Source organism: Ictalurus furcatus, chromosome 1, assembly GCF_023375685.1.
Source record: "Ictalurus furcatus strain D&B chromosome 1, Billie_1.0, whole genome shotgun sequence".
Taxonomy (NCBI): Eukaryota; Metazoa; Chordata; class Actinopteri; order Siluriformes; family Ictaluridae; genus Ictalurus; species Ictalurus furcatus.
The window spans coordinates 27,726,585-27,975,189 of NC_071255.1; the positions used below are offsets into that span (position 1 = coordinate 27,726,585).

Consider the following 248,605-nt stretch of genomic DNA (forward strand, 5'->3'; position numbering starts at 1 on the left):
GAGGAAAGATCATTCATCTGATGTGCTGGCTCTCGGCGCCTTTGTAGTGCCGAATGCTCCTGTCAGTTTCAAGCATCAGCTGAAGGAGTACCAGGTGAGCCTCACACAGCTGGAGAGAATGTCAGGCCTGACCTTCTTCCCTAAACTGGACAAGAGCCAGAGTGTGAAGAACCTTTGCCTGCTGGACTCCTGTGAGCTCATGGACTTTAAACGTTTCACGCTGTACATTACTGGCCGTAAGGTGAGGGGTGTCAAGTCCTTGGGGAAGCTGGAGAAGATCATGGTGGAGCTCAAGGAAGCCGGTATCACTCCAGATGAATACTTGACTAAATTGTATTTTGAGAAGAAACAAGAACTCTTACAAAAGGAAAGCCAACAGGTCAAACAAGGATAACGACTTTTTGAATTGCTGTGTCCTGGTCCAATGTCAAAGAATTTTTATGTTGCATTCTTTATCAGTGTTTATGGACGATGAGATTTTAGGCTCTCCTTTTAACCATGTTTGAAAGCCTTTACATTTAAAAAGCATAAAAAATCAAAATATTGAAACTTGAACCATGTTCTCGGGGAATAATGATGAATATATTAGAAAATCATTCACTTCTTGTCTCATTTGTCTGTTCAGTTTTGACGTAGGACTGTTAATTTCTTCAACTGTGGTACATTGGCCAGTTTTTTGGTCTATATGTTTGTTAAAGTGCTTATTTGAAACATTTAAGTATGCTCTTTTGAGTTCTTTATTATATATTAGCAGTTTTTGCCGTTTTCATACTGCAGAGGAAATGGAGAAGTGGGTCAGCTGTTAAGGTTCTGTGTTAGTGACTGAAAGCAGAACCTGTTCTCAACCCTCCATCTCATTCTTTTAATAAAGGTGCCCAGTTTGGCTGTCATCAACAAAAAAATCAAATAAATGACAAATTCTATTTCTGTGGCTTTCAAAATAGTGTTGATACATGGGGAAAAATTCCCTTGAAAGCTTGTATGCATTAACAGAAATGATACTGTAGTGCAAAGCAAGTACACGATATGGCCAAAATTAAATGGACACCTTACCTTCACACCCATATGTAGGTCTTCCCCAAACTTTAACCACAAAGTTGGAAGCACATAATTGTATAGAATCTTTTTGTATGCTGTAGCTTTACAATTTCCCTTCACTGGAACTAAAAGGCCCATGTCTACAAAGATTTTTCAATATACTGTATTTTATGATTGTAAAAATAATAAATAATTTATATTTATCTGAAACAAATCACAAATTTAAATGATGAAAAAAGGCAGAGGTCCTGCCATAATTAGTTTTTCTGACATGGTTTAACTGAATATATATTTTGCTTTAAGGCCTACATTATACTTCATTTAAGGTAACACATTCTTGATTTAGCGTTTCAAGCAAAACTCATCTATGCTCATGTTTATTAAGGAATATTTTAGTAATTCACTTAGATGATGATTCTGAAATTTGAATACTACACCACACATGTACACCGACCGATCAGCCATAACATTAAAGCCACCTGTCTAATATTGTGTAGGTCCTTCTTATGCTGCCACAGGAAATCTGAAGGTGTGCTGTGGTATCTGGCACCAAGAAATTAGCAACAGAATCCTTCAAGTCCTGTTAGTTGTGAGGTGGGGCCTCCATGGATCGGACTCATTTGTCTAGCACGTTCCACAGATGCTTGAGCAAATTGAGATCTGAGGAATTTAGAGGCCAAGTCAACACCTTGAACACTCTGTCATGTTCCTCAATCCATTCCTGAACAATTTTTGCAGTGTTGCGGAAAGTTGCTGAAAGAGGTCACTGCCGTTAGGGAATACCGTTGCCATGGGACTTGGTCTGCAACAATGTTTAGGTAGGTGGTACAGACCCAGGACCCAATGTTTCACAGCAGAATATTGATCAGAGCATCACACTGCCTCCACCGGCTTGCCGCCTTTTCATAGTGCATCCTGGTGCCATCTCTTCCTGAGGTATGTGACGTACACGCACCCGGCCGTGCGCATGATGTACAACCCCAATTCCAAAAAAAGTTGGGACACTGTGTAAAATGTAAATAAAAACAATGCAATGATTTGCAAGTCTCATAAACCCATATGTTATTCACAATAGAACATAGAAAACATTTCAGATGTTTGAACTGAGGATATTTGATGGCCGCAACACGTCTCAAAAAGTAGGGACTGGGCAACAAAAGGCTGGAAAAATCTCTGTGCACAAGAGACAAGGTGAAGATCAATACTGCATGCCCGTGATCTTCGGGCCCTCAGGTGGCACTGCATTAAAAACAGGCATGGTTCTGTAATGGAAATCACTGCATGGGCTCAGAAACACCTCCAGAACTCATTGTCTGTGAACACAGTTCACCGTGCCATCCACAAATGCTGGTTAAAGCTCTATCATGCAAAGAAGAAGCCATATGAACATGATCCAGAAATGCCTCCGTCTTCTCTGGGACAAAGCTCATTTACAATGGACTGAGGGAACGTGGAAAACTGTTCTGTGGTCAGACGAATTGAAATGTGAAATTCTTTTTGGAAACCATGGACGCCGCGTCCTCTAAACTAAAGAGGACTATAGAGGAGAGGGACCATCTGGCTTTTTTTCAGCACTTCGTTCAAAAACCTGCATCTCTGATGGTATGGGAGTGCATTAGTGCCTATGGAATGGGCAGCTTACACATCTGGAAAGGCAGCATCAATGCTGAAAGGTATATACAAGTTTTAGAGCAACATATGCTTCTATCCCATCTTTACTTCTGACAGACTCTGCCTCTCTAAGATACTTTTTTTTTTATACACAGTCATGTTACTGACCTGTTGCCAATTAATCTAATTAGTTGCAAAATGTTCCTCTTGGTATTTCCTTTTAGTAACACTTACTTTTCCAGCCTTTTGTTGCCCCCCGTCCCAACTTTTTTGAGATGTGTTGTGGCCATCAAATTCATAATTACCTTATTTTTTCTTAAAATGGTACATTTACTCAGTTTAAACATTTGATATGTTTTCTATGTTCTATTGTGAATAACATATGGGTTTATGAGATTTACAAATCATTGCATTCGGTTTTTATTTACACTTCACCCAGTGTCCCAACTTTTTTGGAATTGGGGTTGTAAAGGAAAACGTCATTCATCAGACCAAGCCACCTTCTTACATTGCTCCTTGGTCCAGTTCTGATGTTCCCATGCCCATTGAAGATGCTTTCAGCAGTAGACATGGGTCAACCACTTTTGGTCGGTACTACCCACTGCATACCAGGAACACCCCACAAGGCCTGCCGTTTTGGACTTGCTCTGACCCAATAGTCTAGTCATCACAGTTTGGCCCTTGTAAAAGTTTCTCAGGACCTTATACTTGCCCATTTTTCCTGCTTCCAACACATTAGCTTTAGAAATTGACTGTTCACCTGCTGCCTAATATATCCCACGCTTTGACAGGTACCATTGTAACGAGATAATCAATGCTATTCACTTCACCTGTCAGTGATTTTAATGTTACGGCTGATCGGTGTATGTCCTCAGCTTTGGTGGCCACGCTGTTATTTCATTTTCATCTACTATGAGAGAAAATCCTTTAACCTCCCTGGACTGAACAATTGTGAGTTCAAATACTAGGATTCCCAGAAAGCTACTGTTGGATTGTTAAACTACTCCATTGGGAATGCACAATGGCTGACCTTGTGCTCTGAGCCACTAGTTTGGATATGCAAAAACATCCAACTGCTCCATTGGGAATGAATAAACTTAAAACAACACAAAATCTGTGTTGTAGTTAGGTCTTTTCTGACTTTTCGGATCACGTCACTCTTGGTACTGTATTGGAGCTTAAAATCAATGGGGTCACAACAATGTCTTGTATACATGGCAGACATGTAGCCCCCTAACACAATGTACTTGACAGAAGTCAAATGTCAAAATTAATTTGATGTTTATCTGTTATTCTATTCAAAATAGACCTGTATGTATTGTTTTTGAAGTGTTGGGAAACAGGTTATCGGTTTTAAATCTTCGACAGAGTGGAGAGATGTTGGTTTGTGCCATGTTTAGGGGTGCATTACTCTGAAACCTGCCTGTGCACCATCAAACTATTTCTCCTAGCGGCTGTGAGCAGAGAAAGGTCAGGGGATAATTAACCGTAATGTTAAGTAATACTAGGGGAAGAGTCTACAATAAGCTGGGAAGTAATTCTCTCTATATTTGAACACATACAGTAGAAGTGATCAGAAGTGATAATACACCATGACAGATTGGGAAATACACTTCTAGCCATAGACTGGGGGTAAAGGAAAAAAAAAAAGACATACTGTGAAAAAACCCCCAAAAAACTACCTTGTATAATGTCAAAGTTTGAGGCTTTCAAGTTATATCTCCACTTGCAGTTGTTCTACATTTTAATTACACACTTTTATTTAGGGCAGGTGGTGCCAAGAATTACAAAGAGTATTGTATATTTTTTATTAGTTTGAATTTGCTTTGCACATTTAAAAAAAACAGTTTTAACTTAAACAAATGTCTCATTACTGTATTACACAAATTAAAAAAGTTGACATGCTAGCCTCAGGCATTTGTTAATCTGTCACACGGAGAGAGACCTACAGTTGCCATGATTACGGTGTACTATTTTCCTGGTTTCTCCTGTGATTTCTCCACTGGCTGTGCTGCCTCAGCATGTTTTAGCTCTGAGACAGTGATCAAGCACTGAGCAATTTTTTTTGCAAGCGAGTCACATTCAGAAGTTTCTTTGCCAACATTGCAACTTCTGCAAGAAATTCTTGTCTCCTATGAAAATATTTTGAAGAAACTAAGTAAGTCACCTTTTTGTAGTACAGTTGTTATAAATATTATTATGAAATGTACGCCATGATATAAATGTCAAAACCCACTGTTCCGCTTCGACTCTGGGACTTTCTCTCTGACTGGTAATGAGTATCATGCCTCAGAGGAAGTGTTCGAAAGTCACCGATGGGCTTTCGGCAGATGTTCAGTTCACCAGGTGCGTATTCATCTAGTGCTATAAATCAAGGAAGGAAGGAATTCTCGTACCTGATGATGAGGCTGCTTAGTTAAATTGTACCTGGCTAAGAACTAGGAACATGCACGACGTGAAAGTCACAAAATGAAATGTTGACGTGATGAGGCATTTATTAAACTGTCAGAAAGACGTAGGTATGAATATCAGTGCACAGTGTGCTTCTAGACAGTGATCAAGCACTGAGCATTTTTTTCTTGCAAGCAGGTCACACGTTTGCAAACATTGCAATTTCTGCACGATGTTTTTCTCTCTCTCCCATGACATCTTTTTTTTTTTAAAGGCGACGTATTCCTGTGGTTCATCTATGGAAATACATTACACTGCCAAGTAAACCCAAGTTATTGTTTTTATTTATTTATTTATTTATTTATTTATACTTGTAATTGACATTTCCAGACGTTCAGAACTACACCAAATACACGTTTGCTCAGTGTGTACAATAAGAAATTGAGTAGCGAGAGTTGCTTGTTGTGTTGATTCGACTCAAATATGGTTTAAAATGTGTTTAGAAAGATATATTTGGTGCACATGCTAAAGTGTTAATCATATTTCTACAAATGTAGCATGGTCTGTATTATCTGAGCTCGATTACCTTGCATTTTAGGTTTAAGGCAAGGATGCTATTTGTCCACCTGTACGTGCACGTGCTGATGTGGAACAGGTGCGTGCTCCAAACCTTGCTGTAATTAGCAGCCATGTCCTTGCACATTCTCTCAGCTCAAAACAACAAGCTAGGCAACCGTTGTCCCTTGCACAGACAGCACAATTAGTCAGGTAGCTTGTTTATTTTGGATGACATTATTAGCAATTTAGTTATGTTATGTGAATCGTTTGCAGTTTTGACTTTGGGTTTTGGAGAAAATGATTCATTTTTTCGTTGGAATGCAGGTTTTATAGCTAACATTTTACCGTGACATCAGAGTTCTATAAATTTGAGAGTAAGTATGTAATCTTTATATGCACAGCGCTTTTCCAAACCTTCGTTCCAGTCAGGTGCTTAACTGTACTCACTGAAATAGACACAAGGATAATAACACAGCACAAAAAGGCATTAATAACTTTGTTATTGAAACATGTTTTAAAGAAGAATGATAATAAAATGCCATTCATTCAGGTATTGTCTTTTGCAATTTGAGTTTTAGTTCAGTAGAAACAGAGACTTTAATATGCTCAAAGTGCCGCTGGGCTTCAACCACTAAAACAAGTTTGTAGGTAGTCCTGGGGAGCTGCTGTTCTCTTTTTGCATTTCTTAATTGGAGATTACAAATCCCACTGACTTTGCATCTCCTCCTTAGTGTTCCTCTTAAATTCAGGACAATCAATGTCATGCACCTCTTAAAATGACAGTTTCCAAGCAGCAATGGCTTGTAACTCTGTCCCTGGAGTCAAAAGCTTTAATCCAAGTCCAAGAGAAAATACACATTTTGTCTTCTCATGTAACGTATAATGCAAAGTGCATGCTGGACTTACCTTTAAACTATGTTAATAAACAGACAGTCTTCTTTAAAGTATTGTTAGATCCAGCAGATGGAGATATAGCTATCTTAATAACTCACTGTGGTTCAATGGCTTTACTGAAATACTTTACTGAAATACGCTTAACATACAAATACTTGTTATTTTTTTTTCTCTCCCCATAAAAACAAGGGATGTAGCCAGATTAAGAAGTCTAGCCATTAAAAAAACAATTAAAGATTCCACCCGGCTGCATGATAATAAATATATATATATATATATATATATATATATATATATATATATATATAGAGAGAGAGAGAGAGAGAGAGAGAGAGAGAGAGAGAGAGAGAGATACAGATATATGTATGTGTGTGTGTGTGTGTGTATGTGTGTGTGTATATATATATATATATATATATTTAAATATATATATATATATATATATATATATATATTTAAATATATATATATATATATATATATATATATATATATATATATATATATATATATGTATGTGTGTGTGTGTGTGTGTTATTTTTCATTATGAAATTATTGTCCAAGGAATAATAGGTTATTACGCATATTTCTAGAAACTTTTCAAGTTATTGTGTTGGCAGATATGTTTGCTACTTTCCAGACATATACACTTGAAATAAACAACATTATTTGCCAATAGAGTAAGACTATTTCTAGCTTGACATTCATAAATTGTAATAATAATTAGTAGTAATGTCTAGAAATATGTTTAATGATAATTATCATAATAATAAATGACAACCTCTCTTCAAGATTTGTTTGTTTGTTTATTTATTTATTTATTATTTATTTATTTTACAATGTAGCTACTCTAACATGGTAAAACACACGGCAACATTTGAGTAAATTAGGGCTTAGGTTTTTAATTCTGAATATTTATTTATTTATTTATTTTAAATAAAAAAAAAACCACCTTGCCTAGTCAAATCCTATTTAAGAAGCCAGGCTACAGCAAAAATCTTGCAAGCTGTTTTACTCTGAAGTCACCTGTGATTTTCTGGTATAAAGTATAAAGTTTTTGTCCAGCATAATTTCCTCTTTTAATAAGACCTGGCAGTAAAATGTATTGGTCAGGATATTTTGCTTTTGATTGACTTTGTGAAGGTCTGCTCACGGAGCAGTGAGAATCCCAGAGCCGTCTCTTCATGAGCTGCCTTGTTGAATTAGTCTAAGTTTATCATCCTACAAGACATGGGATGGAAAAAAGGCTGCTGACTTCAGGCATCCTTGGGGACAGGTTACATCCTCAAAGGAACTTACTTTGATGTGACTGAGAAAGAGGAAGTGCGCACATTCTCTTGTCTGATTGGCTTTTGTTGGTTGTTGTTGCTCTCTCCGTGTGTCCTCTGAGACAGAGATGTTGGCCTTCATCATTGCTTTGTTTTTTGTTTTTTTTTTCAGTTTGGCGGAAGTCATGTGAGTTGGACTTACAGTATTTACAGGTATAATCTCCTGAAAAGATTTTGCAGGGTTCTAAAAGAAGTACATTATTTTCATAGATGTTTGAATGATACAAATATGAACAACTTGTTGCACAACCATAAGTTGTGTGCAGGTGCTGCAGTGTGGAATACTGCATGGCTGTTTAATGGGAAAGTGTGGTGCATGTTCATGGCTGTTATTGGATTTATAATGAATTACATAAGGTGTAGCAACCTTTCTTGTTATGTTACACTGTGTAGTGCATTTATATGGGGTGTCGGAAGCCATCTGGGAATCAGTCTTTCTTCTCAGGAGATGGTCTCTTGGGCCCTATCCCCATTTTCCCCATCCTTTGCTTGGGTGCTTGCACAGTTTTGTGAGTTACATGTTAAACTTGTAGTATTCAGGGATTTTTCAAACAAATGAGCAAAGGGGTCTCAATATGTTGTGCTGTCAATTGCAAAGATCACTGTGAAGATGCTCATAGGTATTCTTCAACTGCCCCCCCCTTAGGACAAATGTTGTTGCTGAACCTCAACTTGATAAATTGGTCCCTTGATAAAAAGTCAGATGTGTAATTTATCAAGAAGAAAACAAACAAACAAAAAAATAACCCTAAGACAACATTGTGGTTTGTGTAAGAAAATGTAATGCACTGTTGGTTCATTAAACATCTCTCCTAGCATAGCGGTGTGGATAGAGTTCACATCTTAAAGCCTATAATTCAGCAAATACAGTAAACATATAGATAAGTTATGTAGAGCCAAAGCCACAGTTATTGGTACCTTTTGGAAAGATCTCACGAAATTTCTTTATTCAAAGAAAATTAAAAAATATATACGTATATAGCACTTTGTTCAATGGGCATATCAAAAGCTTGATTTTGTCGTCATTGAACCATTTTTGTGTGGATTTGATCATGTGGGTGTTTCTGTGGATGTTTTATATTATTGTCCTCATGGGAAATTCAACCATGTAGCCAGATTTTCATTAAAAACTCTTTGTCTACTTCATGTAATTTGTAATTAAATGATGCCAGATTTAGTTTTAGAATTTTACTTGGAGATAATCTTGGGGGGAAAAAAACCCTTTTGTAAATTCTACAAATTTTGCTACATTTTAAAATCTATCCATGGTAGCTGGCATGGCATTAAATCACAAACAAGCAAAGAACTTTTCCACGGTTGGAGAGGAAGAACTCGAGTGTCCTGCACAGTGCCCTGACCTCAACCACATTGAACACCTTTGGCATGAATTGGAACGTCAACTGCACCCCAGGCCTGATGCCGAAATCAGTGCTCGACCTCACTCAAGCTTTTATGGCTGAATGAGCACAGATCCCCACAGCCACACTCCAAAATCTATGGGACAGCCTTCCCAGAAGAGTGGCGGTTATTATAACAGAAAAAGGGGGACTTAATCTGGAATGGGATGTTCAACAAGCACATATGATTGTGATTGTCAGGTGTCCACAAATGTTTGGTCATAACATAGTGTAGTTTGTTGACATGGAGGTAGTGTTTAATTTGGAGACTTTGTGATTCAAACATACCAAAATCTTCTGCAAATCTCCAACCATAATACTTGGAGAAATTTTTGCCTTTCTAATCATCCCTCTCATTGTGCCCTGGATTAAAATACACCTCTTGACTCTTCCATGCAGGTTCATTAGAGATGTTCACTGATGTAGGCATTTCAGATATTTGTTTTCTATTGCTTGATTTATGAACAATTTATGAATTTTGTCTCATGTGCATTCTATAATCTTCCTCATGCAATTGAACATCTCTGGAGAGATCTGAAAATGGCTGTGCACCGACGCTCCCCATCCAACCTGATGGACCTTGAGAGGTCCTGCAAAGAAGAATGGGAGAAACTGCCCAAAAATAGGTGTGCCAAGCTTGTAGCATCATACTCAAAAAGACTTGAGGCTGTAATTGGTGCCAAAGGTGCTTCAACAAAGTATTGAGCAAAGGCTGTGAATACTTATATACATGTGCTTTTTTTGTTTTTTATTTTTAATAAATTTGCAAAGATTTCAAACAAACTGCTTTTACGTTGTCATTATGGGGTATTGTTTGTAGAATTTTGAGGAAAATAATGAATTTAAACCATTTTGGAATAAGGCTGTAACATAATAATTTTTAAATAAAAAAACAAAATACTTTCCGGATGCCCTGTTCGTTTGCTATAAATGTTACTCAGGCTTAAAAATGATCCCAAATGACATGATCTTCCACTTGGAAATGTGTAAGAATTAACCCAAATTAATGTGTAAAAAAAGCTGAAGATTAGGGTTAGGGGTGGGATTCGGAGGCGTACCATTTCTTATATAACTTTATTCATATTTTTCATTTAATTATTATAATCTTATGCTTGTTTTATATGAGATCAGGTTAAAGTAATTTGAATTTATCTGGTCTAATGAGAAATGATATAACTGAAGTATACTGAGACTGGAGATTAGATTTGGCAAGCTTGATTCTGATTTTAAAAAATGACATAATTTAGTAACTTTTGTACATTCCTCTTTTGGTTAAGGACTTAATGGTAAAGTTTTGAAAACAACACTTTAATTTTGTTAACCCAGATTATGTTGAGGGAAAAACACACCCAGTGGAGGAAAAGTTGTCCCTGTCTGTATCTAGGACATTTGTGAAAAATTAAAGGGAAATTTGCCATTCCCTAAATTCTTTTGCTGTGTGCACATTTTCGTTTTCTCTCACAACAATTATTTGATCTATTGTTCTCGTTACCTGCGTAATCTTGTGACGTCATGGGCAATATTTGTTACTAGTAAAACCCTCAAGCTGCAGACTGTATTCTACACTGGTTTGATGTGTGAGAGGGGTGTAAGCAAATTAGGTTTACAGTGCGCTCAGCCCTCCACAGTGCCCTCAGCTCTCCACAGTGCCCTTCATATGAGCAAAGAAAGCTGTGAAAAATTGTCTAACCTATTGTTTAACCTTTTGTTATTTTGTTAAAATAAATAATAATAAAAAAACCCTTTTGCCGCACACATCACACCTATATTCCTTGGTCTAACCCATTGTTATAAATGATTAAGGAATGATTATGAATGTGTTACCTCATATTTATACCCCTGTGAAACAGGAAGTCATGGTTGAACAATTTCCTGTTCCTAGTCATCCAGGTGTAATGAAAAAATAATAATAATATCAATGGGAATATACTTCAAATATATTTTTCTCATATGAATTCGTAGGGGTGCCAATAATTGTTGCACACCGATATTTAACAAAAATATATATTTTTTGATAAACCTGTGTTGTGTTTGCAATTGTTTGATATCCATGAGAGCAGAGTATTTTTGTGATTTTTTTAAACTAAAGATAAAAAGGTTAAACAACAAAGACAATTTTTTACAGCCTTCGTTGCTCATATTTACCAAGGGTGCCAATATTAGTGGAGGGCACTGTATATAAATGATATACATTTACTTACAGTAAAAAATGCCTTGTTGATGAGAGAGGTCAGAGGAGAATGCCCTGACTGGTTCGAGCTGACTGGAAGGCTATGTTAACTCAAACAACCACTCTTTACCATGAAACTGGCAGCAGAATATTGGAAAAAGACCAAGTGATATTTTACCGTCTTAACTATTCGGTCTCAGTGAGCCTGTGCCCACTGTAGCCTCAGATTCCTGTTCTCGGATGACAGGAGTGGAACCTGATGTGGTCTCCTGCTGTTGTAGCCCATTTTCCTCAAGCTTTTGTTTTTTTTTTTTGCAACATTCTGAGTCTAGAGATTATTGTGTGTGAAAATCCCAGGAGATCACTAGTTTCTGAAATACTCAAACCAGCCCATCTAGAATCAATAACATGCCATGGTCAGAGTCACTGAAATCCATTGTCCCCATTCTGATATGTGATGTGAATATTACCTGACACTCTTGACCTGCGTCTGCATGATTTTGTGCATCACACTGCTGCACTATTGGCTGATTGGATAACTATATAAATAAGTGTGTGTACAGATGTTCCTATTAAAGTGGTCAGTGAGTGTATGTATAAAAAATGGATGTTATTGTATATCTTTTTATCCCTTTTTAAGACCTTGTGCTCAATTCAGGTGGTCACTCTACCTGTATAAAATACGACTTAAGCTACCTTCTTTTCACCTGGAATGTTGAGCACCATGGCACAATCAGAAGTGTTTCTGAGGACCACAGAAGCTTCAGAAGCTCACCAATTCTCAGTCATCATTAAAAAAACAAAACAAATTCGGAATTCGATGGAGTAGGACGCGAAGTTGGAGGCTCCTGCTGATTTCGATTAAAATTGTAATTAATTAGCGCTTTTCGGTCATACAATATATTTTGACTTATTCTACTCTGTTTCCTTGTTTGCAATTTTAACTTTGTCGCACTCAGGCTTGAGTTGCTGGCTTTACTGAGGAAGGACATCGCCGATATTTTTTAAAAAGGAGCTCCAGGAGTTCCAGGAGCTCCAGAAGATTCTTGGGGAAGCGCTGTTTACTATCCAGCTTGACCTGCAGGCCGTGAAAACACAACTGGCTAGTGATAAAGTTGCTACCGAGGCTACCATGTCAACACTGAAAGGTACTGTTGTGGAAATGGAGCACCCTCTCTCCGGTTGCACCGATGACATAGTTCACATGCAGACTACTATCGAGTCTCTCACTGCGACCGTGACTCAATTAGAGAATAAATGTGAGGATTTGGAGTCAAGGTCACGGCGCAATAACGATAGTCGGAGTTCCAGAGGGCGCTGACACCTGTACAACTGCTGCTGTAGCGGCCTTGTTAAAGGAGGCGTTTGATCTGGAGAAAGAGCCGGTTCTGGACCGGTCCCACCGGACCCTTCAGCCGAAGCCCAAGCCTGGTGAACGACCACGAGCTATTGTGTGCAGATTCCACTATCACAGTGACTGTGTTGACATTTTACGCCGTGCGAGAGAGATGGAGATATTGTATGGTATTGAGGGCGCTCGCTATGGAATACTTCACTCAGCTCGGCTCCGCATTACATATAACGGTGTTCAGAAGGACTTTATTTCAGCAGAGGAAGCAGGAGACTATGTTAAACTCTTGATATATATATATATATATATATATATATATATATATATATATATATATATATATATATATATAATTCTTGGGTGAACTGCATCATCTACACAGCGGAGACTTTTTCGCTCTTCTTTTATTTTTATTTTTTGCACTCGGACTTCCAGCTCTACAGAATTCAGATTTTTATTGAAGATAATGTCGTTGCATTACTCCACCTAGATTCCTTAAAATTTACTTCTGTATTAATGTGCTTCTCTGTTTTGATGCTCTGACCAGGTTAGAGTTTCTGTTTATTTAATTGTATTAGTGTTATCTCCTCGGCTTTACGTGCTACACTGTTATATTATTTGTTACAAATCTTTAAAAGGTAAGGACATTATATATTATTGTGTGCAGACTGTTTATCAGACTTGGTAATTTTGTTGGTTAGTTCAGCTTACTCTCCGAGTTGTTTTCACATAGTGGACAACGTTCGGTTTCTGTAGGATACACTGCTGTCTCATTTGTTTATAGAGACTTTGGGTGTGGGAGTTTGGAGGATTGTGAGAGTAAGCAGAACATGCCAATGCTTTGAAGGATGTAATGTTATTTAATTGCGAATCTGTTTTTAGTGGATTTAAACCTAACATGGTGAACAAATTATATTGTAGAATTCAGGGAATTTTACTGGGGTTATCTCATACAGTGTAGCAAGTAATAATCTGGAAAGACCTTTGTAATATCACAGTCTAAAACTGGATTTAAAGAGAAGCAAATTAGTAAATTAATCACATGTAAATGAATCATATGTAAATGAATCACATGAAAATGTATCACTTGAATATGAATCTCATGAAAATGAATCTCATGTAAATGAATCACATGTAAATGAACCATATGAAAATGAATAAATAAATTAAAGACAAAAAAACAAAACATTTTCAATCATTTTTATTCGACAGTCATATGTTTATTGATCAAATCATTTTAAATAATCAGAAACACAAAAACCTAGGGTTAAATGTTTTTGTTTTTTTTTGTGTGTGTGTCTTTAAAGTATACATAACGTATTATATGCGCCATGCCTGCAGCAGTCTAGAGAATTCCAAAGTGTTCACAAAATTTTCTCACTAAGGTGTGTGTGTGTGTGTGTGTGTACACATGCAGCCGGACTGAAGCAAGAGGGCTAGCCTCTTGAGGGCAGGGTCACTGCTCCCTGTTGAGAGAACACACTCATCCTCCAGCACCGTCCAGGGAGCTCATCAGGACTTTGCTCTCATAGTAACCCCATACAGCAAACAACACACTCCTGGGCCCACACTCATCCGCTTACAAACAACCAGGAATGGAGAGACTAGGAAGTGAGCAGGGTAAAGGAGAAGAAAAAAAAGAAGTAGTAGGATGTACTGTCTGATTATTTTTGCATTACCAACACTCCTGACCCACAGCTGCTGATATTGTTTGTTTTTTTTTTACTGTTATTTTTCGGTGTCCTGTATTGAAAGGAGTACTCTTGCTGAAACTTTGCTTTGTTCTTATTGTAATAAGGTTGTGCACAGTTATAATCAACCCCAGGCAAAACCCTGAGTGCCAAGCATGCTTCCTCTGAGATTTCTTCTCAGTGAGTCTTTGCCAAATGATATCATCAGTATAATGCTGAAAGGAAGTGTGATGGGTACTAGCCAAGCCAAAACACATGCATATGAATTTTATTTGTATTTGCCGCACAATGCACTGCTGCTCACTGGGATATCTTATATATTGTATATACGGTAGTGTCCTTTAAATGGCGGACTGGTTCAACACTGCTTTGACAAAGTAAAGGTCATTGCAGACTAGAGTCATTTATTTTCTTTCTTTTAAGCATAGATTTGAGTATTATTAAGGAGAACAGAACACGCTGTGGTGTCTAGTGACAGTTACATTTTGAAAGATAAGCTGGTCAGTGAAGTGACGTGAAGGAGCCCTTTCTCTAAACAATGGCAAAATTGCTCTGTCTAAAATGGGAAACATATGAATACAATGATTGCAAAATAATATTGTAGACATGAATGTAATTGTTCTGTCTAAAACAAGGATAATTGTGAAAATTTCTAAAAACCTTGAAAATGTGTGACTTGTACAGTGGCTGATGCCATCGTCTTGTTCACATTTGCAGAAACCTAATCTCTGGAGGCTCTGACTGACCTGGAAAGCTTACCAAGGTTCTCTGAGGAGTCATACAAGTGCAGTGTTGACACTCGGGGAAGTGTCTGTGTGTGTGTGTGTCTTGGTACAAATACCACGCATGTGTGCTCACAGTCCTTTTGGGTGACTTTCTTGAGGAGACGAGTGCCGACATGTGAGACGGTCATCACAAGATTTATGTGTCATTTGCCAAGACTTTAACTACTGTGGGATAAAATTGTTATGTGTTGCAAGACAAGTTAACTTGGGTAACACTTGTGCAATATGGCTATGTGCTGTACTTGGATGTTGATTTTGCCTGCTATATCCATGCTGTGGCCTATTGCTTGCACTGGATTGTCGGTATGTTTCAGGTTTTCTATTGGACCTATTGGCATCATTTCATACTCCGGACTATGATATAACCAACATACATTTAGTTCAGCATTTACAAATCATCAAATATTACTCAGAAGTGTATCAGATAGACATTATTAAAATTATAGCACACTTGTAGACATGATCCACTGAATGACATTCATAGTTATATCAAAATTACAAAATAACTGATAATGCACTTGTAAATGCCTGTTATCTTGTAAATACAAGCTAGACAAGTTAGGGTTAAGTTAGGGCTGACAAATTAGTCTTGAGCATTAAACCATTTCTCCAAATGTCTTTCAAAACATCCCTCTTAAATATCAATATATGGCTTCACTTTCTTAGTTTCTTAGATGCAAACCACTTTTTCTTTGCTGGGTGGAACTTTCTGGAGTCATCAGGCACATCACTAGTGGTATCACTAGAGCAAACCTGTTCCAAAATGGCAATTCCCCTGTGCACAAAGCGAGGTTCATAAAGACTTGGTTTGCCAAGATTGATGTAGAAGAACCTCTGAGCCCTGACCTTAACCCTACTGAACACCTTCAGGATGACCTGGAGCGTCGACAACTGTGCACCAGACCTTCTCACCTGACATCGCTGCCTGACCTCACTAATGCTCTTGTGGCTGAATGAGCACAAATCCCCACAGCCACACTCCAGAATCTTGTGGAAAGCCTTCCCAGAAGATTGGCGGCTGTTATGGCAGCAAAGGGGACCAACTCCATGTTAATTCCCATAGTTTTGGAATGGACACATAGGGATGTGATGGTCAGGTGCCCACATACTTTTGGCAATAAAGGTGGATTACCTCATATTTTCCCGTAGAAGAACTCTTATAGGATTTGTGGACACACTCTGTGTTTTAGTGATATGATATTTTTTCAGTCATGAGGAATTTGGTTTCTTTTTCCAATTTTATTCAAATGTAGTCTGTTCGTTTTCTGAGTTCATTCATCTCTGATACAATCTAGACACTATTTTATTAATATCCTTAATATGTGATTGGCCAAGGGACTTTCATCTTATTAAATCAACTTTTTATGATTTATGGTCTCATTAAACCACATTTTATTTCATGATTTGAAGAAGAAGAAGCCTGTAATTGTCACACATTCAGCATAGCAACAGCAAATACATTCAATAACAAATGTATTAATAATTGTAGATTGTTTCCTTAATGTGCTTTATACTAAATATACTAATCCTCCATACCTAAAGTACCTTGTGATTTTGGTGTATAAATAAAGATTGGTATTATTATACCCAATCATCACAGAGCGCCTTTAATACCAATTCAGTGAGTCAGGCTTCATTTTGAATATATGCTTAAAGCAAGCCAAGATCTTAATTGGGAATTGTCATGTAGATCAGTTATGCCAAATATTCTGTCTTGCAAGCGCACGCTCCAGCTCACTCTTCAACACCCACATACAATTATTATTTAGGCGGGCCAAGCCTCTTCTGTTAACCTCTCCTGCCATATAAAATTAATCTAAGTCGGCTGTGTGTGTGTGTGTGTGTGTGTGTTTGCTAAGTAAAATGATAGCCCTAGTAGCTTTGACAAGGAGAAAGCTGACAGCACAGGGTGTGTTAAGTGTTCACAAGCTTAAACTTAGCACTGTAAATTGTACCCTGCTGGTTTCCTGGTGCACACTAGGTTTTTAATTACAATACATATCATACAGTGAGATACACTAAGTGGCCAAAAGTTTGTGGACACCCAATTATCACACTCCAGATTTAGTCCCATCTTTGCTGTTATAATAACCTGCACACTTCCGGGAAGACTTTCCACTAGATTTTGGAGTGTGTTGCTCTTTCAGCCAAAAGAGCATTAGTGAGGTCAGGCATTGATGTTGGGCGATGCATTCCAGTTCATCCTAAAAGTGTTCAGTGGGGTTGAGGTCAGGGCTCTGTACAGGACACTCAAGTTCTTCCATTCCTATCTTGGCAAACCATGTCTTCATGGAGCTCGCTTTGTGCACAGGGGTATTGACATGCAGGAACTGGTTTGGGCCTCGTAGTACCAGTGAAGGGAAATTGTAATGCTACAGCATACACACATTCTATACAATTGTGTGCTTCAAAATATCTGGCAACAGTTTGAAGAAGAACCATATATGAGTGGGATGGTCAGGTGTCAACAGATTTTTGGCCATATAGTGTACAATTCACATTATGCTTGTCTCAACCTTCAGTGCCACCCAGAGGATTTGTACCTGATGTCAATCATTAGTGTTTGTTTTAAGCAGAGCCCAGCCAGAAGTGCAGTGTAATAATCCTGTAGTGTACAGTTATTCAGTTGCCATTAATATGATTAAATATTAATATTAAGCGCTGTTTCAATACTGAGTAAATACATTGTTACATTAAGTTCCATTAAGTAATCAATACAAAAGCTTGCTGCTTAGAGTAAAAGGTCTTTATTGAATAAATGGTTTATACAGTAAAGGTTACTGATGTAGAGCCCTTGTTTATAGACAACTACACACTTTCTGTGTTCCTGCAGACATGCAGTATGAAGTACTAAAAGATGTATTTTGAACCATTTGTCTGTAAAGGCTTTCTATTCATGTAAGTGTTAGGAATGGCTTCCCAGAAAGATTGGCTTCAGGTCAAGCTACATACTTCAGCGGGATTGCAGAGATCATACTGATATGGCAGTTCTGAAATGCACTCCGCTAAATAAATGGCTTAGTGGCTGTGATTTGATGCTGTATGTTGATTTCCTTCTGAAACAGGAAGGAAGTGTGAAATCTTAAATGGTCTGCACTTATATAGCGCTTTTTTCCAAAGCGCTTTACACTGCATCTCATTCACCCATTCTCACACACACACACACACACCAATGGTAGCAGAGCTGCTATGCAAGGTGCTAACTTGCCATCCGGAGCAACTTGGGGTTCAGTGTCTTGCCCAAGGACACTTCGGCATGTGGAGTCATGTGGGCCGGAAATCGAACGGCCAACCCTGCGATTAGTGGACAACCCGCTCTACCACCTGAACCACAGCCGCCCCAGGGACCAAACCTGGTTAACAAACCAGACAATAGCGAGAACAGCAAAGAGATTAACAAGGGCCTTTTACTAATTTTTACGGATGGAAAAGCCCAGACTGTGTATAAAGACGGAATCAATTCTTGCTCAGCCTGAGGAAGACGCCAATTCCAGCAATGAAGAGCCCCAAGTTATTAAAACACCTCAGAGAAGTGCTTGTCACATAACTATGACCTAGTGCAAATTCCGTGCTTTTTGAAATGAATAAATTCCAATCATTTTTTTTTTCTTAACCAAGTGTTGGTTTCTTCCAGTGTACTGGAAGAAGCACAGCCAGCATTCAGGGGTGGGACATTTACATTATATTTGGCAGACGCCCTTATCCAGAGCAACTTACATTTATCTCGTTTATACAACTGCGCAATTGAGGGTTAAAGACCTTGCTCAAGTGCCCAGCAGTGGTAGCTTGGCAGTGCTGGGGCTTGAACTATATGGCCAAAAGTATGTGGATGCCTGACCATCACACTCATATGTTTTTATTCCTATAACTGTTGCCACAAAGTTTGAACTATCGTATAGAATGTCTTTGTTACAGTTTCTCTTCACTGGAACTAAGAGACCCAAACCTGTTCCAGCATGACAATGCTCCTGTGCACAAAGTGAGCTTCACAAAGACACATTTTGCAATGGCTGGATTGAAAGAACTCGAGTGTCCATCACAGAGTCCTAACCTCAACTCCACTGAACATCTTTGGAATGAACTGGAATGCCGACTGCACCCCAGGCCTTCTTGGCCGACATCAGTGCCTGACTTCACTAATGGTCTTGTGGCTGAATGAGCACAAATCCCCACAGCCACGCTCCAAAATCTAGTGGAAAGAAGAGTGGAGCTTATTATAACAGCAAAGAGGGACTAACTCTGTAATGGGATGTTCAACAAGTACATATACGTATGATCCATAATCCAAGTGTCCAAAAACATTTGGCCATATAGTGTATATGGTTCTAGAGAGCATTTAACTAGACGATCATGAAGAATTGCACAAATTCTGGAAGTGAAGAACTATAGAATTAACATGAGAATACCCCCCTCCCCCCACCAGATTAAAGTGGAAAATATCTAAACTAAGGGACAGGTACAAAAAACTCTGAAATACTGAATTTGATTTCAGAGGCATGTTAATAAGCAGTGGTTTCCTCCATGCTGCCCTTCTACGAACACCCTTGTTTTGTTTTTGCGTCCCATGCTTGAGGATTGTACCGTGTGGCCTTGTGGTATAAGGAGTCGCTAGATGGAAACTGATGAACAAGGGCTTGTAGGGTAGCTGGCTTCCAGTTCAACACAATGTCAACATGCGCTGAGTTAATGTGACAACTGTCTCAACCTTTACAGACTGCAAAAACCTGCAGGCAGGCAGATAAACTAGCTCTTCAATGCCATTAGTATTTGGAGTACATGGAGTATGTGACTTAAAACTGTCCATAAGTGTTGCATTTGTAATAAATATTATGTGTTGATCTGGTTAATGAACAATATGAAATAACAGTGTTGTATAAGAGTTGAATGATAGGTGTTTAATGGGGTAAAAGAGACATGCTCACAAAGGCAATAAATCATGTTGTTTATTGGACTATAGATATACATATTCTAATTGGCCACAATGCTTTTCAAAAAAACGTGGATCTCTCTAAATGTCCTGATTACGAGGACTACAGTCGACAGTATCTCCTTTGCATTTCCTTTTATTTTAAACAAACAATTGGGAGGGAGGGAGTCACACAACTGAAATTTACAAATGTGAAACCGTTCTTTGAAAAAACAAGTTGTCATATTGCAGCATGCACATTCTAATAGTGTAAAAAATAAATAAATAAATACATACATAAATAAACAGGCACATAATTATTTAAGGGGCAAATGACTGAGGCCGTGTTATGTTCTGTCCTCAGAGAACCTCCAAAATATATACCTTTAGGACTCCAGTTGCTGACTGTGGCTCTGTTTTGGTCATCCGTACCGGCTTATAGCTAGAATTTTTAGCCTCGAAGCCTGATACTAGATCAGTTTTCACTATTTCATCACACTCCGTTCTAGCTCCCTTAAGCAGCATCAGAATTTGATCACTGAATGTTCTTAGGAAAAAATGTAAATAAAAATGACAACTTTAGCAAATTCTACTATTTATAAAATACACCGCTTTCAGATAACTAATATTTATACATCATATATGCAAAGCATAGACAAAATATGCCTTTTAATTCCTGTATCTGCTCTTGTATTGCACAAACTGGCATCTTAAAACGTACAGCAGATAGAAAAGTTTCCCTGTGCTTCATTTGTGGGTGATTAAATACATATTGTGTGAATCTCCAATCAACTTGGGTACCAAAGCATTATTATGGACAGTAGAAATAGTCATTTGTTACATTGTTTGTACATGTGCTGATGGATGTGGGGTTTTTTATTGGGGGGTGGGGATGGGGGAGGGGGGGTATGCGATCATCATCCATACGTTTCTGCAATAAAATAAAAAAAAAGTGTAATAGTGCCATCCCACTTAATAAATCCATACTATAGCTGTTGCATTTTAGTGAACAATATTGTAACCTGCCGAGCATACTGTAAATGCTTATCAATTAGTATGAAGGTTATGAACAGACGTTTCAGAGAATAATTTAAATCCAAAATTGAAAAAAAAATGAAATGTTTTGCTTAAGCTGTCCTTGTCAGTACAAGTGCTTAGGATAAAGTTTTTTTTTATTATCTTGAACTATTTTGCAGTGATGCGGTAGTGTACATTTTCCTCTCTCTATTTTACTTTGTCTAAATATTGCAAAAATAAGAGTTACACCTCCAAGCATAGTTGTTTCAGGTTGTCCTTCTCTCGTCTTCTTGCTGAAGTAACTGGAATAGACTCTTTGGTTTTGTAAAACCAAACGTGGGCAGCTTGAGAGTGATGCTAAGTGCTCACCAGAAGGAGGCCTGAGATCCCCTCTTCTAAACGTCAAACCGATATATTCTACCTCCATCACACAAAACCCACCTGCAGTTATTAAATCCAGCAAGACATAGCACATTGCTGAAGTTATGCTAACTTATAGGTTCTCAGCTGTTTGACACTCACATTATACAGGCTTATACACACAGCTTCCTTCTGGGTAATATATGGCTCCTCTCCTGTGCAAAAAAATAACTTAACCAAATGGAGTTTTTTTTTCCCCACAAGAATTCCAGTTACTATCTTTTGTATTTGTGTAGGCTTCGAAGTGAAGAAACATGATTATCATGTCTGCTCTGGTGTAATACGTTGTAGAGTAGAGAACAGGATATCAGCACCTACATTACCCTCACGCTACACATGATTTTAATCTGAAGACGTTGTATACTTATTCAATGCAGGAAGTGAAAAGAATGTTTCTTGTGTAATATTTATTCACTGTAGCGGGTACCATGTGTAAGTATAAGCAATCCCCAAATACACGCAGCTGTGTAGATTACTGAGAGAACCAGGATAATCTGTTGCTTCTGTGTATCTGACAGGTTTGTGTTCGATACTCACAAAATATACATTTCCCCAGCAAATTTTCTGCATTGTCATGTTGGTGAAGCAATTGATCGGTCATCTTTGTAAGACAATGCAAACGTTCCAGATGTCTCGTATTTCACTCATTCAAGTTGGAGTGATTTCATTTTAGGTAAAAGCCCTTTGTATTTCCTTAAAAGCATACTCTTAGTTTTCTTTTCTTCGTTTTTTTTTTCGCAACTCTTATACATGCAGAGTATTAGCTGTGTTTATTCTAACAATGTTCCTGTTATGATAGCGAACATCTAAATATATTTTTTTATAACATCTATGTATAAATCGGTTAACAGTGGGAATCTGTGCCACTTTTGTGTTCCATGCTCTTTTGTTATTAATGAGGGTTGCTTGTATTGTACATTTGAATTGATGAAAGTAATGTCTTGTGCTCGAATGGACTCGAATGGATCGAAGACTACAATAAGTTCAGCTAGATAATCGGATTACATTAAATGTATATGGTTATTGATGTAATCCTCAGGCGTGAAACAGCTTCACCATGCCTTTTATGAGTCTTTTGCACTGGTGAAGAGGAATAAAACAGGATTTAAGTTCTACCAGGCACACTTGGGGTCTATTGCTACAAAAACAGCCCTTCAACAAACTTGCTAACCTGACAAGTGGATTAAACTCTTAATGTGAGTCTGAGATACAAAACAAAATGATGCAAAACAGATGTTCTGCAGTAAAGAATATGCCATGGAGCCAGCAAGAGATTCCCCTTAGACATAAGGTTGACATAGTATAAATGACACTTTTTTTTCTTTTTTTTGGATTGAAACATACATCTAAAATCAATATTCAAATTTTATCGAAAGGTAGCAAATTATTGCTGAACTCAGTATGTGCAAAATAAGAATTCTTTTTCAGCCTTACAAAGAAAAATGGCCATTACATCTCTAATCGATGCATTTTCCAACATGCAAAATAAATACTCACAATTAAAATAAATACACAAAAATGTTTACTTGTGCAGGGTGTTTGATACTTTGAATGAAAGCCCGTACAGTCTTTTGGTAGCAGTGGATGAAGATGGATGTTGTACAAAAGAGACCGTTGCTGAGTCGTGTTTGATTGTCTTTTACTAGTCCTGATTATAGCATCCTGTAACCAGACCAGACTATTTGTGAGAGACTGGCTTACATAAATATATGCAAAATGTGGAGGAAAAAAAAAAGAAAGTACTGTCAAACATTCCCACTTATCATCTTCCCCCTCTCATCGCTAGTGACACAACCCGGACTTGTCAGAAGTAATTTTCATACTTAATTGTGTCCAAAAATATGTTTTTTTCTTTTTTGTAATATAAGTAATTGGTAACATTAACAAGACTATATCTCTAGCGTCTTGGATTTTCTACATAGTGTGAAATCTATTGTCGAAAGGAAATCACACCAATTTAAGTAAGACCTTTTAATAAACTCAGGTGGTCAGGCATAGTTTGTAAATGTTGATAAAGTGTATTTCTTTCAATCTAATATATGATTAGTACATATGTGATATAACTGCAGTTAACTGCTGCAGAATCTCACTCATGCATATAAACGGAAGCAAAGTTAACGTGAGCTGTCTACACTTTGCCCCTGTATGTTCAAACAAAATGTGAAACACAGGAGAATTAAAAACATCAACTTGTCCTACAAAAACCTTGAAATCTTGATGCACAGTCACATGTATCAAGAGTTTTGAGTGCTGTTTGAGCTATGTTACATTCTGTAAACAAAAACCAAAGTAACAAGAAGATTAATGTGTGAGAGAGCATTTTATACTTAATGTTATAGAAATGTTTCACGGTCTGTGTCAGGGTCAGGTTTGCTCAGGTCACTGTTCCTGGGCTCAGGTATTAGAGCTTGGAAAAGCTCACTAGTGGCTCTTGTCACACTGTCATAAGACGGCGGTGAGGAGGTCGAGGACAGAGCCTCAGTCTCAGGTCCATAATTCTCCTTCAACATGAAGGCTATGAGTCCTTCCTTCTCTGGTGGGCTGTCATCCTCACTGCTGGCAGCTCCCTCTACATTGATCTGTCGATATATGAATGAGGCTTGCCTCAACTGTCTCCGGAGTAAATGCCTTCTGTAGGCCCTCTGTATAACAACGGATGATACCTCCTCTTGCTTACGTCGTAACGTTGTAGTGATGGGCTCGTAGGAGATTTTGGATGGATTTGCCATCATAAATTTCTCCTCCATTTGTTGCTTGAGAGCATCCATTTCATCCGATTCGCCCAGCACACGCTTGGTAAAGGCAAACAAGATGTCCAAGCAGTGAATCTTGTCACCGCTCACCATAGGCAAGTCCATAGAAATCAGCTTGATTTTGTTAGGCTTGGCAATGCGCAGCGGCTCGGACAATGAATCAGCAAAATCCGAAAGCTTAACGTATTCGATGAACTGCGTGGCCTCAGGATCAAACTTCTCCCAAACCTCGTAGAACATCTCAAAGTCATCCTCACTCAACGGCTCAGTGCTCTCCTCTGTGGCCACACTGAAGTTCTCCAGGATAATGGCAATGTACATGTTCACCACAATGAGAAAAGAAATGATAATGTAAGTAACAAAGAAGGTAATGCCTACTGAAGGGTTCCCACAGTTGCCCCGGACAGTGGTGCCTATGTTTGGCACATTGGGGTCACACTCTTCAGGGGAGTTATTCAAAATGGGATTGAGCAGGCTGTCCCAGCCAGCTGATGTCGTTATCTGGAAAAGGCAAATCATGCTGTTGCCAAATGTCTCAAAGTTGAACATGTCATCAATTCCACCTTGTTTCTTCACATAGGCAAAGTTTGCCATTCCAAAGATGGCATAGATGAACATGACTAAGAAGAGCAGGAGGCCGATATTGAACAATGCAGGTAAGGACATCATTAAGGCAAATAGTAACGTTCTGATTCCTTTGGCTCCCCGAATAAGGCGAAGGATACGTCCTATTCGGGCCAGTCGGATAACTCGGAAAAGTGTCGGTGAAACGAAGTATTTCTCAATTATATCTGCGAGAACAATGCCTGCAAGAACGAATGAAAAACAAAATCATTCATTTGGTAAAATAAGTCTGTGAAATAAAAACATTTGTTAATGTGAATGAGACATAGCTTTACATGTAGATACAATTCTTCAGATGTCCCTGTAGACCATAACTCTGAAAAAAAAGACTCAAACCCTAAGCCAACTCAAATTGTCCAACATTAGCCATAAACCCTAACCATGTCATGTTAGCATAACCATTCCTTAAACCACGCCTTTTCTGATTCATGATCCTAAACATGGATATGTGTGTTTTGGCTTGATTTGCAATATTGCCCACTTGAAAAATGGACACAACCATACATTTTCCAAACTAACAACTGTCAGATGGCTCAAACCTCAATCACTTTGCAAGCCTGAGCTGGCAGACTTGATTGCTGCAATTTCCTTCACCTTAACTCAGGCCCTCCTTTTTGCAGGGGTGATCACTCCCTCTCCTTGCTAACCCCTTGTCTGTATTATTTTCTTCAATCAGGGACATCTACTCTCAAAACTGGCCAGGCTTGCTACTTAAGCATGGTCTGTCTCTTTCTTGGTAGATATAGTGCTGCACAGCTGCGCTGGAGGTAGACCTTGATAAGTCAAGCCAAGGTTATGTTGGCTTTACAGTTAATCTTCTCCATGTGGCTGATGAAGTGCTTGATTCCGGTGTATTCTGCTGTTGTGGAGGATGTTACTGTTCATTATGACCAGTTCATCTAAATCAACAGGATGTTACTGTTCATTATGACCAGTTTGAGCGGAGCCTACTATACACTGGATGCAAGATTACCATCTTTTTTTATTATTATTTCTTTTCCCTCTTTCAATTGACTTCCTTTTATATCCAAGCATGACTACCTACCCAACAAATATCAATGCTATGATGAAGTTGATACCCCCTTGATATCATGATAATCAGCGTTTGGTGAAATACACTAACACTCAGTTAGAGTCCTGCCTTGTCTTACCCACAATGGAGAGAATGACTACCACAAAGTCAAAGATGTTCCAGCTGACGGTGAAGAAATAGCAGCGGAGGGCAATAATCTTAATGATGCACTCGGTGGTGAAGATGATGATGAAGGCCAGGTTGACTTTATACAGTATGGACTCCATGTAAGGAGACTGCTCATCTGTCTCCACCATCATGGTCAACATGTTCAGGAGGATGAGCAGCATTATAATGATGTCGAAGGCTTGTTTTGACACCAAGTCAAAGAAGAATCCTTGGACTGTGTTCTGAATGAGAGTACAATTTGCATCATTGTTACACTTTCATTTGTATACACTATATGGCTATAAGTGTGTGGACACCTGAACATGTGGTTCTTCCCCAAACTACTGCCACAAAGTTGGAAGCACACAATTGTCTGATTTTGTATATATTCATCAAAACTACCTATGTGTAGTTAGAATGCTAATGTGAGCATATCTACATATAAATTGTCATACATTAGTATATCGTGTATAGTGGTTTAAAATTTGAATTACACAAAATAAATCCAGTAAGTAGTTTGCACTATTTTTTTGTGGATAATTGGTAAGAATAATAGCTATATACCCACCAAAGGCCTAGGAATAGGTTTCTGAGGTTTTTTTGATCCAAGCTTTTTCATGGCATTGTAATATTTCTTCTGCTCTTCAGTCATGAAGATGTCCTGTCCACCTAAGTGCAGAAGGATTTCACTGTTATTACTGATGTATAGTGTGGATAATAGCATTATATTATACTGTGTAATACTTTGCAACAAATTTCAGTTAACCATTTTTAACAATACACATTGGTACTTATCTTTCGTTTCTGTTGGTTGAAGTTGTCAATGATCACACCGATGAACAGATTTAGGGTGAAGAATGATCCAAAAATGATGAAAATCACAAAATACAGGTACATATACAAGTTGTGCTCCTTAATTGGCTGCTCCTCCACCTGTCAAATTAGACAAGGACACATTTATTTCTAGCGTATGAATTTGAAATACATATATATATATATATATATATATATATATATATATATATATATATATATATATATATATATATATATATACAGTACTGTGCACAAGTTTTAGGCACCCTATGTTTTTGTTATAGATTTCTTTAATTTTATGACTTCTACATTATCAAGTCAGGCTGCTGGGTTTTGCTGCAAAAATAGTAGAGGTAAGTGTGATAGTCAAAGTCTCCATAAGAATCGTGGCTGGTTCTGCAAGATGCTCAATAAAACTTACAGCTAATTTCCTTATAAAACAGCACAAATTGTACTGGAGACTGCTATTTTTATTTTTATTTTATTTTTTTGTCACACCAAATATTGACTTTGTTTCATTGACTAGTGTTTACTGCTCTTTACGGTATTTAAAAAAAATGTAAAAACATTATTTTGAAGGCATCTTTGGTTTACAGCATTTCTCTGCATGATATATATATATATATATATATATATATATATATATATATATATATATATATATATATATGTGTGTGTGTGTGTGTGTGTGTGTGTGTGTGTGTGTGTGTGTGTGATCCTATGTTGTAACTATGGATCGAAAAGAAACCCACTATTTATTATTTATTTTTCTTAAATAATATAAAAATGTTAAAATTAAGAAAATTAAGGTTCCAAACTTACAGCTCGGGAATCCACTGCTGCATACATGATGTCCATCCAGCCTTTAAAAGTAGCCTTAGCAGGGGAAAAAGCAGGCTTAAACACAGGTTTCAACACTTCACATGCATATGCTTATTAAAACCATTACTAATGCAAATGTCGCAAGTTCATGTTTCCGGTTAATACGTAAATGTCTACAGGACATTCCTATAGCATCACCCTTCCTTTTCATTGTGTGAAACTAAAACCTTATATCTGTGTCCACCTTTCTGTCAGTAATGGACAATTGAATGTTCACTCCTTTACAAATCAAGTGTAAAGAGAAAATAAAAAGCTTCCTCAGCCAGTGATGAAAAATATGGATTACCAGCCAGTGCATGTATTTGTTTTTAATGAAAAGAAAGAAGAGGGGGAATAGAAGGGGAGCCCTCTTTTAAACCAAGTAGCCTTTTTTGCCTTGGTTATCAGTAATTATAGGGCTTTTGTGAATGGGCTAGGACTGACTATTTCTAGACGCAAATGGAAGGTTTGTATTGAGTCAAGTCAGAAAAAGGTGATGGAAAGGAGCTAAGTGACTTGTTGCTAGGCTACCGTGCCAACTAAGTTAAAATGAAGAACGAAGTGCATGCACTCTTGCTCAGAACAAAATTCTGTATAATGGGCCCCGGTGATAGCTAAAAATAAAGTTCCGCTGACTTGTTGATTGATTCGTACTCATGGACAAGCAGAGGTGGGCAGCGACAAAGTGCAAGAGAGAAAGAAAAGAAAGTTTCACACTGAGTGCTGTGTGTGTGTGTGTGTGTGTGTGTTTGTGTGTGTGTGGGTGTGTGTTTGGCGAGGAAAAAGATCACTCACCACTTGAAGTAGTGCAAGGTACCCAGCACCCACGTTATCAAAGTTGACTTTTACTTTTGTCCAGTAGTACTGGGTATCGTTCATAGCCAGGCACTCGGTCTTGTTGTTAATATGTGAGGAATTGTAGATGAAGCCTGAGTGGTTGATGCAGCGGCCAAATTTTCCAGCAAACAGGTTCACACCCATGATGCTGAAGATGAGCCAGAAGATGAGACACACCAGCAGGACATTCATGATGGAGGGGATGGCCCCAATCAGAGCATTCACCACCACCTGGTGCCCATGGATACAAACAACGAGTAGATTTTTGATAGGGAATGGACAGCATCTATTCTGTTTTAGACTAGCTGTAAATTGTTATTTAATATTTACAACCCTAATTCCAAAAAAGGTGGGATGCTGTGTAAGATGTAAATAAATGTAAATAAAAACAGAATGCAATGATTTGCAAATCTCATAAACCCATATGTTATTCACAATAGAACATAGAATGCATATCAAATGTTTAAACTGAGGAAATGTACCATTTTAAGAAAAAAATAAGGTCATTTTGAATTTCATGGCAGCACCACATCTCAAAAAAGTTGGGATGGGGGCAACAAAAGGCTGGAAAAGTAAGTGTTACTAAAATGAAACAGCTGGAGGAACATTTTGCGACTAATTAGGTTAACTGGCAACAGGTCAGTAATATGATTGGGTATAAAAAGGATATCCTGGAGAGTCTCTCAGAAGTAAAGATTGGATAGAAGCAAATGTTGCTCTAAAACCTGTATATACCTTTCAGCATTGATGCTGCCTTTCCAGATGTGCAAGCTGCCCATTCCATAGGCACTAATGCACCCCCATACCATCAGAGATGCAGGCTTTTGAACTGAGCGCTGATAAAAAGACGGATGATCCCTCTCCTCTTTAGTCCTCTTTAGTTTAGAGGACGCGGCGTCCATGGTTTCCAAAAAGAATTTCACGTTTCGATTCGTCTGACCACAGAACAGTTTCCCACTTTCTCTCAGTCCATTTTAAACGAGCTTTGTCCCAGAGAACACAGCAGCGTTTCTGGATCATGTTTATATGGTTTCTTCTTTGCATGATAGAGCTTTAACCAGCATTTGTGGATGGCACAGTGAACTGTGTTCACAGACAATGAGTTCTGTAGGTGTTTCTGGGCCCATGTAGTGATTTCCTTTACATAATCATGCCTGTTTTTAATGCAGTACCACCTGAGGGCCCGAAGATCACGGGCATACAATATTGATTTTATGTACTGTAATTGATGAGATGTTCATAGTCTTCGCAACTTTACGTTGAGGAGCATTATTCTGAAATTGCTCCGCAAATTGTAGACTTAGGTTTTCGCAGATTGGTGAACCTCTGCCCGTCTTTACTTTTGAAAGGCTCTGCCTCTCTAAGATACTCTTTTAATACCCAATCATGTTACTGACCTGTTGCCAATGAACCTCCAGCTGTTTCTTTTTAGTAACACTTACTTTTCCAGCCTTTTGTTGCCCCGTCCCAACTTTTTTAAAGACGGGTAGCGGCCATGTAATTCAAAATGACCTTTTTTTAAAAAAATAAATAAAATAAATGGTACTTTTCCTCAGTTTAAACATATGATATGTTTTCTATGTTCTACTGTGAATAACATATGGGTTTATGAGACTTGCAAATCATTGCATTCTGTTTTTATTTACATATATTTACATTTTACACAGCGTCCCAAGTTTTTTGGAATTGGGGTTGTACATAAACACTATGTTCACTAACAATCCTTATGATTAAACTAATGATAAACAAATGCATCTACAGTTTTCCAATAACCATTTCTCAAAAGACACAAAGAAGGATGAAGAAACATCATGGTGATGGTCATATGCATCCATAGCTACAATACAATAATACTGGTGGTTGGGTAGATTAGCATTACAACAGGGATAACATCAGGACAGACAGAACATACATATACACACACACAAACAGTGACCCATATTTATGTACTGCTTGTTAGAAAGCATCCTGGTTCTTGATCCCAGTTCTGTTTTTTTGTATCTGCAATAATTTTTCAGATAATAGGAAGTGTCACAAAGAGATCTGCCAAACAGCTGATCCTCTGAATGAGACTGCACTTTCTCTCCCCATGCAAACAAGGCCATGTGCCTCAAGCAGTTGAAGTTAACATGCTGTAACGTCTAATTGTGTTTGCCAGACCTACAGCGACATAGAGGGAATTCTGTGCATTTCTGCTAAATCACAGGGAGATATATAGTGGTCGTTTTATATCGGTTTTCTGTAAAGAGATGCTTAAACATTCTTGGAAGGAGTCTCCAGTTTCAGACATAAAGCTGTTACTTTAATTTCTCTGCCACAGGAGAGTCTTCAGGACAGAGGACTTTGCAGTTTCTGTTTTCGTTAATAACATAACCTTTTTGTGTGAACGTTCCACCACATAAAATGTAACTTTAAATGAATAAAAAGTATAATGTGATGTTCTTTAATGAATAGAAATTTGGAAACAAATTGCTACAGTATAAGAGGAATAAAACAATTCGGGATGTGCTGTTATTGGAAAACAGTCAAGAATTGCATCATATTACCCCTTTATTCGTTACACATTGATTATGATTATCAGCCATTCGAAGCTGAACTAACAAACTGTGTCAAGGGGGGTTAATGTGACTTTTTAATGACTTTTTAATGCACAAACCAAGACTAAATTGCACTGTTGTGCAGCTAAGAGAAGATAAATATAATACATACAGTGGGGAAAATAAGTATTGGACGTGTCAACATTTTTTTCAGTAAATATATTTCCAATGAGGCCATTCATATGAAATTTTCACCAGACATCAGTATTAACTCAAGAAATCTGAAATATGAAGTTTTCACAACATTAAAGTCCATAATTAAAGTTATGTGTAATAAAGTGGAATGACACAGGGGAAAAAAGTATTGAACACGCTAAGAAAAAGCAGTTCTCCAAGGTAAGGTAAGGCAAGGAACCAGCTGAAATCCATAAGTAATTATACACCCTATCTGTGCAAAGTAATATCAGCTGGGTTAGTAAATTGGTGGTCTATAAAAAGGCTTTTTGTTACCAAGGTGTCACACAAGAAACATCTCATGATGGGTAAAAGCAAAGAGCTCTCCCAAGACCTTCAGGACCTTATTGTTACAAAACATATTGATGAAATCGGATACAGACGTATTTCAAAACTTGTGAATCCTTCAGTAAACACCATTGGGGCCATTATCCGCAAGTGGAAGCAACATCACTCCGTCATCAATCTGCCACGCACAGGAGCTCCTTTCTGACCAGGGAGTCAGAAGAATAGTCAGAAGAGTAGCCCAAGAGCCAAGGACCACTCAGAAAGAGCTCCAGAAACACCTGGAGGCAGCAGGTGCCATCGTCACAGAGAAAACAATAGGCAATGCACTCTACTGCTCACGCTCACCCTGCAAGACTCCATTACTAAAGAAAAGGCATGTCGAAGCTCGTTTAAAGTTTGCTAGAACTCATTTGGACAAGCCTATGAAATACTGGGAGAGTGGAGTCTGGTCAGACGAGAAGAAAATTGAACTTTTTGGCTGTCATTCTACACACCATGTTTGGAGAAGAAATGGCACTGCACATCACCCTTAAAACACTATACCAACAGTGAAGTTTGGAGGTGGAAGCATCATGGTGTGGGGCTGTTTTTCATCACATGGTACTAGCAGATTTCATATAATTGAAGGAACGATGAATGGAGCCCTTTACTGGGAGATTCTTGAGAAGAACCTGCTGCCGTCCACCAGGATGATCCAAATGATCCAAAGCATACAGCAAAGGAAACTCTCAATTGGATTCAGAGAAAAAAAAATCAAGGCGTTAGAATGGCCCAGTCAATCACCTGACTTGAATCCAAATGAACAAGATTTAAAGACAATATGTGTAGAAGAATGGGCCAAAATCACACCTGAATACTGCGGCTGATTAATTTCTTCATACAGGAAGCATCTTGAAGCTGTCATTACAAACAAAGGCTTCTCCACTAAGTATTAAATCAATTTCAGTTAGCGTGTTCAATACTTTTTATGTGTGTCATTCCTCTCTGTTACACATAACTTCATTTCTGGACTTTAATGTTGTGAATTCTTTATATTTCCGGATTTCTTGAGTTAACTCTGATGTCTGGTGAGAATTTCATGTGAATAGCCTCAATGGAAATATATTTACTGAAAAAAATGTTGACACGTCCAATACTTATTTCCCCCACTGTAGCTAATACTGACCGTATGCCTGTTGAAGGAAAAGAAAGATTTTGGGAATTACTTTAATACTGATGGTACAGTCTGCATTTATTATTTTTACTTTTAGTGCAATTGATCCTATTTAGCATGATATATTTCTTTATTATATAGTCCAGGCTACCATCGTGATATCCGAGTTACTCCTATAGAATACTGTCAGGAAAAAAGAAAAATACATTTAACAGAATATTAATGGTTTTATAAAATAGATCCATTTAACACTGGTTACACTGAAAGAGCTGAGCGGTGTACATCTGCATACAATACATTTACACTGAGCGCAGTATTACACAGAAATATACTGATTAAAACATAGTGCAGTAATTATTAAATGTAATACTGGCAAGAGTTTCACTTCCGTCTGGTGAAGTCCGGTTAATATATGAAGTATGTAGTGACAAATCAGTCAGACTGTGGATTGGATAGATCAGACATTATTACAACTTAAAAGAAGAGTGAAAATAACAGTTAGACTTTTGAGGCATGGACTTTTCAATAATATTAGCTAATATTAGGTCCAAATTAGTTATTTTTTATATTTATAAAGATTATTAGTTGTAGTAAGTCTTAGTGTTTCATAACATTAATAACATTTATTGAATATCTGAGTACGAGAAAAACGCTTTCTTATTTATCATTCATTTTAAATGAGTGCAAGTTTGACTTTACTGTAGTCTAATGCCATGAATCGGCTTGTTATAATGTAATGTTGTATAATGCCCATGCCTCTGTTATACTAATTGTGCGTATGTATTGAGTCTTTGTGTTTACAGTGTACTTTTGAGTTTTGATTAATTTTTTTCTTTTGAAAAACGCACTGAACTTAAAAATGCATTGAAAGTGGGGGAAATAGCGACAGAGGACAGCGAAGTGGCAGATGGAAATAAAGAGAGAGAGACAGAGAGGCTCTTACCCTCATGCCTTCAAATCTGGATAGAGCTCTTAGTGGCCTGAGAGCCCTGAGGGTCCTAAGTGATTTGATGGCAGCCAAGTCAGAGTAGCCTAGTGTGCTGGCTACGAGGCTTATTAAAGACACCTAAAAGGGGCACAGAGAATGGAGGAGACAGAAAAGATAGAAACGCTGTATTAGCAAGCTGATAAATCCTGCCAGGCAAAGGGTCCATGCACTTCCTGCGGAAGTAAAAGGAAAGGGCTTCCTGCCTCTGACTCAAGGTGGCTGGGGAAAAGAACAGTGGTTAAATAGTTTCAACCGCTGTATTTGCTGTTTCGCAGGTCCTATGTGATCAGTCCTGGAGAAAGTACAAAACCTGTAAGTGCTGAACAGACATGGAGGGAAAGTATGTGTGTGTTCGTTCAGCAGAAGGCTTCTAAGAACCTGGGGAGGACGAACACGTTTAATTGATTGACCTAACAATCACTAATCTACTGAAGTCATCACTGTGTGCTTAAGTGGCCCGGCAGTGGCACGGGCCGGCCAGAGAAATCCTTACCCTCATGCCAGCAAAGCGAGATACGGCCCGAAGCGGCCTCAATGCCCGAAGGGTCCTTAGAACACGCAAGGTGCCAATTTGTTCATAATTGAAGGCACTCGCCAACAGGCCAATCACTGAAATCTGTGTAAATTGAAGTGTAGTTTGTTCAGTTAATGCCAAGATTACATGTTATTCCTCAAGTTATAGTTACAGAATGTTACATGACATTTCATTAGACAACTACATAGAAAATGGACTAGCATAATGATCACTGTAGTATAGTGCGCTTTCCTAATCTGATATAGTCGACGGACTTTAATTTCATCTTCCAAGAGGAAATCAAGTCCTTAAAAGAAAAGTGAGAGCTCTGTATTTGTTGCGTTATGCCATGATACGTTATTAAGATAAGGGAATGTTTAAGCCCATGGAGAACAATCACTAAACATCGCTTAGACTTTTTTCATAATAAATGAATTATGAACAGTATAGGCCGTCTGTTTTGGGACTGAGGGAGTACAACCTTGGGTTATCATTTCTTCAGGGAGAATTAAAACAAGCACTGGAGAAGCATTTGGTCTCGTGCATAATATTTGTGGAGATATTAAAAGAATGTTAAGGGGTTAATATTGCTATAGAAGACTGCCTGCTTATTATGTTTTTAATGTGTGTGCACAGTGTATGTGCTCTAATGGCTCATTTTATAGCGTTAAAAGTTATAGCCTACACATTACAATGTCGTGTAATATACAGTGCCATTTGTTTTTTTTTCAACACTGTCAGATACACAATATAGCTTTGGTGTTATGAGGTTCCACTATATGATCAGTCTTTAAATGTGTATTTTAAATACTCTGCCTAAATTACATAACTTTATATGTTTTATTACACATATCATTTGCAAGATGATAAAACAATATAAATTAGACAGTCTGCATCTTTGGGAATGATCAGTTAAAAAAAAAAAAGGTTATGAAAAAATGTCTTTGTGATTAATCAGTTAAACGCACACTGAACATGTGAGAAAAGTCTAAGCTTTAATTTAAGTACTATTAGTCTAAGATAATAAAAATGTTAATCAAATGAAAATGTAAATGAAAAATAAAATGTTCAAATTTTCTATCATTTTGTGATTAAATGCAGTTTGAACAAAACCATTTACATCTCAGTTATTGATCTCTAGTAATTCACAAGAAGAAAATGTAACTGAAGCATGCTCATATTTAGATCCTACTTGATTGTTTAGAAACTCGAAAGTGATCATGGCTTCCTGTTTCACCGTGATTTTCTTTTCAGCTAATTTGCCAGCAAAGTCAAAATTAACCACAAAGACAGTTTTCTACGTTTTTTTTTAACCCAAGGTTACCAATAATTCTTGAGCTGTCTGTATGTTTAAGACAATATTGTCATCCGCACACATCAAAAGGTAATAATGAAATGAAAAATCACTTACATCAACGATTAGAAAGTCAAGCCAGCACCAGTAGTTGGTGAAGTACTTCTTAAAGCCATATGCGAGCCATTTCAATACCATTTCCAGGATGAAGATGTAGGTGAAAATCTTGTCTGCAAACTCGAGCACAGTCTTGGCCACTTTTCTCTGTTCAATGTAAATGTCTTCGAATGCCTGTCACCAGAGAAGACGGGACACAGAAGAAGTTGAAGACAAAAGTGTGTGTTAGTGTGTGTAATGGCACTAAGATAAAGTTAATGCAACATACTAGCAGTTTATGTGACAGCATCTGTAAGCTAAATATGCACTGCTGACGTCCAATGACCCTGTGTTCTTGCTAAAACTGCTGGGCTGTCTAGTGCCTTTGACATTAATGTGCACAGACAGAGAAGTGACAAGGAAAACACTGGATATTGTGTCGCAGAGTCTCCTCTGCCTTCCACATACCCTCCATCATCACTGTGCTGGGCAAGAATGACTAACTATCCACCTACTCACATGTAATGGGACGCTTTCTAAAGCACGAATTATTTAACTCTTAGCACACCCTTATATAACAGTACAATTAAGCAAGGGATAACATCGAGAGGATGTTTTGACAGGACATCATGGAGAAGAGGATGTGCGTTAACACCCTGAAATTGATTCAAATGAAACAATTAAAATGTATTTTTTTAATGAGTGATGCACTCTATAGAACCTTTTTCATCATTTACAGTTACATTTAATGTTGTTGAACATCTGCAAAACAAGCTAGCTTCCTGTGGCAGAAAACCTGACTGTTACAAAGCGCTGACACTGGGGACTCCTTCCATAGATGTTAAATGAAGGTCTTGTTACAGGAAGCTTCATCACATCAACAATTATACTTTTTCCTTTGTTGTTGTTGTTGTTGTTATTTTTTAAATCTATATATTAATACTATTACATTATGGAGTTCCTGTGAATTAGCTGTTACTAGAGAGATGATAATGTACAAGTGTAAGTCAAATGAAAACCTTAAAATTGTGACGTAAATGCAAAGAAATGGTACATCAAATCTGTAGTAAAAATGTACTACAGGTCCACTGTTTGGAATTGCTCCTTCTACAACTACCTTAAACCTGAAACACTTTTGTGACACTTATTTGCAATAAACAATGCAAAAATAACAACAAAAACCAGGTTTTCATTTGACTCATTAGTATTAGAATGAGTGGTTTAATATGAACGACCTATTTGACAGCCGACACTATAGTCAGAACTGCAATTTAAGATACCTGAATCTGTTATAGACTTTAATATGCTGTGGATTTGTGGAAAAAAGGCAAAGCAGAAATTAGAAGAAGAAGAAGAAGAAGAAGCCTTTATTTGTCGCATATACGTTACTGCGCAGTGAAATTCTTTCATCGCATATCCCATCTTGTTAGAAAGTTGGGGTCAGGGTCAGCAATGATACAGCATCCCTGGAGCAGAGAGGGTTAAGGGCCTTGCTCAAGGGCCCAAGTGGCAGCTTGGCGGTGCTCGACCTTCTGATCAGTAACTCAGAAGCGGGTCACGTGTGGATATCTTGACTTATGACTGCAAGACATTCAAAATAACCTGCGCTATATGTACCGTATCCAAATTAGTGCACAAAACAGTGAGTCATTAAGAAACTCAGCACTAAGCATCTGTTGCAATTTGCCTACCCACTGGTTTCAACAAAGTTCGACACGCCCCCCCCCCCCCCTTTTCTTTTCCGCTTACTTTGCTTTTCATGAGTGATCATTCAACTCTGTATGAAAGAGCAGCTGTTTGCTGAGGAGGTGTTGGTAAATGCCACCAAAATACCAGGCAGTCTAGAACATGGCGTCCAGGCCCTCAGACAGGCCAGTGGCATTAGCCTCTCTTTGTGAGTCACTCACTAACAAAAGGCACTCCTGTGCAGTTAAGAAGGTTGTGCACAGTACGAAAGTTAAAGGTTTTGCAACATTACACAGTAGTGGTGAGCTTTTTTTTGCTCTGACATTTGTTGACTCCTTGGTGTAGCACTTTTAAGAAAGGCAGCTGTTGGTGGTTAAAGAAAATGTGTGTTGTATAGATCAACCAGCTCATGGCAAATGCTTTCAACGTGATCTTTGATTTACAGTGGAAAACTTTCCCAGCTTTGTCGAATTCCTTGGAATCTTCTGGCAGAGCAACCGCCATTTCCTCAATGTGAAAATGGATAACTATGAAAGAGATTTTCGCTCAGCATCTCAAGCTGCCTGTGGCATGTGTTAAAATTGATTATCGTCAGCTGAGAGCTGTGCATTTGTTGCCCTGTCGTAACTCTCTCATGAAGATGCCTGATCCTGAATGTTGACCACAAAGCAGGCGGTCTGACTCCTCTAGCCAACTAACAGAGAAACTCCTGGAAACTGTTCCAGGGTCAGCCTGATTATGATGTTTGTAAGCACAGAAATCGGGGACCATGCTAGCTTTAATTGACTCAGCTAAAGTGCAAGCCTAACTTTTCTATTCCTGCCTTTTTTTCCCTGACAAACAGTAGCTGTGCAGTGCCTGAGAGGTTACGAGACTTTACACAGAAGCCATGTACTGTTCTTGCTCAGACTTTTATTGACTCCTTTGTGGAGAACTCTTAAAAGGACCACTACTCTCTGTAAAAGTACTACATGTTCGGTCGTCTACTGGTTCTGCTCAGAACAATCTCCATAACGTATAAATAAAACTACTGGCACAAATCTATTACTTCTGTCAAAAAAATATGTTGCTGTAAGTGCGGGGAAGATTATTGGGGGCATATTTCCCCAGTCATGTGTAAACAGTTACATAAGTAAAAAGATTTTCCTGCTTAAACCTTAACATTAAGTTCAACATTAATATTTATCATGTAATATTTTGGGTTACATTAAAGGTAATGTGTGAATTTTGTGTTAGCTTTGCTCACCAGAGCGCCGCTGCTCAGCAGGATCATGAAGATGATGAATGATTCGAACCAGCTGTGCTCCACTATCTGATAGCTGGTCTTCCTGAGCCGCCACCACACCTTGCCCAGACCCGCACTAGTGTCGATATCGCAGCACTGGAAATGACGGAGGCACACTAGCAAGGGAAAACAGGGGAAAACAAACTTCCTGTGTACAGTACGATAAAAAAAGAGTGCATGTATTTACAAAAACAAATGAAGAGGTCATATTATTATAAGCATTCCTCATAAACGGTACAGTTCTAACCTGCTTTGAACAAGCGTTTAGTCTCAGATAAAAGTACATGTCTTCAGTAATCACACACTTATCGAGTTGGTCAGTGATACATGGCTGTTATGTGACATGAACTCAAGCAGCATCAATGACTCTTTAAAAGCCTTCCATCTATAACAATAGGTCGCTAGCATAAAATCACATTTGAGCCTCCCCTGGGTGTCGAAGTGTCTCCATTACCGGCATTTGAGCTTCTCCAAATTAACTTATTGCCTGTAAACTTAATAACAGGATTATGGTAGCAGGGTCTTCTCAATTCAATTTGTACTGATGCTCTAGCTCTCTGTAGGAAGCCTTAAACATTTTAGCACCCCTGCATCATCATTTGTCAAGCAATTAACAGTTATCAAAGTAAAAATCACACAGCTCAATGACTATGGCAAACACTGGGAGTTACTCCGACTGATCTGATTTGGCAGCAAACATGCTACGAACACAGAGTACCAGTACTTTACAGAGAGATTTTTATGACACCCCTTCTGTCAGATATTGGTCAATTTTCTCTCTACTTATCTTGAAGAACTTAGGAGAAATAATACACCAGAAACTAAAGATGCTATTGCCAATTAAATGCATATTATCCTGGAACATGTTCTGTTTTTCTTTCAGTTATATGTAACCTTACACTTTGTGCATTTGTTGAATTTTTTATCCAATCCTCCTTTAAACAAGCAGGTCATGTACATTTGGAGGAACATGATATGGAGTTAAGTTTAGTGTACACCGCTGTTTCAGAATATACCGTGGACAATTATAACAACTCATTTCTTGTTCATTTAACTTGTTTGGGTTGCCACTAATCCACAGGCAGTACAGTTACTTTGTGATAACCCAATTTTCTCCCGATTTGGCCGATTTGCAACCTCTCTCACGTGACAACTACCAATTAGAGAAGGTGAATGCTATCACGTGTTTCCTTCAAGACACGTGATGCCACCGCATCGTTTTGAACTGCTGCTCATGTTACATCACAGGGCAGCTAAACACACTCCAAGCAAAACTGTTGATCATATTTGATCATAAATGAGCTCACAGATGTTTCCGAATTGGCTACTGTCGCCAATTTTGCTCTCCAGGCCATCGGTTGCCGTGGCATTGTCAGGATTCATACTCGCGACCTCCTAGCAACATGGAGATCTGTTGCACCACAAGACCAATTTATTCATATTTACATTTAAGCAATATTTGACTGTACTCATCTTAAACAGTTACTGTATGACATTTTGTACTCAAGAAATTGAACAGAATTCTCCTGATTTTGGCTTAGTGCCAGTGAATGAAATACCTCTGAAAGAATACAGTATGTGTGTTTTGGTCGGCACTAAATGTCATGTAATAAAATGACGTATTCATATAAGCATTATTTTACATTAATCTGCTCTTCATTCGGTACATACAAAAATAAGCCCAGGGTTGTCTTAAAGGCATATACTGACAGCTGATTGGTCATGTTTTAGTACACCTGACCTGACTGGTTGATCGATGAGTTTGAAATTAAATATGCAGCATCAGTCTTCACATTGCCAGGGTGTTTCAATCCTGACAGACATTTTTAGATCTTTGCTGACACAGGATATGCCATATAATGCCCCATAGACCTTTTAAAAGTCTGTTAATTGTTTAATGTTTTATATTAAATAGCCTTTGAAGGTGAAGCCAAAGACGTGTCCTTCTGTCAAGGCTAAGTGAACAAATCTCTAGCAACACGGCATGATAGCAGAGCTGTAATGCTAAATGTTCACCCTGTGATTACTGTGAAATACTAAACATGCTGGTGATGATCTGCATGATTTTATCACATTAAACACTGTCTTTCTGGCATTATAAAATGTACTCACCATCAGGGATACAATTTTCAGGGTCCATGTCCTCCTCTGCCATCTCGGAGTATTCATCTTCCTCTTCTCCAGGCTTTCGGAGGTCAATTGTGCTGCCCTCGGATAGGCTGATGTCGTCACTCTGAAAGCCAAGTGAACCAATCAGTCTGCTGATTGCTTCTGTAACACTTCTAAATGATGGTTCTGACAAGACTCTTGTGCTGAGAGGTAAAAACACCAGTGATGTCTGACAAGCTCTGGCTTTACTTTTATTATTTTATTCCCAGAGTTAAATATTCGGCTGCATCCATAACAAGCAGTTTTACTAAAAAGCACAAAGTACACTTTAGTCCTAGAGTGGACGTCATTTAAACTCAACATCAACAGGGTGTCCTATATGCCAAGGTTCTGTGCTTCTGTGATTCTTTTGACATATACAGTAAATCAGTGTATGATTACAAATGACAAATGTGCGATTAAGTAAATGAAGCTTGTTTTAAGACGATAATTAAGATGAGCTGTTGGTAATGTTATATCTTAGATTGCAATCTAAATGCACATTGTTTCTCAAGATTTAATCACTCTGTTGAAGAAATCCTGTTGAGGGGGTTAAGGTCCGCTTAGTAAAGGCAGGATGCAAGTGTATAAACACTGCATTTGCTGTATTTGGGTGAATCCAAGAATCACTGTGAAAGTCTATTATGAGCGACACAGGCAGACAGCAAAAAAAAACCAGAATGATCCATAATCATAAAACAGGGGAAACAGGTGTGGGTCAAAACACAGGAAATATTACACATGGAACTGGAACTAGAAAACAAAACTTGGACTTAACAAGACAATAAATGCACATTGAGTACTATGCAATGGTACTGTGACACAACAAAGCATAAATAGACAAATTAATCAAGGGCGAGACACAGAACAGGTGAACACAGTCAGGTAACACAAAAATGACAAAATGGGTGGAAGAAGACAACAAAGAAAAGCATACTGTCCTAAAGGAAGTACTACTAGTGTATCCTCTCATCATTTCTACATCATAATATCATAATGAGGTAAAATCATCACTGGGGTAATAACAGGCCTAGATCAGATTTGTCATGCCTGTCAAAGAGCACTTGAAACTCGATGTAAACAATAATAATTAATGTTAATATGTAGTGTTACGTGGTAAGCCAGATTCCATTTGACCTTGTCTTGGGTTTCAGGTGAGGATCTGATAACATTCTGGGTCAAGGGCAGATACATTTCCACATCGTTATACAAAAAAATGTCATTCTATTTGAATGCATAGACTGCACGACAGTCCCACAATACAGCTTTATCAAACCTAAAAAATTATGTAGCATATGAGAAGAGTAATTTCTACATTAACATTATGCCAACACGCGTTGACTAATTCTGCTGAAGCTGCCATTGTTTCAAACACTGTGTTGGTAGCATGGGATATAAGTTTGCCACATACTTTTGTTAAGCACAGCCACTGCATTTATTTCAGAGTGTTTGCATGATTGATATTTCACACAGAGTTTAGGGACAGCACACATAGGTGATATTTAGTTGGGTTGGGGGTTAGAGCATGTTCATGTACGCCTTTGGGACCTGCTCGACTATCGATTCGGCCCATTTGCCATACCTCTACCTCCTTGAACAACTCGCATGAGACGAAAGCTATTCAGGTTGTTGTGTGGCAGTGTGGTAGTGCTGACGTGAGTGTCTGATGAAACCTAATACACCCCATTGCCCTCCCTTGTTTGCGAGACCCTATGGGTGACATTTTTGCCACTGGCCTCTCTGGCACAATAAAAAGCTGACACCATGTTAACACGGCTAGACAATATAGCTTGATGCGGAAGGTGAGGAATTTCTTTTTTACAACCCTAATTGCAAGTTTGGAAGTTAGTAAATGCATCTCAGTGTCATCTACGACTTCTTGATGTGCGGATAAGCATTCGACACTTTATAGCAAAATGCAGGGAAAGTACATACTGCTCATAACTATAGTACTAGTTACACTATATACTAGTGATGTAGTGAAATACAAGAGAATAAATTAATTGAATGCAAATTTTCCTCATCCGTAGTGCTAAGCTCCTATCAAAGCTGCTATATAAGCGTATATATGAGGAAGGACAGTGTCGGTTTGGAAACAGGGCAGAAAGAGAAGGAAAGATAAAATGAGGAGACTGGGCAGCTGTGGAAATGATGTGCATCCTTCCTGACACAAGGCTGCTGTGTCTTGGTTTCGCATTAAAGCAGAGGGAAATGTGGTGTGGCAGTGCCTCGGAACAGTGGAGGAGGTGAGAATAAGCTTGAATCCACACCAACCAAATGGGAGCAGGAAATTATGCATTGTCGCCACAGTGCAAGATCATCAGAATAACCCAGACATGTTAAATAAATATCAGTGCTTCAGTGCCTTAAATGGAAATGTAAGGTAACAAGTAATGCCTCTTGCATATAATGTATATTGTAAATGGATTTTGAAATTCATGCAGTTTCAAATTGTGACACTTGAGAACAGGCTATCAACAATCTATGTGTCTCTATGTAATATCAGTGTATCTGTATAAGCAATCCAGAATAATCTATCCATTTCTTCATTCTTTACTACTCTGGGATCATGAAAGTGCATTCTGGGCATTGTGAGGTCCTTTCAGGACCCACTGAGAGGAACTGAGATGTCACTCCATTTCCCGACGCACTCACCTGCCCACACAGGCCACAGGCTTCCTCCTCTAACAATAAACTGAAGCCTTCACTAAGCCAACCTTTATTTAAACGATATGCACGCATAGTGGAGGCTCTGAGGATCAGTTTTCCATCTGCCTCACCATAGCGTGAGAGACAAATGAAAACTCTCCCATTGTAGGATTTAATGTGATTGAATTGTAATTGAACACGGTTGCAGCAAGTCCTCAGTGGAGTGATAATAATACAGCGCAGAGCACACAGTGATATTGTCGTCTGTCGTACATACAGCCTTTTATAAAGTCCTTAGTATAGGTCAATGTGAGTGAAGTCACTGTCTCTAGGCTATTGTCATCTTCATATGATGGCTGTTATAGTGTGTTAAGATACAGCCCTTCCACACATCCAGGAGCAGCCGCCAGTTAATGGCCCTTTCTCGTTGGCAGGGCATGTATGTGTGGAATTCAAACACTGACCATGGTAGAGTTTCACATTCCAGCACCAGTGACCACCACAAAAGCCCTATAAATATCAACGCGGGGGTGCAAGGGCCTGCGGCATGCCATTCAACACTGGAGCCAAATGAAATCAGACCTATAGACAGTGTGTTGTGCTGTCTGCCAGGCTCTCTGCTATGGTGGATCAGGGTTTATGAGGGTACCCTTACAGAGGGTTACTGCCAGGGATGATTGAAAACAACAAGAGAACAAACCAGCAACCAGCAAAACAGCCACTTAATTCTGACTTACCTTGACCTGGAAGAAATGTATCAGAAGATTACCTCAGAGCCTGAATAGAGCCAGTTTATAAGACATTAGGGGGGTGCAGAATTTTAAATATATGTCACAGGGCGACTGAGAGACTTCAAAGTACTAAAAACATCAATAATGCAATCAAATCAGACGGTGCCATCGGGTTATTCGAAACTACAGCCGTTATTTCGAGTGTACAACATTGTGGTCAGTATTACAGTCAGCAAATGCTGTATAGAACATATCCATTGTGCATTATGCTTGTTTACGGAACACACATCTGATTCAATTTGCTGAAGCATTTAGTGATGGCGCCATGGTACGTCTAGCACAGTACCACTTTACAGCCTACCTCTGCGGCTAATGCAACTTTCCTGCTTTGATTATAAAGAAAGCATAATGCAAAGTCTCAAAAGTTTGATTGTAGAAAAAATTAGCCTGTCATTCTGCCATCACATGCATTTAAGTCTTTGTCCCTCATATCTCGTATATGCACTTTAAATCTAAATAGATCTAAATAGTTTTCCTTTATTGGAAATGTTCCCACAACTTCTGGGGACCATTTTGATGTTGTTGTGTTATTGCACACTTCAGGTCCTGTAAAGAGTAAGAATACAAGGATACCAACATGAAAACCAGCACTCAGAAACGAAACACCAAGAAATAAGACAAAACAGTAAAGCAATAGATGTTAGACAAACAATAAAAAATATAAAATGGCAAAGTAATCATAATCGTAACAATCGTAACAACAATACATATCAACAACCATCATTTGGTATGTATGTGTTTGTGGAATGCAGATTCCACATGTGCAAGTGGATATTTTAATGAGGGTCTACATATGTGTGGTATGGCTGTGGCTATGTGTTGTGTCTACAGGGGACCATTCTTGCTATGCTTGGTTGCTCTTGTTATAGTAGAAAAGGTTACAGGGGGTCGCTAATGTAAATAGGTGATGAGTGGTGTCCAGACCGAATCAATTCAGAGGTTTTGCTTTGATGGATTTCTATACTCAGCTAAAAAGAAACGTCCCTTTTTCAGGGGACTGTAATTTAAAGATCATTTTGTAAAATCCAAATAAGCTTTACAGATCTTTATTGGAAAGGGTTTAAACGATGTTTTTCATGCTTGTTCAATGAACTATAAACAATTATTTCACATGCACTTGTGGAACAGTCCTTAAGACACGAACAGTTTACAGGCAGTAGGAAATTAAGGTCACAGTTACAATAACTTAGGACCTTTCTACTGACTGAAAAACACCAGAAGAAAGATGACTAGAGTTCCTTCTCACCTGCGTGAACATGCCATAGGCCTGCTGCAGGGAGACATGAGGACTGCAGACGTGTCCAGAGCAATAAACTGCAATGTCTGTAATGTAAGACGCCTAAGACAGTGCTACAGGGAGACAGGAAGGACAGTTGATCGTCCTTGCAGTGAAAATTACATGTAACCATGTGTCCCCAACAGACGTGATCGAGAATTGCAAATGCCTTGGTGGAAGAGTGGGGTAACATCTCACAGCAAGAACTGACAAATCTGGTGCAGTCCATGAGGATGAGATGCACTGTAGTACTTAAAGCAGCTGGAGGCCACCAGATACTGACTGTTACTTTTAATATTGACCCCCCTTTGTTCAGGGACTCATTATTCCATTTCTGTTCGTCAAACATCTGTGAAACTTCTTCAGTTTATGTCTCAGTTGTTAACATTTTCATGTTAATACAAATATTTACACGTTAAGAAATTTGCTGGAAATAAAAGCAGTTGAATATGAGAGGACATTTTTTTTTTTCTGAGTATATATATATATATATATATATATATATATATATATATATATATATATATATATATGTATATATATATATATAAATATAAAATTAACACCTCACCATGTACATGTGCACTATGATTGTAACCTGTTGAGTTCACGGAAAAATCCGGATATATTCGAATTGTGCATCTCACAAATGGAATTAAAATATCAATAACATACACTGATGTAACAACATGGAGTCAAAGTACCTGGAAAAGAGGGATGGTGGATTTACAAGGAGAATAATACACCTTTTCAAATTGATCCTTAAGTGCATGGATAATTTTATTCTCCTTACTAATGTGTGATGCAGTCGAGGACAACTCTCATGTATTAGTCAAAATAACTTAATAATCAGACATACAGACAGACAATCACACCTGATCCAGGTCATATTCTATTTATCTTAACCCACACAACAAAAACTAATATCTAAATGACTGTTATTGGGGTTTAAATGGCACAGCCAATACTAGGAATGTTCCTCATTATATTCGGAGAAGGTCTACCAAACAAAGTACACAGAATAAACACAGACAAAAGAAGAAATACTGATGCATCATGACTCAGCTGCTTTTTATGACCATGCAGATAAACACACACCCCCAGGGACAGATTCAAACACATTGCCATATGATTTTTAGCCTTTTGCTTCACCTTTTTGACAATGCAAGCTCCAGTTAGACTTTTTTGCCTGAGGACCACATCATTCGGTTCAGGCTTAAAGGTTATTGGGTCAAAGCAGGGAGTAAAATAGTTAATAGTTAATAGTCATTTATTTTATGGATCTTTATAAGAAGGAACCATACAAGGGAAAGCATAAGACTACTTGTTTGACTATACAGGTAAAACTGTATTAATATTCTACACCTTTAACAATGGAAATGTGCATTTATGCACATGGGGGTGGGGGGGGGGGGGTGGGGGGGCTCATCATTTGTTAGTATAATAATAGTATCCTCAATTCAGCTCATTGTAGCTCTTCAATGAATTTTCATGCATTTTTAAAAATTCATACAACCAACCACTGTTGTTTAAATCTCATTTCTGATTCATAGATTTAGCTATTTGTGTCTATTTGTGAGATAATAAAGGAAAAAACAATAACTCTGTTATGCCAGATTTGCTGGCACTGTGTATGGAGTTCACTTGCCCCCTAAAAAGAAAGCATCACCACAAATCAACATCAATAGTCAATCACTAATCAATAGAAAGTTCTTCTGGCTTCTGATGACCCTGCATGGAAAGCCTAAGGATCACCACAAGATTGCTGTGGACGGTACCATATGGACACCCTAAAGATGGCTGTGGATGTTTGTGGTTTTTGGATGGCCTAAAGACTACATTTGTTCAAAACAGTTTATGCAACTCTCAATCACGGAACAGTCAAGGTAAAACTCTAAGGAAATCAGAAATGACTCTGATGCTCTTATTCAGGTTCCTTTCAACACACGTAGCACGACTGGACTCCACAGTATACAGTTATAGAAGAGAAATGATTTTAATCACACTATTCTGCGTCACCCAGATGAGAATGGGTCCCTTTTGGGTCTGGTTCTTGAGAGCAAGGTTTCTTCCTCATGTTGTCTCCCCTGTCACCTCTGGCTTGCTCATTAGGGATCAATTTAAAACTATATCTGGATTTCTGTAAAGCTGCTTTGTGACAATATTGAGTGGTCTCTTCCAGGATGAGCGCCCCTCTTCGGCCCCCATCAACAGTGCATGAGGGCTCAATGAATGGTTTTATGAGAATGAAAATGATATAAATCATATGCTATGGCTTTCGCAGTCACCAGATCTCAACCCACCTATGGGAGATTTTAGACAGTGCTCTATAACATCATCATCAAAACACCAGAGAATATCTTTTGGAAGAATGGTGTTCATCGCTCAATACAGTTCCAGAGACTTGTCAGATCTATGCCAAGGCACATTAAAGCTCCTCTGGTGGATTGTAGTGACCAAACACCTTACTATGACACTTTATGTTGGGGTTTCCGTTAACATATCACTTGTCTGTAAATGTATATGTGCTAATGCGTGAGAGTGAAGTTGGCAGCACTTCCCATTTTGTCATGCATGTCCCTAGTGGTTCTAACGTGCGAGAGAGAGACAGAGAGAGAGAGAGAGAGAGAGAGAGAGAGAGAAGCTCATTGCAAGATGGAATGTTTTGTACCCATTTTCCCAAGGCTACCATGGCGTGTTTAGTTTGGGATACCAGGAAGGCAAAAGACACATTAGTTTATCATACAGCGAGAGAGAAAAAGTGAAGACAGGACCAACAGACCACAGCTACTGAAAGGACAAAACAGTGGAAGAGATTGGTTGGTGCAGGTGCAGTAAAAGATAAAAGAGAAGGAGGGTGTGGAGGACAGGTAAATGAAAAGATAAAAGATGTAGAGGGAGACAGAATGAGGCAGAACAGGTGTACAGAAAGATTAAAGTGGGAGAACAAATATCAGCTGGCTCAGAAACATGTCTAGTCAGGTGTGCAGGAGGAGCATAGTCACGTGCTGGAGCCAGGGAGGGTGGCCTAGATTACACTGCATCTCTGATCAAGAATGGCTTTCTGTATGATCGGCAAAATACAATGCTGTTACTGGCTGTTCTTGGTAATGTTTCTCAGTTGTCTTACATATCTAGAGCCTCTAGTGTGGAATATGTTGCTTCCTCCATTTTAGTGTGATTTCACAAAACTCTAAAATGGAGTGTCAGTCTTTTTAATAACTTGAAAACTTGTTTGGGAAGCGTGCTTTTAAAGTGTTGCTTTGTTTCATTAGAAAGAGGTTTCATAGGTCTCACACACTACTTGTAGCTTTTTTACAGATTGTTTTGCGTTATGTATATAGATAGTCGCATATATTGTATCGATTTGTAGTTGTTTTGGTACAGAACATCCAAAAACCAAAAGAACATCCAGACGTTTTGGCTGTGTAGATCTAACTATGACTTTTTCTCATTGTGGTTAAGTGTAACGAGTGATTATTTAATTATGTGACTCATTAAAATAATGCTATTGTTGTAAATTAGCTAGCAGTGTGACATTGTGCAGAGGATATACTCAGGAATGGGCAAGTAAACTATATGAGTTTGAAGTTTACAGGAATACAGATAAATATAACTTACAATACATGAACATATGCATGTATGTCAGACTTATCTTGATACATTTCCATTCATTTGTATACAGTTGCTCTAAGATGACTAGTTGAAACTGCCTCAGGGTAAAATGGGCATGTTTTTTTCTCTTTCAAAAACCAGGGCAAACTTATGTTCAGTTTATGGGCTGGCGGACTAGATTTAGAAAAGAGTAGCTTTTACCCTATCTTTACAGAAAATGTCACAACACTGTCTTTTATGCACCAAAAGGAGGCTTAAATTGCATTTGCCATGTGGAAATGTGTTTGCTAAAAAAAGCGTCATTACAGCAACCGTCTGAGCAGTCTGTACATACAATAAAGCTATACTGAAGAGTTATTTTTGAACTTTGCATATACAATAACACATATCTTTTATAAAAGTCCTCATTTTTTAAATAATCAGGATATTAAGTATAGTATAGAGTTCAAAACTCCCAAATCCAGATTTTTCTACCAGCCAATGAATATGGAATAAATGAAGCCAATGAAGGAATAAAATATGACAAGAAGTGCTGTTATAGGAAACTAATCAATGATGGTGTGGTGTGTGTTGCGAATGATGTGTTTTATTAATTAAAGAACGACACAATAGTGTATACACTCACCGTCCACTTTAAAAGGAACACCGTTACACCTGCTAATTCATGCAGTTATCCAGTCAGCCAGTCATGTGGCAGCAGCACAATGCAAAAAATCATGCAGATACAGGTCAAGAGCTTCGGGTAATGTTCACATCAGACATCAGAATGAAGGAAAAAAGTGTGATCCCAGTGACTCTCTCTCTCTCTATATATATACTCAGCAAAAAAAAAATTAAAGACACCTAAGACAGTGCTATAGGTAGACAGGAAGGACAGCTAATCATCCTTGCTGTGGAAAACTATGTGTGTCCCCCCAGACGTGATGGAGAAATTACAAATGCCTTGGTGGAAGAGTGGAGTAACATCTCACAGCAAGAACTGACAAATCTGGTGCAGTCCATGAGGACGAGATGCACTGTAGTACTTAAAGCAGCTGGAGTCCACCAGATACTGACTGTTACTTTTAATATTGACCCTGCCAATCCCACCCCCTTGTTCAGGGACTCATTATTCCATTTCTGTTCGTCAAATGTCTGTGAAGCTTGTTCACTTTATGTCTCAGTTATTGAATGTTTTTATGTTAATACAAATATTTACACATTTGCTGGAAATAAAAGCAGTTGAATGTGAGAGGATGTTTCTTTTTTTGCTGAGTATATATATAATTTTATATATATATATATATATATATATATATATATATATATATATATATTATCAATTATCACTTACATGGACAACAGTAATCTATTAAGCAGTTATCTACAAGTACATTCGGTGTCTTTATTAAAGGGTTTTCCCTGCTTTTACTGTGGGGTAGGATGCTAACATCTGGAATGTCAGTTCACTTATTAGCATATTTGCATGTGAGCTTGCACTATATGTGTGTGTGTGTGAATGAGAACTTAGCGCTGCTAGTGTACATTTATGTGAATCTGAGTATCACTGTGTGCCAGGGAGGTGTGGGTAGATCAGTGGTCTCTGCCTTTTTATCCACTTTGGACTCGTTGCTTCTCCAAGCAACATGACCCTTATGAATGAGAACAGCCCTGCAAGAGCATCTGCTTACGCAAGTAGACACATGGAGGTGTACATGAAGGAAGACTCCAAGCACACTGGCAGCATAGCTCTCACATCATACACATGCCAACACACCGAACCCTGGTGAGCTCAACCGAGGGCCAGGCATGAGCCTGGGGCAGCCAGGGGTCAATCAGCCACTGATCTGCTGATAACTGTATAAAAAGAGAGTGGATTTGTTATTTGACCCCTGGAGAGCTGCTCTATACCTCTCAAGTTCAATGGCTTGCAATTTACAGACCCAATGAACTGTTTGTGTGTGTCAAAAGGTGTATCAATTGCATCAATTAGCATTTGATATGTTACCATCTACCAGCATAACAATGTGGTTTGAAATAGAGTCTGATGTTAATTTAGATTTGCAATATGAAAACAGGTTTAATGGCACTGCTGAATGTGTGTTTCACGAGATAAATCCGCCTCAATCATTTCATAGTCCATTCCAGCTGGGGGTGAGGATGAGCGAGGGAGAGGCTCTGGGCCAAATAAATAGCCAAATAATTCTTTCCAGCAAGGTACACTGAAATGAGACAGCTATTTTTTCTTTTTTTATTAATTTGTTTATATATTTGTTTAGGGGTCAGGAGCAGTGTCTGCTCAAAGTAAAATGACTTGAGAGTAGGCAAAAACACAAAACAGGGAAAAAATAGCCTTTGTGCGTGGGTGTTCAGAATTGCAGTTCATGTGGAGTGAAAGCTCTTGTCTGCCTGATAGCCACTTATTAGGCTCCCTTTGCATGGCTCTCTTTCGCCAGGAAAGGAGAAAGCCGTGCACTGCCCTGGAGGTACAGAGTGCTCAAGACAGAAAGGACGAAGGAAAAAGGAGAAGAAGCCCAAGCTGAGTCAGCTACACTATAGTGGGCTCTTAATATTGCAGCAAAGGGTGATTAGGGGTCGAGTTTTTATACAAACTTTGTTCCACATTGGTGAGATTTGCGGTCATCTTGATGCTATTTGCTGCTATTGTGCATGAGCCACATGGTGAAAACACCACTAATGAATAGGCTGTTTGGAATTAGGCAGAGTGATGTGGTTAATGCCTCTACTTACTTCACTGAGCACTTTGAGTGTCTCAGTATGCTTGGATGTAATGACATCTGTTGTAGATCAGTGTAGATAATGACGATATGTTCAGATATCATAGACCATACTCTGCTTGAAAGCTAAAATAATTGCTATAACTGTATTATTGTACTTGCAATCATCAAATCTTTTTAGACAATCACGGGCAAGGAAAAAATCTATATCATTTGTGCCAAGTGCCATTAGAATATTAAATGCAGAGTCATAAATGTGGGTATATGAGCAGGTGTGGATATGTATGCACGAACACACACACACACACACACACACATATATATATATATATATATATATATATATATATATATATATATATATATATATATATATACATTTTTTAAAATAAAAATGTTACTTTTATAATGTTGGTGCAATTTATTTTAACTTTTAAAATATTTTTTGTCTACAACACCGATTTCAAACATTTAATCATACACCTTCAGATCAGTTTTAGATTTTTATACTGTTTTATGTACTTTTGCTTTGTTGTTTTTAGGTTGTTGTGTTGCTGTCCTTGTTTATACTGTTTTTGTTTTTTTATGTATGGGGAGGCCAAAGACAAATTTCCACTTTGGACATTAAAAGCAACTAACTAACTAACTAGCTAACTTTTTTCTGTAGAAAAGAAAGAAATGAGAAGAGAAGAGAATCCATGGACCTCCTCAGTACAAATTTATTTTATGCATGTAATCCTTTCATGAATTATCCAAATATTACATACATTATTTAAATGGATATAGTAATATTTTGGCTATTCATTTGGGGGAAATAAAGTGTTTTATTCCTGAACTCACAGAACACATTTTATTTGTTTTTTAATTCGGTCCAAGTTGATATTATATATAGGCCTACATTTTTTTAAGTTATTGAGGTTAATTTAAGTGACCTAATTTTTATTTATCAATGTAATATAGTTGTTATAAGAGCACGGTAAGAAATATAATAGCTTTGATAATAGATGGTTAATTAATTTAACAACAACAACAACAAAAAGAAACAATTGAGCACCCACTGGCTATGTTGCACAGGTTCTTCCCGCTGGGAGTCCCTGTACCCCACTTTGAGAATCATAGGATTAGAAGATTTAAAGTGAAGATTCTATGATTTAATCAGAGTTTTTTTTTTTTTTTTTTTTTTTTTTTTTTTGCATATGTGCGGACAGATTCAATCAAGATTCAATACGTGTCTGTCTTTGAGAGATCTAGAGAATTAACAAACCACAATAAGCCACTATCCTGTTTCCTGAGCCACTTACTGTATTGTCCATGGAGCAGGTGGCCAAAAAGCAATATAGTCAAATCAGGGAAACCTGACCTGTTGATAAGCATCAGTCAATAGCATGTTAGGCAAACAGATATCAGGTGGGGATGGATTGGCATTTATTGTGGTTTATTTGTTTCCAGCAGGTCTGATAATGACCCTACAACTGGAAGAAAAGTTGGGATGTGGTGTTTGAATAGAGTCTGCTCATTGTTGAGTAATTTTAAAGTCATTTCAAGGGCATCTAATGATTTGACTTGAATGCGAGTCGAATGAGAGTGGATTAAAGAGCATTATGTGTGGTGCCTTCCAGACTGGTGGTACTGTTGTTCAACCAATATGGCCAGTCTGAGAGGCACCACACACATCTTTTATTCTACTAAGTACATCTGTGTGAAAATAGGTAGGAAATGGTCATTTAAAAATAGCAAACGTTATAATAGCAATCAAACTTAGAGCACTTGTAATAAATTAAAAACCATTAACTAACGTGGGCATCAGACGTCCTAGTGCTTTGCAGGTGTAATGTGGAGTGGCTCTCACCTGTGTGCAGGGGTGCATTTCAGTGTGTCAAGTGCACTCAGCATCCACCAGCCACGTGGTGAAGTGGCGACTAATGAATTAGCCAATTTAAAGTCTGGAATTAGTCCAGTGTGGAGAGCACAAACGTGGGATGTTCGACAGAATGCTGGGGTTAACGCACCTGCTTAATTTACAGAGGACTTTCAGTGTATCGTTATATATTGGTTTCGACGGTCAGATCAAAAGACGTCTGATACATGGCTGTGTAGTCAATGACGTATGAATAGTCTGAGTGCTTACAGTAAGACCAGTGAAATTATGATGTTATTGCTTCTTAATAACAGTTCATTCATAGGGATTTGGCAGGTATGACATAGTTATGGCAGATGCTCCATGTAATATAAGACTGATGATTAACAGATTAAAAATGTGTTGTTCTTCAATGAAGAAAAATGTAAAAAAAAAAAAAAAAAAAAAAATTGTTGATATGATGAAGCTTTCTGTAAGGAGATTTTTTACATTCATTTTTATTATTATTATTTTACAGTTATAGAAGGAGTCTCCACTGTTAGTGATTTGTAACTGTCAGCCAGCTTTCCACTAAGGGAGAGTGTCTGACTGTCTGTTTATAGCTGACGGTTATAAACTGACTGTTTATAGCTGTTAGAATGTAAGTGATTTCCTGATGAACAGGATCCTAATGAACTGGAATGAACTTGTTTTAGGTATGTGAACTATAAACTGATAAAAAAGTAAAAGATGTAGTTCATCAAATAATAAAAAGTCACTGTTGACAAATTTCCATGGTACAACAGGAATAAAACACCATCCATCGTTGATCATTTTCCTCTAGCAGCACACTCTGAAGTGTTTTACTCACCGGTTTGGTTTCTGCTTCCTCCTCTTCGTCAGAGCTCTCACTAGCTTCATCGTCGTCGTCCTCCTCCTCCTCCTCTGGAAACTCTACATCCGATTCTCCAGGCGCAATAGGCACACTGATGGTCAGGTTAGGGTTGGTCATGTAGCTGTCATCCGGAGAGGCGCACTTATCTCCAGTACGGCCAATGATCCCTGCTGTGCCGTTGCCCTCGGCCCTCTGGGCCTGCTGACTGAGCCTCTTCAGCTTTAGCATGGCCTTTGCCTCTTTGGCCTTCTGCCGTCTTCGCTTAAAGTTGCCATTGAAGAAATCACACAAGGCCCGGCGCAGCCACAGGATCCCTCTTTGGATGCGACCTATTGCAATATGCAGGTTGTTCAGCTCACCGTCATCGTCCGGCGCTGACAGATTGTCCGCACTGAAAGAGCTCAGCAGCAGAGCCAAGAAGAGATTCAGAACCTGAAGAGAGAGCAGATCCAGGCACATTATACACCAAAACAATACCATTATAACAGGGTATTCAATTCGGTCTCAATTCCTTCCATAGTTCCTTCAAACTTGACCAGTACAAAAAACAAGGTGCAGATGGACCTAAGCTGAAGTTTATGATAAGGAACCCAGCTTTACTATGCCCATAAGTATTTCAGGAAGGCCTCTAAGTGCTAGCAGCAGTGATAGCATTGTTAAACAGCAGGTGGGAAAAGGGGGAGCTGTTGTAAATGTCATGTCCAACTTTGACACTCACACAGGGAGCCATGTTCAATAGTGAACCATGTGTACATAGGTGTGTGTGTGCGTGCGTGCTTGCGTGTGTGTGTGTGTGTGTGTGTGTGTGCGTGTGTGTGTGTATGTCTGTCTATGGAGGGGGCAGACTTTGATTAGGCAGACACAGCAACCACATCCTCTATGGTGTTGCTTAACTATGCATGCTGTTCCAATTTCCTCTCAGTAATTATGCACAGTTATGAATGAAAGCTTCCTACAAAAACCATTAAATGAAACAATATGAAGCTGGGGATTGCCTGATAGTCCAATTGCTATTGTAAGAGGTTAATAGTTTTACAGTTTCACAAAGCAATCAAATGTAGACATAACTGATGTTTAACTAATAATTTTACAACACAAAATATGGTTTCATTTGAAAGATTGTAAGAAACAAACAAACAGGCTTTGGAGCTATGACCTCTCTGAATTTAGCCCCTGTTTGTAGACCATCTATGAGTCCACTCTTTGAATTTTAAAATCTGAAATAGTATCCTTCTTAATCTTATTGTTTTCATGCGTTTCACATTCTCACAGCCATGCGGTCCTCATTTGGGCCAGTCCAACCCTCCATAAACTACGCTAAATTTCCTAAGCCAGACACAGATTGCAATGCTGTGTAACACACCATGTGGCCAAACAGGCTTAATTAAAGTTCTCCTGTCTGTGAAAAAGGGCTCAGGTGCCCTACTGGCTACCCAGGGGCTGCGGCCGTTGCCATGGCACCACGTTGCTTTGGTCACATCCACAAAAGCAGATCTGCGCTTGTATGGTCTTATGCAATGCTTTCATTGTGTGGCTGCTTTAGTCGCAGGTTATCACTACAGCCAGGGGAATGTGTCACTGGAAAGAAGAACAGCATCCATTTAAACATGATTGTGCATTAAACAAGGGCCTTCAAACCAGGGTAACATGATGCTCTTAAAAATAGTACTTCCTGTTACAGAGATAGAGAGGCACGGTAAGACAGAATGCAGAGTTAACCCCTTTTCTCTTCTTTTTCCAAGTTGTACGTACAACAAAGAACAAATTAGTTTTTAACGAGACACCTAGACATTTTGAGTGACAAAGACATTAGTAGTACCTTCAGATGAGAGAATAACAGCAGAGGGAATTCGCAGCTTAATGATCCCCATCGCTGTAGTGTTGATAATCTTAAACAAGCCCTTTTTCGGTTATTAAGACTTAAGCAATCCTCCAGAACTCTTCACTAATACTGCAACTTTTATACAGTTAATAAAACTACAGAAAGAAAACGAAAGGATATTACATGGACTGTGGGTCTGCCAGTTCCTCTCTGTCACGGTGGGCTGTACCCCCCCCACGACGCTGGACTCAGTGTGAGTCTCTCAGTGTGAATTTCTCGCTGGTGCTGACAGAGGGAATTAGAAGCCTGAGTCCCCTATTTTCTGCCCCACTGACCAGAACACAGATGCTCCAGACTCCAGGCTGATCAGAGTGAGTCTACCTGGTGACAGCTTACTCACAGAGACACCTGCTTACTTTACCATACCACTTTTCATTTATATAAACATCAGTAAAATTTACTTAGTTTCTAGAATGCTACATCAGCAACGATGACTCATTGAACTCTCAGACCACAATATCACAGAATGTTATTTTAGGCAGTGGAGTTAGGGTTTTAATTTAACATTGCATGTTTTTAAACTGTACGTGGTATTGTTTACAAACAATTATGGTTTGTGGAATTCCATGATAACTACCGTTATAGCATTTTATATGCTATAATAATGTCATATTTATAATGTCAGCACAAATGTACACATACCGAGCCAACATAATGTATACTGAATGTAAACTAGTGCTTTGGCTAAGGCTACGGTCACGTCCAGCCCACTAAAAAATGCGCTTAATTAAACTCAAAGATGATCTGTAGGTAAATCATTTCAGCCTGGTCTTGGTGAGATAATAATCTAGAGATATGACACTGCATAAAAGTTTCCTATGTAAATGGCTCACAAGCTCCTTTTACTTACAGAAACATATAGAATACCCCTAGTGTTGGTGGCTTCAATTACATCTCAAATCTCTTCTTATTATTCTGCCATTTTCAGAACGGCAATTTCTCTAGAATATTAATTCCGGCTAGCTATTTGTAAAGCATTTCTTACATTACGTCGCAGTCCCTCCAGCGTGTGCATACTAAATGCAGCATAATTGTGTTCAGTACAACTGAGAATCAGGTTCAAATCCCAGCTGTGCTATTTTATGCTCGTGGCTGCATGTCCCAGAACTTGTGACAAGCCATAATCTCAAAGGGGGAAAGGACATTGCACTAAGTGCAGTTAAGCATAATGTTCTCCGTTGAGAGTGTACAGTTCAGGTGCACATTGTAAGTACTGCTGCATGACCAGGATTCAGAAAAGATATCATGGTTTTCCAGATGGTACACTTATTGTAAAGAAATGACTTCAATTATATGTAGAATTAAATCATTTCTAATCCCACTTTCCAGTGTCACCCAGAAGAGGATGGGTTTTTGTATCTGGTTCTTCTCAAGTTTTCTTCCTAGTGTCACAACAGGGATCTTTCAGCATGGCCTCCATCATTCGCCTCTGGCTTGCTCATTAGAGATCTAAATCTACATATGGATATCTGTAAAGCTGCGGTGTCACAGTGTCTAGTGTTAAAAGTGCTATACCAGTACAATTGGTTTGAATTAAATGAACTAGAATAAAGACATGAACAAAAATGTATATGCTGTCCTCAATAAATAGGACTTGGAAAGACATTGGCTATAATGGGCTCTTTACATCTAACAATGGTAACTGTGAGGGTCCTGAATTCTCAGTGAGAACCTCCTGGGGCAACGTGTATTGTTCTCCACTAATGCATTAAATGTGGACCTTTCCAAAGATGGCATCATGCTGAATGCATTAAACCCTGAGTCACAATCCCAGGCCCTAATACAGGGATGCTTAATAAACCCACATATTGAAAGTTCATTTAATCTGCACCTTAGGACACTGACCAACAAACACAGTATTATTACATTATATAGCTGAGTAAATGGGAGAAATGTGCTACTAAGCAAGTAATACGGCAAATCTCATATTGGTGCATGAAAAAATCTGACAGACTCTTACTCTTGTTCAGAACAGTAAATCAATAATCCATCCATCCAATCCATCCATCCGGGGCACAAGGCGGGGGACACCCTGGATGGGGTGCCAACAAATTGAAGGGCACAACTGCAGACACATTACGGACAATATGGAAATGCCAATCAGCCTGCAGTGCATGTCTTTGGACTGGGGGAGGAAACCCGGAGTACCCGGAGGGAACCCCCGAAGCACAGGGAGAACATGCAAACTCCATGCACAGAGGGCAGAGGTGGAATTCAAACCCCCCAATCCCATAGGTGCAAGGCAAACGTGTTACCCACTAAGCCACCATATGCACCAGTCAATGATAATAACGTCAGGTGTATTTGACTGTAGAATAGATAGGTGAAAAATTAAAAGAAAAGAAAAGAAAATAGTGTTCAATGCACCTTGGCACAGATTCTACAAGTCTCTGGATCTATGCAGAAAGGATCAACATCATTCATGAACACCAAAAGATTCCCTCAGTTGGAGTTTTGATGATGGTGGTGGAGAGCTCTGTTTAACACCTCTTCCATAGGTGTTCAATGAGATCTGGTGACTGTGAATGCAACAGCATTTGATTTATATTATTTTCATCTTCATCAAACCATTCAACGAACCATCATGCCTTGTGGCTGGGGACAGATGTCATCCTGGAAGAGATCACTCCAATCTTAATCTTTGTATTCAATTTGTCGCCCAACTGTATGTACTTCCTGTAATTCAGGGTTTAAAATATGGTGTTACATAGGTCACGTTTGTTTAGCATTGAAAACTATTGATAGCATTGAAAACCAGTAAGCTTGTTCTGATGCAGCGCATTGGCTTCACGATGGCCAAAGTGTCCATAAAACAAATGTGTTTAGTTCATGAAGCCATGATCATTATTGCTCTCTTGGCACAGGAAAACTTAATAGTTTACAACTATAACAAACAAAGCGATAATATATGGCAAGATATGACACTATTTACAAAATAACTGTCATGTTTTAATGTCTTGGAATCCACGTCAGTGCTTTTCCACTCCTCCTCCCACAACAAAGTGGAGTGCCCTTTTTCCGGCAAAGCCAAGGCCCTTACAGGGAATAAATCAAGGCCTGACCACCAGCGTGGCATTTCAATATGTGAGATGGCTCCCTCCTCCACTTCTTTTCATCCACTGGCCTTGGACCCCCAACAACATCACCATATTAGACATCTGAGGGCTTGCCTTTGCTCCTTTGTTTCATTAGGCTTATTTCATCCATTTCAACTGGAAAAAATAATATCAATCGCTCTGATGCAATTCCACCTGATCCCAACCCATTTACCTAATTGGGCCAGTTAGTTGCTGGATTTGATGCAGCTCTCACTCTCGACGAGTTACGCCTGATTTGGGGAGATCCACAAGCTCTACAGGATTACTGTGTAGCCCAATAAAGCCAAAACATGCTAGAAATTGAAGGCAGCATCCATTGAATCAGACTGAGAAGAACAGCCCCTCTGATTACAGTGTCTATATGTGAATAATAGCCCTCTTTGTCAGTATACAGATTAAAGAGGACAGGAATGACTGCAGGTTGATTTAAGAGACACAGGGAGGTGGAGGAGGAGGCTGGCCAGATGGAGGAGGTCAACTGGGGATGGACAGCAAAACACACAAATTAGATACGTTCAAAACGCCAGGGGGGCGTGACGTAGCCGAGACATGCTGAATGGCTGAGACATTATTTAGCTAGAGAATAACTTCCACAAATATCACATCTCTCTCTCTCTCTCTCTCTCTCTCTCTCTCTCTCTCTCTCTCTCCCTAATTCACTACACTGTCACCTGAGCTGAATCAGCTTCTATTAAACAAACAGACTTGTACAGGTTTGAACAGATTTGGCTGAAATGTTATGCCTATAGCCATTCAGAGTCTAAAGCCCATTAACAAGATAATTTTTTTTAAATTATTATTCAATTAGTTAGGAAAAACATACACTTGTTAAAGCTACAATATGTAAGATTTAGGAATTTCACCCTCTCTGGTAGAAGAATGCTATTGCAAGCTACTTGTAAGAGAACATTTTATAATGTATGTTGTGCTGCACTGTTCTCCCCCACATATATTAAGGCTGTGAGATACAAATACACATTCAGCTCTACACTAGTTTTGGTGCCTAAATAGCTTAAACACAATTGGTGTCCAAACATACTAGCTATTAGACGAAAGAGCAAAACCCTTCTCCTTTAATTAAACCAGGTTGAAAATTTCAGCTAGTTAACTTGCTAATATCATGTGTTTTGAGCTTCCTTTCGCTCCACCTTGCTGTGTTTGTGAATTGTCAATCCATTTGCCTTGTGCTGTGGTCTGTGTTCATTTTGTGTTCATTCTGATTATCATGGACAATCCTTCTCAAAAACAGTTGAAGGGAAAAGACTTCTTTGTTAGGATGCCTGCAGCTCTGTGTGTACCAGGGCAAGTCTTTGGCTCTGCTTCTTTCAGGCATGCTGGCATATGAAGTGTGAGTTCGAAACCGCCAGTCGATGCAAGCCGACAACTCTGACTGTGTAGTACGGTTACAGGATTTCTATGGAGACTCACAGAAGCTCAGCAACATCATGTTTTAGAGAATATTTTCTTCCCTGACCCAATAATGTGTTTATTTTCATTAAACCCCCCCCCCCCCCCCCCAACCCAGAAATTACACACTGTAGCTTTAAACTGGTTTACATTATTGTTTGCTAATAAGTAAAATAAGGTTATCTACTGTATTATTTACTAAAATCAGCAGCAATCATAACACATAAGGCATTGATCATTGATCACTGATCATGGACTGTGTGAGTAACAGGTTTACAATATGAAAAGACAACAGCAAATAACGCTGTTATGAGCATCCATACTAACCGTTTAAAAAGCACATTGTGTGTCATATTCTAATTTCAACCAATTTAAAAAATGGTGTTATTGACAAAAATGTATTAGATACTGTATATAATTAAGAAAAAAAAATGTAATACCAACACGACATGGTAATGGTTGGGTGATTTTTGGATACTGTTGTTAAAATCAGGTAATTTCTTTGATTGAGATGTCAATTAAATCTAATGCAATACAAGAATGTTTTTCAATTTCTAAACACATGTGATCATACTGCCAGTGTTATGCTAAAATAAAACAAAAATCACAATTAAAAAAATCAAGACAATCAGATTTGACACAACTATATGACCTATCAATTAGGATAAAAAAACTAAACAAATATTCAGTAGGGCAGTATTCCACCATGTGGATTATGTGGGTTAGTGGTTAGTGGTAAGAGCATTTAAAATCCAAAGAGCTGCAGGTCCAAGTCCCAGCATAGGGGAAATAATTCCACTGGTGGCGTACCAACATTCAAATAATAACTGCCATTTTTAGCTCCAGGGACTGCAGTGGGAAGGAGCAGGGCGGGGAGGCTCGTTGCAACTTCAACACATAACACTGAAGGCTGATTTTAAGGAACTTTAAATTCACATGAATAGCTTCTCCTGCTTCTTAATGTATACTTTGAATCTGCTTACACTTAAAATGCAGTTATTATGTAGTTGTGTATTTTATCCCTGAACATAAAAGATACATGTACTGAAAAAGTAAGAATAAATAGTACAAAGTCATTCAGTAAACTAAGTTTCTGTTTTTGGTTATCAACTTTTTGAGCATGACAGAAATATATTTTTTATCAAGCTGCATCCACCAAGATAATAATGCATACTATATATATCATGACTTTATTTTAACAACATCTAAATTATTTTAAATAAAATAAGTTAAGAGGTTTACAGCTTTGCACTATAAGAATTAGTATTTTCTTATAATGCAATTTATATTTTTCCATGTTTCTTAAAAAAAAACATTTTTACATATGCCTAATTATCTTGTTTTGCTCGACATAGTTAATATGTATATTTCATTAACATTTCATCAACAGGCAAACTATACACTTTCAAAACTGTCATTTGTTCTTCTCCAAGTTTTTTTCTTCAGGTTAATAGATTAATAGCTTACTATGTCTACCACCATTTGCAAACAGAGCAAATCAAATAAATAAATAAATGATTGATTGATTCATTCATTCATTCATTTATATTAGAGATGCACCGATATTAAATTTCTCAGCCGATACTGATAACCGATTATTCAGAGTGATATCGGCCGATATCGATCACCGATACTGATAGTTCTGCCTTTTATACCTTCTTTTAAATTAATAATAATTAATTCCACAATTCTGAAAGAAATGCAAATAAAAACTTTATTCTCTCCATTTCAACAAGTTGTTTCACAGTAACTGGTCTCATAAACAGAAAACACTTTACTCTAATTAACATTAACACATGACCTAAATTCTGAACATTAAAGTAAGATTATTAACTTATTGAATGTTTATTAATTCTTATTAACATTGACTGAATTCTAAAAAACCTCCTGTTAGGCTTCACATTCACTCACCTCAAACAAAAGCATTTCTACTCCATCACTGAACATCAAACTGGTAATAGATAATATAAACTTTTTTATATATTAACATTAACTGGATATGAAATATGAAAAACACTACTCTACAAATATATTTTTCTGTGGAATATATACTTTTTTTTGTCAACTCATCTTCATTTAAATCTTTCAACGGTGTACTGGCGCTTTAATTCAGCGCAAGCAGCGCGGCAAAAAAAAATTTATACTCGATGCCAAAACTTCACTGCTGCAGCATCTGGTGTAAAATTTTAGCAGTGCAGAGATTACAGAGCTCACAAACTGCAGTTTTGTCATCATTCCACATAAGAGACATCTTCTTTACACACAGCACGAAATCAATGTTTTCCCACCCTCTTTTGATTGACAGGATATAATCGGCCATGATCATCAGATGTTTTTAAACTCGGACAATAGCGTGAAAAATAGCCTTTATCGGCTGATGACGCGTATCGGCCGATACATCAGTGCAACTCTAATTTATATCGGTAACTGTTTTATCTATTTCGGGTTGCTGTGGATCTAGTCTCCAGAAACAATCCAAAAGAAAAATGCACATATTAAAGATATCAGGCACTGATGACCTCAAGTCTTAAGGTGCCTCTGGCTAGATGTGCCATGCAGATGTATTTAGGACCAAGTATAAGCCTCCTTTTGATCTGTTCCACCAATAAGGTGGAAGAAAGAGAAGGAAATACTTAAAATTACTTTTAAATCAGCAGGAAAGAAAACTTTGTCTAACACACAGTAAATTTAGTCCAAGCACTGTAGCTGCTTTTGCTTTATATGGTGTGCTATAGTTCTGCATGGGTGGCTTACTCTTGGGTGAGCAGAACTGTGTAATTACATGTGATTAACCTGTGGGAGATGCCCCCCGGCACGCTGCTCATCCTCCTGGGAGCTGGTCTGCCAAACCCGCGCAATCAGAGCAACTACACAAGAAGCAAAACTTCAGCTTCATACTTTACCCTGTACCTAACCTTTATGTTCCCCAGCGAGTCACACATAAAAGATGCTGTACTTTTTATCCTGTGAGGGTAACCAACTGATCTCTCCAAGCTCATATCATGCTATCGTGATGCAGGGCTTTTTTGGCAATGTAAAAATGTTTCGTATAAGCTGCCAAAATTCTGACGCCGAAAACCTTCAAAAAGCATCAGCTCAGTCCAACTGTCAGTTGTAATTAATAATTAATAATATTGAGTTATTAGTAATAATGGTGGTAGTCTGAAATATTGTGGTCATGGTATATGTAAGGAATAAAACACTTCAGGATGTGCTGTTATAGGAAAATAATCAGTGATGTGGTGGTGTGATGCCACCACATCATGAACATTCTAGAGTTGATTATTACCTGAAGCCACTGTGACCCTGACAATGATGAAGATGCTGTGCTTCATTTGAATTCGGATACTCATGTGATGTTGTCGCTGACGACATACAGTTGTTGGCAGTAAAGTCCCTGAGAAGAGTTGCAAGGTATTTGGATAAATCCTGCCTTTTGTGCCAAACTTATGTGGTGATATGAACCTAAAACACTGCCAATAAACCTACAAAAAGAAGGGTTGCAGGAGCTGCTTCAGCTACAATGTGATAATAGCTGATTTCAATACTAAAGGCAATGAATGAAAACCTTTTTTCCTATCAATAGTTCCCATTATTCTCTAATTAAACACAATTATACTTTCATTTACATCATGTTTAGTCATTTGACACATGCTCTGATCTTGCCATGTAATCCATACTTATAACTAATTATCCTATAAGTAATTATATGTAGGGATGGCATGACAGACTATTTTTTTAAAAAACACAAAGTAATTAGGTAGTGTTACAGCTAGTTTAACCCTGCATTCACACTGGAGAGCGACAAAGTGAGCATTCTGTTTCGATGTACGTGTGACACGAAGCTGTGATTTCTGTGACAGCGGCAAACAATAACGTAACAGAATTAGCACGATTAATTCCTTGATCCAATCATATGGCGCATGTAGCATGACATCGTTTTCTTTTTTCCCCTTTTTTTTCACAATTTTAGTTCCTACCAGAAATTAGTTCCTATTTACTGTTAACTCACTCATAAAAAAAAATGGCAGAAAAACCATGATTTCATTGTAATCTGTCATATACAGACATTACAACATAAAATCAAGCTTGGAGGGAGGTAGTAGAGACCACTAGTACATCTGAAGAAGGTTTGTAGCTAGTAGAGTTAGGTAGCATTGCTAATATGCTAACAAAGCTAATACAAAATATGTTCTGATTCATGTTCTGAAAGTGATAAGCTTATCATCATTATTGCTTTCTGTCAAGATGTTTGTACAGCTTGGTATTTTAAAGTTATTTAAGTAATATTAAAGGAACAAAAATGAAATAGCAGCATTATTGAGTCAGAAAGGACAAAATTACTCTAAAGCATGGTGTTCCTAAGCAGCTACGAGTCACTCAGGGAAAACTAGTAATTCACAGTCAGAGCTGTTTGGGTGGTATTTGGCAGCGGTTTTCGGCTACTATCACATTGTTGTGAAGCCAGCGGAATTATCAGAGGGGTTGTGCATGAACGATTTCCTTAAATGCCCCTCACCGGTATTCTCTGCAGCACCAGTGCTCACAACACTGCTTAAAAATCCAGCTGGGACTGAACAGCTACCAGCTGCCAAATCACAGGCCAAGCTGGTCAAACTGGTAGACCATCTTTACCAGCTGCTAAGCTGTTTATTCTTTATTACTTGACTAAATTGATAAATAAATGTTAGAAATGTTTTAATTGCCTTACTGTTGTTATTATTTTTAAGTTGTCTAACTTGTCTATGATCTTGCATTAGGAGTGGTAATTCAGAAACTGTTTCTTTTCTATCAACACTTACCAGCTGGCAAAGATGGTCTACTAGGTTGAGAAGCTCAGCTTGTGTTATGGCAGCAGGTGGCTGGTCATACAAAGCTGGATTTTTCAGCAGGAAAATAAATAAATAAATAAATAAATAACACAATTATAAGGAATTTAAAAATGAATGAGAGTGATTTGTTCAGTAATTTGCGAAATAATTTGTTCTATATTTGGCAGTGAGCCATCTTGCTTTGGAATATGTAGCCACTGTTAACCATGTTGTGTTAGCCAGGTAGGTAATGTTAGCTAAACAGTTCAGGTGACAGTGAATTTTTCAAAGTGTATGCTTGCCTGTTTGTAGCTAATGGCACATCTTTAGTATTGTTCTACTCCAAAATTGGGTCTTCCAGTTGAGTCCGTGTCAAATTATTGTGGGCAGTGGTAACACTGTAGTTAAGAGATTGGAGTTCTTACTAGAAGGTCGTGAGCTCAAATCCCAACACAGCCAAGCTGCCACTGCAGGGCTCTTGAGCAAGGCCCTTAACCTTCAACTGCTCAAATGTATAAATGTATAAACCTCTCTGGATAAGAGCATCTGCCAAATGGTGTATGTGTCGATGTAAAATGTAAAATTAATGTCCATAGTTGTACACTATCCACTTTAGGTAGTATGCTAATGAAAAGCAACCAGTTTGCTAATGGTGTCATAAAGCTGCATGAATGCAAATTATTATTATTATTATTATTATTATTATTATTATGAGTAATTATTGTTATTACATCTAGCTAGCCACTATCAAGCACTTTACAGTTATGTTTGTTCTGATTCGTAGCTTGCTGCAGTTACACTGCCTTCTCGTAGCTTACATGGCGAACAACACTGTCAGTAGTTGAACTGACTAGTCAATTCAACAGTGATGGTCCCATTAAGGTGCACAAAAAGGTTTTTTTTTTTAATTTTTTTTAAATCATCATAACATTTCTTTAATAATGAGGAGATTCTTCTAAACTGGATAATACAACACTAGGTAGCAGGTTAGAACACCAGTAGTGTCAGTAGTCAGTAGAATGTTTATTAACTCACAATCATCGGTTTAATTTTTGTCGGGGGAAGGGGATGCCACACAACTCATATAATGTTCACACAAATGTTTCTCATTGAATTGTTTGCAGTAACATTCTTCTGTCAGACAGGGCTTCAGATCCCAAATTTACACATCACTGTAAGTCCTGTTTACATCTGATCCCATCAGCTCCCTCATACAACAACTGAAGAAATACAGGGTGTCCCAAAAGTCTCCATACATAGAGGAAATTAACACTTTATAGCAAAATGTCTTCCAAAATGTTTCATACTTAGTTTATATCATATATATTTTTCATATAGCCTTTAAGAATGCCTTTGACAAAAGAAGAACATATTCCTATGTCATTGTTATGGCTGGTTGTGATAGACTTTAACAGGAAACATGGCAAACACATCACACACGACACTGTTGCCTTATTAACAAATTAACATGTTCAAAAAGAATGTATGGAGACTTTTAGCACACCCTGTATTTTAGATTGGACATGTTTAATTTTTCTTTCGGCTTGGTTTATATACGAATATTCTTCCACTCTCATTCCATTAACAGTGATCAGGTCTAATTGATGCACATACATGTGATGCATTTATAAATAAACAAAAACACACTAAAGGTATGGGCCAGAAAGAAATTTGAGCATTATCACTCAAGAAAAGGCTCATGTCATCTGCCAACTGACCAGCAAGCACGTATTTTGATGCTTTCTTTTCCTGAATGATGGAGAATCTATAAATTAATGAATGCAGCTGCTAAAAAGAAGTAATGAGGCATATGGCAATTCTGGTGGATACCTTTTTGCAAATGAAAGCATTCAGAGGTTCTATAAGTTAAAGAAACTCAACTTTCCTGTCATATATAAAGTCTATATATTATGTATTTGTCAGTAAACAATGTGCAGTAGTGGTGGTTAGGCAAAAGCAAGCTTGTTTAGTCTTCTTTTGGAAGATCAGATGCCATTATGAAAAGCTGTAATGGACACTTCAGTATTGCATTATTATTCAAATTAATATAGTCTATACACCTGATGTTAATGAGATTGGTAGCCTTCAAGTATACGTATTGCATTAGGCCAGTGTTTCCCAAACCAGTGCTTGGGCCCCGTCAGACAGTCCGCTGTTTGGCTTTCTCCTAGCTCCCAACACACATGAAGCAGCTACTCAGTGTTCTTAAAGGTATAGGTGTATTGAGAGCTGGGAAGGGGTGAATATGTAAATGCTTTGGGCAGAAAGACCCTTTTAGGAGATACTGCATTAAGCACACTGGTGGATACATGCATGACCTGACACAGTAAATGCACCCAGGCAGCTTGTGTGGAGCTAGTTATTCATCTACGTAGCCCACATTCATGTGTTCAGTGTATGTAGGGAGACAATTTCATGCACATTCCCAAAATGAAATGCCATTCCTTGTTTTTCACCATGCGCCAAAGGCACCAGCTCAGTGGGTACTCTGAAGCTCAAACACCCCCATTGACCGTGTGCAATTTTGACACACTATTTAGTGCACTAGTATATGGTTTGGGACTCATCCAGTGACAGAAGTGATATACATTACTCCCCATGCTGCTAGGGGCTTGAAGTGTTGATTATTTAAATGGTGTAAATAGACGGCAGCAAATGTGAAGTGTAACCGTTGTTTTTGCCTCATGCTGACACTACCAGACTTCATGGATGCTCATTTTTTGAATAATACATCAATTTGTGGAGGGCAGGACATCTCATTTTTAACACAAGACATCTAGATTATAAAATTTATTGACATCATAAATTTGTGACCTGTTATAAGCACCCAAAGAATTTCACAAGTTGGTGCCTATGTTGTTCATTGTTATGTCTGTTTCTGCTTTTTTGTTCATTATAATTTGGTAATATTTTCAAAAAAAAAAATTTTTTAAGTAGAACATACTATTTCAATAAATTCAAAATTCAACATACAACTTTCAAGTTAGAACGATCTCTCTGCCTTAGAGGCAAGTATACCTGATGCTTTAATTTTCTTAGATACTTTTATAATTAATAATCATAATAATCCATTTATACATTTGTAAATAATGCAAATCAAAGTGGCAATACCCAACAGAGAGGGAGATACTGCATTTCCATGCCATCATTGCACTAAGTGCAATAAAACCGTGCACTGAAGCACGAAATCTTCCAGTCCACTCGAGGCCTTTATAATGAAATAATGCACTCCAGAAAACATCAAGTGCCTATGATAGCTAATGATGCCATTTAGCTATAACACATGAGGAGCTCACTGATAGTAACGCATACTCCTGGAGCAGAAGCCCTCAAGACAGGTGGTAGAATTGTATCAGGAGAAGCTCTGGCAGCTCCTCAGTAATGTGCTGTTTCAGTTATAGGGAAGATTTTTATTTATACCAAAGAAATATGTAAGCATATACAGTACTAATAAAATGTGCATTAAGATTGTAGATTGTTGTGTAACCTGGGTGAGTTAAAGGCAAAGGATTGTATTTGAATCTAATTTGTCAGGGAAATGTAGATCTCTGGTGGCAGGGGGTGCACAATTCAAACTTTAGGCTATGACAGTAGCCAGCCAAACACAGCCCTGGGGCAGGGTTACAGCTCTCCGTGCATACAGCTCTGCTTTTTGACACTTGGATGATTGGACAGAATGTCAGATGTCTTTTTGTAAGTGATATAAAATAAAACAGATGTACATTTACAGCTGTAAATATGCAAGCAAAGAGAGTAGACTCTTAGCTAGGTCTTGAAATCTGCACAATAGTACTGGCTCTCTAACCATTTTGGCAAAATCTAGGTAGATATCGCCAAGACATTCCACATGTTCAAACAGGTCATGGTGCCATATAGAATAAAGAAAATAAATCCAATTCATAGAGGTTCCATTCAAGCTCCACAGACCTAAACATTTAGACTCGTTTAACTGTGTAAGAACGATACCTGGGGCTGTCGCAATTATCCAAGCATCCACCTTCTCAATTTTCACCCCACAATAAAAATAAAAGACATGACAATGCCTAACCAAGCCATCTAAGCCTAGCAGTTTCAAAAATATTTAACTGAGTGAAATGTGCAAAGACTGCACACAAACAAGGATTTGAACACACCCCTTAACTTGTAACATAGATTATCATGTGATCGTATGACCTCATCACACAGGTAGCTCTGGTTTTGGACATCTCACTTCACTGCAGATGAGAGCCAAACACAAACCTAGCAAGTCCCATAGACCACAAACTATAAATAGAGTATTATCTATGCAGCACAACATAGGCAGCTGACCAGGGTTATCAGACAGTACCTTTGTGAGACAACAGGTGCTGAGTATGTCAGTCAGCCAGTGAGGGAGCAAGCGAGAGCAGCCGTAGGTAAACACGCACCTCATCACTCTTAATTCTCCCAATCCCTAACGACAACTGTGTGATGAAATAGAGATTCTCTTTTCAGAATCACATAAAATTGAAGTTGCATGCGGTTTGTTAAAGTATGTTTGATATACGGCATCTTTACCCATATATTACATATTAAATAGGATTAAACTCTGCCCACTTGGCACAAACACTCTGTCATATGAAAAGCTTGTTCTTTGATTATATATGTCAAATTATGTCATTAATTTGCCACATAAAAGCCACATCTTAGTTTACAGAGGACATTCTCAAAATGTTGATCACTGCTGTATTTACATTACATTTTACACTGGAGAATGGTATGAAATAACAGTTCATCTTTAACAGTGCATGGCATTAGCTTGATTTTAAAAAGAAGAAAATAACAAATCTGTCTGTAAAAGTCTTTCTCTTGTGAGTATCCTTGGGAAGAAATATTTCATTTTTTGACATCAATACATTTATCTGACAGCATTTATTAAGTACATACATATGTGCATCTTTAATTAGACAAGTCTCATTTGCAAAAATAAATGTAAATTGCACACACAAAAAAATAAAGTACTTCTTAAGAATATTAAGAATATCAGTAGTCTAGCAAAAATAGATTGTGATATCTATTGTTAAAAACAACCCTGTTATATCAGCTCTGATTAAATAACATATTAATAACTCAGTTAAAAATGTCTGAAACTCCCATATCCATAACAGGCACATGTCTATTTAAATATATCCATTCCTTTTAAATGTCTGCTTAGCTCGACTATCACTGCACTGCCCACACGATGTATAATATTATCATAATGATCTTATGTCCGGCTACTCTAGATACTCATATATCCATACATACTGTATTGTCTAACCTGTTGTGCTACAGTTTATCTGGATGGAGTCACAGTCTGTGATGGGTTATCTTTAACAGAATGCCAGCTTAACCCCTGACCTTTGATCCTCAACATAGATGCATTTTCTAAGAAGACCCTGTCAACCACCACAGGTGTAGACATATGTATACGTACATGTTTCTAGTTTATATCTAGTCCTATCTAGAAAAAGGTCTTTCAGTAGAACACGTCTATATTATATAGATTATATATTATATTATATTTGTACTTTAATCGAGGAACCCAGAATGAAAAGTGGGTAATCTCTGAGCAGAAATGTTCTAACACCACCTATCAGGTATTCAATGTGGAATGACCAACACAGCAGGATCCCACTTGGCAAGGTGTTAACTGCCTGCAGGCCTACTACTGAATTAGCACATAGCCGCATATGAAAGAGGCCAAAACGCATATGATGACTAATAGCAAGTTGTGATTACAACTGAGACAGAAACCATACACTTCCTGTAACATACATTCATACATGCACAGACACGAAGGACAAGTGAGTGAAGTCACAACTCACAAAAATCATGCCTCTTTGATACACGCTACTGAGAAACACGGTCGTTAACAACACCTGAGACCTTTCGTGGAAGGCTGGTGATTAACAGTGACTCAATGCCAATGAACGTCATAGTGGTCCTGAGAAGAGTTATACACCTTTACTTAAAGCAGTGGTTGTATTTAAAGTGAAGGAACTGTAAGTCATTGTACATGGACATTGTGTTTTGTACATACTGTATGCTGATGGTGGTAATATATATATATATATATATATATATATATATATATATATATATATATATATATATATACATATATGTTTATACATTTTAATATGGACATAGTTATTGACAACCTAGTATCTACTAATCTTCAAGTTAAATCTCTGGCTTTTACTAGAAATTCTGGTATATTTTGTCACTAAAACATATCCATAAGAACCATCTACTTGAACAGTAAAAGGCCATTTAAAGTGCACCTATTATGTTTTTTTTTTAAATATCACCTTTCATCTTGTGTGTTATAGAGCTGTTTGTGAATGTAAAAAGTCTGCAAAGTTTCAAAAATCAAAGCACACGACAAACAGAGTTTTTGACTACGTTTACATGGACAGCAGTAATCTAATTATTGACCTTATTCTGAATAAGATAATATTGTGATTAAGGTGTTTACATGAGTAATCCTTTCATGTTCCAGTTTTACACGTTATAGAACATAGTTCGATTAGCAGCACACGTCATTACGTCACCGCGCCACGCCGTCCGACGTCCCTCCAGAATTTCACGTATCAACATACAGTTTCGTTATGGTACCGTGTACAGTTTTCTGTGTTTTTATTAATTTTTTTTATGAACGCTTTAAATGTGGTTAATTATTTGTCATGCTGTACATGCAAATAGACAACTGCTTGAAGGCGTGGGCTGCGTCCCAAACCGCGTACTTACCATCTATATAGTAGCCGAGATACATGTATTTCTCCGACTACAGGCCTATAATAGGCAAGTACACGGTTTGGTGTTTACATGTCTGTAATACACATCAATAATACGACTAAAACAGGAGTACTCCACACGTCTTAATTCGATTTATGTTTACTTTGAGTATGACCTTAATCTGATTAAGGTAATTAAAAATTGCTGTTTACATGGTAGTTTCTTAATCGGGTTAATAGTGGATTATTGTTGTCCATGTAAACTTACTGATTGACTCCCAAAAGAAGGAACCGATTCTGAACAGCTGAAACAAGTCGTTAGTAATTCCAGACTTAAACCTATGTAGGTTTCTAACAAAAAGCCCCACCTCTGGTCTTCATTGGCTGCTTGCTGACAGCGGTAGACCAATCACTACAGACTGGGACATCTGACCAGTCAGAGCAGATTGTACACTCTGGATGGAGGAGTTTAGAATGAATCATTTAATGAGTCATTTGTGACACTGGGAAAAAGGTAATGCTGCAATTTAAATTATGAGCACATTAAAATGTTTTTTGACCTTAGATGCATGTAAATATATTGTATGAGACCTTTAAAACAAAATTAAGCACGTTTCAAAACCATAATAAGTGCACTTTAACTAAGGCCACTTTTTCACTGCACGGTACGGCTCAACTCGACTCGGCTCGACGTGGGTGCCATCTTCGCCTTCACGCAGGAATAACGTTGTATTATCTAAGCCCTGTACAAATACACATCGGTCAGGCTGTATTCCAAACGCCTTTCCTGTTCACTGAACACAGACCCTATTAAGGATGTAAAATAACGGTGCTCTAGAACCTACGTAGTGCTCGATATGACTGAGTTAGATTCAGCCGCGACAGGAGTGATTTCGATAAACACCTGTTTGGAAATCGGTAATGAGCGAGATGTAAAAATCTAAGACAGAAACCTTTGAATTAATTGTATCTGTAATGAGAGAAATTATATGTAATTTTCAATTAATAGAATATTACCATACGCAAAGTATGTATTAAATGACACACATTTATTCAGGCACAAAACAGATCCACTCGTTTAGGAGAATCCATACTCCCTCAGTGCGCGGCTCACATTTAGTATCGACTCGGATCGCTTGGAACCTTGGCGGACGTGGTCTTAATAAAGTACCAAGTACCAAGTACTATCCACAGTGGAAAGCCCCCAAAATTCGAGCAGAATCGAGTCGAGTCGAGCCGTACCGTGCAGTGGAAAAGTGCCATAACATTGCCTGTGACCTGTCATGGACTGTTCCCAGAGTACTTCGACAAACACATGAGAGCATCACATTTATTTGCCACTACCAGTATTTGAGATTATATTTCTCTGAAAAACTCCTTGAGTCATAGGGTTCCAAAAAAAATTTTTTTTTCTGTTAGAAACCAGTGCATGTGTGTGCATATACTATACAGAGTTGCAGCCTTCAGAATTATGAAGCTTGTGGCGAGAAAAGTGTACAGAAACTATCAGAGTTTGAGATTAATTAGTAGCTACCTGGTTAGTCACACATACTAAAAGTCTGATTAAGTAAAAAAGAAAGCACACGCTGGCTGGCACAAACAAACTACAACATTTTATAAGCATTTAAAAAAAAATTGTTACCGCAATGTTGGTCTTGTTGGACACGGTCATAGCACATATGTTTAGTTTAGTTATTGAACACTTTCACTAACGTAGAAATGATAATGATAATTTCTGGAGGATCCAGAGTGGATCCAGAGCCTATCCTTGGAACACACTTAAAGTGGGAACACACCCTGGACTGGACACCATTGAACCCTTCTGTGGACAGTATATTAACTTACAATAAATTACAGTACAGTAAGTACAGTATTTATAAATATTTACAACCGTAAACAGCTAGTGGAGTGTGACACTGCACCAAACCTACTGTAGGGTCATAGTAAGCAAGTAATAGGCATCAACGTTTGCCATTGGTGCAGTAATCATGCTTTGCAAAGCAGGATTACAGCTTCCTTTAGTCCAATGACAGCTACACACTGGTAATAAGTTCTTTTGCTTTCTGAGACTTTCACCGCAACACTCGGCATGAGTTTGATGCAACTGAACATCCTGTGGTTCGTAATTTTCTAGTTGCTTTTAGAAACCGCTGCACATCCTTTTCAGAGAATCACATTTCTAATCAAAATGGACTTTTAATTGGGGTCTGTTTGTTCTGTATATTTCGTGTCACACTCTACTTCTTTTAAGTTGGACTCCATATGGAGTCTCCAGTCCAACCCTGATAAATTTTAGTGGGTATCTGGCAAGCAGCCCATCTGATAACACCACTTTCACGTCTCCAGTTATAGAACCCTGCTTAAAAATAATTATGAATATTCACACAGGTGAATTGACCCAAAATGTATCCACACTCATCTGACATAATGACATCAAGCCACATATGGACACTTCCAAAGATTTCAGTTTCACTTCTTTGTTGGCTTGAAGCACCTCCCCAAACTGACATCCTCCTTCACCTCCTGGTCTGTACCTGGGTGTACACCATGCTCAGGTAACACATCCAATGAGATTAGAGGAGGTGATTAGAGAGTGAGTGAGTGGACAGTGGCAGTTGCTTACACCAGGATCACATACACTTGAACCAGAGTGACTTGCACATACTGCTATCAGGTTACCATGACTCATGCTCAAAGCTGAAGCCTTCTTTTTTTTATTTTTGCATGTCGCTGGGATGTGCTTGGTGGAGTAATGCCTTTGTGTTTATGCGCACATGGATTTTGAGCAGTGCTAGACCTCTGTCTCTGCTCATTCTCTTTCTTTCTCATCTCCATGTGGAAACAACGCTCTCGTTTTGGTATCTGGGTGGCAGCCACACTTGTAATCTACATCATCTATTGGACAGCCACAGAAAGTGAAGCCTGTTATTATAGCACAAAACTAAGCTTAAAAACTACTCATATAAAAAAAAAGTAAATTCTTAGCAATATTCAGTCAAATAGAAGAAAGAACAAAATAAGGAAGAGGTATGTAATTTTAAAAATGTCATGCAGATTAACAAACTCTTCCTGTTTGGTTTTGTAAGTTTGGTTCTGTAACTTACAAAGATAAAAATGACCAGGCTGGATTAAAAAATCACAGAAATTATGCAAGCAGTGAGTTCAACTTCATTTTCACTTCGGTTCAGTTTCTCTTTAACCTTTGCATAGTTTAAGTATGCAAGGCTTGAAAGCTACAATTACAAGAGATGTTTCCAGAACTTTCAGACATGACTAATATATACTGACAACTTTACTGCTATTCTAAAAATGACCCACATTTACACAACAGCTCTCTGTATGTTCACTATAATCAGCCTGTGACAGCAGGAAGGAGAAGGAGAGCGCAGTAGAAAAAGATAAAGAGAGAGAGGAAGGGTGGTAGCATGCATTACACAAGTACTTAAGCAAATGATGCTGCACACTGGATGTGTCCCCACTGAGAAAGACAATATTAACTGGTACATGGGGCTGGATAATTGGTGCTGGGTGCACACTTGCCCTACTGAGGTATTCAGACCTTGTACAAGGCCAGAGCCAGAGGAAGACATGGGCTTATTAACACCACATGCTGCCCTGTGAATGCTTCACCTTCAATGGGACTCAATTAGGCGCAGAAAGACGTCAGCAGATATACAACACTTTACAGCAACCAAGCCTAGTGATGGAAAAGACGGATCAGGGATATTACACTTCATACTGGCTAAAAGAAAAAGAAAAAAAATCAATCTACCAGGATAGCTGCTAGAAACTATAATATTGTTAACCTACGACTTATAATGCTCAGTTGCGGGTTGGTTATGTTATTTATACTACATAGATAATAGAGGATTTTATAAAATAATAAACAGAGATAATTAAAAATATTTTTTACAACCTTCCTAGCATGTCCACTGTGTAAGTCAATTAGATGGTCACGTAATTCTCTAAACTATCTGCTGGACATGAATCTGGCATTTGTTTTATCTTTAATTTTGTGCTTACAGCAGGACAGAAGAAGGCAGAGTGCATTTAAGCAATGCCATACATGAGTACTGTGACAAAGGTCCACATTTAACAGTCCAAAAGGCAGCACCTGTCCATGCATGATTTAGGACAGAAAGACCCTCATGCTGACAGGACGCATCATTAAGCTGTGGGTTTATGGGTGTTGGCCGCTGTGTGTGTGTGTGTGTGTATGTGTGTGTGTGTGTGTGTGTGTGCACGCAAGCATCCATGTCCAGTTATGTCTAACAGAAACATACACATCCATTCAACCTTAAATTATGACATTAAGTTATACCAAGTTATATCACACATGAATTTAGCAGAATAATCATTTTATATACATTATTTGGTTCAAAAGCAATTTATCTGACATGAATTTATTATTAATGAAAAATGCTCTCTCTCCATCCAATTTCTGTACTGCTTATTCTAAACAGGGTTGCGTGGAGCATATCCCAGGGGAATCGGGGCATACGGCGGGGCACACCCTGGATGGAGTGCCAACCCATCACAGGGCACAATCGCACACACACACAATACGAACAATTCTGCAATCCAAACCAGCCTACAAAGCATGTCTTTGGACTGGGGGAAGAAATGGGAGTACCCGAAGGAATCCCCCAAAGCACGGGAGAACATGTAAACTCAGCAGACACAGGGTGGAGGCAGGAATAGAACCCCCCAACCCTGGAGGTGTGAGGCAAACGGACTAATCACAAAGCCACCATGCCACTTATATATAACATTTTCAATTTCCCTATCTTGGCAAATAACTAAAAGCACCTATATTCTGTATATATATATATATATATATATATATATATATATATATATATATATATATGCGCAAAATGCATCTCACATCCGATGCACAACACACCGATCCTCGAGGCAGAGGGACTACAACAGCAGAAGACCACATCAGGTTACACTACTTTCAGCCAAGAACAGGCTACAGTGGGCACAGGCTAAGTTGAATACCAGGCAATAAACCACCAATGCACCTCCTATTCATATTTGTATCTGTTTAGAACATTTTATCTGTTTATCAAATGTTTAAAACAATGTTCCTACATCAAATAGATAAAAGATCAGAAAACCACAATCAAATAAAACTAACATATTTGTGGACAAGACAGATTTAAAAATGATATTTAAATGTCATGCTGAGCATATTCATTTAGAGAAATGCTGAAATTGTAGGTTTGAGGGGAGGTTCAAAGTAGACACACACTGGGGGGGGGGGAGCAGGGAGAGAGGGAGAGAGAGAGAGAGAGCGAGAGAGCGAGCAAGAGAGAGAATTGTCAGAAGGCACTTCAGTTAGAGGGATGTCTCCACTTGTTCCATTACAGAAAACAGTCTGTGTGGACATACCACTGTCTTTAGTCAGGAAAGGCAGTGAAGCAATGTCTGATAAGAGCAGGAGAATAGGCACATTGGGGAGAAGCAAAGAGAGTGACAACAAGTAAGATTGACAGAAAGCCATGAAGAACCCCAGAGAGAATGAAAGAAAGACAGAGAGAAACAAAAAGGAGCATAGCAAGATGAGGAGAGAAAATGAAAGCTGTGTAGAAAGGGTCAGACGCTCAAGGGATGCTGCAGGGCTCTAGCTCTTAGCTATGCTTGTTGACAGTAGGGAACATGGGTTGACTGTGTTTGCACAGACCAAACAGAGCCAAGCTGACCTAGGGGAAGCAATCTATCTACAAGTCAAGATGGCACATCTAAAAAGACACAAACTTCTCTACTATTGCACTAAAGCCTGATTCAAACTACTCTGTGCCGGACACTGAACTCATTGCACAGTCAACAGCAACAGTCATTTGGTCTATGTGGGTGGAAAAAAAATCACTTGAGAGACTTACCACCAGATTCCCAATCACCATGACCAGCATGAAGACCAGGATGCAAAGGGGCTGTCCAGCAACCTCCATACAATCCCACATGGTCTCGATCCATTCACCACACAGGACCCGGAACACGATTAGAAAGGAGTGGAAGAAGTCTTTCATGTGCCATCGTGGCAATTTACAATCCTTGGAGAGTTTGCATACACACAGCTCATAGTTCTTCCCAAACAGCTGCATGCCCACCACAGCGAAGATGAAGACGATGATGGCCAAAACGAGAGTGAGGTTTCCTAAGGCACCCACAGAGTTGCCTATGATCTTTATCAGGGTGTTCAGGGTGGGCCATGACTTAGCCAGCTTGAAGACTCGCAGCTGTGAGAGGAAACAATGATTTTCATGATATTTTTGCTGTCTTTAATAATGTTATGGGAATTAATCTAATTAAAGACGCTACTGGTAAAGCAATCTGCTTTGTGCAATATCAAGTGCTTTTCTCCATATAAAGACGTGCCAACATGTGAAGTTTAGATGTAGTATTCATGAGTTTTGACCCCTTGCTGTGGTGATACAGGAGACACCAGAAAATTCAATCTTCCTGCTTTCTTCAACTGAGTCAGAGGTCAGAACATATGTGAAGAAAATTTGGAAAAGGCAATTCACTGAAGGGGAAAGCGCACAGGATGGGAAAGATAACTATACTTAAATGACCTGTGAATTCACAAACCTAGGCCTTATGCCATCCATCCATTTTCTATAATGCGTATCCTACACAGGTTTGCAGGGGAGCCTGGAACCTATCCCAGGGGTTCTCGGGGCACAAGGCGGGAGTCACCCTGGACAGGGTGCCAACCTATCACAGGGCACAATTGTACACTCACACACACACACCCATTCACACACTATGGACAATTTGGAAATGCCAACCAGTCTTTGGACTGGGGGAGTAAACTGTCCTTATGACCAAATAAAAACAAAAGAGCGAGTATTTTGCATTTACGTGTCTGTATTCAACGATTTGATTATTACTAATAATCAGCTGAACTATTTTGTGCATTCAAGTGGCTTGATTTGTATGATGTTTACTGTTCATGTTGGCAGTAAGTGTAAAGACCTTGTATTTTTTTGTTAAAGTCAGCATACTTATAAACTTTATGATTACATGCAACTTTTGTCATGGACATGCACTTATGTTCATTTTGTAACACTTGCGTAATATAAGCTTATACACTCAGATACTAACGAACTGAGATTGCAGCGAAATATCTGATTAACCTTTCTCTGCTTGCTAGGATTTTCTTGATAGCAATGTCAGCATTTCTGCTCACTTCTGATTAAGACATTAATGGTAGGAAAGTACGAAGACCTGAGTAATACATCTTGTCTATTTAAATTCCACCACTTGGTTGAGTCTTGTAATATTAAACTGGGCTTATTTTATGCTGCTGTTTGTTGTATGATAAAAGTATTTAACATGGCTATAAAATAAGAAATTACCAGTCTGAAGGAGCGCAGGACAGACAGGCCTTCTACATTAGATAGCCCGAGCTCCATCAAGCTGAGACAAACGATGAAACTGTCAAAGATGTTCCAGCCCTGTTGGAAGTAGTAGTATGGGTCCAGTGCAATGATCTTCAGGACCATCTCAGCTGTGAAGATTCCTGTGAAGACCTGTGAGTGTAGAGAGAATTCATGTAATATAATTTCATTTAAAATAATTATTAGCACTTATATACTGCTGTTACTGTAGTTAAAGATATAAGCATGTGTGTAAATTTACACTTAAAGAAATCTATCTGTCACATCTATCACGTGCGATTAACATAGACAAGATGTTTTTAATAAGAAAAGAACTGAAAGCATGTTTACTAAGAACTCGCTTTTAGTGTTCATGGTAAGGGCAACTGTTGGGGCATTCAATTAGCATTTATGTGAAGCTCATATTTTTGCAGAATGCGTTCATGAATTATTTAAAAGATAAAAGATTGTAAATTAAGCTGGAAAACTGTATAATTTGTCATTTCAGCAATGGGATTGCTTTTTCATAGAGAGGAATTTATGCTTATTTGTTAAAACAAATAACATGGATACTAAAAGTAATGTAACCACAAGTAATTTTTTACTGTAATTCTCCAAAGTTCAAAAGCTGCATTAAACTACATAAGAGCTGCTTTGGTAAGACATTCTATCATCTCAAGACCTTTATTGTTAGAGTGAAACAGTTGCAGTTTGAATTTGCATTATAATTTTCTCGGGCAATAAATGCCACATGCTATTTCTTTTCTAATACATAGTTACCTCTCCCTTCACCTTAATAACAATGTCAGTCCTGTCAGGTATGAATGCCATCGGTGCCTCAAGACAGCTCCTGTCGACTTTAGCTCACTCTTCCACTGGAGTTTTATTTTTGGAGTTTGTTGGCGCATATTTTGGTGTTTCACGTCCTGATCCAAATAAAATATTTGTTTTTTTTTAGACTTGCTGAACATTGCAAACTCAGTGCCAGTAGCAGAGAATTCAATGACTTATTTTAACGAGTGATGTTTTTTTCCATGTGTATAAACCATTGCAATTGTACAATAAGGTGCTGCTATTTGTAGATGTTGCTAATATTTTGGTTTGGGGAGCTTAAAGTCACATATTTTTAAAAGTTTATCAATGGCATTCAACCAAGGTGTCAAGGGAAGCATTTCAAAATTCTTGTCCTTGGTAATTATGCATACTTTACTGATACATCAAAGATGCTGAAGTATTCATTATAATTCCTTTGTCTTACATATTCATTTTGTCCATTTTAGCCACATCTCCTAAGAAATTATTTGATTATCATATGATCATAGATGTAGTATTTACTTTCTTAATATGAATTTTTGTAGCCATGAATGGTTAGGACTTTGGTCAAAAAGGGTAGTGCATTAGTAAAATCTGCAGCTACACTGACAGGTCTGTTTGGTGGTCGTTCTGGTTGTTGTTGCCCAGAGAAAGGCTCATGAATGTGACACAGGATACGTGACCCAAGCAGTGGGGGAGGCTGCACATCACAGCCAGAGCTGGGCCTTTTAAAGCTGGCTTGCCCTGTCATGAGCTTCACCATTGTGAAGCTTTGCAGGTTTCAGTATTACGTCATCTGAGTGTGTTCTGTCTGTCATCTGTGTGTGCCTCACTTCTTTAATCTGAAGACCTGGCCAAAAGGGATCTCTCCTAATTTCTTTGAACTCCTTTTCACCCCACAAATGATCATTCTGTACAATATATAATGACTCAAGATGTTAAAGCATTAAAGCATATCTGCCATGCACTCACCTCTCATGACCCTGTAATGGCCATCTTATTCTGACGGATGTAAACAGCATTGATGCTTACTACACTTGAGACCTAGAGCGACTGTGCATAATGCTTAGGTAAGAAAGATGTATGATTGGGCAGATTCATTGTGACTGGGATTAGAGCTTCATCCTCCATCGCCTCAAGTGGGACACTGTCAACACTCACCTTTCAACAAAAAGGAGCTGCATTCTCATTTTCATCTCCACAGAGTAATTAGCTCAGCATACTGCTCATTAGCCCTGATGAGCTTCTGCCAAATGCGATTATCATACTACACAGAAGAAAATGCTCCTACAGAAGGGGGCATCTTGATTATTTGGGGGTTTCTTATATAAATTTCCTATCACCACGGGGCATTCCAAAAGAGAACAACTCAGCCAAAAAGCTGCAATGTAACCAGCTTTCATCTGAAAAGAAATGAAAACACAGAAGCCTAACCCAGAGTGTACAAAGAGCCAAAAGCTCAAGTAATATAATGAAAAGTCACAAATGGTAAAGTTCTACTAATTGCTAAAAATATGCTTTCGTATTTTGCCATGGATGTACTTATTTTGATATTCTACTCAAATCGTTGTGTAGAACACATTTCTGTTCAGTTAAAATGAGGTCATTATGAGTGACTTGGTAGCTGCGAACTAGGCTGTTCTACATTTAAAATAAGTGCTTTCTTTGAGGATTTTCACTAGTAAGGTCAGGGTAAGGGGGACTGTCATACTATCATTGCATTATTGGGAGGGATTTCACACCTATTCGCCTGTTTACCAAGTTCGGATCAGAGTGGAATCGATACGGTTGGTTTGTTTGCTCTTTAGTTTGGTTTGGTTTCATATTGCATATAATGAAATGAACAAAAAAAAAAAAAAAAAAAAAAAAAACAAGGAGCACATTGGGCTAAAAACATCGTCATAAAATACTTTTGTTCATTGGTCAGAAATATGCCGATGGGGAAAAATGCAGGCAATCATTTACCAAATGTATGCAGAAATAACAAAAATCACCCAAGCATGGAAAACATGGAATTGGCTGTCAATGAAATACTATCTAATTATATACTAATAACTATTTTGGGTCGATTCCTGCCTTTATTTTCTCTTTTTGGTTGTCAGTCCAAATATCCAGAACACATATGTCTCTGTCTTTTCTTACTCAGTTTAGCAGTTTGTATCTACAAAAAAAAGCACATCCCAAAATGCACAACCTGTTTGGTTCACTTCATGCAGTCAGGTTGATTCAGGGTCAAATTGCCTTCTCATTGCAACTGAAGCGTGCTTGTTTTCGGACCAGTTGGTTTGGTCTTCACCCAAGTGTGATTGTTGTGTTATCTACCTAAATGAACTTCACCAAATAGAAAAACAAATAAACTAAACACTGCATATGTGAAAGCATTCTTGGTCTCACTTTTAGGACTGAGAGTAGTCAAGATTAATGAGAAGGAAAAAAAAAAAAACCCAAACATACAGACAATGCTGTAACAAAATGCAAAATTACTTCTGGATTAGAGGGAAAACTAATCCTACACTGTCTAATCTTCAACAATTTCTTTTATTTGCCTCAAAATTTGGCAAAATTTAACAGTAGTGATCTTCAGTTTGTTATGTTGTGTATTAGAGGGCTTGTGCCACCAAAATCACAGCTTTAGTACTGATTTGAGCTTGTAACCTGGCATGTTTTTCTAAAGCTTATACACAACATCTGACCTCAGACACTCAGACAAAACAAAGCAAGCCTCTGAGGTTAGTGAAACGTTATCTGGACAACTGCAGACTATGGCATGCATGACTCATCGAAAGGCTAATTCAAAGCTGCCTACCATTTGGACTTTCCATCTTTTCATCCAGGAGACAGACTTTTCAATTTTAAATGTTAAACAGTACAAACAGCACATAGGATGACATAACAAGTGTGTTTTCTGTGAGATGTAATGTACTGTATATGCTAGATCCGCACAGGATCTTACAGACACAAGTTTTTTGTTTTTTTTTAATCAAAAATAGAAATTAATTAAAGCCATATCAGGACAGAAAGAGAAGAGATCCTCTGTAATGTTGACATGAGAAACATGAACATCTTGATTCAATTTTAATTTATGTCACACTTGTAAGGTTCCCCTTGTAATTACATACAGAAATGACTAGGCTTATGTATGTTTATGTGGAATTCACTGTGTGAGCAAGTCACACTTAACTAGCAAGAATTCAGCCACAGCAACATTCCTGCCACACGTGTTTTAAAGATGTTTTTTTTTTTTTTTTTTTTTTTTTTTTCAAATATAGCTTAAAAGTTTACAAAAATACAAAGTTGAAAAATATTCTGGCATAGAATTATATGGTCGTATCTGCTAGTCAATCATCATTTAGGATAAATACACCACATAAGTAACCATGGCCAATTAGGATTCATGTTCCATTTACACACTGACAGAAAAGAGCAGACTGAAAGCTCAATGATGCAAACCAGATGAGAAAGAAACTTTATAAATATCTCTGAATTTTGTAAATTTGAAGTAACTTACTGTACATATAGATTTCAATAACTTTTATATTCCTCAACTTTCCAACAACAAAAGACATTAATTTCAGACTGACTAGGCAGAATTGTTTATTGGATTATAGCCATTCAATTCTAATGACCAGGCAAACTGGCTAATACCTATAAAAACTCAATAATAAACTGTATAGCTGTGATAATGATGGATTGTGATTTCCTGCCACAAAATTAAAAATATAATGTATCCACGGCTAGGCTTCACGGACCTCTGAGATCCCACTTTCAGAATGACTGTGCTAGAGTATTGCTAGCTAGAATGTCAAAACTTTGATGCCATATATCTCAAAACAACTCTTTCCCCAGATAGAACCTTATAATACCAAGTTTGACTGAGAGTTTGAAGATAAAACTTTTTATTGTTTTCATTATTAGACCAAGAACTCTGTGAACACAAAATACCATATGAGAATAAACTGTCCCCCAACAATGAAGCTTCTGTGGCTAAATCATTTCAACCTAAATGTCACATAGAACCTTATAATACTGAGGCCAAAAAAAGAGGAGAAAATGCTACTTTTATGCCTCGATCAGAAAATCTGTGTGTGTGTGTGTGTGTGGGGTGGGGGTGGGGGGGGGGGGATGGTATCCTTCAACTTACAATTCTGTGATCCATCATGTGATGTAAGTGCCAAATAATGCACCAAGCACTGATACTGTGTTTTGTATATGATTACATCTACAAAGCAGCCATGGCCAGTACAGGCTGTTCACCGGTGATGAGACAGAAGTGAGACTGAGTCGATACCAGCATAAGTCATGCAAATATAATGATTTCGACCACCCTGGGAGGATGCATATATTTTCACATGCGGGCTCTGTCACCCAATATGTTCCCTTGATCCCACTGTTGAGGAAACTGCACTATATCTACAGCTTGATAAACACCAGCTTACAAAGTGGAGCGAGGCATATTGATTTGAGTGAGCGCTGTTGTCCTGACATGACTCTCTCCAAGACATAATACAGACCATGTACTCACAACATGCGGAGGTACACGGCAAGAGTGTAATGCAGAGAACAAAGGAATGGTGACATGGATGGATGTTGCTAGCTTGCATTGCATAATGTATCACAGACAGCGGCTTCATGTGTACCTCAGGTTTTTTTTTTTTCTTGTTTTTTTTTTACAAGTTAAGTTAAATATTTTTTTGTGTATTCAGAATCAAAACCTAAACCACAACCTTCACGAATATATATATATATATATATATATAAATATATATATATATTATATATATATATATATATATATATATATATATATATATATATATAATATATATATATATATATATATATATATATGCACACACACACATTCTCTACAAGCAACAAGGTGTTTGAGACTAAAGACCACATGAAATTCTCCTTGCTGACCCTACTTTCATCAGACATACTGTGTGTGTTTTTTTTTTTTGAAAATGTCTCCCAAGGAAACAAGCCTGTCTCCTTCAATCGATTTGTCTTCCATAATGAACAACAGAAATGCTGCTCTTGCATGTTGTACCAATTGAGGCGTTGGATATAATGAGCAAGCTGCGGGAGAGGTGAGAATGTCCCTTTATCATGACAAGTCACCGTGAAAACATTTTTCAGGGACAGCAAAGAAAACATCATTTTAAAGCTTTCACCGGAAACCCTTCCAAATTTATTTTTTTCATCCTAATCTAACAAACTATCCTGTTCTGCCTCACCATGACTGCCCTTGCTATCTAAGCTAATATTCTAACAAACTAACCGACTCCTACTCACCAGGTTGCCCACGGAAAGCATCTTGTTGAATTCGTCTGTCATGGGATAATGCTCCAAGGCCATGAAGAGTGTGTTGAGCACGATGCAGATGGTGATCGTCAGGTCCAGAAAGGGATCCATCACCATGATGTTGACCCACTCTTTCAGTTTGAGCCAGCCAGGGTTGCACGTCCACACCAGGTACTTGTGGGCAAAAGTGTACCAGCAAGGATGACATTTCTGATGGGCTTCTTCCAACTCTGTCCACATATAACATACAGGTTTCATTTACTAAAGTGTTTTATACATATAACAGATCCCAAAGTCTACAAGTGGTTAAAGCACCTGGCTCATTGTATAAATTATACTATAAAATAAATGAAAGGTTTTGCAGTTGACATGCCAAATAGTCTCCTGCTTGGCATCAGTTTAAGGCAGTAAACCATGAGTAAATGGAGCAGTCGCATCATTATTGATTCATTCTTCATGGTCAGTCAGTTACCCTTATCCCAAACAGGACTGAGATTAGGCTGGATTTGGGAAGACTGATTGATGGAAAACACATTTATTGAGGCTGTAATGCAATCAAATGCTAGATTACTCTCAAGTTCCTTTTATCAGTATTATTTACAGCATTAGTTAACATTTACAAACCATGAATCATAGTATTAACATAGCAGCTGTAAATGAATGCTATTATTAGCCGACCATTTCTAAATAATTAACCAAACAAAAGAAAAAAATCTGCATTAACCAAAGTTTACTCCATCTGTACACGAGAAAAATCCACAATAATCAACTTTAACCAATGCCTTAATTAAAGTTTGTGGTGGTTATTTGGCAAAATGAATGTGAGACTGAATGATTGGGTGCAATTTTTACAGAGACCTGAGTTCATCTTATTATCAAAATTTAGTACCACACTGTAAAACCGAATAGTTCATTTAACTCATAAAATTTGAGGAAACTAATTACCTCAAAATTTTTAAGTTGATAAATCAATTTCTTTAAGCCAAACAAAAATTTAAGCCACAAAAATTTAACTCAAATGTTGTCATTTAAAATTAATTTTTGTTATATTTAAGTGTATTTGGCTTAAAGAAATTGATTTATCAACTTATAAATTTTGAGGTATTTAGTTCCCTCAAATTTTTTTGAGTTAAATGAACTTAGCCGGTTTTACAGTGAACACTTTAATTGACAATGACAATGTGTGTGAACTTATTTTTTTATTAATTGAATAAATAAGTATAAGTTAATGCCTTAAACTCCCAGAACCAGAAACTTTATCAGGTAAGTATGAGTGTATTTAGTTAACATTACTACAAAAAAAAATAATACTTCAGATAACTTTGTTACTTTTTTAAGATCATTTAGAAAAATAAAAAAATAAAAACTGAAAAAAATGGAGTCCACAGACATTTAGCTCTGTTCAGTCGTTTACTTTAAAGGGAAAGCTCACGCAAACATTTCGGCTTTAAGCCTTCATCAGTGTGTAATCTTATGTGACACTTTCCCTTTTTTATATATATGCTACAAAGCACCATGTGACATAATTAACAAGACTTTACCGCGATTACTTAAAAGATTGCTTAAGGTTTTAGAACACCACTTGATAACACTTAGTTTTAGAAAACTACTCTTCATGTCATTCATCATTTAAGATTACTTATAACTGGTCTGAAGGTGTTGATTAATTTCTATAACAGCAGCTCTGATAATAGTGTCAGCTGTAATTCAAATCACAGGTTTATATCAACGTGCTTGTTCGATACTAGTCTTATAACAAAATCATTTAAAAATGTGGTATTTACCAAAAAAGAAACATATAATCATTGATATGGTGAACTTTTCTGTAAGGAATTGTGTATTTAACATTCATGGCAGGAGTCTACAGTGTCAGCGCTTTGTACGTTTTTTGCCACAGGAGAGTCTTATGTTTTTTCAGTAACATGACAAGGTGCATTTTTTGTCTAATTAACATCATCAGAGATAAAAAGGGAAGCTGATGAGGGCTTCACTGTTCATAGCTGCGATAGTGTATGTGGTAATAGGAACTAATTTGTGATGTGTTTATTTAAATCGTTATTGTTAGCTTCAGGGGCTTCAGGGTTCGTAAATGTTAACTAGTGCAGTATATGATGTTATTTATTGCTATCGATTAGCTAATGTTAAAAACCATGACAAACTACATATGAGACCTAGGAAAAGGCCAGCATATTTATTTTTCAGTTTGACGTGAAATGTGACCATACTGAGTGGGCCGAGCTGTGTTGTGGGAGAGGGGGCTGTAGAAGATGCATCCATTTCTAATGAGGAATGTGATAAAGACAGACAGCACGTCCATTTCCTTGACTTGGGAGGACTAATGTGCGAGCTAACTCCTCAGATGTGTTTGTGGTCATGTCATTCTCCACTGCAAGTGCAACCACCCTGTCAGACTCCATTTCATCCACTCCAAAAGGAAATTTACCAATCCGTGAATACAGTGGCCATCTCACTTCTGCTCAGAACACAAATGTAAATAGAAGATTTGATTTTACAGCTTTTTTTTTTAACTGTTCTAACCGTAGCTAACTACAGTCAACTGCTTTTCATGCCATTTTGTAAGGATGCAAGCAAAAAGAGAATTGAATCATATTGACAACCATGTGATTAAATATCAATTTGACTATAAGTTACAGCTGAAGCTATCGTGATATGTTTTATTACAAAATAATTATCATAGATTCAGTCATGTGACAAATCCAAGCCATGCTCAGTACTATACTTGGCTTTACTCTGTCTTGCCATGTCAGCTTTTGCGTCAGTGATAATGAGGATTGGCATTTTCTCATGTTAGCACACCTAAAATTGTCCCTCTTTGTCTTTTTGTTAGCAACTTTTCTGCTGACAAATCCACAATTGGAGACCATAGGACTTATAGGTGAAACTTATATTAAACATGATTTTATTATACTTTGGAAAACAGAAATAACTTTTTGAAGCCTCAGTCAGGCATTTGCAAACTGGGTTTTGTTCAAAATGTTAAATAAGTGCGTAACACTTTAGAGTACGGATCCATCATTAATGATGGATCCGTACTCTACACAGGAAGAAATAGATAACGCAATAGATCCGAACTACACAGGAAGAAATAGATAACGCAATAATAACATTCTAGTAACTACTATTAACTAACTAGAAACTCTGATTAACAAATTAATAAGTAATAGCACACAGATGTATGTGGTAGTTCACTATTAGATAATCAATAACTACTATTTCTTTCATGCCTCCCAGAGAATTTCGGTTACTGAACACAACCTTGGGGTAACCATCAAGAATCAACTGTCCTTTTCCTCTCACATTGCTAATCTGATACGCTCATGTCGATTTCTCCTTTACATCATCAGAAGGATTTGTCCATTTCTATCCATACAGGCCACTCAGGTGCTGGTTCAGTGTCTTGTCATTTCGACACTGATTACTGCAACTCACACCTGGCAGGTCTGACTCTGAGCGCCATTCGACCTCGGCAACTGATCCAGAACGCAGCTGCATGACTTGCAGCTGTGTGACTTTCAACCTTCCTACGTTCTCCCACACCACCCCATTGCTGCGTTTCCTCCACTGACTTCCTGTAGCTGCCCGCATCAGATATAAAACACTGATGCTTGCCTACAAAGCCAAAATTGGACCAGCACCTACTTACCACAAATGACTTATCCCACCCCACACTGCACCACGCTCCCTCCGAACCTCTAGCACCGATAGACTGGTCCCACCATCTCTCAGGGTACAAGGAAGACATGCATCAAGACTCTTCTCTGTTCTGGCACCGAGGTGGTGGAATGAACTTTTCCTAGATGTCCAAACAGCTGAGTCACTGGCACTGGCAGTCTTCAAACCATGTCTAAAGTCCTACCTCTTGCTAAAGTACTTAAATTATCAATTTTCATTTTAAAAAATTGTCTGTGTGTTTTCTTACTATATTACCTCCCAACAGAGTTTTAAGACTGATGGTGTTTTTAGTCTTTGACCTAGTGAACCAGTATCAGGATGTATTTATTGATAGAGACTTCAAAGCACTTCTGTAAGTCGCTCTGGATAAGGACGTCTGCCAAATGCCATAAATGTAAATGTACTAAGAAACTATATTAATAACTACTATTTCTTTCATGACTCCCAGAGAAGTCCTAAGAAACTATATACAGTTTTGTAATTAATGAGAAACCGCAACTGTTAACTAATAGACAAGATCGTTTACATAATTAATAGGTAATAGCAGACTTGTGATTTGGGTAAGCTGTTAATAATGAGTACAATTTATCATTCCCCCTAGAAAACTATTTACTAACATTGGATCATTTTAAAGAAATAGCTTTTTAAATGCACATTTCGGGACCTTACTCCTGTGGCCACTTTTCCGTCATGCCTTTGAACTTCACCCTTATTTGTAATAATTTTTTCCACATTATTATTAATACATAAATAAAGAGAAGACAGCTTAGGTCCGCACTTCTCACTGAATCACTAGACAGTCATGGAGACTATTGGAACATTACTGGAAGTCAACAGCCATACCCCAAATGCCAGACAAATTGTAACCTATACAGTGATTTATTTATTTAACATATCTCACAGAAATATATGGTTCTATGTAAGTCTTCTACCTCATGGTTAGAAGATTCTATGCTTTAGGATTAGGTTTTCATTAATAACTATTGTAAGGATCATGGTAGCCCACTAATAATGACTCAAGTGCTACCAAATCCTTCTAAAGGAATAACTAACCAAAACCTTACAAAAACCTCAAAAGCTTACAATGTCTTCAGTGTTTGATTGCACATGATATTTATTCATCATAACTGGGGAAAAACGCATGACCTTTAGGTTTTTTGTTGTTGTTGTTTCTGTTCACTAAATGGTTTACATATTTGCATATCGGTAATCACTACATATTAAGACTCAGACTCAGTTTCTGTTTCATTCAAATACTTTATTAATTCCAGTGCATCATTTAACTAGTTGGAGTGCACACATTCTAGTTTATGTTGCACTGTACACACTTTTGTTAATACTGTTTTCTTTGAGTCAAGTTACCGTTGTGTTGGATGAGCTGAGGAGTGGATGGCTGGTGTATAGGAATCTCTGATGGAGGGTCGGTGCGCACTAAAGGCCGGCACGCCACATTCACTGCTATTTTTAGTTCCGCTTGCCGGTACCAAGAGGAAGATTGACTGTGGGGAGACTGGGATGTTATGTGTTCGTTTTTTTTACTTTCTTATTCATAATCATGTATTTCTTTCTTTATTTTTCTTGATTTATTAGTTTCTATCTTTATTTCAATTATTCAGCTGGCCTTGTCTTTAATGTTGTACTTTGAAGTTTGTAGTGTTTTGTTTCCCCCCCTGTGTATTAAAAGTGGACTAGTCCGTCTCTATAAATGTGCCTCTGTTGATCTATTTGTTAAGTCAGATTGGTTCTACTCAGTCCTCAGTTATTTGAGTTTCAGTTTGTAACGAATAGAATATGATCTGGTCCGCGTTACAAGTTGACCTCTTTTATAGGCCTAAATATTGATTTTGATTATCTGAATTTAATTTGATTTGTTTGTAAATATATATATATTTTGATTCATTCAACTCTTCTTTTTTTTGAGAAACTCTGTCCCTTGTGCCTTGGTCCCTCACAAGCAGCTTACCCAAATCATAAGTCTGCTATTACCTATTGATTATGTAAACGATATTGTCTATTTGTTAACAGTTGCGGTTTTGCATTAATTATGAAACTGTATATAGTTTCTTAGCAGTTCTCCAGGAGGCATGAAAGAAATTGTAGTTATTGATCATCTAATAGTGAACTACCACATTTATCTGAGTGCTATTAGTTTCTAATTCGTTAATCAGATTTTCAAGTTAGTTAACAGTAGTTACTAGAAAGTTAATATTGCATTAATCATTTCTTCCTGTGTAGTTAATCATTAATGACGGATCCGTACTCTACAGTGTTACCAATAAGTGTATACACATGGAATCTTGAATATAAAATAAAGCTGCTAATTGATATGTGCAACCACTAAATAAATGCTTCATTGTTCCCCAAAATTAGAGAGCGACGATGACAACTATCCATATAAATTACATGTCTTCACTTCAGCTTTAATACATTGGTTTAGTGAGAATTTGCTCTGTTCTCTATCCTAATATTTCAAATGTGTATTTTATACAGCCTAATTGTTTTAATATCCACTAGTTTAAAGCTTCACATTTCTGCATGAAACAGAATATTAGTAATTAAATACCAGCTGTCTAGTAATATGAGAGACAGAACATTCCTGCACCCACTCCACTTCGACATCAGGTAGGCGGACAAGCACTTTCTCAGTCTGATGAAGTATGGCTTCGGAAAAAGAATGTCTAGATGTATCTGATATTTCGCAAACGTTAAGCAATTCAAACAACTCAGGAGACAACTTAATTAGTTCATATCACTTGGTAAAAACTTTTTAAATGTTCATATAACATCCTATGAAGTGTCAGGATTCTGTCTGGACTAACAAATTTCCTTCACTTTTATACAAATATGCATGTGTGCATTTAAATGCTTCCTGCTTGCACACAGATTTGCTTTGCTCAACTACAACTATAGTCTAAATGGTAAATGGTCTGCACTTATATAGCGCTTTTTTTCAAAGCGCTTTACACTGGTTCTCACTCACCCATTCACACACACACTCACACACCAATGGTAGCAAAGCTTCAATGCAAGGTGCTAACTTGCCATCGGGAGCAGCTTGGGGTTCAGTGTCTTGCCCAAGGACACTTCGGCATGTGGAGTCATGTGGGCCGGGAATCGAACCGCCAACCCTACACTCTACCACCTGAGCCACAGTCGCCCCACTTTTTTCACAAGGTTTCATTCTTAGTCCTCCACAAATCTTCACACAATCAATTCAATAACATTTTATTTGTATAACATTTTTAACAATGGACTTTGTCACAAAGCGGCTTTACAGAAATATATCAATTCAGGATATACATTTTAAACGTATAAATTTATCTCTATTGAGCAAGGCAGAGGCAACTGTGTAATAGAACACTTGGTGGGAGTGCTGTTATAGGAATATAATCAACAACAGGGTGATGTGATGAAGCCCAGTGCAAGGCAGAGTTACTCTTGGCACCCTTAAGTTGATCATTTTCCTCATATTCCACAGCAATCTACCAACACTAACATTTAAAAAAATATATTAAATTATAATATATGATAACTTTGATCCATTATAGTTATGTTTAGTGTTGTGCAACATCCGCGAAACAAGTTTGTTCCTGTTATAATTCCTATGAACAGCCATTCCCTCTCCAGACAGTCTTTTTTCTCTCTCTTGAGCTTAATAATACAAAGAATGCAGCTTGTCGTGTTACTGAGAAACCACAAAGCCCTCCATCCTACAGACATTAAAATGGCACAAAATGAAAGGAATAGTTTTACCGCTGACTGTTAAGCACTGACACTAGACACTTTCCATGTTAAATAAACATCTCCTAATGGTAAACAAACATCACTGTATCAGTTTTTAACATGTAGAAGGTCTTCCATACAAGTGCCTGTGTACTGTAAGTTGTAACTATAGAAACATATTAGAAAGAATGCATTAATATAAACCTGTGATTTGCCTTGTGGCAGGAAGCTGCACTCATAGAAAATTAACCAACACCTTCTGAGAATTCAACAGTGCTGTGCTAGAAATTCATATAATTTGTTTATTTTGCTGGGAAAGTAGCTTTAATGCATTAATGAATCCACTGAGCAGCTCTCTGAAATATAGTGCGCTTATTAGATGGCTGAAGAATGACAGTTAATTTTATAATGTCATACAATCTTAACGTTTCTGGTTCGTTCAATAGTGTCTTGTATGTACAGAAAAGAAAAAAAAAAGATTTGCAACAGTGAGAAATTTTCAGAAAAGTGTCTGAAATATTCGCTAATAATTTATATAACTCCTTTCGGCTGATAGTTGCTAAGTCCCAGATTAATACAGCTTGGTATGAAACAGACCAATAAGCAGATAAAGACTTGCCAATTACTGATTTAGCCTTCTAATTGTATTAGAAGGTTGTTCTTCATTATGTCAAAATACCCAGGAGAACTTTATGGTAGTGAAATTGCAGGCAAGAGCTTTACATAATGCATAAACCCAGGTACAAGCAACATAATTAAAGCTTGCACAACTAAAAGTATTACACCAGCAGAGTGGGAGACAGTGATCAATGCCTCAAGCTTATATCCAAAATGATAGTTTAATAAAATTAATCGTTTAAATAAACTAGTTTCTTTATCCACATTCCTAGCCAACATGCTAGATAATGAAGAAGAGTTCATCCGTTCTGATTGGTTACAACTTTCTGCAATTTCTGCAGCAGAAAACAGTAACTAGCATGAATGTGAGCATGCACGCACGTATTAGAACTGTAATCATGAGTATGCACATTCTGTTTTGAGCACAAGCAGGATCATTTTGATTGAGTGTGAACATTTTTATGAGCCAAGCATAAGGAAACATGTTCATGGATTAAATGAGCACTCTCACCTTTCTGCAGTAAACTAACTCTCTGCACTAGCTCCATAACTTAGTCCTGGTTGGTCTGAGAGGTAGTTTAAGTTAGTTCTCAATGTATAACAGCAGAGCAGTGCTGCTCTTGTGAGGTCCTGATGATGCAGCAAACAGGCTGTTTCATGATTAATCGGGTTTATGGAGGATAACACCTCTCTCTTGAAAACAACAGAGAGTGGGGTCTCAGGGGACCGCCTTAAGAGGGAGCAGATGGAGGTGCCCTTCTGTCCTCACACGCTCCAAAAGGCAGAGCTGACATTTTAAATCTATAGTGGTAAGACGTTTAGTATGAACACTTGCAGTGCCAAAATAGGTGAGATCAGCATGGATTCACTAGCATGTCCAGTGATGTACAAATAAAACTGTGCCTTGAGTAAGTAATTATCTTAACTACACAATACTTTCAAATATGAGATGCTAGACAATGCAGAACGTGTCATATAAAGCATTTAAGAGTTATGTTTCTGAAATGGCTGTGGAATTTGACTGTGGACTAGTTCTGAGAAGCAGTAATTTCCACTCGGCGTATCTTACCCTCCATGGCGTCAGTGAGGTAGCTAGCAGCACTTAGTGCCCTGTCTCGGCCCTCCAGGGAGAGCTGCGGGAGGAGCGTACTGCTCAGCTCGTGTGATCCCTATAGAAGGCAAAAGGGACTATGGTCATGTGTATGACAGAGTTTAAAACAACAACAACAACAACAACAAAAGTCTATCAGTGCCACTTTACTGTACATGCTCTAGCTGTGGAAAACCGACAATTCTAATTATGATATTCCTGATAATTCACAGTTTGCGAAATTACTGCACATATATGCATTTTAATGACACCTTCATACACCTTGGACCAGTTTAGTTGGCTTGTTTTAAAAGGACCACACAATACAGCGAAACTATAATGAGTTCATGAATTATTCTGCTTTAAGACAAGCACCATTTAATCGAGGAAGAAATAAAAACCTGAAAATGACAAACAACTCCTCTGGTCAATTAGAGAGGCATCCTACTGATACAGTGCTCCTACTTACTCTGTAAAGTGTGTGTGTGTTAACAGAAGTGCACAAGAAATCTGTACTGTAAATAGCTTTTTTAACAATAACCATGCAATAACACTGTGGGTATCTTTGATTAATTATAAGAGTTTCATTATCAATTATATTAGGCCTTGTTTTAAGCAGGGACACTCTGATTATTTAAAATTTATTTGACCCCAGGTAATCAAAGGTATGACGCAAAGTCACTTTGTCACTGGCAATGAGAACGCCCACGCATGCTATTTTGGAGAAGAAAAAAGTGGTCCTTTCTCCTGTGTGTGTGTGTTTGTGTGTGTGTGAAAGACAATGTGTGTGCGGCAAGACTCCACAACTCCTATTCAACTGTTGCTATGTTACCATGGCTGCATCGCCAAGACAACAGTGTTTCCTCACTCCCTCCCCCGGCTCATTTCTATCAGATAGGGATGAGGTTGTCAGGTCTCTGGAGAGCTCCTGATTAACCTGTGAGGCATTCAAGACTTTTACTTTGCAGAAAGAGCAACTTCAAATCCCTCACACCACTGCTTCTCAATGCAAATGCATATTGATAAAAAAAAAAAAAAAAACCTATTCAAGTCAGTACTATAAAAAATACCACACATCTTGACAGAAAAGCCTGTCTGGCATATTACAGGGTGTCCACAAAGTCACCATACATAGGGGAAATTAAGACTTTTAAGCACTATATATATATATATATATATATATATATATATATATATATATATATATATATATTCCCAGATAGCCTTTAAGAATGACTTTGACATATTGAAATCATTCTCATGGCTGGATCAGGAAGCTGTCACGAGGTTGCGATGGACTTTAACAGGAAACATGGCAAGCACATCATACATGACACTGCTGCCAAACTTGCTGCCAAAGACTAGAAGTTCTGTGGACTGACCGAGAAGCACACGTCCACAAACACCCACTGATGAAAGCACAACCGACGTGGTGCTGGCCAACATAGTCCCTCTGTATGAAGACTTTTAGGACACCCTGTAGTTCTTTCAAAATACTGTCCAAGTTTACTATAGTAGTTTACTCAAATGAATTACTGTTTAATATTTATCAGTATTACATTAACTCATTCATATGCACAGTTAATTGCTAATAAGCCATTTATAGTGCTTATTTGAGTTACTGCACAATAAATTCTTCAAGGAAAACTTTGAAAGGGGCATGAGTAAGCTATGTGTCACTGAGGGCATTAAGCAGGGTGGTTTGGAGAAAGAGGCTTTTGTTTCTCTGGAAAAGCTTGCCATACTCTCTATGCGTTCATTTATACTGTAGTTTGAGTTCAGAATTTGGTGTCTGAATACAGGTGTGTTTGCTCTTAAAATAGATCAACTGCCGCATCAATTATGATTTTAAATATTATTTATTTACTCAGAAGCAGTTACCTAAATCTATTTGTAGTAGAATTAGTTTCATAATGCTGCTAATGGAGCTTTATAAACAGATAAACAAATAAACAGTTAAAGTATTATCAAAGCAACAAAGGTCTCATCAATTATCTACTTTTATTTGCAGTAGTATCAGATTCCCAATGCTCTTAATGGAGGTCAATAAATCCCAATTGATTAACAAAACCATTAAGGTCTTGCCTCTATTGTCCTTCAATAATAATGTTTTTTTTTTTTTTTTTGCCATCAATGAAATTTGGAATATAGTTTAGAACATCAGAGAGGGAAATATCAAATCTGATTTCAGTGCTGGAAATGTATGCATAGTTTATATCTTCTTAAATTGTAGAATGCATTTTTAACTATGTACTGTATTTCCCCAAGCCTAAAGAGCTAAATGAAGTTTATATGAACCACATGTGGGAAATTTTGAGATTGTAAATTAAAAACTGGCTCGAATGTAAAGGGCTGTTACCAACAAAGAGTCTTTTCTCATGGGTGGCAAAAACTCTAAAAAGACCCTTCAGATGTCACTGTGGCTAAATCCTGGGAAACAGCCAAAACATTCTGGGAAACAGCCAAAACATTTTGGGAAACAGCCAAAAGTGATGAAAAAAATTGATTTTTCTGCTTATGACATACTTTGACACATCTACTTTACTTTAATCATATAAAAATCACCAAAAATGACATGGAAATGTCTTTATTTACATTTGAATTTTCTAAGATACGCTATTTGGCCAAAATTTTGTGGACACCTGACCATCACAAGCACCAGATTTAGTCCTCCTTCAAGGAAGGCTTTACAACAAGAGCATTAGTGAGGTCAGGCACTGATGTCAGGTGAGGAGGCCTAGGATGTAGTCAGCATTCCAGTTCATCCCAAATGTGTTCAGTGGGGTTGAGGTCAGGGTTCTGTGCAGGACACTTCAATGCTTCCACTTCAACCTTGACAAACCATGTCTTTATAAACCTTGCTTTGTGCACAGGGTGACTGTCATGCTGGAACATGTTTAGACCCCTTAGTTCCAGGCAAGGGAGATTGTAATGCTACATCATACAAAGACATCCTATACAATTGTGTGCTTCCAACTTTGTGGCAACAGTTTGGGGAAGATATGGCTGTGATAGTCAGGTGTCTAAACACTTTTGATAATATAGTGTATCTGCAAAACTCATGTTGTGTAAGGAGCCAGGTAAAAAAGAAATGAAGTGATAAAAATTTTGCTCTGCTGGGCCTAAAGATGTCCAAAACATATATGTTTAAGTGTGACTTCTTCATAGAGTGAATGTCATGCTTCAGTCAGGTTTTTAGACAGCTACGTGTTGTACAGAGACAGACATTAGGCTAATCCATTTAGTTTGTAATCACATAAAATATCTGTGATGCTCCTCGGAAAAACAGAGGAGAGCTTTTACACACTCAGAGGACAGAGTTTTAAACGTTCTAATAAATACATGGGAAAATTAGTCAACAGAATAGAACTGACTAAATGTATGTTAGTATGGGCAGTTCAAATGCTGTAAGCGACTTTTACTTCAAGTGATGAGGCTAAGACTGATGTGGATATATACTGGTTATCAGGTGTGATAAGTGATAAGGTGTTTAACATAAAAATTATTATAATGTTTACATCTTATTGATTACATTACATTAAATGACAATGAAATGAATAAATAACAGTTGCTTTTAGATAATCATTGTGTTTCAGTGGAAGTGGAATAGAAGCTGTGAATGCAATTTTGTCCCTTTTCACTTTTAGGGGTAACCAGTGATTGAGATACATGTAAAAGAGGAAAATATACCATGTGAAGGGTTTTCCTAGGCCACCACACGTAATGCATATGAGTAAGAGTACATCACTTAGACGTAGATGTACACTTTCCATTAAAATGACAGAGGTACTTACACTTTCTTCTTTGACCTTCTTCATGGTGCATGGGGGTAATGGCAGAGGGGTCAGCGGTCCTGGACTCGAGATGCCGTTCTGATCTATAGCAACAAACAGCTTTCCATTGATATTGAGGCTCGGGTAGAAGACCTGAGAGCCATGACTGCTCGTGCTATGTGAACTAATCCGTCTCCTTTGCCAGGGCAGAACAAGAGATCCAGGACGACTCTCCGGATCACCATGATTGCTAATTTCATCGTCAGCATCTGCTTCAGATTCTTTGTTCCGCAGCCGGAAGTTAAAGATACTGCCCTGGCTTTCCCTTTTGGTCCACGAGGACAAAGTTCGCACCACCAAAGCATGTGAATGCTGAAAACAAAGAACAGACTGATCTGAAACGTGCTGTTACCTGCATCTGCTAAATTGCAAGTGATTTATTTCTAAGAGAAAGTTGCCGCTATGAGTTACACTATGCAACAGTGTTTTTCAGTCACTGTTCTTGATTGTAAGTATAATTAACATTTCTGAAATGGCAATTTCTCTCATGAGAAATTTGTGTTATTTTGAAAAGTGGAAGGCATGTGGTTGAATTTAATCAAAGTAATAACAGCTATGAGCACCTCTAACCCAGCCTCTAATTTTAATGTTAACCTTTATCGTTTCATATAACTTCAGTCAGAGAATTGTTGTGAATTTTCAAGAATCTTGCTTTGTTTTTGGTTTCACCATTTGTTTCATATTTCAAACATGTTATCAGCATTATCCAGGAGACCAATCTACCTTTGTTCCATCTAAAGTATCTTGCTTTGGTGACTTTTCATCACCATCGTTCTCCATCTCCTCTGAAAGTGGCCTCAGGCTTTTCTTCCTGTTCTTGTGCTCTCTATCTTCATGAGGAGCCAAGGGAGACAGGTCAGGAGCCAACACTGACTCAGTCTCCTGAGATTTGTGAGCTGCCTGTAAGGCATGGTGGGATAAGAGAGGTGAATTGTCAAGCTGAGAAGACTGAGGCATATAAACATAAAGGCAAGAAAATCAAAGAATTTTCTTTACACATCATAATTATTCATATAATATAACTATTCAGGATGCCAGCTGTGAGTGTTGGATTTATGAATTAACACCACACACAAAAAAGTTCTAATTTCTTCTGGAATTTTACAATTAACCTCAATTAAGTTTACCATTAAAAATCTCAATGCAAAGTGCACACATACATGCTGTTCTTTTTTTAGCTGTTCCATGGCGAGCTGAAACTCTTTCTCTTTCTGTATCGCCTCAGCGAGGGTAGCTTGGTTCTGCTCTTCATAGGCCATAGCTACAACTGCCAGGATCAGATTCACCAGGTAGAAGGAGCCCAGGAAGATCACCACCACAAAGAACACCATGTAGGTCTTTCCCGCAGACCGTAGAGTCTGAGCAAATCGAGTTAGTCAAAATTCAGATTAGCAGTTTTATGAGATGGATTATCTCCATGAAATATCACATCAAATGGAATCACAGGAATTAATCTAGTCTATTACACAGACTGGGAAGATGCAGACCTGATGGTATAAGTTTTCCCAGAAGTCCTGTGTCATGAGCCTGAAGAGGGAGAGAAACGCCCAGCCAAAGGTGTCAAAGCTGGTGTAGCCATAGTTCGGATTACGTCCTGTCTTCAGACAGTCAAAACCATCTGGACATTTCCTGTGGAAAAGAAAGCAGCAATTGTCGAGTGAAAATTCTCAGGTTCAGTTCACACTAGGGGTGTAACACAATTCTAATATATGTATATGTATCTGTTTAGTGCTCCAAATATCTGTATCTGTATTCAAATTTGAACTGGAGATGAGAAGTGGGTGTGGCCTAAACCAGACTTTTTGAACCCTCCACTATGCCCCTGGAAACACTGGAGAACACTAAAAAAAAATCCAGGGCTATTTTTTTCATTCCCAAATTATAATAACAAGTACCAAATTACAGAACATAACTTTATTTATTTCCTGAACATCCTGATCTCAACCAGATGCCATGTGTAGCTTTCTGGCAAGCATTCTAATGAGTAAGCTAGCTAACTATCTTTCAAAACAACAATGTCCTTCCCAAACCAGGGAACTACTGTTTATAGTTGACAGAAATAGATTCAGATTTACTTCAGGTTTTGGGTTTGTTACATTCTAGAAAGATCAAAAAAGTTTGCTCAACACGTTATAAGAATCTACTATGAAGCTGAGACACAGTGATGCTGCTAGACAAAACAGGGTCCATATGATTTCCCAGTTAGATTTTCTTTTTAAAAGGATAAGAGAACGTTCATTTAAGAATGATGAAAAATCCAAGTTATTATTTTTAAATTAAAAGATTATTTTTGGAGACCCCAGCAGAGCTATGCTGCCCTGTGCACAGCATGTGATCTGCATGGGATATATGGAGTGTGACTCTATAAATAAAAGCAGATTCATTTCATGAATTTATTTTCTGAATTTAGGGCCAATTTGTATGAAAATATGGTAGTAATAAGTTTTTATTTCAGAGCTTAGTGTTCAGGTCAAACTACTGGAGCAAACCACTGGCAATAGACAGAAAAACAAACAAACAAATAAAACCAACTGGCCTGCTTCATTTTTGCATCTGTATTTGTATCTGCTTGGAACATATTATCTGTTCATGCCAAATAATGCCTTAGTATTCACTTACATTCCTATTCTTCAGGACTTCAGTGCATGGGACTTCATTGTGTAATAAAGTTTATTATAATTATAAACATGCCATCAACTTTTTGCCTCCAGTGCCACATGTTTCTAGAATTCCCTAACCTGAAGAGCAAAGGTGAAGCACCTCTTACACCTCAAGCTGTCATGGGGCCACCAGATGAGGTGATGGACTGTCAGCATGGGTGAGTTGAGAGGCCAGTGGCGCCAGCAGACCATGGCACTGCCCCTATTCTATCTCCTAGCAGCTTTGCTTTCCTCAGGATGGCAATGTCTAGTGCCAGGCCACTATGAGTGTGAGGGTGTGGGATGATGGACTCTATCGCTCTCAGACACCTTGCCATGGAGGAGGTGCTAATGGATGGGCCCCACTTGACTTCGTCTTGAACGGAGGCTTTGTACCCTGCTGTACCGACAGCACCCTCAGATACATCTCGAACAATCAGCGATGCAAACATGTGCTATCAAAGCAATGTTCCACTGATTAGAACTATTTGCAGTATCGTAGTCTAACCTTTAGAATGATGCTGGAACAACCTAATTATAAGACTTTGTTTTTTCCCATCTTCTTCTAGGAAATGAATTGTGCTTGAGGGTTACTGTTAATATTGAAAAATATTGTGATATGCAGTGAAAACTTAATATACGTGCAGATCCCTTTGTGTGTGCAATTAGATCCTGCCAGCGCCTGGCAAACAACCAGCATCAACTGTAGGGGCATTGCTAACACACCCAACAAATCGTTATCCCAATCAATGATCTTCTGAAATACAGAGTGGCAGTCTAATGCTGTTGTGATTGAAGGTTGATGTGAACCTTAGCATGGAGTTACTTGGAGAATTTGTCAAAGAAAGTCCTCTCACTCAGCACAATAGCAGCTGGGATCATATCACTGAAGCACAAGCCATTCTAACATAAGCTATTTTAGGAGCTTGTGAGTACCTCTGTACTGCTGGGGTCCAGGGAATGAGAAAGAGGCGAAGACAAGGCCAGGGTGAGGGACTCTGGGAATTGGTGTTCAATCCTTGTGCACGTAAAGCACAGTCGCCTTGTTCCTATACAGCTGTCCTTTTTCAATGTGTGTTATGTTAGAAGGCTATGCCAAACTGTAATACAGGTTACTTCCAGTGAACAACAGTCACAATCTTAGAATGCCTGGGGTTGAATTAAATGACCACACTGATCAAAATGATTGGCAGGAGCTAAATTATAATTAGCATGGACCAAAATGGTAACTTAAAATGGTAACAGGGTTCATATTGCATTTGGTTGGTTTATTGCGTTTTACCAGTTGGAACAAAGAAGAAGAAAAACAAGAGAGAATCTGCTCTTTTTTTTTAGCCTCACAATACAATGATGAGCTACAATAGGTATTTGACAGCAAGCTTTCCCTTCCCCAAAACTGTGGACCAGCCACTGATGAGGTCCCATAGTTGGCGAAAGGCCACGTATAACAGGGAGAGCAGGGGCTGGACTCATGGCATGAGTGTTGGGTCAGAGAAAGGGAACATTGGCAGTGCATGCAACACCCCTGTCCATACTGAAACAATAGAGACAAGGGGGGAAAAAAGCAAGGGGAGGACGGGGATGCCAAGCAGGCTTCAAAACCTAGTGATTCTGCCCCTATGCTGAGTGTAGATTTCTGTCCACACTGACAAGGTGACAACATTATGTGCCTTCCTTCACACAAATCATGCACAATCAAGCAATATCTGAGGAATTTTTACCAAAGTTATTAACTGTAGAACTAAAATAATCTTTTTAACAATAATCATCAACGTGTCAAAAAATTGGAATAGCTGCTAAAGCATTAGCTAACAATGAATACTTTAATTAATGAACAAACATTTGGTCTGAGATGGAAAGAAGCTAGCCGGGTTCTGCTGAGCTATTTAGAGTCGAACTTGTTCTGGCTTAAACCCAAAACCTTGATCTGTTCACTTGGGTGACCTATAATGATCACTAGTGTTATGTTCAGAGGTTTCAAAATACAACCTAATCATGGTTTATATATAGTCCGTCTTGCTTTAATGAACATGCCTTAACACCATGTAATTACTTCTGCATTGCGCTTAAATAGATGGATCAATTTTAACAGATATATTTGGTGTACTGAGGAAATGTATTTTATTAGTCAGCATGAGAGAACAGCGTTTTATAAATGGACCAGCATCCCAGGCAGGGTGTATTCCCACCTCATGCCTATAGTGTTCCCAGCACAGGCTCTGTATCCCTGTGACCCTGACCAGGATATACTGAAGGTGAATAAATCTAATGTGCATTTATTTGCAGGCTTTTTATATTCTGCTTTTTAAATTTGTTACATTATTTGGTACATACACTTTTTCCACCACTGCCAAGATTTCTAACCAGCATATTGCTTAAAAAACAAAAGCTTTCCACAAAAGAGCATCCATGACTCTCTGCTGTACACAAGTCTAAGTCAATGTTCTTATCATTGGACAAGACAAACAGTTACATCCTTTGTTTTGGGTAGATGTTACAGGCCTCTTTATAATTTACAACGATATAAGACCATCATGGCTACAACCCAAAAACACAAGGAGAATGTAGTGTATTTTCTGTGTTCAATTCCTAGTGCCATTGCTACAGAGGAAAATGCTTTGGAATTTTAAATATCACATTATCGATTAGTAGCTGCTTTTAAGATACTGTTTTAACAATTTGCAACTGGGCCAAAACCCGTAGGAGGCCATCATTTTGAACCTCAGTAATAAAAAGCATGTACAGCAATTACTGTCTACATCTCATCGAACAGCACTTAAAATCCAGAGGAGCAGAGATACTTAGCATGAAACCCTAGAAGCCTCAGAGAGATGATGATTCCTTCTAAGCCATCAATATTCCCGTTCGCTCTTCACTATTGTTTTATTTAATTTATTTATTTGAACTCTCTGATGGCAATTACATGCACTTGCTTGATTTGTAAATGTCAGCTGTCCAAAGGAAAAAGTCTTCCTCGTCTGCAGTAGGACTTTTGTATGCCTATATAGCTTCTAATGTATAGCTAAGAGTAGTGTGGTCAAAAGGTACAAAGTGGAGGTATAAAAGAAAAAAGAAAAAGAAAAAGTAATGCTGAGATGATTTGAAATTATGATTGAATTGTGACATTTTAAAGGCCTTTGTTTTGTTGCTGCTGAGTACAGTGAAGTTCCCAGTGCATTATAGTTCAGCATTACTACTAAATCCCACAGTAGCATTAAAACAATCTTAGCCATTCGAGAGTTCAAAGTCATATTTGCCTGTCCATCTTGTGATTATCGTTGTGCTATGGTGCTTTTTGGAAGCTAAGACAAGGTCAATGCATGTCATTAATTGGTCTAACCTTCTGGGCAATAAAAGCTATTAGTAATAAGTGTAAGGTGTAAGTGGATTCCTTAAGGTGTAAGTGGATGCATTCTGTCTGTCTGTCTGTCTATCTGTCTGTCTGTCTATCTATCTATCTATCTATCTATCTATCCATCTATAGCATTTAATGCTTGCAATTGCTAGCATTTCTGAAATGGTCAGGTTTATGCCAGGGAATAGATTCTCCATGAGAACCTAAAACTCTGATTAATGTGTTATTCTGCCAGTAGGTTACAGCAAAGCCAAAACAAAAATATTTTGGGCATGGACATGAGGTGGACATTGAAGTAAACAAATTACTTCAATGTCACTGTACTTTACCCTCTAACTACAGTACCAGCACTCCAAATGTAGTGCTCATCTCCTTAAGAGATATATTTTTCTCTAATTTTATCTTAAATAAACTTTTTCCGTCATATCTTCTCTTTTTTATTCTCATTTTTTTTAATCCCACATAAAGCAGACAAGTCCTAATGTTCCTAATGTTCCTAATGGTCAATAACAGACATCTGAACGAGCTGTAGCAGACATTTTGAAGCCCAGGGTAGCATCATATGGGTTATAGTCACCTAAACATAATGGATATGGCAGAGGAAAACTGTCAGCCTTGTGGTAATGATTTTCAGAGTGCAGGGCAGTAGACTGGAATTAATGTATTGATACTATAGAGCTTTAGCCTTAAAGATGATGTTGCTTAAAATAACTTCTATATTACAACGAATGTATTATGTCTGAAAAGAGCAGCTGGATATTTATGCTCTGAGATCACACAAGACTATTAGCACTGTAGGCATATTTTGATCAAAAATGAGTTCACAACATAAACATTGCCACATGTCACATTATTCTCCTGTTGGGTGAATAAAGGGTTTTTTTTTGGTTAACAGATAAACAGATAAACTTGTTTTTTTAAGGTTCTATCAGACAGCCAATCATCATCCAGGATGAACATAGGATGGATACAACATAGGCGAAATTGGCCAATCGATGGCTGCATGAAACCACATACTGTGACGGTACCTACTGCAGTCAATTCAGTACCTACTGCTTGGCTGTTGATACAGAACGTACTGATCAGTATATGTGTGTAGCATGAATACAATCCGGACCTACTACATCCACCATGTTGACATTGTCATGTGACGTACAACTTAAAGCGAGCCGACACACTGCCTTCCGCCGTTTTTTGATTCTTACAGCTCTTTCGTGCCAGTCCTGTTGCCTTATGGGTTAGCGCAGTGTCCATTGCTTGTATAATTCAGAATGTCAGCAGAAGCAGCGGGTCATCCAGGAATTTCTCGCCTACTGGTGTACTGCTTTTCGCCTACTGTATAGTAGGGTAATAGGGATATTCGGATGCAGCCTATATCTATGTACTATTTACACTCTGACAGAAAAGAACAAGCTTGAAGCCTCAGTATGATGAACTGGAAGAAAAATGAACTTTTAGCTGTAGATGTTCTATATATGGTTCATCAGAGTAATTAAAAGTAGATGTACAGCACAGGATTACTGTATCCACTGGTTTTACAATGTATCCCATTAAACATCAAATAATATTGGCATTAAATATTACTGACATTAGCCAACTACATGCAATATTATTAATAAACTTCAATGTATCCAGGGACTGAAGTTCAGCTAGCAGACATGTAAGATGTGTTGTTCTGGTTGAATAAAAAAATTATTAAAAGGTTACTTTTAATACATACTTAAAGTGACATATAGATTGGCATTACCCTACAAATTTGTCTATGTTAATAAAACGGGTTTACCATTTTAAAAAAGATCCAGAGCTTTCAATAAATAATGGGTGGTGACAGCTATAACTTTCAGCATCAGTAAAACAGTTTGACATAGTCAGTTCACTTTAAATTACAGTCTATCATGGTACCGTCTATCATGAATATTAAAAAAACAACCAAACTCAAAGTACTCCTCTTGAAAGCACAACTTTTAGAAGCTTTATTTTAGTGGCTGGCGGCTTGCATGTTCCATCTGGTACTGAGGAGAGCTTTTCAAGGCCACTGACTCATGCATACACACACGCTTGTGCTGATTCAGGCATTCAAAGCCGCCTAGTCCTGTTTGCTTTAGTCACACTCTGACAGGAACTCAATCTATTGCCTTAGACCACTGGAAAGCCCAACTGCTGTACAATAACCAACCCAATTACTCCACAGACTCACCTTTGATTCATCCCATCATCATCTTACATATTTTTTATAGATCTAAAAAATGTGAGATAGAGTTTTAACATGAAATTAAAGCTGCAAGCAGCAATGAACAGGCCCTCGAACCCTGGTGTATGTTGGGGCTGCTCTACCAGGGAAATACTATTCCATTTTCTTTTTAGCACTTTTTTGCACTTATATGTTGTTAGGAGTGTATCACGATGTAAAACATGTCATTTCCTGTTGGCAGTAGGTGGCTCTATGACTATAACTGAATATTGGCATGTAGACTTTTCAGGCCAGGACTCTTATCAAACATGTGAAGTTTGGTGGAGACTGAACATTGTATGTCTGAATTCGAGCATGTTTAGGCCTCAAAAATGTGATTAGTTTCATATCAAACTTTGTCAGACACGCCCTTCAATGAAAACTCAAAAGATTCAAAATTTCACAATGCCAAGGCCTTTGGATTAGACTGACCAAATATGATCTCGATCCTATGAAATCTCTAGGAGGAGTTTGTTAAAGTACGAGGCCTGGAAATGGCAAAAACAGAGCAATAATTGAAGAAAAAAATGAAAATGGCTGACTTCCTGTTGAGTTTAGGGCATGGGTTCAAGAGACTTTTTTGTACATATTGGCATGTTACACGTGTATACTTAATTTTGTACATGTAGGTGAAATGTAGTGCGAACCGCATATTGTTGAAATTTTGTAGGTGGTGCTATCGAGCCATTTTGCCACACTCGATTCTGGAACCCCAATCAGATGTCAATTTTCACCGGTTCTGACGCATCTGCAAAGTTTCATGAGTTTCCTGGTATGTTTAGGCCCTCTAAAATGCAGTTCATTTTGGGGAAAAAATAAATAAAATAAAATAAAATAAATAAATAAATAAATAAATAAATAAATAATAATAATAATTGGAGCAGATCCAATAGGTCAATCACTAATTAGCCCTTTTTTTTCTTTCTTTTTTTTAATCTTAAGACTAAGCCTTATAGCTTTTAAAGAGGCTCCAGGTGACCACTTATCCAATAGCAAATAAAATGTATTTCACTTACCCAGCATCACTTGCAAATCCACATATTAAGGCATCTCTGGATCCATCCTCTTTGAAATAGTTGCCTGCAAATGAGAAAAGTAAAGTAACCTGTCACCAACATTGTGTTATATCTAAATGCCAACACAATTTCCATACACAGTGCCATATGTACACAATCTATTTGTCAATAAACATATTGAAGGAAATATGTGATTAAAGTCAAAGCTTCAGTTCTTATATAATGACATATGGGAAACACTGTGACAACAAACAGCATCAAAATAACTCATGCCCTATTCACTATGTAGTGCACCATTTTTTTGTAGTGGTATCTAAAAATACACTGGACATTATCCAGTACACTCTTTCAATCGCTGAATGCTCCATGAGGAAGACAGCATGCTGAGATAGCAACATCTCTTCTGACGTCTCACAAATTTATCATTTCGATAGACACATATATTCAGTCTATAGATGGCTCAATTACTTTATTGTCCTTAGGTTTGATACAGGTCAATACTTGCGTGGATTTGGCTAACACTGTGAATGCGACTACTGTTGTAGACCAAACCTGTGTAAGCGTATGAAATTGTTGGCTTTGATCACAATTTTATTTTCCTATAATAGTGCTATGTGGTGCTCCTGCTGTAGGGAATAGTAAGCAGGTTATAACAGTTGTGTTTCTGCCTCAGCTAAAGGGAGTGACTGGAAGATTATGTGTACAATTGCTTTGACATCAGTACCAATGCCCCTTTTTCCGCTGACTCACTTTGCCAGTCCAGGCTTGGAGTGCTTTTAGGAGACGGGAGCTGAAGGAGGATCCGTGGCAGGTCACGATTAGTGGACTGCCCCATCCTCAGCCTCCAGCTGTCAGCATTCCTGGTTTCAGCAGCATGGCCTTAAATGTGTCTCTTGTGTTGCCTGGACTCACATGTATGACCGAAAGCACTCTACAGCGACACTTATCAGATTGCAGCGTCTGCCTGAGTGCTTCCTGATCAGGTGCTATTGTTTTGGACAATGGCATTGTTAGTTTAAATTAAAGAGGAGCAGACGATGTTGGCGGTTTTTCCCACAAACGCAGCATTAAAACTATCATTAAAAGCTGGCTGTGCTTGCACAAGTGCTTATTTATCATTCATCATGTGTATTGAAGTGATAAGTGGCATCCTCTCCCTCATTCCTTCTAAACTGATCATAAAGTTACAGTAAATAAAGACAGTTAAAAGCATGGCTGGGCCACATTTTCTCATCGATCCAAACTTCAGTAGGTGGTGGACTTAAAGACATTGAGACTGTGTTTTTTTCATGCACAATATCTGACTGCAAATATTGTATTCATGAGCTTATATATTACTGGAAGGTACTTTAGTTGTTATCATGGTATGACAAGGCATATCAGGAAACATATCCATCTATTTAAGTCAGTGTCCTACATCTTTGTACTGCAGGTCATGTTATTGAGTGCCAGCACTGTCCTAATTGCTATTCTAATGAAATGAGTCCAACCAAAAATAATACTAAATCTTATCTTAAATAGATGTCTGCTCACCTAATAGCATCTTAATTCATCGACAAAGTGATGATCAACAGACATAACATCTTTTCTAGTTTACAATCTGAAATATGCTAATCATCAAAAGTAATTAATTACAGAGGGCAAAAAAAAGCTTTTAGATAATAAGTCTAAGAGTCTATTAACAGCATTTCCCTTTGAATAAATCTGCTGCAAGTCTACCAAGCATATACTCAACAACAATATCTGCTTTAAATAGTTAGAACTGTATTTACACATTTAAATGAGGTCATAATTATGAGGTCCTAATGGGAAATGTCCAAGGTTGTTATTATGTGCTTCTGAACAATGTTAGCTAATGATGACGGGGCCAGCTAAAGTTGCATGACTGGGCAGAAATACATGGGCTGTGAATACATTTCTGTTGAATCACCAATCAAATGTTCCCCAGCGAAACTGTGGTTGAAACAGGCTTAGGCCTAATTAAAGTATGTTGAAATGTTCACTAAATACACCTGTATTGCTAATGTTTATTTAATCCATGGCTAAAAATAAATCCGCCATAAATTAGCAGCAATTACATTACAGCTTATTATTCACTTCTGATAACTTCATGAACTGTAGTTTTCAGTCTCAGTTCAGAATTTCACAAGTTAATACCCACAACTGCATGTTAATTAAGGTTGTTGCTCTTTGTGGACTTCATTGTAGGTTGGTGAGATAAACATTGGTTACAGCAGGTGTTGAATATTTGGTTTAATATTTTTTTTAAATAATAATAATACATTAATACTTAGTTACTTTATTAATGCTGAGATTCATGGTTTGTTCATGCTAAGTAAGGCAATAAGTAATGTTAGTTAAGGGAAACGTAATGTAAACTGTTACCATTTATTCAGTGAGTTTTCTGTCAGACTGGAAATTCTCATCTAAAAACTGTCTTTAGGCTTCAGCACAGTGTTTACACGATAATGCAAAAAGTTGAAAAAATTGACAGGTTGAATGCTTGTTTTTTTGGGAGGTGTCTAGCTCATCCCTGTTGATTTTTTTTCTTTCTTTTTTTGCATTATGTAATATTCAAATATAAACTAGTCAGGCCTAAAACAAAGGCTTCCTTAAAGGGTTATGAAACACCAAACTACATTTTCTGAGATTTTAACAGAGGCATTTGTGTTGCACATCATAAAAGACAATGTAGCATGCGTTAATTTGAATTGTAGGAGAAAACTGGTTGATTTTGAGCTTTTTTCCGCTATTTTCGTCTTCCGGGTTTAAAATATACATCGTGTCGATGTCACAGGCAGTGACGTAGCAATGTACAATAGTACTTTGATGATGTGTCAGTGTCTCATAATTATTCATGACAGCACATGGTGCTTTCCTATGACAGTTATTCGCCCCCCTCTTCCTGCCCTGCCTTGCCCTACCACGCCCATTCCCCTCCCTTCTTCTCACAGCCATCCACGCCCATTTAAGTTGCATTTTTCAAAATGATTGTGATGTAGACTTGAGCTGAAAGAGGGGGGTTTCATGACCCTTTAATGACTCAAAAATTATAGCTACAAAACAATTATATACTTATATATAAACTATATACTGTTATTCGAAACTGATGGTCTACTTTGTAGGTATGCTTTAAGAGACTATACAGTAGTTCAACAATTTGTCGTAATCACCCTCTAGCCGAGTGGTTCTCAAAACACTGCTCTAACCTTTTATCACTGTCAGTTTCTGACCACACGACACTGTTGGTTGGATATTTTTGCTTTTGGGACCCAGCAGTGATCTCGAGGTGGTTAAAAACAACAGCACTACTACTGCACCTGCTGCCCCCTTACCAGCACCAAACACATTACCATGCTACTGTTATTTCAGTGTCACTGTTATGTTGAAAATGCTCCAATAACAAAATGATGGTCCTATGGTGGTCCTTTTCCACTAATGGATGGAGTAGAGAGCATCTGACAGAGTGTGCATAGCAACTACAGTCAATAAGTGGTTTATTCTGGTCAGTATTGTGGTGCATTTGGAGTCTATCCTGGGAATACTGGGCACGAGGCTAGAATACACCCTGGATGGGATGGCAGTGTATCGCATGTGACTCTGCACACACATTTTCGCATACTCATTCACACCCAGTTTAGTGTAGCTAATTTACGTACTGGCATGGTTTGAAAGGTGGGAGGAAACCAGAGAATCCAGAGGAGACCCATATAAACATGTGGAGAACATGCAAACTTCACACAGACAGTAAGCCTGGGGTCAGAATCGAGTTGCTGTCAGTAATTGTAAACATTGGGGGATTTAGGGATCCCCATTTGGGGTAAATGGAACTCAGGGATTCATTTAACATGTTGGACTACTGGGCGGAAAGTCATGGGTTCAAATCCCAGCAATGCCAAACTGCTACTACTGGGCCTCTGAGCAAGAACCTTAACCTTCAACTGTTCAGTTATATAAATGAGTTGCTCTGAATAAGGGCATCTGCCAAATGCCAAGAGGCTAAATACAAACTCTATCACTCTTGATTATACATATTACATGCATATATAAAAAAATTAAAGCACCCTTTCCTCCTGAAAGAATAGAAGTTTCTATCTATATCACATTGACATGACTGGCCATGAGCAAACAAAATTCCAAAATTTTGACATAACAGATATCTGGTTGCTTTGTGTCAGTGAACCATGATCAACATACATATCCAAATGTAATGCCACACCACATTTTAGGTACTCAAACTGACAGCTCATACCTTCGTCCGTGATAAACTCGTCTAGTGATGACCAGGTCTTATTATTGCAGAAGAACGAGACGTTGCTGTATAAAGAGGCGTCGGTGGTGTTGAAGCAGTTGGCCGTACTGCGGACGCATTTCTGACGTAAGTTACCCATGAAGAGCTGAAGGCCGATGAGAGCGAACACACTCAGACAGAACACCGTCAAGATCATGACATCTGCTAGCTTCTTTACTGACTGAATCAGGGCACCCACAATGGTCTTCAGGCCTACATGAGAAACACACACCAATCTTAGGCATATTCAACAAATGATTGAGTGAGATTCCAGCAAGGAATTAGTGACAGCTATAGGAATAAAATAAAATTGGAGGAAATATGCTAATATAATTGTTTGTATATGCAAATATAATTATGCCAGGATGTGCACTACCGCTCAAAAATGTGGAATCTCCTATCATTTATTATTCAATATCCATGCATCTCATTTATTATTTATTCATTATTAATTTACTAAATTCACAATGTATTCAATGTAGATCTGCATAATGTAAACCAACTAACAAAAAGCATAGCTGAGGCTTTTTTTTTAGTACTTTAGGTGTGTTTAGAAAAAAAAATGTATAGTGATTTCTCCTCAAGGTATCAAGCTTTAATCATTACTGTCCAAATAAGAGGCATTTTGGGTATGAAATTTATTTATACATTATTTTGTGAGGTTTTATATATATATATATATATATATATATATATATATATATATATATATATATATATATATATATATATATACACACACACAAACACATATATATATAAACGTTATATTACATACTGTTTTCTTATTACTTTAAATGGATTGGATTTTAATTGGTTTTATATTATTTAGAATATAAATTCCAAACTTTTGAATGGTAGTTCATGTTTTATGGTTAAAAAAACTCTAAAACTAAATCACTGTACTATCTAAGTAATGGCACTGTAATATTGCATATACGCACTCAGTACAAACTAAAATCAACTAAAATAAATGAAAATAACTTTTCTTCTTGCATGCTCATTACTTGTGAACAGAGTTCTATGATAACGCAAACCAATACTGAGTGTTAACCATAACAGAAATGTTACTATCTATCACAAATCAACATAAACACACCACACACAACGACAAAAGCAAACACGTAACTTTGTCTGAGTTTTACTGAAAACTCGACAGACAATTGACAACAGACGCCATGGGGAAAAGTTTAACTTCAGACTGAAGTGACTGAATATTTTCTACTTTCATCATGCTTAAGAATCGTTTCAGTAACTCAGCTAATGAAAAATCTCTCATCATAATAATATGAAATGTAAACCACACTGTTTAGTGGTCACTTAAATAAATGTTTGAAAATTTTAGTTCTTTCATTCTGTGGTTGTGCGTCTGATGTCAATGCTAATGGCTTACCATGCAAGTCACTCTAAAGCTATCCATGCCTGTGTTAGGTGTTAAGCACTAAGGTCCAATGAGACTTTTGATGATAGTCAACCAAGCCTGCAGGCTGGAGGCCAAGCTGTAACCTGAGCCTGTATTTGCTTTGTTCTACACCATGTTGGCACTTTGAATGTCCTTTGCTTGACAATCAAACATATAATGTCGTATGACATCTATAAGGACACTTCAAATAAAGTGCTCATCCAGAATCTCTCTAGACCAAAATCATTCCTGTAATAAGAAGAATTCTATGCACTTCACTGAGATATTATTCTAAGGCACCTCTTATGCTACCAAATCAAAAATCTCATTGCCTACACACAGCGTTCCCTGGCTTCCAAAAGAGTCTCCAGATTTGGAAGAGGAGAGAACGTGTGGTAGGCCTTTAGCCCTTGGGCAACACAGGTCGGCCTTAGTGGTTAACGCCCTTCTCACCTGGTATGACCGAGATAGTTTTCAGTGCTCGTAGGACTCTGAACGTCCGTAACGCTGAGACATTGCCCAAGTCCACAAACTCAGTAACATATCTGCAATAAGCCAAAAACCGAAGCGCACACAATGACAACACCACCAACAATAGGCAAACAAGACAGCAAAGGGAGGAAGGGATGAGTTGTACTTGGGATGTGGGTATGAAATGTTCGAAGGGGACAGTGTTGAGGGAAGGTGGGTTGAGGCAGCTGGACTTCAAAGGAGATTTGCACTGGACTGGACAACGAGCAACACTGCGGCCTATTTCCTAGAATGCAGTAACATGTTCCCCTTACCTGGAATTACTGATATAGTTTTCAAAGCTCTGAGGACTCTGAATGTTCGAAGCGCTTGCAGATTGCCTACTTTAATAAACTCAGTTAGCAACCTGCAGAATCAAATTACAATTATTTCAAAAAGAAATTAAAAGGAGACTGGAGATAAATACAGCACCTGAGTGACAGGAGAGGAACAGTGAAAAAAAGGAAGATACAGAAGAATATAAAGCAGTGTAATTCATGTACTTTAATTGATCTTATGCCCTATGATTTAGAAATGCTGAAAGTCACTGACCACACCACTGTGTAGTCAGCAAATGAGACACTGAAAAGGCCTAGTGGTGTTAGAATATGATCGTGTCTGGCCGTATCACTCGGATGTGTGGCAGTCAAGCACGAAAGGGCAGCTATTCCGTTTCCATAGGAACGTGGATTGCAAGGAGAAGCATCTATCATTTGCCGCAGCTTGTATCTGTTAAATAAAGCTGGAGTGGTGAAAAAAAAACATTGCTCAGGTCACTTAAATGCATTTTAAAGTGCCTGGGCCTGTGCTAGAATTTCCAAAGCTTTTATAACCAGTTTTTCAGTGCTTTGTTGCTGAGGAAAGGGTGAAAATATTCAGCACAGATGTTGAAAGTGCACCTTGAACGTGTAAGTACCTCTTCACAATTTCCATGTAGTTGTATTTTTTTTTTTTTACTATTATGCAGCTATATACTTTTGAACAGAATACATTTCTTGCAAACTTCCTTGGGAGCATTCCTCATTTATTTACCTGAATAATTGAATTCAAGATAAAGTGCCTGTCAACGTTCTTTCTTGTTTATTATAAATGAAATTACTGTTACACATGAGCCATTTTGATGTCCTTGTTGCCACTCAATTAAATGATTTGCTAGAGATCATAGATTTGCTAGAAAATTTGCTAGAAAATTTCTTGAAAGGCATCTGACAAATAAATGACAATAAACAATAACCTTAATGACAGTAAACATAAGGGATAAGTGGATATCTGTACAGTTGCCACCACCATATCCATAGCTCACAAACAGTTGGGAAGATTTGGCCAAAGCTGAGTCTACCCCTGTTCCTATGGCAACGCCTGTTGGGGGGGCTTAGGGTCATGCACAGGGTGAATGATGATACATTTAAAGCTACAGTATGTAAGGTTGTTTTTTTGTAAAAGCAAAAAAAAAGAAAAAGAAAAAAGAAACAAACAAACAAACATGATCCTTGAGTAAGAGGAAGGTGAAATACTGTATCATATGATGTTCCTGAGTTGCTGTGAGTCTACCTGGCAATCAGCGCTGTGTCAGGGCTGTCAGATCAGAATTGGTGGGAAATTTGTTCCCTAAACATCATCACATCACCCCAACTTCAGGCACAAATGAAGTCCGAATACAGTGTGACTGACAGAAAACGAAAGCCAGGAGAGATAGAGTGAAAGAGTCAGATATTACACTATAAGACATATATTACACTACTAGTACTAATGGAGTTTTAGAGATTTTTCTTTTTTGCTCAACAGGTATTTACTTATTTATTCTCTTTGAGGCATTTATTTATTCTCTAATTTATCTTATTTGTGGAGTTTTTCCTTGTTGTGAAGATTATATCATTGAGAAGCTGTTGAGCTAGAGAATTAACGATAGCTGGTAGTGATGTGTTGATGAGTTTCTTCATATTATTGGATTTTAAAACTTGTTTATTTTACGTGATGCTGAGTGACTCAAGTCATCTGGTAGGGCTTTAGCCTACCAGGTAGCCCTCAGGTAGTCACCTAATCACAGCCTTTTTATCCCTTGATATAGGATTTAGCTGGTGTGCTAACATTATCTGATTTGTGGCAAACTTTTTGACAGGTTGGAGAAGAAAATACGCAGAGAACACAGTGCCTCAGAGACAGGCCCTACATTCAGTCAGATTCATATCTGGTGCACACAATGTGCTGAGGGTATCATCAGGGGAATCAGAGTTTATATTTTAGCTAGCTGGCTAATATTCTAGCATCGGATGACTAGTTCATTCTGTAGTATGTGTGCTGTTTATGATCTTGCAGAATTAGCACAGTTAAACTGTGGCAGGTCGACGATGCACAGGCACTGCTGCTGGATCAGGCAGTCACAGTAAGACCTAACAGACTGACGGTACCTAAAAGACAAGCTCGTAACACTAACAAATGTTCAGTAACTGAAAATTCTAATTATTTTATCTTTATATCATCGCAAAAACTGCTGTACTAAATAGTTTGCTACTACACTATCAGTGATATTACTATTTATGTGGACTATGTAGTGTGAATTGTAGCATTTGAGATTCAATAACCTTGAATTCAATCTAAATGTGTGCACTTGCAGCCTCGAGATAAATGCGTACAGTGGAAGAAGAACAACATAGCACAACTCACATTACAAAATATTATTCCACATGTAGCTAGCAATAGCATTTTTCTACCAGAGAGGGTGAAATTTCCAAAACCTTACAAACTGTAGCTTTAGGATGGAAGATGTGAACATATGTGACCATTTTATCAGTTCTATCATAGTCTTACTATACAGCAAATACAGAAGATAATTCTAGTCTATAGAAAATCCAAAAGGAGGTGGTGGCGGGGGATAAACAGGGTCAAAGTGGTTTTTGGAGATAATCAAAGGCCAGGGGATGATGTACAGTACTTACGCCATGACAATCACGCTGAAATCCAGCCAGTTCCATGGATCCCGCAGGAAGGTGAATGGTCCGATGCAGAATCCTCTCGCCAAAATTTTTATCAAAGACTCAAACGTGTAGATCCCCGTGAAGGTGTACCTAGGCAAGAAGCAAAGGATGGGGAAGAAAAAAGGGTGGAGAAATGTATAGACAATTGAGAATGGTTGGCAAAGAGAAGTCAATAGTTCAAGTCTCCCCTCTTTTTTAAAATATGGTCTGATCCACAGTGAACAGAGTTTGAAAAAGGAGGAAAATTTGACACAAGACAGACATGGAGCAATGCAGAATGTGTGTGTGTGTGTGTGTGTGTGTGTGTGTGTGCCAACAAGACATGGAAAGCACATGTAGAGTACAGCAGCAGCCCCTGAGGTATGAAAGACAAGCTCCTTTGACCATTGATGACTTATGAGTTCGCAATCATCAAGAATGGGCATAAAATCCAGCAAAAAAACAAACAAAAATCTGATGGAGTGGATAGTGACTGAGATGAAGGATGCAGCATTCTGATGTGCACGCTCATATGTCTGTTTCTTCTGTTCTTCCTCACTCTCACTCTCATTTAACTAGGTTTGGTGCTCTTTTTTTTTATGTCACATCTGCTCTGCGAATATCATACCTCTCAACACACCAAAGCAAGGGCTTGTAACATAAAAGTAATGCCAAAAAAACCCAAAAAAACAACCTAAAATAAAACCCAACTTATTAAATTAAAGGGTATGATTTTATATGTCATTAGTCCTAAAAAGAAAGTGATGGAAGCGTTGCTTTTTAAATTCTCTTTCTAAATACCTGTTTGGTTTATAATTACAGGTTGGCATTTAAAAACTTGCATATCCAAACTTCTCCAAACCTCCTTTCACATTAGCCATAGTATGCACACATGTAGTACTAGAGAAATCAGGTTACAAGGTGCTGAGAGGTACAACGATTAACTGGGTCAGAATAGGTCTAGTCATCATCTGAGGTTCAATGCATGCTACATGCCAATCAACACTTATTCGAAGAGAAAAAAGACCGAATGCTTTGTAACGGTGCACCTAGTCCGAAAGACACAAGTGCAGTGGTCTTCATTAAAGGTGAACTTGTGTGAACTGACACAAGCCTCGCTGCTCACGTTCAGTAACTTACACCGCAGTGCAAGTCTCAGAATACGGCAAACTACATCAGGTCATTTAAACATGGGATAAATCCATTCCATCCATTCTGATGCACGTGGAGCATGCACAAACTGCGACTGGGCCCTTGCTGATGCTGAAAATGATCAACAGACATATGCGAGACAGACAGGCAGATCCACAAACACGCTGAAAGAGCAATGATCTGTGTGGAAGGACTGTGGCAGCGACACACAAGTGCACAGAGAGACAGATGGACAGGCAAGTAGACTGTCACACACAGAGGCAGGGAAAGAGACAGACAGACAGAAGACAGACCACAAAGAAGACAGAACAAACAATACAACTAGATAGATAGATAGATAGGTAGGTAGATAGATAGATAGATAGATAGATAGATAGATAGATAGATAGGATTTAACCCATGTTCTTCTATTTAAAAATATATATATGTTGTGTTGGCCAAATCCATCTAAAACTATTCATATCCCATTTGTGCCACTTTTGATTGGTTTTGACCGTATTTTTCCTTTCGAAGAATTACTCCCTTTAATGAAAATTTAGGAAGGCAGAATGGTATAACGGTATATGACAACCATACCATGATTTCATTCCAATGTAGCATAGCAGAGGTGCAATTAGCAAAGTCATGGGCTCGACACAGTCGTATTGTTAACTTACTTGCTAATTGAGGTTGGCAAGGCAACAAACACCTGGCAAAGCTTTACATCAGGACAAACAGGGTACAGTATAGAGGTCAATACAGTCAAAGAGGGTCATGAGATAGAACAGAAAGAGGTACAGAGGAACTGACAGAGAGTCTTTTTAGTCCGGACAGGCTTCATTACCTATAGAGAGAGAGGCAGAGAGAGGAGAAAAGTGGATACTTACTCGACATACTTGGCCCACTGCACTGGTTCCGACATGGCCATGAAGCAACAGTTTGTCAAAATAGTGCACATAATGAACAGACTGAATAATGTAAGAGTGTTAAGGAAAATGTGTACATTAAAAAAACAAACATTTTTTCCCCTCTCTGACACATTAAAGTTGCAATGAAATGATGACTATGATATTAAAAGTCTATTTTAATTTAAGGGTATTTACAACAACACGAAAAGCACATCCCTTTTAATACATCCCGTCCCTTAGATTGAAACTTGGCTGGTCAGTTGTGGCAAAATTAGTTCAAGCACAAGAGAGCTAACAAAAGCTTTAGAGTTTATTATAGTTGTGACATTTGATTTTGTTGCTCTCAACTTACAAGCGTCAACAAAGTGCCAGCAATGCATACTATGATGACATCTCATGTGACAAAATCAGATGTTTGGAAGCAAGAATGCACCGATGATGTTCTTCAACTACTTTTTGATTGCAAGATAAGAAGACTGCTAAGCCTGAAGAACAGAAAGGCCAGGAACAGAAAGGAAGATTAGACACAAATACACCCTGGATGGGACATGTAGAATGCAGCAATCCACATGCCAGTAGGTGGATTGTCTACTCTAAATTGTCCCTAGGTGTCAATGTTTGTGGGTGTATTCCAAGATGTATTCCTGCCTCAAGTCCAGTGTTCCTTGGCTACGGAGTCACTGTGACACTGATCAGGATGAAGTGCTTACTGATGAATGAAGATTATTCATCATCATCATTAACTGTTTTATCCTGGTCAGAGTCATAGTGGATCTATTATTTATTTATTTATTTATTATTGCTTTATTTTTTAAATTATTATGGGGGGCCCGGTGGCTTAGTGGTTAGCATGTTTGCTTCACACCTCCAGGGTAAGCGGGTTCGAATCCTGCCTCTAGCCTGTGTGTGCGGAGTTTGCATGCTCTCCCAGTGCTTCAGGGGTTTAATCCGGGTACTCCGGTTTCCTCCCCCAGTCCAAAGACATGCATTGTAGGCTGATTGGCATATCCAAAGTGTCCGTAGTGTATGAATGGGTGTGTGAATGGGTGTGTGATTGTGCCCTGCGATGGATTGGCACCCCGTTCAGGGTGTCCCCCACCTTGTGACCCATGCTTCCTGGGATAGGCTCCAGGTTCCCCGCGACCCAGTAAGGATAAGTGGTAAAAAATGGATAGATGGATGGAATGATTATTATTAGTAGTAGTAGTAGTAGTAGTAGTAGTAACAGTAGTAGTAGTAGTAGTAGTAGTAGTAGGGTACTGGAGTAAAGAGACAAAACACAAAAAATCTGTGCAACTGTTCAATTACTTAAACACAGCATTTCATAAATAAATTTTACAGTCACAAAATCTCTCAACATCTCCTCTAAAACAATACATTTCTGTATACTGTTTTTTAGTCCAGCACTAATAAGTGAAAAGTAATGTCAGACTCCTATGTGAAATTCATTCTTACAGTAAAGTTTTCATAGCAGGCTTTGATTACAGGTTTATAGAACTTGTAATATAGGGGTCTAAAAAAACAGACTTGTTCATAGCAACCAGTTGACAGTAATTGACATCTGCTCATTCTGCTAAATGATGCTGAAAATTATAACTCAGTCAGTGAGGCGTGGGCCTATCCTTGCTTCTGTAAATACAGTCTCAGTATGTGGCCCTCCTACTTTGTCTTATTTTCATCATTTTCCCTCAGAACGGGCAATTTGAAACCTCTGCATATTCACGTAATCTGGGCCTTATTATGTTCCCACTTCGCTCCATCAGTGACATCAGGGAATTTTTAAAGATGTTTCCCTCCAATCTCTCTCCCAGAATACCTGTTTAACTATACTTTAAAATTCATCTTAATTGGGAAGATGCTTACAGTAACATCCGGATTGATTTCTGCTACTAGACTATCCATGTGGATGGCTTATATCAAAAAGTAATGTGCAGCAGCACAATCCTTCATATTCCAAATAATCAGTAGTGACCACGGTACAATCCTTTTCATACCCAAAAAAAGGTACAGCCATTCACCTTCTTTGGTGCATAGAGTTTGCGCTTGTATGAATTCACAGATATATAAAGAAATGAAATAAATGATACACTTAGTTTGGAGAAACTACATTTTTTGTATTTTCTGGTAACACTTTACAATAACAGTTCATGAATAATCATGCCCTAATACCTGAAGTAATACTTACTGAAATATGAAGTAATGATGAGTTAAGGCATGTACTAATCACAAACTAATGAAGCGCTAACCTTAACTACGACATGAATTCACGTGTGAATAACGACCCCCTTGATCCTCCTGATCGAATGTAGAAAGACGCATTACTAATAAACACCAATAATTTCATCTCAACCCGTTTTCTGTCATTCTCCATGCTTTTCTCTTCAAATCCCACTGTAGTACTAGTACATTGTCCTTTGCCCACAAGCGTGAAATGAATACAGTAACATTTATTCATTTAGCAGATGCTATTACCTATTATTATCTATAAAACCAGTGTTCTATAAGATTATCTCAAGATGTTTTAGTCTGTGTTTATTTGGACTGCTTTACTGCGTCAATGTCAATTGGATCTCCCGACTTTAAGTCGTTATGAACAGTCACCCATTTCACTCTTGTGCTCTTGCTCATCTTTTGTACCACTGCGCCTCAAAATGTCTGTGCACCGGGTTGAGATGAAATTATTGGTGTTTATTATTAGTGTGTCTTTCTACGTTTGATAATAAACAATATAAAATTTTTCACATTTAATTCATTATCTTTCTTATAGAGCATGTTTGATTTAGTTTACCCCTACGTGTTAATTAATACATTAACTAACAAGCATGTACTAACATACTTAAGGGGGTCGTTATTCACACATGAATTCACGTTGTAGTTAAGGTTAGCTCTTCATTAGTTTGCGATTGGTACATGGCTTAACTCATCATTAGTTCATATTTCAGTAAGTATTACTTCAGGTATTAGTGCATGATTATTCGTGTACTGTTATTGCAAAGTGTTACCGCTTAGTAACACTTTAAATAATAAAAGTGAAAAGATAAAAACGATCAAAGTAAACGATTAACTCTCTCTCTCTCCATAGCACTCCTCTTGAGTTTGTGTAAATCATCACTCTTCCAATATATAATAATTAATTCAACTACACACAAAATACTGTGCATTATTTTCAATTTACACTGTGGGGGTTTGTTATCATGTAGCCTAAGTAGAAAAAAAAACCTCATCTGTAATCATTTCTCTGTGATTGATGAAGAAATAGTCCTGATTATGAAAGTTGCAGTGTCAGTACTTTCAGCCCTAAATTACCAGAGGCCTGTGGGGATTGTCGTGTTACACCAGCCTTTACCCTGCACCATTCACTGTGCATCATAACCACACACACAGCTGACAGACTAGACAAAGGCATGCTACACATGCTCTCATTTGTACTGGGAAAAGTCCATTTCAGCTTCACAGCCAAATAAAGCTGCCAGAATGCTGTTAAGACCTTATTTTGAAGACTCAGCTTAATCAATTATGCCTAAATTCACTTCATGGGAAAATCTTACAGTGCTACAATATGAGTCGTCTGATTCTCCAGAATGGCATGTCAAGTCTTGGATGTGCTGGAGAGCATGTGTTGTCGGCAGCTTGTCTTAAGGTTATTTCACCCCTCCGATATGGCTGCTTATGTTGCCTGGCGCCGACACACTGATTTGTGAATCGCATTTCTCGCATTTTTCTAATGAGTGCAATCACTTCAGTGTGGAGCGGCGGGGCTGTGTTCTGCCTTCTCTGTTAGGCTGCATGTTATGAATGTGCTCTTGTGGCACTGGCTAATCAAACATGTTTCCAGGCGCCCACTCCTGCGGGTAATCTGCTATTAGCGCAGGCGTGTGGCGTCTGCGCCGTCGCCTGGAAGTGAGTACTTTTCACCACTCAGCCAGGGCACGCACACACACACACAAAACCATGCCCTTGTCTTTTATATCATACCTCTGAAATCTGAGATAGAGTTAAAATTTGGTGCCTGCATAACACTGGGCATCATTGTGGTGGGTGTGGGTCATACAGCTGGCCTCGCTGCCCTAGAAGGAGAATGTTTTGCAAAGGGGGGCTGGGCGGACCCTCACAGTACCTCCAGTGTAACTCTTTTCACCTGCTTATCGCCCTGACAAGAGCAAAGTGCCCACGAGCCTAATATTTCTCAACACCCTGAAACATGGCTAACTGCTTTGCCTGCTATTTTTAGCAGCTGCTGGCAAAGGAAGGGTGTGGGGCGTTGAGGTCTTTGGAGGTTTGATCACTCCATAGCTGGGAATCAAGCCATCCAAACTTGGCATTGTTCACACAAAGGAGCACCCATACATAGCATACAAGACCTTGAATGTCAGAGTCTGAGTAGTTTGTTGAGAATGCACAAGTGAGCTCATGCCTAGACATCTTGACTTCCTGAACTAGATGACTGATGACTAAATGTCGCGCATACCCATGCTAACTTTGCATATTTGGAGATTTTCTATATATTTTGACCTTATATATTTAAGACAAATTGAAGCAGTTGCACAGACGAAAATACCCGCTTTTGTTCATTTAGAAAGAAGCATGATCTATTTACCTCCGCTCTTCGGAGGAGGATAAGGACTTTGCTATTAATAAATAAAAACGTTTCAACTATTAAATCCATTCCTAAGAGTGGGAAAGAGAAACAAAAAGGGGAAAGGAAAGAAAATGAAGAGCATTTAGAAGAAAAAAATATAAAGAAATAACTAAAAATAATGATAAAATTAATAGAAAAGAGAAAAAAAAAATGAAAATACAAAGTGAGAAGAACAATACAACGGGAAGAGAGTTTTAAAGAGTGAAAGCTACTGTACAGTTTTAGTATCATGAGCAATCAATACAATTTCAAAACTTTAGCAGATACTGTACAATTGAGCCTTTGGTTGGACAGCAGAAAGGATATGAATGTACTAAAATCTTTATCGACACTCTTCTAACAGGATGAAAAGGGCTAAAAATATAGAGTGCAGATGTGGCACTAAATCGGAAGATGGCCTTCCCTTTGTTTAGTACTATAAAAGTCTGTTGAAAAAAGAGAGAAAACAGAGAAATAATCAGTAGGTTAGCACACAGGTGACAATAAACATGATATAACATTCCAAAAACATTAAAGTTCAAACTTCGCACAAGTTCCACATGCAGAATGTTGAACAGTAAAAATAGTGTGTGAACACACACACACACACACACAGACACAGACATATCACACACACAGGCCTAAATATATTATTATAATGTGGTATTGTGTAGTTACAATTCAATACAATTTGTACTCAGAGATGGCTTGTCACAAAATTAAAGGTGAAGGCTAATAAAATCAACTTGCTATCAATAACGACTATTACAATGAAAAAAAATTATGGTTGAGCTTTATATAGAACGAGATCTCATCATTGGCATAAAACTATTACACTTACATGTGAATACACTCATTAAAGGACTGATAAGCATCACCATTCATGATTAATATTTTTGTAGGCTACATCATGCCATGACTGAATTAATTTCTTTGCGATTAGCCAGCTCTTTCACTGAAACAACATAAAGCTCATAGCTCTCTTCCTTTGTTTAATCGGTATTTTGATTGTACAATGTTTTCTTAGTTTATTTACTTCAAGTTTCTCATCTAAGAGCATTTTCTCAGAGCAAAATCAGTGATTAAGCAAATCATCCACCTTGTTCATGTTTGTTGCACGTTGTATTTTATTTCATGTGCGCCCCTGACATGCTATGGAAGCGTCAGTGTAGCAGGTTTAAATAAATTAGCACTAATGGACACCAACTTAAGCAGTTTCGTGACTGTCAGTAGTAGGCTGTAAATAATCTGCAGTCTGAGCTAGAAAGAAATTGGCCTCAGACTCTACATCATACCATATGGTGCAGTTTTACTTATGAGCATTAATATTGACGTTCTTGTTTCCACAAAAGTTCGAAATAATCCACTTGAATCCACTTGTTAACTGCAAACACAGACGATGTGGATATCACAAATTGAGTCGTATTTTTACGATTTATACCAGCCGGCCCTGTATGTGAAGTAGTACTTATGTAGCTACAATTGTCGCTTTAAACTTTGTCAAAGGACAGGCTTATAAGAGCTAGCTGTACACGTGTCATAACAGAACAGGCACATTATATCAAGCACATTCCTCTTAGCAATTCATCATCATACAGACAAAAATATACGACAGCCCTGCATGCACCTGATCTGTCCTTCTATTATTGAGCTACACAGTGCTGTGCAAATCTGTTAAAAATATAAACGTGTGCCTCCAATGGCAAACTCATAGCTCTTTCTCATACAAACAGCCTTCCTTCCCCCAACCAGTAAATTTGGAGAAGACAAAGCGCAAAGAGCAGCTAACAAATGAATTACAGCAGGGTTCAATGGGAGGATATGTGCTATCGGGGGACACTGTCACTATGGGTGACAGGAGCAAGGAGGCTCTCTATCCTCACGCTGCACAAACAGCCCTGCTTGGTTGCCCAGGATTCATGGCTTCCTTACCGCACTAAATTTATACCGTCTCAGCCTCGCATAAATAATGCGAGTAGTCAACGCATGAAGAATAATTGCCACCATCAGGGTCAGCAAATTTTCCCGCTGCAACTGTGGCACGATGTGTCAACAGATCTTTCTCTCTATCTTCTTTTTCTCCTTGTCCTTGAACAATATAATGTGTTAGAAACATGCTAGCCACCTTTCTCAGCATTCTGGCCCCCTGCCCTTCTGTAACCTTTTTAAACGCAGTGATTTGTGGATCGCGTTGCATACCTTTATGTAACATTTGGGTCACGCTTGCTGCTATTTGTTTCTACCTCCCTCAGATATCCTGTGGGAGACCGTCTGCAGTGCAAGCAGAGTGCGAGCATATGAAAATTGGGAAATAACAAAAGAGAGGACAAAAGAGGAAATAACAGAGCAGACAAAAAAAAAAAGATAAAGTAGAAAAAGTAGACTGCCTTTAGTTAGGACTCTGAGGCTGTGTGTGTGTATATGAGTTTTTCTTTTATGTAACCTAGTACAAACTTCTCCAAGCCAGAAGCTAGGTTTAACCAAAAACATAGCACCTGCAACACCAGGAACAGCAGCATTTGCTCTTCTGTTGAATATAACACAGGGCTGCTGAATAAAAGACCAAGCTACCCTTCATCTGCTATGGCTAACCTTTCTCCTAGGCTCACAGTCTCAGATAACTGACTTAATCCTCCCGTACAGTGGCCTTGTCAGTGTCAACAAGAGCATGTATTAAGCTGACGATTGTGGCTTGCATTGGACCATGGATTTCACGAGTACAGGGCATGTGGGAGACATAGTTTGCTGATAACACCGTAAAGAGGTCTATTAAAAGCAAAGTCACTGATGCACAATAGTCTACAATACGATATCTACAATAGTCAAAAGTATTACATGTATTGTCAAAAATAAAATAAACATCATAAAATAGTTTCACAGTAAGCCAGAGTAAGGAGTCAGGATGGGAAACATTTGGGGAAATTCTGGGTATAATGTTTGCACTTTTTAAGCTGCTTTTTAGCTTTAGCCATAAGAGCAACTGAGTGTCATTCTACATACACCAAGTTCTCACACACAACAATGCACCGAAATGTTAGCCTAATCTGAAATTCATGAAAAGGCAGATTTGTGTGGTGGGTCTCAGAGAAAATGTGTATAAGACACCAGCCAGCGCAGCAGTGCCAGCATTAGTAGCCATCATCAGCTCAGTGACTCATGCTTGTCATCAGTTATTTCCTTTTTTCCCAGGCTTCTCTGAATCAGCTGAAATAAATCAACTCTGCTGGCCAACTTCAAAATCTGCACTGACATTTACTCTTCATCAAACAATATTCTTCACACTATAACACATCTGTTTAACTGCTTAAAGGAAATACATAGGTGGCTTGATTACTTTCAGTATTGTAGATGTCTAAATGGTATAAATAGAGTACATTGAAAGAATGAGTGCAGTTATCACCAAACACTATCATTGGCCTGTGTGTGCTTGTGCGTGTGTGTGTGTGTGTGTGTGTGTGTGTGTGTGTGTGTGTGTGAACACAGGTATGAAACTTCAGCACCCACTCTCTTGTTCTGGAAGTAATATGGGTCGATGTCGTCCAGCGGCACCCCCACCAGTCCTGATGGAATGTCTCCAAAAATGCGGGGGAGCTGCTTCCCGGCCTCCAGGTCTGCCCGGGGCTTGGGAGTCTCCACTTCACCCAAGTCCTCCTGGTACTCCCTGGCCTTCTGCGCCTCTTCTTCGGCGATCCGCTGCTCAATGCCAGCCAGGGATTCACGAGTGAACCGGTGCAAGCTGTCGGAACCCGGTGGAAACAGCAAGGTTGCCATCTTTTCATCCTGAGCCTCCTGTCCTAATGGTTACTTCACAGCTGAGGAAGAAAAGAAAGAGACAGATAGAGAGCTCATTCCACTGTAAAACTATAGATCGGTCTTGTTTAGTCATATCCACAAAGGGCTGCAGATTTTCATTCTAACCAAGAAGTCAAGGAGTCATATCTGATTCCACTGAACTTGGTCTTTAAACAACTATTAAGTGTGAAAACTTGAAATTTTCCGACAATGTTGAAGAGCCCTAATTACTATCTACTATAAAGGGTGTGACAACTAAAAATTTTCATCATTCATTCATCTTCTATAAGCATTTCATCCTGTTGATCCAGAGTCTATCCCAGTAACACTGGGAGCGAGGCAGTAGTCTATCATTTGGCACCACACACACATTCGCATCAAGGGGCAATTTCGAGTCCCCAGTCCTCCTACCAGTGTGTTTTTGGGTGGTGAAATGAAACCGGAGAACCTGAGGAGAACAAGGGAATCTCCATACAAACAGTAACCCGAGCACAGGATTCAACTGGGGACCCTGGAGCTATAAGGCAGCAACACTTCTCACAGTGCCACCATGCTGACTGATGAAAAAATCCTAACAAGTGAGAAAAAAAAATCTACATTTTCACAGCACGATATACACATAATATGAAATATAATTCAAACAGCAACACTGTTGTGTTGTTTAAACGTGTGAATGGAGCAGGGTTTCCTCACTGTATGACTGGTATTCCTCTGGACAAAAACACGCCTGTGTGCATATTCATACAGACCAGGCCATCTGTTATATCTTTCAGCAAAATAATTGGAGAAGAGAACATTTTTCATCTGTTCTAGCATGCAGCGTTCTAGCAGGAGGTGTTCATGACAGACACAAGAGATCATCTGAACAACCAGACTATTTGTATCACTGAAGCTTCTTATGCAACGTTTAATGAAGTCATACTTAAAATGGTTAATAGACGCCAAATAACACATTTAACCCCTTAAAGTGGCAGTTTCTTATTCAGTAATTCACCTTAGAGCATTATTAGATCATTTAAAAATTTCAGAAACTAGAGTGGAATATGAAAGTTACCATAGAGTTACTGTACCATACCATGAGAGAATCCAGTTTCAAAGCTTTTTAAGTCAAGTACTATGACTGTGAACTTTAAGCCATGTTTTCTATATTGGAGTGCCCTCCAATAATATTGGCACCCTTGGAAAATATGAGCAAGAAAATATGAGAACCTTTTGATTTTTGATTGGTATCAGACAATTGCAAACTCAACACAGGTGTATCAAAAAATAAAATCTTTGTTAAAAAATAAGTGTGCAAGAATTTTTGGCACCCCTATGGATTCATATGAGAAATATATATTTGAAGTATATTCCTACTGATATTTAAAAAAAAAAAAATTATTACACCTGGATGACTAGGAACAGGAAATCGTTCAACTATGACTTCCTGTTTCACTAGGGTATAAATATGAGATAACATATAGGCCAAATTCCCTTAGTCATTCATAACAATGGTTAAGACCAAGGAATATAGCTGTGATGTGCGGCAAAAGGTTGTTGAGCTTCACAAAATGGGAAGTGGCTATAAGAAAATAGCACAAGCATTGAAAATGTCCATTTCCACCATCAGGGCAATAATTAAGAAGTTCCAGTCAACTGGAAATGTTATGAATCAGCCTGGAATTGGGCGTGTGTCTATATTTTCTCAAAGCACTGTGAAGAAGATAGTTCGAGTGGGCAAAAAATCTCCAAGGATCACAGCTGGAAAATTGCAGAAGTTAGTTGTATCTTGGGGTCAGAAAGTCTCCAAAACTACAATCCGAAGTCACCTACATCACCACAAGTTGTTTGGAAGGGTTTAAAAAAAAAATCCTCTACTCTCACCCATCAGTTTGCCAGACATTACTGGAACTTCAAATGGGATCGGGTTCTATGGTCAGATGAAACAAAAATAGAGCTTTTTTCAATAAACACCAGAGGTGGTTTTGGTGCACACAGAGAGGTAGCCATATGGAAAAGTACCTCATGCCCACGGTTAAATATGGTGGTGGATTTTTAATGTTTTGGAGCTGTTTTTCTGCCAGAGCACCTGGACATTTTGTCAGGATACATGGCATCATGGACTCTATCAAATATCAACATATATTAAATGAAAACCTGACTGCGTCTGCCATAAAGCTTAAAATGGGCCGTGGTTGGATCTTCCAGCAGGACAATGATCCAAAACATACATCATAATCAACACAAAAATGATTTAATGACCACAAAATTAAGGTCCTGCCATGGCCATCCCAGTCCCCTGACTTGAAACCCATAGAAGACCTGTGGGGTGAACTGAAGAGGAGAGTCCACCGGCGTTTGAAGGAATGGTTTCAGATCCCTTGCCATGTATTCTCCAACCTCATCGGTCATTATAAGAGAAGACTCAGAGCTGTGATCTTGGCAAAGGGAGGTAGCACAAAGTATTCATTAAAAGGGTGCCAATTATTGTTGCACACCTCTATTTAAAAAAATATATTTTTTATAAACCTGTGTTGTCTTTGCAATTAAAAGATCAAAAGGTTAAACAATAAAAACAAATTTTCATAGCCTTCTTTGCTCATATTTACCAAGGGTGCCAATATTATGGAGGGCACTGTAGGTTAAATGAGTCTGCACTAAAGCCAGGACCTTCCTTTGGCCTGAGCACAGAACATAATCCTGCTCTTTATTTCCGTACCATTTCAGCTATTCACAGTGTGAGAGCCCGTGTAGCAAACGTTATATCCTGCTGAAAGGAACAAAAACCTAAACACGGCCCAATAGATTCCCTCGCCTTGCAGCAGCATTGCAGACTTCTGGATTTCCTTTGAGGAAGAACAAAACCCTGTAGCCTTCATGCCCTCCTTTTACCCTGTGTGAGTCTGTGTCTCTGATTTTGCACAGTGGATAGTACACTATCTACTGACACCCATGCATTCCTAATTATTATGATAATGACCTTAAAATTAATACACATCATTATATCAAATAGATATCCATACAGTAAAGTAGTATGCATACTGTGAATGTTTCAAATTTGTACAAAAAACAAGATTTAAAAAATTGCTTTAAAAGAGTGGAATCTGAGCACTTTCCTTGCTTACTTAAGATAATTGTTTGTTAAGAGCTAAGCTGAGATGAAAGCATGGACACCAAACCTGCAGGTGGTGACTAGACTATTTATAACAAAGCACACTCATCATGCGAGGTGGACAAAGATCTAGCCACTTAGTTGGATGCATTATTCCTAGAATTTGTATAAGAATATCTGAAGAACAAACTGGTTATTAAAGTATACAACTTTTAATGTTGTACAAATTAATGAGCAAAGTCAGTGCCATTCTGCTACATAGTAATGACTTTCCTTAGATACATGAGCCTACAGAGCCTCTGGGGTGACATGGTGGTTAATTTGTATTGAGGCATAGCCGACCATGGGTTAGTATTTCAAGGCCACATACTGAGTATCTACATCCATCCATCCATTTTCTGTACCGCTTATCCTACACAGGGTCACGGGGAGCCTCGATCCTATCCCAGGGGACTCAGGGCACAAGGCGGGGGATGCCCTAGATGGCATGGCTACCCATCTCAGGACACAACTGCACAAACATTCACACACTATATTCAGACACTTTAGAAGCCAATCAGCCTACAACACGTCTTTGGACTGGGCGAGGAAACCGGAGTACCCCAAGGAAACCCCTGAGGCACGGAGAGAACATGCAAACTCCGCACACATATGCTTAAGGTGGAAACTGAACCCTGAACCTCAGAGGTGCGAGGCAAACGTGCTAACCACTAAACCACTGTGCCCCCCATTGAGTATTTCATGTCCACAAATTATGACGTGGCCACGAATTGTGTAACATGAGCTTGTAACATAACTTATTGGAATGTCATACTTAATGCGTGGCCTCCAGTCCATGATCTGCTGGGAAAGAGTGAAAAATTCTATTTGTTTGAGAATTCAAACTAAAGTTAGATGAATCATCTGCATGCTTAGGTTCCTGTAGCCACAATGGTCTAAATCAATTGATTTCTCTGTCCCTCACTCATTTTAAAATACAACAGTTGCCACAAGTTGTGGCCACCAAATAGACCTTGAGAAATTTAACGCAACAATATATACTTAACTTAACTTAAAAATATATTCATTTGTGCCCACATATTAAAAAAACCAACCACCATGTCATCTCCGTGGCTTAGTATGAGCCGGATATTTGCTAACTGTGCTGTAGAGTCTATAATACATGGGTCACTAGAAGCAGTGAACTTGTCAAACTTAAAGGCTCATTCTCCAGCTGAACAATCAAAAATCAAACCTATAGCGGGTTATGTACACTCAGTTCTCTTTCTCTCCCTATGTTGTATCATTCTCTTTTCTCATGTCTCTTTCTATCCCTCTTGCATCTGCTCCATATCCTCTTGCTCTGTCTCTTTTACATGGGGCATTAGGCTCCAGATGTCTATAAAGGAGAGCAGGTCTGTCACTGAAAGCACCGCTCTGTGTTTTAATCACCCAGATTGTTTCAGACAAAGCCAGAGTTAGCCTCTTGCTCGACTCGCTGCTTCTCATGGAGCTGAAACACAACAAAACACAAACACAGCTCCAGCCAAGTCAGCTGACTGTGATGGGATGATACATGGCTCTGATGAGCAAAAAGGTGGCAGATGTCAGGCAGGAAGGAGTGTGACATAACTGTATCCACCTGTATGAAACTCTTGTAATTTCTCCTGTTCTCTGCAGACACAACCAGGCTTGCAAGTCACATGGTAATGGAGTACATTAACGTGGGTATTTTCAAAATGAGGACAGTTATATAGCCTGTAAACTCTTTAGGTTTATGAGAATACACACTTTTGAAAATACATTTCATGAGTTTCATGTGCCTGATATGTCTAATGGCATGAAAAACACATACTTTATGAAGGGGCAACACTCAATATGTTAATAAAAGAAGTAAAATTATTTATTGCATATTGATTTTAATCAAAGGGGGGGGGGTTTACGATAGCTTAGTGGTTAGCTTGTTTGCCTCGCACCCCCGGGATTGGGGGTTCGATTCCTTCCTCTGCTCTGTGTGCACGGAGCTTACATGTTCTCCCCATGCTTCGGGGGTTTCCTCTGGGTGCTCTGGTTTCCTCCCCCAGTCCAAATACAGCACATGCATTGTAGGCTGATTGGCATCTCTAAATTGTCCGTAGAGTGTGAATGGGTGTCTGTGCGATTGTGCCTTGTGATAGGTTGGTACCCTTTCCAGGATGTTCCCCACCTTGTGCACCAAGTCCCCTGGCATAGGCTCCAGGATCCCTGCAACCCTGTGTAGGATAAGTGATACTGAAAATGGATGGATGGATGCATGGATGGAAATTTCTGTGCTACAAAGTTACATATCTGTCAGTTGCTCCAACTTTACCCTGTGGGAGGCAGATACACTATTTCTTTTATTGTGTAGGGGGAAAACACTAAGCAAACAGCTCAAATATATACATGACTGCTGCAATTATGTTTATTGAATTACAAATGAATGTTGCTTTAAGCAGTTTGAATTCAATCAAAATGGATGTCTTCAGCCGATCAGCTGTCATAACCGAATGCCATTCTATCAGACTCCGAGCACTGCAATGTGAAGTGACTGGTTCTGTACCTCAGTCCAGTCAGGCACGTGGACTTCACGTACCTTTGCAATGCTATGTGCTGTCATTAGTCACTAGTGGCTGTGCTGGCAGCCCTGTTGTGGGGCCAGCGAGAGCCAGGGTGATGCTGGCCTTATCTCTGAACCTGACACTGAGCCGTTACAGAACCTGAGCAAAATGTCAGCATAGCCTAGCCACTACTAGCAGCTACGTATCATGAATGACATCAGGAAAAAAAAAAGCTCTCGGGCCAGATCAAATGGCAAAAACACGAAAAAAAAACCCCAAAAATGTGGGCATTCATTGTACCATTATTTGTGGGAAAATAAGTGCAATAGCAAAAACATTCCAAAGAGAAGTGATGCCAGGTGACAGCTAACATTTATGATCACTGGGCATATGCATTTTGATGCTGCAATAAATCCTGTAGTACAAACTGTAAGAGTATGCCTTTAGGTATAAGCTCAATAATAGTGCATTTGTTACCATTTGTTATGCATTCTGCTGATTCATCCATATTTAGAGGGAAATGCCCGTTTTGTCATCGTTAAAGTGTATTTAAAGGTCTTTTTGACATGAACGGAATAAAATATAAACCACAATAAATAGAATTTTTCCATTTCACTTGTGAGTCACACAGTACAAAAATGAACAGAGCAGAACAAAGCCGAAGAAACAAACCTGAAATCTTATGCATGTTGTACTATTTGTTCCGTTAATAACAACCAGAAGTAATATAAATAGTTTCTGTTCAGCCAGATCTCATATTTGCCTGGGCGTAATGGTCAGCACTAACACCAGCCTCCCTACTGCCTTGCTTCTTCTCCTCCAATGGACTGGCCTGGTCCTCTGGGAAATTACCAATAAAGTCTTCATACATGAGCGGAGAGCATTAACAGGAAGCAGGGTGCTTGTTGGCTCAGGCCAGGACACACACTCTTGTGTGATTTCTCTGCTACAATTCGGTTTTTCACTGCTATATACCATCTATTAGGTGTTACGTTCAAAAAGAATTTAAAAAAGAATATCATACGTTACATAAGTATGGACTAAAACAAAACGGGTCATACTTTTATAGGAAAATGATCTATGACTAAGTGATGTGGTTGCCACATGGAAATGGATTATTTTCTAGATCAGCAAGGACTGAAGTGATTAATTCCTCTTATACCATAGCAGTTTGCCCACAGTGACAATTTTTTAATGTATTAATGAACAGCACATCATGCTTTTTAACCTGTATATATTTAACGTTATGGTACGTCCACAAGACAAGTTAGTTCCTGTTACATTAGTGGAGATATAAATAATTGTTTCCTTACCAGCCTCTCTTGAATTTAATCAGAACACAGCTTTTCATATTACAGAGAAATGTGCAATCTCCTGTGTCCTGAAGACTTTCCAGAGGCGGGAAACTTACTGACTGTTACAAAGCACTGATGACCGAGACTTGTTCCATAAATGTTCAATTAATGCCTCCTAACAGAAAACTTCACCATATCAATTTGAATGAGGTTTTTCTTTGTTGAATAACAACACGTTTTTCTAATCAGTTTATTATTAGCCTTTAGATTATGTCGAGCGTGTGCTATACAAGTCCCTGCAAACTTTTAGTTATTATAGATAACTACTATATAATTAGTCGTTACTATAGAAACGATAAAATACTAAACCGAACGCATTAATATAAATCATTTCAATTACAGACGGAACTAGTGTCAGAGCTGTGAAGTTATGGAAAATAAATCAACACTTACTGACGAATCAGATTAAAATACTCTGCAACACTGTGGTATAATATATATATATTACCATAACCCTTCCTTGAATACCTTAGCGAATATCATACCGCTAGACTTTCCAGTTCTTCGGTTGATGAAGACTCTGTATCAATGACATTAGGCATCCTTGAGGTCTTGTACATACTCAGTGTACTGCTCAAATGTGTATGCTGCCGTGACAGTGGAAATATGACAAGAGCTCAGAGAGAGAGAGAGCTGTGGTGTTAGTTGTTGTTGCGGCTGTTGTGGGTGACAGCTCTGATAGGCTGGTCTCATTCTCACATGCATCATCTAATGCATTTACAGAGAGGAGCCTTTGATCATAGAGCTGTGGAGATGTTTCCTTTCCGAAGCAATTTGTCAGTTGAGTCTAGCAATAGATTCAAATATACGTATAAAACGGTCAATTCATAGTGTCATGTTAAATAATTAACATATTTATTAGCGGATATGTTCAGTTTCAATTAGATTATGTGCTGAATTTCATCTGGAACCTTTTTTTATTCTTTTTTTTTGAGAACTGACTGCTACTCAGTTCCTCAAAGCCTCAGATGCCATGTTTTTTTTTATTAATGAGTGACCGGTGTGGTTAATGTCATCTGCATGCTCCTTTGTAATGGATTGTGCTAAATGTTTTGTTCTAAATGAACCCAAAAGTAATCAGGTCCCTCAATATACTCCAGAGACCTCATGTAACAAATGAGCAAAGCAAAATCTGATGATCAAGCACCTGACAGGACGGGCAGTTACAGGCAGGTGCTGTTGGAGGAAAAAATGGCAGCGCTTCAAAAGGCAAAAATGATTTAACTCTTTTAGCCTGGTCAGCATGGATATTTAGGTTTAGAGCTTATTTCTGTAGTCAACCATGCTAGAAAAAATCAACCTGCATAAGCAGAGATTCAGGTATAATTACGTCAGATTTGCAGACAGCTTTGCAACACATTTGCTATGATAAAAAATGTTTTAAATACTCATAACCTCCAATTTTGGTTATATGTTTGTTAGTCTATCATTAAATGACAGTCATTTCCTGATAGAATCTCAACATAAAACTCACTGAGCATGAGTATGCTGGTTGTGCAGTTTTTTGTTCCCCCACTGTTCTACTTTTTTTTTTTTTTTTAAATGTCAATGAAGCCTACGCAGAACATCTTCGGAAACTTTTTTTCCCTTCCTGACCTTCATTCTTTCTGTTCTCATCTCTTTTTAAGTATACTCACCAGAAGAATTTCAGGGTCAGCAAAGCAATTTTCCTGCGTGAAGTACAGAAACGTGTCTGCGACTGGAGCCTAAGCAGGTTAACCTTGATTACGTCCAAAATAGGCTTATGCAGTGCAATCTGAGCTTAATTGAAACCTTGTCTGAATTCCAGCCGTCATGATGTGTGTATCCAATACGACGTGACTTTGGAACAGAGTGAGGTACAATCTGATTGGTTGCCGTGACCTCTAATGCCGGAAAGACATTTTAAGTGACAGTCCGACACTGTAATATTCATGCATCAGATTTTAAACACACCTGTGTAGTTATGTGACCTGCCAGAATGAAATCTCCTCTTAGACTAAACTCGAGCTGACTGAGGGCACCTGGACTGTGCTCTGGGCAGGTGATACGAGCACATGGAAATAGAGACTAAGTGAAATACGGCCGCTGTGAAGATGAGATGGCAAACAAGTACAGCGCTTTCCCTTAAGATGTCACTTGTAAGGTGATTGTGTGCCCTTCATTAAATCCGTTAAATGCATGCAACAGGATACTCTTTTATTTATTTATTTATTTATTTATTTATATTTTGTTTCATAAAATGTACAATCCCTCTTCTTTTGTGTCTCAGATGATCTGAGAGGATTTCATTTTTGTTATCTCAGCTCTCATTGTCAGATTATCTTAGTCATCGAGTGAAACACATCCCACTTGTATTAAACACATCAGTTATCATTATGACTGAAATGATATGTGTCAGTTTGCAAATCCTCAGGATAAATCTGTTGACAGAATGTCAAGGCAATAAAGATTTAGACACTACTTATTTCCTCTAACCAACTTGGTTCAGAATTCTGTGTGGCCTACATAGATATAGCTCCCTGAAGTTCTGTATAGCTAATATAATTCTAGTAACTGATATCTGTTTTGAGGAAATTAAAACTAACCAAGGCTTTGAGCAAGCTCCGATAAGCATCAGTTTGGGATTTCCTCTAAATATCAACTCCCTGTTGAGCTATTATTTATTTTGTTTTGTTTTTTAGCAGGGCAAAACAATATTCTGAAATAAGTTGTTAAAGAAAATTAGTATTGACTAAATCGTCATTTTTGGGCAGTTTTATACTGAGTAGATGCAAACTGTTTAAACTACAATGATCACTGATGAGTTTAATAAAAGTGAAGTATTATCCTCTGGATGACTAAAAAAAAACCTGTTACAATGGGAGAAATGATGCGACCAAATACCCAGGATCATCTGAGACATGCCAAATGTATGCCTGGAGAGGAATCTTACCTTTCATTTGAAAGTGACTAATCAAAACAATAGCCCTTCAGTTTTCACTCTCCTGCTTCAGAACTTTAGAGCTGTGACTTGTGTTGAAGAAGGTGGCTGTTGGAGCTAAGGAGTCACTTAAGCTTGATTTCAGTGGGTGTACTGATTTTAGATGCTGCCGAAAGAACGGTACTGCATTCTTCGTCATTAGTGCGTCACCAGAATGCCAACCTAGAGAATATTCAGAGTCAGCCTGCACTGTGATTAAAACAGCCCACTGAACTCTCTGTCAATCAGGAGCTCCATGCTCACTCACCTTCCAGGGGAACGACAGGCCGCGTGTGAGGGGAAGCAATTAGTGATTAATATGCTGATTAGGATTTAAATGCTAGCTGCTGCAGAATGGCAGCGCGGTTGCCATGGAAAAGAAGGTGGGCGGACCATGTCATCAGCTCCCTGATAGCTTTGACATCTGTGTTTCAGCAGCCACTTCAGGTGGGCCTTACAGTGAGGCGCTGTGCTTGAAATCTTCAAGGTGGTGTTCAGTGTCCCTTTAGCAGCGATTATCTTGATTGCAGAGATTTACAGTGGCACTCAGTGGGTTTCACGAAGCCTGAGACACAAAGCCCATTCCCACCACTATGGTCTTACTGACCATACATTTAACTTGCAGCAACACTGACATGAACAGTATATCTTAATTTTTGCTACATTATGTTATATGACCCTTTCACATGATATCAACACTCTATTACACTCACATTCTAATAATAATAATAATAATAATAATAATGTTGTTGTTATCATCATTTATGTAGTACAGAGCTACTGAGGTGACATGATGTATCACCACATTTATACTGAGTCCAGTAATTGTGTAACTTCAGCCACGACTAAATATGCCGTGGAATGTCGTACTTAATATGTTGTCTGTAGTTCAGTATTTGGCAGAAATAGGTGAAAAAAGTCTATTCATTTTGAGAATTCGCTTTGAGAATATATATGTGTTTAAAGGGTTCATTTCGGGGTACAGTATACATTTAACTATCCTTGAAAGACAATTAGTCACCAAGCATCGATTACTAGCCTTATCTAGCACTAGGGTAAATGCATTTAATCAGCCAGTATCAAAGTTAAAGTTGATCCTGTACTCAAAGTTTTTTGTCTGCTGGAAGTCTGGGTGAAAATGATTTAAGAACAAAGACTGTCTTTCTTTTGAAATAACTCTATGCCTTTAAAAGGTCAAGCCTAGCATTATTTATGATAAAATAACCCAGATATGACCAAGCCTTTAGAAAGTCAAGTCCAGTATTTTCACCGGGTCTAAAGTAGAGTGTGGGTTAGCCCTGCTCACCTCTGCTGCATGATTCAGGTTCCTCCTACGCTCAAGTGTCTGCATGCTATTGCTCAGATATCGCTTTAAAAGTAGGATAATGTCATCTGAAGAGCCAGACATTAAGATTTTGTGTAGGTGACTGGAGAAAATGTTTTAATAAGCTGTCTCGAGCATCCTAAGCCTCACCCCCAAACGAGCCACATTGTGCTCAAGAGCGATGAGCAATGCAAACTCCTGACATTATTAGTGGCCTGGAGCCACTTAGAAGAATGTTTCTGTTTAAGCGACCCTGGTTTCTGACCAAATCACACTGACATATTTAATTTATTTTTATTTTAATATTATTAATTAAAATTATTAATTATTATTAATTTACAATTAATTTTCATTCCTTGTCATGCTTTTGTAAATCATTCTGCATTGCCTGGTGTATCAAGCTGCTCTTCATAAATTCCCATTCCTTATCCACAGTGCTTTACTCTCGTACTTCATACATGCAGGCTTTGGAATAAAATCCAATATGTAGTGTGCAGTAAATATTAAATTACAGCATGCACAGTAAAATCCCAAGTGTTGAATTAACACCCAGAGTGTTTATATGAGTCCAATGGACTTATATAAACACTGAAGGGTGTGAATTCAACACTGTGGGTGTTAAATCAACACTGGTGATTTTGCTGTGTGTACATAAACCCCAAATCATATAATGTAAACATGTAAACATACACAGTAATCATGTCCAATTTAAACATCTACAGTCTAGAAATAAATCATATAAATAAAGCCGATGTTAGTAGTAGAGTTAGTACGCTGTATAACCCACTTGTGTACTAGAGCACAGTGTATGGCGTTTCAAATAGCAGTTCCAACATGCGTCTAACTTTGAATCCCACCCAAGGTTTGTGTAGGAGGGCGAGCAGCACATTTGGTATTATCCTGTAGATTGTCTTTGGAGTGTGCAGTTGAATAAAAAATCCAGAAAATGATGTAGGATATGGTCATGACTACCCGTGATGGCTTTATTGAACTGTACAACCATGGGCAGTTTTTCAATTTCAGGGAGAAGTAAAAGCGTTTTGCACAGAAAGTCGGTGTGCTCTCTGTGATCATTATGATATCCATATAATTTGGTAAATATGGTGAGCTTCTTAATGAATTAATAACGGACCGCTGTGTTACTGGTTTATCTGGGGTGTTCATTTGTGGAATTTGTGGAAATCACTTAGCACTTTATCACCTGATATACTGTAGTGTTTTACTGGCGAGACAGTATCATGTGAATGCCAGTAAATTCACAAGTGAAGACTGGGGAACAAATAGCATCAGTCATGTCAATTAGTCAATAAAATTTGATCTTATCTGTATAGTGCTTTTAACAATAGGAACTGTTACAAAACAGCTTTACAGACATGAGAATGTCAATTTAGATCTGTGCTAGAGGCAACAGTGTCAATTATCCATGTAAGACAGTCTGTACAGGATTTCGTACATTTTCTTTGAGTTTTTTTGTGATTGTTGCACCCAAGAATTATTGATTTTGCTGTGGGTTTTTTTTTAAACATTTGCGATGCAACTTGCAGAGTTTTTCTGCTGTTTTTTTTTTTTGCAGAAACCTACCGCAAAATTACAGTTGCACAAAATTGTTTTCGCAGTGATGTTCGTTGGTAAATGAGACCTTTTAGCTGTACTCGTGTTTGACACACGTGAATCGAACATGGCTTTGGCTGAATGTGGGTTGTGATGATGTCACATGATGGGTCTTGGCCCAAATCTGTGGAAAATCTGCTGTAATTTTTTTTAAAAATTGCAAGCTCCTCTGAATATTGCAGTGTGTGCTACATTTTGCGTTCATTTCTGCGATCGCAAAATTGCAAAATCCTGGAGGGACTGGTAAGATTATCCGCTGATGTTAGGGTGAGTCTTGGTCATAAAGTTTGAAAATGTTATGTATTAAAAGCACTGGATAAATCTGGATATGAATGTACATGCAAAATACTAACAGCTGTTAGCAGTTATCACGGCTATTATGCCATTATTAAGCTGTATCCACTGATATTAGGAACACCCAAATAAAAAGGGGTGCACACTTTGTGAGTGCCTGAGATGGGAGGAGGACAGCGGAAACAGTCCCATTTTCACTCCATTTCCACCTCTTTATAAAGACCTGGGGTTCAGTAATTTATGAGAGTGCTCTCCTTTAAGCTCGGCTTGTGCGTTCTCTCTCTCATTAAGCCTTCCCACTGCTCTGACACACATTTTAATTTCACTTCAAAGAGGTCAAATTAGTTTGGGCTGCTCTGTTCTCTGTTTGTCTCTAACAGTTTTGTTGGGTCAGTTTTCACTCTGGTCCATTTTTCACTGACAAGGCTACAGCAGGCGGCACACATGAGGAGTTTCCTCTTGACATTTACTACCCTAAACGTCAATACGGCAGAAAATAACAGCAAAGTAGCCGCTGCAGTTGGTAAGTTTTGGATCAATCACTAGCATGGCGCTGGCTACAGAGGAACATTTGTACATTGCTGATCCGATATAACAAAGTCCAAACAAACAAACAAACAATTAGAGTAGGGGGCAATTATGCAGCAATGCTGATAATGAACAGTAATGTTGTTGAAACTAATTACACCAAAAGATCCTTCTTTTCCTGAAATACTAAAAATCCTTTGACCGAACTGCTTTACTAGGCTTGAAAACCATTTACGGCACAACTATAATTATTTATCTAATTTTTGTCAACAGTCACCCTCATCTCCACACACACACACACACACACACACACACACACACGCACGGACACATGAAGGAATATTTGAGTCATTACATTAAAATGCCACTCATGTAAAAAAATATTATAATAATAAGTGAGTGAGCGGTTGAGTCACACATACCAAATATTACAGAGAGAACACACCGCCTTATTTAACACAGTGGTCACTGCTTTTAACAATAAGCCTATTTCTAATAAATCTAAATGTTACACTATATCTTTACATTCAAAGCAGACATGCTATCGATTGAAAAAAGATGCCACTAAGTACACAGATGAGTGAAAACGCTTGCATAATCTTTGAAGACAAAATGAAAAAGACACACAGATGTTCCTTAATTATGACATGTTTTAACAAATGGTCAAATTGTGGACATAAAGTAAGGTATAAAATATGACGGGAACTGTTGTTATAGGAAAATATGCAATGGCAGTTTGGTGTGATGTCAAGTGGAGGGCTGTTACTGCACTTTATTTTACAATAACATCATACCCTGAAGTGGTTTATTCCTCAACCATAGCAATTTGTTAACACTGACATTTTTTATATTTATATTTATGTTTATAAGTCATACATTTTATCCAATTAGAGTGGGGGGGGGGGATTTTGAAATTATTTGTGTCACACTCCACATTAGTTCTTAGACTAGTAGAAAGGGTTTTAAGAATTTGCAGTTTTTCATAATTATTATCATTATTATTATTATTATTATTTTTGCCTAGCCTGCATGGTGTAAATGTTATAATTATATTGTTGTAGTTGTATACGGAATTTTACTATCAAAAAAGCTTTAGTCGTGCTGTCCGTTTTATCTCTGTACCAAAGTTATTGTGGGGAGATGTGCCCACTATTTGCCCAGCAAGGGGCTCACACCCCTCCCCTTTCCCATCCCCCTGCTCACTAGCAGCTAAACACAGAGTCACGATACTCTATGCACAGAAACCCAACGGTGTCCTGAAAAATCTTATAACAGACTTAATAAATAAATTAAGAAATAAATTCATTCAGTTGTGTACACGGATTGAAAATGTCTGATAATTCAATTTCCATTCTGCCGGCAGCACCTCAGTTTAACGTCTCGTCTGAAAGACGGTGATGTTGTGGAACATCTGTGAAACCACTTAGTTCTTGTTATCACTTATGTTGTAATAACTATAAACAGTCTTTCCCTCACCAACCTCCGTTTTTCTTACTTTTGAAGACAACAAAATGCAGCTTTTTGTTTGTTATGAAAAAAGCACAAAATCCTCCTCAGTGAAGAGTTTTCCATATCAGAAAACTTTTAGGAACAGCTTTACCTCTCACTGTTACAAAGCACTGACACTGGAGACTCATTCCAAAATGAATAACAAAATATCTCCTCACAGAAAACGTCACCGTTCATTTCACCCGAACTTCATCAAAGGTTTTTAATTATTTTTAATCCATTTATACAGTGTGTCCACCATACAAGTCCCAGTGTACAGTATGTTGTTACTATACTGTAGAAACATTAATATATAAAAATGTATGAGTATTAATATAAACCTGTTATTTTCCTTGTAGCCATCATTCCTCTCAGAGCTACTCTTATAGAAAATTCCAACTAATTCTGGAAATTCTGACCAATCAGAATCGAGAACAGTGCTGACGTTTTATATTCCCACTGTTTGTCTCACCTTTTTAACTGCCTTCATACTATGGCAAAATATTTTATCTTTTTATCTATATTTCTGTTGATGTTGCCTTATAATTTAGAATTCGCCTTGCTGCAAGACATCCTGACGTTTCATTGATAACTTCTTGGAATGTTAATCATTTTTAAAAATATATTTTGAAACACAGAGGTAGATTTTTCTTGCTCTCCTAGAGAGACCTTGGGATATGAATGGCCATGTTGAGAGCAGTAAAATGAGAAGCTGTCATTTGTTAGGCAACAGAGACGTGTGGTGCTAGCATATCCGACAGACATTATCAGACATGAGAGTATTTGATGTGCTCCTCTTTAAATGATATCACTGTAATGTCCTGTACAGTAACCTTAGACTTTAGTTTATATATTAAAAAAACAGCATTATACAGTGTTTTGTTATTCAATCAGAGCTCTTAGCATCAAATGGAAGATTACTATTACTTTGTTCAAATTTATATAAAAGCAGTAGCATCCAAACTGCCATGTCACATTCTTATTAATCACTTTAGGATTGAGGAGAGTTCAGAGGTTGGACGTGCAGACACACGACAGAAACACATAATGCTACCCGAGCTAATATTGCTTCTCTTTTTTTTCTTTTTCAAGACTTTGGTCCGAGACAGCATGATCTTGATTACTCTAATAATGCTTACATCGATTTGCTCCACTGTTGGCCGTGCTATAGCAGGAAGAATGCACTGTGCTTCTGCGACCCACTTAGATTCATCTTGTTTGAGCTCTGCCCTCGACACAGTGTCGCTGGGGCTGCACGCCTCTTTAATTACACTCATTGCTTTTGTAAAACCTTGTTTCTCACAATCACACAGCACCCTCTGTGCACTTTAGCTCATCTCTCTGCCTGCCTCTGCTGTTGTTTGCATTTTGTATGGAAACATGCAAAACATCATTACCTACTAATTACGCCATATAATAAATCGAATTAAATAAAGAAATAGAAACGCAGAAACATGTTACTGTAGAAGAGAAACTTATCATAAAATACTGTTTATTCCTTCCTCTCTTGCACTGACTCTCTGATAAACAAACACATATATACTGTACACTTAAGAACATCAATATTTTGCTATATTTATCTCAGACATGATGCTAGCAATGTCTGCCAAGCTCAACCACTAATTTTCAAACTTGAAAAGGAGCATAAAACAGTGTAGCATTGCAACTATGCTACAAGTGTAATGGCTGTGTTTCCCTTTGAGTGTTTGCCAGCACAAAGTGTAATAGAAGCCAAAATCAATCAGTGCGTGCGTGCGTGCGTGCGTGCGTGTGTGTGTGTGTGTAATTCATAACGTGTCTGAACATCTCTCTAATAATAACACAGGATCCAATACAGTTTAAATGGTGATCCAATCGATGGGGTTCTACTGTATATATGGTGCGGCCTGTTTCCAGGAAATACTGATAATGCGTCACTTGTTTCCCGCTCACTCTTGCTTCTCTAATGTTAGCTCTTCTATAGGTAAAGAGAACAAAAAACCCTGAAGGAAAAGTTTCTATCCATGCTGTATACTAGTCTGGCATGAGTGTGGTGAGGATCAGTTTTGGAGACCAAAGAATGTTTGTTTTCAAGCTGATGAACTAACTTTGCCTATCATCAGTGAAAACATATTTGGTGTTTATTTCTCAGGAGACTGTCAGTGCATGAGCAGAAAGGAGTTGTGTAACAGCATGCCTCGCTGAAAGCAATTCTCTTCTAACCTTACACAAGTGTCTGACAAGCTCAGAGTTGATCTTTTCTATTTCGTGCTGGACCTTTTCTTTATCAGAGAGCACTGTGCACTCGTCTGTATGCCAGGCACTGAAGAATAACCACGCATTTAAAGGTTCAAGGACAGTTTATGAGCACCACTGTAAATACCTCCGGCAGAGATAAATATCCCCAGCATGCTGGTGTCACCTGAAGCTATCCACTTTTCCTCTCCAAGCTGATGATTCTGCTGGCCTAGTTAGATAACAATCAACTCAAGTCTTCTTAGGAAAGACTGTAAATTCAAAGCATGTTAGGCACATGCTTCATAGGAATAATCAAAGTGCATCCATATGATTAGAATGATTGCAGACCTCAAGATCACTTTTAAAGCTTCAATCAGGAGCCACTGCAACAGGCAGGATAGTTGGTTACGACCAGACAGTAGAAAATGTTACAGTACAGCTTTGTAATGCTTTATGATTTATTTAACATCTTAAACTTGTGGTTTATCATTCAGTTGTTTATCTTAAAGCATATCCAGCAAGTATTACAATTGATTCAATAACTACAATAAAACTAATAAGAAAAGTATGTATTTACAAGAGAGAAGAATGTATGTCTAGAACCAGTGTGACACCAGCAACAGAAAGCATTAAGTACTGTAAAATTTAACCACTTCCCATAAGGAGGTGATTCGTCCATTCTGTGCATCACTGACATTAAAAACAAGCCTTCATCGGATCAATAAAACAAGATAAAGGAGGACCTGACACAAGTATCCACATTCCCCAGGGGCTTCCTTCAAAGTCCAGATTAGTAGATGGCTATTCGCTCATGTTAACTCATCGTTTCTTTGTGCACTCATCAAAACAGTACAAAATAACCAAATTTAAAGTGGGATCTAAATCCCCAAACGCTGAAGGTCATCTAGGTTAAGGCGTGAGGCATGGAGGTCACTTATCATTTGTCATTTTGAGTAGATGCACAGCCAAATGTCATGCACGTTTTGCTCAGGCAGGGACAAATCTCTCCCTGAAGGACTAAACAAGAGCCTTTTCAAGAGATCATTTCTGACTGCCCTTTTGGGGCCTGTGGTCAATACAACAGCGGCCGAAGGACAGCGAGCATTTGTACAATGATATACGATGGTTAGTACCCAACGAAACCACAAAGAGATCAAAAGAAGTAAAATCTTAACTATGGAGAATATGTAATTAACATAATATAATATTATACAGCACTCTTCTGAAGTCTAAGCCACTCTACATTTGTATATAAATTATCTATTACATGCTATTTTATGCACACTGCATGAAATATTTTTTTAACCCACAAAAAAAGTCAACGTTACAGAGGAAATGTTATATTTTTCTAAATAATGGACAATATTAAATAATAGACCATGTTTCTGATTTAAAAAAGAAAAAAAAAACATGATCAAGGCTGTGTGATTTTACCTCTAATAACAGAAGTTTTCCAAGAAGCTTAGCCAATTTCCTTATAAAACTGCTCAATGGTGTAAGAGAATGAATGTTTTTTAAATACAAAGGGTCCGTATACGTCCACACAATTGTTGAATAGCCTCCCCATAATCTCTATTTTATCATCTATCCACACCATTCTCTAGAAGCCTCCATGTATTTTATGTATATCTATCTTATCCCTAAAACAACAAAATTGCATTTCTATGCAACCTGATCTAACGTTTTGTTTAGATGTCAGTACAAAAGGTATAAGCAAAAATCCAGTGACACTTGCTATCTGATCATTTACTCTCAGCACCTCATATCTGTTTATTGCGTAGTCAACTCTAAGCTCCATATGTATGGGAACATATAGTTACCCATACACATCCTGGCCGTATATACCTGAATCATGGCACAGTGAGAGCCAGATCTTGGCTATTTCTCCTGTGCAATACTCATAAGATTTGTACAATATTAACTCAGAGGCAAATTTTACATTTAGAAATACCAGACCCGTTGTTAGGAAGTATATGTGAATTTAAAATATTTTACTATTAGAACTTAAGAGACTTAACTATAAAATTACTATAATGAAGCATTCCCACAGGGACATAGTTTCAAATTGCCCTACGAGACAATCATTGGATCAGTGACATAAGGGCAGTTGTCACAAATAAATTACGAGTGACAAAACAAATAATGGCTCCAAGGTCATCTGGCGTTGTCACAACCACACAGCGTGAGTGAGACCAGCGGCTCTGCTCCACATCAGTGGAATTGTATAGCGATCATAAGCAAAACACACAGAAAGAGCTTGCCTATGAGCAGTTTAGTATTTTGAAGTACTGAGCATTTTGAAATTAAGAATTGTTAACGGGAAGGGTTGCTGGGGATCCCATGTGTGTTAGCCCACAGTGACAGCATTATGCCAGAGTGAGCTAACAGTTAAGCATATTAAAACAAAACAAGCTCCATGGATAGTTTTGCCTTGATCTATCAAAAGCTTATAATACATTGGAATTGAAGTGTGTGTACGTGTGTGTGTGTGTGTATATATGTATATATATATATATATATATATATATATATATATATATATTAGATTTTGAATATTAGACAATTAATAATTAAGAATATTGTCAATAACAATCTGTGTGCACAACTTTTGAAATAATAGTAAAGAATATCTTAAATCCTACAATATTAATAAATATTATTTCATTATTGCTCATTCTCTCTCTCCCTCTATCTCTCTCTCGCTCTCTCTCTCTTTTACACAGGATAGGCTGAACTTTATGGATTGAATACAGAACTCAATAAATTGTACACTATATGTGTTGTATTGCTTATCTATAGGCTTCTGGTTTGAAGTTAAAAAATCAGCATGTATCGGACACACGGTCAGATGGCCTTGTTGGAATAAAGCCACTTTCAACGTGTTAGTGAATTATTATTATTATTATTATTGTTGTTGTTGTTGTTGTTGTTCTGTTAATGAGCATATTTATTACATTGGTGTTGTTTGGCTGCACAATGGCCAAATTACAGCAGGCTATATTACTTAATTATGTAATTTTTAACTCACTTTCCTAACAGCCTCGCTTTTATAATCCCAAAACGCTATTATTATTCTTACTTGCAAGGTATTTACCTAAAATCGTGCATTTTTTTGCCATGGCACTTTGAGAACTGAACTTTCAGGACCTTGGACAAGAGCGCGAGGCTTCCTGAAGCTTTTTCTTTTCCGTGTTTAAAGGTCACTCGCTGAGAGGGCGGGGCTTGTTTCCAAAGCCGCATATTTGTCTACTAAATACTATGTCTAAATAACACTCCACCTATTCTGACATACTGCTCAAAACGAACGCTGAAAGCTCGTGTATAAGTGTGAATTAAGCGCGCCAAGCCTAATAAGTATGTAACTAGCACCTTGTGCGACAGGTTATAGAGGTAGTGTATTATTTTGTCGTTGTATTTAGTAGTAATGTGGGGTTTGAGACCGAACCAGTGGTTTGTTTTGGCGCACCAGGTCAATACCAAACACACACCTGCTCACTCAGTGTCAAAACGCAATTCTCAATCAGGAAAAAAATACCAGAAAGCTAAACCTATTTAAATTCCCAATGTGTACACATCTGTACATTGCCTTGTCACTGAAATGGTCCAATTTTTTATGCCTTTAATTTCTCACTTTTACATGTGGAATGTGGATGAAGTGTACCTTGAAATTAGATCTTAAAGACCACTCTTGTACCTTTAATTAGCTTTTAGTATAATAATTTAAAGGTGCACTAAAGGTGCAACCTTTCAGGTAAAGATAATCAGTAAAGGTACAAGCCATGTACCCTTGAAGATCACATTAGTCATAAGGAAAGGCAGTGTATAGTACCGTTTTTCTGAGAGTGCACAACCAGCAGGAATAAATAAATAAATGAATAAATAAATGAATAAATAAATAAAGTCTGGCTTTTGCTACATAAGTGCGTGAGAATTAAAATAGAGGGGAAAGTTAGACTATATGAAAGATAAATGCGATTTAGTCCATGGAGCAGTAAATGTTGTGTGTCATCAATTCCCCCTCCATGGATACTTCAACACACAATGCAATCAGCTGTAGAGGGGTACTAAACGTGATTAAGGCTTTCTGCACGAGCTATAGCAGTGATTTTAATTCAGACATACAACATATGCTGAGCTCCTCATTAGCCCTCACTTCACCTGAGGTTAATTTACACTATGCTATATAACCTACCTGGACTATACAGGACTATTATTCTCTTTTGCTAATTCACCCAACATGTACAAACCTGCTCAGTGAACACTGTTTACTGAAATCTATTTTTTTTTAAGTTGTGACAAAGGGATGAATTGTACACATTTTACTTTCACTTAATTGATGGACTACAATGTCAACTTTTGTGATGATTAATTGACAAAACAGATGTGTAATAAAGGCGCAACAGAAAGTTCCAGATTGTTTTATAAAGCAGTGAGAGAGAGAGAGAGAGACACGAGAGAGGTAGACTGAGAGTGAGAGAGAGCAGACTGATACAGGCACGGGTACTGTACTGATCGTGCTGCTTGCTACTTACGTGTGAAACTTTATTTTCTTGACAGTTTTGCGTCCAAAAGAAGCGGCCCTTATAGTTCAGCGACTTCCGACATTCCCAGTGAGCGCTAGCAAAACCCAGAGTAGCCTGAGGGCATGTGAAGCCCTCTCTGGAAACTCATCCCGTCCAGCTAAACGGCGTCTGATGAGTTTTTCACTCGCGCTAAAAACGCGCGTCCACTCGGGGATCAGGCGCAAACCGACGCGATCCGAAATTCCGCTCCATATGACATGGCGCACACCTCTGAAGAGGCTAACACCTTCACCAGAAATTCTTTTCCCACACGGTCCTCTTGGTAAATCATCCAAATCAGAAAGACTCCAACATATTAAAGTTGAGATCGTTGTCTAAAAAAAATATATATGATTAAAAATACAGGTCAGTGACGCTGAACCCGACTCTTCCCGGCTTCTAATGTTGTCCAAAAGGCGACTCAGTAATAAGACGCTGTGTATATGGCAGGTACTTGAGTGAGCGACGCTCTCCTGTAAATCTTCAAGCGCAAACGCATACGGAACCTGTGTGATCGCCGTCGAGCCGCCGACTGAGGAAGTGAGCTGGTCGGTGCGTGGGAAACGCCTACTCCCGCCTGCTTTTGCGCTCTCTTTACGCACCGCTCCGACTCACATCTGTTTGGCCCTTTAAAACTTTCTTTGTGCAAAACTGGTGAGGGTGGGGGGTGGGGGGATCACGGCTGCAAATTTTGATAGCCCAGTGAATGATTAGCGCGCAGTTGGAAATGAACTGTAGGATACTGAGATCTAGGACAAGTCTTTGGGGACTGGAGTGTTTAATATCATGCGAACAACTGTTGTTTATCAACTCACTGGAGCAATTAAGCCTGGTGTGTTGTTTTCACCCTTTAAAATGGGATTTAAGTGTTTACGAGGACATTTCAAGCAAGGACACCGATTTGATTTTTGTTTATGGATGAGTCGAATGATGGAAGCAAAGATTATTACCTTAATATGTACATTATAATAACTTTTACATTCATTTTTATTCAGGGACATTAAAATGAAATGGAATTATATTTATATATAATGCCTTGAATATTTTTGGTTGGTATAGTTGAAAGTGTGCAATGAAAGCGCGCTTAAGTCGGAAAAGAGTGGACACACACACACACACACACACACACGCACGCACGCACGCACGCACACGCACACACGCGCGCGCACACACACACACACACACACACAGCTGCTGAATCTGCAGCTCCCTCTGGCGAACCACTAATACTAGAGGTGCACAAGGCTTTCGCATGCGTTTCTATGATTTCTACCAACAAAGTAAGTTGATACCACACACAGTCCAAACACCTGAGCAGTTCAAACTTAATGGCTAAGGGCCCAATACTCGTGACGTCATAGCAACCAGGATAATCAAGGGTCGAAGTCTTATATGATATAAAATCATTTCAGATGCAGATGCTCGAAATACCTCCAGATACAATGAAACCCATGCCTGAGACCAATAATTTGCACTGCAATATGTCACATTCAGATTGATCTCTGTTTGCAGTCTCAAATCAGGTTTGTTTCATGACAAGAGATCCCCCTGTCCCATAAACAACACCAACAACATTATATTGTTATTATTATTAATATTAATAGCATAATCATAATAATAGGACACACGGTGGCTTAGTGTTTAGTACATTTGCCTCATGCCTCCAGGGATGGGGGTTCGAGTTCTGCGGAGGTTTTCTCCGGGTACTCCGGTTTCTTTCCCCAGTCCAAAGACATGCATGGTAGGCTGATTGGCATGTCCAAAGTGTCTATAGTGTATGAATGGATGTATTAATTTTATGTGTATGTGCCCTGCAATGGATTGGCACCCTGTCCAAGATGTACCCCGCCTTGTGCCCGATGCTCCCTAGGATAGGTTCCAGGTTCCCGGTGACCCAGTAGGATAAGCAGTATATAAGATGGATGGATGGATAATACTAATAATAATAATAATAATTATAATAATAATAATAATAATAATAATAATAATGGGAGCATGGTGGCTTAGTGGTTAGTATGTTTGCCGCATACCTCCGGGGTTGGGGTTCAGATCCCGCCTCTGCCCTGTGTGAATGGAGTGTGCATGTTCTCCCTGTGTTTTGGTGGGTTCCTCCGGGTACTCTGGTTTTCTCCCCCATTCCAAAGCCATGTGTTGTAGGCTAATTGGCATGTCTAAATTGTCTGTAGTGTGAACAGGTGTGTGAATGTGTGTGATTGTGCACTGCAACGGTTTGGCACCCTGTCACCTTTCACACTTTTCACACTTTCCAAATAAACCACAATTTTTTTGTTTATGCAGAAATTAACATGCTTGCATGGTCAACAGTAGTATTGTACTGTCCTGTGTTGTTAGCACACGTGTGAACGTGCACTTTGTGTAGAAACGTGTAGATCTTATTTAGTTCTGTGCCGTCTCATGTTGTTAGTGTGTTGTTTTATGTAGCACCATGTTCCTGGAGGAAGGTTGTTCCGTTTCACTGTGTACTGTACCATCTGTAGGCCTATATGGTTGAAATGACAATAAAAACACTTGAACTTGAAACAGCAGTAAAGTTTACATTTGGACTTTGATAAAAATGTACACAGTGCGAGTGGCTTGAATACCAATGCATAACAAACCTGAAATTATGAACTTTATTATTATAAAGTCATATAAAGTTGTATAACCCTACTGTACAAACGCTACATTTCATTGTGCATTTTCCAAAACTTTTAACTTTCTGAAATCATTCTAACTTAGAAAACAATCTTTGAAACAACTTGACTGATATCTGATAAGACGTTCAAACTATCCTATCGCCTATATATTTGTTAAATTAAGAGATGATTTAATGTTGTCATTTGCACAGCTGCTGCACTGCGCGCGTTTAGGGGTGTTTGTTTTGTTTTTTGTTGCCGCTTCACGGAAGTGACGTCATGCTGTCAACATGTAAGATGGCGACCCATCACAGGCAGAATGCTGCCGGGCGGAGAAAAGTGCAGGTAAATTTCCACTTTCACGGCATTCTTTCACATGTGCATAGACAAGCGTTTGGTGCTGATTATTTAAGGACATATCTGTGAAGCTCTTCTCCACGCTGTGTGTGGATTATATCATCATATCTGTGTAAAAACCCGAGCGGAGTCTGTGACCTGGGGTTGAATCCCAAATTACTGTCTTCTCTCTACATAAGTGCATTATATAGGGGATGAAATAACGCCTTATACAACATACGCAAGTGCATTGTCTATCTAATTGGTTGCAATTTGGCATTCAGCCCCTGATTAGGGACTCGGGAGCTAGCTAAAATATTCAGCTAGCCTACTTTGCATAGTTTGTTCCAGTGATTTTACTGGCTCGTATTTGGGTGGACCTTGTTTTTTTTTTATTTTAATCCCTTTTATATAAAAATAACGCGTGCTGTTGAAGTTGTAGTAGATGTCCAGTTTGTACATTTGTCTTTTTTTTTTGTCTGACGTGTGAATTTGATTGCTAGCTCTCTGCTAAGCTAGAGCCAAAGCTAAGTCCACGCCCCCTTCCCACTCAACACTACTGTAGAGTAACATTGTGCTGTTTCACAGACTATTAATTTAAATGTATAATAATTACAGCTCCATTAACAGACAAACAAAGACACGTTTCTCAAACTACAAAATTTGGTCACATTTTGTGAAACGTAAACCAGAATGCCCCCGGTGTCGCTGTACGTATGCCGTGTTTTGGGCTGTCGTAAAATTGGCGTAAAGTGCATAAGTGTCCACAAAAGCATGACAGTGTTTGAAACGCAATGATATCTAGTCAGTATTTATGTTGTAATATCTATCTACATTTCCCTGGTGCGTTACTGGACAATGTTATGAACTAATTGTTATCTATATAAATGTGTAAACCTGAACCCAGAAATCTGAGGAGCTAACAAGAGCAACTTTTCTCCCTTAGGGAAAAGAGACAGACATTAGTAACTGATCAGGCTTGATGTGATGGCATTGTCACATGTTGTCCAGAGTTTTTCTCCAAAAACCCAAGAAAGATGCAGGGAAGTTCAAATGACCAACATTGGCTTTAGCTCCTATCATTTAATGTCCACGTTAAACTCCATGGCATTTACTGTTCAATAACAGCTGTCTGATTATTTTACACAATTCTGGTTAAAAGGTTGGTAAGCAGACTTAAGTCACCATTCGACTATATCATTACATCATATTACATTACAGCATTTGGCAGATGCCCTTATCCAGAGCAACTTACAATTCTCATTTATACACACTGAGCAGTTAAGGGTTAAAGGCCTTGCTCAAGGGCCCAACAGTGACAGCTTGGTAGTGCTGGGATTTGAACTCACAACCTTCCTATCAGAGGTCCAACATTTTAACTGCAGAGATACCACTTCCCAGATCCCAGATCATGCAAAATCACGTCATTCCTATTTGACTCAGCTGTGAATGTCTAAGAGAACAAATTAACTAGAAGTGTGCAGATTTACGTGACTGGAATCTCAACAACAATGGTAAACTATTATGGCATGACTAGGAAACATCTGGACTTGCGTTTATGAAACACGAAGGACCATGCTTTGTTGTGATTCTCAGATCACTGATAGGTTTCATATCACTACAGTCCTAGGCACTTGTCTGTTAGGAGGACGTGTGCACGTTCATTTGGGAAAGCTTATCATAGATTGTTTTAGCATTGTAGTATCTCCAGTGAGTGTATTGTTCCTATATTTCTTTTAAAGTGGAGATTTCTTTTTACGCTAACCCTCTCACAGAGGAAAGCTTTGTGTTCTTAGAGGTAATATGTTTTTTTTGTTTTTTAAAATTATTTTTTAATATATATTTCATAAAATCAATTTTGCAAGTTGAATACAGTGAGTTGTGAGTGAGAGTAGCTGGTCTTCTTCATCAGCAAATGTTGCTTTACTAATACTGGCATTTATTTATTAGGGCTGGGCAACATGACAATGTGGGGGCTTTCACACTGGCAGTTTAGTCTGAAACAGAGCACGGTTTACATGTAAACTTGATAATGTGAAAGCCGTCCGGTTGCACTGGAACTGTGCCACGATTCCTGCGAATGTAAATGCAACTCGAACTCGGGTCCACACTTGTTCATGAAGTAAAGTAACCTGTGCATGTGTGTTAGCTGATGACAACATCATTGGTTTCCACAACACGTGTACAATGAGCGGCAGAGAAACATTGTGGGACACAGAAGAGGTCCACTGCTATGCATAATATCACCAAAATAATAAAAAGCAAAAATATGTTGAGTTATGTGCTCTCCATTGCGCTTTTTTGATGATGTAAAATGAACGCAAATGCATGATAGAATCAAGTGAGTCTGAAACTAGACCAGTGCTGCTCGGGACACCGGGAGCAATCGCCCTCGGCTTCGGACCACAGCAAACGTGCCCAGTGTGAAATCCACCTGTAACTTTGATAATTCATAGTAATTCATGTCACTACACTTTAATGGAACATTGTGATATACGTACTGTATATGTTTTGTTTAATTTTATTTTTTTTGCTTCCACTTGCGGATAAAGGCCCCAATGGGGTTTACTGGAGGATTCAGAAGTTTTGAAATACGTCTGTATCCGATTCCATCAATTTGTTTCACAACAATAAGGTTGCGAAGGTCTTGGGAGAGCTCTTTTATTTTACCCATCAAGACATGTTTCTTGTGTGACACCTTGGTAACGAAAAGCCTTTTTATAGACCATCAATTCACTAACCCAGCTGATATTAATTTGCACAGATAGGAGGGATAATTGCTTATGGATTTCAGCTGGTTCCTTGCCTTACCTTGCCTTGGAGAACTGCTTTTTCTTAGTGTGTTCAATACTTTTTTCCTTGTGTCATTCCAGTTTATTACACATAACTTTATTTGTGGATTTTAATGTTGTGAATTCTTTATATTTCAGAGAAACAAAATCAAGGTGTTAGAATGGCCCAGTCAATCATGTGACTTGAATCCAATTGAACAAGATTTAAAGACAACATGTTTAGAGGAATGGGCCAAAATCACACCTGAATACTGCGGCTGTTTAAATTCTTCATACAGGAAGCGTCTTGCAGCTGTCGTTACAAACAAAGGCACTTCTCCATTAAGTACTAAATAAATTTCAGTTAGCGTGTTCAATACTTTTTCCCTGTGTCATTCCTCTTTATTACACATAACTTTATTTACGGACTTTAATGTTGTGAATTCTTTATATTTCCGGATTTCTTGAGTTAATACTGATGTCTGGTGAAAATTTCATGTGAAAAACCTCATTGGAAATATTTACTGAAAAAAAAATGCTTACGCTTTCAATACTTATTTCCCCCACTGTGTGTGTAACAAATAAAGAGATATATATGTGTGTGTGTGTGTGTGTGTGTGTGTGTGTGTGTGTGTGTGTGTATAGGCGAAGGCCTCAGAAGGCATATGATCTGTGACTTAATACAGAGATTACGATGGTTTCCACAGAGATTCAAATGGTTTATGAAACCATTTGAATTTGTTTGTGTGAGTATGGGGTCATTTGTTATCATCTTGCTGTATCATACGTGTGCAGTGTTTGCACCCCAGGGTGCACTTGGCTTTGTGAAATGGCCTTATATTTCTTGCCCATTATGGGATCACGCAGAGGCCTTAAATTGAAAATGATCACTCCACTGAGACGCTTGCCCGCACCATTACAAATGCGTTGTCATGTTTAACAGCAAGCAACAGCCTGTGGATTGAAAACATCCTTGAGGTTTTTTTTTTTTTTTTTTCAAGCAGAAGTACAGCTGGATGTAGAAAAAAAAAAAAACGAGTAATGCGTGACTCATCACATGGTACTTTTTCCTCTTTGCTCAGGCATCCTGCTTTTGTGTTACATTATACTAGCTTATGTCTGCTTGTGCGTCAGACACGATACAAGCAATTTCTAAGCAGCATACCTGTCTTGAAATCCAGCTTTTTTTGAAGGGTATAATCTACATTTTTTGATGTTGTGTCAGAATGGTGATGATTTATGTGGAAAGTTTCGATGTTTTCTTGGTTGTTGTTTTTTTCTGCAAACACCTTAGCAGAGCTAGCCTGTTTTGGTCCATATTCTTTAAATATTAGTTTTGTCTTATTTTATTCCTTCGCTCTTAGTGTGTCAGTAGAAACGATCAAATTTGAAGTTTTCCGAACATTCCTTTTCACTAATGTTACCTAGAAATGTCATAAAAGTGACGTCTTTAGGTCATGAAACCTCCCTCTTTCAGTCAAGTCTACCTCTCAATGTTTTTGAAAAATGCAACTTAAATGGGTGTGGATGGTGTGAAGAAGGGAGGGGCAGTGGGCGCGGCAGGGGAGGAGGTGGGGGGCGAGCCTTCAGAACGCTCAGAATAAAGATGGATAATGATGTAGAAGTTTGCAGTGGCAGCACTACGCATGGCTCTGATGAAGTAGAGGACTTCTCCTGAATCCCCAGGGCTAAATGGAGACAGTAGATAGCGGTGCAGGTCCTCTGCACTGTATATTTCAACAATTAGCCCCTGGCGTGATTATGGAGGAAAACACGGAGAACCCGAGGCAGCATGGATGGGAGAAATGTCGGAATGGTAGCTAGCTAATATACTCGACTTTTCACGAAGGGAAGAGCCTTCCCCCTTTTATTCAACGCGGACTCTTGTTAAATAGTTTTGCACGCGACGGCCCGCCGGCCACGTGGAGCTTTAAGCGGTTTAATTAGTGCAAAAAGCAAGTAAAACTGTTTATGGTTTAGAATTAGACACATAACTCATTTGAAGGGATGGAAAAGCCCTGGCAGCATCATGGGGAAAGCCACGCAACACATTCGTACTCTTACACCACTCAGACAAACACTTGCGACCCATTTGAACGCCTCTCTCATCTGCTACGTCTTACGTACGTACGTAAGACATAGGAAAGCACGAAGAAAGCACCACGTGCCGTCATGAATAATTAAGAGGCGGTGTCTTCTTGTAGGATAAGAACACACGATTTCATGAATAATTATGAGACACAGATTCGTCATCGATGTACTATAATGACACAAGAAGATTTTAAACCCAGAAAACTTTAAACCAGTTTTCTCCTATTATTAAAATTAACGGATGCTAACATTGTTTTTTATGATGTGCGATAGAAACATCTATGTTAAAATCTCAGAAAATGTAGTTTAGTGTTTAATGACACTTTAAGTAATGGATTATTTTTCAGATAAATCATAATGAAGGATATCTGTGATTATTTGCAAAAATAGAAGCAAGTGAGGCAGAGGCAGACATGTCAGGAGAAATATGTCTGGCTCTCTGTGATACCTGGAAAAGCTTATCAGCTGATTTCCTTATAAAACTGCTCGAGTGTACCTTAGAGACCTGATGCAGGTTTAAATGTAAGATGTGGTAACACCAAATATCGAAGTGGTTTAGTTTATTATTGTTTACTGCTCTATAATGTACATTTTGATGAAAATGTATATTCTTTTATTTTTGAAGGCGTCTTTGCTTTGCAGAATTGATACACAAGTACCTAGGTCTAGTACAATGCCATATCTTCCTTTAGTGAACAGTGGACTAGTTCTACAAACAGACTTCATATTAAAACCATAATGAACTTTCTTTTACTTTCACACTATCCGTTGTTCCCCAGATGAGGACGGGTTCCCTTCTGAGTCTGGTTCCTCTCAAGGTTTCTTCCTCTTATCATCTTAGGGAGTTTTTCCTCACCACCATCACCACCGGCTCGCTCAACACGGAAAAATTTACACGCTTAAAATCTGTATCCTGTGTTTATATGTTTCTGTAAAGCTGCTTTGAGACAATGTCCATTGTTAAAAGCGCCATTGCAAATAAAATTGAATTGAATATGAATTCCTTTTTGCTTTCAATTTTTTATTTTATTTTAGTTATTACTTTTAAAAATAATTCTGCAGTTAAAGTAAACGATGCACATGCGCTACATTTGCTTCATTAGAAAGGTAGTCTTTATCAGATATGTTATATAAACAGTTGGGCAATAGGATGATAATATCCATCACAATATGCTTTTCTTATATAGTATTGTCATATTTAAAAACCCTAAATATGTAATATAATAAATGTTTTGGTCATATCACCCACCTCTAATATACACAAACTACAGGCTTGTGTACTTGATGTTGAATGCACTAATATGGATTTGTCTTTCAAGTGGGATGATATGATAAGTGCCAGATGTAATTTCTTTAATAATCTGAAACATTTCTGTGCCTGTGTTGTATAAGAAAATAACTTATTTTGTTAATAAAAATCCTGCTTTTTTCCCCCTCGTGTGTCGCAGGTGTCGTATGTGATCAGAGATGAAGTGGAGAAATACAACCGTAATGGAGTTAATGCTCTACAGCTGGACCCAGCTCTTAACCGGCTCTTCACCGCTGGTCGAGACTCCATCATCCGGATATGGAGCATCAACCAGCACAAGGTACCAATCTCTCAGTCCTTCATTCAGCACCTGTGCTAATCTGATATTGTAGTAACGTTGGATGCAAACAAAAGCCTAACTAGTAAGGGAACATTTCGGTCTGGCCAGCATATTAATGACATTAATTCGTGTCATTTTTAGAAATGGGAAGTTCACTGATGTTGCTGTGGTTTTGTGTGCTTTTCAGCAGGACCCATACATAGCATCAATGGAACATCACACAGACTGGGTCAATGACATCGTCCTCTGCTGCAACGGAAAAACTCGTGAGCATGGCTTTAGTTTTGTACACCTGGACACCTATCCGTTGGCCTGAATGTTAACCCTATTTACATGACATCATATCATATATTGCATGAAATGTACATTTTATATATTCTTCTGAACTTTCCACACAGATGCAGGGTTTTCAGAAGTGTTTCACAGCTTGAAGAGCTGTGTTATTTGTAAAACAATTCCCTGTGTCACAATGCAGACACAACCTGCTGCAGAAATGCCATGTATCACAATGCTTATGGAGCTCATCAATACTGCTGTACATCGTGTAATCCCAGTGTTCTTTTGTATTATTAATATTTTACAGTAATATCTGCTTCATCAGACACCACTGTGAAAGTCTGGAATGCACATAAAGGATTTTGTATGTCGACACTGCGGACACATAAGGCGAGTACAAAAAATCATTTCAGAGTGGATTTAGTGAAGCAGGATTGCGCCACTAAACTGTATTACGCTTGTTAAAATGTCATTTAAACCGGTTCAGAATCTGCATGTAAAACGTAAGTAGTTTTTATTAAAAGAAAATTAGAAAAAATGCAGAAATCCAAAATGAGTGAAGCTGCGAAAAGCTCAAGGTGTGGAACTATCTAAAAAACAAAAATTCAGTTTATAAATTCAATTTATATAATGCAAAAACATGATCTAGGTTAGACCATGGGTGTGTAAACTCTGGACCTGAGACCAAACGTGTGTATGATATGCCGCCCGCCGGCCAACAGGTTGCAGTTTTTCCTTTCAGCTGGTGGTGGCAGTAGACCGTGTTAATGCAGCTAAATTGCAAGAGCATTTATTTCCTCTGACTACGCTGCAAATTTATTTACTGAATGATCTTTAGTCATGGCTACAGACAAAAAGCTGACCGTGGGAAGGAGCGATTCCAAAAGAGCTGGAAACAAGAATAGTTTGTCATCGAGAGCCATAGTAAATTTGTGTGTCTCGTATTTCAAAAGACTTATGAGGTAATTAAAGAATTTTCTTATTTTAATTTAGGAATTTATCATAAGACGTTATGAAACAAATCATGGGCAGTGCAAAAAAATATTCAGAGGATGAGCGCAACCGATCAATCGGTTGACCTCTAGTGACTAACCCTAGGATGTTTTCATGTGGCTGTCTTTGAAAAAGCTTTGGACACCTCTGGACTAGACAGTAGAATTAATAGTAAACTATAGAACTATAAGCATTTGCCTTGATATTGATGAAATGTAGCATCTCTGTGAGGTGCACAGACCCAATAAATGTAGGCTATATATTTGTTCAGTCCTTCTGAAGCATTGTCTATATTTTATGTGTTTTAAACATGCATAGTATTTGATATTTGGCATCATTTCAGTTGCAAAATTGACTACTTCCTGGAATGTCTTTATAGTGAAGACAAAGCACAAATCCTCTTTTCCTACAGGATACAATGAGATATCTTTACAAATATGTCAGTTGGAATTGGGTGTATTTATTACCTTGGCTTAATACCTTGGCCTTCCACCGGTCATTTTATGGAAGTTAAAATAATCTTTTGAGACCCATACGTGTGCTCACTGTAAAAATTACTGGCACGACTCAGTCGGACAGGGCTGAAATCCCTGAGATACTCTGTTAATACTTACCTCACCTTCCAGTGTAAAACTATTTGAATAGAGCTTATGCAGTATTATTTTATGGATGAGAAGATGAATGCTAAATACATTCCTAATGACTGAGGGATGATTATTTTGAATTTACGCTGATGCCTGTAATTGTGTGTTTTCTCCTTTACAGGATTATGTTAAAGCTTTAGCGTATGCTAAAGATAAAGAGCTGGTGGCTTCGGCAGGGCTGGACAGACAGATCTTCCTGTGGGATGTAAACACACTAACAGCACTGACTGCTTCCAATAATACTGTCACTAGTGAGTCTGTCAGCTTACTTAAACTGAAGAAGCAATTATGTAGCAGTATGAGTATATAATATAGATTTTCTGATTATTATGTCACAAAAACCATTACATATTGCAGGTATCACAGTATCTTTTTATCTCATTTTTTAAAAAATGTTCTTTTATTTTATTTTTTAAACTCAAAAAATTTCTAACTGAGAAGCAACTGGTTTGATGTTAAAATCTTAAAACTATTGTTTTCCTCTCCTAAAAGTATTCTCATCTGAACAAGCTGTTTTCACACTGTTTGGTACTGAGATTAGCAGTTCACAGCTTTCCTAATCGTGCTGACAGGTCCACATGTCTAAGGGAAGGGAGAATACTATGACATAACACTAAAGCCTTATGAAAAATACCCATTAGTGTGTCCACCATTGGAATATAGGTTTAATAATGTGTCTTCTGTGGCGGACTTTCCATATACACCGATTAAATAATTTGTGCGTCATTTTGTTGATTTGTTAATATGTCGACGGTTTCTGTGAGGAGACTTCAACATTTATGGTAGGAGTCTCCAGTATCCGCTCTTTGAGGCCTTTCTGCTTTGCCTCACGCCCCACCACAGCATGTCTTGTGGTGTTTTATTCCTTATATATTATATACTATTTATTGTTCAGCATTGTGTATGTTGTGTATCCTTCCATGACTTGTAAGTAAATTTACCCATACTTGGTTTTACAGTTGTGGTTGGAGATCAGAATTATACATACAGGGTCAAAAATATACTAAATCTCACAATAGTGAGTACACCCCTCACATTTTTGTAAATATTTGATTATATCTTTTAATGTGACAACACTGAAGAAATGACACTTTGCTACAATGTAAAGCAGTGAGTGTACAGCTTGTGTAACAGTGTAAATTTGCTGTCCCCTCAAAATAACTCAACACACAGCCATTAATGTCTAAACCGCTGGCAACAAAACTGAGTACACCCATAAGTGAAAATGTCCAAATTGGGCCCAAAGTGTCAATATTTTGTGTGGCCACCATTATTTTCCAGCACTGCCTTAACCCTCTTGGTCATGGAGTTCACCAGAGCTTCACAGGTTGCTACTGGAGTCCTCCTCCACTCCTCCATGATGACATCATGGAGCTGGTGGATGTTGGAGACCTTGTGCTCTTTCACCTTCCGTTTGAGGATGCCCTACAGGTGCTCAATAGGGTTTAGTCCATCACCTTCACCCTCAGCTTCTTTAGCAAGGCAGTGGTCGTCTTGGAGGTGTGTTTGGGGTCGTTATCATGCTGGAATACTGCCTTGCGGCCCAGTCTCCGAAGGGAGGGGATCATACTCTGCTTCAGTATGTCACAGTACATGTTGGCATTCATTGTTCCCTCAATGAACTGTAGCTCCTCAGTGCCGGCAGCACTCATGCAGCCCCAGACCATGACACTCCCACCACCATGCTTGACTGTAGGCAAGACACACTTGTCTTTGTACTCCTCACCTGGTTGCCGCCACACATGCTTGACACCATCTGAACCAAATAAGTTTATTTTGGTCTCATCAGACCACAGGACATGGTTCCAGTAATCCATGTCCTTAGTCTGCTTGTCTTCAGCAAACTGTTTGCGGGCTTTCTTGTGCATCATCTTTAGAAGAGGCTTCCTTCTGGTACGACAGCCATGCAGACCAATTTGATGCAGTGTGCGGCGTATGGTCTGAGCACTGACAGGCCGACCCCCCCACCCCTTCAAGCTCTGCAGCAATGCTGGCAGCACTCGTACGTCTGTCTCCCAAAGACAACTTCTGGATATGACGCTGAGCGCGTGCACTCAACTTCTTTGGTCGACCTTGGTGAGGCCTGTTCTGAGTGGAACCTGTCCTGTTAAACCGCTGTATGGTCTTGGCCACCGTGCTGCAACTCAGTGTCAGGGTCTTGGCAATCTTCTTATAGCCTAGGCCATCTTTATGTAGAGCAACAATTCTTTTTTTCAGATCCTCAAAGAGTTCTTTGCCATGAGGTGCCATGTTGAACTTCCAGTGACCAGTATGAGGGAGTGTGAGAGCGATGACACCAAATTTAACACACCTGCTCCCCATTCACACCTGAGACCTTGTAACACTAACAAGTCACATGACACCGGGGAGGGAAAATGGCTAATTGGGCCCAATTTGGACATTTTCATTTAGGTGTGTACTCACTTTTGTTGCCAGCGGTTTAGACATTAATGGCTGTGTGTTGAGTTATTTTGAGGGGACAGCAAATTTACACTGTTACACAAGCTGTACACTCACTACTTTACATTGTAGCAATGTGTCATTTCTTCAGTGTTGTCACATGAAAAGATATAATCAAATATTTACAAAAATGTGAGGGGTGTACTCACTTTTGTGAGATACTGTACATACAGCAAACCTAATATTTAGTTGAATGTCCCTTAGCAAATTTCACCCCGAGCAGACGCTTGTGGTAGCCATCCACTAGCTTCTGGCAGAATTCTGGTTGGATATTTGACCACTCTTCTTGGCAGAATTGGTAAAGTTCAATGACATTTTTTGGTTTCTTGGCACTGACTCGACTTTTAAGCACAGTCCACAAATTTTCGATAGGGTTCAGATCAGGACTTTGGGAAGGCCATTCCAAAAGCTTAATGTTAGTATGCTTTATCCATTCCACAACCAGCTTTGATGTGTGTTTGGGGTCATTGTCCTGTTGGAACACCTATTTGTGTCCATGCTGATGGTTTGAGATTATGCTGAATAATTCTAAGGTAGTCCTCGTTCATTGTTCCATCCACTTTGTGAAATGCACCAGTTCCACTGGCAGCAAAACAGCCCCAGAGCATAATGCTACCACCACCGTGCTTAAGAGTTGGTACAGTGTTCTTTACTCCTCCAAACATGCCTCTGGTTATTGCGGCCAAACAACTCGATCTTTGTCTCCTCTGACCATAAAACTTTCCTCCAGAAGGCTTTTTCTTTGTTCATATGGTCAGCCACAAACTTTAGATGGGCTTGAGGGTGACGATTTTGGAGCAGGGACTTCTTTCATGGATGGCAGCCTTTCAGTCCATGGTGATGTAAAACTCGCTTGACTGTAGACAGTAACACTGATGTTCCAGCAGCTTCCAGTTCATGGCAGGCCTGTGCCTTGGTGGTTACTGGGTTTTTCCTGACCATCCGAACCAATTTCCTCTCAGCTGAGGGTGACAGTTTGGGTCTTCATCCAAACCTTGGCAAAGTGGCTACACTTCTCAATAACTTGTACTTGCGTATAGTTGTTTGAACTGATGATCTTGGAATCTGCAATTGCTTAGAGATGGCTCCAAGAGACATTCCTGACTTGTGTAAATCCACCATCCTCTTTTTCAGATCTGCACTGTGCTCCTTGGCCTTTCCCATAGTACTGTGTTGGTCAATCCAATGAGTGCTGTCAAACAAACCCTTTTTATGTTGGCACAGAGAAGCTGCCAGCTGTAGTCAATCATGATCACTAACAGGAAATTAAGAGGCCTTGGTCTTGGCAAATTAAAGGACATTTTGGAACTTTCAGCGCCGCTAAATTACTAATCTGTTTATGTATATTTTTGACCCTGTATATATAATTTTGGTCCTGTGTTGAAAACCCCCCATTACTGTCCATGATGAGTGTATGTAAACTTCCGACCACAACTCTATATCCTATATATAAATTTGAATCTGTTGTGTATTGTGTGGATAATGAGTAGCATGGTTTTATATGCCAAATTACCAAAGACAAATGATCTTAATATTATTGGTAGTGTAGCTAAGTTAAAGCTTGTAATTTAATCCAGTTTTGCACAACCCAGACATAATCAAACCTCATTATTCATTCAGTCAATTCAAGATCTCTTGCTATCATTTTATCCTGCAGCATCGTCTCTGAGTGGGAATAAAGATTCGATCTACAGTCTGGCGATGAATCAGATGGGCACAGTAATAGTATCTGGATCAACTGAGAAGGCATGTCAAAATTTTCTTTTCTTTATACATTGTTTCATATAAATTTAATTAAATGTGTTTCTTTTGCTGGGCTGGTTTAGTTAGGTGTGTGTGTGTTCCTCAGGTTTTGAGAGTGTGGGACCCACGCACCTGTGCCAAGCTCATGAAGCTGAAAGGACACACAGACAACGTGAAGTCATTGCTGCTGAACAGAGATGGCACTCAGGTGCATGACTTTTTATTAAAGTATTTGGAGACATAGAAATGCTGAAAGTGGGGGGCCAAGTTGGCTTAGTGGTTATTATGTTTGCCTTGCACTTCCAGGTTTGGGGGTTCGATTCCCACCCCTGCCCAGCGTGCGTGGAGTTTGCATGTTCTCCCTGTGCTTCATGGGTTTCCTCAGGGTACTCATGTTTCCTCCCCCAGTCCAAAGACATGCGTCATAGGCCGATTGGCATCTCTAAATTGTCCGTAGTGTGTGAATGGGTGTGAGTGTGTGTGGTGTTGTGCTCTGCAATGGATATGCACCCCGTCCAGTATGTCCCCCGCCTTGTGCCCCGAGTCCCGTGGGATAGGCTCCAGGCTCCCTGTAATCCTATAGTAGGCTAAGTGGTACAGAAAATGGATGGATGGATGGAAATGCTGAAATGCAGTGATGGATATTCTAATACCATTTTGAACAAGTGGAACAGCTTCATGATGCACTATATATAGTGAACTGTACCTCTTTATACATTTAGATCTCTGTTTTGTCATTAACATTATACACAATGTTGTCTTTTTGCTGTTCTGTATTAAGTATTATGAGAAGCAGTATAATATAGCGTGATTAACTATGCACCCTGATCTGTGTTTAGTGCCTGTCGGGTAGTTCAGATGGTACGATCCGGCTGTGGTCACTGGGACAGCAGAGGTGTATAGCCACGTACCGTGTCCATGATGAGGGAGTGTGGGCACTACAGGTAAACGAAGCCTTTACGCACGTCTACTCCGGGGGCCGGGACCGGAAGATTTACTGCACAGACCTGCGTAATCCAGACATACGTGTGCTCATTTGTGAAGAGAAGGCCCCTGTCCTTAAGGTAGGTCAGATAAAAAAAAGCATGGGAAACACTAGGAGACTGTGTCCTTTTTCTGGAGGCTGCCATTTATACTTAACATTACAATCAATCTTTGTAATATCATGCTTTTATCATGACACACATCCATAGTAGAGTAAAGAATATTGTTTACTTAAGATAGCCATCTCTAGAATTATTGGCACCTTTGATTAAGATGAGTTTGATTGAAGGTTATGTAAGATGTCTTTGTGATTAATTAGCTTAACCTCGTGCTGAAAATAATAGTGAAATCTAACCTTTATGTGAAGAAGTAAATTAATTCTCAGGAAAAAAAACTGTTTTAGCAGAATTATTTGTCTCAATTATTGGCACACCTAGAAATTATTTTGAATAAAATATAACTGAAACATGTTCCTTTCGTGTTCATCTGAGTGTTTACAAACTCTTAAGCAGTCATCCATGACTTCCTGTTTCACTGGGGTATAAATATGAGGTTACATCCAGGCCAAATTCCCTTAGTCAATGACTCTAAAATAGCTACACCTTAAAATGCTCAAGTTCACTTTTAGGGAAGTAATTAAGAAGTCGAGAAAACAGAGCTGTAATGAACTTGCTTGAAAGATGACACAAGTGTATTTTATTCCCACACCCATTGAGGAGGATGATTAGACAGGCAGAATTTTCTCAAATGATCACAGTTGGAGATTGCAGAAGATGGCAGCATTTTCAGGTCAGCAAGTCTTCGAACTATTATCGGGTGCCAACTTCTTATCAAAAAACGTTTGCCAGACTTGACTTGGAGGTTGCTAGATGCCACTGGAGCTTACACTGGAACTGGGTTCTGTGGTCAGATGAGACAAAAATAGTTTTTGGCAACCAACACTGAAGGTGGGTTTGGCGTAGGAAGAAGGATGTTTATACAGAAAAGAACGTGATCCCCACTTTTGGAGGCTCTGAGATGTTCTGGGGCTGTCTTTCCTCTAAATGCCCTGAAAACTAGACTCCATTAAGTACCTGAAGATTTCAAATGAACATCTGGATACATCTGCCAAGGAGCAAAGGTTGTGGTTGAATCTTCCAGTAGGACCATTACTGAAAACATGTATATAAATCCATACAGAAATGGTTCAGTGACCACAGACTCAAGCTTTTAGAATGGTAATCTGAGTGCTCACTGAATCCCAGTAAACTCCACTGAAAACCTGTTAGGTGAGCTGAAAAAGAGAGTCCACAAGAGAGGACCACGGACCCTGGAATATCTGGAGAGATTCTGTATTGAGGAGTGTGCTTAGATTCCTTCCTCTGTACTCTCAAATCTTATCAAGTATGATAGAGAAAGATGTTTGCGAAGGGAGGTGGTATAAGGTACTAAATGCAGCATGCCAGTTTTTGTTGCAATTGTTGCAAAAGCTAATTTACTAAGGGTGCCAATAATTCTGGAGTTCCCTGTATAATTACTAATAATTTCCATAAAATTGTAATGATTTGTGTATCATTGTACTTCCACTGTCCTGAGAGCGCCTTGACCTTAAGTAACAGGCTGCAGTGAAATACGACGACAGTTGCAAAAGCAATAAAAGCAGGTGTGAAGGGAAAATTGTTGAGTGTGGTTTGAAGAACTGTACCTATATGTGAAGAAAGTAAAAAAATTGCTGAATGTATATTTGGCCTTGGACAGATGGAGCTGGACAGGTCAGCGGACCCACCGGCCGCCATCTGGGTCTCCACAACAAAGTCTACTGTTAACAAATGGGTGAGCACAGCTGCCTTCTATGATGACGTGAATGAAGACGCCACCTGCCCCAGCTGTTCCTGATACATCATATAGACTCGCCCTCCCAAACTTTACTCATCCTTTTGTCTTTTCTTTTACTTTTAAAGTCCCACTTGTTTGAACATTATCCCCAGTGAAGAATGTTTCATCATGTGCTGTTATTAATGAAGCACTAATCATATGACCGAGTACTAATAGTAATGTGTTGGTTGACTTACAGGAACATGATTGTGCACAGTGTCCCACTAGTTCACATTGTCACCTGCTTAACATTCTCTGAACTTGAATTTTTTTTTTAAAAAAAAGCTAAAATCTCAGTATAATACTGTCTTTGTAAGATTTGAGCCTTGAGCCTTTGAGCCTCAATTTGCATTTAATCTCTATTACCCTGCAGTCTCTAAAGGGCATCCACAATTTCCGAGCATCTGGCGATTACGACAATGACTGCAGTACTCCCCTGACACCACTGTGCACACAGCCGGATCAGGTTATTAAAGGTAAGCATCTTACTGCACACTGCTGTATGTATTTATGCACTTTACATACATACCATGTACTGATGGTTGTGCATTTAGTTCAATATGCATTTTCTCCTTTGTTATATCTCAACCAGCATTTTAAAATCTGGTTACCCCTAAAAGTAAAACTAAAACCTATGTCTAGCTTTATACCAGGCTTTATTCATAGACCTCGGCCATTTGTGCAGCTGCATCTGTAAAACTGGCTCCTTGTTTACCTAATGTGTTCTCCTGAGAAAGCCTAAGCAATTTTCGAAACTGAATAATAACTTTTCTGCATAATTTTGTAGACGTGTCAAAGTATTTACATTTTTTTTTGTTTCGTTTTGTTTTCATGGGCCACTATACATATAAAGCCATGCAAAGTCTTTAATGGTGATTTAATGCTTTATAATTATAGGGAAGTTTCAAGACTTTTAGGTTGTATTTAAAATATTTTGTCATCTTCAACCGTATAAATGTGAATCTATTCGAATTTCCATGTTCTTTGTCATCATTTTCCATTTGCTGGTGGGTTCATAATGGCAGCACACACTTTCAGTACCTTAATTTGTCCTCTAGGTGGAGCCAGTATAATTCAGTGCCACATTCTGAATGATAAGAGACATATACTCACCAAAGACACCAACAACAACATAGCATACTGGGATGTGTTAAAGGTATGAACTGTCGAATTTTGATTTCCTTTGCATCCAAACATTGTCACAGTGTCTTGGTTACTCATCCATACTCCTTAAGCAGGCATGCAAAGTTGAAGATTTGGGAAAGATGGAGTTTGATGAGGAGATCAAGAAACGGTTTAAGATGGTTTATGTGCCCAACTGGTTCTCTGTAGATCTTAAAACAGGGGTGAGTTACATCACTGTCTCAGTCAACTGTGTAATAATCTTTAAAATGATATTTTTATTTACCTAATAATGTTGACGTTATTCAAAATGATGCACGAGTATTATGGTACAGGGTATTACAGTGTATGTTTTGGTCATTTAATTCTGTTTGTTGTTTTATAGATGCTGACTATTACACTCGATGAGAGTGATTGCTTTGCCGCTTGGGTCTCGGCCAAGGATGCTGGATTTACCAGTCCAGATGGCTCAGACCCAAAATGTGAGTGTAGCAATATGTGTGAACAGTCATCTTCGAAACACAGAGTGAGATCAGATCTGTAAAGGTCACTTGCTTATCTTTGGCTGTTCCTGGGCAGATGTGATATGTGCTGTGATGCATCTGTCCCTGACCTTTAACCCATCCCTCTGTTTGAGTGTGTGTGAAAATGTGTGTGGCAGGGTGTACATTATGCTTAGGGCGTGACACCGATAGCATTTCAATGTACACACATTTAAAAATTTATATATATTTGTTTGTGACGCATTATATTAGTGCTAATTCAGGAGTGTAAATGTGTAATGATATTTTCATTAAAAATGCCTCTTAACATGGGCACTAAAGGTCTCTAGTGTACTATGTTAAGCTGCAGTTCAACCTCCAAATCCAACCAGCGAAGAGATTTGTAAACATCTAAAATGGTGTTCTAGTTCGGAAGCATATACTTGCACTGAATAACACTGAGTTTCTTAACCTGACCAGAAATTCATATTCATACATACATATGTATATTAAATACACTCATCAGCCACTACTATGAAAATCTGTTCACATGCATATTCATGCAGTACACAGATCATGCAGGTAAAGGTCAGGAGCTTCAGTTAATCTCCACATCAAACATCAGAATGGGGAAAAATGTTCGCAGTGACTGACCGTGGCATTGTTGTTAGTGCCAGAGAAACTGCTGATCTGGGGTTTTCATGCACAACCTATAAAGTTTACGCAGAATGGTGGGTACACAAAATATCCGGTGAGTGGCATTTATATGGGTGGAAATGCTTTGTTGACGAGAGAAGGTTGGTTCAAGCTCACAGGAAGGCTACAGTAATTCAAATAGCCACTCTTTACAACTGTGGTGTACAGAAAACCATCTCTGAATGCACAACATGCTGAACCTTGAGGTGGATATGCAGAATAACACATCATGTTCCACTCCTGTCCGCCAAGGACAGGAATCTGAGCCAACATGGGCACAGACTCACAGAGACTGAACATTTGAAGATTTGGAAAAAGTCCAGGCAATTGTTTTGAAACATTATGTCCGTTAAAGCAAGACTAGAATTTTCAAGGCACCAGGAACCTGTTGAAATCAAGCCGAATGTGAATGTATGCTTCTTTTGTATGGAATAGCAGTCGAATGCTGTTGTGTGGGTGTGTGTTGTAGTGAATCTGGGTGGACTGCTGCTCCAAGCCCTGCTGGAATATTGGCCCAGGACGCACAACAGCCCTATGGATGAGGAAACTGAGCTGAACCATGGTAAGTGTTAAGTTCTTTGTCCGATACCAGTCACAGAACCAGAATTTGGACCTTGCACTGGCTGATTTCCTCTCGGGGAGCTAGGGAAGACGTCACACCGACGCAACGTTCAGTGAAAGCTTCTCAGTTGAATGATACAGAAAGTGTGTGTGTGTATGTATGTATGTATGTATGTATGTATGTATGTATGTGTGTATGTATGTGTGTGTGTGTGTGTGTATACACACAGAAACATTGATAAAGAATGATAAATGCCGATTGGATAAAATCAGAAGTAGACAAAAATCACAGATAAAATCAAAACATCTATTATGTAGGTTCGAGTGAAATAAGAACTAAAAGACATCTAGTCTACCAGATAATAAGAGAAGAAGAACAGAGAGAGAGAGCGGGAACAAAAGGCGGGGTGATTCGAAATGATCAAAACAACACATACCAAGAACACAGAACAATTTGTTTCCAGTACATCGTGACACAAACTAGAGACCTTCAGAATTGAGACAGAGATCATGCCTGAAACTCATTGTTCTGTTAATGCTGATGCTTCTTGTGTACTGTGTCTTCAGATTATTTCCTTATAAAGTTCATGTTAAGTCTATGTGTTTGCTGCTTTAGTGAATGGCGAGCATGAGAACAGGATACCGAAAGGAAATGGTTATTTCCAAGTGCCACCACACACTCCTGTCATTTTTGGTGAAGCAGGAGCTAGAACACTGTTCAGGTGTGTTTCTTTGTTTGTTTGTGGTCTTGTTGGACAAACGGGGACTGGCATGCATGGTGTGAGCCTCAGTATTATTATATGGCTCTGCGTATGTGTACGTGCAGGTTGCTCTGCCGAGACTCTGGAGGCGAGACCGAGTCCATGCTGCTCAATGAAACGGTTCCACAGTGGGTGATTGACATCACAGTGGATGTGAGTGATTAAGACCCTCCAGTGCCAATCCTGGCTGTAGTCTAAATGTCATGTAATCAATTACATTTAGACCTCTCAGTGTTAGATTAATGCGGGTAGACGTTTCCACCAGTGCTGTGTAACGAAATTTGTCAATTAAAGACCCAAATGGTGCTTTTGAATTGTGCGTATCAAAATGTCTTCCTTTCTGAAGTCTTTATTCTGTTTCCTTTGTACAGAAAAACATGCCAAAATTCAACAAAATCCCGTTCTACCTCCAGCCCCATTCTTCATCTGGTGCCAAGACATTGAAGAAGTAGGTTACTATTACAGGTGGAAATCACAGAATAACTTAGTAATATGGTCAAATCAGAATGTATTATCTGTTATAAAATTGGTGTCGGGAAAAATATTGATACTTTTTTTTGTGCAAGTTGAATGTACCATGCACAATTTTGTATTATTTTTGTCTTTAGTCTTGGTTACAAAATTGGACAACAAGAATTTAGATTGGTCAAATTTTTAGTTCTAAAACCATGCAATCTTATCTGTGTGGCATGTTAGAGCCTCATGGTGTAGCTGGGAGTTACTAAATCTTCTCTAGACTGATCAGACCCGGAAGTTTTATGAAATATCCATGCAAACTGTATGTAAACGTGTGCAAATTGTAATGTCTGCGTGTTCTCTTGTCTGGCTGTGTTTAGGGATCGTCTGTCAGCTAGTGACATGCTCCAGGTGAGAAAGGTGATGGAGCATGTTTATGAGAAGATCATTAACCTAGACAGCGAGTCCCAGATGAGTGGTTCAGCTGGAGAGAAGCCAAGTGAGCAGAAAGAGGATGAAGACATGGCAGTGCTAGCTGAAGAGAAGATAGAGCTGCTCTGTCAGGACCAGGTAAAGCCCATCATCGCTTTTACCATCCACGCTACATCCAAAGGTTCATCCAAACTGGAAAAAAACCTGAAACCAAACCTGAGTTGAGTCCAAATCTAATTTAGTCAAGTGTGGATCAGGTACAGATCTGAAGACTACCTCAGGTCTTGCCTCAGGTATTTACTTTCAGGTTGTGTCAGAACGTTCAAGAAATTTGAAGACTCGTCATGATTTTGTTTGTTTGTTACTCATAACCTGGATTTCTGTAACGCTGCTTTGCTTTGAATTTCCTCTGAAAGGTTCTGGATCCTAACATAGATCTGCGAACAGTAAAGCATTTCATTTGGAAGAGCGGCGGCGACCTAACGCTTCACTACAGGCAGAAGTCCACATAAGGAAACGACTGGAGCTCTACGCATCTGTCCACATTTCCTGTTCCAAACCCCGTCATGGACTTCCAAACTCATGCTCCCTGTGATCTGGCGTGTAACGTTCCATGGAGTCTTACACTCAAACACACTTGCACCTGTGAATTCACCAGATCTCCACAGTCCGTAAGTGGATCTGGATGTGTCCTGTTTGAAGTAAGAAGAGGAGAACACTGGGGAAGGGAGTCTTCTGTGAACAGTCAGCTGACGAATAGAAAGGGTGGTGTGAATCATTTTTTTTGAAGCTTGAGATTATTTAATTGCCATCTGTTTCATGTGTCATTAGGATCTTTATTGCCCTGTTTTGTGTAAAGTTGTACAATTGTGATGCGAATGACTGACACCACATATTTTTGGTCTTCTTCCTTTATACATTCCAATATGTTGATTGGCTAGCACTATTTCATTCCTTATGTTAGAGAGAAAAGCAAAATCCAGATGAACTGTTAATGAACTAGGCCAGATTGTAAACCATTAAATGTTTCATTGAATGTAAAGGAGTGCAACTTTCAGAAGTTCATGTCCTTTAGTCCAGAAGTATATACATGTCCTGAGTTGTTCACAACACCCCAAAAGTGACGCATTTCTCTCACTAATGTTGTGCTGTAATCATTGATGCCATCATTCTGTACATAAATTGTAATTATTTTGTAGGCAGTTTTACCTTCTGAGTTGCTTTTATTTACTTTTTTTTTTTTAATGTTCAAAAAGGTGCTTTTTTGTGTGTGTGATCTATGAGAAATATGACTAAAGGGTCAGATGGATGGACTCCTGGGTTTCTCTTGTGATCCAGTCGCTGCTAACAGCCTGTCCACCCACAAGAGGGCAGAAAAATACTGTCAGTTTGAGTTTGGAGAAGAAAATCTAAACAAAACAGTAAAAAGAAAAACACTAATAAAGGATATCTGGGTGGCTGATTTTTATTTATGCAAAAGAGATTGGGCTTTGCAAACTGTCAATCATAGCTATGATTGCACAATGTTATAGAAATGTATTTTATATTTGGGTTTAGTCTGAAAGAATAAATAAAGAATGCGAGAAAGAAGTGTCCTTTTGTTGTGATAGGATCAAACTATAATGAAAATATCGCAAAAAACCCAGCTCAATTACTCTATTATGCACCTCATGATGTGTGCATATAATATATAGGCCTATATATATTTTTTTTTAACATTGCTTTTTTTTTTTGCTTATGTCTACTATATACACAGTATGGTGCAGATGTCTTGGGTACATACAAAGAAAGGCTGTAAAACACAGCTGCATTCAAAAATAATGAAATTAAACATTTTCTACATTTAAAAAAAAATCCTATAAAGAGCAGTAAACAGTGTGACTACACTTAAAAAATAATGAAAGCAGTCATCTTCGGTAACATTTGTGCACTTTTATAAGGAAATTGGCTGGGAAGTTCTATTGAACATCTCACATAGACTTCGATTGTCATAATTATTTAATTTTTTTTTAATGAACCCAGCAATCTTTGTTTTTGTCTGAAAAGTGGTCTGGCATACAAACATCTTTCTGTAACATTACATTTTTTGTTGCAAAGGCAATGTAATAATCCTGAATAATGCAGAGATCATAAAATAAAAATTTATAACATAATTTGTACTTAAAAAACAAAACAAAAAAAGTGCCTAAGACTTTTGCACAGTACTGTATATGGAAACATGAAGGGTAAGGTGGAGTATGAGGTATTGTGGAGATACAGCCCTGCTGAGGGGAGAAAATAGTACAGTAGAAACCCTCAGAATTTGTAATAGTTTTAATGGTTATAATGGAAAATGTACTGGGTCTCTACTGGTAATTTGTTGCCTTTTATTGGTGGCATGTTATGTCTAGTGTATACCATTAAGGTCCAGTAATGGTTTTAATTGTTAGCTGATGGGTTGTAATGGTAGGCCTATTTGTAGTGGAAACCATTAGAATTTCTTTTTGGGTTTTTTTTTTCCCAGCAGAAAGGAAATCAAGTCAGTTAGTATTAAAACTGTAAGTATTTAACTTGAACACTCGTTTTTCAGCATTTAATTGAAAACTCAACACAATGGTTCAGTCAGTGATCGATTAGCCGGCCTGTGCACTGGTGTTTACTGGTGTTGCCTAGCAACCCCAAACACTGCCGTTCACCTGCTTGAATAGCGCTTTCAATCTCGGATTTTGCTCAAATCTTCTGAAACTCCACTATAAAGCAAAGACAAGTCCATCATGGCAGAATCAGACCCGACCTGTTTAGTAAGTCGAAGTAGTCGTTTGTTTTTAGCTATGATCTGAGTGATCACCGGGATTTTCATCTCAAATAACAGACTACATCTACGCGATCTAGTGTGGGTATGCTATTATGCGCTTACTCTCGGCTTACTTTTTGTACCTCAGGCTTCTCTTATATACCTGCTGAGGGAGCGATTCTACAGGCAGGTGATAAACACGGCTCTGAACTACCTGAAATTCTACCCAAACGACCCCGTGCTCCTGTTCTTCAAAGCTTTTGCGGCTCTGAATGAAGGTAATGTAAGATTAGGGTGATGATGATGATGATGGTAGTGGAGCTGTAAGTTTAATATGTTGATTGTTAACCTGTTGTGTGTTAAAGGACACTTTCAGGAGGCTATGAGAGAGCTGAACAGTCTGAGGGACCAGCCTCAGGTCTCCCTGTGCTCAGTGATGGCCCTGCTGTGGGCCCACAGGCAAAGACAGACCATCGGTGAGCAGTCACAGATCACAGTGTGTCTTATTCACACCCAGAGTTTTATCTCACTCAGCTAAGCCAAAAATCACACTCCAAAGTGATTTCTTCTGCACTGTCAAGATCCATAAATTTATCATGGTGTATATTGTTAACTAGGATTTCTCCTCTTATTCCTCATTTCCTGATCATTCCCTGATCCACTTCCACTGACTCCACTACCTTCTTATGTAAAAAAACAAAAAAACAAACAACAACCCTAATCCCTCCTCCTGACCCTTCTCTCCCTTCTTAAAGCAAGACACTACAGGTGAACAGAATTTCTGTAGATATTTATTTCATTTAGTTATTTTTATTTTTGAATTTTATTTGACGTATCACGACTAATATTTCCCAGGTGATTGATATTTGGGGGGGGGGGGGGGAAATCATTTGATGAACTCTTTCATGTGTAGTGCCCACACTTATGGACAGTATTAGTTGGACAACATATGAACAATGAATTCATATGAGAAAAATATATTTGAAGTATATTCCCATTGATATTTAAAAATATATATATATAAAAAATTTGTACACCTGGGTGACTAGGAACAGGAAATTGTTCAACCATGACTTCCTGTTTCACAGGGGTGTAACTATGAGGTAACACACAGGCCAAATTCCCTTAGTCATTGATCACAATGGGTAAGACCAAGGAATATAGCTGTGATGTGTGGCAAAAAGTTGTTGAGCTTCACAAAATGGGAAGTGGTTATAAGAAAAATAGCACAAGCATTGAAAATGTCCATTTCACCATCAGGGCAATAATTAAGAAGTTCCAGTCAACCGGAAATGTTATGAATCAACCTGGAATTGGACGTGTGTCTGTATTGTCTCAACGCACTGTGAAAAGAATGGTTCTAGTGGGCAAAACGTATCCAAGGATCACAGCTGGAGAACTGCAGAAGTTAGTTGTGTCTTGGGGTCAGAAAGTCTCCAAGACTACAAGCCGAAGTCACCTACATCACCACAAGTTGTTTGGAAGGGTTTCAAGAAAAACGCCTCTACTCTCATCCACAAACAAACTCAAGCATCTTCAGTTTGCCAGACACTACTGGAACTTCAAATGGGATCGGGCTCTATGGTCAGATGAAACCAAAATAGAGCTTTTTGGCAATAAACACCAGAGGTGGTTTTGGTGCACACAGAGAGATAGCCGTATGGAAAAGTACCTCATGCCCACGGTTAAATATGTTGGTGGCTCTTTAACGTTTTGGGGCTGTTTTCTGCCAGAGGGCCTGGACATTTTGCTAGGATATATGGCATCATGGACTCTATCAAATATCAACAGATATTAAATGAAAACCTGACTGCCACCACCAGAAATCTTAAAATGGGCAGTGGTTAGATCTTCCAGCAGGACAGTGATCCAAAACATACATCAAAATCAACACAAAAATGGTTTACTGACCACAAAATCAAGGCCCTGTCATGGCCATCCCATTCTCCTGACTTGAAACCCATAGAAAACCTGTGGGGTGAACTGAAGAGGAGAGTCCACCAGCGTGGACCTCAAAAATTGAAGGAAATTTGAAATTTGAACACAAAATTTGAAGGAATGGTCTCAGATCCCTTGCCATGTATAATCCAACCTCATCAGGCATTATAGGAGAAGACTCCCAGCTGTTATCTCGGCAATGGGAGGTAGCACCAAGTATTGACTAAAAGGGTGCCATTAATTGTTGCACACTAATATTTAACAAAGGTCTTTTTTTGGATAAACCTTTGTTGTGTTTGCAATTGCGCAAAATATCAAAAGGTTAAACAATAAAGACAATTTTTCTCAGCCTTTTTTACTCATATTTACCAAGGGTACCAATATTAGTGGAGGGCACTGTATATTATGCTTCAGTGCAATAAGAGCTAACTGTAGGATAACTGTCTAAACTTATTATTTTCTGCATGCTAAATGTTGTGCTTAGTCAAGCTTCCCAATTAAAGAATGCATCCTTACATAATTCAGGCTACAACAGAACACATTTGGTAAAGTGTCAGCTTTTATACTCTGTGTATACTTTGAAAGACCAAGCTATGAAGACGATTTAAGCAAAATGACCAATTCTACCAAGAAATTTAGCAAACTTATTAGCATTACTTGTTCCAAACAGACCAACTCCTAGCTAATTGTTGCTAGCCTACAGTTGTCATCCTTATTTATTCCGTTATTAGATTATGTCCACTGCTTACAAGAGTTCTGCTTCCTTCTCCTTCTTTTTCTTCTCCTTCTTATTATTATTTGTTGTTCTTCCTTCATCCTTCTTCCTGCTTCCATCTTCTTTCTGGCTTCCAGACAGGTAAACTCTCTTCATTTTAAAAATTTTGACGGTTCTAAATAAATAATGTGCAAATCATACATGTTAGGGCCCCCTTTACAGGGTTCCTGGTATTGGGTTATTCATTTGAAATTATGGGGGAGTTTTGCACACTGAGATTTGACATTTTCATGGACTTGTTGTTGTTCCTTCTGGGCACTCCCTCAAAACTGGGGGCCCTAAACAACTGAGTGCCTTGCCTATCCTGAAGCTACGCCTCTGATCCTGAGATAATCTTTCCTCTCCTTTGAACCCCATATTAGTTTGCTTGCTAAAATGCTTTGCTTAAACTTCACATCCTCACTAGACATCAACCCTTACTTTAGTTTGAAAGATGTAAAAACCCTGGTTCATGCTTATAAAGACTACTGCACCTCTCTCTTCACTGGAATCTCTGGTAAAACCACTTGTTATGTTTTAGTGCAGCGGTTCATAACCTTTTTGCAAGTGCGACACACTTTTAAGAATGACAGTGTTTTTTACTGACCGACCCCCAGGTTAAGAACCGCTGTTTTAGTGTATTGAGAACTCAGCTATCAGTCTCCTCGACACTATACATCCAAACCTCAGCAGTCTTTCCCTATAAAGAACATTCTACTTGTTATTCAGCACCATGGATCCCAGTCTCTGGAACCCTAATCCACAACCTCTTTGTAGCATCATTCTCATCTATTCCCTTTATAGGTCTTAACTAAAAAAAAACATTTTTGTTTCTCGCTCATAAGTGTTTTCTCTCAAACCATTTACCTTCTTTCTAGCTGTGTTTCACCAAATTGTAAAACTAGTGATGAGTGTGAAAAAAGATGCTATATAAAAACTAATTCTTATTATAGATCAATGGATTAGCTTTTAAAGTTGTAATATAAATTCCCTAATCACTATCTCTGTGTCTGTGAGATGGAGAGGCTGTGTCTGAGCTGGAGTCCTGTTTAAAGAGAGCCAAGAGGACAGCTGGAGAAAGGGCTCTGTACTATGTGGCACTGCTCTACTGGATTCTGGGGAGAAATCAGAAAGCCAGAGTGTACATAGACAAGATGCTCAAATTATCCAATGGATCTTCAGAGGTTTGTGTGGTGTAATACAAATGATGAATGTTTGATCAAAGGCTAAACAGGAAGCTGTGATTCTGTAGTTTGGAGTAAATTCTTTTAATGAAATATTGTTGACGAGATGAATATTTTGTCTCTTTAGATTAAAAAAAAGAGGCTGCTGAGTGAATGACTGGTTACGGCTGCTATAGTATAAGTGATAACAGGAACTAGTCTCAGATTTTCCACAACATAAATGTAATTATAAATGGTCATATGTGTGTCACTCATTAATAAATGAAACATTGCAATCATTGGCAAAGAGGAATAAAGAGGTTGAAGAGGAATAAAATAGTATGCCAGGATGTACATCACACCCAGCTGTGGATCATTTTCCTACAAATGTTTGAACTGTCATGTTTTATTCCTTACTTGCTGCAGCTGCCATTTAAATGTTTTACAATTTATTACGATTAATGTTGATTTTTTTTAAAACTATAAAAAATAAAGACACTGATGTATGTGTTAATAGGGGCATATTCTTAAGTGCTGGATTGTCCTGACCTCAGAAGATGATGTTGAACAATCTCAGGCTACTCGATATTTTGACAGTGGCATTTCTGACTCAAAAAATGTGTTTGGATTGATGGGAAAGGTACATCGTTTTGAATTTGACATGTTGTTATAGTGATAAGATGATAAAAATGATGATAAGAATGAACCCCAGCCCCCATCGAGACAAGAATATACAAGTGAAGTATCTCTTGCCTGGGTTTTAATTGTTGATCTGCTCATAGATCGAGTTTTTCATGGCAAGACAGAAGGAGTCCTATGCTCTGAATATCATCAATCAGATCATAGCTTCCTATCCTGACTTTATTCCAGCTCTGGTTCTCAAGATGAACATATTTCTGTCACTCCATAACTGGGAACACACAACTGAGGTGGCTGAAAGGTAGGTCTGATATCAGTTTCGATTGATTGATTAGATAAGGGCATGTTGATTTAATGTGATTTAATCATCTTTTCTTTTGATCTGGGTTACAGGATCCTAGAGCTGGATGCACATAACTTAAAAGCACTTCAGATGTTATGCATAATCTCTGCCGCGAAGGACGGTGATATAGAGAAGGTAATTATGGAGGTGTTCATGAACAGTATGTAGTTTTTAGTGATTATTTGGAGCAACCGTATTTGGCAACAGTGCCAAATAACTGGAGTGGTGGGAAAAAGTAACAGAATTTGGGTTTAAAGGTACGAATGCTTATCACTTTTGTACCTTTAGCCAGAGTTTTGGTATAGAATTGGACCTTAAATAGCACTGGTAGCATATTTATATTGTTTCAATAAAAAATACACCTCTATACATATATATATATATATATATATATATATATATATATATATATATATATATATATATATATATATATATACAGTACAATTTGTATAATAATTAAGCTAAATCATTTGAGTTATCTAATGACCAGATTTAGTCATTCATAACAACATCAGCATTAGATTTATAACATTTATGTGCTGCAGGTGAAAGAATATCTTCAGTTACTTCTGAATGCAGTTGTGGTCACAGAGCCCAGCACTCCCAGTCTTCATATGGAGATCACCATGCCCATCAGCAGACTGGTGAGACATCTGCTTCATCTATCAAAAGGATTGGAGTATGCATATATATTGCTTTATTAGGGGAGAATATTAAAGATTAAAAGTGATTCATTGAGCAGTGGGATATTTCTTTGTTATGCTTTTGGCTCTGTTCAACATTGCAGTAAAATAGGACCCATTGTCAAGAGACTTCTGTCCTATAGTCCTTTATTTCTCCTTACCTTATTTTTTTATTTATTATATTTTATCATTTTCAAGACACAAGCTATGTCTTAACTCTAGTCTACTGCATGGTATGTCTAGATATTACACGCCTGTATGATTACTCTAAATGCTGTAGCTGAAATAGCATACTATTTTGATAGACTATTGTGTGTATTACATATTTAAGACATATCTATGATGAAATGCAAACCCAATCAATCACACTTTTTCTCATTCGAACTATTTTTAGAACTGTACTGACAACATAGAGTCATGAAAATAAGCATCTGGCCAACATATGTTATACGGAGCACTGGTGGCTGTGGGACACTGAGCAGCTGCTTACATGGTTTATTGGTTAGATCTAGCTCTGGTCATGAGTAATTAACAAAAGATAATTGTGCTTTTATCATGTATAGTGATTATTTGCAAATCCTTGATTGAAATCTGTGACTGAAAGATATCATGTCCTGGTATTTTCTTAGATGATGCTTTAACAGTTTTTTAGCACAGCTATTTATTTATTTATTTATTTATTTATTTATTTATTTATATAGTTCTTTTATCTCAGGCTTGTCTTCAGTAAGTGAAACCAACCTCAGTGACACGATTGGTCTGTTATGAACATTCCACTTTTTTGGACAAAAACCACTTTCCAGTTGTTATAGTGGTTTAGATGATCATTCAGCTGCAATATGAGTTTAGAGTAATTTAGTTGGATCAAAGTGGCTGTAAATCTTGTATGAATCTTACTTAGATTTTCTGCAATAAAGTCATACAGTACTGTGTTACTATTTTGTTCATATTTGATAGACTTTGGCTTGTGAGATTTTCAGATTTTCTCTACTTTTTTGATATTCCATTACTCTGATACACATTAATCTTTATCTTATTTTTTAAAGACTCAATTGGTTGTCTTTAACACGTTTGCCTCAGACCGACTTATTCTATTTCTAAGCAGAAAGATGATAGACAATTTCAGACTCCATATTCTAATCCCACATCAGTGATTAACTATATTATATAAAGTTTATATATATATATATATATATATATATATATATATATATATATATATATATATATACAGTATCTCACAAAAGTGAGTACACCCCTCACATTTTTGTAAATATTTGATTATATCTTTTCATGTGACAACACTGAAGAAATGACACTTTGCTACAATGTAAAGTAGTGAGTGTACAGCTTGTGTAACAGTGTAAATTTGCTGTCCCCTCAAAATAACTCAACACACAGCCATTAATGTCTAAACTGCTGGCAACAAAAGTGAGTACACCCCTAAGTGAAAATGTCCAAATTGGGCCCAAAGTGTCAATATTTTGTGTGGCCACCAATATTTTCCAGCACTGCCTTAACCCTCTTGGGCATGGAGTTCACCAGAGATTCACAGGTTGCCACTGGAGTCCTCTTCCACTCCTCCATGATGACATCACGGAGCTGGTGGATGTTAGAGACCTTGTGCTCCTCCACTTCCGTTTGAGGATGTCTCACAGATTCTCAGTACAGTTTAGTCCATCACCTTCACCCTCAGCTTCTTTAGCAAGGCAGTGGTCGTCTTGGAGGTGTGTTTTTTGATCGTTATCATGCTGGAATACTGCTCTGCGGCCCAGTCTCCGAAGGGAGGGGATCATACTCTGCTTCAGTATGTCACAGTACATGTTGGCATTCATGGTTCCCTTAGTGAAATGTAGCTCCCTAGTGCTGGCAGCACTCATGCAGCCCCAGACCATGACACTCCCACCACCATGTTTGACTGTAGGCAAGACACACTTGTCTTTGTACTCCTCACCTGGTTGCCACCACACACGCTTGACACCATCTGAACAAAATAAGTTTATCTTGGTCTCATCAGACCACAGGACATGGTTCCAGTAATCCATGTCCTTAGTCTGCTTGTCTTCAGCTGTTTGCGGGCTTTCTTGTGCATCATCTTTAGAAGAGGCTTCCTTCTGGGACGACAGCCATGCAGACCAATTTGATGCAGTGTGCGGCGTATGGTCTGAGCACTGACAGGCTGACCCCCCACCCCTTCAACCTCTGCAGCAATGCTGGCAGCACTCATACGTCTATTTCCCAAAGACAACATCTGGATATAACGCTGAGCATGTGCACTCAACTTCTTTGGTCGACCATGGCGAGGCCTGTTCTGAGTGGAACCTGTCCTGTTAAACCGTTGTATGGTCTTGGCCACCATGCTGCAGCTCAGTGTCAGGGTCTTGGCAATCTTCTTACAGTTTAGGCCATCTTTATGTAGAGCAACAATTCTTTTTTTCAGAGCCTCAGAGAGTTCTTTAGCATGAGGTGCCATGTTGAACTTCCAGTGACCAGTATGAGGGAGTGTGAGAGCGATGACACCAAATTTAACACACCTCCTCTCCACTCACACCTGAGACCTTGTAACACCAACAAGTCACATGACACTGGGGAAGGAAAATGGCTAACTGGGCCCAATTTGGACATTTTTACCTAGGGGTGTACTCACTTTTGTTGCCAGTAGTTTAGACATTAATGGCTGTATGTTGAGTTATTTTGAGGGGACAGCAAATTTACACTGTTACACAAGCTGCACACTCACTACTTTACATTGTAGCAAAGTGTCATTTCTTCAGTGTTGTCACATGAAAAGATATAATCAAATATTTACAAAAATGTGAGGGGTGTACTCACTTTTGTGAGATACTGTATATATATATATATATATATATATATATATATATATATATATATATATATATATATAAAACTTCTGCACCTTACTGTGCTCACTGAAACCTCAGTGCCTGTTGCCACCGAGTCTTGCTGCAGGTCTTTTACAGTCACTCGATGGTTTTTCACAAAGTGCCTTCTCAGAAATCTGGTTGCAGCCATTGATAGCTTCCTTTTTCTGCCCCATCCAGGTATTTCATACATTTTCTACCCCTAGCCAGTTCAGGTATTTCATGTGTTCCAGCTCAAGCACACCTTGTGCAACTAATGAAGTCCTTGATTAGTTGCATCAGGTGTGCTTGAGACAACACCTGTTTTGCATATTTGTGCTGTCGTTAGGGATTCTATTCAGGGGGTTGAATCATTTTGAGAATACAATATAAGTTGCATTTTCAGTTGAATTCAGGGAAACCACTTGAAACATTCATTGTGTTGAACCATTTCAATTGCTTTTGTTTGGTTTATTCATTGCAAACAGCTGAAAGTCTGTAAATTTTGACAATAAACCTGTAAATGTAGAATAGCATCTAGAATCACATTTAGTATACTGTATTATCTCATTACCAAGGATGTTACTCCAAAAGCTATTTTAAGATTAGGGTTCTTTATATTTTCTTTCCAACAGTGTGGACACAATAAAGATATTGTGCAGACGCTGACGTCATTTTTGCAGAGATGTGTGTCCATAGCCCCAGAGGATTCTGCCATAGTCTCTGAGCTCGGTTACCTTCTCACACTCCAACACAAGTACAAAGAGGCCCACAAATGGTACACTAAGGGTCTGAATATAGACTCTAACAGTGCGGCTGCTATATCAGGTATTGGAACTAGGCTAGACAGTTACTCAAAATAAGTATTCTTTTTGTTTCATAATGCACTTGCGTAATAGCTTCTTTGCTTTAAAATGCACCTGATCAGTGGAATTCTGTAGGACCAATTTTTTTTTTAAACGCGTGTTTAGGCATGATCAGGTGTGAGCTGATGGATGGGCGTGTGGAGAAAGCAACAGAGCAGTTGGAGTTCTTCCATGCATCACTAGGAGGCTCAGCAGTATGTCCATGTCATTCTAACATGGAACCTCTATTACTACCATCTTATTAAAATGACTCTAAAAGCCATTTTATAATTCATTAAGCCAATTTACGCTATTACATATTATATTTTATTTATAATCACACTATCCTGGGTTCACTTTTGAGTCTGGTTCCTTTCAAGGTTTATTCCTCTTGTCATCCCAGGGAGTTTTTACTTGCTAAATAGGGATAAATGTAAATTTATATCCTGATCTTCTGTAACAATGCTTTGTGACAATGTCCACTGTTAAAAGTGCTATATAAATAAAAGTAAATTGAATTGAACTTTAGATACAGTATTTGGTAACCATAGATGTCTTCATCTCGCAGGAAATCATACTTTTGCAAGCCATACTGGCCACAAAGAAAGGAGCAGATCAGGAGAGTGTGGTGGCCCTGCTGAAGGAGGCCACAGAGCTCCATTTTCAGACTCTTCAAGGGCTACCGCATGGTGTGGAATACTTACAGAGACTCAACCTCAGCTTTCTCCTCCAGGTCGTCAGCATGCATCTTGCAGGCAGTCAGGTGTTTCTCTTCCTCTTCTTGCTTTTTTCAAGAATGGCAAACCCTTTTAGATATTTGTACAGCTTATAGTTTGAAATATACATGGTAATAATTCACTGTTCCCACAACCCATACCTCTAGCTTTCACCCAAGTATGATTTTTTTTTTAATACATGCGGCCAAGAACCACATACAATACTTTGACAGGAACCATGCTGTATCTCAATCTCTCACAATAATTTTAAAGGGACGTTGTGGATTGTTAGTCTATTTACTGTAGCTTCTTCCAAAAAGCTCATTGTGTTATGGTGCACAGAAGCTTATTTTCCCACTGGATATTAGCATATAGAAGTGTGGAGAGCAAATCAGATTGCAACCTTCAACAATCAGAAGCTTGTAGCCAGAAAGGTGTACCAAAGATATTAGCTGCTTTGTGAGTTGCGGGTGGAATATCTGAGTCTAATGGTCGTGACGCCAACCACACAACTAAATTTCTGTGATAATCCTGCATTTATACATCAAGATAACAAACTCATAAACTAGAAACTGTAAGAACTGAAATAACAACACCATTAACCCCCTTTCTTAACACTGTCATCCTGAAATGTTACATCACAGACTTTGATGCATAACCCTGAGTTGTGCACAGATGTAAAAGGAGAATTAAGAATTTTTTTATGTATCGACTAAAAAGGTTAATATATATATATATATATATATATATATATATATATATATATATATATATCTCAATTTACCCAAAGTAGATATTGGTTGAGTGATTTCTGTATTTTATTCTGTATTTTATACATTTTAAAGTTCTGGGCCATATTTGTGTGTCTTATGTTTTTGCATTTGTGTATTCCCCCTATGTGTTTCTATGGTGTTGGTGTCATAGGATTAATGTTGTTTGCCTTGTTTAGCCTAGTCAGTTGTATGTTAGTAACTAGGAGAGTTGGATGTGCCCTAGAACATCAGGTGTTGATTAGGTCTCTGATCTACTGTGAGAGGCAAGAGCAGAGCAGATTCATACTTGAAGCCATTGCACAGTCATTTTTGTGCGCTAAAACTTCTTTTTCTTATTTTCTCCCAAAAATTCCTTATACTTGATGGTAGAATTTTCCACCTTTCTTTCACTGCCCTCATTTGGGAAATAATATTCACTTAATAAACCTTGAATTAGTTCCACTCTCACTTTTCCCCCAAGCCTTTTCCAGTGGGTTTTACCCTTTGGGCTGCCATTCTCTCAGACTGAGGCTTGTTAATCCTTGCTCTTTGAAATCAAACATGTTTTGCTGTCTGTAGGATATGCCATATGATGCTGGTCAAGCCTATCCCTTTGGACTGAAGCACGCCTCTATGATTCTAGAGGCTATAATTAAAGCTGCTCCTCGTGTGTTATCCAGCTGCTATTACATGGCACATGTCAAATTCCTTACAGGTATGTGATTATGTAATTGATATACAGTGCTATCCGGCTCAACTAAACTAAGTTACAGTGTTTGACTATACATTATAGTGGCTAAAACTGTGTACATTTAATTTTCTAATATGTTATTGTTTCTATAGTAACCACTTCCACAGGGGCATGTATATACAGTATGGCAGACATGACACAATCCAAGGCCAATAACAAATGAATGGTCTCAGGTTTAAGCATGGTGTAACCATAAGATTTCTGCTATAGTGAAAATCTTCAGGACAGAGGACTTTGTGCTTTTTGGTTTCCCTGTAAAATGACAAGTTGCTTTTTTCTGTATTATTAACATCAAGAGAGAGAAAAATAGAAGCTGGGGCGGGTACAAATGTTTATAGCTGCTGCAATATGAAACAAAACAGGAAATAACCTGTGTTATAATGGCCCACAACATTATATGTAACTATAAATGTTTAAAAGTATGAGAGTGTTTTACAAAAAAACAACAACAATTTAATAAATTGTAATAGTTGGCTAACTACTGTCAGGTAAGAGGAATAAAACACTTAAGGACATGCTGATATATAATCAGCAATCAATCTCTCACACCAACCTGCCAGTGTTTATATTCCACTAACAGCATTCTGTCATAGTTTCTTCCTTACATATCAATCGAATCATTTGAATAACTCAACCTGTTATTTAAAGGTGATCAGGCAGCTGCTCAGCACTTTCTGAACCTCTGTATGGAGAAAGATCCCTCCATGCCTGAGATCCACTTACTGCAGGCCAAACTTCACCTTCATGCAGGAGTTTACAACAAGTGTCTTAGCAGTTTGGAGTCGGGAGTCAGCTATAACTTTGAAGTGAGTCAGAGAGATCACTTTTTGCTGAATATTTGTCAGTGCCTTCATTCCATTGCATTAAGGTTTTCTTAGTATATAGGAAATTGTATTGTAACATCTGATAACTGTGGAATATGGTGCATGGATATATGATCACCAGAATTAATTACACTATATTAGAATAAATGCATCTATTTACATTGTGTGTGACTGTTTTTCCATCCAGGACAACAATTAAAACTCTGTAAAGCCTGACGTGTGTATGTTTTGTGTGTGTTTTCAGTTAAGACAGAAGCCACAGTATAATTTAATCAAAGCCAGAGCTCTGAAGAGAGCTGGGCAGCTGTCTGAGGCCATCCAGTGTCTCCACATGGTGATAAGCATGCCAGGGGTCAAAAGGATCATTAAGGGACAAGAAAACTTGATCTCCCGCGGTGAGCGAGTTTCTCTGTTCCTGGAGTTAGCAGATGCCCTGCGGCTAAACGGAGAGCAGGTATAAGCTTTCATGTGGAGCATTTTTGGTATGGATTTGCTTTGGAAGGGATCTTCATAAACACTATACATGTGCAATACTTTCTTTTTTCTTTTTTTTTTTTAGCATGAGGCTGTAAAAGTCATACAGGATGCAATTTGGCAGTTCAAGGGCACCCCTGAAGAAGTGAGGGTTATGGTGGCTAATGTAGACTTGGCCTTAGCTAAAGATAATATTGACGAAGCTCTAAATGCACTGAGAAATATAATGCCGGGTGAGTCCATCTACATACATGCTAAGGAGAAGATGGCCTGTATTTATCTTGAAAGATTGAAAAACAAGAGGCTCTACATAGCATGCTACAGGTGAATGAACACTTTTCCAAAGACTAATAATAACCTTAAATACCATAGTGCTTGTTTCTAGAACTATTAAAGTAATGTAAATTGTTGGAGGGCAGTCTGCAGTACAGATGGGTTGGGTAACTGAGTCTGTGGTGACAATAGCATTTACTGTACATTTATTCATTTGGGATAGTCTTTTATCCAAAGTGCTTATATGTCAGGCAGAATCCAGATCATGAGTATACTTTAGCTGAGCAGTTGAGGCCTTACTACTCACAACCTTCAGCTCACTAATATACAGCCTTAACTGTTGATACTATTGCTGAATCACTACCCATATAACCACTGTCCAATAAACAGCATGGTCATGGCCATGAACATATGATAGTTGTTCTAACTCCTGCTATTCTTTACTGAACATTTCTTATAAAACTAAAGAAGGTTTGTAAATGTTTCAGAGAAATCTGCGAACAGCTACCAGGACCTCACTCTAATGTGTTGCTTGGTGATGCCTTTATGAAGATACAAGAGGTACTTGTGGGTTTTTATATGCAGATATTTTTGTTTAATCATCATTCTTATAGCCATGACAAAATCAAACTGTATTTGTTATCTCATAGCCTGAAAAAGCTATTGAGGTCTATCAAGAAGCAGTCGAAATGGCACCAAATGATGCAACACTTGCCAAGAAAATAGGCCAAGCCCTGGTGAGGACACACCAGTACAACGAGGCAAGTGACCTTGTTTTTTTTTTTGTTTGTTTGTTTGTTTAAAAAATGTCGTTTGTCTCTTACTTTAATAGACTGAATGATCAACTAATTGCTCATATGTGCCCTGATTTGTGTGCTATTCTTCAGGCTGTTAACTACTATGAAGCTGCTCTCAACACCAGCATAAAGGACTCTGTGTGTTTAGACTTGGCTGAGCTTCTGCTTAAACTCAAGCAGTCTGAAAGAGCTGAGAAAATCATACAGAAAGCCTTGGATCATGAAGACCGTAATTCCTTTATATAGATTATAGATTAGGTTCTGTATGTAGATTTATGTTTTTACAATATATTTACTTGTGTGGCTTTTAATTACATGGTCCAAATGCTATTTACGAGCCTTTGTTTGTCCCTCTGGGTGAACCCTTATAGGTTTTATGTAGAACCCTAAATCAGTGTTACCCTGTTGAAAGGGAAAGTGACCAGAAACGGCTCCAGGTAAAATCCTATGGTAAAATTAGGCAGGCAGAAACAAAGAACCCTTAATTGTCCAATAAACCCTCAAAGGACCCTTTTTTTCTATGATTGTACTGTATGATCTATTAGTGGTACTACATTATTGCTACTTACAGAAGTTACACTGAGATAGTAATAGACTGCCTTTACAACTGACATTTAGAATGCTCTCAGATGAGTGTAAAAAACACAATTATGTATTTCTTGTTTTCTCAGGTACTGATCTGACCACCATGGTGAATGATGTAAAATTTTCAAGAATGCTTGTGAAAATTCTGCAGGCCAGAAATGAACTATGTCTTGAGAAGATACAACAGGTCAGTGACTATTTATCTTGTTTATTTACAGTTACAATACACTATATATTCAAAATTATGTGGACACCTTACCATCACATCCATATGTGGGCCTTTTTTTTTTTTTTTTTTTTACACCTATTTTATGAACTCTTATTTTTCTTGCATGTTTCTACTTGTCCTCAGATCTCTGATGTCCAGCAGAAGATTATGAGACGTTTGCCATTTGAGCAACCTGAGACCAAAGATGAGCAAAGGAAAGTGGCAGCAGCTATTTGTTGTGAACAGGCCCAAGAGTATCGCAGGAAACCTGATCTAGAGAGAGCGAAGCAGTGTTATTCAGATGCTCTGAGCTACACTCCAGATGACATAGAGGTCATGTTCTGTAGTGTCCACCTCAATGCCCATCAAATTATAAAGTTTGGAAGTTCAAGGAACTAACAGACAGTCTTCTTGATAATAAATATATATTTTTTCTTTTCTGCAGATTCATTTACAAGTTGCTCAGTTGTACTACGAACACCAGCAACTGAATTATTGTGAAGACCATTGTTTTAAGATATTGAAGCTCAATGAAAATCATACTAGCACCACCATGGTAGGTACATTTGTAGTTTAGAGTAGGTTTATCAGATGGACGGAGTCTAGCCTTAAACTAAGTGTATGATTAGTGTGGTTAAATATTATGGCCAAAATCCATATTTAATTTAGGCCCAGGCAATATATCTGTGGTGGCCTGAGCAAACCCTTCTCACCGTGAAATTTTGACATTTTTTATATATACTTCTGAAAACTGGATTTTCATGAACTGAAACATGTTCCACTTTTATCAGTACCTTAACCACAAACTCTAGCATTTTAAAGGTTTACCTCTAAAAGTTAAAAGGGAGAAATTGCATTTAAAGATTTAATATCAAATGCAGTGCAGGACCATCACAAACATTATGACAGCCAGTATCTGATTACAAATTGATTTTTTTTAGGCTTATGTACATTTTGTTAAATGACGTACACTGATCAGAAATAACATTAAACCCACTGATAGGTGGAGTGAATAACACTGATTATCTCATTATAATGGCACTTATATATGGTTGTATATATTAGGCAGTGAGTAAACAGTCAGTTCTTGAAGATGATGTGTTGAAAAATGGGCAAGCATAAGCATCTGAGAGACTTTGACAAGAGCCAGAGCAAGTCAGGGCATCTCTAAAATGACAGGTCTTGGGGGTGTTCCAGGTATGCAGTGGTTAGTACCTACCAAAAGTGGTCCAAGGAAGGACAACTGGAGGAGGAAGTGTGATGCTCTGGGCAATGTTCTGGCAATCATGTGGATGTTGCTTTAACACATAACAGATACCTAAACATTATTGCAGACCAAGTATACCCCTTCATGGCAACGGTATTCCCTAATGGCAGTGACCTCTTTCAGCAGGACAATGCGACAATTGTTCAGGAATGGTTTGAGGAACATGAGAAAGAGTTCAAGGTGTTGAATTGACCTCCAAATTCCACATGTCAATCCGATTGAGCATCTGTGGGATGTGTTGGACAAATAAGTCTGATCCATGGAGGTCCCACTTTGTAACTTACAGGATTTAAAGGATCTGCTGCTAACGTTTTTGTGCCAGAAACCACAGCACACCTTCAGAGGTCTTGTGGAGTCCATACCTTGACAGATCAGAGCTGTTTTGGCAGCACAAGGTGGAACGACACAATATTAGGCAGGTGGTTTTAATGTTATGGCTGATCAGTGTATCTATCCAGCAACTTGATCAATACCAGACCTTCACTGTTTGATGAAACTAGCAAAGTTTTTGATATCTTTAGGCAGACTCAATGTTTTTAACACTGTGTTGAGTTATTATTTTCTTGCCTTGTATATTTTTGCAGAATAACCAAGGCAAGAGTAAAAACTGAACAAAACAGTTCCAGGTCAATTTGGTGAAATACAATTATAGTTTCTTAATTTTGAGTTGGCAAAAGCAACCCATTATAGGCAGAAATATCCAATTTTTCCCATCCAATTCTTAAAAAAAAAAAAAATTCAAGTCCAGTGACACATAATGTTTTTTCCAGACTACCACCATACATGTTTGACACTTAATGTTCTTCCACCAGTTCCAGTAGCTTAATGTTAATAGTCATGTCTATGTTTCTGCACATTTAACATGACATTAGCTGTTAGCTGACGTGCTGTTCCAGAGAAACCAAAAAGAAGAAGCCCTCAAGCTGTACACAGATATCCTATACAAACATCCAGGTACTGATATTGGAAATGTTTTTGTGGGAAACTAACATACACTAAATGGCAACAGCTTTGTGGATACCTGACCATCACACCCCCTAGGTCTATTCCCCAAACAGTTGCCATAAAGTTGGCAGTAAATAACTGTATGGAATGTCTTTGTATGCTGTAGCATTATAGTTTTCGTTCACTGAAACTAAGGGGTTGAGCCCAAACCTGTTCCAGCATGACAATGCTCCTGTGCATAAAGCAAGGTCCATGAAGACATGTTTTGCAAAGGCTGGAGAAGAACTCAAGTGGCCTGCACAGAGTCCTGACCTCAAACCTCACTGAACAACTTTAGGATGAACTGCAATGTCCACTGGACCCCAGGCCTTCTCACCTGAAATCACTGCTTGACCTCACTAATGCTCTTGTGTTTTAATGGACAAAACCCCACAGCCACACTCCAAAATCTAGTAGAAAACCTTCCCAGAAAAGTGGAGGTTTTTATAATAACAAAGGGGACTAAATCTGGAATGGGATGTTCAAAAAAAGCACATACGGGTGTGATGGTTAGGTTCACAATATTTTGGCCATATATGTATATATTTCACACAATTTTATGACAATGTTGCTTTTGTTTGGAACAGACAACTTCCATGCACTGGTGAAATTTCTCCACATGCTACGCTGGGTGGGGAGACTGGAGGAAGTGTTGTCCTTCTTTGAGAAATGTGAAGCCTACTCTCCAACTGCGGTTACAGAACCAGGCTACAACTACTGCAAAGGCCTCTACTACTGGTCAGTATCAAGCAGCCCTCACTGTGAAATCTTCTTTTTTAAAAGTAACAAGAGTGTTACTTTAAAAACCGTCAGTCCTAAATCACATGACCCTGGTCATCAGCATTTATATAGTTTTATTTAAGTTGCCTCTACCAGTTTTTCTTTAGTATTTAGTTCTGTGACTAACCACCGTCTGCTGTTTCCTCTTTAAGTGTGTGTTTGACAATGAAAGGGTAAATGCATTGTTTAGTGAAGTTTCCTGGTCACATAATAAAGACTTATAATAATAATGGACTTGTGATAAACATATTAAAAACACATTATACACATTCTTTTATCTAACAAAGAAAAACATGTAAACATTTTACAATGACATTATTTTCATTGCACATTTGTCTCAGCTAAGCAGGTGGTGTATTTGAAGATTCTCTGTCTGTATTAGGCATGTGTACCGTGTACAGGAGGCAATGATGCACCTGAACCAGGCCAGGAGGGATGCCGAATGGGGGGAAGATGCCCTCGAGTTGATGGTGCACATCTGTCTTAACCCAGACAAGAAGACATTTGGAGGAGAGGTGTTTGAGAGCTCAGAGGAGGGCTCAAGGTACAGAGCTGATTCAGTAGAACTGCACTGCAAAGGCCCATTAAGTGACTCTATGAAGTTTATTGTTCAGAATGTGCACTGAGCACTAAATTTGTGGAATTTATTTTATTTATTTTTTTTTTTACTACGTAATTTTTCCATTAGGGAACCAAGCACCAAAGGTGTTGGAAGGTCCTGGAGACTGAAGGTGCTGGAACCGTACTGTACTTGTTAGGATTTTCTTCTTCTTCTAATTCTTCTAATCTTCTTCTTAATATACAGTATTTCTGTCTTAAAACAAATTGTGCAGGCCGAACCACAAGTTATGTGAAATTTGGTCAATAGTTACTACTCCCTCTCACTATTCGGGAACCCGAGATGTGCCTGAAATGGTAGTGCTAGCACTGGGTTTTATGGTTTGGTCCATTATTTGTTTTGTTCCCAATTTTGTTTGTTCCTAACAATTCTGAGGACAAATTCTCAAAACCCACTTTTGCAAACTAGTCCTAGGATTTTTGGCTTATCTTTACAAATTTGGTGTCAAACTCAAACATCAGTAAAGATCAAAAAGCCCTTGGTCAGTCAGCTTTCAGCAGGCACTTGACTGGGTTACCACTGAGCTATTATCACAATACTTAATAGTAGGTACAGGTAGGAACCTACTACTATCAGACGTGTTTGGCTACTCGGGTGTGCTATTTTTGTTTGTGTACACAAAGCCAAGTATACAGTATCTCTTGAAAAATAAGGTGCACAGTGAAATTATTTTGTTTGCTTGATTCTTTTGCTCAAACCCTACAAAACTGCCTTTTGGACCATTTAGCTCCACCCATACAAAATTTTTTATAATGTGCATAATATGTGAAACTTACTTTTGCAAACTAGTCCTTGTATCTTTTTATTTATTTATTTATTTATTTTTGCCAATCTTCAGAACTTTGATGTCAAAACTTAGGAGAGTCTTGAACCTCAATAATGATCAAAAGCATGTTGAGATTTGTAAACTAGATGCTGTGTTTGTTAACAACATCAATCTATTCTAAGGGCTGTAATTCATGATTGGACATATGGATTTGAACTATGCCTGAAATACATGTTCAGTGCAAGGTTCTGAGTTTGTCTTCAAAGTCTGAAGTGTGGCCATTGATAGGGGGTGGAGTATAAGTCCAAAAAGCTGTTTCTTAGTAACCAAAAGTCTAATTAAGCTGAAATTTGGTTTTAATTAGCACTCAAAACATGGCTGCCTTCAGCCGATCTGCTTTCAGCAGGCATTTCACACAACTAGCATTGAGCTATCATCACAAATCTTGAAAAGTATGCCCTATGTAACTTGGCAAGAACTGGCTGCTAATTGCACAGAGTGCTCAGACATCGCAGAGTGATTTATCACCATTTAGTTTAGTTTGTGGTAACAAGGTAACAAGAACATTTTTCTGCAAAAACATCCTGCAAAGTGTATCCTGAAACAAGATAATCCAAAAGCTCAAGGCAAAATTAACTGAAAATTAGTTTGAGAAGAAGTTTTGCCGGACATCATCTGAGGCAGATGATGTTTGAGCAGATGTGTCAAGAAGAAAGTGCTGGGGATGGCCTACTAGCCAGTATTACAGCTGAGAAGATCAAAAGCTCATCAGAGGATACAAAAGAGGTTGTAGGTAGTTTTAAAGGCAAAGATTAGGCATAAAAATATGTAGCGAATATATGACTTTTGATTTTGACATACATTATTTGGCCATTTCTGCTGTCGGAACATCAGTGAAACCTACTAAATGTTCTGCTTGTATAAATTCAGTTTTCATTTGTCAGAAATGAAATGTGGCAAATGTTTTCAAATGTATTTTTCATTTTTTTCCTAATGTTATTAAAACCTACCATGCTCTACTCTAAGTTATTTTAATGTGATACATGCACACTGCCAGTCAAAATTGAATCACTATTATTTCCACAGACCAAACAAAATTATACAGAATAGCAGTTAAATAAATAATCTATATAATCTTTGTGGAACTTATTAACAGGTTGCTCTCAGATCCTAAGGCTACTCTTAATGAGTGCTTTATTAAAGGCAGGTACTCTTGGAGGGTAAACCTGGTATGTGTGTAGATAAAAGACTCATAGACAATGCTAAAGGTAACTGTAAAAAAAAATTATATATATATATATATATATATATATATATATATATATATATATATATATATATATATATCATTAATGTTTAATAATAAACATTTTTTGTTACACTTATACTTATTGCTTGCTTAGATTTTCAAATTATTTTAGCATATTTAAGATGAGGTCATTTAAAGAGTTTACATATATTGTAATACTGTAACATAACAACGAAACTGTAACATAAACAAACTTGAAATTTGCTTCTATTTTTCATAATTATACTCTTTTTAATTTCCCAGCTCCAGTACGCCACTTGCCCTTGATGAAGAAAAGTTAATGGGAATAAACATAGCCCAGAATCTCCTGAGACAATTCCAGCCCCGCTCCAGAGCCGGCCAGGACAAAGCCACAATCCTTTACAACCTCTGTCTGATCTACAGTAAGGAGACGAAACAAATAGAGAGTGCTGTGCATGTCCTGTCTGACATGATAGAAAAGAAGGTAAACCGGGGTTTTTAGGAAACTGCATTTGTGTGTGTGTGTGTGTGTGTGTGTGTGTGTGTGTGTGTGTGTGTGTGTGTGTGTGTGTGTGTGTGTGTGAGAGTTGCATCTGTTTGATGACAGGCATACATGAACATATGATTGAAAACAAACTATTCGCTATTCCAAATTCTGATGTAATATTATCTCAGAAATGCATTATAATGTGATTAAAAATCATTATATTACCGCTAGTAAGGAATATTGTTAGTGTTATTTATACAGATTAGAGTGTATTAATTATACACTGAGTGCTGCTGCTGTGAGAGGGAAAGCATTTGGTAACGTCTAACAGACGAACAATTTGCACCCTACTCTGGATACAATTCTTTATACATTTTATTTGTTGGCCTACTGACTTGCTTATCAAGCAGACATTTAAACACAACATAAAGTATTAGGGTAAGACAGAAAAGTACAGTCTGCTGAAATGTGAATGTGTGAGCTTATCAGATTCCTCTGTGGCTGTAGGTGATGTTGGAGACCTCATTGCTTGTAGTAGCCCAGGCACTCCTGTTGCTGCACAAACAGGCTCCCAAAGCGAGAAACTTCCTAAAGAGGATCATCAACATGCAATGGACCCCTGGTATTGCTGAGGACTTTGAGGAAAGCTGCCTGCTCCTCGCTGACATGTACATCAAAACAGGAAAATATGTGAATGCTGAGAAGCTTCTGGATGATTGTATTCGACACAATAATGTACGAAAATGTCATGTGGAAATTGTTAGCCTTAGTGGTAATATTTCCTTCAGGACAGCTTCACGGTGTTTGTTTCTTAGATGGAACTCTGTGTCCTTTTAGTTTTATATCAACAATTACATCATTTCCAATGTAAAATAACTTTTATACACTGCTGTTTTTTGCGTTGTAATTATTCAGTCATGCAGCAAGGCATATGAGTATAAAGGCTTCATAATGGAGAATGATCAGAGGTATAAAGACGCTGCTAAGCAATACGAACTGGCCTGGAAATACAGCTACTGCATCGACCCTGCAATCGGTAGGGATTTTATCTGAGCACAAATATTTCTCAGTCGTTGATTAATCAAATCTATCTTTATATAATGCCAAGACTATTGTTATTACATGATTATAGTTTTATTACTATAAAAAAAATAGTTGGGATGCTGTGTTAAATATAAATAAAAACAGAATGCAGTGATTTGCAAATTTCATAAACCCTCATGTTATTCACAACAGAACATATCAAATGTTTAAACTGAGGAAATGTACCATTTTCAGGAAAAAATTAAGTAATTTTGAATTTGATGGCCTTAACACATCTCAAAAAAGTTGGGACAGGGGCAACAAAAGGCTGGAAAAGTAACAGCTGGAGGACTGTTGGCAACAGGTCAGTAACATGACTGGGTATAAAAAGAGTATCTTATAGAGGGTCATATTTTATTGTGAATAACATATGGGTTTATGAGGTTTGCAAATCATTGCATTCTGTTTTTATTTACATTTTACAGAGCATCCCAACTTCAGTTTAAACACAGATTTATCATCCTATATTAATCACAGCACTAACAGCTAATTTTACTCTCGTCACAGGATACAGACTCGCTTTCAATTATCTGAAGTACAAGAATTACACACAGGCCATTGATGTCTGTCATCAGGTTTGTATGACTCAGATAAACAGAATAAAAGCCTCAGAATTTTATGGTATAGAGTTGCTTAGTATTTAATAATCAGGCACCATGTTACTATAGTAGGGGAGATATACAGGCTCTGGCTTAACACCTGGAACAAATGCAATTCAGTTTTTAAGCTCCATACTTTCCTGCTGTGTCATTAATGAAATCTGTTTGTAGATTCAATTAAGATGTTTTATGAGTGAAGAAAGGATGTAAAGGCGGTGTTTTGTTTTCACAGGTTCTGCTGGAGTATCCTGATTATCCTCAGATCCAAACTGAAATTCTACACCGAGCCCAGCTTTCTCTGAGGCCATAAGCACAAAGAGACATTTAATCAATCTAAACACATTTACAGATTATGTTTAATCAAACTTTCACTGATTTAATAGCAAAGTAGACTAGATACAGTGAATGTATATGGCTTTTATAATATTTTCTCTTTCCTATAGATATAAATATAAATAAATATGTAATAGGTGTACAGCTTGAAATTTTTATACATATTTACCAACTTAAAAATTCACAACTATACAGTAACTTATTATACTGATATATATATATATATATATATATATATATATACATATATATATATATATATATATATATATATATATATATATATATATATGAAATGTTTTCAATCCGATAAATGTTCTAATGAATGTATACTGGAGTGTACAAAATAATGTATTTAAATATTTGATTGTATCTGTAAATGTTCCTCCGTTTCTAAAAGTTTCTAACCAGTCTATTTATTTCTCGTTTCTGTTACCAGCCCATTTCCTCCATGAACTGTTTTCTGTTAATAATAATGATAAGCATCTGTGCTTAAAATAAAAAAATAAATAGTATAAATCTAGGTCCACCTGCTCCGTTTCACAGCCTTGAATCTGCGTATTTTGAACACTTCAGAAAGATACCATGTACCTTTCTTCTCTTTTTTTAATCACAATCTTAACACACTCCAGTGTAAATAACCCTTGCCTGTGACAGACACCTGGACTCCCATCAGGTGTATAAGTATGAGGTCATTTTTGAAGGAAAATCATTTGCAATCCAGCATGATGCACCTTGCAGTTCTCTTGACTTGTATTGGTAATACATATACACTCTTACTTTTTTCATCCTTTCCATACAGAAAATGTAGTTGCTTTAGCTGTCTAGTTATTTTAGTACACGTGCAATTGTTTAATGATTTTCATTTGGTTCTGCTTTATTATTTCAGCCTTCTGCTTAATATCTCTGAATGCATTTGTGGTTTGCAGGTCTCATCTCTGCCACTGTTCTACCCCAGCAGGCAGTGGAGAATGAGGGGCAGAGTGGGAAGGTTGTAGGTGGGTCCAATGCACGCCCAAATACATGGAAATGGCAGGTAATCACATACTAGAAATGGCAAAACTAACCAACTAAGATATTCATATTTTTTAGATTTACCTAATACCCATTAGTCATAGTTACGTATATGTCTGTCCAGGGTCCAAAAGCAAGAGTGTTATACCAAGCTAATGATATTGTTGTATATTGTAATATTATTGTTATATCCTTATTTGTCCCTTTGCAGATATCTCTGCAGAATGATCACTGGAACAGTGGTGACTTTGCTCACATTTGCGGAGGAAGCCTTATTGGTGCCAATTACGTGATGACTGCAGCCCACTGTATCCTCGAGTGAGGCCTTTTCTCTCTTCCATCTAATACTAAATTCTGTGTGTGTTTCTATTCTAAAAAAAAACCGTAGTGTGCAAACTACATTCATGTGTAAATACTCATACAAACATAGCGCTATAAAATGATTATGGGCATATGAGCACAAAAATACATTTATTTGAGCACTGATATAAAATTTTCTAGTTGAATTTAACATGGAATTGACATTTCTATAATCAGTTATGTGTGTTTCTAGTTTTAAAAATGAAATTTGCATATTTTATGTGTAAATACTCATAATAAATAGCACTGTTAAATTACTCTGGAACATATAAGCACAAAAACGAATTTATTCCTCTCACAGTTTGGACGTCAAGAAATATCGTGTGGTTTTGGGGGAGTATGACCTCAGTAAGGCCGAAGGCCGTGAGCAGGTTCGTGCTGTGACAAGGATTAAAATTCATCCTGGCTGGACTGGAGATCTTGCAACAGGGTGCAACTTTAAAGTTTTTATATTTTTATTAATCTCATATATGCTGTATTAAGCAAACTATACCACTGTGATGAATTTTCGAATCTGATTAGATAAAAGTTGTTGATTAGATTTCTGTAACAGCAGCTCTGACAGTAGTTCCAGCTGTAGTTCAAATGATAGATTTATATTAATGTATTCATTCTATTGCATAATTGTTTCTCTAGTAACAACTTATTCACAGGGATTAAAAATACATTTATTTTTTAAAAAGTGTCTTTATATAACCAGTCTCGGGTGTCGGTACTTGTAAAAACCTTTCAGGACTTGTGTATTTGCGTTTTTTCCATAATATGACAAACTGCATTTTTTCTCTTATTACTTCAAGGGATTAAAAAAAGGAGGCTGGTGAAGAAATAAATGTTTATAGCTGATATAAGTCATAACAGTTACTAACTTGCTGCACAGATGTTCCACAATGTAACCATAAAAAGCACGATTTGTCGCTGTGGTATAAGAATTATAAAATGCTTCAGGACATGCTGTCATAGGAAAATAATCCACTTCATGGCGGTAAAGGCCTAATGTGAAGCATCACACCACCTTGTTGTGGATTATGTTACTATAATTGCATGTGGTGTCATGTTTAATACCTTATATTACATGTTATATGCTTATATCATGTATTTCATTCCCATCAGGAATGATATTGCCTTGATGAAGTTGGACTCTCCGGTCTACGACAATGGTTATGTAGCCATTGCAGAGGTGCCTTACAGTGGTCAAGTTCTGCCCAATGGCTTTACGTGCTATATTACTGGATGGGGACTTCTGGCTAGTAAGTTTAAAAAGGTTTTCCACAATAATTTTGTTTAATCATGTTCCTTAATCAAGCTGAGATCCATGTTCCTGATGCTTCTGCTCCAGACCAATTAAATTTTCGGTTCTCAAACCTTTTGGACAGCTGAACCCCTTCAACCCAAACTATTTGCCTTAAGTACCCCCTGATACTTTAGATAGGCTAGTATTAATAGAACATTTTGTAATGGGACATTTTGTTACTTAAAGTGTGTTACTTTTGTTTGTGAAATATATTAATATATAGTAATATACCTTTTTTTTGTACTTTTATTATTTAAATTTTAACTTTGAATTTAACATCACTGAAATTTCTATTGTTTCTACATGCATTAAGGTCCCATCAAGTAAAACACCCCCACCAACATCCCCCCACCCCCACCCTACCCCAATGGCACCACACACCAACAGTTAATAAACACTAATTTAAATAACCAGGAGCTTGTTGGATCAAGCCATCTTCAATGTGTCAAATTTTATAATCTACATCTCAGAGCAGAAATCCCATTGTGTAAATTATAGAATGTTTTAAAAGATTTTTAATATCTGACTGGTCCTTGTTTCACATTACCCTGTCCTTAGCTGGTGGTTATATGCCAGATGTCCTGCAGGAGGCACCCATCAGTGTGGTAGACTACACTGTGTGCTCCACTCCTGCATGGTGGGGCAGTGTGGTCAAGAAAACCATGGTGTGTGCTGGAGGAGATGGTTTGACCTCTGGTTGCCAGGTACAGATATTTTCCCAGCCTTGACAATTCAGTTTCATTATATTTGTAATTAATTTCTGTCCTGATCCTGTGGGCCATATGAACATTTCAGGGCGACTCTGGTGGACCTCTGAACTGCTTCAGTGATGACAGTTGGAGGGTTCATGGTGTAGTCAGCTTTGGCTCTGCTGTAAACTGCAATCTGTACAGCAAACCAACTGTCTTCACTCGCGTGTCTGCCTTCATCGACTGGCTATATTCTGTAGGTTTTCTCTTTTTTTCTGTTGTTGGCTAAACATATGTTTTTAAGGAACCTTAGTAAACCAAAAACAAAATAAACATTACAATTTGTGTAAATACAGATTTTATTACTAGTCTCAGTGTACTGTTATGGCATGTTCTGATTGAGGTTTTAAACCTTTGAGGTTTTAAACTTTCTTGATGCCAAAAGTATACAAAGTTAACAATAGTGATTTCTTTTTCTGTGGAGTATTGATGTCTACTTCCCTTTACTTACATGTCTTCTCATTTCTTTTACAGGAAATGGTGTAAATGTTTTGTGGCTGTTGAATAAAAGACCAAGCAATCTGTAGAACTGTTAAAGGGTGTGTGATTTTTTTTTTTTTTTTAAAGTTTGTCTGCTTGTTGGCTAAAATATATAAAATAACCACCATGCAATAAATGGTAATATAAATATGAAAAGAAAACAGACTTTAATCATAAAGGCTTAAGACCTTGCTGAGCAAATATCGAACAAATGAGGAACAAGTTAGACATTGACTCGTCCCTGAGAAGAACAGAAGCGCTATCATACATTTTAAGAGCAGACAAATGTCAGTTTGGGGTTTTTTTTGGCTTTTGTCAATGACCCAATTATCCATTCGGGGTAGAGAAAAGTCAGAGCTACTCCTATACTATTTAAACTGAGATAAACAATTTTTAAAAAATCACAAAACTACTGAAATGTAGTTATTTAAGAAGATAAGATCCATGCCCAGGTTTGTGAGTTATACAGTTCAGTTTTGTCACTCTACTGTTCGAGTGTCCATCCATCACTGACTGGTTCTGTCCATCAAGAATTCTTGCTCATTGGTTTACCTTTCATCCTTTCTCTGACGTTTTTCTCAGAGTTGTGTTGCAGGTCTACGAACAGGTTTGCCAATTAAATCCTAATACAGATAGCTCTATGGATAGTGAAAATTATGAATCATAGCTAAATTGTTTTGATAAATATGGACTAATAAACATATTATTATTATTATTATTATTATTATTATTTCTCTGACTAGTATGTCTGCAGTTTGGGCACCCAACCTCACATGTTTTATCCGTTTTGGGTCATACTGATTGAGAAACTATAACATTTAACAACAAAAACACTTTAAAAAAATGGATATCAGAGCACAGACATATTTGGCTTAAATATAAGAATAAATATAATTAGGCATTTACATGTTTTCCCTGCTTCGTTTTTGTATTCCTGAATATTAATAGACTATTAGATATATTAATATTATTAAAATATTATTATATGGAAAATCCGAGATAATAATTTACATTTATCCCCTAGAAAGTCAGTGAAATTTAAAAAGCCAATGTGTGAGGCAAAAAGAGAGTGAGAGAGACAGAGAAGGGGGTTGTGACAGAGGAAATGATGGTGTCATGATCTCTTGAGTACCTGTACTATAACGGATTTTTTGGACAGATCAGTGTAGTTTGGGTGCAAGCGTGGAGCAAAACGGACAAAGAAGAAGGCAAAGTAAGGGTGAGTTCTTTTCAAACCTCTATTTTACTGTCTTTTCTCTCCAACATAGACTATGAAAGACAGCTAATATCATTTGAATTATTGTGTTTACGTACCTGGATTGAGGAAGTGCTGCTATCTTTACATGACTAAATTTGACTTAAAATATTTTTATTCTTCTAGCTACTAATGAACATAGAAACACTTTTGCTTATTTATCAATTCTTGTCTACTTAGATGTCAATCTCACACAGTCGTTCTACTGCTCACATATTCTCATCCAATAATCATTCGTGCTCCTCACTGGTCAGCAACACCTTGGCCTTGGCTCCTGATTCCACCACTTCAACCTCCAGTAGCCTGCCCAGTCACATTTCCCAGATGGAAGAAGGACCATATGGCTATTCGATGGGGTCTCAGGGACTGTCCAGGACAAGTGATAGGAGCGGAGAGCCAATGATGGGCATGGCGTATTTGCCCTATTCTACTTGTTCGAATTCAACAATTGAAAGACCAGCACAGCAGAGTCACGTTATACAACAGGTACAAGAAATGTTATTATTAGCCTTTTTTTTTTGTTCCCACTGCTTTGATGCAATATTGCATAATAGTATTTACTGCAAGTCAAGTGATCATATTGCTTTTGTGTTCGTTCTACCTCTTCTGTGAACTTTGCAACACGGTAAAGGAGTTTTCTCAGTTCCTTCTTCCTCCTCCTCCGTCCACTTTTCGGCAGCCAGGGCAGAAGAGAGGCCTGAGTAAGGACAGCATGGAATACCGACTGAGGCGTGAGCGCAACAACATCGCTGTAAGGAAGAGCCGGGATAAGGCACGCCGGCGTATCCAGCTCACCCAGCAAAAGGCCTTGGAGCTTCAGGAGGAAAATCACAGGCTACTGCTGCACATCGAACAACTTAGCCATGAGGTGGACACGCTCAGTCGCTATCTCTCTCAGCGCCACCTACAGAGCAAAGTAAATGACTTAAGAGTTGACGAGAACTGTTGAGAGACCTTAGAAACTCACTTACCGTAGTTATCAGGTTAGTGGACCTGATTGTATAATTACATAAATGAAGAAATGTAAAGGCTGTAAGATTATACTGTCATATTTTAGACTCACTCAGTTTCTATATCAATAGGATAGCCTGTAAAGCAATATGCAGATCAAAATGGACCATAAATATTCTGAAATGTAGTCAGGCTAGCTAAACTGCAGATAGCATCACTTTATTAAAGCGCTTTCTTTATGTATTCAATTAACCAAATAAAAGAAAAGCAGGAAAATGGCACACACTGCAAGAAATGACATCTTACCAAGTGAAAATATCTTGAATATAGTCAAATTTATCTAGTATTTCCTATTATAAGATTACCATACACCAAATAAAAGATTATTAAACTTATTTTGAGACATTTTTACTCATTCTATTCTTTACATTTTTTTTTCTATTAGCAGATAATTTTACACCATTTTAGAAATAAATGCTTAAAATGAGCAGAATTATCTGCCAATAGAATCAGAGAAAGTCAAGCTTAAAATTAGTAACAATGTCTTAAAATAAGTTTAATAAGCTTATATTTGTTGCATGCTAATCTTATAATAGGAAATACTAGATACATTTGACTATATTCAGGATATTTTCACTTGGTAAAATGTTTTTGCAGTACAGTTGGCCTTTTCAATAGTCTCTAATTTATAAAAACAAATTCATGTCCATCTTTTTTTTTTTTGTATTTTTCCAAGAATCCAAGTATTTTAGTATTATTATGATAGAAGTGAATTAAACAAAGTTTCAAGAGGACAGGATGTTTCTGGCTCTGTCTTTATTAACAAGTACAGAATTTCACATCCATTTTGCTATTTTCTTGATAATTGAATGTTCCTCATAGCCATATATGTAATCGTAGCTTCAGCGGGGAACTTCGGCTCACACTGTTTTATTATTCATATCTTTACATGACATTTGTTGACCATTTTTGTTACTTTTTTTTGTTACCATTTTTTGAAACAGCTGTAAAGCTCTCATTAAATGACTTGTTAGTGTATGCAATCTTTTGCACTGAACTTATATTTTATATAAATAATGTATGTTTTAATGTAATTTACTGGACATATATGTATCAGAAATGTCAGTGTTTACAAAAAAAAAGAAGAATTGTCCTAATATATAGTCTATAGCATACACAAGTGGAAGAAACCCTTAAACACAGAAGGACAAATACAAAATAATGTAGAACATTTTTTTTTTTACCACAAAAATTTTTGTTTTTTTCAAAAGTAAAATAAATAAAGCTAACTTTTAAAATATTACTTGCTTCACATTGCATATTACATTTATAGCATATTTTCTGTATATATATGTAATGTGAAGTGAACTTTATTTATTTTACTTTTGAACAAAACAAAATTTTATTGTTGTAAAAAAAAAGTTCTCCATTATTATGTATTTTATATATATATATATATATATATATATATATATATATATATATATATATATATATATATATATATATATAAACCAGGGGTGGAAAGTAATATGGTTAACTTTTTATTATTATTGTTACTATTGTTGTTGTTATTATTATTATTATTATTATTATTATTATTATTATTATTATTAAGTAAACGACAATACTTTTTTTTTCTTTTCTTTTTACCTCTGGAAGAGATTTTAGCCACATTTAATCCTGGAATACTATAAACCAATTAAAAGGCATTATGTGCCAATAGTAAATCATTTAAAAAAGAGCAAAGCAGTTTCCTTTGAAAAAGCAACACTTCAGGCGCCAAATGCTTTAATCAGCAGCTGTAATGTCTGAGACAGTGGAGACAGAAGAGCATCCCTGGCCCAATTGATCTTCAGTTTTAAATATTTTAAAGGAAACACTGTGGTAATAATCTGCAAATTATGCCCATGGAGACATTTCACAGCTCAGTATTCAACCTGTGAAAATATGTACTGGGAAGTCATTAGCTAGCTTAATGAGCTTGACTAGCTAGCCAGAACATTTGATGCTTTACAGCATGACAGCTCTGTATTAAACTTAAGGTATCACTTCAGTGTTCAGTGCTGATTGCCTGCTGGGTTAATTATATCTAAGTGCTGCTACACTCTATAGGTAATGTTCAGGCTAATGTTAAGTGAGGTCCTTGCTACATAGCTAACTGTATAGCTGGAAACATGTATGAATTAACATGAGCTAGCTAGCCAGCTAACATTACCTTTACCTACCATGTTACCTACCAACATGCTGTTGATAATTGGTGTTAACTTCAGCATAGTTCATTTGGTGAGTTAGCACAGAAGATTTTGAGATTAGTCGTGTCAGTTTTAGACAAAAAGTACCCTGTAAATTTCTCAAGCAATTTTTCACCAGATGTTTTTCACCTTTTTACCCATGTGACTTATCACTACAGTAACAGTACTTTTTTATCATGCTTTTCACCACAGTAAATAACAATATATTAATATTTCTGAATTTTATAATTATTTTAGCATGCACAGACTAGAAAATCACTTCAGTTATATGACGAATATAACACATTATCTACTATACTATTAGTAATCCTTTAGGCTCCTACCCTCTTACTTCACCTAAAGGCTCTTGCCAACTGACACAGTGACACAGGATTTTTAGTGGGGAAGAGCAGAGGCCCAGCTCTGGTGGGACGGGTATGATTTCATCATTGTGTGGGACACTGAACTGGAGATATCATCAACAAGCATGGCTTTATAAGCCTTCCTGTGGCAGCCACTGCAGACACAGGGCATGCAGATAGCAAGTGGGAAGTGGACACACACAGGGGTTTTTTTTTTCTGGTTGTTTGTCTGTGTTTGCTAGTGATCCAGTGTTATCAGGCCCTGTCATCTGTTCTCACACCATAACATTTTCTTGGGATGAAAAGTGCCTCTCTTTAGTATCACTGTAAATATGATATACATGATATGTGTGTGTGTGTGTGTGTGTGTGTGTGTGTGTGTGTGTTCTGTTTTTACCCCAAGTTAAAACTAAGCCATGAGAGCAGATGGCTGGAGCTGATAACACCAAACTGACGGGTTGTTAGTGCAATGAGGGAAAATGGTGAGAGAGCAGAGGAGAAATTTGGATAGGTAGTGGAAAATCTTAAGAGAACTTACAATTATACCTGAATATATGTTGAAATAACTTGGTGCTCAAATGTTTGAGTTGCACCAGTTTCTATGGGGCAATATGTGGTTCCAGGCCTGAAATACAGCCACACGATTTGGAAAGACAGTATTTCAGCTCAGTCTCAGCACCTCAAAACCCAGCATTACGAAACACCAAATGACCAGTGACTTGCATTTATTAAAAGGCCAATAAATCTAGAGGGAACTTCGTATTTCCTGGTAATTGTAATTAAGTTAAATGCGATCATAGAAACTACAAACCACTAGAACGGAAAATTATGAGTGATTAACAGATTGGTAATCACTCATAATTTTCTGTTAACTGTTAAAAGAGGTGAACGTGCATAGAGTTTATAAGATAGTTGTACACATTTTCCTTAATTGCATACATTACACATGATCAAGTGTTGTTGTTTTTTTAAATCATGTGATTATGTGAATAAGATGCGATGGGGAAAAAATCATGTAAAAATAAATTAATCCTGTGAATTTGTAATTTGTTATTATTTATATGTGAAGTTCATGTGACTTTGCTGTAAGGGAAGCATCTGTAACTACTAAGAAAATCAAAATACACTATATGGCCAAAAGTATGTGCACACCTGACTTTCATATTCATATGTGCGTGAACATTCCATTCCAGATTTAGTGCCCTTTCTTGCTATAACCTCCACTCTTCTGGGAAGGCTTTGCACTAGATTTTGAAGTGTGGCTGTTCGGATTTGTGTTCATTCAGCCACAAGAGCATTAGTGAGGTCAGGAACTGATAACACATGAGGAGGCCCTGAGGTGCAGTCAGCGTTTCAGTTCATCCCAAAGGTGTTCAGTGGGGTTGAGGTCAGGGTTCTGGGCAGTCCATTTGAGTTTTTCCACTCCAATCTTGGCAAATCATGTCTTCATGGACCTCGCTTTGTGCACAGGGGTATTGTCATGCTGGAACATGTTCGAGAATCTTAGTTCCAGTGAAGGGAAATTGTAAAGCTACAGCATACAGAGACATTTTATACTATTGTGTGTGTCCAATTTTGTGGCACCAGTTTAGGGACAAACTGCATATAAGTATGATGGTCAGGTGTCCACAAACCTTTGGCCTTTGGACCTGGTTAGTACTTAGATGGGAGACCACCTGGGAATACCTGGTACTCTAAGCCATTTCAACAACTGCATGGTCCTGTAGGTTCATTCTGTACAACATTAAGTAAATCAGACGCTATCTCATTGAACAGGATACACAGCAACTACTCCAGGCTCTTGTTATCTCAAAACTGGACTATTGCAATGCACTACTCCCAGGCCTCCCAGCCAGCTCCAACAAGCCCCTTCAGATGATTGAGAATGCAGCATCACGTCTCGTCTTGAACCAGCCCAAAAGAACCTATGCCACACCCCTCTTCATCTCCCTCCACTGGCTTCCTGTAGTTTAAGTTCATGTTCTTTCAGGCAACCTGCAATTAGTTAATGACCAACGCTTAGTAGTGCCTACTCAGTGAGGCATGAGGTCCCTTTCCAGAAACTTCACACTAACTGTTCCTCAGTGGTGGAAGGAACTTCCAACCTCAATCCAGACCGCAAAATCTGTCACTATTTTCAAAAAACGGCTAAAGACCCACCTCTTCCCTGAGCACGTAACTAACCCCTAAGTTGCACCCACCCCCCACTTACACTGGCTCTTACGCCTCTGTGCGCTTTGCTTCCCTAGAACTCAATTAGAAATCTTGTATGGTAGCACTACTTGTATTGTTCTCCGCTTGATATATCGCTTTGCTTGTATTTCCTCATTTGTAAGTCGCTTTGGATAAAAGCCTCTGCTAAATGAATAAAATGTAAAATGTAAAAATATAGTTTATAGTCCACAGATACCAATTTCCAATCTTGACAGACCACAACACTGTATGTACACAATGTACCCTTTCTATAGACCAAACTGTGTTGTAAGGTTCCCACTCAAGATTGACACATAATAATAATAATAAACGTTTATTTTAAAAAATCACCTAATTTGTCAATTTATGTTTATAGTGCTTTTTAGCAACTTTATAGATGTCAGCATCTTAACTCAGAGCAAGCGAGACATGCACACAGCAGTAAAGCATTTATAATAAATTAATGATAATGATAAAACATATTCCTATTTAGGTTGTCCACTAATCGTAGGGTTAGCGGTTCAAATCCCGGCCCACATGACTCCACATGCCGAAGTGTCCTTGGACAAGACACTGAACCCCAAGTTGCTCCCGATGGCAAGCTAACGCCTTGCATGGCAGCTCTGCTGTCATTGGTGTGTGTATGAATGGGTGAATGAGAAACATTTTATAAGTGCAGACTATATTAATACCCCATTTGTGAGTGAATCTTACATTATAGCTGTATTAGACTCTTTAAACCAGCGGATCTCAAAGTGGACTTCATGGAGCAGAACCAGGGGTCAGTACAGTGGTGAACATCACAACATAATTATTCATATCTATATGATATCTTACATTTGTGGCGCATGCATTGTCAGTTGAATTTTCTTAAAGGTTTCATCAGGACAGGGTTTTTACTCTGTCCCAAAATTCACCCATATACCTTAATGATTTTCTGGCTTTAGTCCCAGCCTGGTACACTTCATCCTGGAAGTCTTATCTGTTATTTTGACACTAGTTTGCAAGCTTAAAGGACTTTGATTGGAAACACAGTTTTGGTGAATGTCTAATTGCTAATTTATTGCCATAGAGTGAAGCTCCTGTAGACAAAATACACAGTTCTTCTAACTCAGATTACACAGGAAATACAGAGATACAGAAAAACACCTGCTGTGCGTTACAACATAGAAGTCTTCTAGCTCAGTACACACTTAGAATATAACTTGATTAAAAAGTCTTCTATGGTTTTAGATTATGTTTCTAAATGTTGATTATACATATAGATTATGTTTGTTAACTAATATTGATTATTAGATTATGCTTCTAAGTAATAATTCTAAATGCTGGTTATACATATAGATTGTACTTTATTAACATATCCAAATGTTAGTTACACATATGGATTACACTTTATCAATATATTCTATAAAACCATTAGAATTTCTGTGATGGTTTCTATTGTGTGTGTGTGTGTGTGTGTGTGTGTGTGTGTGTGTGTGTGTGTGTGTTTTTTTTGTTTTTGTTTTTTCAGCACGGTTGTTAAGAACTCAGAAAATGAGTAGGCCTATAAATAATGACTTGGACCTAACGTGTCTAGCTGGATCAACACTGTGCAGATTTAGCTAAACAGCATTTGAAAGCCTGTAGAGGTCATCTGTAGCCTACTAAAGCAAAGAACTCTGTGAAACCATGTTAAACATGTCCGAAAGGTGAATAATACAACTTACAGGTTTTGAGAGAGACATGCAGTAGATGCATCAGACCAGTCAGTGTTTTGTGCGGATGTAGTGCGCCACCTGGCGGCCGCACAGTGAAACTCAGCTCTTTTCGGAAAAGGGTAAAGTCTGCCGAGTGGAGCCGATACATTACGAGACTGGTCGCTTTTTCCGGACGTAGTTCCGTTGCAGTTTTTATTTTCCGCCCTCTTTTTGTCCCAGAGAAACCGGTTAGTACGGTCTGTGCTGAATCACTTTAAGTCGCGCGTGTCGGAAATGAGCCTTTATTTAATGTGTGTGTTTTATGTCGGCGGATAGCACCTCGGGCTGGAGGACAGTGTAGCAACAGCCTTTGTTTGGACAAAGGACTACTTGTGCCATTCCCGGGCCACGCCATTGAATTTCCTGTGCTTAGTGGACATTAGTGTTCCAGCATGAAGACTTGTATAGTGGACTGCAGCTTGGAATAGGACACGCGTTGAGTGGGAAGGCAGTGCGGTTATGAGGCCAGCTCTTAAAGAAAGAAAGAAAGAAAAATCACCTGCGCCTAATGATTTCTCACTGAGCTCACTGACAAAGTGACACTTGCTCTCACAGTCTCATCATCATCATCATCATCATCATCATCATCACAGGACGAGGTAAGTCCCTTATATATCACACTCACAATCTCTAAGTGTCTTTAGAGGATGAAAGCAGCAGTGTTTACACTGTTCATACTGTCTGTGTGTGTGTGTGTGTGTGTGTGTGTCAGCAGGGCTCAGCTGTTTCTACAGTAACACACAAGCACACACTGCTCTGTGTTCATAGCCACGTTATAACAACCTGCTACAATGTTGCTCTTTTTTGTTTATTTACATGCTGCACTTTTCCCCATCTCTAATGTGCCTCTTATGTAATGCTGGAATACGCACATCCAGCCACTAGGCTGTACTAAGCACTATATGATCCAACTTCTCCATCTTGAAATACTGAAAACCTGTCATTATTTTTAAACAGAATGGATATTAAAAAGACAGATTCACGGGTTCCTGAAGATGAACTCAAGCTGGATGGTAGTAGTTGGATGGATGGTAGTAGGCTGGATGGATGGTTGTAGGCCTTACTGAACAGATCTGGGCAATGTTTGTGTAATTTCAAAGATAATAAGACAACTGAGATCATTGTCATGATTAAGACTGTTCATTTCAATTCTCATTTCTCTAGAAGTTCATTGAGGGCAGTCCAAACACATTCATTTACAAGCGCACAAGTTCATAATTAACCCTCTAATGCGTGAGGTTAAACGTGGCCAGTCTTGCGTTTCGTACGCTTTTCCTGTGATTTGGTGATCTATTCCACTGTTTGTGGTTTCTGCTTCAGCACTCAGTTTCTCAATTCCTCCAGTCATGAACCCAAACTTAGACCTTTAGTTAGACCACTTCTTAAACACAAATATTCAATATAAACAGCTCAAATAAGATGCAGAAATGCAATTCTATGAATTTACATTTTACTGCAAACGTACAAAATGTAACTGAAGAAATAACACTATTAGTAAATATTCAATGTTGGGCCCGTGTGATACAGCCTGATTATTTTCCTATTACAGCACATCCTGATGTGTTTAATTCCTCTTATACCACAGCAATTTACCAACCATTAAAATTTTCTAGTTTATTAATGAGTGACACATTGTGCTTTTTAACCATTTATAGTTACATTTGATAATATGTTTTTCAGCATCCGTGAGTCAAATGATTTTCTGTTATCACTTACGTTATTGAAGCTTGTTCGCTCACCAGCCTCTACTTCTCTCTCTTGACGTTAATACGAGAAGAAAAAGAAAAACAGCTTGTCATGAAACATTCGGTCCTTACATCTCTTTTGTGGTGGAAAACCTACGGACTGTTACAGAGTGCTGACACCCAGGACCGCTCTCACGCATGATAAATAAACGTCTCGACTCTTATAACGACATTGTTAAAACCCATTTATTACTAGCCGCAGATTATGCAGCTCGTCCGCCATACAAATCCCTGTCAGAGAGTCGTTACTAAAGAAAGCGATAACATATTAGATTGCACATTAATATAAAGCTATCATTTGCATTACAGCTAGTACTATTGTCAGAGCCATGCTGTTATAGAAAATTTATCAACACATGATAAATCAGATTAGAGAATTCAACATCTCTGAGGTAGAAAACTCTTTGTGAATTGCTAAAAATGTCTGGAATGCTCTTGTCTGACACTATGTACAAGTTTGAGCACATTTTCACCACTAGAGCATGAAAGGAGGGAAAGAAATAATGCATAGTACCTCCACTTCTTTAGTTTAACATGGAGCTGTTAAGATCTCAAAGGTTTGAATGTTTTTTGTTTTTTTTCACACACTGTCTATAACACATTAGGTCTTACAGGGTTACATGTTTAAACTGGCTCAGTGTCATATGAGTACACAGTTTCAAGGACCTCTGAAGATTATTCCAGGTGTGTAGGACACTGTATCTGACGTCTGTCTTTTTTCCCCAGTCAGAATGAACCATGGTTTCATTGATTCCCAAGGCAAGTGTAATAATAGATTAGTAGGCAGGTAGAGAGGGTAGTATTTCAGGAAGTGTTTAATAATTTGGAAAGGTAATTCAGTGATTCTGATACAACAGTATGTAACAGAAATGTAATAGCAATTGTATCAGTTTACTTCTCTCATTTTTGCCATGTTAGGCCTTGTTTTCTCTTCTTTTGTTAGATGATGAAATAGAAACCAAAATCTAAAATTCTGTCTTTCTCTCTTTCATTCTTTTCTTTATCTCCCCTGTTCTTACACCAACATTAAAGGTTGAATCCAAAGCCAGGTGCGAATCTCCGGACTCCATACCACACAGCAGACGGCTTTTCACTGGCCCCTCACCTTGAGCTATGACGTCCCCACCCTCTCCTCTGGCTTCCCCTTGTCCTTGCCCTCCTCCCCCTCCCTCTCTGCCCTCGTCCCCTGCCCCGTCCTCTCCTGCGCCCTCCAACGTCCCGATGCCTCCCTCGCTGCCTCCTACAGGTGAGGTAATGGTGATGGCCCTGGGACGGAAGAAACAGAGGCTCTTCATCGCGCTTTCCATCTTGCCCAACCTCTTCATGGCCTTCTTGCTGTCTTCTGACCCATTGTTGACCCTGGCATCACCCCATCACTGTCACCTGTCCGTGTCCAACCCTACAGATGAGGTGCTAAATGCCTCACTGCCCTGGGAGAAGGGTACTAGGGAAGGCGACAGTGGGGGACTCTCCCAGTGCACTCAGTACCTGTTTGTTAACGGCACTCGCTCTGGTGTAGTGGACTGTGAAGCTGGGTGGGACTTTAATGTCACAGAAGGCCTGAGGAATAACATTGTCACTGAGGTACTCGTTAGATTTAAGTTAATATTTAAATAATATTGGCAACATCATCTTTTAATAAGTTGAAATAACATCTTACAGAGCCGAAAGTTGAAGTTGTAATTATAATAGGAACATATGTAAGCTTGACAGTAATTTTTATTTAATTATTATTGAAGATGTACAATTCTTAGAGTGAGATTTTCAGTTATACAAACTTTCCAAGTAGTACTGTGCCTAATATGATTTTCTGACAAGTATGTGTTATTTTGAATGATATATTATTGAGCAGGATTTCTTTTAATCCCATATGTGTGTTTGGCATTATTCTTGTATAAATATAATGCAGTTATACATCCCACTGTCTAGGATAAAGCCATGAAATTAATATTTTCATTATGTCAAAAACCTTTTTTTTTTTTTCCCTAATCTGTGACCCATACACATATTATTGTCAAATTTTGAGAGTAACCAATTTGACAATAGCCTGGTGTTTTCTCATGCTTCATTCCACACTGAGTGTCCCTTCTCCAGCAGGGGTGTGTTGGAAACATATCCTGTCTTCCACTCAGTAGCATTTGTTAATCATAATTCTCTTTGCAATTTAAACCATAATGAAATACTCATGGGTTTACCTAATTCACAATGATATGCTGTCACAAGATTACTTCAACTTTTAGGATTATTTTACACTTGAATTAATACACCACTTGCCAATGTCAATACCTGGTACTTGGCACAATATGGGAATCATGTTATTTTGAAAATCTGAGCCTACTAAAACAAACAGTGCGCATATTCATACTCTTAGTGTATGGGAAGACTAGAATTGTTTCAGTATGACAGAGTACACAAACATCTCTGAGGTGTGTTGTTAGCTTGCGTGTGTATGTGCGTGTATTTCCGTGTACCATGGCAAGGTTCTGTGTCTCACTGAAGTTCACTGCTCTGTACAGAATCCTGTGGTGTTTAGCCTGTCTATTTCTAGCATGTTCTCCCTACTGCCTGCTTAGGGAGTTAAAACACAGCTTACGGAAACTTGAAAATAATATGCTTTATACATCACCTAGCAACCACTGTGGATATTATGGGAGTTGAGACTTGCACTAATGCCTTAAAGTGGAACTTCAGCATTTCAGTCACTGCTGGAAGTTGAGCACATTTGTGTAGCTACTCTTTAATCATTTTGAAGCAGGATTAGTGTCATTGGCATTTTCAGGGTGTGGACAGGCAGGGGGAAAAAAACTAAACATAGCAAGAGTTGCATTCTCATCATAATTATTAAATGCATTGTAAACTGCTTTAGAACTTGTCTGATGAGTTTCCACCCAGACTTTTCCACATGCCTTGCATTTTTCCTGATAGCCCCAAAAACACCACTGAGGACAGAGCATGCTATTTAGTATCTGGTTGATTAAGCAATAATCTTTGTTTGTAGCCCTAAATTATTCTGAGTTTATTTATGGTATCTCTATAAAATATAATCAGCTCAGTTTGTTGTCTTTTTTTGTTTGTTTTAGAATTGATTTTTTTGTTTGTTGAAAATGTGTAATAAAACAATTAATTAATTGATATGAGATTTTTCAGCTAAATGGTGAAAGGGAATTGTAGTTTTCCCCATAGTGTTTTTTTTTTTTTTTTTTGGATTTTATAAGGTCCTTTATGAATTATAATATCCAATTAAATAGCAGCACAACATTACCATGTTCTCTTGTTATGAAACTGTCATGTCCTCACTTCCTGTCTGCATGACTCCTGTCTTGGCAGTGGAATCTGGTGTGCTCTCAGTATTGGCTGGTCCCAGTGGAGGAGGTGTGCTTCATTCTGGGAAACCTCATAGGCTGCCTGGGCCTTGGATATGCTGCTGACCGGTGAGAAGCAGTGCAATAACACAAAGATCTAATTACCTTGTGTGTAGCATGATTGGCATTAATATATAGTCTTGTATAGCGTGAGGTACATTATGATAATGCACAATATTGGCTAAAAACTGTGTTGAAATTCCAATTATTAATCAGTCAGTATAGGAACAGTGTGTTTAACTAAATGTCCTGGTGTAGAATGTCTCCTTAATGGTTTGTCCCTTCCTCAGATTGGGCCGGCTGAAGACCCTGCTAATCTCTCTCACTTTGTCTGTGGTTTTTGGCATACTGGTGTGCGTGTCTGCCTCACCCCCCATGTTCATCGCCATGCGGTTCTGCTTGGCCGCAGCCACTGCCGGCCTTTATCTCGTGCTATATATTGCACGTAAGTAGAGTGCATCTTGAAAGAGACATTCATCAAATGAGTAACTCTGGCATGTATGAGTATAGCTAAAAACGCAGAGGCCATTAGTTCTTCTGTTGATGGTTGACAGATTAATTCATGAAAGGAGATGCTATCAGAAGAACTGAAATGCATTTTTATGATTAAGGAATAAAACACTACAGGATGTGATGTTGTAGGAAAGTAATCAGTGCAGGTATTGTGTCATATAGCATGTGATACCACCTTGAAGGTAATTATTTTCAAAGAACAGCATGTCCTAAAGTGTTTTATACCTGTCAATGATTACAATATTTTTTATTAATTACCGAAGGACACATAATTTTTATCTGTTTATAGTAAATAGCATTTAAAGTTTTGGAAGCGTCTACAAAACAAGTTAGTTCCTGTTCACACTTACATTCCAGCAGCTACTGTATAAACAGTCGTTCCCCCACTGGCCTCTCTTTTTTTCTCTCCCTTTAAGTTAATAAGTTAATCAGAAATATTTTGGTCGTGTTACAGGGAAAGCCAGAGATTTCCATCCTGAAGACATTCCTGTTATGGCTTTACTTCTTTACCTTGACTGTTACAAAGTACTGACACTGGAAACTCCTTTCAAAAATGTTAAATAAATGTTTCTTTACAGAAAACCTTACCATATCAATGATTACATAATTTTAAAAATCCGTTTATGTGGAACATCCACCATACAAGTCCATGTGCCAGTGGTTGCTATAACATATTATATATATATATATATATATATATATATATATATATATATATATATATATATATATATAAATAATATAAATAAAAAAAGAGCACTTCTGTTTGTTATAGAAAATGAATCAGCCCCTTCTGACCAGTCAGAATAAAGTATTCAGCAGTGATGTGGTATTAGTATACTTAGGACACTACGCACATACATTTATTTACGCTGTATTCATTGTTGCTTTGTTTATTACAATGGATCTATTTATTTGCTTGTGTGCTGTCTCACTGCTTAATGAAAGGTTTGGAACTGTGTGACCCTTCGCTGCGTCTCCTGGTGACCATGATTGCGGGACTGACAACAGTTGCCGGGGAGCTCTTATTGCTAGGAGTAGCTGTTGGATGCCCGACATGGAGGGGGTTGATAGGAACCGGAGCAGCACCTCTTTCTCTCTTCCTCTGCTATGGGTGAGGGACTGCTGGGAAATGTTACAGCTCTGAACTTTTTTTTCAACTGTTCACTTTATAGTGGTTAGGATTGGAGTTGGTCAGTCTTAAAGAAGGGGAGGTACTGGCTATACAGGATCCTGACAGAGCAACCCGACAAGCAGAAAACAGTCGTTGCAGATAAAGAGATGAATAAAAACTGACTACATCCTGAGAGTCATTAAACCTTATTGATTTGAAGTTCCCTCAGAAACATGAAGACATTAGGCACCTATCTGTATCAGCTTGGTTTCTTTGGCTACCAGACCTCTCTGCTAGCATTAATGTGTCAATTATGTTGTTCCACTTTTTGTTTTAAAGAACTTGTCAACAAACAGTCATATCTGTTTGCCTGTCCTTAGTATTCCAGGTGTCTTTCCAGAGTCCCCACGCTGGTTATTGCTCTCAGAGAGAGCAAGTGACATGAACTCGTTTAGTGAACACAGTGAGCGACAAAGAGAAGATGATGGCTTCACAGGTCTGTTCATGAACACCGCTCACCACCTGACTAGTTTACAGTGAAAACACTGAAGTCACTCAGCATTTGCTAAATAGCTGCAGATTTGTTTTCACTCAGCTTTGGCGCATAGCCATTTAGAACTGTTTCTCTGGGACAGTCTGAGTCTTCCTGTTTTGTTGAGGGATTAAGAAATGTAGTATGCTTGACCATTTGGAGTGTAAACGTGACCTGTTATGATGTTCCTGTAGAGCTGGAGTCGGAGTCCCCTCAGACTGGTCGTCCCTACTTGTCCTTCCCAGAGCTACTCCAGAGTCGAAACATCTGGAAAAACATGTGTGTGCTGGGATTTACCTCGTAAGTCAGAATTAAATGTCTACCTTTATAGTTTATGCGGCACAGTGGATAAAGTTGACATCTCAGAGCTCTACGGTCCCAGATCCTGAGCTCAAGTTACGGTTTCTATGCATGATCTCCCCCTTGTGGGTTTCCTCTCGGTTCTCCAGTTTTATCACACCTTCCAAAGACATGCCTATAGGTAGATTGGCAACACTAAATTGCCCCTAGGTGTGAATGAGTGTGTGATTGTGTGTGTGCTTGGTGGTCTGTGATGCAATGGTGTCCCTTGGATGGACTCCAGACCTCCAGGACACACCTATTATTAAGAATCCAAGTATGAATTAGAGAATAGAAAGACAACAGAAATTTGCTTTATGTAGACTCAATCTACAAATTATTTCTTTCCTTTTCTTAACCGCTGTCTCTCAGGTTCATCTCTCATGGCATTAGTCACTGCTACAGCTCCTTCAGGGGTGATGTTCGAGGCACTGCATCCAGTTTCTATTGGACCTACCTGCTGTCTGTCTGTGCAGGAGGTGGAGCTTGGCTGTTGCTCTGGGCAACAGTGGACCGGTTTGGTCGCCGTGGCATTCTCTTGCTGGCCATGACGATGACTGGGCTCGCCTCACTCATTCTACTGGGCCTGATGGAGTGTGAGTGCAGATCTTGCTGATAGATAGATTGATCTTTGAAATTGAAAATGTTGAAATCTGAGAAAGAGATTTGAGATGGCCTCGTGGACATTTCTGGCACTATGTTGCCATCATGTGGCAGAGCAGTAGTACAGTAGTATCACACAAATGGTAAATACCCACTGACGTTTTACCTACAAAAGTTTTAGGCACCATATTTATTTTTAGTACAAACTTTGTTATAGATTTTTTTTATTACATTTTCAAGTAGGTACAAAAACATTTTAGATTAGTTAAAAAACATTAGTTTTCCAGCACAAAATTAAATGTTACAGAAAAATGTTTGTATGTCATTAAAGAAAGCAGCATATTATGTAAGAGACACCTTTCAGACAAAAAAAACATAATGAAGGCTACTGGGTTTTGCTGCAAAAATAAGAAGCAAGTGCGACAGTCAAAGTCTCCAGAAGAACCGTGTCTGGTTCTGCACGATGCTCAATAAAACTTACAGCTCATTTCCTTATAAAACTGCACAAATTGTACCGGTGACTTTGTTTCATTTACTACTGTTTACTGCTCTTTACGTTACTTTTTTATGTAAAAACATTTAATTTAATTATTTTGAAGGCATCTTTGCTCTACAGCATTTCTTTGCATGTGCCTAAATCTTTTGCACAGTACTGTGTGTGTGTGTGTGTGTGTGTGTGTGTGTGTGTGTGTGTTTATATATACAGTATCTCACAAAAGTGCATACACCCCTCACATTTTTGCAAATATTTGATTATATCTTTACATGTGACAGCTCTGAAAAAATGACACTTTGCTACAATGTAAATTGTAAATTAGCTGTCCCCTCAAAATAACTCAACACACAGCCATTAATGTCTAAACTGCTGGCAACAAAAGTGAGTACACCCCTAAGTGAAAATGTCCAATCAGAATCGAGAATTCAACAGCGCTGTGGTATACATACATACATACATATATATATATATATATATATATATATATATATATATATATATATATATATATATATATATAGTATATACACACTATGTATGTACTATATTACTATTAGATGTATTTGCATATATTAAAGATATATGATCCAACATGATCCAAAGGTCAGTTTTTTTCACAAATTTTTCTGCTTGTGGACTTAATGGTTGTACATTTGTCTCTGTAGATCTGAGCGAGTCAGCCATTACAGTGTTCTCCGTGATGGGCCTGTTCTCGTCACAGGCTGCTGCCTCTCTGTGCATCCTCTTTACTGCTGAAATCATGCCCACCATCATTAGGTAACACTTTAAATTTATTGAAACCTCTCCAACTCACAGTTAGACTGAATGCCTTCATATTTACTTTATATGTTCAATACATAAGGTTTAACATAATGGCCTGCCAGAACTTACAAAGTGCACACTCTATGCCTAATAGCTCATCATTTCACATTCAACCACAGACTTGATTTTTTTTTCTACAAAAAACAAATTGGAATTTAAAAAATTAAGGATGACTTAGATGTATTTACTTATATTGTTGTATTGCATGTATTTACACAGAGGCCTTTTCCTATCTCAATTGCCATTTAGCCAGAAGGTTGAGGAATTGATTCTACTGAATCACAGTAGAACATGAGAGCTTTTAAAAGTATTTGAATGGTGAAATTTGTTCCAGAAGAATAATGTCAAATTCTATAAAGAAGCTATAATGTCATTTTTATATGGAGCCAGCCCTTTTAACATTTGTCAAAATAAATGAATGCTGATTAATTATATTGTAAATAAGTGGAGCAATACTGATTAAATAAAAGCATTTCAGATGTCATGCTAAAATCCAATTTTGCTGCTCAGACACATCAGAATATCTGCAGCAATTAAACTAACTGTTCATTTTCCTTGGGCTTTCCAGGGGAAGTGGGGTGGGTGCTATCCTGGCTCTTGGCTGCGTGGGTCGGCTTAGCTCTCCTCTGATGGACCTGCGCAACCACTACGGCTACTTTCTGCACCATGTAGTCTACTCTTCTCTTGCCCTACTGGCTGTTCTGTCCATTCTGCTGCTTCCAGAGAGCAAACGGAAGCCCCTGCCACAAACATTGGCTGACGGTGAGCAATACAGGCGCCCTCCTCTGGGCCGGAAGAGGAGGGACAACGTTCCTTTGCTTGCCACACCAAATCCAGAGACCTAGCCTTCTGTATAGACACACATGCACCTGTACACCACAGCCATTCCCCCGACTCTCACCGTGTCTGTGTGGCAGAGGACGAGAGGGGGCGCATGGGACAAGCCTTCCTAACCTCCCATCCTGTCATCATTCCTAACGCATAAATGGAACTACAGCATGACGAGTCCTCCCTGGCTCCTGCTGAAGTGCGAGGGGTGAGAATCTCAGTGGTGTAGAGAACAAACCGTGCTCTGTAGTATCCCAGGGCTCAGCTACAGCTACTGCAATGAGTGCCAATTTTATATACCATGCAACAGGTGGTAACCCTAAAAAGTAACACACCAGACAATCGCCATCACGGACAGAATACAGGTGTGTATGGCCCATATAGCACTGAGTGAAGAAGCCTTTAATTACATTGAACTCTCATCACACAGGCAAGGGCTCAAAATATTACAGTCATTTTGTAAATACCCTAAATATATTCTGTCTGAACCGAAATAGAATGTAACATGTAGGGAGGAAATAGAGACATGCTCCTGCTGGTCCATCAGCACAATAGAAAAACTTCATTGCAAGTTCTTCTGTTATTTATCAACAGGTAGTTTATAATGGCATTATGGTACTGATTATTCTGACTTGCGTATGCTGGACTGTGGCATGCTGACCGAGAAGGAGTATTTATGTTACACAGGTATGGTCCTGTAGCACTCTTATAGGCACTTTGGGGTTGGAAGAAACAGGACTGAATCATGAACCCAGTATTAATGAGTGTGCAGAGAAGGAAAGGACAAGCGCTAGAATTTCTGTTTGGTCATGTTCTCAGCACAACGTGGAAGACGGGCCAAAGAAACTGAAGGAATGAACAGTGCAGCCTTGTCTTAGAATCACCTCTCTGTCAATTTGTTCGTTTGTTTTTAAAAAATGAACTTAATTCTCTATTGGTAGTAATAATAAGACAATTAATGATTATTATAATAATTGCTAAAAATGACTTGACAGTAGTAATAAGACTTAATTAATAACGACTGATTGCTTGAGATTAATTAACAAGTTATAACATGTGCTGTAATTATGTTAATAAATCTTGAAACTAATTTAATTAAAAATAAAATTTTAAAAATTAAATTTGGCTCTGTCTTTGTATGAAGGTAATGTAATATGACCTGTGATGGACCACCTTCTGAACATACATTTGATCTTTAGCATGTTATTGTTTAGGACACTGGAATAATCTGAAACAGCTGAAGTAGTTGCTGGGCTCCAGTGTGCTACGTGGTGTTAGTGAGTAAAATTATTCAAAACCTTTGGCACGTACACTATCTGGACACCCTTTTTGCTATCGGGCATTTGTGATCTATTTTGAAATGCATTAAACCTTCAAGCATGTGATTTCTTTATTGGCCCCACTGGTTTCTATAATAAATGTATTGCGTATGTATATAAAACTTCAAGCTGCAGAAGGCATTTTGAAGGAATCACTTTCCCCATCCAATTGAAAGGATTATCATTTGTACTAGTCCTTTTGTTCATTGTTAATATTTTACTCCAATATAAAAACTTGCTGTAAGTGCTTGTGGCTTTATAAACAATGACAGTGCTTTATTTTGATAAGGGTGGTGATTCATCCCATTACAATTCCAGGCAGCAGCGCCATCTCTCATGTGGTGTGGTCAGTCAACCAGTTGGCTCTGTTGTGGCTAAGTTTGTCTTGCTATTACTGACTGAGCATTGTGTGGCCAAATTTTTTGGAAAAGCTGGCTCCTAATACAGCAAGTGATACACCTACATGTAGAGCTGCATGTCAAAATCAGAATATTTTTATTCACCAAATATACTGAGTGTACATATCATTAACATGAGCATACAAACAGTACTCACATCACAAACATACATACCATATTATACAAATCAGAGGGTAATCAACCAAATATAACGTGAGTTTGCGTCATTGTGCAGAACACCATAATGTGGTGTAATGAACAGAGGTGGCATTGACACTTTTTTGACCCCTTGATACAGCAATACGGAGGAGATCACAGATTTCTTGAGATTCCACAAGGTGTTTGTGGTAATGATCAGCAACACAATGCTTTATGGAAGATATTGCAATATGATTTATTTGCAACACCATTGTAGAGATAGAGAACAGTGTGTTAGGTTCACATCTGGTCTATTTCTGGCTGGCTGACTCCTCTGAAAGCAAGAGGGTCCCGAACAAAGCATTTCGGTGCGACATAGACAGGCTGAGAGATTCAGTATGTCAGAGATTGGGGAAATTCCTTTAATAAAAGGGAGAATTATGGCAATCAATTCTGGTGAGACTACACCAGTCAGATAACATTCTGGCTATTAAGTGACCTGCTTTAGAAAAATAAGACTAGGGTAAGATCTGAAACAGGAGACATGTGAAAATGAAGCTTTCCAGGTAAAGTAGTGGTCAGCCCAAATGCAAATCCCATTCACCATGGAAAAGCCAATTCACCGACGAGGTTTGTGAAAGACCCTTTTTTTGTTTGTTATTTCTTCCACTTCACAATGATTTGATCTAGGCGAACTTTAATCTATGAATTCGCAAACCTTGATCTTGTGAGCTAATAGAAAAGAAATGGGCAGGACTATGGTCTCAGACTTATGCCATGCTGTTTTCTTACTCTTGCTTGCTGCACATCTGAAGAAAAAAAAAATAGTTGTCTCATCCACTGATACAAGTTAGGGGTTTTGTGGTTTTTGTAACAGCATTGGATGAATTTAACAAGCAGTAAGTAATTAGCAGGGAATTGTCCTGCTCTGTAAATAAGTAAACATATAACATGGGGTACAGTACAGTCCTTACATGTCATTTTCACTTTTGAAGTGAGGGGGAAATGGGGATCCTGTCAGGTTTGGGCTACTTCTCCCAAGGAAAAATAAAATGCTTGCCTTTTGTTACAAGCAAAACATACCCTTGCAGCCCCAATACTCTCCTTCATTCTTGTTAATCCATTAGGTCAGCAGTGTAACTGACTTGAATGCTTGTTCTGGCTAGGTATTTCCTAGTTCCCTCTGGAAGGTTATTTCATATTAGTTTGACAGGGAAAGTATGTATAGAGTAGAACCTTATAAACTAAAGAGGGTATTAAGGAGAGCAGATGTAATACTCATCACCGACACTTGCACCATTAAGTGGCCTGACCTCTGCCTTGTTGTTGTTATCACTTGGTAAAGAATGTACTGTAGGGTTTCTGTTGCTCTCACTTGGTAAGGCATGTAGCCTTACTTCACACTTCACCCTATTAGATGTTTCATTCTAAAAATAAATATATCCTCATACTTCTAAGTAGAGTTTTAAGGTGGCTATTATTATTCATTTCAATCGACTAAATATGTACTAATGCATGTAGAAAGAAAACCATTCCCCGAATAACATGCTAAATATATACAGTGCACATATATTGATCAGATGTTTATTAGAATAATATTTGTCTCTTCACATTCCCAAGTGTCATCGCTCATACAAAAAAAGTTTAGTCAATTGAATTTCCACTTCCACTAGGGACATGACCAAATACCTGCATCGAAATCCATGTAGCAGGTCATGTAGCATGTCACAATAACACCAGCATTTACATTTACAGCATTTAGCAGACGCCATAATCCAAAGTGATGTACAGAAATGCTTTATAGTCTCCATCGGTCAGAGTCTAAGAATATTATCAAGATAAATCCATATCTGAGGGTAATTAGTATGAGCTAGCATGGCAACAAAAACACTCCAGTCAAGGGATTTATTTATTTATTTTTTAATTAGTGCTCATTTAATTGCTTGAATAAATACCAGTAAGCATGTATTACAGAAAATTAAATATTGCTGAAAATATGTAACCATTATAAAGAACTGGGGAGTTAATAACATTTGCCTCCTTTTACATTAGCTTTCACTGGCTCTGACCACAGCTTTACTAATATGGGTGTGCCACTGTGTGTGGAGAAACCTGTGCTACTCAATCAAACATTGTCACCCGCCTGGAATGTTACAGGGTTTATCTGTATACTCAAGGACAAAGGAGCGGAGATAACAAAGCGCCAATGAGATGAGGAATCATTTCAACAGTTGCTGATGGCCCTCGATTCCTGCTAACAGCTGCTAACTATGACAGATATCTAAAGGCATCTGAGACATGCAGCAGTGTTTTTATTTTCCTGTTTAAGTCATATTATTTGATCAGGGGATGAGTCACTGTCTAAATACATTACAGTAGTCATGTGAAAGAAAAGGCCGGATTTTGCTTGTAATAAAACCATCTTTATTCCAGTTTTGCTTAAATACAAAGTGTAAGAAACTTTAATTATTTTAAAGGTGTTATCTACAGATATTAGTATAGGAAGGCATGGCATGAATCATTTGACATGTTCTGCATTCGGTGTTAAGTAATTCTTTAGTTTAAAATGTAAAAAGATGCTCTGCACTCATAACTTGAGTACATCAGTTTACAAAAACAGATCTTACTGATGGCTGATTGTAGCACCATGAATGTCCTAGCATCGGGGTATCACAGTCTGAAAATAAACAAATCATTTCAACAAAAATAAGACTCGTACAAAATATAAAATAATATATAAAATATACACCGTTCTCTGTGTATTCATGTTAAATATCCTTTGGTTTCCATTATGGGTTGGTTGTTGGCACAAATCTGACCACCCTCACCCTTCTCTCCATGCACCACGTCCACCATAATGTGGAAAAGTCAGTGTACCCCACCCACCTGAAGTTTAATCAAACAAAATAGCCCTCCTACCTAACAATGCCAAATGCCTTATTTAGAGGGTGCGTGCTTTATAAAAGAGGGAGATGATGACCTGGACATTGCTGATTTCTGAACTTCAACCATCCAGAGGTAAACATACCTTTTAGTAGCAGCTTTTAATATTAGTATTGGTCATTATCTTAGAACTGTTGAGGTGTCACAATCCTAAATGATTCGGTTTTATGTAAAGCAAATGCAACATATTTTCATCATATTAAACTTTGGTGGAAAAAAAGTTTTGAACAGTGCCTAATTTCAAAAGCCATGAACTGGCTATGGTATAAAGCTAACAAGCATACTTCTATGTCATTCAGTTTTTTTTGTAACTGCCTGCTTCCAGAGTGACAACATCCATTTTTGCTAAGAGGGTAAACAACAGAGGTAAGCACTAACAATCTGTATGCTTGAAGTGACTTCATGCTTTTGGCAATGCTGTCTAAAGCAATGCGAGTTAAAACACTAATACTAGTTACTGTTTAGTGCTTTATATATATATTTACAAATGCACTTAGACCGACTTTGGTTCTGATACATATAAACTAAAGCTTGGCATATTTGATAAATAGGCTAAAAGATGTCGGATGCTCAGATGGCGGAGTTTGGGGCTGCAGCCTCATTCCTGAGAAAGTCAGAATTAGAGCGCCTTGAGGCCCAAACTCGGGCCTTTGACATGAAAAGGGCATGTTTTGTTCCTGATCCAGAAGAAGAATATGTTAAAGGAACAATTATCAGTCGTGATGGAGACAAAGTTACTTGTGAGACTGAGAAAGGAAAGGTAAGCATTTACTGAGAGGCATTGTGTTCTTTGTTTAAAAAATAAAAATAATAATGAAAAAGTACTATAAAACACAACATCCGACAAAAATGCAATATGCTCTTGCATGCAGACTGTGACTGTCAAGGAAGCTGACATTCACCCTCAGAACCCGCCAAAGTTCGATAAAATTGAGGACATGGCGATGTTCACCTTCCTGCATGAACCTGCCGTGCTGTTTAACCTCAAAGAGCGTTACGCAGCCTGGATGATCTACGTGAGTTATGCATGTGAAGTTCTCCACTCATATGAACTATATATTTTATGTTGAATGGCTCTGAATTCAGTAAACATTTGTTTCCTTCTCTACAGACCTACTCAGGACTTTTCTGTGTAACTATCAACCCCTACAAGTGGCTGCCAGTGTACAACCAGGAAGTTGTCGTTGCCTACAGAGGCAAGAAGAGGAGTGAAGCTCCTCCTCACATCTTCTCCATTTCTGATAACGCCTACCAGTACATGCTTGCAGGTAAATATGACCTATTATTCCGAGTGCAATGTTCAAATAAAAATGTATTTAATTTAAATTCCTGATCCTTTTTTTCCCTTGATTGATATGTATTGTTAACAACTAAATGTATTTGATGTGCTGAGCTCAGATGTATCTTTATTTTAGACAGGGAAAACCAGTCTATCCTTATCACGTAAGTCTACCCCTTTTTGAGAAACTGTGATATGAAATATATATAAAATATATAATATAACTATTGAAATATCAAGACATTTTTAATGTCTGTCTATGAAGCCTATTATTATCAGCGTTTTTTTAAAGGATATTATTGTTATATTTTAAATTATAAATAGATTTTGTACTAAAAAATGAAACTTTTCATAGTGGAGAATCTGGTGCTGGGAAGACTGTGAACACCAAGAGAGTCATCCAGTACTTCGCCAGCATTGCAGCTGGAGGTTTTAAGAGGGATCCCAATGACAAGAGGGTGAATGAAACATTCTGTCATATTTCAATCAGTGAGACAGGTTTCCACACAAGTCTCTCAATGAATCACAAATGAAAATAATAGTACCAATTCTCACCTTTAGAAAACTTTGAACAGTTCTTAATGAGAAGTTAGAATCAACATTTGTTAACTATTATATAACAGTTAAATCTGGTCCACTAATTTGATTGGTTGAGCAGCGTTCCAAGAGTGCTTATATTTGTATAACCGAACTGGGAGGTTTCACTGTGTGTATCACTCCACTCGTCTGTGTTCGGCACATAAAATTCCACTTCCTACAGTAGTTTGAAACCATTATTACAGTAGAGTTAGTGAAATCATCAGAAGACATGACAAATTGTTCATGAATATAACTTTTGACTTAAATATGAAAGGCTGTGATTGGCTACAGTACCCCGGCTTCATACATACACTGAATCATAGCTGTGCCGTTATTCAGTATAACCACAGTCTTGCTTGTACGATATTGTTCAAGTATTCAAATGATTTATGGGAAGGATGGAATTGATAAACACCTTGATCAAAGCTTTGTTCCTCAGTCACTATTCAAATGTTTCCTGAATGTGAAAATTAACATAGCATGACATTTTGAATCTGATGTTTTTCACACATGAACTAAAACACACAATTTCACTTTTATCATCTCTTTTTAGGGTACTCTGGAGGATCAAATTATCCAGTGTAACCCTGCTCTGGAGGCTTTTGGAAATGCCAAGACCATCAGAAATGACAACTCATCCAGATTTGTAAGTTTAATAATTGCTTGTAAGGACTATTATCATGTCTAACTTCAGAAGAAAAAGGGATGAACCAATGTTTACCTTTTCAAATAGGGCAAGTTTATCCGGATCCACTTTGGTGCCACTGGAAAACTGGCCTCTGCTGATATCGAGACATGTAATACCATTTTTTTATTACAAAAAAAAACAAACACTCAATCTGTTTTTTTAATATGAGCATAATAATTTGTTCACTGTTTGTCTTGTTATTCTGGCTGATTACAGATCTTTTAGAGAAGTCCCGTGTGACCTTCCAGCTCAAAGCTGAGAGAGATTACCATATCTTCTATCAGATCTTGTCTCAGAAGAAACCTGAGCTGCTAGGTCAGCAAGAAATATCAATATTAATAATGCATTCTACACAGTTCAATACATATACTCTATACATACATAACTATTACAAAAGTATCTTTCTCTCTTTTTTCATCTTTGACAGAAATGCTGCTTATTACTGCTAACCCTTATGATTACGCCTTCATCTCCCAAGGAGAGACTCAAGTAGCCTCTATTAGTGATGCTGATGAGCTGATGGCTACTGATGTATGTATAAAAAAAAATTTAAAAAAACTTTCCAGAACCAAAGTTTCATAATTATGAATGATATTGTAACAAGATGTTAACTGTAGGTTCCTAATGGCAAGTATATTCAATTTTAACTCTATGGTCTATGCTGAGGTTCTTGAGCAGCATGAGTCAAGCTGACATACTTGTATTTAAGAGAGACACTCCACTTTTTTCTGTAGGAAGCTTTTGATGTGCTGGGCTTCACCCAAGAGGAAAAGAACAGCATCTATAAGCTGACTGGTGCCATCATGCACTTTGGAAACATGAAGTTCAAGCAGAAACAGAGAGAGGAGCAGGCTGAGGCTGACGGCACTGAGGGTATATCTTCATACATCACATAAATGCATTGTTTACATTTTGGTAAAATCAATTACACTTTCTCTAATTACAGGTTTTCTAATATACTAATCTCTACAAAGGGACTCAAGGATTAGTAACTTTCCAACTCATTAGTAATCTACAAACTCTTAAAAACATATACGGAAGCACATTACTGCTACGCAAGTCCCCATCAGCATCTTGGTATTACAAGAAAACATCTCATTATTCTGAGAAAAGCATCTTGTTAGTACAAAGAAACATCTCATTATCTCAAAAATTTTACTTCATGCTTGGCTTAAACCACAATGAGATGTTAATGTCACTGAGCGCTGTAGATACTATTGTTATATGCATATTACAAAGAATTCTCAAATCCCAGTGTTTATACAGTTGCTTGTGCCATATATCTAAAACAATACAGCCTGCATCGAAGTCCATTCCTGCATCTCAACTCCACAAGGATTTTTTTTTTTTAATAAAAGCTTGACAGTGTTTTGGGTATGTAATAACAATTCCAGCCTGTAGACATTTAAAATACTGTAAACTGGAGTTCCCCATGTCATTCAACTTGATCTGCTAGGATTAAAGCAATGTCTAAGCAGTCTGACCAATTTTTGCATCTGTATAAACACTGATTTAAGAGATTTAAGAGTCCTTCATAATGTGCATACACTAATGATAATACCGCACACACTGCTCAGTGACATTTCAATTTCATTGTAGTTTAAGACAAGCATTGACTATGACATATGACTAATTATGTAAAATGTGTCATATGTCAGAACCTCAACTGATAACCACGTAGGCTATATTGTAATAACAAGGTTATGTTGCTTGTATAACATTTATTTCATAATAAAGACATGCTGTTCTTGTAATAAAGATATGTTTTTCTCATGATAACAAGATGCCCTTCTATTAATAAAATATATGCTTTTCTTGTAATAATAATATGTTTTCTTGAAGCAACAAGATGCTTTTCTTGTAATAGCAAGATGCTGATGCGGATTTTTTTTCTTGCATGGCAGCAATGTGCTTCTGTAAGCATATACTATATGTAAGTTGGATATGATTATTTCTATTAATTCAGTTCAATTTTATTTTAAAATGTTTGAATTAAGAAGTCTTGAAAATTATGTTTAAGCTACATGTGTGACTTCAATTCATTTTTGCAGTTAAAATTTAGGAATGATTCACTTCTTAGTCAACTAGATTTATGCTGATAGAAAAAAAAGTTTATTAGCAAATTAGAATGATAGTAAGCAATCCAACTTGCACTCATTACTTGTTAGGAGTCTAGCTTACCCAGAGAAGTGTAGGCCCTTGTAGTGTAGGCACAGTACGTACCTAGTAAAGCTGACCACATAGTAATTCCCACCGCTTGACAAGCAGCCATGACAAGAGTGCACTCAGATTATACAAGTCAGAAATGTATGATTAATAATGGGTATGATCCATTTCAGATGCTGACAAAGCAGCTTATCTAATGGGCCTGAATTCCGCTGATCTCATCAAGTCTTTGTGTCACCCCAGAGTCAAAGTAGGAAATGAGTGGGTCACAAAGGGCCAGAATGTCCAGCAGGTTATAAATGAATGATATCATACATAATGAATGATATGAATATACATACAATCTAGAAGGCTATCATCGAAATATTATTTCTGTAACGAATTCATATATATTCTGTACTATAGGTATACTATGCTACTGGAGCTTTGTCAAAGGCAGTATATGAGAAAATGTTCTTTTGGATGGTTATGAGAATTAACCAATCTCTGGACACCAAGCAGCCTCGCCAGTACTTCATTGGTGTGCTGGATATCGCTGGATTTGAGATCTTTGATGTACGTTTTCTTGTACAAATTTATTTTCCTCCTACAAATTTCTACTGCCAGGGAGCTTTATATCAGTATTTATGAGGAGTGCATCATTATTACTTACTGCATGTTTTCCTTAACAGTTCAACACCTTTGAGCAGCTGTGCATCAACTTCACTAATGAGAAGTTGCAGCAGTTTTTCAACCACCACATGTTTGTGCTGGAGCAAGAAGAATACAAGAAAGAGGGTATTGAGTGGACATTCATTGACTTTGGCATGGACTTGCAGGCTTGTATTGATCTCATTGAAAAGGTGAGGCGTGGAATTTGAGCTTACAACTTGATTTCACAAACTTGGTTTATTAGTTTAGAAATAAGATAAACTCATGCTTTTTCGTTGTTGTCTCTGTAGCCTATGGGTATCATGTCCATCCTTGAAGAGGAGTGCATGTTCCCCAAAGCCAGTGATTCCACATTCAAAGCTAAGCTTTACGACAATCACTTGGGCAAATCTGCTAACTTCCAGAAACCCAGGATTGTGAAGGGTAAAGCAGAGGCTCACTTTTCACTAATTCATTATGCTGGCACTGTTGACTACAACATTGTCAATTGGCTGGTGAAGAACAAGGATCCACTCAATGAAACTGTTGTGGGGCTGTACCAGAAGTCCACCATGAAATTGCTTGCTAATCTTTTTGCGAATTATGCTAGTGCTGACTCAGGTAAGATGACTCAGATGGCTGAGGAATGTATTACCATTTCCTAGTCATCATGCATTTTGTTCTAATCATCTGCCATTTTATTCTAATAGCCATGGCAGAAGGAAGTGCAGGTGGAAAAACAAAGGAAAAGAAGAAAAAAGGGTCTTCTTTCCAGACTGTGTCTGCCCTCCATAGGGTGAGATAAGTTGTATAATCGAAAAACCTCAAAACAATACACAGATGAACATTTTGACATACAGTGGCTATATTGATATGAGGTACAATTACATAACCAAATCAGTACTGTCATTTTACAGTAGTTTGCAGAACTGTTTAAAAACAGACAAAAAGTTTTTCTTTTAATGCTAGCCTTAACTTTTTATACAAATTAAGTCATGTGAATTCTTACAACTTTGCAAGTGTGAGACTGTGCAAATTCCATCTTTAGGAGAATTTAAACAAGCTGATGACCAACCTGAGATCAACTCATCCTCATTTTGTGCGCTGCATCATCCCCAATGAGACAAAGACTCCTGGGGCCATGGAGAATCCTCTAGTAATGCACCAGCTGCGCTGTAATGGTGTGCTGGAGGGCATCAGAATCTGCAGAAAGGGCTTCCCCAACAGGATCCTCTATGGTGACTTCAAGCAAAGGTAACATGTTATAGCATAAAGAAGTTACTAGCAAGTTGAATTCCCAACTTGATGAAATTCTGTACAGTTGCACAAAGTATATACATTTTGCTCATACACAGTCTCCTCCGAAAGGCCTTTTTTTTTTCTACTGCTATACACTGAAGACATTTGGGTTTGAGATCAAAAGATGAATATGAGACAGTAAATCAGAATTTTAACTTTCAGTACCTGATATGTACATCTAAATGTGTTAAACAACTTAGAACATGGCACCTTTTGTTTGAATCTACCCATTTTTCAAGTGATTAAAAATATTGGAACATGTGACTGAAAGATGTTTCTTGTTGCCCAGGTGTGCCCTGTTAGATTGATTTTTTTAAACAGTTAATAGCTCTGAATGTCTATTCTTGACTTGAGCTGTGGGTTTCAGTTGTGAAGACTGCATTTGTTGTTAAAAAGGGTAAACCGACATGAAGACCAGAGAGCGGTCTATGGGAGAAAAGCAAGCCATTTTGAAGCTGAGAAAAGAAGGAAAATTTATCAGAGCTATTGCACAAGCATTGGGCATAGCCAATACAACAATTTAGAATGTCCTGAAAAAGAAGGAAACCCCTGGTGTCACCAGACACTGAACAGGTTGGTTAGGGAAAACAACAGCAGTTGATGACAAAAACATTGTGAGAGCTGTGAAGAAAAACCCAAACTGACAACATTCATTGATATCACCAACAACCTCCACAGGGCAAGGGTGACGATATCACAATCCACCATTCGAAAAGACTTTGAGAGCAGAAATATAGAGGCCACAACATCTTGATGCAAACCACTCATGAGCAGTAAGCATCAGAAGGCCAGATTGGAATTTGTAAAGAAATACAGAGTTCTGAAACCAAGATAAACCTCTAAAAAAGTGATGGAAAGGCCAAAGTGTGGAGAAAGAATGGATCTGCTCATGATCCAAAATATACAGGTTCAGTCAAGCACGGTGGATGTAGTGTCATGGCTTGGGCTTGCATGGCTGCTTCTAGAACGGGCTCATCAATCTTTATTGATGATGTAACTCATGATGGTAGCAGCAGAATGAGTTCAGGCTACAGAAACATTCTGTCTACCAGTTTACAGAGAAATGCATCCAATCTAATTGAGAGTAACTTTATCACGCAGCAAGAAAATGAACCAAAACATGCTGACAACACAACAAAGGATTTCATCAGGGGGTGGGGGGTGGGGGGTGTGAGTGGAAGGTTTTAGACTGGTCAAGTTTCACCTTTTGAAGAGGAGACTGAATGGAGAAACCCCCAAAACAAACAACAACATGCCTGGAAAAGCATCACAAAAGAAGACTGTAACAGTTTGATGATGTCATTGGTGCAGTTAGGTATATGCAATCAAACATTCAGTGATTTTTACTTTAAGGCTATCTGTTCCATACTTTTGCTGACTTAAAAATTGGGTGATCTTCCACCAAAGATGCCATGTTCTAAGTTGGTTAACACATCTAGATATAAATATCAGGAATTGAAAGCTGAAATTCTGATCTATTTTCTCATATTCATCTTTTGATCTAAGACCCAAATGTCTTCAGTGTATAGTAGAAACAAAAGAACTGGCCTTGCCTTCTACAATATGCTGGGGCAGTGGTGGCTTAGCGGTTAAGGCTTTGGGTTACTGATCGGAAGGTCAGGGGTTCAAGCCCCAGCAATGCCAAGCTGCCACTGTTGGGCCCTTAACCCTCTCTGCTCCAGGGGTGCCATATCATGGCTGACCCTGCTCTCTGACCCCAGCTTCCTGACAGGCTTGAGTATGTGAAGAGAACAATTTCACTGCTCTACTGTATATGTGACCAATAAAGACTCATTATTAAAACCACAGCATATAAATACTTCATATTTTTTCTTCATAAGAGAAAAAATGTTGCACATGTGGATCCTTTTAGTTGTCAACACCAATTGATTTATATCTTGGGGCATGAATACATCTGCAAATTTCAAGTAGAATTAATTAATTTACGTATAATAATTGTAATAATTGTGCATAAACACATAGCCTATAAGATATTCTTAAATACCTGAATATTTCTAATTATTTCTTAAACAATTTTTTTGCAGATATCGTATTTTGAATCCTGCTGCTATTCCTGAAGGGCAATTTATTGACAGTAGGAAGGGAGCTGAGAAATTGTTGGGTTCATTGGACATTGACCATAATCAGTACAAGTTTGGACACACTAAGGTTCAATACTATGAGTCATATTAGTTTTGCAATACTACTTTAAAGCTAAAGTCATTTTACAGTAAATAAAATCGAGTATGCATATTGAGATATTATATGCTGTTATTCTAGGTGTTCTTCAAGGCTGGTCTCCTGGGTCTTCTTGAAGAGATGAGAGATGATCGTCTTGCCCTAATCATCACTCGTTTTCAGGCTTGTGCTCGGGGGCTTCTCTCAAGAGTTGAGTTCCAGAAGATGGTTGAACGCAGGTAAGACTCTGCTAATAATTCTCAAGGCATTTTCCATAACTTCAAAAAATATGTTAACATTTAGTGAATTGCAGGGATGCTTTGCTTGTGATCCAGTGGAATGTCCGTGCTTTCATGGGTGTCAAGAATTGGCCCTGGATGAAACTGTACTTCAAGATTAAACCCCTGTTAAGGTCAGCTGAAGCAGAGAAAGAGATGGCCAACATGAAGGAAGAATTCCTGAAATTAAAAGAGGCTTATGCTAAATCTGAAGCCCGCAGAAAAGAACTTGAGGAGAAAATGGTCACACTTCTCCAAGAGAAAAATGACCTGCAACTCCAAGTCCAGGCTGTGAGTTTGTGGTTTGAAAATAGATGTGGAAATCATGCAGTTGTCACTTTCAGGAGACCAGAATTCAACATTTTACATGAATTGCTTTTTTTTTTAAACAGGAGCAAGACAATCTTTGTGATGCTGAGGAGCGATGTGAAGGTCTGATTAAGAACAAGATCCAACTTGAAGCAAAATGCAAAGAGTTGACTGAGAGACTGGAAGATGAAGAGGAAATGAATGCTGAATTGACAGCTAAGAAGAGAAAGCTGGAGGATGAATGCTCTGAACTGAAGAAAGATATTGATGATCTGGAACTTACTCTGGCCAAAGTGGAGAAGGAGAAGCATGCCACTGAGAATAAGGTTTAGGTTTACTTTAAATAAGCTTGAAACAATTTAGAGTAATGTGTTTTGGAGACATTCAACAAAGTATATTTCTTTTACAGGTTAAAAACCTGACTGAGGAAATGGCAGCTCTTGATGAAATCATTGCCAAGCTGACCAAGGAGAAGAAAGCTCTCCAGGAAGCTCATCAGCAAACACTGGATGATCTGCAGAGTGAGGAGGACAAAGTCAACACTCTGACCAAAGCCAAAGCTAAACTGGAGCAGCAAGTTGATGATGTTAGTACTTGTTACATAGTTATGGGTAGGAAATCAGGGCTTAATTTGTAAATATGCAGGTCCCGGAACACTAAGAGGGTAGTGATTTGGCAAGTCAGGAGGCACACGGAAGGTCCCGGTCCCCAAACTTACAGACACATAAAAGTGCTTCTGGAATCTCACATAGCCAACGATATTCAATGCTGATAGGTAGGCCTATGTAATTGATTACACTGGTATACGACATAAGAAGTTTATAGCAGTGAGTATTCTCAGTACAAAGGAAAACATTTATGGATCGCACATTCCATCAGTTTATCAAAACGGAACCATAGGCCTACTGTGCTGTCACCTCAGATAGTTACAAAGCACATTTGCCCAAAGCACTTCGAAAACAAAGCTACGTTTCATACAGTAGGCCTACTTACAACATTAACTGCTCAACATAACTAAGAAAAAATGTCTTAACTAACACAAAATATTCCACAAAGCTGTCGTGTCAGTGTCCTCTTCCTCTTCCTCTTCCCTGTGTCGTGTTTGGCTTTGAGTGTCTGTGGCGGTCCCGTGTCCCTTATGTATCCATGAGTGCACAAATGGTTCAGGATTGAACTTTGTAAGTGGTAGGCCCATGATGTTCAAAAACATCAGAGACAAGATGGTGGGGATGAGAAGATGCATGCTGCGAGCTACAAATAAGATTCATTTTGGAGAATGCCCACTCGCACTCCACTTGTGATTGGTATGGTATTCACAGGCGCCAATAACTGCCTCAGTCCTTCAGGAACTTTTTGTGTATTTGAGTCCCTGTACTCCCTAAAAGCCCAAATGACTGTAAATAACTGTTAACTCCATTTAATTTGTGGCAATCACTTTCAAAGCCTTTCAAGAGTCAAGATTTTATTCAAGATTTGATTTGTTTCATACACAGTTATATACAGTATATAACTTGTAGTGAAGTGAAAAGCCATGCACAAGTTCACAACCTTTAGTCTCCTTGTAAGCGGTTCTAAAAACCTTTCACAATCAGGCTAGAATTATCACTGCTAGTCATGGTCATGGTCACCAAACTGCTTCATCAGTGACCCGATGCCGCTCGTTCTCTTGGACTCTTGCCTTTTTAGTATTTTGGTCCATTTTGTCATTGTCGTTGATTGTGTTATTAAAAAATGTTTTTAATGACAACTGCTTTCTTTTCGCCATGACGCACTCTATAATGCATGCTATGTGACTGTAAGCTTCGCTTTATGACAATGAACTCAGGTGAACTTTGAACTTATAATAGTTATGTTATGTGAAAGAGACTATTGATTTACTATTAGCAATATTTGAGCACGGGGAATATAAGATTAGCATTTTTATTGCAGTTTTTTGTTGGTGTTCTATTTTACTTTTGGTGAATTAAAAACCAAAACTATTTGTTTTGATAATATTGCTGCATGAGACTTTAAACATCCAGCTGCAGAGGCGGCGGATCCACATAAACAGGTTACAGAACACAGGTGTGATACATTTTAGAGCTGCCGGATCATGTTCTCACTAAACCAGATGTAATACAATATAGTACAAATTTTTTAAATACTATTTTTTTTCCAGCTTGAGGGATCACTGGAACAGGAAAAGAAGTTACGCATGGACCTTGAGAGGGCTAAGAGAAAACTTGAAGGAGACTTAAAATTGACTCAGGAGAATATTATGGACCTGGAAAATGATAAGCAACAGCTGGAGGAGAGGCTGAAAAAGTAAGTTGCTAACAATAACCATGGAATAATAATGGAACAATAAGCTACTACTAAATATCTATGTATGTATGTTTTTCAAAACCACAGAAAAGATTTTGAGATCAGCCAACTCAACAGCAAAATTGAGGATGAGCAAGCAATGGCAGCCCAACTTCAAAAGAAACTTAAAGAGCTGCAGGTAATCTGATACCTCACGAGATAGTGACTTTTCTATTTCTGCCTGCTTTGCTTACCATAAAATCATATATTTAGGCTCGTATTGAAGAGCTTGAAGAAGAGCTCGAGGCTGAGAGAGCAGCTCGTGCCAAGATTGAGAAACAAAGGGCAGATTTGGCAAGAGAACTGGAGGAGATCAGTGAGAGGCTGGAGGAGGCTGGTGGAGCCACTGTTGCCCAGATTGAAATGAACAAGAAGAGAGAGGCTGAGTTCCAGAAACTGCGCAGAGACCTTGAAGAGGCCACCCTGCAACATGAGGCCACTGCTGCAACTCTAAGAAAGAAACATGCTGATAGTGTGGCAGATCTGGGAGAGCAGATTGACAACCTTCAGAGAGTGAAGCAGAAGCTTGAGAAGGAGAAGAGTGAACTGAGACTGGAGCTGGATGATGTGGTCTCCAACATGGAGCAGATTGTTAAATCCAAGGTATTAATGAATAATTATGTACGGTGCATACAGACATGTATATTTTATCTTTAAGAGGAGCACACCAAAATGTGTTGAGTATACAGGGCTTTTTTTGCCCTTTTTGTTTCCATAATATTGATTTTCTTTATTCTTTGGTCTAGACAAACCTTGAAAAGATGTGCCGGACTCTCGAGGACCAGATGACTGAGTATAGGACTAAATTTGAGGAAGGACAACGCAGCATCAATGACTTCAGCATGCAGAAATCTAAATTGCTAACAGAGAATGGTAAGGACTAAGCTAAGGGATGAGGATGTGTGTTCTAAGTGTTATGTATAACACACACATGTAACTGAAATCAATCTGTAATCAAGGGGAACTCACAAGACAATTGGAAGAGAAGGATTCCTTGGTGTCTCAGCTGACCAGAAGCAAGCAGTCCTTTACCCAACAGATTGAGGATCTCAAGAGACAACTTGAAGAGGAAGTGAAGGTATTTCTACAGCTGGTGCTTCAAAACCTTTCACACAGTACAAAATTAAAAATAATAAAAAATAAAATAAAAATAGAAACAACCAACCAAAATGCTTTTTTTCAGGCTAAGAATGCCTTGGCCCATGCAGTGCAGTCGGCTCGTCATGATTCTGATCTGCTCAGAGAGCAGTATGAAGAGGAGCAGGAGGCTAAAGCTGAGCTACAGCGCAGTCTCTCCAAAGCAAACTCTGAGGTGGCTCAGTGGAGGACCAAGTATGAAACTGATGCCATCCAGAGAACAGAAGAGCTGGAGGATGCAAAGTAAGAAATCAGAAACCATCAAAATCTTCATTTTTGCATGTAGTGATTTTTCATGTTAAGAAATGGATGATGTTAAAAAAAAATCTACTGAAACATTTGCTGTCCTGGCATGTAGGAAGAAACTTGCTCAGCGTCTGCAAGATGCAGAAGAAGCTGTGGAAGCTGTAAATGCCAAGTGCTCTTCTTTGGAAAAGACCAAACACAGACTGCAGAATGAGATTGAAGATCTCATGGTTGATGTTGAACGATCTAATGCTGCTGCTGCTGCTCTTGACAAGAAACAAAGGAACTTTGACAAGGTTATTATTCAGTTTATTGTAATGTTGGCAGTTTTGTCCTCTGTTCAAAGGTTCTATTTCTGTAAATATGTTTTTGTTGCAATCCACCAGATCCTGGCTGAGTGGAAGCAGAAATATGAAGAGTCGCAGTCTGAGCTGGAGAGCTCCCAAAAAGAGGCCAGATCTCTAAGCACTGAGCTCTTCAAACTGAAGAACTCGTATGAGGAGTCCCTTGATCATCTGGAGACCATGAAAAGGGAGAACAAAAACCTCCAAGGTACCCATGTTTGTTTCAGAGGTCTAGAACTTTTGAGTACTAGTTAACATACATTGACAAGCATATTCTTTCCTGATAAACAGAGGAAATTTCTGACCTCACTGAGCAAATTGGGGAGACTGGCAAGAGTATCCATGAACTGGAGAAAATCCGTAAACAGCTGGAGCAGGAAAAGGCAGAAATTCAGAGTGCTCTTGAGGAAGCTGAGGTGCATTATTATTATTGATTACATCATATGTACATCATATACTCTGCAGCTATAGATTTCAATTACAGAATAAAATAGCAACCATGGGATAGTGGATGAAAAAAAAGATTTTAGCTTTGATTGAACTGTGATCTATTAGGCTTCCCTTGAGCATGAAGAAGGAAAGATCTTGCGGGCCCAACTGGAATTCAACCAGGTGAAGGCTGACATTGAACGTAAACTGGCTGAAAAGGATGAGGAGATGGAGCAGGCCAAGAGGAATCACCAACGAGTGATGGACACCCTGCAAAGTTCTCTAGAGGCTGAGACTCGCAGCAGAAATGAAGCTCTTAGAGTGAAGAAGAAGATGGAGGGAGACTTAAATGAGATGGAGATCCAGCTGAACCAGGCTAACAGGCAGGCTTCAGAGGCTCAGAAACAACTCAAGAGTCTGCATGGACATATTAAGGTACATTTTAAACAAATGTATGATGGAATCTTTGTTTCTAATTACCTGTGTATTCTATAATTCACAATCTCCTTGTGAATTTTTTTACCTTGTAGGATACTCAGCTGCAGCTGGATGATGCTCTCCGTGCTAACGATGATCTCAAAGAGAACATTGCTATTGTGGAGAGACGCAACAATCTGATCCAGGCTGAACTGGATGAACTGAGATCCCTGGTAGAGCAGACTGAGAGAGGCCGCAAACTGGCTGAGCAAGAATTGTTGGATGTCAGTGAGAGGGTTCAGCTACTGCACTCTCAGGTAGTATATAGATTCTTCTTCTTTTTTCCCTCCATAAAATGAAACAAAATGATGTAATAAAATTCAAGTCTACATATAATATGAAGTTAAATTTGTAAACAACTGTAGAACACCAGCTTGCTGAACCAGAAGAAGAAATTAGAGGGAGACACTTCTCAGCTTCAGACTGAGGTAGAGGAGGCTGTCCAAGAGTGCAGGAATGCTGAGGAAAAAGCCAAAAAAGCCATCACTGATGCTGCCATGATGGCAGAAGAGCTGAAGAAGGAGCAGGACACCAGTGCTCACCTGGAGCGCATGAAGAAGAACATGGAGCAGACCATTAAAGATCTCCAGCACCGCCTGGATGAAGCTGAGCAAATTGCCATGAAAGGGGGCAAGAAGCAGGTCCAGAAACTGGAAGCCAGGGTGAGTTCATGAATTTTCTTGATTAACATGGAAATACCACACATTATCTTGAATCTCTACAAAACAGTTTGTATATTTTTGTAGGTAAGGGAACTGGAAAATGAGGTGGAGATAGAACAGAAAAAAGCCAGTGAATCTGTAAAAGGAATCCGGAAATATGAAAGACGGATCAAGGAGCTTACCTACCAGGTTATTTCTCTTTTCACTGTGCCATTTACTGTATCACCTTCAAAACATGTGAAACAAATTGGATAGAAATTGCTCAAAATAAAAGGGTATTCACAGACTGAAGAAGATCGCAAGAATCTGGCTCGTCTACAAGACCTGGTAGACAAACTGCAGCTGAAAGTCAAGTCCTACAAGAGAACTGCAGAGGAAGCTGTAAGTGCATCAAAATGTATCTGATGCAAACATTTAATATGCGTTTGTACTTCCATTTATTTTTAAATTTTGTGCATACTCTTTGCAGGAGGAACAGGCTAACACCCACCTTGGCAAGTTCCGCAAGCTGCAGCATGAGCTGGATGAGGCAGAGGAAAGAGCCGATATTGCAGAGTCTCAGGTCAACAAGCTTAGAGCCAAGAGCCGTGACGTAAGCTCCAAAGTAAGTTCTCTTATCATCCAAATGTTAATGAGTGATAAATCTAATAAAAGGCTCTTGTTTGCGTCATCCTTTTGATAATGCACACATTTAATACTGTTGCAAAAGGGTTTTTGTTTTGTCATTGTATATGATTATTGTTTAAAATATTCTAGCCTATAAAATTGGCTTACTGTACTAATAGTAACTTGACTAAATCAGGAATCTGTTAACAAGGAATTGTAAACATCAAGTCCACATATACAGTAGCCTAACAAACTAGATATTACAGTGTTAAACTGCAAAACAGAGAGAAAATGCACTTTATAACTCCTGCTCGTCTTTATTTCCTCCTACAGAAAGGTCATGATGAAGAGTGAAGAGATCATTTGACTCTCTATAAAAAGCTTGTACACTGTGTTTAGTGCTCTTTGACACCGAATCCTGTAGTTGAATAGAATAAAAATTAGCAATGAACCCTTTTGGCTGTGGTGATGTTTTTTCTGTATTAAAAATGATTCCATAATACTTAACACAAATCAAACAAGAGTAAAGAATTGTTTGTAAATCAGTGCACAATAAAACCATATATCAAATTAAATACAGCATTTAATTTCAATTATAAATGCAGTACAATGGCTAATGTACTAAAATACTGGAGTACCTCATTAAATATTGTTTAGAATATTGCGTTCTCTAATATTTCTTTCTAGTTTGGAGAAAACACACATTCAATAAACTGAACACATATGTTAAGTATCTACTCTATTTACACTAGCATTTATTTCCTTTTAACTTGTTTTTTTTTTTTTAAAAAACAGAAAAAGAAAGTCATATTCACATGATTATTTAGGACACGGTGGCTTAGCGGTTAGCATGTTCGCCTCACACCTCCAGGGTTTATGGTTCGATTCTCGCCCTGTGTGTGCAGTGTTTGCATGCTCTCCCCATGCTGCGGTTTCCTCTGGTTTCATCCCCCAGTCCAAAGACATGCATGGTAGGCTGATTGGCATGTCTAAAGTGTCTGTAGTGTATGAGTGGGTGTGTGAATGTGTGCGTGATTGTGCCCTGTGATGGATTGGCACCCTGTCCAGGGTGTCCCCCGCCTTGTGCCCCATGCCCCCTGGGATAGGCCCCTGGTTCCCCGTGACCCAGTAAGGACAAGATGGATGGATGGAGATTATTGTCCAGCTTCACATCATAGTAAGAAATTGCTTACTATGCTTTTTTGCATAAATTATGAAGCATAATCTGGTGAAACAGATATCAGATGGCACTGATGCTGCCATCAACTGCTGCTTATTTTTCTGTAATGGTAAAGAATAGGGTTGGCTTTATTTTCTAACCCTCAAATGTATTGATGGTGCTACAGATGTATGAAGACTCCTAATGCAATGTTTTGATTATGCATTATATTGCTTGCATGCATGGCATGGTAAAAAAAAATGCTAAACAAAAGTCATTTAGCTATTTGAAAATATGAACACTAATTTCAAAACATTAGAAAAAAAAAATAAAAAAAAAAAGGTTGATGCGCAATGTAGACATCCTTTTGGAGAGATGTCTGACAGTGTCATACTTTAAAAGTAGAATTTTAGGAACCCAAGTTGTTCATCACAACTTAGCTGTTATTTAATTTTCAGGTTTCTTCTGGTATCATTTGAAATGGAAGAACTTTCACCCACTACAGTTAGAAATGTAATGAAATGTAGAAAAGACATGAAGGATTAGCAATGCATTTAAAACTCACTTATTATACTTATTCACTTATAAACCCTTTAAATGTGGATTTTACTTTTTTATTTCAGATTTTCCACAAAATACCTAGACTTTTATTTTATTTTATTACTTTTTTTTTTTTTGCTTTGTAGCTGGCTGAATGCCAAATTCACTCTATGGCCCAATAAATAAAGGCTTCTACAGCCAGGGTATTACATTTCCAACATGAGAGCCATTTGTAGATTTAATCTCTGTCCATCAAAAATGTAAAAGTAATTGTTAGGCAAGTGTGGTTATACTGTACTTTCCCTGAGCAAATAAGTACAAGGCACAACTTATTAGCTATCAAATAACTCAGAGGTTAGCATAAAAGGAAGTGATTAGGAAATCAACTGAAAATATGTTCATATATTCCATTACTAGTATTAGGTGGTCCAAAGAACTTTTTCAAAATGTTACAAGCTATAAGTTTATTATTAGTTTACTATTAAAACATAGTAATACGTTGTGTAATTAGTTAAACCCTTTAGGTCCCTGCTTACAATTAAAAGAAAACATTTAAAAGAAAAAGTTAAAATTGTAGCAAAATTACATTGCACTTAATTTACAAAAGAACATAATAATAATAATAATAATAATAATAATAATAATAGTGGTAATCATAGTATTTAATTATTTCTTTGTATAAAAACACTAAAATAGTTCAAGTTTACCTAACTGCTCCAACTAAAAATGTTTTAAAGCAAGGGTTGAAGTTATATAACACAGCCTTATAAATTCCATACAAAACATACTATTACTTATTGGATCTAATTACTAAGCTGCATTAGAATGGTAAAGCCTGAGCCAAATATTAGAACATTTTATTTAACATCAAATATATAACATTGTATATCAAATGATATGACTGGCTTTCTGATGTGATTTTTTAATTTTTATTAAATACCAATAATTTTGAAAATAATGAAATAGTTTCTTGTATATTTTGCACTTTTTATTAAGGATGAAAACTCAGAAATGCATGTTTTAAAGCAGCAGAGTAATTTATAAGAAGCAACCATAATATTTTACGTAAATGTAGAACAAATGATTAAATAATACATTAATAAAGTTAAAAAACAAACTTTCTTAAAGTGTCCCAGACATTTATTTATGCAAATTTATCTATGTGATGAACAGACAGAAGAAGGACCTACCTCCCCAAATAAACAGCCTCTGTGTGTGGTCTGTTGGTGGGTATGTGCCATAAAAGGTATGGTGGACATTTTACAGATGGTCAAGGACATGGAGCCATCTTCTTCATTAGTTTGTTCTCTGTTCAGAAGTTGCAGTATCCTGATAGATCCCAAACTTTATATAGTAGGGAGAAAAGAACAACAACCATGTTTTACTTATGGGAAAATAGCATGCACTTGAATGTTTTTGATGGTTGTCTCACCTTAAAAAATTTCCTTCTTTTCTAGCCTGGAAATGGACACACCTGCAAAATAGGCACATTTATATCAGGAGAAACAAGGAGTTGCTGGATGCTCGGAAGGTTACAGCACATCTGAGTTGCCTTGGTGTTGTTCAAGGTGATAAGGAAGCCAATATGATAGTGTTTATTAGAGGAGGAGTCTGCAATGAGCAGCTGAGAATCTGAGGAGGGGGTGGATTAAAGTTTACTTTAACATTATTTCCCACATATTTCCTCTTTTTTGGGGGCAAAATGAAATATTTAGACAATATTTAAATATCAAGTCACTTGAAATAATTATCATTAGCCACATCTTTTTAATCCATACAATGGGAATAAGCATCTGAACTTGTGTTAGGACCTGCATTGTTTTCCCACAATTGGCCATGTAATGTCCTATACAGCACACAAGGCTGCCAAAAACTATAAGTAGATACTTTTATTTATGTGCTTGGAGACCTTCACAAGTGGAGCATCTGCTCCAGGCATACAGGACACTAGCTGTCCTTCTCAATCAGCAAATGACACTCAGTAGGAATTTCACAGGTTTATCTTTGAACTCAAGGACAATGGGGGAGAAACAATACAGCGTAAACAATACTCTGTCAATGACACTTGTTCTTTGGTCATTGAGCAATAATATCTATACAGTCTTTACAGAATTTTCTCTTAGTAACTAAATTATAAACATAATGTAATGTAAATATAGTGTTGATCACTATAAAAATCACCACAGATTATTAGGTTGTACAAACCTTATTTTGTTAGTCATTTCTACCATGAACTGAATAATCAAAACGTTCGTTTAAAAAGATAACGCAGTGATACAAAGAATAAAAACAGCATAAGCCTTTTTTTTTTTTTAATGTTCTTCAACAAAGGGAGTTTGCTGAATGTCCTTTATTTCAAAAACCTTTACACAGTCTAATCTATTTGTGTCAACTTTATCTAAACAAGGGAAAGGGAATGTGGAAACAACATTAACACTTATTGTTGTTGACTCAACTGTCATTGCATAGCATGCCTTGCTGTAAATCTTGACACCATTTATCACCCTGTAGTGTTAACATATGTGACACACGCAAGGGTGTGGAAAAAAACGATTGCACCTCAGATATTGAAAGACATGAGACATGGTCAAAGATGAGATTCCATAGTAACTTTAACAATATATACGCAAGACTACAGAAGCATACTGACAAAAACATCATTATTTATGCAAATAGTCACTCTAACTCAAAAGTGGTTGTTAAGACTTTACAGATAACTTTACAATGAACAGTTAACACCTAATACTATTGTAGCGTATAAACAACAAACTGTTACTTCATTCGAATAATCACTGTAACTCTAAAGTGTCTCTAAAGACCTCAGATGACCTTACAATTGACTTCAAATTAATTGTTAATTGTTATCTAAACTTAAACACAACATTAACTGGTTAATGTGTGCAGCAATGTTTGCCCTCGTGAACAACCTTAGAAAAGGGTCACACAGTCAAAAACACAATTCATAAATGGCTTTGGTCATATGTGGTCATTTGGCAAGAATTTCACTGGGTTATCTTTGTCCTCAAGTGTAAGGGAAAGTAAACAATGCCATATCAGCATCATAGGGCTGAGTGAAACATTCATGCCAACTGGAGGATGACCTTGGTGTGCTTTACTACGCAGAGATAGAGCTGTCTCTGATGTCTCTTTAATAAGGCTAACAAAACACCTGTTAAAGCGACACAGAAACTTACTTAAACAAACATAAGATATAACACAGAAGCAAACGATAGGTGTGCTTATGTTCCACAATGAGACTTAAAACATGTTTAATATGAAATTATTTTCTACAAAGCCAGACTACACAGCAAAATCACCAGTGTTGATTTAACACCCACAGTGTTGAATTCACACCCTACAGTGTTTATATAAGTCCAGTGGACTCAAATAAACACTCTGGGTGTTAATTCAACACTAGGGATTTTACTGTATACATCTTTGCAGAATTTTTTTTTTAATCAGTCACTGTACTTATCACCTGGTTGTCAAATTTAAGGCCACCTCCAAAACACTTGAAGGACTGATCTGATAAATTCAGATAAATATAACTGTATACTTTACGTATAATTGTTATTTTGCATATAGTATGTACTGTATGTACAATTATACATGAATGTTCAAACTATTAACATAAATATAAACCAACCCCCATCCGTGCTATCAGGTCCCTCACCATATTGAGACAGTACAATGCATTATATTGTGCCAGCAGCCATATTTAGAGGAGCCTTTGTACTATAAAAGGGAGAGAGGAACGACTCACTGAAGGTTTTTCTGAATTGTGTCATCTAACGGTAAGTCATCTGAGAAGCCCAGGACTCTCGAAGCACCAAGAGGAATTCATTTTTAGAGGGGCTTTATTTAAAAAAAAAAAAATCCAGGCTAAAGATTTAGAGATAAGTTTTAAGTGCCCTGTAGCTTTTAGACAGATGCTGATTACAGTGTAAGACCTAGGTGACTCAGATGTTACATTAATCCATATTTTCTGTCATTTCAGCTCAGTATAACATCAACTATTGAAGAAGGGGAAACAGCAAAAGTAAGTGGCTTAAAGGTTGAGCTTTAATTATACAGCAATACAAAATGGATCATTTTCCTTGGATGCATCTGATGAATAGATTTAACAAAAGAATAAATGTTCTTGAACAAATCAGAAGGTGAAAGATGGGGGATGCTCACATGGCAGAGTTTGGGGCTGCAGCTGCTTTTCTGCGAAAGTCAGACATGGAGCGACTAGAAGCCCAGACTCGGCCCTTCGACATGAAGAGGGAATGCTTTGTCCCTGATGCAGAGGAGGAGTTCATTAAGGCAACAATCATCAGTCGGGATGGTGACAAAGTCACTTGTAATACTTCTAAGGGAACGGTAAGAGTGTTCAATTATTCGACAGAGGGCCACTGATATCTGAAATCACTGGCATAGACATCGCACTTGTAAATGTAAAGAGGACAAAAGCAACGTCATTATTTAATTGTTTTTTTATTATTATTTATGGTCAACAACAAATTAAATCCAACATATTATATAAAATAGCATTGCTTATAAAGGACTATTATTCAAAAACTATCATACATTTAATCAGAACTAAAACTACAACATCTTATCTAATTAATATTCAAATATTGAAAGCAAAATGTGCTCACTATAAATACTTTCAAAGGTTATGAATTAAAATAATTTAAAAAGTTATTTGGCTACCATAAAGTATGGTATATTTTGTACGTACAATATACTTTTCTCTGCAGACTGTGACTGTCAAGGAATCTGAGATTAATCCTCAGAACCCGCCAAAGTTCGATAAAATTGAGGACATGGCGATGTTTACCTTCCTGCATGAACCTGCCGTGCTGTTTAACCTCAAAGAGCGTTACGCAGCCTGGATGATCTATGTGAGTGAAAAGGATTTGTACACCTGAACTACACAATAAAAATACAGATGCCACATGTTAATTCCATCCTTTCATTCCTCTACAGACCTACTCAGGACTTTTCTGTGTAACTGTCAACCCCTACAAGTGGCTGCCAGTGTACAACCAGGACGTTGTTGTTGCCTACAGAGGCAAGAAGAGGACTGAAGCTCCTCCTCACATCTTCTCCATTTCTGATAACGCCTACCAGTACATGCTTTCAGGTAAATCTAACCTAATCAAAATGTAGACTGTGTTTTGTAATC

General features: G+C 38.1%; 9 protein-coding genes across 14 annotated transcripts in view; 8 read left to right on the forward strand and 1 right to left on the reverse strand.

The window, feature by feature from the left end:
- Window positions 1-2,682, forward strand: part of LOC128614022 (nuclease EXOG, mitochondrial) — a 9,856-nt gene extending 7,174 nt beyond the window's left edge. The window contains exon 6 of the mRNA XM_053635265.1: window positions 1-2,682. This exon is cut by the window's left edge and continues 56 nt beyond it. Within this exon, the coding sequence (XP_053491240.1) occupies window positions 1-394 (394 nt within the window). The 3' untranslated portion in view covers window positions 395-2,682.
- A 20,494-nt stretch (window positions 2,683-23,176) lies between these two features.
- Window positions 23,177-150,522, reverse strand: scn5lab (sodium channel, voltage gated, type V-like, alpha b). Its single transcript, XM_053635277.1, has 27 exons — window positions 149,817-150,522; window positions 127,590-127,897; window positions 124,413-124,531; window positions 119,447-119,536; window positions 117,411-117,539; window positions 114,418-114,509; window positions 112,524-112,775; window positions 108,272-108,335; window positions 100,519-100,660; window positions 100,192-100,389; window positions 99,755-99,931; window positions 98,993-99,343; window positions 95,178-95,277; window positions 86,066-86,304; window positions 79,937-80,110; window positions 78,458-78,814; window positions 54,608-55,063; window positions 40,816-40,936; window positions 38,665-38,819; window positions 35,754-35,927; window positions 33,784-33,906; window positions 28,587-28,859; window positions 27,753-27,806; window positions 26,910-27,047; window positions 26,683-26,787; window positions 26,086-26,356; window positions 23,177-25,116 (listed from the first exon to the last, which is right to left on the reverse strand). Exons 2-27 carry the CDS (start codon window positions 127,854-127,856, stop codon window positions 23,891-23,893), a joined length of 5,847 nt encoding a protein of 1,948 aa, XP_053491252.1. The 5' UTR covers window positions 127,857-127,897; window positions 149,817-150,522; the 3' UTR covers window positions 23,177-23,890.
- Window positions 150,523-152,743: 2,221 nt separating this feature from the next.
- On the forward strand, window positions 152,744-174,323 carry wdr48a (WD repeat domain 48a). 2 transcript variants are annotated; one of them, XM_053635300.1, is made up of 19 exons: window positions 152,744-152,827; window positions 159,129-159,269; window positions 159,457-159,535; window positions 159,853-159,935; window positions 161,304-161,433; window positions 165,300-165,388; window positions 165,492-165,593; window positions 166,225-166,449; window positions 168,107-168,181; window positions 168,597-168,699; window positions 169,282-169,379; window positions 169,462-169,569; window positions 169,731-169,827; window positions 170,993-171,085; window positions 171,701-171,806; window positions 171,911-171,998; window positions 172,217-172,293; window positions 172,682-172,871; window positions 173,150-174,323. In XM_053635300.1, exons 1-19 carry the CDS (start codon window positions 152,762-152,764, stop codon window positions 173,243-173,245), a joined length of 2,046 nt encoding a protein of 681 aa, XP_053491275.1. In that variant the 5' UTR covers window positions 152,744-152,761; the 3' UTR covers window positions 173,246-174,323. The 2 variants fall into 2 exon arrangements, with proteins under 2 accessions (XP_053491275.1, XP_053491265.1); XM_053635290.1 differs by having other exon boundaries at window positions 152,746-152,827; window positions 159,460-159,535.
- A 318-nt stretch (window positions 174,324-174,641) lies between these two features.
- ttc21a (tetratricopeptide repeat domain 21A) lies at window positions 174,642-198,492 on the forward strand. 5 transcript variants are annotated; one of them, XM_053635323.1, is made up of 29 exons: window positions 174,645-175,513; window positions 175,655-175,784; window positions 175,872-175,982; window positions 179,216-179,382; window positions 179,879-180,001; window positions 180,144-180,301; window positions 180,394-180,478; window positions 180,892-180,990; window positions 184,526-184,718; window positions 184,862-184,950; window positions 185,304-185,498; window positions 186,783-186,918; window positions 187,603-187,760; window positions 188,023-188,232; window positions 188,338-188,576; window positions 189,014-189,086; window positions 189,176-189,286; window positions 189,413-189,551; window positions 189,994-190,094; window positions 190,260-190,448; window positions 190,561-190,671; window positions 192,255-192,336; window positions 192,954-193,104; window positions 193,529-193,690; window positions 196,084-196,285; window positions 196,796-197,023; window positions 197,204-197,324; window positions 197,879-197,946; window positions 198,203-198,492. In XM_053635323.1, exons 1-29 carry the CDS (start codon window positions 175,487-175,489, stop codon window positions 198,278-198,280), a joined length of 3,936 nt encoding a protein of 1,311 aa, XP_053491298.1. In that variant the 5' UTR covers window positions 174,645-175,486; the 3' UTR covers window positions 198,281-198,492. The 5 variants fall into 5 exon arrangements, with proteins under 5 accessions (XP_053491316.1, XP_053491306.1, XP_053491281.1 ...); XM_053635306.1 differs by having other exon boundaries at window positions 174,644-175,513; window positions 189,994-190,448; XM_053635314.1 differs by lacking the exon at window positions 179,879-180,001 and having other exon boundaries at window positions 174,644-175,513; window positions 189,994-190,448.
- A 444-nt stretch (window positions 198,493-198,936) lies between these two features.
- LOC128614063 (elastase-1-like) lies at window positions 198,937-202,254 on the forward strand. Its single transcript, XM_053635355.1, has 8 exons — window positions 198,937-199,062; window positions 199,233-199,339; window positions 199,529-199,635; window positions 199,979-200,107; window positions 200,788-200,924; window positions 201,527-201,672; window positions 201,764-201,913; window positions 202,192-202,254. The coding sequence occupies exons 1-8, from the start codon at window positions 198,990-198,992 to the stop codon at window positions 202,201-202,203; spliced, it is 861 nt and encodes a 286-aa protein (XP_053491330.1). The 5' UTR covers window positions 198,937-198,989; the 3' UTR covers window positions 202,204-202,254.
- Window positions 202,255-202,641: 387 nt separating this feature from the next.
- Window positions 202,642-205,599, forward strand: cebp1 (CCAAT/enhancer binding protein (C/EBP) 1). Its single transcript, XM_053628936.1, has 5 exons — window positions 202,642-202,649; window positions 202,780-202,804; window positions 203,367-203,410; window positions 203,707-203,938; window positions 204,084-205,599. Exons 1-5 carry the CDS (start codon window positions 202,642-202,644, stop codon window positions 204,399-204,401), a joined length of 627 nt encoding a protein of 208 aa, XP_053484911.1. The 3' UTR covers window positions 204,402-205,599.
- An 8,190-nt stretch (window positions 205,600-213,789) lies between these two features.
- On the forward strand, window positions 213,790-223,187 carry slc22a17 (solute carrier family 22 member 17). Its single transcript, XM_053635363.1, has 9 exons — window positions 213,790-214,260; window positions 216,004-216,107; window positions 216,329-216,483; window positions 217,500-217,665; window positions 218,046-218,161; window positions 218,392-218,497; window positions 218,909-219,132; window positions 220,301-220,412; window positions 221,026-223,187. The coding sequence occupies exons 1-9, from the start codon at window positions 213,790-213,792 to the stop codon at window positions 221,300-221,302; spliced, it is 1,731 nt and encodes a 576-aa protein (XP_053491338.1). The 3' UTR covers window positions 221,303-223,187.
- Window positions 223,188-226,380: 3,193 nt separating this feature from the next.
- Window positions 226,381-242,185, forward strand: LOC128614087 (myosin-7). Its single transcript, XM_053635383.1, has 38 exons — window positions 226,381-226,449; window positions 226,635-226,843; window positions 226,956-227,099; window positions 227,195-227,351; window positions 227,499-227,526; window positions 227,718-227,820; window positions 228,495-228,587; window positions 228,675-228,738; window positions 228,846-228,944; window positions 229,057-229,160; window positions 229,364-229,502; window positions 230,969-231,087; window positions 231,201-231,350; window positions 231,467-231,637; window positions 231,737-232,046; window positions 232,136-232,221; window positions 232,474-232,679; window positions 234,770-234,893; window positions 235,005-235,141; window positions 235,216-235,471; window positions 235,573-235,815; window positions 235,899-236,075; window positions 237,648-237,793; window positions 237,881-237,971; window positions 238,046-238,435; window positions 238,579-238,705; window positions 238,792-238,910; window positions 239,016-239,212; window positions 239,328-239,511; window positions 239,602-239,767; window positions 239,851-239,975; window positions 240,115-240,423; window positions 240,519-240,722; window positions 240,831-241,127; window positions 241,212-241,316; window positions 241,413-241,508; window positions 241,597-241,731; window positions 242,067-242,185. Exons 2-38 carry the CDS (start codon window positions 226,643-226,645, stop codon window positions 242,085-242,087), a joined length of 5,823 nt encoding a protein of 1,940 aa, XP_053491358.1. The 5' UTR covers window positions 226,381-226,449; window positions 226,635-226,642; the 3' UTR covers window positions 242,088-242,185.
- Window positions 242,186-247,203: 5,018 nt separating this feature from the next.
- The window catches only part of LOC128614097 (myosin-7), an 11,725-nt gene continuing 10,323 nt past the window's right edge, over window positions 247,204-248,605 (forward strand). Inside the window, exons 1-5 of the mRNA XM_053635388.1 lie at window positions 247,204-247,226; window positions 247,430-247,471; window positions 247,587-247,797; window positions 248,178-248,321; window positions 248,407-248,563. Of these exons, the coding sequence (XP_053491363.1) occupies window positions 247,597-247,797; window positions 248,178-248,321; window positions 248,407-248,563 (502 nt within the window). The 5' untranslated portion in view covers window positions 247,204-247,226; window positions 247,430-247,471; window positions 247,587-247,596. The remainder of the gene's footprint in view (window positions 247,227-247,429; window positions 247,472-247,586; window positions 247,798-248,177; window positions 248,322-248,406; window positions 248,564-248,605) is intronic.

What these genes read in the sequence shown, in the direction of transcription:
- slc22a17 (XM_053635363.1), top strand. Translation starts at nt 213,790, where the DNA reads ATGACGTCCCCACCCTCTCCTCTGGCTTCCCCTTGTCCTTGCCCTCCT. An exon ending in TCTCGTGCTATATATTGCAC is followed by an intron (nt 216,484 to 217,499) that starts GTAAGTAGAGTG and finishes GCTTAATGAAAG; the next exon opens with GTTTGGAACTGTGTGACCCT. An exon ending in TCTACTGGGCCTGATGGAGT is followed by an intron (nt 219,133 to 220,300) that starts GTGAGTGCAGAT and finishes TTGTCTCTGTAG; the next exon opens with ATCTGAGCGAGTCAGCCATT.
- wdr48a (XM_053635300.1), top strand. Translation starts at nt 152,762, where the DNA reads ATGCTGTCAACATGTAAGATGGCGACCCATCACAGGCAGAATGCTGCC. An exon ending in TGAACAGAGATGGCACTCAG is followed by an intron (nt 165,594 to 166,224) that starts GTGCATGACTTT and finishes ATCTGTGTTTAG; the next exon opens with TGCCTGTCGGGTAGTTCAGA. An exon ending in AGAAGGCCCCTGTCCTTAAG is followed by an intron (nt 166,450 to 168,106) that starts GTAGGTCAGATA and finishes GGCCTTGGACAG; the next exon opens with ATGGAGCTGGACAGGTCAGC.
- ttc21a (XM_053635306.1), top strand. Translation starts at nt 175,487, where the DNA reads ATGGCAGAATCAGACCCGACCTGTTTA. An exon ending in CCATGCCCATCAGCAGACTG is followed by an intron (nt 180,991 to 184,525) that starts GTGAGACATCTG and finishes TCTTTCCAACAG; the next exon opens with TGTGGACACAATAAAGATAT. An exon ending in GGACACACCAGTACAACGAG is followed by an intron (nt 189,287 to 189,412) that starts GCAAGTGACCTT and finishes GCTATTCTTCAG; the next exon opens with GCTGTTAACTACTATGAAGC.
- LOC128614063 (XM_053635355.1), top strand. Translation starts at nt 198,990, where the DNA reads ATGAGGTCATTTTTGAAGGAAAATCATTTGCAATCCAGCATGATGCAC. An exon ending in GCAGCCCACTGTATCCTCGA is followed by an intron (nt 199,636 to 199,978) that starts GTGAGGCCTTTT and finishes TTCCTCTCACAG; the next exon opens with TTTGGACGTCAAGAAATATC. An exon ending in ACTGGAGATCTTGCAACAGG is followed by an intron (nt 200,108 to 200,787) that starts GTGCAACTTTAA and finishes CATTCCCATCAG; the next exon opens with GAATGATATTGCCTTGATGA.
- LOC128614087 (XM_053635383.1), top strand. Translation starts at nt 226,643, where the DNA reads ATGTCGGATGCTCAGATGGCGGAGTTTGGGGCTGCAGCCTCATTCCTG. An exon ending in AGGGCCAGAATGTCCAGCAG is followed by an intron (nt 231,088 to 231,200) that starts GTTATAAATGAA and finishes TCTGTACTATAG; the next exon opens with GTATACTATGCTACTGGAGC. An exon ending in ACAAGTTTGGACACACTAAG is followed by an intron (nt 234,894 to 235,004) that starts GTTCAATACTAT and finishes CTGTTATTCTAG; the next exon opens with GTGTTCTTCAAGGCTGGTCT.
- cebp1 (XM_053628936.1), top strand. An exon ending in CGGACAAAGAAGAAGGCAAA is followed by an intron (nt 203,411 to 203,706) that starts GTAAGGGTGAGT and finishes CTCACTGGTCAG; the next exon opens with CAACACCTTGGCCTTGGCTC. An exon ending in AGAGTCACGTTATACAACAG is followed by an intron (nt 203,939 to 204,083) that starts GTACAAGAAATG and finishes AACACGGTAAAG; the next exon opens with GAGTTTTCTCAGTTCCTTCT.
- scn5lab (XM_053635277.1), bottom strand. Translation starts at nt 127,856, where the DNA reads ATGGCAACCTTGCTGTTTCCACCGGGTTCCGACAGCTTGCACCGGTTC. An exon ending in AGCTAAAAAAAGAACAGCAT is followed by an intron (nt 99,932 to 100,191) that starts GTATGTGTGCAC and finishes CATGCCTTACAG; the next exon opens with GCAGCTCACAAATCTCAGGA. An exon ending in AACCTATTCCTAGGCCTTTG is followed by an intron (nt 26,357 to 26,682) that starts GTGGGTATATAG and finishes ACTCTCATTCAG; the next exon opens with AACACAGTCCAAGGATTCTT.